This window comes from Platalea leucorodia (assembly GCF_965183815.1).
Source record: "Platalea leucorodia genome assembly, chromosome: 12".
NCBI classification, from domain to species: Eukaryota; Metazoa; Chordata; class Aves; order Pelecaniformes; family Threskiornithidae; genus Platalea; species Platalea leucorodia.
Window position 1 is genome coordinate 3,854,819 of NC_138834.1, and position 253,158 is coordinate 4,107,976.

Genomic DNA, 253,158 nt, shown 5'->3' on the forward strand with positions numbered 1-253,158 from the left:
TGAGTGAGTTTATTAAAGCTAGGCTAAACAACTAAATCCTGACAGAGCTGCTTTTTGTGAGGAAAACTTGTCTATCAAGTTGAAATAAGTAGTAAAATAGCAGAGAAATATTTTTTCAAAACCAAGTTTCAACAATATCGTATTTCCTTTGTTCAGAAGGACATATTTAGATTGTTGCAAAATAAAGTGTGTTTCAAATTGAACATGCATTTGAATTTTTCAAAAGAAAATTCCAGTAACTCGATAACAAGTATTGAGAGGAATTTTACTGGTCTTGAGTTAAACATTTTCGTAATCTCTATGTTCTCCGCAAAAAGCACTTTATCATAGTTCTCCCCTTTTTTTTTGGAGGGGAGGGCGGTTTCTGATCTCACTATGAATCATCAATCTTCAGTAACTTTTTTCAATCAGGTTTCTGTACAACTAAAGAAAGGTCAGCATAACACGTATAATTTAGTGGTGTGACTGAACACAGTGGTGGCAGCTCTAGCAGAGCTCTACAAGTTGATGTTATTTTCAGAAAGAAGTGGAGTGACCACGTCGTTTAGGAACATTGCTTACAATAGTGAAGCTGTTGCAGGACTCTGTCACTGCACTAGGTGAAATGAAAACCAGTTCTGAACAAAAGTTCATGTATACAAAGTTTGTTTTCTTTTCATTTGTTTGGTGGAGGTTGTATTTGGACTGCCAATAGACCTATATAAATCTAAGTCACTCATAATTATATTTTGGGCTCAGGCAATATGGGCATACAAATCCTGACAGGGTGCTACTCAAATCCTTAGCGTATTGCTGTCTTTATGTGACTGATGGTGACCATGTATGCATTGATTCTTAATATACTCTGTTTATAAATTCCAGTTTCTAAATATACTGTGCTGTAGCGAAAAGCTCAAAGCTTCTCGTTACGGCTCAATATATATTAGGTCAGCATATATGGTCTTCAAAATTACACTAGAAGTGAGAAATGATTTGTCCTTCATTCTTTAAATTAGCCTACTTAGACTACTGAATGTCCTCTGCCTTGATAAACTTTCCTTAGATGAACAATCTTTGTATTTCCTTGGGGACTTTTGGAACGAAGCAGTTAATGTTGTCCCCTTGGCGACATAGAGTGTCGTTGGTTATAAATTGTGGGTGACACTTTACAAAGGAATTGCTTTGTGCTCCCATTTTCAAGAGCAGATCAGCAGGAGTGTGTGTGTTCATCTATTTGTCTATATATTGATATTTATAGAGACATACCTTTTTTAAAAGGTACTTACTTTAACAACAGTAAAAAGCAAATGACTTAGAACTGAATTTTGATGTGCTACCAAGCATAATGTGTGAAACCCGGATTGTGTAAAGTCTTTGGAGAAAAGCATGAATATATGCAAAGATTTTCTGGCTTCATTTCAAACCTGAAATCGTTCTGATGTTTTGTCAAGTTTGCATCGTTTTTCTGAGTAAAGCAGAACCTAATTATAAATGACCCTGAGCTTAATTGCAGTTGATTATTTCAGTGTTAGAAATCATGTGCCCAGCATGTTGCACCAAATTTATAACAACTCCATAAAGAAGAAACCTGTATGTACTGGCACTTCTGCATAAAGGTTTGGATAAAATAGCGCCTGAAAACAAGAATGGAAAAAGAACTGCTGCTTCTAAAACAATAAGGACTTTAAAGATTATCGTTATCTTGTATATTAAAAGTCCATAATTTATCAAAACTTCTGTTTCTTGAAACTCGAAAAGGAGAGTTTGAACAAGGAGATATTTCTTCAGTTAACTCAAAGGAAACTTCATTTTAATTAAAAGTCAAATGACTTTCTCTTTGATTAATTTAAATATTGGCTGGGGAAGATTGTAAGGGGGGGGGGAATTGTCATTTCTGTTTTCTTCAGAGTGTACAAATAATCTTGATTCGGACATCTTTTGTCTTGCCCAAAACCAAGTATTCAGTAAAAGATCCAAGAAATAGGAGAAATTGTGGACTTCTTATTTTTCATGCTTGAAGTAAACTCTTCATCTGCAATGTCCACTTCAGTAAAAGCTGGAAGAGCTAAAAGAGAATAGAAGTGTGAGTGATTTGCACGTTGGGGCAGTTCCAAAGCAGCCAAATCTAGCCAAAATGTCCTAAGAAGTTATGCTTTCCTTTGAGTTTCAGCACTGCAATACTTATTCAGTGGGACAGGAGCTGTCTACAGGTGACATCCCTCCGGAGCAGGTGGGCTGTTTGCCAGGTGCTCTGCCTCTGCCCTGGAGGCTCGGAGCTTTCTGACTCCCGTTGCCTCACAGGTGAGTTGAGTTCTCTCAGGATTGCTTGCAAGGGGAGCACTAAATGGAGAAGCTAAGCTACAGCAAGGATGCATCTGGCTCTCTATTTCAGGTTTCTTAGAAGGAAACAGAAATAAGACTAATAGGAATATGTGTAGCTTCTTTAAGAAGAAGAAAAGGAGGCAGGGCTACCCCTAGGATTAAGCTCAGGATTGAGGAGGAAACAATCCCGCGATTCTGGGTTCATGTGAGTACCTGCTTGAGAGCTGTGCTTAGCTGGAGCCTGGACTCTTAGTCTGCTAACTTGCTGTGAGGCCTTGGGCGGACAACTGTACCTCCTTGTTCAACTTTTCTGTAAAATGGAGGTGGCTTTTCATAGTGCTTAATCTGTTAGGCATAGCCAACGTTATTTAATGCTTACCTTCTTATCTGAATGAAATTGGGATACAAATCATTCTTTTCCTTCTTTACTCTAGGAATAAAAGGTTCTGAATAAATGCTACGTACCCCTATGTACGGTTGTTACCTGGGTTTAAAAAAACCCACACAATGTGAAACTGATTTGTGGCACTTTGTTGAATTGGAGTTTTTGAGGTGGTGTTTTGTTGGGGTTTTTTGTATGCCTCCTGCTCTCAGCTCTGCTGTCATCAGCTAAACTGTTACTTTTCTTCAGCTTTTAAAATATTAACTTTTCCATTTGTTATACCCTATCCTCACCAGAATGTAGGTAACCCTTACAAATTAAGAGGTACAAACTCTCTCAATCCTATTTTCTAAATAGCTTGCCATTTCTTGACATTTCTCAAGAGTAGCTCTATCTGTTGCTTTAGAGCCTTACTGGAGTGCCATACCCAGTCCAAGCAGTAGGAAATGCCTTGTTTGTTTTGCCGGTTTTCTTTTACTTAGCTTTTCAGCATCCAAGAATGGATATGGGTTCTTGCAGCCTAAAGACGCGCATGTGGTTTCCTGGTACCAGAGTCTCCTGGTACACTCATTCCTAATAGGATAAATGGTTGCCTCTTCCCTGGAACAGCACTGTATCTTTCAGGTGTTAAGTTGTGAAGATACAGAGTGATTAGAGCCTTCTAATGAAGGATCCAGAGATGATTTGGTTCTTGAAAGCAGGATGAGTCCATTTTCACGAGAGTTTGAGCGCTGCCTTCTCCCCCAGCTAAGGTGGGATTTATGGTAGAATTAACATTTGGTCCTGCAGATGACTTTCTCCAGGTACTGGCAACTTTCATCTTCCCGCGTGAACATGAATGCAATCGTATCATTATCCTTAGCCATGTTGCTGTCTTGTGGGAACTGATTGACATCCCTCAATATTGGTTGTTACCTGAATAGCAAGGAGGCTGCTTTTCTTCCAGCAGAACATGACAGCTGAGTGTTTTTATCTAATAGGGCCCTATATGCCGCAGGGTCTCGGGAGGGAAGAGATGCCAAATGCTCTAGCTGCTTGTGTATTCAGTTCTAAAAGAGGGAAGGTCACCTAGCCCTAACTCATAGATAGAAAATTCAGTTTGCCTGTTATTTGACAATTTCTTCCCATTAACCATAAGTCTGCAAAATCACACGGGTGTAACAGATGCATTCTACCTTGACAGCCAAGTCCTAATGCAGCAATACTGAATGAAGTCCAAACACTATCCGCGCATTGAGCATGCCGAGCGCAGGCATGAGCAACACCCTATTCCATTCCCTGAATGTCAGCTGGGAGCCCTGACTGATGCTATTGCATTGAAACTCCCTTGAGGGTTTTCTCTTGGGGAAGCTGTTATGCAAACATCAAGTAAAAGTAGTTGCAGCAGTCAGCCGAATGCCCGAGAGTCCTTTTGGGAAATCTGGGTTTCCAAATACTGTGGGCATTCAGATCCTGCGGATGTTAACGTAGTGATCCCAACAGAAACATAAATGGATGATGACAAGGAGAGAAAAGGCAGGGGTAAACGTATATTTGTTGTGGACGGAGAGGAAGATCGACATGATTTGAAATAGATCCGTTAGAACGTGAATGCGTAGCAAGAGAAAGAATCTCTGCTAGATTTACCAGCAACATAAAATGCTCTGTGACTTTTGTGTGTATGCCAGTCGTCTTTTCAGTCTCAAAATGACATTCCCGGCTTTGTTTAGTACCTCAGCATTTAGCAGAAAAAAAAAGAAAAAAAAAAAAATCAGAATGTTCATATGTTGAGTGAGAAGAAATGACCCTTAAAAGTTACTATAACCATAACTTCAGCGCAAGTGTGAAGACTGTAAATAATACTGTGAAGTGTTTTCCCTCTTCATCATCTAAAGGACTTACATGATTTCAGCACTGTTCTGCATTTCCCTTCATCTCGGACTTCTCAGTTTTGGAGTGATCTTGATTCCTAGAGGGGATTAAAATGCACAGTGAGATAAGCCACATTCATACTTGTATCATAGCAAGCCATAGTGGCCGCTTCTTGGTAACTCTTGCATTGATTTCCGAGTGCACAATGTATGGTGATTAATACAGTAATTTTCAATCAATTAATTATTTATTGATAAATTGATCTTAACCTGTAGGTGAAAAAAATGCCAAATAGTGTAGGCTCACTTCCTATGTCCAGTTTCTCCTGTGCTCTCGGCAGAATGCTGATGGGATGGTTAGGAAAAGAGACGAACAAACTGTGAGTGCAATATGAGTCAGAAGGATTACATTTTGATAACTGGTTTGAGTCCTTGAGCACAGAGAAGGTGAGAGTAGCCCTGTCATTAAGAGCTTGTTATCTATGGAGATAAAAACTAGGAGAAAGACAAAGGGAGGCAAAAAACCGTGAAGCGCCTTGGTGTCCTGATGCCCAGTGCCCAGAAAGCAGACCCCAGCTTTGCAGTCACAATGGTTTTTCTGTCTGCAGACAGAGCTGTCAAATTATGTGAAGGGTTGTTCAAGAGAAACTGTAAGTGAGAGCATAATGACATGAAGGTAAAAAACATTTTCCATTTTAAAAAAAAGGCACTAGTAGCATAGAATTGGAATTATAAATATTTTCCTTTTGACTTGTGCATTCTCTTTTGGCAGTCTAAATAAAATTTAGTAGAAAAGTAATATTTCATTTAATTCATTTAAGTCTCATGGCTTCAAAACTTACTTTCAAAGGTTCTGTAGCAATAACATGACTACTTTTTGTATACTCCATGTGAGAGTTATCTGTGCATTAGATAATAATTCTAAACATGTCCAACATTTTAACCTTTCCATTTTTATATACAAACTGAAGAGAGAGAAATTTCTGTGCTGTAGAAAAAGATGATACATACATCAAAGGAGCATGCTTAAGTGAAGAATTTTTCAGTGTCTTTATTGTCTGACATGATACCTGATATGCAAGCCTGAGCTGTGTGTTATACATTAGGGAATGACAACTTTTGAAACGATGCCATGAAAACAATTTCTGAAAAATATTCTGGGCGCTTCCACTTACAATTCTTAACCTGTTTAATGTCTGATGTTCTTCCAATTCTACTAGAAAACAATATTTCACATTGAATCTGAAGTGTATGGTTGTTGCTGTGATTTTTATATTCTGTGATTTTGTTTTTACTGGGCATTTTGTTATTACATATTGCAGTAAAATATACGCTATATTTGATAATATCGTTGCTTTTTGTCAGGGGTGTGAAGATATGAGATCTCTAACGTCAGAACAACACACTGGGCTGGTTGCTTAGGTAAACCAACAAATGTAATCAGAATAATTGAATTTATACTGTGTCATAAAAAGCACACACTATATGGAAATTTAAGGCCAGTTTGTTTGTTTATGACTTGCCAGATTTATTTAGTTAGTTAACTGCAGTAGAGAAGCTATTAGCAACCCTTTCAGTAAAGGATAATCCCAGTTCTCAACCTAAGAGAAGAAATAATTTTTTTTTCCTCCGTATAGACAAAGAACCACCAGTATAGATTGGTGTTCTTGGACTCCCAAGAAGCCTGTAGTAGAACTGGGGAAAGCATTTAACTACAGGTTGATGCTTGAACCATAGGACAACCACTTCAAGAACAGGAGTACACAGTACATGTCACTCGTCGACCGGTCTGATCTAATCTAGCCATCTCTGGAACACCTCCTTGGTCTAGTCCTGCCTCCACGGAGGTCTGGAAGATAAATACTTCTGTATGAAGTTTAGATCGGTAGCCAGAACCATCTGTGGAAGAAAACTGGGTATATTAAAATATGCCAGAGTACGGTACAGTCAGATGGGTAAATGATGTATCTGAACCATAGTAAGCTCCGAGTGCTTGTTCATTTAACCAGTAAAATTGCATCCACACTAGAAAGATTTCACAGCTTTAATTATGTTTTTGGATTAATTAAAGCAGTAAAACTTTCTAATGTAGATGAGCCCTTGTTCATCTCATTTCTTTGCTTCCAGCATGCAGTCTATCGGATTTACAGTGGAATTCAGGAGCGCTTATTTTGTCATTTTGCATACAGCTTAGTAGGGCTCCTAACGACTTCACCCAGTCTTGTGTTAACTTTTGCCTTGCCATTTTCACTTCATGACTGCACACTCATTATAAATCAGCTCACACTACAGCTCTTCTTGGAAGCACATTTTCTTAGGCTCCGTGGCTTTCAGGCATGGAGGGGTTTTATTAGCAAATTTGGTCCAGTACAATCAGCATTACACTTGAAATGGTCTTATTTATCCTCCGATTATGACCCCTAGATATCTCGTATGCAAACAGGTGCTCAGATACCTCTTCTGCTGTAACCAAATTTGCATTCTGTCCACACCAGCAGTTTTACTGAGGCAATGAATATGATGGATGGTCCTGACATGTAGGGCCAGTGGTGTCAGCATATTTATAATGGCTTTTTTCAGTCTTTTTTTTTTCCTCTTTTGGCCCAAATATGGAGGTTTTGAGAAAGATAACAAGGATCAGATGGGTAGATAAGAGTGCAAGATAGGAAAGGATGGTAATGCATACTATACATATGAGCAGGTACCAGAAGAGATACATGAAGTGGTAACGTATCGTGCATTTGCTCATCTTCAGTGGGCTGCTGTTTTCCACGCTTGCCATCTTACTTAAAGGCCCTGTCCAGTTAGGAGCATGCAAAATAACATTTTTGCTGCACCCTGTTTTATCAGTTGGGTAGCATAAAGTCATTTTTCGGGTCATGGCTTGGTACTGAAGCAGTCTCTGTGCCTCTCTGGAAAGGCTTCCAGTTTCCATAAAAGACACACGCTGGAGTAGGAATGGCGACCTCAAGAAGTCTAAGTTTATGATTTGGGTCTACAAATCATAAAACTGGATTAAAACCAGAAAATTTTAAAATTAATAATTGTCTTTTACTTGGACCTTTGGCACACATATTTTGATAATTTTAAATATTTTCTCTGCCATAATGAAAACTTTCATCTTTCCTTTCACTTCTTTAATACGTAAAGTTAATATTTTCACAAAATACTCTGTTTGGAGACTTAAATTACAAGAGGCTTCCTCCTAAGTCACAAAACTGTGCAAAAATATCGAAGCGTTGAAACAGTCTTAAAAATTTGTAACAGTAGAACTGGTACTATGAAGTAATACCACCAAAATAAGTATTTCTGTAATTCAGTGGTACAAAATGAGCTAGTTTGAAACCTGAAATTATTGGCCTAAGTATGCCCTTGCTTTTGTGCTGTGTGACAATGGAAGAGTCGAGCAGAACTCTGCCCTCTGGTATTGTGCTGCTGCTGAAAACCTGTGGACTTCTCCGTAACGGGTTATAAAGCTTACGCGTGTGCTGGTTTCTGGTGTAGTTCCTGAGGCTATGCTGGGTCACTGAAGTGTTTAATGTATGCATATGTTTGTCTGATTTAATAACAATCCGCTGAGAAATAAATGAGAAGGTGAGACCCTGGCTGGTTACAGACCTTCACAGGGAAATACTGCTGGATTAACAATTCACCGGTTTTAGTTTAGTTGCAGTTGCTGACTGTGTGATTGTCACTCAGTGAAAATGCAAGGGAGAACATCATGTGTTGATTATTCAAACAAAACCTACACCACCACCGAACCCCGCTCCCTTGTAAATATATTTGGATTTAAAAGACAGTGCATTAATTAGTCGTCAGTCTGTGCCTCAGCAGACCCAGGAGAATCGTAACTGATTTGCAGGATAGAGCAGCTCGGGCCTTTTGCCTCCTTGGGGAGCACCACAGATTTCTCCCCGGGAAAGATGCAATCACGGAAAGCACTCGGAGGCAAAGTTAATCCCGTGTGCAGGCGAATGAACCCATACCATATTCAGGTTTTTGTTACAAATGGTTTCTCTCAGTTAGAAACATATGTGGCTGGTGTTGCTGGCAGGAGTTAAAGGTATTACAATATCGCAATTCCAGCCAGCAAAATGAAGAGTGGCTCCAGCCAAGTCACTTCCACAAGATTTGCAAAAATGTGCAATAGCTAGTTCTTATTTTTTAATAGCAGAGTCCCCAATATTGATGATACACCAGATTAAAATATGGGAAATCTTTCTGATTACAAGAAGGTGGACAGTCTTGTATCAGCATTAAATGGATTTTAGAGGCAATGAGTACTATTTTTAGGCTTGAGTCCATAAATAGAATGGGACAAAAGGTCAGTCTGGCACATATGGCTCATTTACTGTTAAGCCGTACAAAGAACCTTGTAATAACTGGGGTTTATAATAACTGAAAAACCAATGGATGAGTGGGTCCAGAGAATTAACTTCATAATCTGAATGTTGCATTTGAATGTTATTGAAAACAATTATAATTATTTGAATGGCTAAACTATATTTACATGTTTTGAGTTTTCCCTTTGGGATAGTTCCCTGGTTTTCTATCACACATCACTGGCTGGTAGATATTAGGCTGCAGTTAATGGTTTTGCATTACATGGCAATGTTATTTTGAGTACCTGAATGTAGCAGCAGCAAAACACATCATGGCTTGTAGCTGTGGTCAAATCAATACATTCATACAAAATGAGGAGAAAATTAAAGTTGTGCTGGGAATAGCTCTAGTTAGAAAAGCGTCTCTTGTAAGAAGGAGCAGACTTAATAGTCTGCAGCAAAAACAGAAGAGCATTGTGACACTGTAAGGAACATCAGGGAGCTTTGGTATGTTATCAAAATCCCCTGTATCTCTCTAAGGAGAAACAGGATTTACTCCATCATATGCTCCTCTTAAGAAAACAGAATAACACCTATAAATAGATAAACATCTAGGGGAGAACCAGCCAAGCAACAAAATCTGGGCTGGAGTCAGCCTTTTTGTAATCATCTCTCTGCCTCCTGGATGGGAACTAAGCCTGACGGGGAAAAGCAAGAAGGGAGGCAAGCTGCCCGCAGTCAAAGTCTGGCTGCAGGGAGCTTGCCAAAGGCTGGCAAAGCTCTGAGGTTCTGTGGAAAGGACTACTCGTGGCCAATTCCTTTAAGCACAAGCGATATTTGTGAATTTTTGGGCTCGTTGCTCCAGGTAGAGGGGATGTAGCAAGCTACAAGACAGACAGAGGGACCAGTGAGGACAGGAGAGGCTATTTGTGCAGCCGACTGAGAGGTGACCTGGGTGAACGGCCTGGGAAATGGCTGCTGGTAGAGGGGAGACCCTTCAGCTCTCGTGCGAAGTGAACTCTTCTTCACTTGCAGGTAGAGGCTCTGGGAATGCGAGACTGCAAAACAAAAAGCCATATGGGAAGGCTAATGGGGCATCACCTCTTCCCGTAACAGATTCAATCCAAGAAATGGAAATGCTACCCGAAATACTCGGGGCTAACAGTAACACTTAAATAGCAAAACCAGTGTGAACTGAAAGATGAAATGCTGTGCAGCAGGGCTTGCTGTGAGGGGACAAACTGCTACAAGTATCTTCATTTGTGCCTTGCCTTTCTTTTGCCGACATGTGTGACCATAATGTCTTTTGACATATACTTTTTTGTTTGATAGCTTTATTTTAAGTTTCATGCAGTTTTTTTGTCACCGGGAACAGAATTTCTCTCGCTGTAAACAGAAAGAAGGCTGTGTTGAGCTCAGGTGTGATAACAGGCTGCTGTTTCTGACAGGGTAAAATCTTGAGCATTTTTTTTGTAACTGCTTTAGCAAGGACTTAGCAGGGCAGACCTTGCAGCTGTAGTAGGAAACATCATTTGTTTCCTCAGTACTGTGATGGATGGCTACCAACAGTGGACCCCTGTAAACTAAGAAAACAATTCTTCCTCATACCACAATCATCAGAGCACTCCAAGGTAGGACTCTGCTGCCTTAATTTAGACATCCGCAGTACAGACTTCTCTAGCTGAGCTGGGCATACAGAGTACTTTTATAGTCCATGGAGAGAAATAGGGAATGATTTGTCTTATTCTACAGTAAATGTCTAAAGTGCCATATAAGTCATGCTTTAGAAATGCCTATGTCTCTCCAAGGGCTATTAAGATGTTGTAGATAACGAGTTGCAGACTTCTGAATTTACCCGTCTATAGGCAGGTGAGATGAGACCCTTTCCCTGGCCCTCAAGCGAAACGGCGAGGCAGCTGCTGGCAGCTGTGCCCGGTGCTGCCCTCTCCACGCTGCCCCTTCCTGCACGGTCCTTTCCTGCATTTTCTGCTTCGGCTTCCCTGCAGGTCACTGCCTCTGGGCCTGGTGCCCCTCACGTAGCATGTCGCACCTGCTCTCCCAGGGAGACCGAAAGCTGTATGTAGGGAAATCTCTTGCTATCCCTTTGGGGCCCCTGTTTACCTGCTTTAACCCAAATTTTTGTACCCCATATCCACAGACCAGGCATAAGGGAGCATCCGTAGGATGTGATCCAATTTTCAGGATTTGGTTGTGCTCGGTATACTTTTACCAACCACGCTTTTGATAAATTCAGATGACTGCACAGTATTTAGCTCAAACCTAAACCTAGCAGGAAGGGACATCTTCCTTCTCATGGCCTAGCCTTAGGCTACTCTGTTTCTATCTCAGTCCCAAGGTGTTTCTCTTAAGTTTATTTATAGAGGAGACAAGTGCTGAGCTTGGTTTTCTGTTTCCTTGCACCACACAGTCATTTACACTAATGAGAACAGGATTCCAACTGCTCCACCGTCAAAATGAGGACTCAAGACAGAAATTATGGGCCAGATTAAGTTCTAATTTGCATTTAATTCTGGATGAAGTGCCCCTCCTTCTCTTTTCACTCATACCAGCTCTGTTTCAGTGTTGCTTTAGGGTTTCCTCTGTCCTGCTTTTACGCTGTGGATTTGTTCCTTGATTGCAATGTGATTTCAATAATATCCGTAATTGCTCAAGTTTCAGTAGCTAACCATGTTAATTGAGGAGCTGGACAGATGGCTCAAGCATCTGATATTAAACTTACTGTGCTGAAATGATGTAGCCATCAGGGTTTGAAGTGTTACCATGGGAATGCACTTCCAAAGGCTGCTGAGTGCTAGAAGCATTACACAGTGACACTCCTGCCAGGGCTGTAGGGACACTAGCTTTTAAGAGATCAAGAGAGGCAAGAAAGGGTCAGCTTAAAAAAAATCCCTGGAGAAATACTGTGATATGTTGGTATCCTCCGATTAGCTGCTGTATAGTCAACCAGAGTTCTTTGCACATGCACTCCACTAAGAGCATCAAAGGTATGATGAGCCTTTGTTTCTGGAATAAAGTAGAACTATCATTTTATAGCTTTCATTGTAGACTTCAGATTGAAATAGAATCTTTCTGGTTTTCTGAATCTTCTGTTCATATCTCTGGAAAGACTTTGCAGTGGCCTTCAGAAAAGGAGGATGGTTTGGTAGCTAAGAATTGAGATGTCATTTCAGTAAGATCCACAATTGTTCAGGTTTCTGTAAGTACCTGTGAACTGAGAAGCTGGACAGGCAGCTCAAGCATCTTCAGTGAAGCTTACAGTGTTGAAATGATGCAGACATTAGCCTCAGAGCAGCATATAGCTCCTCCTACTTTGTGTGATTTGGGGCAAATCCTTTTATTTCTTGATAGCAGGATAATTGGAATTTAAGCCAATATATTTTACCTGACAGTCTGAGTAGGCTGAGGACATGGTAGGTACCACGCTGACAGAAGGAATTCCTTACACGGTTACGTTCAACAGCGTATCCGGACAAGGGAGCAGAGAGCAAATGCGGGCCCCAGGCCCCTTCCACCCAACCCGTACCCCGCCTAGCCCTGCCCCGTCACGCTGCACTGCCACAGCACCTTCCGCAGGGAAAACACGGGAGTTCTGCATTTTGTTGAGCGGCGTGTTTCAGAAGAGGAGATCACTGAAGTTTGTGCCCTGCGTGCTCTGCCAGCCTTTTCCCTCTGCTTCTCATTTGAAGGACAGTTTCTGGTCAGGATACACTGAGCTGGGTCCCCCTTAATCCCATGCTGTATAGGCATAGCATAGGTGGCAGCTGCTACTTTAGGAAAGGTACTTCAAGGCTCTGAGGATCTCCATTATCAAGATCTGCAATTAGCTATCATACTGATACATCAAAGGAGTTTCATCCACTCTCTTAATTCTCTGCCTTTGTTAGGTTTTTTTCCCCATGTAGGTTTTCTGTGTTTTCATGGGGCTGTGTTGAAAGTTATCCAAGATTAATAGGTGTTTTTCGTTTGGTTACAGTGAGCTTTTGAGCCAGTCTGTAACTAATGTCTAAACCGCCTCCTTGTCTTTCCCTTAGGTAATGTTATTGTGTGCACACGTTGCCATTTAATCTTTCATATGATCTGTTCTGCAGAGGAAAAAATAATAAACATGGACCTAACACTGCAGATCAACTGGAAAACCTGCCAATGGCTTCAGTAGAAGGTTTTCTTGAGTAGAGAAATTATCTAATCTGATTCGTGCCCATCACCATGGTAACTGAGCACTGTGTAGAAAATTACCTGTATCTGTAAAAGTGTTTGCACACACACCGGATTCTTTCCTCTCCTCCCTTACTTATATGATCTAAGAAATTCAGCAGGTTTTTTCTCTATCTTTGTGAGAGTTACATGAAATGGAGACTAGGGCCTGTGTTTGCTTTGTTATGTAGAGTAATTCCCTAGGGTAAATATATTTACCATTTGTCATCTGTTCATATACATAATACGTATGTGTAGCTGAGTTGGCTAGCAGATAAAAAGTTTTTACTTTTTTTCATTTTAACCTTTCAGCTGAAAAGATGCATAAATATAAATCCCGTCCGCAGATATAACATCCTGAGTGCTGCGTATTTCCAAACCCCTCCAGCAGCTGGGCTTTATATTCCAGGTCACATTAAATTATTTTCTTCTACTGAATTACTGTGATGGATCACAGGAGTTCCTGGGTGTGATGCCTTGTGTGAAACAGGCATGGCTGGAAATTGCAGCTGGCTCATGAGAGGTGGACATGACAACATCAGTTCCAAATATTAGTGGTTTGTTTTTTTTTTTTTACCAGAAACTTTGAAGTTGCTCTTTTTCTGAAACCAAATGCACTCTGTTGAAAGGCTAGATTGCATGGTACAAGGTGCACTCTTGATCCCTCCATTTCTGAGTGTTTTTCAACAAAAGAAGGGCTGTCCATGAAGGTCACTTGCAACTAGACCTGCGTCTATTTGACTGCCACACTTCATCAGTGAAAATGCAATTAACAGGAAGGGAAAAAGAGGAAAAGAAGAATAGTTTGACTACTCCATTTTCTCCTAAAATGTGTTTTTACTGTAGTGCTTTATCTTGTATTTGGTATTTTTCCATCACTGGGCACTTCTTTAGAATCTGCACATTTATTTTGGAATTTAGAGGGGAGCTGAGATCTCTAGAAAATCTCTCTCTAGAGTATAATCTTCACAGTAATTGTCTGGTCATACAAAAAGCCATGGAGAGGAAAAGGTCTGTCTGTCTGCCTGGGGCCTCGACACATCTCTCACTTAGCCAATGCAATCCGTGTTGCTGGGATTTCAAAGAAATGTTGTGACTGAGCGGCTTTAGGCAAGATGGCCAGCCGTGCTTGCCATTTCTTATTCTTTCTAAGTAGCAGTCCCTTTGTGGGACTTGTAGCTGGAAGGAAATTTTAAAATTGTAAAATGAATCATACTTGAGTAGAAAAGGAATATACGCCGGCACTGCTCGAGACAGGAGCTGGAACATATGAGCTTCGTTTTTACAGTGAAAAAAGTCCTTTGGTGGCTAAATGCATTTGTGAATCAGGGTTGTAGACAAATCCTAGCCCTGCTTAAATAAGATGGTAGTGATTTCTGACTTGTGAAATACAAACCGACGGCGTGATGTTGTGTTGTTTTCATTGCCGTTTTGTACTGCTTATGAAGTACTGCCCCTCATTCTGAACCATGAAAATTAGCGACAAAAATACTCCTGCTGAAATGAACCCAAAGCTCATCACCGGCTGTTTTGTTCTTTAGGCCATTTAGAGCACCGTATTCTTTTATTTGTTTTCTTTGAGAGCATTGTGTGTTGCTGATACAAATTTTTGATTTTTTTCAAAAGCCTCCTTCCTTGCCACCCATACATACCAAAGGTCTAGAAGTGCCCACGCTTCAGATCTTATGCCTTGTCTGAAGAGGAGTTTCAGTCAAAAGGTAATTATGCATAAATGACAAGCATTTATTCAACAGAACAGCTCGTTGGTAAACTTTGAAGCGTATCCGCTCATTTTGCCTAACAGGCAAACAGGCAAAATGTGCTTTTTTCCTCTGCTGTTATCGAAAAAGAACCAACACAGGGCATGTGTATTCCCCTCTACCCTGTCCATCATCGTCAGAACTACCAGTGATGTTTTGACTATAGAATATTCTCAGGCAAAAAATAGATAGCTTGGGTTTGCATGCTCCAGGCCACTCTTGCAAGAGGGCTGTCTTTTTTCATAATGTTGTGCGTTAAATATTGGTTTCACCGAGTATCTCTTCCAGCCTCCAAAATGTGCTAGGCTTTATGAAAATTCCCAAATTCCATGATAAAATCACACAGTGGTCTTTGCTAAAGTACAGAAAGACTGTTAAACTGTCTCTGCAAGATGACTAGTGAAAATGCTGTTCCAGGATGCAGAAAGCAAAGCTCTTTGGTTTTCTTGACATTACAGTGATGGAAATGATAATGCAGCTGGATCATTAACTTCAACAATGTCAGCATGTTCTCACCATTGCATTTACATTAATTAGTCTACATATTATTATCTAACAGCACACTACTCTTGGATGCATTCACTAATGTACTTTTTGGCTCCCACTATGCAGAGTACCTCTGCTTCAAAAGTAAGCTAATAAATGCTAGAAAAGGTAGGAAGATTTGTGGAAAGACACACCAATGTGTTCACATTTGAATAGGAGCACATAAAGACATCGAATGATAACTTTCCTGCAGAAATCTCTTGCTGCTTACTGTGCAAAAGTCTTTGTTTCCACCTCACGTGCAGGCAGGAAAGAAAACAAAAGGCAGAATATCAGATCCAGAGGAGGAGTGGATGTTGATGCACTTGAGAAGTGAGGTGAATGAATGGTTGCAGCCAGACTGTTTGAGCATAAATTAAGACACTGTTCACAGTCCAGAAAAGGAACAGGAGAATATGCTGAGTACAGACCCTTACAGCTCCTCCTACATACTAAGCACTCAGGTTATGAAAAACAGTTAGTCTTCATTGCTTGCTTCTACTGCATCTCCTCACAGCCAAACTTAGTCGTTGAACTTGAACTATATCACGTTTGGATTAAAATGCAGTATCTGTGGGGTCTTTATTTTAAATCTGTTTTCCTAACCATCAGAGTTGAGAAAAGCCTCTTGGTCAGGAGTTCAAACGTGGAATACAATACTTTAGTTTTTGCCTTCTCTCTATGCTGTCTTTAGCTGCAGAACTCAGCCTGGTCCTGTGGGCTGGAATAGGGGCGTCTGAGCTCCATCATCTTCTCAGTGGCTGTGAACTTGGTGTTGCAAATAACTTATAATGCAGCTAGAATGGAAAAACTGAAATGTGTAATCAGTCAGATAACTGAAGAATTTGGGGACTTTCCAAGGAGTATATTGGCTTTGAGTTGTGGGGTTCCCTTTTCTTCCCCCCCCTCCAACTTTCTTTTGAAAAGAAGCAAAGAACTCCTATATTGTACATTGTGTGATGTAAATCTAACTGTAAAAAGGGGGAAGTGCACTATAAATGTGGAAGGAGAGTCCAAGGCAAAGAAATCGGAGAGCCTCCATATCAGACTTATGGGTCAAGAAAAAGACAAACTTCTTAATGAAGTAATTGTTTGTTGATTGATGGATCTTTGTTTGTCAAATCTTTGTAGGTAAGCAGCATTAGCATGGGCAGAACTAGCCTGTTCTGAAGGCTGGTGCACAGTTTGACCAAACATAGGATTGAAATATAAAGGTTACATCTTTACATCAGCAGGGTCGTCTTTTAAATATGAATCTAAAGCCTTACTCTTTTAATTCCCTTTTAAAATAACTTGCAGACGAGAGGCAACTGCCTATAATGGATGAGATAGTGAAAGCCAAGCTTACATATGAAAGCCCAGGTTTAATGTATGTTACTGGCAATGAGATTAGGCAAATTTGACTAGAATTCCATTTAGAGCTGAACATGAAACCTCCTGATGTTGTTTGCATATGTCATTCAACGGGTTGGAATCATACTTTAGATAAAAGAACTGCTAAGACCTCTTTTCTGGGTGTGTTTAGAAATCAGAGTTGCACATAAAATAAATGATGCTTTTGAATACAAAAGGCATGTACAAATTAATCTTATTCTTTGCCAAAGGGCCAAAAGTTCATTCATGAATGAATATCCATCAAATATGGTGATTTTGGGTAATAAGAGTGAATGAAGCAAGAACTTAAGGCTTCCCCTACCTATGAAATTGAATGTTTATTCAATAAGAATCAAATTAAAACTATTATATTGATTCAGTTAGTCTTGTAGAATGTAACCTTTTGGTATTGATGTTTTTAAACTGTAGTTATATTAGAAAATGCAGGCTGAGGACTGGGTGAATTGCATGGGTGCCAATACAATGAAAATATTCACTGCATACCTGTGGTGCCAACCATGAACAATTCATGAACATGACTTTGTCAATTCATTAAGTACCTCAGATATTACATGTCCTAAGTCTTGATGATACTTTGGGGGGAAAAAAGTTTCTATGTTGTAACACTGGTGAGAAAAATACTGTCTAAATATTTCATTGTCTTTGATTTCATGCAAGGCTTGAGAGATGCAGTGGTGATGGTATCTTTTTCTAACTCACATAAGCCTGTTCTTGGTCTCGGGTTGTTATATGCTTCCCTAGGACAAAAAGTGCAGAATGTTACACACTAGTCATGATACCAGGTGCAAAATCAATTGACTCACTAGCCTTAATCAGCTTGTTTTAACTGCGAAGGTCTCATGCTCTGAAGATGATAGTACCTTTAGCTTACAGACATAAATAAGCATTTATCACCCACTGCTGCAGGCCAAACTTTCCTTTAGTAACACTGAAAATGTATTTAGAGGAAGCTTTTATGGTTTATTTGAAGAACAAGATACATGCAAACTTCTAGACACACAGGTGGTGTTAAAGAGGTAACTCCCCTGTTCCCCAATGTCTGCACGCTGTAAACTGGAGTTTGCTTTAGTTATCCCGGAGAACATTGGTTTGCTATTATTGCCCAAGTGTGACGCTTCTTACTACTGTTATCTCACTAGAGTATATATAGGGAACTGTTTATTATTATTATTATTGTTGTTGTTGTTATTATTATTATTATTATTATGTTATCAACACATTTGAGAAATATTTTGAATCATTCATGGCAATCTCAGTACTGCAATATTGAGTATTCTTACATTATAAATATTCTTCAAGAGTTCAGCTTTCAGCTTCCATTAGTAACGTGTTCTGCAATGTATACCTTTTTTTTTTTGGTTGGCATGTCTGTAGTTTTGTTCTCCTTGGCAAGGAAAAACGAAACACTGACATCAGAATATAGTATATGAATATAGTATATGAAGTGACAATACATGAGATTTTCATGCAACCTTCGCTTATGGTTTTTTGGTAAGTGATAGTGAAAGAGCTGATCCAAAAATATGTTTGCTCATCAGTTAAAAGTCTGACTTAAGCTTATGTAGATGCATCTCAGCCGGCTTTGCCCCACCTAGACTGGGGACTGATAAAAACTGTGCAAGCTAACCCCTCCAAAACTTGCCCACTTTCTCAGACTTACAGCCTGCAATGAGATCTTGTGCTTGGTGTTGTGTGTGCTTACAGTAATCTGTTTTGTTAGCTCTGGTTCATCTATGCAAGCAACAGTTGCAGACTGGTTGCTGTATAACATGGGGCTATTTATGCAATTGTGATTGTATGAGGTCTAATAAAAAGTGGCAGTTGGTTGCCCGTTTTGTTTTCTGTTGTGATGCCCAGAAATGCTGCGGTAAGGATTTGTATGCGTTGCTTGATCGCTACCATTCATCTCGGAGCTCTTAATACTATTCTTAAGCAAAACGGGGACTGCGGGGATTAACAGGCCCCATAGCAACTCCCACAACGTAGGAATGAGGTAGACCTGGCACCTGCTATCCAGTGCTCCAGCACCTTCGCAGGGCTTGGTGGCCGTAGCACAGGGACAGGAGGAAACTAGGAGAAGGAAAGACTGAGTCGCAGAGCATCTCCTAGGTACCTGGAAGAGGCAGCTGTAGGACAGAGCCTCTCGAGCTGAACCAATATCTGAGAGGCACAATAAACACACACAGGTTTTTTCTTTTTTTTTTTTTTTCCTTAGGCTGTGTCCTTTATGCAACTTGAGATGCACAGCACGTAATCTGGTGTGTGGGAGGCAGAGACTCCATGATTGAGCTGCCGATTTAAGTTAAGTTATATATTGCCCATAAATTGTTATTTTCTGGGGCTTATCGTCTTCATTAAAAATCACTTTGCGCTGAACATTTCTATTATTTTATCAGCTCGAAGCTGGCTATTTATGCCTCTAAAAAAAAAATCCACTTTATACTTTCTGAGTTTTTAAGCTTTTATCAAACCCTTTCAAAAGGAACCCCCTTTCAAATCTTAGAAAAGAAGAAACCACAAATAGCATTTTTAAGAGTTGCTCTTTTTTGAAGTGTTCTGGATCAAATAATGAGTGGTACTGTGGAAATCAACAACTTTTAAAAATTAGTCAAATCCAGAGTTAGCTGAGATTGCTATAAAACCACTCATTATGTAATGATGGCCATAAACCAGCAATTATACTATGTTGTTCTGAGTTTTAATTATGTAATTGCAATGACTATGTTGATTGAATTCTTAGAATGTTTAATGGTGTTAAAGAAAATATTATGACATTTTAGCCCATATTCTTCCAAAGTACTTTTAAATGACACCAGAAGTCATATGCTTCCCCTTCCCTTCCTTGTATGTTTTATTTTTCATTAATGGGGGAGTTTCTCTTGAGAGAAGCAGAGTTAAAGTGAAAACACAGTGCACATTGGGTCCAATTTCCACATCTGGATCCTCCTGTGAGTACTAATTTCCACCTTCCTGCTTTAAAAGGAGCTTGGTACTTTGCAGCATCGTGCAGATCACGCAGAATAAGTACATTAAAACTTAATATGTAACAGAGACAAGTTCCTGATAAAGAGGGGAGGTTTTAAGGCACTGAACCAAGTGTTGATGTGGCCTCTTTTGGCATATCTTTGCAATTCTATTCATTTGTGATCAAGAAAGATGAGCTGAAATCAGAAAAGGAGCAAAAGAAGATTACTAATGTAATTAGGAGAATGGAAAGTTGATCATACAGGAGGAGACATGGGGCTGTCTCATTCATTCTCATAGAACGAAGTCTGAATAGGGGCATCATTGCTATATATATATAAAAATGGAGGGAGAGATAAGGATAATGGTGATACAAGAATAAAAGGATATAGACATGACATTAATACTTCCAGACTGGCGGTTTAGAGGCAGGTTCCCATCCACCAGAGCACTGAGCTGCAGCAGCAGCCATTCTGTCAGAATAAGGGAGAAGAGCCCAACTTTTCTTAAGATTGACCCCAGTACCCCAATAAAGAGGACTCATGGCCATGGTGCTTGTGACAGAAGAGAATTTGACCTTTTGATGCAGAATTACCCCTTCTGCCTTGTGTTTTACTTCTTCCCCAGCATAGCAAAGCATTTAAGCAAGTTCTAAAGTCCTGCTGAAGTGAGGACTATCCTGTGCCGAGCTGAGGTTGCTGCCACAATTTCCTGTCTACTCCAATCTATTTAGTCCCATATTCTCATTAACAACCTCGGGAGCCAGTGGTTCCCAGGACTTTCAAAGAGGTGGGTAGGAGATGCTGCGGCTCAAGAGTCTTTGTGTAGGTCCCTGAAAAGCCTGAGACCTGAGGCTGGCATCACGGCTCATTCCACAAAGGGACGACATACTTTCCCCAGCCCTGCAGACTTGGAAAGGATACAGTGCATGCATCTTCTGTAGGGGATTTCACAGGTTTGGGTACTTTTTTCTGGGACGGGGGACAGGACACACAGGCATGACACATCTGTCCTGATTAACCCCCAGTGGGGACACATCTGTCCCCATTGACAGTGGTGAGACTTTTGTTGGCCCCAGCGGAAGAGGAGACAAACACTAAGCCCTTTTTAAAACCCCACTGATAAGATTCAACATTGCCTAAAGCATTTGCCACTTAATTTTTTTATTGTTCTCTTTGTGACACCGAGTGACAGGGTAATGGGGCATTTCTATCATCACACACATTGCTCAGTTACTCCCTTTTTTAGCCATTTTAATTCTTTAGTTAAGATTCAACGTCATCTAATTCAGTCCAACTGCTTTCAGTTAGATTGCAATGAAGTTTGCACTGGACTATGCAAGACCACTTTAAGGACCCCATGGATACTGGCTTTTTCTGAGTGGTCCTACTAGGAAATAAGGTTTTCAGGCCCAATGAGTTTGTCTAAATAAACTACTCCATTTGCTTTTTGTCTGAAAATAAGATAGGTCATCTGAAATTACTTTTAGTGGTACACCATGAATATCCATAGTTTGCAAATGCATTCAATAGAGAATGTGTAACTAAACACTAGCACAGAATTCCATTCCTTGGAGATCAATGCGTAGGTCTTGGCTTCATTAAGGGCAAATTTCACACTTAATGTAATTACTGCATCTTCTAAATCGGGTAATATTAATATGCTGATCTCTTTGGGATAGGAGCTGTCGCTTGCTGTATTACTGGGCAATGCCTATCATGCTGAGGTTGTAACTTGATTGAAATTTCTAGGTGTTACTATGAGATCTGAATGTAAAATTATAATCAGAAAAGCTTGGTGGCTTTTCTCTCCTCATAATTTATTAAATTGCTCAGTACATTTTTCTCTAGCATTTCAGCCTTTTCCATTTGGCAAATATTGATGTTTTTTCCAGAGCTTTAATGGAGGTAAAACTGTCACAAAAAAAAAAATAATAATTGCATGCATTTCTGTAACAGTTACAAGCCAGAAAGCTTTTACTTTGTTCCAGAATAAGAACTCAAATTAATATACAGTCTAAGCTCCTTCTCAGCTTTTTAAAGTCTTCTGCTCTGAGTCAATCATAGTTTCTCTGAATTGCAGTAACATGCAGTACCTCTGTAAAAGTACTTGACTATTGCCTGTCCTGTGCAAGAAGACTTAACTTGCGACTGTTTATTAGTGTCAGCAAACATTTCACCCAGGTATCACTAAGAAAACTTACAGGACCAATGTAGCAGTCTTTAGCTATGTTAAAAATTATAATACCTAACCCCAAAGTAGCCTTGATGCTGTAATTGTTACTCAGGCAAAACTTTAAATAATAAGCAGATGATTTTTTTTTTTCTTTTTTGTCCTGATAATCTATGATCGAGTCCAAAATTTGTCATGGTAACCTTGTACAAATCCAGTATAAGTAGTATCAGCGCTAGATAAAAATATGTCAAATTCATTTTGATACAGCACCCATTTTTTCTTTGGAATGGGGAGGCAAAGAGTAAACTGGAAGGAGGGGAATTAAAAAAACAAAACAAAAACAAAACATAAAAAACAAAAAAACCCACACAAAAACAAAACACCAAGCCCAAGGTAGACAAGCTCATACTGAGTGGCTAAGCAATATCCCCATCTACCTGTCTCCGAGTTAATTACATACATATACAGGTAGCTGTCAACTGAAGAGTCAACTAAAGCAATTTTTAAAGCAGCAGCTGAAAATGGATAAAGGCAGCAGTCCGTAGCAGTACATCTGGCAGCTTTAAGAGCACTTGACCTTATGTCAAGCCAAGCTGGGGGTTCCCAAGCACAAGCTATCAAGTCTCTGGTTCACTTCAGGTGTGTGCAGTTTCCCTTAGAGCAACAGTTCTCTGAGGCAAAGCAAGGAGCGAGAGAAGGACGTTCATCGAGGTGGACTGATAACGCTGTCGCACGCCTTGTAACGCTGGGGAAGATGCAGACGACTCGTTAGTTCGTTTAGAGGTGCGCTGTTTCTCTCGTCGTGCTGCTTACACTGTTGTGCATCATGATGAATTTTGGAGGCTTTTGTTTCGCCCTTTTGACAGCACGTATGCAGCCACATTACATTATTCATTCTCTGTGTATGATGCCTCTTGTGGTTTTAAGTGTAAAAAATATTTGTAACTAGGTAACTCGCAGGCATCCTAAGCTGGAAGATGCAGCTTTTATATGGGGATTTTCAGCAGTTTATTGTACTGTAGCCACACACCATCTTTATAGAAGAATAGAGTACTTTTATGCATGAGAAGATTACAAGTCCTTAAAATTTCAGCCTTATTCCCGAAGATAATGCTATTATTAGTCAGTAAGGCTGGCCTGAGCAGAACACTAGACAGGGAATCATGAAAACTGGATTCAATCCCCAGCCCTACCCTTGGTCTTCTAGGTCATGGTAGGCAAATCAATCAGAAGTCTTAATCCCTGTTTTAAAATGGACCCTAAATTTTTGTCTTTTCTTTAAATCATTCTGAGATTTGCAAATGTAAAGGACTGTATTAAAAGTAGATGGCATCTTGTTGGACTTGGAATTCCCATTAAAACTTGTCAGTTTTAATAAGGAGTTGCAATATGATCTTAGTGAAATTGCTAAAGGACAGGCACTTTAAAATAATTTGAAACAGGAAAGGATGGTTAATTGATGACCCCTTTTGGAAACATGACGACTAGTCTTTCTATGCTGTATTTTTTCATTCTTTTTTAAAAGGTTAAAATTCCTTCCCTTCTGCTTTTGTGTTCAGATTCCAAGGTATTCATCAGAGTGACTGTCTTTACCCTGTGTTGCTAAAGCACTTAGCATAAAGAGACCCCCTACCTGGAAAACCAGTTTTGTAGAATTCTCATTCTTAGCTCAAATAAAATGAGTCATTTAATTTGCGGGGCAGGTGGGAAAGGGCTGAGGTGTGTGCTGCTCTTAAATAACGCAAAAGACCATTTCCTTTCCCAAAGAACCTGCTGCCCGAGTAGGTATTTTAAAAATCCGCAGTGTGAATTTGACCACGTTATCTAACATAAGAGCAACTACAGGTAGATACCCACTCGCCTTTCTAGTCTACTGATTTCAGTCTAATAGTCCCACTTACACTATCCCCTGTGCCTTTGAAAACATCATATAACACTTTCCAAAATGGTGCAAAGAGTACCTAAGAGCTCAAAGCCACGTTCCTGGGGGTTTAATTCTGCCAGTCGAACATTCCTCTCACGGAGGGCAGTAGTGTTTAAAACCCCGGAAAGCTCTGCCCTTGCCCAAAACAACCTGTGATGTGAACCAGAGCTTGCCCCAGGACAAGGTGATGGCGTAGCTATCCCTCCCTGCGGCTGTGTAATTTGACAAGGGGCTACTGAAATTCCTTCAATATTAGCATCACTTAAGGAGACCTCTAACCCTAGATATACATATTCACAAAACTGGAATTTTCCTAAAAGATGTGCAATGGAAGAAGCCACTCAGAAAGCCAGTCGAACTGGTTACTGTAATCTTGACCATCAAGGCCTTTCTGGTTTCACTGGAAGCATGCTCACACCAGAGTCGCTGATCATCCTAAGTTTCTACAACTATAAGGTAATCAGTGGCGTCTACCAATGGAGCGGGGGAACCCAAGAAATTAATGTAATAAATCAGTTATAAAGTAAACCGCGACATCCTGTTCTTCCAGTTCCGCGTACTAACAAGGAATCTGCCTCTTCATATTGCAGATTTTGTCCTACCTCTTGTTTGTATGTCTGCTTTTGTTTTCTGCTGATGGATTTATATTTTTTGGCCATGTTGGAATAACGAGACAGTGACATCTGGTGACCAGTTATGTGTATTCATTTTATTTTTTGATACTTTGCCATAAAGCAGTTACCCCAAATTCTGGTAATGGAAAAATGTATTAATAAACAGATCTATTATTTTCAAGAAGAAAGACCTCAGCAGGTCCCATAAAGTGAATAGGAAGGTCACAATTTTAGCCTAGTTTGCTGGAGAACTCAATATTAAATGATTGCTGATCCACATAGCCATCCATCTGCCCATTGCCACCAAGCTGTCTATGGCCAGCTCCTGCGCTGTCCCCGCGGGCAGGGAGCTGGGCCATTTACATCTGCTGGGTGTCTGGCCTGAGCTGTTGACTGACCACAGATATATAGGCTTGTGTGTTATTTTTAGACTTGGAGGAAGCGATCATTGAAATAGGTTGCTGACTTCTCTATATACTTCTTAAAAAAAAAAAAAAACAACTCCTCAACCTAATCTGCTGTCACAGCTTTGCGTTTTTTTTTTCCTAAGTGGGCTGCCAGCAGGGCTGCTGCTAATAGCCTGATGTCTCAGCATGCTACGCTTTTCGGACCTATTAATTTCATAAACAGAAACATCAGTGCTTCTCCTTCCTTCAGGTTTTAAAGGGCAGCTGTATCGCTGCTAAAGCTGTATCGCTGCTACGTCACATGACTGCTTTCGCTCTCAAATGTTCCTGGGGTTATTCTGGGGATATTGGAAAGTAGGTTGAATTTAGCCAGAGATTCATGAATGAGAAAGAAATCAAGAGCAATAAAGTACAGAGCTGCCTCTTTAATCAAATGGGTTTCCTGCATTGTCCTGTAAGGAGCCGAGGATAAACGGGACTGCGTTACGCCGTTATCCTCCTCGGCCCTGCTGCTGGCCCTCTCGGTGGGGATAAACAAGGCTGCTGTTCTGGGAAGCGATATGACCCAATGCCTTATCTTCCCCCCTTAGAGGAGCCAGGCTCCTCTGCCTGGCTGCAGCCTGCCTGGGGAGGGAGAGCGGAGGCACCGAATGCATCCCGTCCGCCTGTCCCAGGGCAGGCAGAGCAGGAGGCCGTGGCCTCCTCTTCCTCGGGAAAAGCAACCGAAGGCCTTGTGGTCTTCCCCCAGAGCATCACCCGTGCTGCGTCTCAGGGCAAACTTGGGTTTCGCTGCAGCTTCTCTCCTGACCAAGTGAGAATTCGCTTTCACAGGAAAATGTTTAAAATCTTAATCTTGCTTGTAGGTGGTCTTTTATACTTTAGTAAAGTGTTCAAAAATGAGATCTTTCTTTTGAGATCCAATGCTTTTCTAATTTTGAGTAGAGGGGAAATACTGTCTTGAGAGAGAGATTTTCAGAGTCAGATGACAATTTAGGAGTATAAGTACAAGAAAAGGGGAATTAATTTCATAATCAGATTATAAACAAAGACTACATGATTCCTCTGTGCTATTAGAGTTTGCAGAAAGAAGCAGACTACCTGGGTGTGCTCTGGGAAACAGAAAAATGAGTTATCTTTATCTGTGTTTAAAACAAAACGAAAGACCCCAACATTATCATTTGGGTGTGTACACTAACAAAATCAAGTTAAAACAAATGTCATGCCCCAAAGAACTGGTTGATACCAGAATCCAGGGATGCCAAAGCAACACTGCACAAAGTAGGTAACTCAGATATTTAAGGCAACAGACTTTGCATCGTTCTCCCTTAGCTCGCTCAATAATAGAGCCATTTTCTTTGCTTCTTTTGTAAAAACAGTTCTTAGAAAAAGCTGTTGGAACAGGGAGGAAAGGGTGGCTAGATATCTCAGTGAGACCGGTGGCATCGCGCTGCATGGTGTGTGCACATTGGGGTTAAACCGTACAAGTCCTGCCCTGAAGAGGAGCTGAGGCAGAGCCCTCACGCAGCTGCGGCCCTCGGGCTCCTGCTTGAGCGGCGCGGTGGCCCTGGGGACGCGCCGGGACGCTGGCAGGAGGGATCCCGGACCCCTCCAGTCCAGGGCCGCCTGCTCAGCGCACGCACCAATGAACCAGCTGCTGCTCTCTCTGCCCTCCGAGCCCAGCCAGGCAGGTAGCACAGGTCACAGCCTCTTCCTTCATGCTGTGCCTGCTCTCCTCTGCCATTTCATCATGTTGTCCAGAAATAAATTTAAATCATCATAAATTACTAATCTGTGCTATTAGTATCTCCACTGCAGTGAATAAAGGGCTACAAAATTTATTAAGTCTAATTTCTTTGCATATTGGTTCTTTCTATATTCCTAGCTCCTGCAGGGTTTAGTAGATATGCAAATTATGTTTGATCCATTTTTGGAAGTAAGTTTTAATTATTAATATTGTAATAAAACAATTAGAATAATTTTGGGGGTTGTTAAAGATATTTTAAGTTGATGTCATTTTCATAAGTGTACTGCTGGGTATAAATAAAAATGGTTATTGCAATCTCCTGACCTAAAGGGAATAACCTGGCAGGTATTATCATTCCAAAGATTTTTTTCAATCTTTCTTTTTTTTTTTGCCGTCATCTGAGCAAAGATGGATTTTTCCATAATATCATTATAAAACATTCATAAACAATAATGTTTTCCCTATTGTAAGTGGTATGTTTTAAATTACGTTTAAAGCATCTGAAAGTAATTTATCCCAGAGCTACACAGTGTCACTTGAGAAAAGAAAATAAAAATTGCTTTTGAATTTGCTATGACTTCAGTACTACTTGTAATGGCAGCTGAAGTTGCTGTTTAGAAAAATTGAGTCCCTAAGCATCTTGAGTTACAATACTTGTGTGGAGGGGGGGGTATGTATATGTAATTTCCTCAACCTCCTGAGTACTTTAAAGCTTCACTTTCTCATTCAGGTGTCTCTGATTCCCTTGACCTTGTGAGCTTTTTAATGTTGTACTTTCCAAAAATGACTATTGCAGCTGCAGTTGAACATTTTAATTTGTTTTGAGTGCTATTTTGCAGTGGCCTGCACTATAAAGCCAAATTAGACAAATTACAATGCATGTTCTTAGAAATTAATTATTCCTAATGATTTCCTGCCCACATATATATTCCTTTCTATGAATGAAATGGAAAGCTGGTTCTTTACTGTAGGAAAATGTCCATATGCTTACACAGATCTTAACTTAAAATCTTATGATACATCTGAATGATACAAAAATGTATTTCTATTACAACTTTGTGGGTTCTGCTTTTTTTTTTCCTCCTTGACCCCATGCTCTCCCTGCAGCCTGTGGGTGTGGAAGCGCTTGCTGACCACCTCCCCAGCAGATCTGGAATGAGCTGTTTGACATTTCAGCTGCTTTACTGTTCTGATCAAGGTTGCTTTGATACTGTAGGTAATTATCTGGTTTTCCTTGTGGCCACGAGGAATCTGTTGGTTGTCTTCAACAGAATAAAGAGTTTCTATCCTTAAGTCTCCACGATGCGTAACGTTTGTATCTGCAGCTCCGGGTAGATGGTACATTTCAGCTCCTGCAGTGCGGCAAATGCTGGGCAGCTAGGGAGCTCAAGTACAAAAAACTTCTCCATCAGGAGACAATGAAGTATGATGAGTATGGATCTGTTAAAATAAAGATCCTGTCATTCATATAGTGCTGATCTTTTTCTGGCAATATAAGGCATTTGCTCCATGTTCTGATAATCACTGAAATCACCATCTAAGCCTGCACCACTTCATCAGTGTTCATGTGTTTAAAGATGTGGGGGCTTTTGTGGTTTGTTTGGGTTTTTTTTGTTTTGGTTTGGGTTTTTTTAGTAGTTTTTGGTTTTTTTTAATGTAGTGAATATTCTTTATATTGCATTTACTCTATTTTTTTATTTATTTAAGAGTACAGTTCAGTAACTAATGGGCTATTGAGCCAACCTCATCCAAACATCTCTAATGTCATCTCACATCCAAGGAATGAGAAGGAGCACAGCTTAGAGAGATGAGGTGCCATGCTAGCAAAGTCACGGGTCCTTCCTAGACAAGGTTAGCATTTTAGGTATTACCAGTAGAGAAGCAGACACTGCCAGCTTTGAACTGTCTTTGCCAGTCAGAACCACTCATTCTCCCATTTCAGCTCTTCTCAAAGTATCAGAAGGCACAGCTGAACATGCTTTAGAGAAAAGCAGAAGGATGGCTCAGGGTCTTTTCAGTATTTTTACACTTTATCTATTTCTTTGCATTTTGTACCTACAGGACAAGGACTGTTTTTAGTAGACAGCTAGTCATTTATTTGTCCAGGTCAGGTTTAAGTGAATTAATATTCTTTCCGTGTCTTATGGAAGATAATGCTGTTAAAATCAGGCATTTATCCATGGGTCATGGCCTCCATAAGTAGCCTTTAAGGAGCTCAGGTTTCACTCATGGTCTTATTTTATTATTAAAATATGTCTATTTTTGTATATTAAGATGAGAAGCCAATCTGGCCTCGATCTTAGGGCAAGTCGCTTTGCTCCTCTGCACTGTAGGTGTTCCTTTATGAGGAGAGACTATTAGCATCCCTTCTCAAGTGCTCTGAGATCCCTGGTTGAAAAACGCTACACAATAGCTTGGAGTCCGGATTTCTTCCAGTAAGAGGTCTTGATTTTAGGATTTTTTTTTATGATGTACCAATTGAATTCGTTTTGCTGATTTTCCTCTCCATTATAACTAGTTCTGTAAACTCCACAGATAAATATCTCATATTTCGCAGATATTTATTAATCACTGGTTGTTGGTTTTATATTATTTGCTGTTATGTTATACATATATGTTATATTGTCAGAGATAAAGATCAAGTTTAATCACAAGTTCTTTCTCAATACGGCATTGTAAGAGATACAGATAGAAATTGCAGGTCGTTTTTACTGCTGTTTAAGGAGACATAAACTTTTACTGGATGGTTTGGAGGCTACAAAATATTTTGAATCTCATAAAATAATTAGGCTGGGTTTTGTGAATCAAGATACTCAAAGAGGAACTAAAATCTCTCATAGTACAGTTTCATCTAAAAGAACAGGAACTTTTATATATTGGTGGCTTTGCTGTCAAACAAGTGACAGAAGATCTCAAATGAAGAATAGTGAGGGATGGAAGGCATCATCTAGAGAAAGGTGCTTGAGAATAGTTAGGATGAAAAAAATGATTGTACAAAGATGAAAGATGTTAATAAAACCTGCCCAGCAATCGATAACTAAAGCTGTCAGTAAGTCAGGAAGTTTAGTATCTAAGATATTATTTAATACCAGTTCGATGAAGTAGGGTTACACAGTGAGAGCCCTGCTACCTCCTCTGCAGAGAGTGTTCTTCTACAAAACAGTAGTTAAAAAGTCCTGTCTTCTTGGTTGGATAGTCTTTTATTAGATCTTGTGCTATATAAATGTGAGACCAAATCACTGAGCATAGAAAATCTTAGAAAATAAAGGCTTGAAAAGGCAGAGGAGTAATAGCAATAAGCTTTTTGTCTTTCTCGCAGTAGTGCAGAGACTTTGGCAGCAGAGCCTGTGCTTCCCCACAAAGAGGGAGCACAACCCACTTGGATGGCCTTTCCCTGCGGTGCTCAACCCCACGAGCAACCCTGGGGAAATGCCGAGGGAGGGACTCAGCAAAACCAAAGGGTTCATTAATGTGAATTCCCCGCAAGAGGAAATATATGTCCTTGAAAAATAAGAGGCGGAGGATGTGCTGCAGTGGTAACTGATGCAGAGAAACAACAGGATCAGCTCTGATTTCACGCTGGCAAAGATGCTGATTTCATGCACTTTAAGAAGGGCTGGCAAGTTCTGAAAAACTTGCTGGGATCGCAGAATGAAGCCTCTGCAAAGTGTTTGATTGTCGCAGATAGCATCGTCCCTAATGACAGAGCAATCTTGTTTAACCCAGTTTAACCCTTCCGTCATCTAACAACCTCATTCGGTTCTTGTTAGCTAACACTGAGAGTCGGTGATGTGTTGCCAAGGGGTATGGTTTGTTTGTCAGAAGTTAGCAGAAATCTGGTGGCAGAAAAAATTAAGCCTTTAAGTGTTTTATTTCTCTTAGTTCTTAACTGTAGCAAGGGATATGGTAAGTCCTGAAATCAGTAGGCACTGTAAGAAAGCAAATGTCCAAGCAAAGGTGACAACATTTAGAGTAACTATGAACGGACAGATGGTGCAGCCCAGTAGAAACATCTACATATTTGTAAACAAAGGCAGTACACTTTAATGATGTTATGGGAATGATCACCAATCCTTTTGAGAAGATTTAAGTATGATTAGCAAAGAAAAAGGACAACATTTTGTTGAGGGCTCAGTTCGGCAAAGCAGCTGCAGGATATCTATGCAGGGTTAATGTAGGTTTGTACTCAAATCTTAATGCCCAGATCTTTTCCATTTATAGACAAATTCTCATATCTGTCTTGAATGGTACTTTAAACCTGGACTAAAGGGGGTAGAGGCTACCACAAGTCTTAATTTCACTGGGAATAGCAGCCTGCCCAGTCTCTCATGAGGAGGCAAAATTAAACATTCAGGTGTAGGTAGTGACTTGGGTCTTCCCCTTAAGAGGAGATAACTGCTTTTCCTACAACAGACTGGGAACCAAATATTGCCTGAAGCACATTGCTCTTCTCCATGAAGCATAGCAGTATCTACAAAAATGAATGAAGCAAGCGGAGAGGAAATGTTGGCCTGCATGTCATTACCAACACACGACTGGCCAGGGCAAGACCTTCGTGCTGACCGTGTTAACACTTCAGTGAACATAATCTTGTGTTTGCATAAGGACTCTGTTGAAAATCAGGATCTCAAATCCAAATCAGGATTCAGGCTGACTCAGGATGGATTATCACCATTAGTCCCGGTTCCAAACTGTGCAGAAATATCACTGAGGTATACCTCTGTCCCTGTAACTCGACATATTATGAGACTTTGCACTATGAAGATGTGAAAACATTCAAAGACTTCATGTCTTTTCTTCCCATTCTTGTTGTGATAGGAAAAAAGTTACTCGGGTTACTCCCAAAGGAGTAGGATTTGTCATAAGGTAGTAGTGCAGTTGCAAGCTTCTGAGCAAACAAGTAGACGCTAAGTATTTTATGTTCTTTGAAGTCACCCATCTGACCTCCTGCCTCACAGAAATGGGATGGGTATTTGAGAAAGAACATGTTGACAGTGCCAGCCTAAGGCATAAATTTTCTAAGAGATTTCTTGGGACCCCTGACTTCTGGCAGAAGCAGTCCTAGCCTGAACTACAAGCTATGTCTTTTTAATAAGCTTGTATAATTTCAGAGTGAAGTTTTCCATTTTTTGAACTACATAAGCCAGACTGAACTCTGAACATTTAGAAGCATATGGGTGACTCTCCTTCCTCCTCAGCTGTGTCCGACCAGGCCTATTGTTAATTAACGTCATCTTTTTTTTTTTTTTTTTTTTTTTTGTGCATTTGGTGTTCACCCAAAGGGTTGAAAACAAGTATTGCAATTGGAAAGAGCCGGTGTGACTGGTACTGACTGGAAGGGGTGTCTGAGGAGACAGAGCCTGACTGCAGCCGCATAGAACCTGCTGCCGGGGCACTGCAAATGCTGCAGCGTTTCCTTCTCTGTCCCGCGCCGCTCCCTGGGGAGAGGCTGTTTTCCTTGCTGTTTTTTAAAACGCTAGCCAAATGGATGATCTGGAAATGTCAAATAGGAACTAATTTAAAAACAGAAAAAGGGTAGACTGCAAAAAGTTCTGGGCTAAAAAAAAAAAGTGGCATCAGCTAAATTTAGAAGGCAGAGGGAAACCAATTAATAGAAGTGTATTTGAAGGAACATACAAAATGAGGCATAAAAACTTATATAACAGGTTTTGTTTTGGCAAGAAAAATAGAACAGAATACGGAAAAAATGATGGAAGTGGATAATAATGGTTTGAATGTTTTAAACAGGTTAGGGTTTGTAATATTTTCCACTTGAAGTGAATGCAGACTTTGTGTGTTGTTATTCAAAGACTTGGAAGTCTTTTTCCTTTAACCAGGAAAGACAGTAATAGATGTAGGTCAACCTGCTGGATAGTTGGTTAAATGACAAAAATGAACCCAGCAGGACAGTAAAATATCTCCCCCCCCCGCAGTGCTACATTGCTGTTTGGAGATGTTATGGTTAGGGTATTTCCCTCCCAATTTTACTTCCACCCAGAAAGCACCATTCCTCTAGTTCCATTAATAATGATTGCAACCCTGTTCTAGTACAATAAGATATACTGATTTATAGAATTATAACAAAGATAATTTTTCATGCTTAAACTAGCGGTTATCAGCAATTTTGGTGATGATGCATTGGAATCTACCTGGCTATAAAAGGCTCTTTTCAGTTAAATAAGTGTTGAAGCTAAGTTGAGGCATTTGCTATTTCAAAAATCACTTTATTAGACTGTTTCATAGCTATTTTATTCCAGTATAAATCCACTTGACTTTGCTAGAGAAAACTGTTGTCCTCAACAATTTTAAGTCATTGCTGGCATATATGGCCATAACTTGCCCCCTAATGTAAATCCCGAAAGATAATACTTCGTCATCACAGTTAATTTTTTTTTTTCTAGAGGGATGCTTATGAGCATGGGAGTGCAGTGCAGCCTGCTCACGTGGACTGCGTGTCTCCATGTCCTCCTTCTGTCAAAACTACCATAATGATGTAAAATGTTGGCCAAGAGAGCTATAACAGGTGATTATATTTTGGCATCCAGGTGCTCTGTCCAACTATCTGTGTGATTCAGTACAGGGCATAGTTTTTACCACTATTCGGCATGGTTTTAACCTGACTCGCTCTTGGTGAAAGGCCAGATCCAGTGCAATCGGTCTGGCAACCCTGGAAAAATTGAAAGCTAATAAAAAGCCTAAAACAAGTAAAGAATCAATCTAGAATGAAACAAACTCAGCTCCTTTTGTTTTATAAGTTACATGGAATTAATTCGTATTGTCAAAATTAAATGGCCTTCTCCTAGGTTTGGCATGAGTCAAAGTATGTCCTGTGCAGAGTAGGAGACACCTCTGCATGCATGGCAGGGAGCAGGTCAGCTCGGGGAGGCAGTACCCCCCAGGGCTCTCCGTGGGACAGGCAATACCTTGCTTTTTCTGGTGACTCTGGGAGCCTCGTGCTGACAGTCTCCAGCTCTGTACCACTGCACCTAGTCACAAAAGCACTTTGAAAAGCCATGCAGTAGCACATTATTTTTTTGTCTGTACATGCACCCGAAAAAAATTTCTGGATTAATAATCAATAATGTATGTGCTGCCTCCAAGAATATGTTAATACTAATGTCAACATGAGAAAAAGCACCCAATAAAACAGAATATATGCTTGTGCCATTCCTGTCCTTGCATTTTTGGGCATTGCACTGTAATGTTTATGAGCATAAGCTCTGTTCTATATCCTTACAGCAACATATGCCACCACAATTCATCATTTACTACCCACACAAATAGTCTCTGGTAGAAATCAGCCTTTTTTTTCATACATAGTTAGAGATACAAAGCAAGGAAGAGATGGAGTAGTAGTCAAGCAAAGTAGTCGTTTTTGGGGGTTTCGAGTTTTCAGGTCTTCAGGTTTTGGGGGTTTTCAGGTGTTAAGGGTTTTTTTTCCTTTTTTTTTTTTTTTTTTTTTTTCCCTTGCCAGCAGCTCTTGCCGCATAGGTACAATACCCTTCGCTGTATTATTCCTCATTTAAGAAAACATTCTAGATACTAATCCCTGCAGCAGATAGTGCAATCCTGACACTGGTTCGTAATAACCAGTGATTACTCTTAATTTCAGGAGACTTTCCAAGATACTGTCATTGTGTTGTGAGAAGATCAGGCCCAGGATCTCCTCCTTGTTCTTCTACCTCATTTCTTGCTATGATTTACTGCCTTTCATTCTCAGTCCCACGTTTGAAAGAAGGTACTGCTGAACTGGGACTGCCCGCAACAACCAGCATCATTATATTCTCATCTTTCTGATCCTGCTGGATGGGCTATTATCTATCTTGCAGATTGTCCTCAAAAATTGTTTTTTGCATCCGCTGAAATCCTGTCTATCCAACCTGCTTTGCTGCCTGTTTCTCTGTCTGAGAGATTGTCACAAATCTGATTTTTAGAGGTAGCTGTCCTCACACTCAGTGTCCCCAACACCACTTAGCTTGAGGCCATCTGGCAGTATGAGGCTCCTTCCTCATCCCACTGCTGTGAAAAAGCAACAGAAAAGGAACAGGTAAAGATGCTTCAGGAGGCTGAAGCAGATGATGTCCAGTGACGAGTTAGACAGCTTAGAAAATAGCACATAGGTACGATCACGTGGTTTGGACTGGGTGAGAGCATATTGGTCTGGATTAGCCCATTCTGCACGGACTGCCAGCAGAACACAGCCTGGGCATACAGCGTCCTCCAACTGAACCGCACAGAGGATTCCCTTTGTGGACAAAAATGGATTTTGAAACCCCTCAGACTAGATCAGAGACTTTGAAAGCAAGGCCTATTTGTGAGGCAAACAGTGAGAAAAGTAGCGCTGCACGGGTACCACAGCCATCTGTGCTCACGTAGCTGCAGGTGGAAGAGCAGTAAGTTCTCTACTGCCAGCTCCTCTCCCCAGAAGTCCATCGCGCCTGCAGTTCAGGAGGTTTCCCATCTTTGGTCACTTGTCTCCCATTCTTTCCTCCCATTTGTATATGAAGTTTTCCTTTCTTTTCCTCCCCTTTTTTATTCTCTAACTTCCCTTGTGTGAGTCACGTGATTAAGCATTTGATGAATGCTCTCATTGACTTGGTAGGGGAAAGGAAAAGATTCAGATCCTGTGTGTAATACCTAGAGCTAAAGAAAATTCGCCATAGGATATGAGAATCCAGGTGAAAATAAGTAATCTTTTTTTTTCCTAACTGTCTGTGGTATTTCACATAATTGCTATTCTGCTGTTGCTATGGTAATGCCAGCATTTCTCTGTCTCTATATTGTCCTCTCTGCTGTCACTTAGATGCACTTACTACGTGGGCCCACTTCTACCTAACAGATGAATTGCCCGTCTAGGGGAGTGGGTGCCTCCCCCCCACCCTTCCTTTTTTTCTTCCATCCTGCTTTCCAGCCTCATGCAAGAGACTTACTTTAGATCTACACAGAACTTAAAAATAGATACATGCTTAACGGCTTTGCTGGACTGGTACCAGTGCAGTAGAGCTCACATGATCAAGGTGCTACAAAAGCAATGGGAGCTCTCTCATTCGACCATAGTATTTAAAAGACCTCTTAAAGGCCAACATTGTCTCTTGAACTGCTTTAGAAAACTGGCATGAGAGAGACTGAAATTAAGTCTACACTATTTTAGCATCTCCAGGCCTTCCTCATCTTGTGCGATCTTACATTTAGAACATTTAGAAAGGCTGCGAGAGAATGGCGTGGGGGCTGGCTGCTGGGCGTTAGTCGTGTTCATAGTGCAGACCGGGGCGGAGTGTATGATTAGGACACAGGCGTTTTTCTTAGTTTGGAAGGCTGTTCGCAATAGAGTTTCACAATCCAAATGAAAGAGTTCACTAATGGTGGGCAGGCAATTATAATAATAACATAACATCCCATAGTAGAAGCGTCATAATTTCTCAGCCATAATAGACACTTCGTTTTCGTCTTTTAGAAAATCAGAGCTATTGACTTTTCTGGAGAAGAAAGAGCATAACGAAGGGCAAACTTTTAAGATAAGCAAAAATTGTAACTGATTAGCCAGATTAACCCTAGTCTGAATGGGTTTGTCCATCATGGTACCATGCAGTAGTGTAAGAAGAGTAATCTGGGGGTGTCACTTATAGCCAAAAAAATGGTTCATATGATCCATGAGGGAGAAAATGAATCCAATATTTCCTGGACAACAGAATCCATACTGGGTGAGTTTGTCTCCATTTAAATTGTGGCATTTGAAGCTAGGTTGGTTTGGCTGCCATCTCGGTACAGAGTGCATGACATCCTAGTTAAGCTATCTTTGTGGTTCCTGCTCTGAATACGTTCCCCAGGATCCTTCTGTCACTTAGCAGAGCATCTGCTATTTTTTCCATAGACAAAGATAACTGAATTAGAACTTGGGCCCTTTCAGGATCAAAGTGTCTGCACTCCAAAACTGGCCTCTGCTTCTGCAGGATGTGTAGGAAAAAGCCCACAATGGAGAGATGTTAAGATACTCTTCTTTCCAGTATTATCTTGTCTCAGCCTCTCATTGCCTTAACATCTGTAGCAGATTTTATATTTTCTTAGACAAAACCAAATGCATGAAAACATGAGAAAATGCAAATATTATGATAGGATAGACTGAGCTAACAAAATAAATGATGCTATTTTCTTCCTAATTTTCAGATAAACATTAATCTTCTCTTATCCCATTCATTTGAAAAATATAGTTATTGCTATTGCCAGTCGTTCAGTGACAAGCTCCAACTTGTCTGGAGTCCAGCTTCTATCACGCTGGCAACTATAGATAGTGACTGTAATTTCTCTCCTGACAGTTTTGGTGAGGTTTTTTCAACTGTTTTCCCATGACACCCACTCAGGTTTTTTTAAGCTTGAGCTAGATACAGCACCATACCCCTGCAGAAGTCACTGGCCGTGGCAATGGCACCTGGGGCCTCAACATTGAAAGGCATGTGCCGGCCAAGTTGGTACCCATGGGAGGAGCATCGTCTCCTGTGTGTGGCCCAGTCTTCTCAAGGAGAGCAAAACATTGTATGGTTTGAGTTTACAGGACATATAAAATGTCTTTTTAAGGTAGCAAGCAATGGTAAGTCATCCACAAATTCATGTGGAGGTAGAAACAAGGCACACCACATACTTTATAGTTTTATAAATGCAAAAGGAATCACAGTAGGCTCAGTTAGCTGCTAAAACTGCATATAAAGCTACAGAGAAATGCTAACGCAATTTTGGTTCTTTTCTACTTTTGTATTATACATTGTAATGGCATTTACATATATACTACCATTTGGACTTCACTCAGTATGTGAAGGATTGGACCTCAAATCAAAGCAGATTCAAATTTCACACTGGCAAAGACCAGAAACTGGTTGAAGAATCAAGTTTTTAAGAAAGTCATTGAGGGTATTCAGGAGTTGAGAAGGTGGTCTTTGGGAGGATGAAAAGATGAAAGTTTTTAATGATGTAACTGGGATGTCACTCTCTGAGCTGACTGTATTTTTATTGCTGATTTTTTAAATTCATATTACAAGAATGATTATCATATACTTCTTTTAAGCTCTGATTCAAAGTCCACAATATAAATCTGGCTGTTTGTGTATCTACCTTTGAGTCAAACTCGTAATGACATTTTAAACATAGATCTCAAACTATATTTTAGATGAAGCTAGACTTTCATCCTCATTTATAGACAAAAATTAGCAATGAAAACTGTCGTGAACAAATTAGTGTGGTTCATCCATACACTTCTATAAAAATCCAGCTCTGCAGATCGTAGCAGGATTATTTAATTCAGCCTGCTGTGGTCCATGCTACAGCAGCAACAGGAAAACATCAGTTACCCTAAACAAGTAACAGACTGTCTTAAGATCCTGCTGAGGCCTTTTTTCTCTGAAGAGTCAGAGATGCCTGTCATACCAGCTGATAATGTTTTATTTTACTTCAGATCTTTCACACAGTAAAGGTGTGAATTGATTATAATTTGTATTTTTCATTGTAATGAAAAGTAAGTAACAGTACTCAACAACTGGCTAGGCAGAAAAGATAGACATTTCAATAAGTATAATGTATTAGGGACATAAAGAGGTTTGTTTGGTTGTTTTTTTTTAATATGCCATATTTTCAGTCATTTGTAAGTTCTGCTAAAGTGTCCTTATTTTCCCTGAATATTAGTGTGTCTAATTCAGCTGTTTTGTACTCAGTGTTGTTGGTATTTTTATTTTTACAACAAAGGATGAGCTAACATTGAACAATCTATTTTCATATCCCAGCCATGAAACTCAATTTATAAAGAACTTTATGCTTAAGAACTGATAAAGTCAATGTCAAAGTTTGAGCCAGAGCCACAGGCTCTTGCGATGTGTAAGGATTAAATAACATGGATTTGGTAAATTCAGAGAGCACAAAGAAGTAGAAGTGTCATTTAAAACAAGAACAACACTAAAAAGCCCCCTTTTTCTGAAGAGGTATGTTTTGGCCAGATGCTATTTTTGTTTGAGATTAAATGATTAACTAGAGTAAAGTGTAGATCCCAGCTCCAGAGAGGCTCCTGCCTGTGCTGAGTCGCGTGGGATTGCTAACGTGATTAAACGCAGGCCTGCCTGTGTGCTTGGAGGGCCCGGGGACGCTGCCTGACCACACCGAAGCCTGGCTCCGTGGGAGACCACCGAACTCTGTCTTCTGGTGAAAGGATATGGCAAATTTGCAAAGAAATTAATTTGGAGATTTCACTTGAGACTGTGAGTTACCTATCGGGAAGAGACCCGAAGACACTTTACACTAGATGATATTTTCAGTAATACAATTTTTCTGAACAGGAGGAGATGGATTCTGACTCACCATAATATAGAGCAACGTGCCCAGCTGATCAAAATTCCCCTTTTCCCCTGGATGTCAAGTAATGTGCATTCATTAAATACTGACTCCAGAAGTGACATACTCCAAAATTACCAATATATTTTTTTTTTCCTTCGACTCTCATCTCATTCCTTCAGCCTTCACCTTTGAGAGAGATTTTCTTTGCTATGTTTTCAGAGGAGGCTACTACTGATACTTTTTTTAATGAAACTTTATACAGTGTTAATGTTACTTTATTTTAATGCAAATAAAACTTCAGTTTGTGGTGTTCCTAGTAAAATATTAACATGTATCCATGTAAGGCAGTATTACCACAGCCTCCTATTCCCATCTGCTGATGGCAGAAGAAAGCATTTTGTCTGTGGAAGAATCCCCCATTACTGATCCTCAGGCTTTCAGCTGATCCAAATAAAGCCACACAAACCAGAGACTTTACGGGAATTCAGCTGTATTGGGCACTGATTAAAATATCAATTTTTAACAATCACCATTAATACAGACCTAGTGTTTCCATGTTCGGGGATCAGCTTTTAATGTTTAGGCTTAATGGCTCAGTGAATGTGATAGAGATTTCTAGGGACCAAGCTCATACGTGTTTTCATTTGTCCTGCGGCAAAAAGGCTTACCAGCTACAAGAGCTAGAACACTATTTTCTCCTTGTTGTTTCCAAAGGGAATTTCGTTGTTGCAGAACCTGTATCTAAACTTATTTCTGGTAAGGTATTGGTCTCTCCAAGTGTCTCCAGGTTTGTTGCATGATGTTATTACTTATTACGTTGTGATGGCAAAGTTTTTTTCGAAGACTGGGGCCAGCTCTGCTAGGAACTGTATATGCGTATCAGCAGCCCAAAGCATTTACAGTTCTTGTGTAAGAAGCAACAACCAGCTGGGAAAAGGAAGGGTTGTGGCCTCCTGTACCCCAGCGAAGTGAGATACAGAACAGTTCGATTCCTTGCACAGATCAGGATGGGGAGAGCGGGGAAGTGATCTCGGATCCCCTGTAGTGCTAAGATATAGGCCTATCCTCCTTGTTCAATTTAATTCAGAATAAGTATCCATTTTTAACTGTGCTTCTGTATAAATCGTTTAGTAATACTCCATCCTCTTGAAACCAAAGTTATAACAATCAGCCGGATATGAATAATTGGTACTAAAAGATAGGTAAAAGTGTCTCTTTCCCTATAAAAATGACTTCCTTTCTGAATCAATTCAGCATTTTCCCTCTCCTAGAGAGAGAAGGATATTCAGGCTGCAAAAAGATGGAAGAAGAGTTTTGTTTTCATTAAAAATTTTTCCAAAGACCAATAAAAAAAGCCTCATATCTTCATTACATTGTGCATAAGAAGAAATGAGTTCCTCCAGCAATTCAGAAAACATCTGTAGCATGTTGTCAGATAGCCTGGGGCAATTACAGTGCCAGGCAGGTTTGGATTCATTAGTATTACTAGCTTGAATACTTCTAATAATTAGCCAGGTCCCTCCGGTGACGAGTAGATAGTCTTCATAACTCTAAAGCCGTGGCTCAATTACATAAAAGAAAGCGCGTTGCTATTCACATAAGGTACCATAGGTGGTTAGGCAATCTGTTTTCTCTAGGTGATTAAGAAACCTGATGTATCAGAGAGCTTGATAGTTACTTTTATCTCATCTTTTTGCACAAAAAGTTTATTTTAGTTAATTTAGTGACCCATTGAATCAAATTTATAACTGGAGGACATGGGAATGTTACTGATTTAGCTTTTTTTAATGGAGGGGGAGTTGTTTTTTTCTTTTTTTTTTTTCCTTGTTCTTTTTCTTTCTTTTTAATTTTTTCTTTTTCTTTCTTTTTATTTTTTCTTTTTTAATTTTTCCTTTTTTCCTTTTTCTTTTTTCTTTTTTCTTTTTGCCTTTTTTTGTGTCCTCTGTCCTCCTCCCCCCCCCCCCCCCCCCCCCTTGCCATCCAGGAAAAAATGCATTTATTTCCTCTCCTGTACCATTTTAAGGAGGAATACTTTTGTAAACCATTAAGAACACTTTGTGGAGAAATTAAATTCAATGAGATTTGGAGATCAGGAGGCCTGTTTTCAAGTTCTGTAAGCACATTTTAAAACTAATCACCAATAAAGTGAGGATTCTTAGAGGAATGGTCATAATACTGTATGCTGGGAAAACGGGTCTCTGTGGGTGTGCGCTGGAGCTTTCTCTTCTCGTGCAGCTTCAAGTCTCATTCCATATGGCAAAAAAAGCAAGAGGCCACAAAGGACATACATTCATGATGAGTTTAATCCTGTTGAAATCAAGGAGAGTTTTGCTAGCAACTTCAGTGGGGCTGAGATTTCACCTTTGGTATTTGGAAGAGATGTTGGCTGCTTCCCAGTTTAATGTGATTTATTCTTTGCTCCCTTTTAAGTTCATCCTCTGATTAGCTTTAAATTCAGGTTAGGGCTCCTGTCCTTCATCTTACAGAGAGCAGGAGTGACAGCTGTGGGCTATGGCAGGCGGAGGGGAAAACAGCTGCTTTCAAAGAGGGGCAAGGGTGAGGCTCTGGTTTCCAGACTGCCACTGGTTCCTGGGCCAGCCACCACCACCAGCAGGCCTGGGCAATCAACGGCATGCAGTCGCGGCATTTCATTTAAAGTCGTTCAAATCAAAGTGCCATTAGGAGGGGGCAGGAACCTTTGAAACCATTTGTTGTTTAAAGATGGTTTCTAAGATTTTTCTTTCAACTCCGAATGTTCCTTAAGCCACTGAGGCCAGTGAAGCATTTAAGACGTGAGCCTTTCATTGGCCACGGTGTGGACTAGTGTGTGATTAAAGCCATGTGTGTGCTCCAGGCACCTCACTGACGTGGGGCCTGGGGAAGCAGAGGGCCGGGGGGGGTCGCAGAGGCCCTTTTATTTGATTGAGCTCTTTAGAGAATTCCTACAAGGACAAACAATAACTTCCATTAAGTTAAGGGAGGCAGAAGCTGAGGAAAGCTATGTGATATTAAACTGAATGGTTTCTGGTGAGTGAGTGTTGTGTGGTGTCTTGCTTAAAGAGGGAGCAAAGTGTGGCTTAGAGAAGCTGGAAAAGCCAGGCACGCAAGGGTGTTTATTCATGTTCTCTATTATTAAGTTTATTCTTTCATGTGGCATTCCTACAAAAGGTAAAGATGTGCAAATATCTGACAAGGAGAATGATCAGAAGGATTACTAGGTCTGAGATGGATTATTTTGCTGTTAAAAAAAAGTATGAGAGGAATTTAGTATTTCAAAGAAATATTAAAATGGTACGCCATGGAAGTGGAGCTGAAAAGCCTAGATAAAATTAACAATATCTGTGCTGTTCGTTACTCCAGCCATGCAGGCTGATACAGAGTTTGGCAACTAAAGAGCAGAAGATTTTTGCTGGAACTGAGTAGCTGGTATAAAATGCAGATCCAAGGCCCATACATTCATTTTTGAGCGGACGTGTAAGGGCATTGACTTCAAGTGTCTTGCACAATTTCTTCTATTAATGCACTGCGCTCTGAGATGCAGGCTCATTATTTGCCTGTGTATTTGTCATTGGCTCTTTGCCCTTGTGTACATTCAGTATCAAAACTTGAAATAAAGAAATGCTCTGTCTAAATGAATTTCTACAAGAAAATCATCCATGCGTGTAATAGCATTGCTAATTGTCTGTCATCCTGACAGATACAATAATTTCCTGTTGATACATTTGATAGTAAGGGGCCTGAATCCTGGCTTCTCCTTATTAGCTACTGACAGTTAGCTAGTCGCAGAAACCTTCGCTGTTGTCATTTCTACCTGTATTTATACAATATAAGCAGGAAAAAAGCAGTGCAATTGGTAGCAATTTGTATGTTTTGTTTTGTATTTGTATTTAAATGTGTGATTGACACCTGGTTGCGTTGTAAATCATAGCACTGACTAACTGCTTACATGATCTATGTATCTACATTTGTCTGCTGCACTAAAAATTACAAAGGAGCAACCAGTCTTTGGTTTCACAGATGCTTCAAGCCTAAAACAAAATCAGAAGGACTTGTTTCTTTTCTCTCTCAAGTAAGTACTGGCACTGCCACAGCCAGCCACCCCCCAATGAGTTCTCTTGACATTTACTTCTGGCTGCAGAACAATCATATCACAATTTTTTTCTCTAAATATAGTAGCTGAGAAAAATGGCTATTCGGCATTGCTGTAGGCATCATTGTTTTTACAAGTACACCATAAAGTCTTTTGAAAAAAGTTTCACCCTGCTCTTTTCTCAGATGGCCACGGGTTACTTATAAATATTTTTTTCCTTCTCCCTATTACTTCGCAGCCTTTAGCAGTTGGTTGATACATCAGTTGATATATATCCTATGTCATGGTGCAATCACAAGAGTTGGAAGTTCAAATTTCCATCACATAATTTTTACGTATGTTTTATACAAACCTCGTACGAGCTTCAAATGCAATTTGAAGTTTGTTCTCGTGGAATTTCTTGTCCCGCTGTCAACAAGCTGTGTACTATTATTTGGAAACCCACTTCAGATGGCCATTAATTATGCCTAGTTAATGTCAAAATAGTTAATTTCTTTTCTTCATTTTTTTTAGGCTTAATAGCAGGCTATCATCTGGCAGCTTAATCTTTGCTTTAATGAACAGTGGCAACACATTAAAATGATGTGAAAATTACTACATTAACTTTACAGAAAAAATATCATTAGTACAAGAAGCACATTAAATTCCTCAAGGGTACCTCAAGTGCATGGATTTTGAAGTTGATTAGAAGTACTTCTGCAGAAATTGTTATTTTAGGATGTTTGCTACCCTTTTTCCTGATGTGCTATAAATTACCACTGTATGTCATAGGTAGATTTATATATTCTGTACCAGTACAATAGAATCTTAATGCATATAAGGATATCGCTGAGATTATAGTTTATTAGTTAAAATACAAATAATCGCAGTTTTCAATGATTTTGGCTGGAGGTCTAGCTGGGAACAATCACAACATACCTGTATTTGAACAGATTTATGTGGAATATTAACAGAGCAATACAGAACTTTTGAGAGGTGCCATTTGTGACACTACAGTTTTAGATTACAGAAGTTAAGCTGAACATTTGGACTTCATAATGGAGTTGGTACAATAATAATTTCTGTCTGATGTATGTGCATGTGTATGGCAATATATGTAATATAATGCTTATATAATGTTGTTATTTAAGTGTGTGTGTGTATATATATATATATATGGACGGATGCTCTTTTTTGTTGCACCGATGTCACTGTTAGCTGTTTTTCCACCAAGACTTCACTTGTCTGTTGCAAAAGCATATGTGCTGTTCTTAGATGTTGAATTGCTTTGGTCTATATTACTGAAAACCTTTCAGGGGCATCATACTACTCCGTTTACCACCGTGAGTTTTATAAAATGAACCAGATTGAGCTGCATTGCTGGACTATTTCAGGCTACTACTGCTACACAGAGCAGTTGTACATTTGGCATAGCACAAAATAATGTAAAGCATCCAGACCTGTGGGTGAAATTCAGTGTACTACAAGGTTGTAGGATATAGCATTTTTGGCTTTCCTCTCCTGCTGGCTCATCACTGGCTTTAGTAGCGTATTAAGCCCCTGAAGGCTCAGGGAAGCACTCGCTGACATTTGCCAAGTGCCAAAGCGTGTTAGCAGATGTCTAACTCCTCACTGACATTCTGTCTACCTGACCTGCTTAGGAGCCTCTGTAAACCCAGCTAGACACGTATGTTCACCTTTAGGTATCCAGATGTCTGCAAATTTGGCCCTAATCCCATGAAGTGATCTATTTGATTACAGCAAAAGTGTTTATTCAAAAATTGTCGTGCAAAAATTGGAAGCTCATTAAAAAAAATCAGAACTATTTCTGTTCCAGTGTTTCTCATTTGTAAATCAGCCATTCCTGACTCTGCCTGGGACAAATGAACTGAGCTGTCTTTTAGAGACCTTTCTGACCCATCTAACGTAGTTACACAAAAAGCCCATGGCAGGTTCATCTTTCTCTGTTGTCTCTCCTCATGATTTCCAACCTCTCGTCCTGTTTTACCTCTTCCCTGCATAAGATCATTAAGTAATATGTTTACAACATCAGTTCTCGTGGCTAAAACCCCTTCATATGGGTCTTTCTCAGCCATGACCACATTTGTGCTGAACTTATTATTCCCTCACAGAGTTTTAGGCCTGAAGGGAGCCTGACATCATGTGGCCTGAGCCACCATTAAATCAGGCTATAGGAATTGACTCTATTACTCTTTCAGTGAGCCTAGTATCTTGAGTTCGATTAAGTCAGATCTTTCTTAAAGTTATCACTGAACCAGAAGGCTTCAAGACATGGAGGCCCACTGCCTTTCTTGGTCACTCATCCCTTAGTTCTTGTCGTTCTCCTAACGTGACAGCTGGATGAAGCCACCAGTCCTCCTTGTGGGATCCTGCAAAGACTTCTTGCAGTGTCCCATAGCTGTCCGCACTGCAGCACCTTGGCTTGTGGCAAGAGGACTTTGCCCACACTGAGCAAATGCTTCAGTCACCCCGCTCCCCAGCAGAGCGCCGGCGAGGACCGCTCACCGCATGAGCCCGCACGGGCTGCGTGCTGTCGCGTTGCAGCATCACGTCAACTATGGATCTGTCGTAGATAGATGTTAGCAAATCTGTCATATCATGTACCATGCTGCTTTCTGATCTAATTATAATCATACCGTTAGAAAAGCCATTGTCTGACACATTGTTCATCCTCTTTTTTTCTACAGACGGAGCGATTTCCCTTGATATTTCACCATCTGGGAATCCTTCTCTTCTCTGAACTTAAACATTCTGCAGCCTCAGAAGGGCAGCTCTGGTCTCTTAGTTATTGCTTATTCTCATTATCTTGATTCATTTTCTTATAATCAGGTATCTTTTCTTATTTTCTTCAACGTAAGAAGTGTCCTGGTCCCAGAGCCATGACATGGAAGCCTGTGATATTGGAGGTCTGGATCTGGATTTGGTTTTGGAATTTACTGACATCCGCTAATTCCCCGGTGGGTTAAGCCAGGATCTTCTGGCTACACCTCCTGCGATTTGCCGAACACACATGTCACACTTGTGTCTACACCTAGTTTCAATTAGCCATTAGCATTGCTTTCCCTCCCCCAGCACTGTCATGTAGGCTGTAGCATGTACACGTTAATGTTCCCCAACAGTCTCTTCTTTTTACCTATACATTTTATGCCTAGTTAATGTAATTTCTTTAGCCTGTATTTCTCAGGTGTCCTTTCTAATTTTTGAACATGACTTTCTCTCTTGTCTCTGGAGGAATCTGACCTACAATGTAATTCAGTATATTGGCTCAAAGCACCCAGAATGCTATCACCCTGCATCCCATGACTTAATCTTAATTTCTAAAACTGTGTGAAATGAAGCCTGCGTATAGATATATTTTTCATGGAGACGTGAATTTTTTTTTGTATTTTCACCTCTCTGCCAGTCCATGTTTTCACGCACTGAGTTATTATTGTTTATTTTCAGACCCTCTTTATCTGAAAATAAAAGAGGTCTGTTTTGTATCCCCTGTCTGTCATTTAGCATGAATTTTTATACTGATAACACCAGCGGATTGCCAGATGTACTTTTAACTTCTCTGCTTTGGAGACAGCATTGATATTAATCCCATCTTTTTCAGTAATCTACTGAAGTATTTACCTGCCTGGAATCATCTTCTTTATTTATTTTTTGATTCAAAATTCTATTTTTTTTTCAATATCCCTTCTATATGCTTTTCATTTCAAGTTGCTTAGATGACTCATTACTAGTCTCGGGTAGGGAATGCATTTTCTGTGCCAGCCACTGAATAACAACTTTAGATGGTTTCTTTTCCATAGATGATTTTTATGATTATTATTTTTAATCTTAGCTGTGTCTTTTTGCATGATGTGCTGCTGGGTACTAGCAATAGATCTGACTGTAGTTTGCACTGAAACTCTTTTCTGGCCATTTAAAGGAGCATTAAACTGGGAGTAGATTATTTGTTGCTTTTTTCTGATCCTCTTAAACTGCCAACATAGTGAGAAAGGGATTTTGTCTAAAAGACAGCTATATTCTAAATGCCTCTAAAGTAATAAAGAGTTTAGTTCCAAATGGATAAAGGTAAGAAGTTTGCCTGTACTTTTTTAAATAAAGTATTATATGCTAGAAGACCTCATTTGGAAAGGAATTATTTGAGTAATTCTCCCATTCTCCCCAAGATTAGCTTAGGGAATTCTCCCATTCTCCCCAAGATTAGCTTAGGGAATTCTCCCATTCTCCCCAAGATTAGCTTAGGGAAGGCCAGTTCCAACCCATTACAGAAAGGTGATCCTTGTCCCAGGCATTTGCTCTGTCTTGCCGTCATGTAAACCATAATACACATTAACATTTTCTGTATTTTCGTCAGAGTTTTGTGGTACTGCGGGTGCAAGGATGAACCTCAAAACTCCCAGTGTGTCGTGGGAGTATAAATATAAATCATACAAAACTTGCAGCAGATTTTGAACGAGGGCAATCCCTTCCCTAATTATTCCCAGACCTCAGGGCTTGTCTGCCTTCAGCATTTTTCATCGAGAGACAACTGTTCCTGAATAATTTTGTCCACAGGCTCCCTGGTAGGCTTCATGCCACCTAGTTAGAAATGCGTGAGGATGTAGGTGTTTGCATCTGAACTAGTCAGGTCGGTGGTGAGAGAGGCGTTCCCGGGGCACGAGTCCCTGGTAGAGGTCCTGGTGAGGCTCAGGTAGCAAATGCTGCTTTCTGTCCCTTGACTGTAAGGGGAATCTCAGCCCCAAATTCCGATTCGGATTTCTGCGTGGCAGGTATCTAAGTTCAGGTAGGTGCTTCCGTGCCCTGATTCCGAAGTGGACTCAGCTCAAGCAGAATAAAGTGGTCATCGACCCAAACAGGAGTATTGTCATGGGCTTGTTCAGGGATCCCTTTTGCAGTTTAAATTCGTACTCCAGCATTATTCAAATATGTTCTTAGAGAAATTAAAAAAAAAATATATGAAAATGCAATACTCTGTGGCTAAACACTCTATGTTTTCTCAGCTAAGTACACACTCTGCTTGCCAAATACTGAGCTATAGGAAGAAACATGTCTTGAATGTACAACAACAGAATACATTTATCAATTTATCTTACTTGCATTTGCAATTAGCTAGGCTTTTTCCCTCCTGTTTCCTATGAAGATGTTGCATATGATGGCATTGTGCCAGTCATAGACCAGTAACTGCAACAACAAAATTTCAGCTGTCTTCCCTGTATGAAATTTTTATGATAATGTAGCAAGATGTGTCCACAAGAGCTTAAAGCTTCAAAGTAGCCAGGCTCATAATGGATAAAACTGGACTTTGGCACTTTAAAAAAAACTTTAAGATATGTTCAAAACTCTGGAAAGAATGGAAAGTACTAATTAAACTGATGAAACAACAGTCAAAATTAAATGCCTGTAAAGCTGAATCAAAACCTGAAAATACGAGAAATGAAACTTAAGAAAACTTCCCATCCATTTCTTTCTAGTGGAGCATACAAAATGCCGTTTCCTGGCTATTTCTAGTTGTAACTACATTTTAGCAAGAAAACCGAGAGCCCACCAGATTAATGTGGGCTGCAAATAATTTTGAAACCAAAATGAAGCCTTCCTCGAAATCAGGGAAAATTGCATGTAAGTCTTAGAATTTTCTTCCCCCAAGGCAAGAGCTAGAGGATAGCTGAAATTATATTTTAAATGGGTTTTTTTCTTTATAATGCATACCAATTACCCCTACAGTAAGTAGATCTGGTTTCCTCTGCCTGTTTTGAGAAGACATTACTTACATTATAGATAAGGGCACAATTCTATGTCCAGCAGCGCATTAGCAAAGAAACAATTCCTTGCACCGGAGGGCTCTGCCTGCCATCTGTATAGTTCAGTGTGCCAGATTTGGACATCTGTCTTGGAGACGTCCATTAGCAAAAACTCCTGTTCAAAAACATCTTCAGGCTTCCTCAGGGTTCCCCCCTTAGTTTTCATGAGCAATACTTCTCACCCATGCACTCAGAAATTGTTTACCACCTGCTATGTTCAGAGACTGGGACTTCCAAAATTACCATCCTACAGCTTAAAAGCTCGGGTTTCTTCTGCTGGTGAAGTCAGGAGAATTGCAATAGATCCGAATGGAAACAACTGGGGAAAGAAGAGGAAAATGAGTTATGGAGGTAGTTCAGAGAATGAATCTCCACAAGAATCAGTAGACAAAGCTGTTGTTAAAATGCAAATGAGAGGCAGGCTTTATCCCTCATTCTGAACCACTCTCAGATCAGCTGCTGGACTTTGAAGCACTTGTTGATGAAGTGAGTTAGGATTTATGACTGCTAAACCATCAACTTACTTTTGTCTTTAAGTTAGTACATGACAAGAACAAAAACCAGTATGGAAATAAGTAACAGTTTGCTTTCTGTTTTTAATTAAGTTTGGCAAAATAAGGTCAGAAGTATTTGAAGTTGCCTTGGGGATTTTTCAGACTTTTTCAGTCAAACTGCTGCTAAAAATATAAAGAAAAATCTGAGATACAGTTGGAGCATCATTGTCGTGACTGTAATTGCTTTAGAATCAGACTGGTACTCTCTAAAAGAAACGTGAAAAATTTCTGTTGACAGGTTTGGAAAATGGATTGACCCAATGTTTACTCAGTAAAATAATTTGATGTAATCCTGATCTGCAGCTGGTTTCTAGCATTTGCTGAAGCCAAGACTTGAAGAGGGGAAAAAAAAAAAAGGCAAGTAAATGTTGAATGCTGGCACTGATGTGTTAAGGACATTAAATACTTATGTCAAATAATATTTTTAGCATTTTTCTATCCAAATTAGCTTAGACACTGTGTATTGGTGTCGTGGTTTAACCCCAGCCAGCAACTAAGCACCACACAGCCGCTCGCTCACTCCCCCCCGGTGGGATGGGGGAGAGAATCGGAAGAGTAAAAGTGAGAAAACTCATGGGTTGAGATAAAGACAGTTTAATAGGTAAAGCAAAAGCCGCGCGCACAAGCAAAGCAAAGCAAGGAATTCATTCGCTACTTCCCAGCGGCAGGCAGGTGTTCAGCCATCCCCAGGAAAGCAGGGCTCCATCACGCGTAACGGTTCCTTGGGAAGACAAACGCCATCACTCCGAACGTCCCCCCCTTCCTTCTTCTTCCCCCAGCTTATATACTGAGCATGATGTCATATGGTATGGAATAGCCCTTTGGCCAGTCTGGGTCAGCTGTCCTAGCTATGCTCCCTCCCAGCTTCCCATGCACCCGGCAGAGCACAAGAAGCTAAAAAGTCCCCGACTAGTGCAAACTCTACTCAGCAAGAACCAAAACATCAGTGTCTTATCAACATTATTCTCATCCTAAATCCAAACACAGCACTCTACCAGCTACTAAGAAGAAAATTAACTCTATCCCAGCTGAAACCAGGACAATTGGTTACGTGTTTTATTTGTTTTTCTAAACTGTACAAGTCTAGGCGCTTTCTAAACTGTTTGATACAGACATGTTAGAGGCCATGCATTAAGCTATTAATCTTGCCAGGTTCCTGCAAAGAATAGGCTCAGAGAAGTGGAAATTTGTGTAGAAAATTCATAAGGAAAAAGTCCAGGGAAACCCCAGCTGAGAAATACTTGCCGGGCATTAGCCAGTTCTGTGCATCATCCAGTCTCCATTCTTTTCCCACATCCTCCTTATTATGTTCAGCATCTTAGCAGTGGTCAAATGATCTGGAGCGCTGAAGGTTGTCAGTCTAATCCAGCAAGGCATCAGCCTCAGTGAAAACTAACCACGTCCTAAATGGCTGTGCCGATTTCAGGTGAGCTGAAATGTGCTAAAAGCTAAGCATTAGTTGAAGTGCTTTGTAAAATCAGAATTACAATCAGTGGTCATAAAACACTTTGGAGGCCAAGAAGATGAAAAGCACTTTTGAAAGATACATGAAAATAATTTATGAGCATTATGTTTGTGTTAAGGCAATGACATATGCAACTCTTTAGTTTGCGGTCCTTATGTATTTCACTAAGATTAATGTTGCCAAGTTTATTTCCAGCAGGACATGACTTTTCCACCCTTAGAAACTTAGTGCACGTAAGAGGGCTAACAGCTGCATCTGATCTGCACCAGGCAGTGAAGCTGCAACACCGAAAGTGATGCACAGAGAATTTAGTCACTAAGCTCAAATGCTCTGACACAGAGCAAGCAGAGATGGGTACACAAAGAGCAAAGGCTTTCTTCCCCGTGTACCTCCTTACACTTTGTTTTGGGGATGGAAAACAGCTCAAGCAATGAGTTTGCTTTGAGGTTCACTAAGTCTTATAACATGGGATTTCATGGCACTATGCTGTTTGCATGCCATTTACACTGCAAAAGAGCTGTGTTACAGGCATACAGTCCTAATCACTTTGTGCACAATGGGTTATAATATTTTGCCATTTTTTAATTACGTTGATTTGATGAACTACATTTTGATCACCCTCTCTGTTTTAAAGAAACGCCATTGATACAGACTGGCATTACAGATGAATTAGGTACCACTTCTGGTTAGTCTGGCTTATTGCCAAGCATCATGCTGGGAGAGAGTTTAAAATTTCTCGTTTTAAACCTTAGCAAAGAACAGTTTTTCTTCTTCTCTGTTTTAAATCTGCACTACTATAATTATGAAAAGCAACTCATTTTTACCATCACCTACGGGCAGAAGCTATAAGCTGCCATTCCTTTTCCTGTACAGCTGTCTGGTTCAGTAAACACGTCTTCGGGGACTCATTTGCATTAGTTACCAAGAGATGATGTGCAGCAGTGACTGGTGGTTTGTGCTTTATAATGGGCTTCCTCAGCCCTCGCTTTCTAACATGATTACGAGCTCTTCTGTCGTTAAGGGAGGAGCGCAGATTCAACCCTGTGCAGGAGACCTGAAGGTTAAGACTGAGCAGGCGGGAGGGACATCATCTGGCGTTCCCCATAGTATCTTGTAGCAGCCCGATGCCAGACTTTCAGCCAAGGTCCAGCAAGGTTTCCCTTTTTGAGGCCTGACAACTGTTTTTCGGAGTTTCATTAGAGTTTGGTATTATACTCTAGGAGCTTATGAGAGAGAGTAAAGTGCACCATATTAATATTTGGAATTATCAGAGAAGTGCAACAAGAAAGCCAAAAGGGTCTGCATTTAGCTTATTTCAAAATATTTAATGTGTGGCTGCATTATTTGAAAAATAAGATCAATAAAAACCCAGGAGATGAGGCATTTTGATTTTAGTGGAAAAAGAAAGAAGAGATGCTAACCCCTTCATTGAGCAGAGGAGGTGCTGGCAGACACAGCCCTGTGCGTAGGTGACGGCGGGGAAGGGGGAGGAGAGGCATGGTGTTTCGCAGCCAGTCTAACCGCTTGTCTCAAAATTAAGGAGTTCAGAGGAGCATTTTGGAATACGCTGGAAGAGCTGGAGAGAACACGTCCCACTGCTTTTCAAAAGCACGTTGTGCTCTTTTCTTTAGATACTCTGCACAGTTGTGATTTTGGGTTTCCTAGGTTTTCAGTAATACACACTAGGGCATTTTATTATAAGCCTAAATCATGAAGTGTTTCTCCTGGCTGGTCTACAAAAAACATGATGGCATGAATTTACAGTAACAAGTAAACTCATTAGCTTCCAGTCGGGGCTCTACCACTGTGCACTTTGCATATTTTTGTGTTCAGACTGGAAGGACTGTGGAGTAACTGCCTGGCTTATTGTGTGCTGATTTCCCAAGTAAAAAGAAAAATTACATTTTCACTGAATAACATATTTTTCAGATTGATACATGTTTTGTTGTGATGTAAGTTATTCGGGGGTTCCTCTGGTGCAAATCAGATTGACTGTGAAGTAAGGGCTTTGTCTTGCAAATTTATAACTTAGTGGAAATAATATTAGAGTGGGATAAAATTATATGGAATTTATCAGTGAATATAAATGATGTATCTCATTGGATAACCGTGTTCCAGATATCTTTTATTGTATTTTGGAGTGAAGGAAAGGGAAGAAAAGGGAAAAGATACTGAATTGTAAATATCATTTAAAAATACGATTTGAAGTGGCCCTAATAAACACAAATACCTGTGGTCCAATTTAAGGGACAGGTTTTAAAAAAAACATCTGAGGAATATGCTTTTTTTTTTTTTTTAATCTTCAGTGCTGTTCTCTCCAAAATTGTTCAAAACCATATTGATAAAAGAAAAGCCACCCAGTCCTTTGGGATCAGCTATCTATAGTTGTTTTAGCCCATCATTAGAGCAGTCTTTCAGCTTTATCAGTTAGTGTTCAATCTCTTCTTATCACTTCTCGTTACTCACCTTTGTTTCATATATAATGATTATATTCATCAAAGCTCATTTTAATTAATAGGTTCAGCACTTTATTCTTAAGTTAAACCTTTTTTTTTTCCCCCAGATCATTTATGAGATATATCTGTCAAAAATACTTCTTGCCTACAGCAAATATTATTTTGAAGTCATACTCCAAATGTGAAAAGGACAATCTATTTGCTGCCAGCTAGGACGGTTTTGTGGTTTAGCAAAAATGAGGGGGTTGTTGTGAAATAATAGTAGTGGGATAGAGGATTGATGTCACTAATTGGAGCCTGTGCTTTTAGGCTAGGTAGACATATCAAAGACTAAATGGACATGAAAGCTGAATTCACCTCTCACCCTTACAAATGAGCTATCTCAGCTGGGCTTCGAGCATGTTGTTTAATCAGTGAGGAGCAGCCGCTGCTGATACTCCCGATGTTGTTCCTATTTGTCATTAAACGGAGGTCATCAGTCTCTCTGACTCTCCCTTCGACCTTAGTATTAAATTTGCTGTAAAGAAAACAAAAGGACTGATTAGTGAGGCCTGGAGGTGTTTGTCAGGGCTACAGGTGCCTTTCTTGACTGGAGACTCAGCATAAAAATAAATCTTTGTAAAATCAAAAGTTTCCATTTATCTTGAAGGGTGGGGGGAAGATTATGGGTAATTGAAGGTGGGGGAACAAAATTGCCAGATCGAAACGTAAGCACATTGTCTTTTTTGTCCATCAGAACATTGGTTTTCATTGCTTTTTTTCCCCAGCTGATTTGTCTTGGACAAAGCTCATATTTCAGAGATAACAAACTTCTTTTTTCCATGTCAGACAACTTGTAGAAATACAGTTCTGCTACTTAAATTATAATGCAATGCTGAGGGTTTAGCATCATGCTTTTCATCACTGTATTAGCTTGCAGAGAGTCAGGTTTGCTGCCAAATACACATGCACCGTTCTAGTAAGCCCCTTCCTTTGTGCAACATCCAGCTATGCATCTTCCCTGTCTGTGCGTGCCTCTGTATCCTTCGCCTCTCCTCCATCAAAATGCACTTGCTAACATCCAATCAGGAAATGTCATTTAGGTGAATCTTTTATCACTTCTTCATGGGGAAGCCAAGTATGAACCAAATGATGGTGTCCTGTGAGGTATCGTGAGGTTTTCTTTCTTTTTTTCTTTTTTCTTTTTTTTTCCAAGAATCTGTAAGGAAGAAATGCTGTTGATTGCATCAAGTGCCTGAAATGTGATCAGAAACAACTCTGCTCTTTAGATTTACATATGAAAGTTGTAAGCCAAGGTTAAATGGCTTCTTTGTACGTGTCGGTGTGATACCCTATGCCAAGTGTTCTCCTGGAACAGGGGGAGCCAACTGCCTCCGTCAGGAGGGCAGGCTGGGGCTCAAGTCGCTTGAATTCTCTGTGCTGTGACGGTATTATGCACTGACTTTCACACAGTTTAGAGATAACCTGCAGTGATGGTTACGTATTGTGCGAGCTTTTTATCCTACCGACTTTTTCAGGGCTCTTGTGGGTAAGTCCTGCTCTTATCTGTTCACAAACTTCCCTGACATGCCTGGGAATGTGATGACTTCCCGATTATTTAGGCTAAAATGTGCATTTGGTTGCATAGGTACCTACACATGCAAATAGGTTAGTTATGTTTTTAAATTAAGAAATGCATAGATTTAGCTTATCATAAAATCAGAGACGCAAAATGAAAGGATTTGATGCTTTGCATTTGGGAATAATATGGCTGGGAATAACATTCCTTCCTGTCTTGCAGTATATAGAAAAGTGTTTCTTGATATTGATCAAATAAAATACATTTTATTACACTATAGTTGCAGATGGAGAGACAGAGGGGAGCACTTATAACGGTGGGAATTAGATTTGGAAGAAAAAGAGCTTTAGGACTGATAACTAAAAGAATATGGCTTAGACAACACGATACGTTCTTTGTAGAAAGCTCTGGACGGATCGGACTGGAACTTAGTGAATAGCTCGGTATGAGATTATAGCCCTTGGCGAATTGTCTGAAAGTATTCTTTGAATTGTGTCTAGATTTATTTGCTAATCATAGTAGTTTAAGCCATTTACGTGATCTAGCACATTGCAAGCCTTCATCTACCATCAGATTTTATTTCTTGCTCAGATCGTTCTGCCTTATGTGACTCGAATAAGAATTTTCATAAAACCTCCAGATTTCTCTTAAAGAATGCATGCTCACCTGTGGGTAAGTCCACAAGCAGGAGAGATGAGTTCATTGAAGAATTAGCATGGCTAGGACTTCTGTGTATGTTCATGACTGTCCTCTAAAAGCTGGTGAGAAAGTTGCACCGGAGCAGCTTCAAGGGTTTGTTAGCCTCTTAGTTCCTGGGAAGAGGCAATCTCTGGGTTTGCTTACACTGAATAGGAATAGGTTTAATATTCAAAATAATCCAGTTACACCAATACTAGCCTATCCATACAGCTTTTAGCACCACTTTAGGTACATTAGTTTGAACTTTACAGATAATCTACAAAACACTGCTTTCTTTGCGAACAAGTTCAGTTCGCTGGCTCACTGGGGTGGGAAGAAGCAAAAAATAAAAGAAAGTATTTAAATAAATTACCCTGTAATAAACACATTGGCTTGGAAGGACAGCTACTGGGAACAGTCATGGCACCAGATCCCTTCTAGGTGAATAAGCTATAATTCAAGCTGAGGAATGCCAGTGTTACATGAGGGACATGGGGCTTGAAAGATGATGCTGAGCTGCTTCAACCCTCAAGGATCACAACAGTCACCACATCAGACCCTCACCTTGAATGACTGAAAATTCCCATTAGAAAATCTATACAAAAGCACGACATGAGCCCACCAACACCATTCTATAAAATGGATGCCTTAGCAGCTGATCTGCAGCAGTTCTCACTTTTGATTACATTGCAGAGGTTACCAGCAGCCAGCCAATAATCCCATCAGTGCCCTGCCAGTTTCCCCGTATCTGCCTGTCCTCATTATGTACCTGTCCTCTGTTGTGTGTGATTACAGAGCAACTGAGCAGCCAGAATTGTTATGCTTATTCCAGAATCGACTTTTTTAAAGTTTATGATGTGAGAGTATATACCTTAGATGTGAAAACTGATCCATTCTATAAGATAGGAAATATTTGGGCAGCAGCGTAGAATCCCATGCAATGTATATCTACTCTGACCCCGGAGTGTAGCAGACCGTCTGTGCCACAGCTAAATCCAATTCAAAACTTCACCAAGTTTAAGTGGGATTTAACTTGGCCATAAGTATTGTCCTGGCCTTCTGCAAAGATCTGAAATTTTGCCAGAATTTATACCAGGAATGGGCTTGTTATAATAATTAAAATTAAGACAAGATAACATTTTGTACTTGCAGATGGCACAGAGGAACAATAGGGGCTGATCTTGTAGCAAAGAAATTAAAATAAAATGTCAGTTAAATTAGTTAACTACATAGCCTGAGCCAACGTGAGATGCTTCAGTGCAGCTTAAGACCTTGAGTTATAAGGGAAAAGCAGACCCAGTGATCACAGCAGCCAGTTTGTCTGCAGCCCTTTGCTCTCGGCAGCAGGTAGGATATGCCATCGTTCTTTGCATTTGATCATTCTGTCTTCTGCTGTGCATATTCACCAGCATTTATAATTATTTGGATTAGATTTACAGCCAGAGATGCTCATTAAAATAACATGTAATTGTGTACGTTTTCCTCTTCCCTCTTGCTCTGCTTCCTGAATTTAGCTATGACTCTGAATTTAGCTACAATTCTGAAGCTGAGTGTGTGTGAAATACGGACGGGGTGCTATACATGTCCACAAAGTCATTTCTCCTCCTTCCTGGTAGCTGAAAGGCAAATGGTCTCTTCAGGGCCAGCTAACGCCAGAGAGGCAGTGTGTCCCTCCTGGCCATGCAGCCCTCCGATTATAGCTCCGCCTCAGAATTGCAGGTAGACATCGATGTTATGTATTTACTTTGGAAGGATCCTTGTTTCTTTGAGCTAATGAAACCACAAAGTGAACGCACATGTAAGCATGGAAAAAAAATGGAAGTAGGAGATTTCCAGAAGTCCATGGCATTTGTTGGTGATCTCACAAGAGTCTGGGAACCACGCTCGTGGTTCAGGGAGGTAACCTGTCTTGGAAGCACGGACAAACAATAACAGATCCAGGGGTTCCGTTCCTGCCCAACTCCCAGATAGTACCAGCTGTATTTCTGTGAGAAGGCTCAATCTTCAGTTGTATTTGGGAACCTTTCTGTGTGACACCACACTATTTTTCACATTATTCTCCATTCAGGAGCTTTTATTTTATGTGAGAATGGACCTTGTTGCCTTGAACATAATCAAGATTTTTTTTTTTCTTTCCTTTTTAACCTCTTTTGAGTTTCCAGTTTGTAATGAATCTTAAAGCCAAGTCAGTTTGACTGGGCTGTAGTCTGGTTCCCGAGGCTCGTACGCTATCTCAAGGGCAACAGTTTTACATGTATCATTTAACTTTTCTTTAATTTCTCTGGTCTGAGCTCTCACCAGTTCCTGGGGGAATTGGTTTTATCCTGTTTCCAACCCTTCACTTTCACACATCTAAAGCATCATTTTTCTGTTCTGAAAACCCAGCATCTGGTTATGCTCATACTGAGCAAAATGAAATAATAGAGGCAATGGCATACCAATTAGATCACTGAAGAAATCACAGTCGGTTGCCATTTCCAGGAACATGTAGTACTTCTGCAAGACAATACTATTATCACCTTGCTTTTGGAAGTACTGCAAACTCTTTCAACAACTTTCATGGATGTTTGCCTCAGATCTGAATGCCTCCGGTTTAATTTAAATGTAAATGAAAAGTACATAGTGTTTAAATGTTTAACAGACACACAGAGGATTGTGCACAGAGCAGAATTATTCATTTACTATGTTCTGTAGTGGTTATTATTCATTTATTGCCACAGCTAAATTCCTTAATCAGATCCAGATGATATTCTGCAGATTCCTTCCCTCTCCCCTCCATGTAGATGGCCTTCAGGAAGACTTCCCAAGAGCTATGCCAGCTTGGCTTCTGCGAGATGCTGCTGGTTTCCGAAACCCTGGCTGGAAAATAGCTTTCATGATTGCAGAGCATAACTAATGCCTTCTAATACTTGCTTTGCAATGAGTAGCAAAAGCGAAGCAAATGGCAGGCCTTAGTTCCTGCAGCAATTCTGAATTCTGGCAGACTCTCCTCAGGAGTTCCTGGCCTCTTTTTACTGAGTAAACTGCATGTTTGAAAAGAAAGATGACAAGGAGTTACTTTAACTTAAAGCTCGCAGAGGTTTTAGAGGGATGGTTCTCAGCTCTTGAAATCAATGCTACCGTCTTAGAGCTAAGAGTAAGGTGGCTTGTCCATATCTTCAATGCCTCTAGTATGCTATACTTCGTACAGCGATTTATTCATAGGTAAAGTCTTTATTACTGATAATTAACCTATTATTCTGGACATTCCATTTAGCGTCATTGTGGTTTTTGATGTACTTCATGTCTATATAGTCTCCAGGCTGTTCTTTTGTGATTAGAAAATGTTATTTTTTAACAAAAGAGCAAGATAGGATCAGGTCATCGTTAGGTCTGTTACACATACCTATAGCCCAACCATGCCCTTCTCCATGATGTATCTCCTGGATCTGGGGACGTCCGGGTGGGTGAGCAATAACAGTACAGCTATCTCGACCTCCTTCAGCGATGGCAGTGATTTGAACACGTTCACGTTTCTGATATGATTTTCTTTCCTATGAAATTGCTTCAAAATCAGGATTGCAGAAAACCAGTCACCTTGGCTATCTGAATTGTTGCAGATTCTTGTTACAGTCTCTTTATTTAATTCATCTGCCCAAAAAATCCATTCCATTTTTTATCACCTTCAGCCTTTGCCAATCTGGAGTTTTCCTTATTTTTTATATGTGCTAAAATTAATAAGTGTAGAAATTGTTTTTAGTGCCATAACATTAAATATATATATATTAAATCCTGCTGAATTTCCCATTATTTTTGATACTCTGACTTGCACGGAGATCCCTAACCTGAGAACTTGTGAATAGCACAGACGATTCATTCTTCATACAGTTCAAGCACTATGAATTTAATCCTGTATATGGTAAGCTTGTTAGATTAACAAATCCTTCCATTTTGTTCTGGCTGCTGCTGTAGCAAGTAAGAGATAGAAGATCCACCCATCTCAATAGGAACTGGCTCCAACCTCGAACAAGATGTTGCAACCACAAGAGTAGGTGATGGTGACTGCTCCAGTGAAAGCTGTAGACCAGATTTTGTTGCATACAAAGTTTCGTGGGGGGACGCTGCGTGATGCTGGACCGTGGCTCTCCCATGAATGCAAAGTGGCCGGGAGCGCGCGGGCTGGCTGCAACAGACTTTAGCCAAATGATGCCGGAGCCAGCATGGTAGTAGTAATTTGGAAAGTTTGCCAAGATTTTCTGACTGGCAAATGAATCCCAGTCACTTTCTGACCTCTCAAATTAAAGCTTAATTTTCTTTCTAATTTAAAGTGAAACCTGCCCCTACTGGTTTGCAATACCAACAGCTTTATATATGTATCTGTTCTGCCTAGTTCATGCAAAGAGGAGATGAATTCATATTAACGGGGGCTGGCTGGTAACTGACACTTGCACTCAAAATACTGTGCTGAACATAGAATACAATATACCATAGTGCACTATATGGCAACAGACGCTCTCCAAGTAAATGTACCCTCAAACACTATATTTTAGCAAAAAATAATTCTTGAATTTACTCTGCAGAGCAACTGTGTGATAAATAATTTCGATCCTTTACTTACTCACTGTGAAGAAGCTACATAAATAATTACTGATTTACTGACAGCAATTAAGTTGGCCTAAGAACCCAGGATTAATAACACACTTACTCTGCTCGTTCTCTGGAATAATAACTTAGATGCCATTTCTAAACATCATATATCTTTATCTTGGCTTCTGATAACTGCCAGCTCATCCTGACCAAAGGAGCTATGAAAATGTAGCTAAAATGGAGATTTCTTTCATCTCAGTAAATCTCTTTCCCTTAGTGTCTGGTTTTGCAATAGTCAGGATTCTAGTGAGGCAATCTTAATTTATTAGTTTAATCTGGGAAATTAGTTGCTGTAGGTTTTGGTTATGCAGATCAATGGACAATAAAAACCATTTTGACTTGAATGAGATTTCTTTTCCTTTTACAAGGATGCAAAGAGAATACTGAAAACAATTTGACTATTATTGTTTCAGAGACTAAAATTCAAATACAAAAGCATACAAAATAAATATTGCACCAAAATCTCTGATAAAGGGAAGTTTGTTGCTACGTAGCTATGGCTGTATGAAACCATGTAAAGGCATAATACATTAAAAATTTACATAAGTAACAGCTGTTATGCTAGAACACATCCCCACCCCACCCCCATATTATTATAAATTGCATTTTACAGAAAGGAAAAAGGAAACATTTTTGAAAGCTTCTAGCTGATTTAGGAATCTAAGTCGCATCATTAAGTGACATGGGGCCAAAACCAAATAGCTGTATCTTCAAAAACATCTTTTGAAAGTAGAAGTTGGACTATAGTGGCTTTTTGAACGTTTTGCTAAGTACCCATTTGCATTTGAGGAGTTAAGTATGTTTTAATGTCTGTGCCTATGTGATTTAGACTTTTAGGCCTGTTCAATGCCTTTTACTACTTGGGCTTCCAGCTGCCTAGTCACCTATGAAAGCAGGATTTAGCTGTTCAAATCCTTTAGACTTTGTGATGCTTAGTGCAATGGCATGAAAAAATTGAACCCGGCTGCCTGAAGATACAGCTAAGTACTCAGCAGCGTATTATAAAATGCCTACACAGGTTAGGCTTGAATTCCGTTTAAGGAAAAAATCACAAAAGTGCCCATGCTGTTTATTGAATAGGGTCTCGTTAGTATATGGAGATAGTGATCAAATGCCTTTTATCCTGCTGTAAATGAGGAATGCGTCTCTGCTTGTATATTGTGCTGAAATGTCTATATAATTGCGGGAAAGTACCTGCAGACAAAATGCTCAGGCCAACAAGATAATGCTCTGCCTTGTGCTGCGCGACAGCGTCTGTGCTCCCGAGACTGTCCAGTGCCACCACTTGAGAACGCCACCCATTCACGTCTCATATAAAAGCATGAAGAGACTAGCTCTTAACGCTCATTTTAAGTACGACATTGAGCAGCTTCCAGTGCTTGAGAGCAGATCACACTGTAGCCAGGCTTTGTGCTCCAACCCTAACTGCCCTGCTTTTAGCAGCTGAAAGAGTCAAAGCCAGCAAGTACTGCAACTCATGTTGTTGATAATAGTCCTGATTGCTCCTGCCTGCCTGGGAGAAGAGTCTCAAGCCAAAATGTCAGGAAGTGGGGGAGCTGCTTGCTCTTCCCCCCAGTAATAAATAGATTTTAGATTGTTTTGTTAGCATTTGGCTGTGTGCAGGGTTCTGCTTTTATTCTAAAGGTTTTTGTAGGACTGAGAGGGACCTTCACTTGACTTCTTAACTCTGCGTTGCATCTCAGCGTACTCGTGTTTTGGAGTGTAACATACAGTCTTTAGTGCTTTTCCCCCTTCTTTTGTATAGAATAGGAATGAAAAGCAGGGACCTGTTGAATGAGTTGGAGAAACTCCACTGCTACTCCGATACTCTGCTTCCCGTGGACTGCTCAGGCCTTTTGCAGGGGCTTGGAAGAAAGAATAACCACGATGTATTAATGTATTCCGCTGTAACTTTGAGCTACCTGGTTAGTTGGAGATATAAGTAATAGCCACCTATTAAACTTTGAGAATCACACTCTTAATTTGAAGCTGAAGAGGGTTTGATCAGTTTTTGATGCTAGAGGATTGATCAGTGATCAGTGTTCAGTGATTGCATTGAGTTTATTCTAGTCTTTCTCCACGTTTGACGCTTTGGATAAGGGTTAGGTCTCTCTCTTTCTGCCTGAGTCAGATTTTTAAATGTTAACAATAATCCTGAAGTTTTATGTAAATTGAAATCTAACCTGAGTGGGTAAATGGATGCCTGCCTTTACAGCGTCTGTCAACTAATGCATGCTGTCAACAATTCTGTTTCCTTTTAATAAAACATCCGAAATTTAGCTTCTCTGGCACTATCAAAAACTTAACTGAAACCCATCCATTGATTGAAGCCTATTGCGAGATTCAGGAACTGCGTTAATCTAAAAGTGTTAACGCAGCTACTTTATCCTTTCTAGATCTTTTGATAATGTCACACGTGGGTGCCATAGCCTTCAGAAATGCCAGTGTTGTCAGAGGGAAGATCCTTAAGAGTGGTCAGGAAGGGATAGGCAAACCATTAGCTGTCATTTGTGGCTGTAGAGGAATCTTTTGCAAATAGCTATTAATTACCTTTGTTTTTTCGTAAAAGAAAAAAAAAAAAAAAACCACAACACACTCTGCCGCTTTCAAGGTTCTTCCACTCCTAAATTCCCTGTGTTTGGAAATGTTCACATCCACTTCAACGGCCAAAGCCTGCGTAGGTGCCTTGGCAGCACGTTCCTGGCTGTGGCGAGGTTGGCCGTGCAGACGAGCAGGCGCCCAGCACTTGCAGAGCTGGGCTTGTCCCGCAGAGCCAGGGTGGGAGCGGTGACGGGCTCCTTCGTGGAAAACAGGAGACCTGCCTTTCTTGAGACCTGGGCTCAAATCTCAGCTCCACTCTTCTAAATGTGTGACCCTGAGTAAGGTGGATTTTCCAAGTTCCTCAGCTGACTGCATTTTACAAGGCTTCTGTGAAGGTGAAACTCATAAATTTGACTCAAATATGTAAGCTAGTGTAAAGTTTTTGCTCTTTCTTCTGTGTCCTACCTCACCTGCAGCAGTGATTTTAGGGGAAATTAAGGGATCTATTGAACTGCGGATGAACTACCAATAACAATATTCTCTCTAGAGATACATTCTTAATGTCCTTTTATAATTATTCTGATATTATTAAAACTGTCTTTACTATTGTATTACAATAGCATGGCAAAGCACTAGGCAGAAATCAGGATTCGGAGTACTATGTGCACATAGTAGAGATACGGAGTAAACATCTGATGCTCTAGCAAAAAATGCACACTTGCGTTTTAAAACCAGGTGCCAGAGAGGGATCAAATGAATAAATGTAAGAGAAGGAGACCAATTTTAATGGAAGAATAGTAAGTAGCAAACATTATTAAATGTGGCAGTTTGGTTCAATTCCTACTTTTTTAAAAATTATTTTTGCACGCTTGTATTTTATGAGAGATGAAATGTGATCTGTGGATGATTTGCCCTCACTGGGATCACAAGACTTGCAGCTGTGAGAGGGCGGAAGGGAAATGATTTTCCATGAGGCATTTCAGTTTAGATTTTGTAACAACGTTAGGTACCCACTTTTCCAAAGTTTTTACAGCTCTTGGCTGTAAGGTCTTCTCTTTTTGCTTCAAAATGTCCTGGACTGGGCAAGTCTCCAGTATATTTCTTTTGTAACATCTTGCTTGGATAATGTGACCAAGGTGGGGTTTTTTTCCAGTTTGCCCTGGAAATAAAAAAGAGTTCTACTGTTTCACAAGTTCTGGTTAGAGAAACACCGATATTTGAAGGAAATTCTTGCACTACGACAGTATGAGGTAGGGAGGGCTATATTCCTATGTTGTTAGCAAAAGACACTGAGGCATGAACTAACACTTCACTACCCTGTTTTGCAAGACAGAGAAGAGAATGTTATGAGAATGATCTTGTGGAGATAAAATCCAGAGTCAATGATGTTCCTAGTGCGGTCAGTGATAAAGTCATTGTTTTATCATGCTTTGAAATGATCTTGTGAGAGAGAGAAAAGTATTCTTGTTCTTGTTGTGGAAGTTTCCTTTATTCATTACCCAGGACAGCTCAGAGGTAGAGAAAAATGAAAGGATTGTGCTTTAAAAAATCATAAGGGTAGACAAGTCCTGCCACAAAACGGATTTTAGATAGATAGATGTGGCAGAAGACGCTATCAGTAGCATCGTCTTCAATAGCCTTTCAACTGTTTTCATCCATTCAGGATGAAACCAGCCCAAATTCCCCTCCTGCTCTCTGAGGGTCGCTGCCACCGAGCATTTGGTCACTGTGATGTCTCCGTGTACTTTCTTGGACCATGCACATCTGAGATAAGTCAAGGCACTCTAACTTCGATAGAAAACATCTTTTGAATTTGAAAACAACAGACAAAATGAAGGATTTTACATCTGAATTTAAGCAAATAGGGAATGGTACGGTTCATTGGCAGAAAAGCATCTTTATGCCAGACTGATGCTACTTGTTCAGTTCACTTTGTTCCACTCCGAGTCTAGTGAGAACAGAGGGGCAGGAGTGACTTCTTAATGCTACTTTCAATACTACTACTTAATACAGTGGCCTGTAAGCCGTACTCTTCATATTTCTATTGGAAGCATTTCATTTAAATAGTTCTCAGGACAGATTCATCAGAGGAGGGTAAATGATTTAAGGCTGAGGGACTGCTGTGTAACTCGTGGGTTTTTTTAAAAAAAGTTAAGGCCTTGTTCCTGAAGCATAATTTTCTTCATGATAAAATGCAGTGTGAGGAAGAGGTTGCTCTTCAGAGAATATATACCTTGCTACAAAACATCATTAGTTTTTCCACCTCAATATTTCCAGATTGCCTGGTAACGTCCCTAATGTATTCATTAGAGAGTGGATGGATCAGCATGGCACAGAACCAGAATAAGCTTCACACCAGGAGACCTGAAAACACAATATTGAGATAAAGGAATTCTTTTCATGTATGGAATGGAAATACTCTGAGGATACAGTAGCTGCGTTTGCTTTCCACAAATATTTTTCTTCCTCTTACATTTCCATTCGGAAATTGCATTTCTGTATAAAGGCCTTGTATTTTTTCCTTTTTTGACGTGAAATGGCACGTACTCTAAACTGATGTCTTTTAAACACTAATGACTTGCTCTGGACTCCTTGCTGGTGACTAGTGAACCACAAATATATACTGAGGTGAACAATGGGAACAAAAGGTTATCACATTATTTACTTGAATTCAGCATCAAACTGTGACAGAAGGGAGTCTGTCTGTCTGCTTCCCAAGAGCACTCGACTGTTTGACCTAAACACAAAAAGTAGTCATGAAAGCGTGGGGGTGGTTTATGCCAATGTTGGAATTTTTACCAGAAGCAAAGTTTGATACACATCTTTCTAGTTCATTGCATGTTTTATCAAATGAGGAAACAGACCCAATAGGTGACCAAGTGTGCCATAGCTGGCACAATGTATATTCTATAGTAATATTCCATTGTTGTGAGTATTCAATATTTTTGCAATTAGTCGCTTCCAACTGACTCATACAACTAAAAATGATCTGTGAATGGCAAACTGTGAACATTTGTAACAAGATTTTAGCAAACAGTCTGAAGAATGGTAGTTACTGTGAAGTAGTTAATAAATGTCAATGTCTCATCCAGTACCAGAATAAGACATGACATAAATCCTACTGAAGTGGCTGGAAGTCTTTCAACAAATGACTCCATTAGGCTTCAGATTGGAGGGCTCATTAACTGAAATGGGATGGTATTCAGTTATTTGTATTATTTGTAGCATATTGTTAATAATTTTTGTATCTTTTAATAATGTCACAGATTATATTTATTCAAAATGTCTGTAGCCTTTGTATGAGCAAAATCTTTCAATCCCCAAATTTCTCATCCTGGAAACTGTCAGTCAAATTATGATAGTCTTATGGCAACCTGGTTTTTTCTGCTTCACCTTCCTCTGTTTAATTGGAAGATAAGAGACATAAGGAAATGAAAAATAATGCAAATGCAAGATAAGAATTCTGGGCAAGTTTTAGGAGGATTTTTTTTTTTTTTTTTTTTTTGAGATTTGTGTCATTCCCCAAATAAGATACAATAAACTCGGCACGCTCATGAGAATATTATCATCAGCATTTCCATGCTATAGACCATCCAGAAAGATGAGTACTTCAGAGGAAGAAACACAGTAGATTTCAGGTACCCTAGATGTAGCCATTACTTATCACTCTCATGCATCTGATTCCAATTTTGTATAAATGCTCATATAAAAATAATTATTTTTAAATCTGTGCTGCTATACAAGAGTAGCATTGGACCCTTCTTGCATTTCTCTGACTGTTACAACTGACCTATGATGGAAGGGTTTCTGTCATTCCATTGTAGTTTTCTAATTGCCTACATAATTTTTTGGTATTAGCCCTAAAAAGCCTGTCTTGTCCACAAAAAATTCTCTTCACTTTCTGTAATGATCTTAAATGATTACACCAAGCATATGCTGCTAATGCAGAAACGAGGTGGAAGCAAATAAGGCCTACATCTTTGTACATTCCAGTTCCTGAAAACAAATGGAGTGGGAGGGTATGTTAAATGACATTTCTCAGCAGCCAAATTATTCCTCACTCACATATCAAATGCTCCTTCCTGAATACTTAATTGACCAGTAAACTTCCTAATTAGAAAAAAAAGCTAGATAGAGAGAGCTTCTGGCTAAGCAGGATGAGATGGGTGCTATAAGAGTACTGCGTACGTTTATGTCCATATAGCACTGAGATACATTAGCGCTGTAAGAGTAAACAGAGTAAATCTTCAGATAAAATACTGGCTTTTCACCTCTGGGCTAAATGCCCAGTTTCTGTCCATATTCCTACTAAATGTGAAATTAGCTTTATAATAGCTCTGCCAGGCTCCTCCGAATAACATTTGGCATCTCAGAAGCTTTGTTGTCCCTCAGCACAGTTTGGGCCGCCTGCCCTTTCTACTCAAGGACTGAGCTATCTGGAAGGTGTAGTATCAACTACTCACAGAGGGAGGGACCTTCCTAGGAGTGCGTTGGCATGTCTCCCTATCTAAGTCACTTTAACTGATGCCTTTGATGCCTACACCGCATGCCCAAGCCATAAACTTCCTAGGCTGGGTTCTTTTCACTGCTTTAAAGCAGATGTTACGTGGGCAGTGTCTATGTGCTCAATGCACCAGGACGGCCCTTGCATCTCCAGAGGCAAAAGAGCAGCTCTGCTGGTATCTCATGCAAGGATATAATCAGGTCTAGCAACCTGAATTATCTCCCTGAAACAGGTATTCCCTCTCAGGTGTTGGGTTCATTCATAGAAAAGGGTAGTTCTGGCATCGCTCGAACCAGTGCTCGTTCCGGTACAAATACTGCCCAGCCTGCGCTGCTGTGGTGTGCTGGCTAATGTTGTTTCTCTTTGGTGGTTGATCCTCCTAAAACTCATTTCTTTGAAAAAGTCACAAATGTCTAAGTACTGGCTGCTTTCATAGGCATCCTGACATTTCAAAGCCAGGACTGATCTTCTGGACTTGCAGTTTGCAGCAAGGCTGCAGATAAAAAATTCTGATATTAGGGCAAAAATAGCTCAGATTTTCAAATCTACAGGTTTAAAGGTATGTATACGCATTGATACATACCTATGTGCACAGAGAGTTCTCTGAGAGTAAGACTTGCATCTGACTTAAAATTTGACTTATAGTCGGGAAACAGGAGTTCAGCTGAAAGAGACAACTGAGGTTATATTAACTTAATAAAAAATGTAGGGCCTAACTCAAAAAATCCAGCATCCTTTAACAGAAGTCAAGTGATTTTCTCATTTGTCTGGCCAGCTTCTATCAAGTTCATTACTCTTTCTTGATTAAATCTTTTCTAATGATTTCTGCCTGAATGAGAAGCGGAGAAAGGGTAGTCACAAATCACTCCTGAGACAGACTCTGACAGCAATGTATATGACTCATTTATGTTCAGCTGGATATAAGTCTTTAATTCTTCTTCTTAACTGTAAGGAAAAGGGTATCATCAGCAACAAATATCCTAAGGGTGTAAATTCTAAGAAGGGAAATTTCTACCATGTTATAGCTGGCAGTAATTAGAAAATTAGAAAAAATGTTGCAAGTTTATCAGGAATAAATATAATAGTGAAAAAAGGGAATCAGTGTAATAATACTAAACATTTAAGTTATTACAGTCCATTTATCACCTAGAATTTATTTGTCTGGAGGAGAACAAAAAGGCAACTTTTGCCTCTTTGGTGTATTTCTATAATTGGGGTCTCTAAACAGTTTGGTCTGTGAGCTGGACCGCTTGAAAAGGAGTAATGGGCACCTTTTGGCCTGAGTAGAGTGACTTACACAGAAAGAGTATCCTATTAAAGAGCAATAGCTACACAAGCTTTTTGATGCAATCAGATCTTTCAGTGAAAGATATAGGTAAGTTTTCATTTTATCCGAAGGATACTATTTTCACGTTCTAGCCTCACTACTGGCGTAGTGTTGAGGCACGTACCTAACATGAAGCGCTTTGCATAGCTTTACATTTCCAGGTGCTGCCAGATAGGGGTGTGAGAAACTTCTTGCAGTGGGAACCAGAACCATTTCTTATTCTGGAATAGGCAGGTCTTCATTTTGCATTGTGTTAGCATCTTAACTTCATTTAGATTTAAACGTGTTAGAAAATAGAGGTGGATGCTGCTCTCGTCTGGATGGGGGAGTTGGGTTGCACGTATCTGTTTCAGCATCACGGTATTCAAGGGATGGGCACCTTGCCAGGCAGCGAGAGCTGGGAGAGAGAGAAGGGCTACGGCCTCCTTAGCTCCTCTAGTAAACCTGTGCTTACGGAAAATTGAACACGTGCTAGGTGCAGAATAGCAGCTTCCCTCAGTTTGGCCTTCCAGATAGAAGAGGGGGAAAAAAATCTTCTTTTCCCCCTCAACCACCTTTCATTTGTTATTTTTCTCTTTTATGTACTTTTCGTCATAAGGCTGATGGTAAATGTTGCCTTTTCTGACAGAGACCTGGGCTGCTCTGAGCAAGATAACAAACACGTGCTTTTTCTACCACTTTCCTTATATAAAATAACATTTCTTATTCTATTTGCTTTGTTGCCAGCTCTTATCTGTAATTTGGATCAAAAACCAGGACTGTCTTCTTCCAGGAGCACTGAACAATATAATGGCTGGTAAATTGTGAGGATATTTTTCTTTTTTTTTTTTTTTTTCCTTTTGTTATGAATTTTTTGATGTTTCAAAATAGATTTGAGAACTATTCATACTCTATAGAAAAAGCAGAAACAAAAGCCTTTTATCCTCTTCATTTCTGGCTATGTCTGGTTGTTTTAATGTGTTGTCTTTCCCTTCTTTACTAAAATTTAGAGAGGGCTGTTTTCAGTGATATTAGTGTGAGTCAAGGCCTGATCCAGAGCTTGCTGCTGTTAGTACCAAAAATTTTTGTCATCTTACACTGGTGCTGAATACAGCTGGGAATCTTACCAAACAGTGAGGGATTCGGGTCCTTGGATAGGATTCCTGGCTTAGGGCTCTGCTTAAGAACGGCTTCCAAAAGAAGATGCTCCAATGTTCCTTCGAGGCTGACATCAGCAGGTTCTGAAAGGCAGCGCGCAGAGAGCTGCTCTGCGCAAAGGGTGCTGAGAAAAGAGGCAGAAAAAAGAGAGCCCCAAATGTTAAGCAGGAAAACCAGACTTTAAGACGGGTGTCTGTATATTAAATATCTGTCCTCTACTTTTTGGAGAACTGAACCTCCACTTTCCTGTCCAAAGTAACAGTTTCTTCTGTGCTTTCCACTTTCCCTGTTTTCTCTTCCACAACCGCCTGCAGGAGTATCGGCTTAGAAACCAGACTCGGGGATGGAACTAAATCCAGGGCCAGATGATTTAATTCAGTCATGGACATTCATGGGTTATCAGTTCCCTGGTAATTCCTGAATTAAAAGTTTAATAGCATATTTTCAGTCCTGTTAGGAGAGAAATAAGACTAAGATATTTTAATTGTTTTCATAGTTGCCTTATAACTGCACAAACTGAAACATTACATGGAGCCAGTCTTCTTGGTCATGTTTTGAAAAGGCGTTACTAGGTAGTAGGTTTATTTCATTCCTTTACTGTGTTTTAGCAAATGATTATTTCTCCTCCTCCTTAAAAATCTCTTTCTTTCAAAGAATATCATTAATGTGCTGGATGAAGAAAAGTTTTTCTGCTGTTGCTCTGGATTCCTGTCACCTTTTCCATCTCTTGTGGCAGTGTTAACATCCCTTTAGACTATATACTCTTTTGGAAAATGACCCCAAAAATTTACGAGTACATAGAGCCACCAATACCATGGGTGTCTGGCTTTAATTCTGGCCTTTAGACACTTCCATTGTATAAATATTTGTGATTAATAAAAATAGGTTATAGACCCACTTCCAGAAACTCCCCTTACTAACCACAGTGCCAGCACAAGGCCCAGCAAGTAAACTCGGGGGAGCTGTATCGCAACAGAAAGCTTTTGCTGTTTGCGTGCGGCCCTTCCACATCCATCCCACTTCCCAGTGAGGAGACCCGCTATTGCTTTGTGTTTCTGCAGCCTTGTTTCTTGCTAGCCCCTAAATACCACTGTCATCAACAGTATTATTTGTATTTATAGTAATAATAAAGAATAGCAAGTAAGCGCTGTAAATACTGCACACAAAACTGCTCAAGAGAATACTTTTCCCAGATTAGGGCACAGCTTACTGGTCTGTCATTAAATCTGATATCTCCTCAATTGCTAAAGAGAAGTGAATGAATTTTGATTGAGATGCGATGGGGTTTACTGCATTCATCAAGGCATTTCTGTCATGCTTATTATTATGGTACCTTGGCTCCTAGAACAGTGAAACTTAATTCCCTATTGACTGGGGCGCACGGAGGACTGATGTGAGACCAGGAAAGCTGGGGTCTCTGGTAGCAGTTGGAGGCAAATGAGTCAAACCAGTGGCAGGAGCAGCATTGCTGGCCGGGGCAAGCGGCTAATTAGAAGATGCTTTTCTGGTAGCTTATGTCAGAGGAGCCCTGATGTAACCTTCAGTAAGGGGCCTCTATTTCTCTTGAATGCCAATTAATTTATTAATAAGAAGATCAATTTTAAGTGCTGCTCCCAGTTGGGATTGGTATGGAGTCAGAGCAAGGCAGACTTGGGGAGCAACCCCTGTGTTCTTGCTGGTGTCTGAGCATTTCTGTGACTTGGATGAAAATGCAGCAAATTGCAGCTGTGCATGTCTGAGGCAGGGTAAATCCAGATGTCACAAGTCTCAGAATCAATGCTTCAGATCAATCCTTTCTTTGCTGCACCCTTGCAGACTATGAAATAGCAGAGAGAGAAATTAAGTTGGAGAGCAGTGGCAAGAAGCATCCAAGCAGCGCCTGCCTCGAGTCAAGGATGTAAAACAGGGCCTGGAGGAGGCCACCTTCCCGCAGTACTCTGCTGGCTTTTGAATGGTAAAGGGGGAAATAACCTTCATTATGGGAGTCTGTTCATCTTCCCTGGCCTGTGCCCACTGCGTGGCACTAAGGATAGCAGAGACCTGGACTGGCCTTTCTGTGCTCCTGCTCACAAAGGGCTCCAGGAACTTCTGGGGCAAAGCATAATTATTGTTAGAGAACCAGTTTTAATAAATTCAAACCAGCTACTTATAAGCTTGTGCCCTTGGTCTATCTGTATGGGAAAAATACCTTCCATAGAAAACGGTATCTTCCGAGCCCCAACATCCATCCTATGCCAAATTCAAAACACAAAAGCAAGTAAGGCACCGAGAGGTGGTGTTGAGCCAGCAGCTGCCTATCCAAACGCTAGGCCAGCCCAGAAGGGAGCAGAACCATCCTGAGCCAGGGAGCAGAGAGGGGAGGTAAGGACGGAGCGAACGCCCTCGGCAGGGCTGCAGGCAGTAGCTGCTGGAGGAGGCAGGCCCTCGGGGGGCACGACTTGCCGTAAGGTAATTGATGCCAATTCACAGCACTTCAGGGCCTACTTCACAGCGCCGGCTGGGCTCATGGAGAGGATGTTTTCAGAAAGCTCTCAGCCAAGTATGGATTTCTGTAAATGAGCGTTTACAAATAAGCACTTACCACCTGGGCTTTATAGATAGCCACAGGTTTCTCTTTATCACATAACCTCAGTCTCCCCAGGCAGGCAGAGCAATGTCAGATGCAAATGTTAAAGGGAAAAAGTAAAACATAGGCATTGCAAAAATGAACATTTACAGTGTCTGATGTACGTGCTGGCAAGACCAAGTAAGAAATGCCCGAGGAGTTAAATAAACTGAAGAGATATTTGAAAGAATGAAGAAGGGAACAAGACCTGTGAACGTATTTAATTACCGTAAACAGAGGCCAGCTGCGTCACACATCCTAGACAAATAGAGTTTGACTTGTAATTAATTTCATTGTATAAAACCCACCATTGGTAGGAAGAAAAAGCAGAAAGTAGAAGTAGCATAACATCTTCCCTATGCTAGTCCCAAAATTAATACTGCAAAAGCAGCAGTACCTGTAGACCACGTAGGAGACAAATGCCTATAGTTTACATCTGCTCTGGCTTCACTTGAACAGATAACGCCAGATAAGTGGAACAGAAGAGTTTGGGGAGTGACTACACAAGTGTCTTTAAAAAAAAATTGTTCTTAAAGCATTGTGGGAGGCGCCTAGTGGTAGTGATGCACTTCAAAAGGAATGTTAATTGCCAAATAGATGAGATAACTGGAATTTGGGAGTTTTAAATATGTTTATTTTAAAATGCCATGAACTAAAAGTATAATTCAAACTGAAAATGCAATAAGGATTAAAAAAATGTTTGTAACTAATGGTCAGATTAGAAATTTAAGTTTCAAATGTCTCCAAAGCAGGATGCTGTCCATTTGTGCAATTAAAACAAGGGGCTATAGCTCTGGTCCAGCCCTCGTGCTCTGCAGAGAAGTCATGCAGCCCTAAGCACAGTGATTAATGTAGCTATGAGGAACACTGAAGTAACATGAAACACACCAAACCGTTCAGCTTTTCTTTCTACAAAGTTTCCTAGTTCTCAAACAGCCATCAAGTTAGTAGGTCTTCAACAGCACTCACTCTTGAAGGCTGTGTGAACTAGGGTGGTTTAACATGGGTTGCAACTTTATTGGCACAAAGAGATGGAGTTTACGTATTTTTTATAGTTTTCAACTCACTCAAAGTCAGCAGTGGGCAGGAGCTCTCTTATTTGACTGAAGCTGTATCAACGGTAGAAATAAAATAGCTTTAGAAACAGTTATAGCATGGATGATAAGAGTGCTGGCATCTCATTCAGACAGAAGGAGAGGTCCTGGTTATATAGATGATGTGTTATTATGCTTTAGTATGAGAACTTACTGTTTTCTGGCAGGAATAAGTTGAAGGAGTAACAGTGGTTTTGGCCATGACAGCAGGTGACCAACTCTACTGTGGTTTATGGGAATTTCGTATTTAGCAGACAAGTAAGCATTGCTCCTTTTGGCGCTCCCCGTCACCCCTGCCCCTCCCAGGCAGGTAGCTGCGTTCCCTGGAGATGGGGGTTAATGTGCGCTCTGACCCATCAGCGGATCCTGTGTGTCCCACCATTTCTGCAGGGATGTTTCTTGACTGAAATCAGATATTTTTGGCCAGGCTCCTACCGTGCTGGCAAGCAGGGAGAGTTTGCTGATGTATATATGCAGTGTGTACTTTGTACATCACTTCCATAGAAGAAAGTGAGTTGCTGTCTATGGCCCTTGGCCCAAACAAAGAATAAGGCTGCAGCCTGCCTTTGTATTACTCATTTTGCATAGCAGTTTTCTGGTGGTTGTTTTTGGCTGTTTTTTTGTTGTTTTTTTTTTTTTAATTTTTCTCCTTAAACTACATCTCTAAGTTCTTACTTTCTCATCTTGGAAAGTACAATGTTTCACAAATTACAGTACACAGAAGGAAACTAGACTTCAGCTGTTTTGAGCTTCCCAGTGAGCATTTCTTGTAGTGCCATTACTGAGGCTGTTATCTGAAAAATAGCTCTATTAAATGAAGAGCTTTGATATGTAGGAAGAAAATTATCTGATATTTCTTTCCATGTTAAATTATTGTACTGATGCACATTGAGGAGGGACTGTGTTTTTCTTGCAGCAAGAACAGTTAGGTGTTCATAGGACCAAACATTTTCTTAACAGGAAGATGTTATTAAAAGTTGCTCTACAAAATATTTTGTTCTTTGTCATTACGCGCTACAGCTAATGTAACAGTTACAGGGGAAAGGCAGACTGTTATCTCACAAAGTTTGCTCTGCAGCAGGCTTTAGGTGGCTGAAGGAGGAGGACAGCAGAGCGTGATGTAGGTGCGGGTGAGCGAGGGATGTGCCACCGCTGGCACCGCTGCGGGAGAGCAGCACCCGGTGCCGTGTCAGGGCTGGGGAGCCCCTTCGAGGCGGGGAGCCTTGCTTCAGCCCGAGCGCAAGACTGCCGTGCTTGCAGGGAACAGGACCAAGGGGGTTTTCCTTGCCTGACATTTTCTTCCAGTTGCCTTAGGCGAGTCCCTCTCGGTGTGCCGGCTTTTGTGGGGACTCCTGTCAGGCACCTGCGCGTTGCTGACGGCTGAGCTGAGCCCCAGAGCAGCACTGCAATTGCACGAGGCAGCGAGTGCTGGACTTGAGACTCTTCAGGGCCTGGGTTTGTAGGGCCTGCTCCTTTCATGTGTCTAGTCTGTTGATAGACAAGAAAATAAGTTTGATTTCAGAAGTTCCTTTGATTTCAGCTGCTGTGGATTCAAAGAGAAATAGACTCATAGACCTCATATAAATAATAGACTCATAGAGGTGACTTTCTTGAAGTCATGGAGCAAATGCTACCCTTTACTGTCCATGGAAATCCTCCTAAGTGGCTACTCTGATCCGAATAAGTTCTGCTCTTAAGATGGCAGAGCACAGCATGAGTTATTTTATTTTGCAGCACAAATGTATCCTGTATTGAGTGTCTGAGGCAGGCAATTCAGTAAGTGTAAATAATAACTGATTTTGACAGAAGCGCCTTGTACACTGGAGACCCTTCAGACAAGCAGAGAGTAGCTTTCACACATTTTTTTCCAGCTACATTGTAGACCAGGATGCAGAAAGCCAGATTTGTGACACTCCGGGAGATTCCTGCTCCCCTACTGGAAAAAAAGAAAAGACCGCACTGCTTCACTGGTGTGGCTTTTTGTCTGTGACAAATGCATTGACATGACTTTTTCTGTGATTATTAATTGTCCTTAATGGATTTGAAAGGGAGGAGGTTCCTTAACAGTATTATGGAAAGAAGCAGGAACTACACTGTGGCCGAGAGGAGGTATAAGGATAGATATAAGGATCTGTATGAGGTAATATATCCTGGCTCTGCAGCTGTGCTGTAGAATGAAATGCTGTACTCTCCCCTGCAAAATATGAGTGAGTGAGTGATGCAAATTCCATCTACTGTGGGGCAATCTCTGTTTTTAAGTGGGGAGGGTCGCTCCTGAGGATGACATAAGCAGTGAAAGAAAAAAGGACAAGACAGGAGATATAATACATACCATGCACATACAGGGAATAAAACCAGCTCTGCACGTTTAATCATTACTGACACAAATGTGGGGGGTCACCATCCGACCTCCCCTCTGGCCCTGGGGCTCTGGGTCCGCACGCCTGGCAATGCAGCGCACTGCGGAAACCCGCTTCGGGTGCTGCTGAACCCCGTCCAGGCCTGCTGCAGGAAGGGGCGGTGGGGTTTGGGGCTGACCTTGTAGCGGCTGGAAGGCTCAGGGGCGCTCGGTGAGAAAGGCTCTGTGGCGCGGTGCTGTGCCACACGCTTGCTGGCTCAGGGCACGCGGGAGGTGGGTGGGAATGGCTGCGCTTAGATGGGATCTGCTGCCGATGCGTGGGCAGTCGGTGCGTCGGGGGGGGCCGATGAAAGTGGATACGGGAAGGTATTGCTGGGAACTGCACCCACCGTCAGAGCCTCCCCAGCTGGTCGGGGCAAGTTAAAGCCGCAAAATGCTTTCTGCAGTGCTTTGTACAGCAGACTTTGCTGCAAAGACCCACTGAAGCTAACGGGTGTATCATCTGTTCAAAACTTTCTTCTGTTCAGTGGATATTCATGCGTGTCTCTATAAGCACCATATTCAAAAGGTGAATAAGCCAAGGAGATTTGTCTGTCAGCATTACCAGAGCACCGATCAACTCATTCTGGATGTGAGATCTTCAGATATGGCTCTTTCACACCAGCGTGATGATTTAGTCTGTTAGTTGCTGGTGTTACCAACATTTTACTCAAACTGTTTTCTTCTCCACACAATGTACATCTGCATGGTGAGACCTCTGCGTACTGTTTGCCCTACACAGAAGTTTTGACATCTTTAATGAACTTTTCTTTTTCAGACTGTGATTGAACACTGTTCCTAACAACCGATTAGCAGTAAAGGCTTAGGCAAGCTGCTTAGAGAGTTCCCGACATTAAACTAATTTTTTGCCAGGTGATAATCAGTCACTAGTTTTGATATCCCCTTAGTTTGAAGGTATAAGAAATTATTTATAACATCACCAAATAATGGGTAGTCTGGCTTTTAAGAACTAATTCTGGGGGACCTTTTGCATGCTGTCTGTTGACTTGCTGGTATTAGCAGGCAATATTGAGCAGCCTTTTAGGCATATAGAAACAGAAGGCTGAAAAATATCCCCTGTCATGGGGTTGATACGTAAACTTGCCGTGTATTCTATTGACCACACATCTGATATTTTAATGCATAATATGCGATCTAAATGCACGATGTTCAGCTTACCAATTGTGAAACGTAGTCCACAGACTTTTTTTATTGTATGATTATGTCCTTTGCTGCTGCTACAGAAAGCCGCCTGTGCGAATATTCACAGATGCTAAGCCTCAGAGCCTGAAGCCTCCCACGCAGTCATCAACAGAGAGTATGAACGTCCCATGGGTCAGTATGAGGACCGAGCGTTGCCCTTTTTCCTCTATGAACACATGTCCATATATCCCCCCCTCCCTTTTTTTTTTTTCTTTTGGAGATGGTAAAATATGACAAATTAGTGATACGTGACTGGCTAAGTGAGAAGACGTGCTCACGTTTAGTTGACCTGTTCAGACTCTGAAACAAAAATGCCAGAAAGAAACATGCTATAGGCATCATAATATGAATTTTAAGTTGTCAAAATCCTAGTATATAAGGCCTAGATTTTCCAAGGAGCATTCGATCTTTGCTGCTTAGTTTGAGACACTTTGGGAGGGTAAAAATTTTGTTTTGTTTTTTTGTGTGTTGTCCTCCAGAATATTATCAGCACAAACGAAAACTTAAGGCTTTTGCAGTGACAGAGTTGCTCATTGTGCTTTGATTTTTTTGTTGTTGTTGTTTTTTTGTTTTTTGCGCCTTGAACTGTTTTATGCAGTAGTCCATGTTTGTAACTGGAGATAAGCAAATGCTTAGCTTGGAGCATGCTTAAAGGAACACGTGCAATGCCCAATCAAGCCTGCTTTTGTACAGTAACCGCAGAAAATAACATGGGGAGAGAAAATTTCAGTTGTCTTTGGTACAGGTAAATCAGACAGCCTGAAACTGCTCTGTTGGGAGTTACCCGTAGCAAATTAGCAACTGGCCACGGAAGCTGTTCGGTCAAGATGCACTGAACAATGCCTAAAGGCCGCCCGTAGGACTCAATATTTCTGTCGTGTGTCAGCACCTGGTGAATATGCTGTCAGTGGTACATTTAGTCTTGTAATCACCCTTGACAAGATGAAATATGGCCTCTGAATTCCAAGAACATATGGGATTATTGAGAAAGAAAATTGTGTGAACAAGGGCAATTATAGCAGTAACTATCCATGACATACTACACTGAGTCATCCAAGCATAACATAGATATAATGAAAATATTTTTGAAGGCAAACATGATGTAAACCAGTGCCAAAATTATCTGATTTATTATTCTGTCGTGAATGATAAATGTTAAAAATACCCTCTACATTTCACTTAATAGCAAGAAAGCATTCTTTTATGTATGCCTTGCTACATGATTTGGAGGGATACAAAGGGAGGAAGGTTTCTTTGTGATGGGTATTAAAAGATGATGAAACACCTATCTCATCTAAATTCCAAACTTTAATTTTTCAGGATATAATTGCTCTTGTTATTCTTCATCACATAATTCCCCTCCTGTTTAACTTCCCATCATTACCCCACCACATCTACACAGCTATGCAACATAGAGGAGGCAGTTGGCAGCCTATTAATCATAATAGAACTAGCGTTAACCTTGAAAACATGTCATCTACAGGATTGCACCCCTATGATGATAAGCTTTTGGAGCTATTTGTTCTTTGAGATGTAACATTTCTGGAGTTACATTAGCATTTTTCAGATAAAAGTGTAGTAGTAATAAAGTTTGAATACAATATGCATTAGTTAAAAAACAATTACGATTTTTATAACGCACTTCCTAATGACCCAGTGCCCTGCTATGGAGTGAAACTAGGCCTAAAGCCAAAGTTTCAGTCTCTGAGCCACTGAAGGGAGGCCCGAACCTTGTGCTGGTTTCGGCACCGGCTGTATTAAACCCCAGAAGATCGCTTTCTGCTAGAAAGGCCACGAGCTGGCTGTCCCGAAGGGACGGAGGCATCCCACCCATTTGATGCTGCTCTGGGGCATCATCAAAGTAATTCCCCGCTGTCGCTCTGCTGCAGCGTAGGCGGCAGGCGGCCCTGCCAGCCCTGCTTCGCACGCAGGGATGCTCCCGTGGGTACAATAGGAATGCAGCCACAATAAGGGCATCTCTGCAGCTGTTAGAAAAAGGTAAAGTGGGGACATCTCTGTCCTAATACTGTAGCAATTAACAGATGCTTTCCATGGTAATGGACACCGCGGGGCATAAATACGTAACGCAGCGGCTGGGGGGACAGGGCCAAGGTTGGGGCCACGCGTACAATGCTCCAGTCCTCAGCACTGGAGCCAGCAACAGGTGAAAGAACCAAAATTGTGGTGTAGCATTAGTGTTTGATAACAAATGCTCTGTTTGTCAACTGTGAGTTTCAAAGCACTTACCGAAGAGGATGGTATCTTTATCTTCTTTTCACTGATGGGATAAACACGCAGTCAGGAAAAGTTACTTGCTGAAGGTCACGCAGCAGAGTAACAGCAGAGCGATGACAAAACCCCTGGCATTTCTGAAACACCATCCTTTCGGACCATGCCTCTGCTCCCAGGCATCCGAAACTTGGCCGGTTGGTGGCGGTTGGTAGTCGCTACAGTTACTTGGCTGCAGGAGAGTGCGAAATGCCGTGGAAAGTTACTTGTTGCATGTGCACCCCTCTTCTGTCCAGCAAATTCTGTCCCCAACCACAGAAAATAGTGGAGAAGAAGATGCAGGTGTGGTCATGGGAAGAGACTTACTTCTGAAAGATGTATATATATATATTTTTAACATATATATGTATTTATACGTGTAAAAAGTGTGTGTGTACCTAAATGTAAGCACGTGTGTGTATGTCACACACAATGCTATATTCAGAGATCTGGTAGAATGACTTTCCCCTCTAAGTCTGAGACGGAATCGGTTTGTCATAGCCATTAGTGTAATTTTCTCACCTAGGAACTGACCTTGACCAGGTTGCTGGTAGTAGTTGGGTTAGAAGAAATAATCTGGGGGAGCTGCTTCATAAAATAAGCTCCTTTCTTAAAGGGGAGGAAATGACTTTCCTCAGTATGTTCTGTGGGTATAAGCTTGAATACAAAAACATTGTCTGCGCATTACCTAGGCACACCTGACGTGCGTAGTAGGACTTCTCGTATGAGTAAAGCTCTGCTTGTTTAATCACAGTAGTACTCGTAGGGAGCCATAATTGTTATGCTGTTGTTTATAACCCATGTCAAAAGAATAATTTGAACAAATACAAAGTTCTTTTAGGAAATTAAGATTTCTTATTTATTTGGGGGAAAAAAAACAACAAAACTAAATTATTTTAGTACTTACTGGCAAAGTCATTCTTGCTACATTACTTATTTTAAAACTCACATCTCATTCAATTAAGATTTCATACCATTGACAAAATGATGCTGTCCTGAAAAAAAATATTGCAATAGCTGCTATATACAAGCCCATAAATAAACTGCAAGATTTTCAGGCTTCAAAAGACTGAGGACAGGAAGAGATTGTTTAAAGATTGATTTGAGCATTTCTTATTCAGTACATTTGCTGCATTCAGTAACAAAAAAAATACATTGAATCAAACAAAAAGAATGGACTTAGATGGCGACGGAACACATTTGTACTTTGTGGTTTTTTACTAGTTTTTCAAAACCAGAAGAAACCCCATCGCCAAGCTAGTATTATAAATACAGCGTTCTAGCTTCCAGCCTCACGTGACATAAACAACAAGAGAAACTGCTTCATCGCAAGTAACATTCAAAAGCTAAATCATGGGATGCAGGTTATCCACAGTGGATCTCAGTAGATAGCGGGTAATAAATGCTCCCTCAGTATATAATACATCTATGTCACATTCTAAAGTATAAAACCACAAACATTCTCATGCTCTTCTCATTTTTGGTGAACAATTTTAAAATATGGTATACCTGGATGAAAAACAGATTTCGCCCTTCATACTACCATCATTCGGTACTGTCATTTGTACGTCGCTTGTTTTTTTGAACTGGACCTTGCGTAGTGACACAGGTGACCCACATACATCAGCACAGGAGGAAATACAGGCAGAGAAACTTGTGTAGAAGGGAATATTCTTAAAAATTAAGAATTTTTTTTTTAAAATGCTTTTATATGTCCTCTGGTTCATTCACACAACTGTGCTATAATACAGTGATCAGAAGAGAAACAATCAAGGAGGGTTTCCATCTATATCCATGGTCACAGTGTAAAAAAAAAACAAAAACAAAAACAAAAAAACCCAAAAAAAACCCACAACAAAACCCCACATGCTCCAGTATAAAAAATATGCTTAAATATGTTGTCTGCACACAATACAAACACTGAACTCTGTTATCACAGTACTGTTCTGTTACAATCTATCTCCTCCATACATTCCAAGGGCTCCTTCTACTGTGTCTTCTGGGGAAAAACCCAATCATTCTCAGGCCAAGAAAAACCCATATATTTGTACAGCTGAAGACAGTCCAATGCAGAAGAGGCTAGGAAAAGGCCATACAGAAAAGCCAAAATGAAGGCATAGCCATACAGATATTTAGCTTTTACTGACCTGCCTTGTAGAGTCAGCTCTCAGCAACTTGGGTTATTTAGCAATAGGAAGCACAGGATTAGAAGCCTATGTATTTCGTGCATGTATATGTGTGATATGCAGTATGTCACATTCTGCTCTGTTCTGGTGAAACTAAGATAATTGCTGTAGAATGTTTTAATTCGTAGCCACAGACAAACTCGGGTGGACTGTGGGGATTGCAGTTTGGTGACCGTACCAACAAGTCTTGGCCGGGACGGGGAGAAGGCACAGGAGGTGGAAAAGATTGGGCCAAACTGAAGCAGGTCATTTTTTCTTAGTGCAGGAAGGAGACATGGAGAAAACTTGTTTTGGATTAATCAAAAATGAAATGCATCGATGTTTTCTAAACTTTCAACTCCATTTCTTTTGGATGAAACACTTCACTATATTCAGTCCTAATTGACAAATGTTTCCTGTTCCCTAAAGATCAATTTACTTTTATTTTCTTTTTCACAAATTTACTATCCAATAAACAATTTCCACCTGTACATCAGAGTGCAAATACCTTTTCTCTTGGAAATCAATAGCAGGTATCTTGCTAGATTCACTGGTACCAGAAACGGTCTGAGCTGCTGAAGATACAAACCTTTAATTAAGGGGGAAAAAAAAAAAAAAAACAAACACAAAACCTCTTAGCAAAAAATGAGATTGCAGATTTGCATATATCTCTGCTTTTGTAGTATTTTGATAGCCCAGTGTATTAGGAAAGCTAATTTCCGTGGTAATTCCTGCAGACCAGTACACCTGGTGTGTTAGGGAGACAGCGACCGCAAACAGGGAGGAGTTGGGGATACAGAGGCATGGCTGCAACGCCGTTCTGCGGAGGGGGCCTCATCTTTGGAGATGGCTCGGGAGCCCCTGGCTGCTGGGTAAACCCTAGAGCAAGACACAGATTTAGGGGCTCTGAGCACCTCCGGGGCTTACAGTTGGCTTTACCCCCAGCTGGAAAGGTGCATCGTTGGCGCAGCCGAGATCGCACTCCCTTGTGCTCCAAACATCGCTTCTGAGAACCTACAAAACACTGGTCAAAAGAAAAATTACAGTGTTTTTACCTCCTTAAAGATACTTCATAGCAGTACTAAAGCGGAAGCTATTAAGTGCTGAGCAGAGTTTAAAACCACAAAAGACTCCGCAGAAGACCTATTTAAAAGATGTCTGTAGGTAACAATACATAGACTTATTTGTAGTCTGGCTGTCTTCACAGTATATCATTGTGTTACATTTTTGTGGTTGCAATTCAGTGTCTCGATTTGACCGGTAAAAGGAGAAAGATAAGTCACAGTGCCAGGTTTTGATTTCCAAAGCTACAGCGCATTTGCGAAATGCACTTGATGGACAGTTGCTGATTGCATCCAAAAGCTTCAGGCAAAGCAACGCAAATACTGCGTATTGCAGTATGTCCGCAGACACAAATCAGCGATAGGAATGCTGTGGACTGCTGTAGGACAACCTTAGCCATTTCTGCCTTTTAGAGATACGATGTAAACAGGACTATGTAAAATACTAATAGGCCACGTATAGAAGTATTACATGTTACGTACGCTGTTTATCAGCATGGAGACATAGGCGTACATTGGCTTTGCTAATTCCGTGGCCATGCTGGGAGCTGAGTAGCTGGAATCTGCTTCTCCCTCAAGTCCTGCCTTCCCTGTAGCATTTAAATTAATCACCACACTGTATTTTGAATAAGCTTCACTTCAATAATTGGATTCTGTAAGGTAATAAATGTAAACAGAGAGGGCACAGCAAGACCAGAATAGCCCCGTTACAACATCACAATGGGAAGCATTTCATTTTAGAGCATAAAAATCCGTCTTTCCAGAGGTATGTTGCCTTTCCTCAGTTCTGGGAGCTGGAATGATTCAGATAGCAATAAGCCCTTTTTGCGTACCTAGTGTTTTCATCATTGCTGACAAAACCATCCAGTGTATATTTGTGCTAGTTATTTTTACAGATATTGCTAACAGCCAAGTGGTAGAATGTGTTACAGTTTCGAAGGCAAGCATATGAGGGCTAGTTACTTAACAAAACCATATGGCAATTTCCAATTTATTAGGCAGCAATTAAAAAAGCAGTTTTCTGCTGGTATTAACAGTGAGAAAAAACTGGTGGACACTGTGTCAGAGGTCCTGAATGTATGGCTTGGTTTTCACTGAGAAGCTGGCATTACTGTCAGACTGCTGATAAATCAATGCGGTTGGCTGAATTGGTGCTTTTATCCCAGGTGTTCAGCTTTGTGGGGGTTGTGCCTGGCCTGTTCCCAGTCATCTGGAAAACACAATAATATTGAAACTAGATTTATTTATTTTGCTAAACCACTCTTGTCTGGATGAAATAAAAGCTTGAAAGCATCTATTTACATTACAGTGTTGTCACAGCATCTTGAGAGCATATGCTATAAAGGATTTTTAAACAGTTATTGCCAGGATCTAAGGTGATTGGCAGCGATCACTTAATAATACCTATCACTTCAGAAGTCTGGTTCTTTATAAAAACAAATGTCTTTTGCCTCAAGACAATTTAAAGAGAGCTAGAAAAGCATATTGACGTGTCGATTTATTTAAGATTTTATTCCTCAGGCTTAAATGTAAAAATGACGTATCAAAAAGCCATCATCATCAGACAAATACATTGCCAAAATGCTGCTTGAATGCGTGATATGAAGTCCATTACAACTGGTGGGGACAGTCTCGGTGAACCATACTCCAGAGTTCATAAACCTTTGTTTACTTTTATTTGATAGTTTACCAGAAAGTAGAATTTTGTCCTTTGCTTTCAAAACAGATATTGCAGCTGCAACTTAATACTTGCTGATTCCACCTGTCTACACCATGCATTAGGTTAGGTACTAAAAATACCCTCGTGCCGCCTTGTGTCCTGTTCTTTCTAACAGAATTTAATGTGGACCGCTTTCAAGTACAATAGGGGAAAAAAAAAAAGGAAGGAGGAATACTCACAATGTCTGAATTGAAGGGTTTCACATTGATGTTGCGAGTTGAACTACTGGTAAGGGACCAGACCTTGGTTTTGTGCTTAAAGGCAGCTCGAACCTTTGGGAAAAAAAACGAAACCAGATAAAAGATTTCTTTTGAAAAAGTTGTGTTTATTTTTGCAGGTGCAGCCTACAATCATTTCCCCATTAGCCTGCCTCCGTATTAACGTCACTGTACTAAAAACCAACAAACAATCCGCCCCTACATTTTTCTTTATATTTATGGTCTTATTTTAAAATTTAACTTTACTCATCAAGTACCCATACTTTAAATACAAAGCACTGTATAACCTCCCTTATGTCTCATTTCATTGGTGACATTTTCATGTTACCTGGGTTGTCCCATCCTCCTAGATGTCCAAGGTATGACTGTATTACCATTCATCTTGTTAAAAATAAAAAATAATAAAAGCAAAAAAACCAAAGCTGCAGGGCATATAAGCCTACATCCCCAGTATTTGCAGTTCTGGTTTGAAAGATTTCCTAGGGTGCCATTGTATTGATTCTCAGCAGCTCGCTGGGACACTTTCACATTTTCTGACTAAATGTGCAGCCCCAGGCTGGACCACAAGCTCCCCTGTTCGGGCAGGCTCTCCCTGGCCCTCCCGCAGCCCTGGTGGTACTCGGATGCCACGAGGACATAAGCTAGCTTTTGAAAACTGGAATTTTTTAAAGATATTGGATAAAATTCCCTATAGATGTAGGAAGATTCTGCACCAAGGTGAAAATAATCGGCTGCATAAGGAAAAGACGGTAACAGTCATTCTTCAGGCAAGTAGGTGAGATTTATCAAGGCTTAGTGGCTGGAAGTGATTGACCAGTGTTACGCTGTTGTGGTAAAGAACATGTCAGGAGGAGCATAGTCTGCAGAACACACCAAGTACTCCTTCCTCCTTATTCCACACTGGTATGGCCTCAGCTACGCTGCCGTGTCCAGCATCCCAGGAAAAACAGGGACCAGCTGGAGACAGCCCTGAAGAGAGCAGTGAGGATGATCACAGGTCAAGCAAACACACGTTACGAGAAGCTCGGGTTGTTTAATCAAAAGAGGAGACTGGAGGAAGACAAGGATAAGTCTTACAGTCTTCCCTTTCCTGCGGAGAGGAAAGGAATTACCTACTCTTTATACGCATAGTAGCTAGACCAGGAAATAAGCAGCTCAAACTGCAGTACGAAAGGTGACAACGGCAATTTAGGAGTGGCAGTAGTGAGGCACAGAGCCAGATTGCTGGGGGAGGTCGAGGGGCTTCAATGGCTGAGCTGTCGGGGTGACGCTGGGGCCTTGGACGTGTGCTGCGGGAGAGGCTGCTCAGGTCCATCACACCCCTTCTCCTGTGCTCCCTTCTAACGCGTGCGCATTTCTTGTCCAGGCCCGCTGGGAATAAAGCTCTTTTTTACCCAACCACTTGGAAATATCTGCAGATTTCGCTTTACAATATCCAAGTTTTACTTCTGTGGTAAGAATGAAATTCTCAAGAAGAATTCTTGCAGTTTAGCTGAAGAAGTATTTTAGATGTGCACAGAATACGACGGAGCCAATAAGCCCTGCTCTCCAAAAATGACAGTTCACATTAGCTATATATGAACTGGTTTTTAAGGATAAAAATTCTGAGAAGTTTCTGAATTTAATTCTTCATGAGGTTCCTGGAAAAATGGCAGCAATTCAAATATTTGTATTTGATGGAAGGCATTTGAAGCTTGACAGCAGGAAGAAAGCTTTCTGAGCCTGGGGGAGAATAGAATAAGGAAATATTTTTCCTCCTTACCTTTAACCTGCCTAACTTCAGTTGATTTCAATAAAGATCGAGAATTTCACAGTCAGTCCTGACGCTCCAAACTGATTGTAGCAAAGATCATATCAATGCTCTAAGACTGAATAGGTTGGGCAAATATTAATAAATAATAACGTCTCCACAGAAGAGCTGGAGTGCTGCTGTTGCACGGGACGAAGCGGCAGGCTGTGGGGCAGGGCTACTGAGCAGCGCCCAGAAGAGCGAGCTATGGGAGAATCGGCGCTGTGGGGGTATACGTTGAGTAGTACCACTCGGCAGCACGCTGGAAATGGTTTTCATAAGAAACTTTCGTTATCAGGAATAGATGCTGCTGAACACTTTCTGCTCTCTGCCATGGAAGGAGAGGATGCTGCAAGCTCTAGGCCCAGCAGAGATGGGCTCCACCAGCCCCATTTACATCAGCCTTGCCTTGGCTGCTCTAAGACAGCAAGAATGCAAAAAGATGCCTCTTGGTCCACTATGAAAACCTGAACTTTCCGCCAAGAAAAATACCTGGAATGTGTTCTACGCTGTTTGGTTTCCCATTAAGGATTGCATGAGCAACTTTCAAAAGTATGTTTTGCTGAGAATAATATTTATTTCCCTTTCTGGAACTGCAGATGTAACAAAGCCAGAGGCCCCCCAGCGGGGGCTGCCGGGGGGTCCTGCTCCCGCCGTTCCAGCATCCTCCCGTAGCAGCACAGCCCGTGCCCTGCTCAGCCCCTCCAGCCCTCGGGACTGCTTCTGCCCTTAGTCTTGAGCTGCCTTCTCTTACCTTTTTTTTTTTTTTTTAAAACTTTTCTTATGTTAAATAAAATAAATGTCAAGCATGAGTCAAAATGCCACAAATTCACTAACAGTCAGGTATTAATTGAAAGAAAATCAGTGGCATAGCAGGCAACGATAACAGAGAAAGTATTTTCTTGTTTTATACTCATGTTACTTGAATTCGGTAACACCAAATTTGTTAACACCATTTGGTTACGTACCTCTGAATTCAGAAGACAGTGAAACAGGAACATGAAAAATCCCTGAAAAGAGATAAAAGGGAGAAGGGTGAAGACTGACCGTGAAGAAAGAAATACAATAATGTATTTCTCACAGTACCGTATAAAGCAGGTATTGAGTAGCTTGAGATCTATATATAGTGAAGAGCAGGACAAATTGTGCCCCAAGTTAAACTGGAGGAACCTGCAGCATTAGGTTCCTGTGAGGCTTGCCTGGGCCTTTTCCTGTCAAACGGCACCTCCTAAACTTCGGGGTGCTGAAGGAGACACCTGGCTGAAAAGAAGCAGGAATCCTGTTTCTTTCTGGATTGGTGTCTTATGACGACGAGGGTCTGATTGCCTGCATGCAAGAGTCGCGTGCTGCTTTCTGCAGCTTGCAGAACAGCTCCGCTCTTCGCCTTATGCCGCACCACTGCCACAAACTTCTGTTGGCTTTCATTTAGTCTCAGTAATGAAGCCTCAAACTGACACTGAAAAATTGTTGTGGTATTTCGACTAAAGAATCTTGCCTGTGGTACCTGGTGCTGGAAGAACGGATTTCATTTCTCAAGCTCACGGTCTCATTTATTTAATTATTGCTACTGGAAACACTAAGGAGTGGGATGAAAGTTCTGTTCATACAGAGACTAAACAATTGCCAGCGCTGTATGGTCAGCACAGACTTAAAAGACAGAGGAAGGAACATAGAAAAAAAATCAAATGAACACAAGCATGTGAAAACATTACTAATGATCCATTTATTGGATCTCAGCAGCAGTTTAGTAGCCATAAACTTTCCCACCAGGCACTTACTTGTAGTGAATTGAAAACAGCAAATATATACTGAAATACTAATGCGTGGGCATTGACAGACAAAATCCCAAAGATCCACGAGCTTCCCAAGATTGGTAAGAGAACAGCGACGGCTTTAGCTGTTAGTCTGAAAGAGAAAACAAAAATAGGAAATGTGATGAGACAGTTAAACTCCCTGCTGCGGGGGCTGGAATTTGTTTATCAGTTATGTCCTGGCAGCAAGGCAGCGTGTGTATGACTCTCTTGGCCATAAAATTCTTTTAATGGGCAAGTCTCTTAATTAGTCATTCCTCAACTATGAAAATGGGGATAACAGACACCTTCGGTGTCACGTGGGATAAATACAGATTGAGAGTCAGTAACTGAGGGTGCAGGGGAGGAGATGGCGAGATGGTCCTCTAACTACGGCAGCCGTATCTTCAGTTTGCAGTGAAGTACCATCATTTTGTCAGCGAGGAATCAAGTGTAAGAGTCAAAAACACAGGGCAGAAACTGAGAACAAAGGCAGCATCATATGGAAAAACTAAAACTCCTGTACAGTATATCCAAAATACATTTGCTCAGCACTGTAGTTGAGTCAAGACAACACAATATTTCTCTTACAGAAAGTGATTTGGGATTTTTAATCACCACAAATGGGAAGAAACACGATGTACCTCTGCAAAATGCAAATCCTTTAACACCGCAGTATTATTCTGCTACCACCCTGCTTGTTCAGAGTTGATTCAGAGAAATGTATGCCAAATATTGAAATAGCTTGTGTTTCTTGGAGGTCCCTTCTGATACATATTCGTTCTGCTTAGCTTGGAGGACTTGGCAGAATTTCAGTAAAAGGTGATACACAGCTGAAAAGCTAACAGCTCTGAGAAAATAAGAGGGATTTTTGGGTTTGCCTTAATGAGCTATGCTAATATGTTTGTTACAGTGGTAGAGAAAAGAAATTGTGGTATACCAGAGAATTAAATGGAAACGGAAAGTTTTCTGCAGCAGCTGAATTCTGTGGACCAAATTTTATATAAAGAGGAACTTTTATACAAAGCGAACCACAGAGAAAACAAAGGCATGGCATTTAGAATTGTTAAGATCGCAGTTACGTCTCTTCAGCGTATTCATAGCCGCCTACATTAAAGACCAGAGAACCGCGCACTTCCTCCAGGGAGCTCATGGCCGTCAGCTGCAGCAGGAGTTCAGGGCAGCCAGAGCGCAGGGAGCTCAGGAGCGGGCAGAGGTACTGGCAATTCTTGCATCTGTTTTCAGCTTTGATGTAAACATCGCCGATATCTCTCTCTGCAACTGCATACCACTCGGCCACTTCCAAGAAAGACAGGCACAACTGACGGAATTTAACACACAAAGATTATTGCTTATCCCACACAATTGTCTTCTCCTTACGAAGCCCTCAGAGCATCATCTCTGATTCACGCTAATGAATTGCTCTAAAGAATTGCACTTCTGTGTCTGCGTATACTCTGTAATACAGACTTCGAGAGTGTCGTCGTAATAGCCCTACAGAGTGTTTCTAGTGTAATCACGTTAAAAAAGGAAGACAACTGGATTACTCTATGGAAGTCCTTGCTACAGGATGCTATGGACATCTAAAAAGGATCCTGTAGACTCACGGAAGATGGCTCTGTTGTGGATTGCTAACTGTGACAGTTCAGATGCAGCCGCTTGTGCAGGATGTCCCTGATCTCGTGTGCGCTGGAAGGTGGGAGTATGTGCTTGGCCTTTATAGCAGGGATAGAGGGTTGGAGGGACCCCCAGTCCATCTGGCTTTATCCGATGGACGAGTCTTTCTGTTCTTAGCCTAATCCATCTGGCTTTTTGATTAAAACAATAAACACCTCCACAGTTCGTTTTCACATTAGTTTGACCTGGTAAAGGCTGGTGTAAAATAGAGCAGGGCCAGGTGACCAAAAATAGAGCTCAGAAGTCATCACTCACTCTTTCCCAGTCAGTGCTATACATCTAGTTCACAGCACCGGGCAACCCAAAAGCATTCGTGATGTCTGTCCGCTCTGTAATCACCCAAACCCCCCTGAATCCCACAGGGCAAAACATTCTTGCTGTCAAGGCACTACTAACTAGACAGCCCAGTGCAATTTTCCCTGTCAGGGATGAATAGATGTCAAACCTTTGCACACCCAGGCACCACGTTTTCAGTGGCAGCTATCAAAGGACGAACTCTTCCTCCTGGGCAGCCGACTGCAATTTTGCTGGTACAAGACAGAAAGCACAACGAAGAGAGCCGTCCCCATGTGGAACGTCCTGAACCAGCAAGGCAGGCAGATCTCATCCCTACTCACCACAGCATTTATAAACACTTAACTCCTGGCGTAGCCCGCGGGATTTAAGCACATGCTTACAATTAAATATATGTTTAAAATATTTCAGTGAATTGTGTCTATGGTACAATTACAGATAAAGAAGCCAAGAGGGCAGCAAGGGGAACAGCGGTTGTGAGAAACTAAAAGTCAGTCAATGCTTGCTAAAGCTACATTTTTCAGAAATTAGCAGATTTCTATTTAGCTGGAAACGTATGCAAGAGAGAAAGTTGTTTTAGGGAGATTAATGTCCTACTTGTGCCTTTTACCCTCGTACAGATTAAAGTACAAGTTCAGGAGAGAAGTGCGTAGAGCTGCATGACAAGAGACCACTTGTAATTACAACAAACATAAAACAAATGAGAATTTTGTACAACACAATTCAATGAAGAAATCGCTTAATTAAACTTAGAGACAAGACATGTTGTTCATTTCCGTCACCTGAGCACGCGCTGCCTTACATCCTTGATTAAAGTGTACGTTGAAGTACTGCACAGGCTTCAGGTTTATCGGGAAATCTGGGGTGGGGAAGAATCTGGAATCTTTTTTTTTTCCCCCTGTATTGATTCATATCTTTATGTCCTTGGCCATGAATATTGCTGCACAATTCAATTTAATTCTGCAAAGAGTTTATTCAGCCAGAAAATGAAGGAATACCTTAAACCTTGAGCTCACTATTTGATTAAAACATGCATTTTAAAAGATACAGCTTTAAAACAACTGATACAAGTTTATTTTCATGAATCAAGGATGTTTGGCGCTTTTTTCTCTGTTAAGATTAAAGTTCATCACCTCAGCTCTAACGTAAGGCGTGCTCCATCGGGGAGCAGCCAGCAGAGCACCTCTTGCAGCGCACTTTGTGCAGAGAGCCCCGCATCATCTCCGAGAGCCCTTGTGCCTGCAGGGAGGCCTCTGTGCAGGACTCGGGGCCGGCGGGGGGACAGGCGAACGCCTGGAGGATGGAGTAGGTACATTCAGATTCTGTGATGGTTTAGATGTCCTCTCTAACCTGATACGGCAGGTGATTAGTATGCCCAGCACAGCTACACTTGTAAAACTGTCTTCATTACAAACCACCCTTTTTTTTCTCTTTTGTTCTCACACTCTCAATTTTTATAAAGTTTGCAGTTTGGAATATAATTTTCCCCAGCTGGTTTGTTGCCAAAAATAAGTTTTCATTATTTCTTTTTGAGTCAGAGCATAAAAAGCTTCATGTGTAATTTGTAGTTGAGGGCAGAGCAGAGTTAGGTACTTGATTTCAACGTTTTCAAAATCATTCTTACAGTTTGGATTTTCAGGAGCCTTTGACATTAAAAAATACATAAGGCATTTGTAAAGTAAGGTATTAATAAAGACTGCTAACTATTAAGCACAACATGTGCAGCAGAAATACATAACCAAAAATGAAAACAAAATACAGACATGTAGGATTTCTCATGCAAATGTATTCATGCACATCCATTTACAAGAGCAGCCATATGAAGGTAAAATTCATTTGAGACTATCTAAGGGTCAGCTCTGCATATGTATCACTTAAATCTCATTAAGTCTTTTTTTTTGCTTAATTATTGCATAGCTTTCTATGCTTGCATGCTCTGAATTTCACCCTATGTATGAAATTATTAGTTCAAGGTGTTTATGAGCTTTACTCACCAAGCAAAGGACTCAGCTCTAATGTTCCTGGTCCTCTTACTTTCTTTCACTTACCCCTCCCCTTCCCATCCTTCTTTCCTTTTGTCTTTGAACTTTAAAAAAGAAAAATACTAAATGTAAAATGCTGCGTCAGAACACCATTAAGGTGGCAAGGTTAAAAAAATATTAGAAATACAAAAGTTAATGTTCACTAGGCACATGAATTCTGACTCGCTGCACATACTCTATTTTTTTTATTCCCATTTTTCTTTGCTACATGAATATTTTAGTAGATTAGTTCTAGTACGCTAAGATATAGAGTGCAATCAAATACATGTTATGTTTGGAGAAGGAATACTGCATGACTTAAACTGTGCAACCTTAAAAAAAAAAAGCCACTACCATCGCTTGAGCTTTCTATCATCTATGAAATCAGTGACATGAAGGAGCGATACTTTGGGGCAGCGGCAGGTCTTACTTTGCAGATATTGAGGTCCAGCCCCACTAGGACTTTATAAACCTCGCCAAAATCTTTCTTTGTCCTTGTGCCCTAATGTGTCAGAAAACAGAACGGCCATTGCCTTACAAAGGACCCTCTAAATTTCTCCTGTGTGCCCTTCCCATGCTCTGGCCTTTGAAATTAGAAGCAACCTGACAGCCTGTTTCTCACGTACACTTTTAAAAGCTCAGATATTGTTACTCTTCTGCAGTCTAATAGCATTAAGTTTGGTGAGCTTTTTATCTCTCTGCATCTATATACACGGAATGATCAGTCCTGGAATTAATTAATTAATTAGGAGCAAAGCAAAACCAGCACAAAAGATTTTTTTTTCCCCCCTCCTTTCTATTGTTTCCTTTTGCCAATATATTTTTTTAAAGTACGTACCTGTTATTATTTCATAATATAGACAACTTCTGGAAAATACAAAAATATCTTGAGCGTGACTGCAGTTTTCTACCCAATGTATATGGAATAGCCTTTGGGATAGCACTAGCTGTACGTAGCCTGTCTGTCAGTTCGGTCTATGGTTAGGGTTGTTGCTCACTCTGCCCCAACGCTAACGGTCTCTTCGGCTGGGCTGCAGAGGCTTCTGAAGCACCACTCCCCAAGAACCACCTGGGCACGACTTGATTTCGTTCAGATTTGCACGCCTGTTCACTGCAGAAAGCAAGCAGCAATGAATCAGCGCTGCGCGGCGCCCCGTCCTCTGCCGCCGCTGCTGGTCCTTGCGAGCTCATACACAGCCCCGCTCAGCTCAGCCCTCCTGCACGAATCCCGGTGGCGGGGGGCAGGGGGGAGTCCTCTGGAAGTCCTTAGCAAATTTTCCTGATACACTTCTTGCAAGAACAGCCTTGACTTTATTCACTAATTGTTAATCAGGCTGTCCATTTAACACGCACTCACCCTTTAAATCTCCTGTTGAAAAAGTATCTTTCTTCCCCTTTCCTGTTCTTACAGTTCCAAGTCTAATTCCTGAGAAGTAAACCTTGCTCACCAGAGATCTTCCACTCCAGATTTCTTCAGTTGGCTTTGTTTGGTTGCTTGTGCTTTAGCATTCACTTCAGTGCAGGACTTTGATATTTTCTGTACCTCTGCTCAGCCGGAGACGGACTGCTAGCCAGCGTTGTACGCCAGCTGAGATCCTGACGTGTGCACTGGTCAGGCAACACGGGAAGGGAGGTCTTCTGAGTTGGATAATTATCATAGCTGTATTGAAGTCCTGGTGTGCAAGAAGTACAGGTTGCAGCACTTCTGAGATGTATTTTCATTACCAACATCATATAAAGTCATTGCACTGTTACTGAAGTTACTAGGAACATTTTTCCAAGAGCAGTGTTGGGCCTTATAGTTTTATTGTATTTGCAATTGGTTTGGAACAGCTCTACTCAATTGAGATTGCTCCCTTCCCCTTACTTAATCTCTGCCCTTTTCTGCTATTGCCCTGAGCACTGTCGATATCTTACACTGATGCAGAACGACTACACTGACAGCTACAAGAAAGAAATTTCACTGCTTGCAGAAAAAAAACCTTTATTACTTCTCTGAAGGGGACCCCTAATTCACAAATCTATTTGATCGGTTATACATGGAGCACTAATCCTTTTAAGACTTCCGACATCCACTTTTCAGTCATGATGCCTGCTGAAGTAAGAACTTAATTCAGACCCATAAGCCAAGATTATATAATAATTGGAGGAAACACTGCCTAAAAAAAGTAAAAACCCTTCACAACAATTCACCGAAATTGTTACCCTGACAAACAGGCCTTTTAACGAAAATGCCTCTCTTCTTTCTTAAACTCTTCACTAGCCACTGTCAGCAATATCCTTTGTGCTTTATATAAAAATAAATAAATCCCCAAACCGGCAACTAACATTTCAGACTAATGCTGGGAAAAGTTGAATTTAGCTTCAGTTTCCCATTTGTTACAAGCAGTGTTCGCTAACCTCGAGGCTGCAAAGCTGCTGGGAAACCACTTGCTGCAATTGTGACTGCGAATGAAAATGGTTTTCGTTCAGGCTGAGGAGCGCTTCCAGCGCACACCTTCCCTGCTCCGCTGACCAGCGCTCGGGCTCTCGTTCCTGCTGATGCCTGAGGAACAGCAGTTCTGCCCGCGGCGCTCGGCAGCGCTGTGTGCTGCCGCTGCTCAGTTTGCAACCTGATTCTCCAAGGAGCAAAACCAATACTAAGCGATTCAGGTGGTGAGTTGCCACCAACATCAAACAAGACAAATGGAAGAATACTGATAACAGCTCCTCTTTTTTAGTGAACTAGGCAATGAACACCAATGAAATCATACCCAACAGTCTTCGGGGCTGATCCAGAGCCCCTGGTGTCATTTGGAGTCTACAGGATCCAGCTCCATTTCACTCCTCCATAAAAAACAACCAGGTCTCAGTAGTGCCCTGGTGGTGTAAGCAGCTCAGCAGAGTAGCCAAAGCACAGGCTTGAGAGTCAGATCCCTCAGGACCCCTTCTAACTTAGCAACCAATTCACTCCGTAAGTGACACTGAGAGTAGATGTTGGGGTTTTTTTCAAAATGAAATTAATCTCTGACCTCTGCTAGACATCCCGATCTAACGAGTAGAGCTCTCGTCTCAGAAAGCACAGACACGGATTTTAATTCTGCTCCTGCTACCGAGCAGTAGCTCATGAACTCCTGCAAATACACATGCACTTTTTTCTCCTCCTACACTTCGTCTTAGCTACATAGATGATAAGGCTGATGGCACAAGGAATGTCTTTTAATTAGCACATACACAGTTCCTAGCCTAATCTCAGGTGATTTCTAGGCACAACTATAATAAATTTAAAAAAAAAAAAAAAAAAAAGAGACAAAACCACTGGTAACTGCAGTTGCCATTTCCCATGTTCCCAAACGTTATTTTCCCTTTTAAAGTGATGTTGTGAAACTGAATAAGAAATATTTACGGACATTTCAGATCATTGCTTTCTGGTGGGTGCCATTTATAATCCAGGGAAGAGGCTGCTAGTCAAAAGTATTGTAGCTATGAAAAAAAAAAAAAATCTAGGCTGCAACAACAACGAAATTCAGATTGATTTGTATCACGAGAGTGGGAAGGGGGTGGCATTGCTCCTTTTCTGTTATGCTTAGCGTACAACACCCAGCCCTCTCCCCACTGACCCCCACAAGAAGGCAGGGGCTGCCAAAGCAGTGCTCCTCCTCCTACGTTTTCCAAAAAGCTAAAGCTGCCTTTAGTAGATAGAGCATTTGCCCAGAATATAGGAGGCCTGGGCTCAAACCACTCTTCTGCCTAAGGGACTGCAGTTCTCTTTTTTTCCAGAGGAGCATCTTGACTCCCTGCTTGATGCTCATTCTTGCCTAGTGACCCTGTTCCGCTTAGATTAAGTAATTAAATATTCACTGGGTCAGAGAGAGAGGTGTACTCCACAGATGAGTCGTGAGGCACTCCTCTGAGAGAGAAGAGTCCTACCTAATCCTTGCTTTATTAATATTTCTTATTAAATATTCAGTGGAGCAGGGACTGAAATCCAAGCCTCCCTTCAAACCCCCATCAAGCCTGACAAAATAAGGGCCGTGACCAGAAATGGAGGTACCTTAAGTATTTTAATGCTGAGGAGGCAATTCCAGGGGCTGGCAGCATTGACTTCTGACTTCAGCCCCTAACCAGGGATTTAGGAATCCGCACCTTGCTAAGGCCTCCCACAGATCAAGTCCCATGTCACCTCCATCACTTCCTGATCCTAAAACTACAAAAGAAAAAAAAACGCTTCCCAAAGAAAGTAATTAAGTACTTCACTAAAACATGTCCTTCTCCTTGTCTTTAATGCAAGCTATTAAAAGACTATAGAGAATTAAAACGTAATGTCCTTGCAAGCTGAATTTTCAGTGGTTACAATTTTCCTAGGGGAACTGAATTTGCAGTGGGATTTTTCCATTCTCTTTCTAAAATTCTGTTCCCCAACATTTTTTGACACTAATTCTCTCATTCCACTGCTGCTGTGACAGCATTCTCTGCTTCTCGATCCCCAAGCCCAAGGTTAGAGCTAATTTTCCACTGAACTTTGCCATTGAGTCATCAAAGAAAATAATAAGAGCTTATTCTCACAGTAGAAGAATGTTCCACCTCCAACCAAGCAGTATTAATAATTGGAGATACGGTACCTGCACCGAGAGGCCTTGGACCACAGGATACCCAGTTGTACGTGTATTTGTTCCCAGGAGACACCCAAAAGCTTCTCTGTTCGTAGTAGAAGTTGTCGTTTTTAAAAGGTGACTGGGAGCTTTTGCTAGTGAATAGTTTTGTTGCATATTTGTACTTTAATCTCCGAAGATTGTGTCTCTCTGTGCTTCCTTTCACGCTCTGCTTCTACCGAAGCATCACTTGAACCTCAGCAACAGCCCAGTGTAACAGAATCTGTTTTCTCTTCTCCCGTAACAACCTCTAAAAGAAGCCGCAGTATAACTACTTCCAGTTAGACGATCGCTTAAGCTCTGCCGAGTACCATCATGGGCGAGCAATGATACAATCCTTTTGTGTGCAATCGTTTCTAAGAAATTCACAATCGATGGTGCATTTCTTTAAGATCCAGGTAGACTAAGGGGTTGATTGGTTGTTGCAGTCACAAGTTAAATTTTTTGGAAGTCCAAAAAATGTGGCTGCTGAAAGTTTTTTGGGAGATTCCGGTAATGGGCGACGGAACAAATTTCCCAGCAGTTGGTATTGACAACCACGGCCAGAAGCCAAAATAATCACATCCTCAGAAAACCATGTGGAAAATGAAAGCAACTTAAAAGAAAAAGGAACAGAACAAGCCCTGATCCTTACAATAGTGAAGATTTATGGATTTCTTGAACACAACTGTTCACTTACTTCCCTATTTCTTGCGGTGTTTGGTTCTTCCTTAAAAGCTGATTCTGGAGTTACTTTAAAAGAAGTAAGGGGGGGGGGGGGGAAAGACAAGAAAATATTACCCACTTCCACTTCATGGGTTCTTTAATAGTGTGACAAAAGCAGATCGACTGGGACGTCTGGAGGGATTAATTTGTTGTTTTAAAAAGAAGATAAATTGCAATGTTCTAATGGGTCGGGTCTTTTTTATATAGGGTGCTATTATTAAGCATCGGTTTGTTTCCAGAGGTGGAGCAGTCCTCTCGTTTTTTCAGTTTGCACCTTACAGAGCAAGCACCCAAGGAAAGAGCGGCACTCTTTTCTCACAAGCAGACAACAAAAACTACGCAGGAGGGTTTGGGTTTCTCCATGTCCAGTTGGCCGTGATCTAGTCCTGGGTTGAAAAAGGTTATGGTATTATTTCTGTTTCTAAACCAGACAAAGATACCAAATAATGAATTGCCCAATATGACCGTAAAGTTAGTTATAGGAGCAACATATTAATAGGATAATCAAACCTTGGCTGCTCTGGATGCTCTGCATATGTGAAAACAGATGTTCCTTCAGACTCCCCCCTTCTCCTAGGAGGGACCTGGTGCCTAGCTCTGCGTTGGACTCGGCCCAGGAGAAGGAATTTGTTACGACAGCTTATTCCCAGAAAACTCATTACCTGTCTCTTCCAAGGACAAGGCAATGGAAATGCTCCAAAGGGCTAGATCCTGCCTGTGGGTGCCAGATGGACCAGGCTAGATGTCATCTACTTCTTTTCTCCAACATTTGCACCTAATTATTTCTTCCACTACAGTCTCCATTGCTTTGCCCATTTTCAAAGCTCCCAGCGCAGGACTTCTTCCTTCTCACGACAGCTTTCTGTATAGACTATCCCTAGGTATATTGTCAGTGTGAGGCATGGATCTACATCAGCCCAACTCTTACTATTTTTAATTGGCTAAATCTCTGCAAGTCATCTTGAAACAATATAGTGAAAATTAGTCTTATTGTGCTATTTACAGCCATCTCAATCTTTTTTATAGTTATTATATCATGCAGTGGAACTCTTTGTTTTCCCGGCAGTAAACCAAGATGACAGACCCAGTGCTAATAAAGAGGGACTGTCAAATTACAGAAGTTATGAAAAGGACCTCATAGCGTTCGCTTTCCTTTGCATAACAGGAGATTTGAGGGAAGAATTCACATGACGGGAATACTGATATGAAAGGGCACAGCTTGTTCAGAAAGGACATGCAGGGAAAAAGAAAGGGTATATCAAAAACACAGACCTGCTCAGAGAGCCAGAAACTATAGGCAGACAGACCTTTCAGAAATTTCTGTGTAAAAATAAAGGCAAAGGGAACGGGAACAGTATGGCAGCATACGTCTGTTTTAGCTTGCTAGACCAGGATGCTAATGTGGATGAGGCCTTTTTTTTCCCTAAACATCTCAGAAGTTGTCCAAAAGCACAGGATTAGGTGTTAACATGGAACTAGCTTCATTTAATTAATGATAATGAAATACAGTTTATAAAACTGTTTTTTTAAGACTTATAAAACTGCAGCCAGTGATGTAACGCCATTACAATTTTTTTTTCTCCTTACTCTGGGATGTCAAACCCGAAACATCCCACGTTAAAAATCTCAAGTAGCCCCTACTTTGTGCTCCATCATGTTGGGGTTTGGGCATCAGATTCCAAGAAAAATGTGGTCCTCTGGGAAGACTCTGGAGGCAAGCAACGAAAATGGTTGGTAATCTAGAAAACGTGGCCTGTCAGAAGTGGGACAAGTTTTGAGTATAGAAGTTTGCAGGGAAAGAAACTAACTGTTGTCCACTGGGGAAGGGCAGGCTCTTGTTTGTCCTTCCTTAAACTGTCCTTGCGCAAACATCAAGCTTTTAAGAGAAGCCATTAGGAAGAAAACTTCCTGGGGAGACTCAAATTTCCGTCACCAGAGGCTTTTACCAGTATAAGTGACTGTGGTTTAGACACAATTCAAAATGGTCAGGAGCAATTACACAGCCAGTTACCACTGTTCAGCTGACAAGCGGCAACCGACTTCGTAGCTTGGTAGTCCTGTAGCTTGGTAGTCCTGTATGGCTGGGAACACCCAGAAAAAGCAGCCTCACAGAGATGGGGGTTATTGGAAATCTATAGATTTGGCAAATGTTTCTGGCGCTTAGCTTGAAGTCAGCAGGGCTCATGGTTTAATTCAGGATGACAAAGTAACAGTCGCATCAGCACATACACAAAATTTCTGTGGAATAACATTCCCCCCCCCCCCAGGAGCTGAACTCTGAAAATGATCCCTTGACCTAAACAGTCTCAGTGACCCTTAATTATGCAATGATATCAACAGAAAGATCGCTCCCATTTCCATGGCAACGGTACCAGCGAACAGCCAAGCTATCAAGGTCAGGCATAGCAACTGAGAAAGAAAAGTAATTTTCTGTGTAATGGTTCATATGAGCTTTAACTGCAGTAGTGGCAAATAAATAGTCATATACTTGCTTGATCGCCTGTCTCAAATGTACATAAGGGGAAAAAAAGAATTGCTGAAGTACAACTGCAATCACGCTGCCTTGCTGTCTGGTTTCTAAAAACTGCTAGTGACTGCTGCTTCGGAGGGTAACACAGGCTGCAGAAAAGCATTCAGCTACGCAATGCTGTCAAGTGAGGAACTGGATTGCTTATTAAGCTGGCATTAAAGAAGCCAGGCAACATACGGCTTTTCTCACGTTTATCAAAGTTAATGTCATAGCTGACGCTGCATTACTTGCAGAAAAACCTAGTCAGAAAAGTTCCAAAAAAATATTTTCTAATTTGTCAAAATCAAAATGTTTTACTAACTGGTTTGATTCCCGCCTTCTCCCGGGGCCTGCTTGCAAATGGAAAACATGGAAAACCTGCGTACTTCCCTCCTAACCTCCTTACCTCCAGTCCCCTCCTCTTTTCTCCCCCAGCCCTTTGCGATCCGCGGGAGGCCTCCAGGAGCGAGGTCTGCAGGCTGCCAGCGGCTCGTGGGGCGCGGGCTGGCCGCGGGGCAGGCGGCTGCTGGGGAGCTGCCGCCAACGCCGGCGCCTGCGCCGCTTCGGGCTTTCCAGAACCCTCCAAAGCCCTTTGCTTCAGTAACATGCTGCAGTATTGGGTATGGTTGCAGTTCCATGGACATTATAAAAATTAAAAATAGACTCCGTGGTCATTTATTTTTTTAATTTCTGAGCTGAGGATTTGCTGATTCTCTCGTTCTGTACAGTGGGCTCAGACAGGAGCTCATGACGAGCTCCTTTATGCGTCTCCGTACATATTTATGTCTGTCTTATTGCTGCTTGCTTTTTTGAACAAGTAATCTGAATCACTGCTATCTCTACTGACATGAGAACATCCAAGGCTTCTTTGTTCGGTTACTGTATTTGGATGTTCCCTAGTTTTTTAATGTCTGTATTAAAATAAGGCAAGTAACTGTGGAGGGTGGCTGGAGAAGCTACGTGAGACTCGCTGGGGAGAGCACACACAGGAGAGTTAAAGAACGTGGCTCTTCGTGGGGCGATCACCACACCTCACATCCAAAATCTGACTCTTCCTGATGTTCTCGTGCTTTCAGTTATCATCTGACTTAACTGCCTTTTTGATTATTTCTAATATTGTTCCAAAAGAAAACTGCTTTTTATTCAGTTTCTTTTACTGAGATATATGTTTCTGCTTCACATCTTTTTCAATTGAAAAGAACTGGGCATAATTTCCAATTTCTATTTCCAAAACACCTGTAACACATCTATAGTTAATGGCATTTTATTACTTACCTGAAGATAGTATCTAAAAGTTTAAAAGGACTTTTGATTCTAAAATAGGACATTTTCTTTATTGTAATTACCTGTATTTTTCATTTCTTTAATTTTATTTTGAGAGAGCATTGTTGGGAAAATACGTAAATCACACTTAGCTAAGAGCTGTGTCAGCCTGGGTGGTGATTTACACGGCTGCCTAGAGCTCTGCACAAGGTGGGTGTTTAAATAAGCATTTACTTTATGCGATGGCATAACTATAATATTTGTCTTATTATTCTGCGTAAAGCTGACATAGAGTTCTAAGATTATAAATTGGACCAAGGATGTAAATGCAGCAGTTCAAGCAAACTCTTGAAGTTCTTGCTGTTCCCAGTGAATTGTACCGCTCCATGATGAACGACCTGCATTTAATTGTTACTCTGGTACCAGGCATAAAGCTGTGACTCACAACACCGTCCGCCTCCTACTGATGGCCGTGGCTTCAAATCAGATATTAAAAGACTGAAACCTGAAAACAATTAGGGAATTTTTAACACAAAGGAATGTGAACCTCAAAGCTCTTTTTCACTGTAGATTTTCAAAAGCTGAACCTTTCTGTTGTTACAATTCTAAAGTGAAGATGACACGCTATTCTTCAGACACCTTTGGGGGGGCAACACCACACCTGCATTGTTCCCATATGTCACAATATCATATCGCTAACAACATCTTCGACCCAACTCCTGCATATGCTGGCACCTTGTATACGGCAAGAGACTCATTAGGAATGATCCAACCTTAGGCATGTGGCCAGCAGAGAGTTTTGTTCTCATTAACTGCTGTATAAATCCTGATTTGACTTAAGGAGACGCCGTCTCAGCGCAGTACGCCCTCAAGCTGCTGCAGGGAACAGCGTTCACCTGCAGTGACTGCTCTGAGCGTCTGTCAGGGACCGATAGGGTGGAATCAAGAAATTGATTCAATCATAGATCGATAAGCACAACATAGCTTTCTGGACACTGAAGATGAGCAATAGCTGAAGGGTGGCTTGCTGTGGCCCCTTCTCTCATACCCTTCCCTTCCATTACTGATTCTGTTGTGCTCAGAGCAAGGTTTCATCGTAGGGATTTAATAACCAAGTTTTAATAAACCTCATTCTATCCTGACATTCAGATACGAAAACAAACACGCCTAAGCATCCATCCTTATACTCAGAAACTCCAGCACCTCTTAAATATCAAGTTTTCCTAGTATATTTTGTACCTGTATCATAGAATCATAGAATAGTTTGGGTTGGAAGGGACCTTTAAAGGTCATCTAGTCCAACCCCTGCTGCAATGAGCAGGGACATCTTCCACCAGAAGTCTTACTGCCCTTCCAAATACAAGAATATGTTGTGTCTTACTGCCCTCCTGAACACAAGCAAGAAACAGGCACACGAGTATCGGAGCTGCTTGCTCCTTTGGAGCCCACAACCCACAGGCCCTGATCACCCTGGAGCAGTAAATCCTGTTTAAGGAGAAATAACAGGTGGCAAACAATTCCCACAAAGGACAATTTTGGCTGAGAAGGACGCAACCAAGAAAAAAATAACCTGTGCGAGGACTCACAATGTCACGCTGTCCAGCTCAGCCACGAGACACGATCGGTTGTTGCTCCTGGCACCAGAATTAGCCCTGCCAGACATTTGTGCAGCCCCTCCTGAAAGCCGTTCAAAGACAGAACCTCGACAGCTCTCCAGGTGATCAACTCCATTTCTTCGCAACTCCCCTCCCACTATTGGAAGCTTAAAGATATTTGATTTTTTTCACCAATTTAAACCTATTACTATTTGTCCCTTTTTCTGTGGTTTTGCAGAGTAGCCTCCTCTCTGCAGCTATGTTTTACATACTTTTAAGCTTTTATTACTCCTCCCACAATGTGCCTGAAGTGCGCCTGAACAATCACAACGTGGCCGGGAGCCTTTCTCCACTGCTCTGACTCTGAGCATCCGCGGCAACGAAAGCACTACCATTACCGTCATTATGGTTCCTAAAAGATTAGCACTTCCTCATTAATACTCTCGTTGGCAACATTCAAGCCCATGTATTTTCAGTCTAAAACCGAGTCTGAATAAGGACATACCTAAACTGCATTTGTATTTTTCATATCCAATGAGCCAAAAATTTAATTAGGTTGAAGACATTATCATGGCAGTAGCACTTCAGCTCACTAATTGTCATTGCTTAATACTTTCCTTTTAATTATTTCCTTTATTGCCAGTCAACTCTCCTCCTTCCAAGAGTTTCCATGAGATACAGCACTCATGCTGTTTGAAGCCACGTTCAATGAACATGATTCCTTACACACAATTAGAAATGGTCAAGAAAAGTAACTGGTGACAGCAGCTTTGGCCTGCCACACTGCTCTTTCTAACTGATGGCTCTCCTTCACCAAATGGGAAAAGCTCTTTCCTTTTTCGACAGCGCGCAGAAAAGCCGGGGCTCCGGTTCTCCGAGGGCTGCGCTGCAGCGTCTGCCGCCCAGAAAGGCACAGAAAGGATTTTCTAGATTTTGAATCCCCATAGACTTTCAGAAGACTTTGCAGATTGTAACTTGCTCCTCACCCCTCTTTTGAAGGGGGGCGGGGGGAAAAAAAGAAATTCTCTAATGGTATCACAAAGGGGTGGAATTTAGTTACGGAGAGAGATTACGGTATCTCCTTTGGCAGGAGAGCTCTCACGAGGGCTTCAAGCAAGTGCTGTGATTGACAAGTACATTCTGTGAGAATGAGCAGCTGCAAATAATCCTTCGAAAGAGAAGTCTTTGGACATCAAATGACATGAAACAGGAATGGAATCAGAAGAACAAAATGCAACAAAGCCACAGAATCTTGCAGAATAATGCCTGATGTTAAAAGCAGCGAAGCCATCGGCGCTAACTCGGAGGACTGGTATCCGAGACAAAAGGTGACTGGGCTGAAAGGCAGGCGGTGTGTTTATAAACAAAGTAAAACACTGATGCGGAGTCGTGGCGTGGGGTGGATCACTGATGAAAGGGCTGAGCAGCGTGCCACAGCGCATTCGGTGTGCCGCAGGGATGCGATAGATGGCTTTGCAAAGTGCTTTGGAACGGTCAATTACACGGCTAAACCATACAGATGTCTGCAGCATCATGAGCTGCTGGAGGACAACTCTCTTGTATTTGTATCTGTCAGAGGGAAAATCTTTCTGTACAGCTTATATTTTTCAAATAACCAAAGTAAGGAATGGATTTGCATTAAACCTACACACTGTTTTCAGTTTCATCCAAAGTGGTTTGTGCTATATTAAAGAATGTGGAACTAACACAACAGCTTCCATGACTTGCTTGCCCTGCTGAGCTTTCCTTGAAGCCCTGTTTTGCTCCCATGCACTGCAGCTACTGCCATTTATTCCAATTTTTAGTCATTAATTTAACTAAACAGAAAAAATGTTTCTCCTTCACTCAATAGAGAAATAAGAGGCTGTTTTATTATTTTACTGAGTGAGGATCGAGCTCTGAGGGACGAAGGAAACGAGTAAAATGAAAGAAATAATGGGGTAAAAAGCTAAGAAGTATTTCTAATTTTGTCATAATTGCTTTCTCCATGGATGATTATGATAGCTATCGCTTCTGGTTCACCAGCTTCTGAAGTGTACACTTTATAAAAAAGACAGATTTTTCCAACTCATTGGACCATTTCAGGGCAAGCAGTGAGAAAGTATTCAATAAGAGTTGGACTTGGCAATTTATTCAAGAAAAGTTAATGGAACTGTCTCTTCTGGACAATACGATGCGAAAGCGAACGAGCTGGGGAAGCGCAGTGGTACGGCTACGCACAGTATCTTTGTTTCTAGACTAAAACTAATATTCCTGCAACAGAGACGTGTTTTGCATTTCTTCCTCTATTATAATTAATATTAGTCTTAGTGCCAAACTAAGGTCTTTGAAAACTGTATTATACTTTAACCCTTGCAATCCAGGAGCCAGGTAACTCATGTCATCAAACCACTACCTGTGATAGACTTAATCAGGGAAGATTTCTCCCCACGGGTAATGACACACGCACATTTCTACAACACCGTCACATTAGACGTCTTTTCTCACTGTAACGGAGAAGGAGCTTCCCAAGGAAACACAGCAATGAGGCTTTGAAGGGGTAGAGCAGCAAGAGAAAAAGCTCTTTAGGTCCTAATAAGAGTTAATGAATGCACTGAGCGGAATTAAGACTTTACATGCAGCAGAAATAAGTAAGAAAAAGAGTTCAAATGGTCCATAACTCAGAAATGCAATCATGTGCCTTTTCAAGCACGTGAGCAATTCCATTACACTAATCTGCTTTAACTGCATTAAGCTCAGAGAGACTGCTCATATGCTCAAACTCAAACATATGATTAATTATTTCCTTAAAAGAGGGCCCAGTCAAGAGGAATGGATAATGCAAACAAGTGTTGTACGTATGGATTTAAACGTTTCAAGGTATTTGATTCAGCATTCTATAAAAAAAAAAACATTCACATTAGCTTTTTGGTTGAAAATCTGTTCCCTGGGTGCAAAACATTCTCAGAAAGCAGCATCTGAATTATTACACAAAATTATTTTGCTGAGAGTCAGTAACTAATCGTCTGATAAGAGCTTCAAATATAATCAATCACAACTAGGTGAAACAGCTCATATTCTACGCATGTGTTCAATATGCTTCAGAAAACAATACAAAAAGCATGTTCTTAAGTAAATTCAAGTAGTAAATAGGAGCTGATAAGAATTCTTTGCTCAGCTCTTACCAGTAAACTGCTCTTGCAGAATTAAAGTTTCAGACACTAAAAAAGTGACCATTTTCACACACACAAATTCCTACAGCAACCAAATACTTCCTCTTCAGACTGTTACAGGAGTCTATTATGCATTAATTAGTATCTCAGATCATATACTGATTAATTATATTCATTTTGCCTTCAATTATTAGGTATTTTGCACTTTATGTATCATATAAACTTACCCTTTTATGCTGCTTTTTCAGTTTATTATTTACTTTAAGCAAACAAACAGACACGTCCACGCCAGCATCTCTGAGACTAAAATGTTCAGCAAGATGCTGTCTGGTATCTCCATTGTGGCAAGCAACATCTGACCCTGAAGAGGCCAACCAGCCCATAACGTGCTGCGCTCTGTTCTGAGCAAAGTGTGAATGGGGGAGGTGAATAATAAATTAATTTTATGATAACAAAGGAATTTGGTTCACACCTTCCTTTTCTATTTTGGCTTTTAAACATGAAGTTCGACGGACTGGCTCACCCTGATGCATTTTCTGTACTCGCATTTGAGTCAGCGTTTGAGAGGACCTGTTGCCATATGGGAAATCGGGAACAATTACTCTAAATAATTACATCAGTTTATTGCTGTCTGTTGCCAAGAGAAACAAGCCCTGTTGGTAATATCCACTTGCGTTGCCAAGTAACTTAATCTTTAGGGAAACTAAATAGGCTCCAGTACTAGCATTTCTCTAACAATAAATATCCTTTCTAACCGATACCATCATGGCTCATAACTGCGTCTTTGTTCTGACAATTTCCTAAGGTAATCTCTGCTCCGTTACGGGTTGATGGCCTCAGAGGTGTGAGTTATCGCACCTGGCTCGAGACGTGCACAGAGATGGTATCTGAGCGCGAGGTGGGCAGTCCAGGCTGCCCGCACACTCACTGGGCAGACATCAGAGCTTTCAAGGCAAGCGAGGTGAACGCTTCACAGACAAGACCAACTGCATGGTAGAAGCACCCGTTTCTCCACTGATCAGGAGTCCAGGTGGAGGTGTCAGCTCTACTGAGCTCTAAAGTTAGGGGAGATGGAGCCAGGCTGCCAGCAGAAATGGGAGCCGGTCCTTGTCAGCATCACGAAACTTCTCCTTTGGCAGCAAAGCCTGCCAAGAGGTGAGCCTGATGACGAGCCTGTTCTGCGAAACCTGCAGGCTGGGATTCTCAGCCTACAACGGCTGTTCCTATCTGAACTCAACAGCAGCTGCGAGTGTGAGGCCTCTCAGCCAGGTGCTTAAAGGCAGGTATAAATATCGGCCCGAGTTATCCAGGAACGGCAAGCTGGCGCTGGCACCTCCCTCCCGCTTCTGCCACAGGCACTGCTGTCGTTCTCCAGCCAGTTTGGCTACGCCTTTCAGTTCATTATCACTTGTAAACTTCGAAACCCTGCTGTTTAAGTGCTATCATCCAAATTGTTGCAGACAGCAACTTACTGTTTCTCATTGTGCTTTCCACTTAAATTTCATTCCAGCTTGAAATGACAGCACTGAAATCCTGCTTTTTTTCCCCTCTCAAGTTTATTGGACTGAGCAGGCTTCCCCTCCACGGCTCCGTGCACTGCAGTTCTCGTTTTCTCTTCTCTTTAGCTTTCTGAAACCATGAACACAGGCCTAAAAACCCCACTTCTGCCTTACCTACAACTTCGCTGCAGCAAACAACTGCAACATGGTGACAAAGTGCTGTCTTGTCTCACCAAAACCACTCTGAGCCATTTTAATTCAGCTGTGTTTGTAAGTGCTTGATCAATTCTTTCTAACATATTGTGGTTTCCCCCATAGCTAATATCAAACGAACTGCACCATTCAGATGGATGCCTGACGGGCCCTTTATTTAAGGTTCATATTACGCAAAGCATTCTGCAGTCTTCAGTGATTCCTCCCCAAGCCAACTGAACTTGTTAATTCAAAAACTCCCTTGTAGTCCTTGCTGACAGCGACCTGACAGCAACTACAGAGCTTACTGTGTTTTTCTGATTTCTCTGTGCTCTCTGTCACTGATCCGTTTTGCTGTCCTTATCCACTCTCACATGTTAACAACCTCTAATCATCATCTAGGATCCTGTAGTGGCTGGAGGCATGGGTTTTTTTGCTACGAAAAACATTTCCCGTGCAGCTGTCAGAACAGAACCCTCTTCTGTTTTGTTCTCTTCTTTTTTGGAAAATGGTACCACAGACAGAATGATTTCACACTAGACTTACAAACTTCACACCTGTATAAGGAATACTGATGACAAGAAAATGAAATCTAGTTTTACAAAGGCCTTATATTTCTCTTTCTTCCAACAGACCAGTTACTTTCTCCATGAAACTCTAATTCATCATGCCTCACGGCTATGTTGAATCAGGGTATAAATACTCCCTAAGATCTGATTTGGACAGCTATTTATGCCCTTCTCATTTCAAATTTCTTCTGAGGACCCATTTCTGTAATGATATCTACAGAAAAAGAGCTATTCCGTACGTTCTGTTTACCTTCAATTATATTTTATTGAATTAATTTAGTTCTATGAAGAAAGCAATATCAGAGCATATTGCTGCTTAACCAATAATTTAATGATTGAATGCTTCCAGATATATCTTCCCATTGATTATAATTTTTCTCTACCACCATCACTTTTGTTAGGTCAAATCCTAAAAATTTGACCTTAAAAATGTATTTTTAAAAATTACTTGGCACAAGGAGCATCTGTTAGCCAGGGAGTCCGGACAAGTCACATTTTCAGTACAGAGCTCCACCATTCCAAATCTACAGCTGATAATATTTGAACTAAGAACATATATTCCTGATTAAATGGATTTCATCTTATTCCTAGACCAACAATTCATAAATTGTTTTACTTACGTACACACACATATTTTTCTTTTAAAAATTAATAGCTATTAGTGTGCAGGGTACAGTATGTATTGCATCCATTCTTTGTAATACAAGTAAGGAGGTATCTAAGTGCACAGAGCAATCTGTAGCTGCTCTTCTATTTATGGAGGTTGCTCCTTTGTCTTCATAATTCTAATAGTTTATACAAATTGGCATTGACAATATACAGTTATCTGCTTCCTAAGGTTCTGTATTTCCTTTGTGTTTCTGAAGGTCACCAGGACCCAGCCAAACCTGAAACAGTCGTTGTAATTCCCAGTCTTTTCATTTCACTACAATGTAATTATCTTATAGATTTTTGTGTAGACTTATTTACTGTTTTTCTTTTCCTGTTGGATAAGTATACAATTACTAAACTAACTTCAATTATGTAACTGTCACCAATATTTAAAACTTAATAGCATTTTTAAAATTACGTAAGTAATCCAAGCATAAAAATTATTCTTTATGACACCCTTTCAGAGCAGTGGCACCAAATCCTTATCATACAACAGCCTGTGACTCAAACATGAAACATAAACCATCATCACATTTTTCTTCTACTTAAGTTACGTGTTCCTTGAGTTACATACAGCGTCCTTTTTATAGTTGGAATAAAGCATCTTCAGGAGATAAAAAATACAAAATGGAATATTCAGCATCTTACTTTAAACTCAGTATATTACATTATCTTCTTAATTACCCATATGTAATCCTGTAGATTTTAGAAATCAGAATTTGTCCTTGTGTATTCAGATGTAGCAATGTGCCTACCTTACATTTCCCCTCTAGCCTTGCTAGCGCAGTATTTTAAAGACAAAACGGTCTCAGAGAGACCACCATCCCAAGAGGCTCAAGGCACCTTGATATAAAGACAGGCTTGAATTTAAGCACACATTTAAATCCAGCATAAGTCTGTGTGCTTTGCAGTATGAAGAGAGTCTTAAAGATAAGCATATGCCTAAATATTATGCTGAACTGGGGCTAGAAATGGGGTTTATCCTCTGAAGGAGCAGAATAGTTGCAATACCCCAGTACAGATTAATGATGCTCTGTCAGATTTATCTTTAATTATAGCAGGAAGAGGAAAGTCTCATTAATAAAAGGGAAAATCATGACTCAGCAAAGGCTGGAGACAGTAATAAGCAGGAAAACACTTCAGCTCATGCTGAACCACAGGTTTCATCCTGTGCAGCATTCGGCTTTCATAAAATATAGGTTAACTGGCTGCATTCAGGAGAATGACATGCTATCTTTAACATTACTTGCTTTTTACTAAAGAGGAATGACATCAGTGTTCTGGGAGAAGTCCACGATACACGTCTCTACGATATAACATTGCGACTGAGAGATTATTAACTTGTTATAGTATAATTTGAATGAGAAAAACTTACTTGAAGGCATTGGCATCTCCATGGACCTTATAGTTGTCTGCACTGATTCTTGAGATAACTCTTGTGACAGCAATGAGAATACCAATATTGACCTGAAGAAGAAGAAGGAACAAGACTCGGTCAGGAAGGTACGTACTGACTGTGTCATCGCTGAAACTGCCCCAGGAGTGTCTTGGACAAACACGACAGAAAACAGGAACTTTGCGTGTTGTATTTATTTGGCAAAAGAGGTTTCCTATTTTGGACTGGTATAGTTTGACCCTTGCCAATGGATTTCCCTCTCCCCACAGTGGGTAGTTCTTGCTTGTGCTTTCTTTCCTTCAGGAGCAGTCCTTGTCTGTTTAGGATAAGGCTGGATTGACACGTTGCTTCACAGCTAAAGAAGTGCTCAGGATCCCTACAAATAAATCCCCTAATAATCTACTAACAGCTGACAAATTAGAGAAGAACTTCAGGGAACAGTGGCATGTGTCTGCATGCTCTTTGCTTCTGCGCTTGCATGTGCACAGACTTCAGAAAGCACCTTTCTCGCTAGACTCCACAGTGTACAATTCCTGTTTCTTACCAAAGGCTGCTTGCAATTTAAGCACAAGATTATTTTAAAACAGCAATGAGGAAAATACGTTAAGCCTGAACTCTGCTCTTCAAAAGCCCTGCTCTTTTTGATGTCAGGCCAGCAGAAACATCAATAAAATGAAAAGAAATCCCACCAGAGAAGTGGGAAATCTTGCAAAGACTAACACTGAAAATGTCTAACAAAAGAGTTTGCTCTGGAGTCACAGGTGAGGAAAGAAGGAAATCTTTTATCACTTAAAGGAAATGTGGCAAAGACTGTCTTGCTGTGCAAAGACCTTGGGTTTAAAGGAAAAAAAAAAAAGAGAGGAGAGAATGTGAAGGTGAAAGACGTATTTGCCCCTTCCTCTCCAAACTTACACATCAGCTACAAAGCTGGTATTAGCATCAAGTGAAGAACATGGGTAGAACAAAACTATCCTGAACTACAGAACAAAAAGAAAGAGAAGACTTCAAAATAGGGCTGTTGCTCAGTTAAAACTCAATAATCATACTCTGTTTTGACATAAAACATTCTGAGGATGAGAGGGTGATTTAAAAAATGTTTAAGTTTGATGATAATGATTTCCTTGGTATTTTTCAAATCTTCTGACCGCTCTCTTAATTTTAGATTTCTAAGGGCAGATCATCACCTGGTGTAAAGTAGGAGCACAGCTGTGATAGTTCATTTCTGCCACGGCTTTTTAGCCCGTCCAAAGAACACCCTGTGGAACCCCGCAGCTTCTCAGTTACAAGTGTACTTGTTGCTCAGTCAGCTTTACAGAGATGAATAAGAGGTGAAATTCCATGGTCTGGGGATCATTTTCCCTATTCCCACTAAATCATGTTTTGTAAATAACTTTTATAAATTCTTTAAGGTGGTAACGAGCATTTTTGAGAAACCCACTTATCTGTTAAATACACACGTTGACTGAAGCAGCAAACAACGAACATGAACAAGTTACACTTCCTCTTCTTTCTCCTCCAAACGCTCCAACTTTCTGCTGTATGTCCCCCAAATGATCATCATCATCACTCCGGCTTTTCAGGGGAATTGCACAGAAAATGCCTCGCTGTACCCTTAACTCCTTTCCTGACACATTATCTTTCAGCAGCATTTTTTAGTCTTTTATCCAAATAATTGACACTTCCTTGTGGATGTCTCCCTGACGGGTCAAGTTCATCCTGGCACAGTTGCTCCACGATCCCTTTTTCTGATGACTGCAGACACCAGCACACTCCTGCCAGCCTCACAAGTGCCTAACCCTAACGCTTCTTCCATCCTAATTCTTTTTAGACACTCCTAGATTTTGCTTTCTGCACAGCATTTTTAAAAAGATGCAGATTATGCCTAACAACGTATATTCAAATACTCCCCCCCAAAATCTAATGAAGTAAAAAAAAAAAAAAAAAAAACACCTCATTCTTCAAATTCTGAATATCCTACCTCTTACAAAACTCAATGGAAGTTATGAATGATAAGCACCAACAAATGAATACTCAGAATCTTGCAAACTCTCAAACTGGACACAAACCCTCAGATCTGGTCATGAAAACAGCACAAGCAAGACAGTCTCAAAGGACACAAATTAGATGGTTTTCTAAAGCACAAATTGTTCAACATTTCTAGCTGAATTTTAATTTCTTTATATAAAAGAAATTAAATTGGAAGTTAATTTCCTAGGTATTTTGGATGGTGTAAAGTGGAAATTTAAGAAGGCCTTGAGCTTCCCCGCTGGTGCAGTCAGTGTGACGCTACCCTTCCCAGGGTTCATTAGTAATGTGTTTAAAAGATGAGAAGGAAACACTCTGATCTCACTGCTGATAAAAACCAAGGTACTTGTAAAATTAGCAAGAAACCATTACACTCAAGTCCCAAAGTTCTATATTTAAATTTCCTGAACAACTTGAAAATCTTTGTTTAGGTATTTTGAGAAATTAGAGTAATCTCATCCAGGCTAAATAAACAGATTAGCTACAAATGTCTTCCTTCATTAATATTTCAGTAAGTAAAGCATGGAGGTATTTCCACTGCCCTTATAATGGGAAACCAAAATACAGCCACTGAATCGCTCCTCCAGTGATTTTTTTGGCATCTGACATAAACGCTTCGCCAATGATTTGAATAGGAGAATGTTTAGTTGCTGAAACACTCATTACGCTTTACCCTACATCAGAATGCTCAAACTAGGAGAATAAACATTTAGATAAGGGAACGGTATATAGTTCCTAGTTTTTACTTTTCTGAAAGGCCAAATTACCTGACAGTTGCAGTTAGTTTGCCTTAAAATTAGAAAGGAACTTGGAATATTTTTGCTTGCAGGTACTGGCCACACTCTACTTCTCCGAAAACGTTGCTAATAACATTAGCGCTTGCTTCCTGGCCCTGGGGACGCCTTCACGGCAGCTTGTCCGGCCCCAGGCGCTCGCAAGGCCCTGCGAAATCAGCAGGAGCTGCCAGTTCCCATTACGGCAGACTTGAGCCAAAGCCCACCAGAGCCCATGGAAAGATCCCAGTCCCATCAGGGAGCTCTGGCTCACTCTAGTGACAACTTCATCTGCCTAAAAATTGTCAGATCAGGAGGAGAGCGAAATGAGTAAAAAGGACATCTTTCAGTATCTTTTCTCATCAAAAATTTGTCCGAGCAGATACAGCGAGATGAATTCTTTCCCTCACTTAGTTTTTTTTGCAGGGTTTTCACCTAGATTTCCTCCAAGTCTCATGAGATTTTTGTTTCTTCTTTAGTGCAGTGCAGAAATCCCATGTGTAAAACCCTCTGATGTGGTGTGTTGCATCCCAGCCAAGAAAAGGCTTGGCAGCACAGAGGAACTAGAAAAAAACCCAAACGGATAAAACATATTGCCTTAATTAAATCCATTGACCAGCTTTCCTCTAAAACCACAAACTATTTTAGGCTCCACTTCAGTTATGGGCAATGGTACAGGGAGTTACAACTGACTCTTCCAGGCTGGGGTTTAACGTACTCTCGCATGGTGTGAGCGAATGCGATCCCTAGCGTGACATCATCAGTAGCACAGCAACGCCGCAAGTTGCTGCAGTTGCGGCCCATTGCTAGGTCACATCAAAAATCATTCCTGGGTACTACGCATTTCCAAACACAGCTAGTCGATTAAGTGAGATCGATGTTGAAATCTGGGAGAATGATACTGGAAAGCCTGTTTCCACTCTTAGCTGTCCCAGAGTAACTGCAGATGGAATAGACTAAATCGAGTTAATTTAGACTTCTGTGTGCATGACTTCATATTAATGCACACAGTATCACACCAGTCAGAGCTGAATATCAGAGCAAAACTTTGAGGCTGGAAAGGAAATACGCAAGAAAATAAATAATAAATAAAAGGTATAACAGATCCCCGACTTCTACTCTTTCCTAATATTAATCCTTAATTTTTAATTTCTTGCAGCCTGTCCCCTCGTTCGAAAAAATGTTGCATGCTTCCCTGTTGGTTAAGTAAGAAGAAATTTAATTTTAAAATAATGAAGGAATTTAATTTTAAAATAGTAAAAGTGCTCATAACTGAGTGCTAATAAGAAAAAATGAGCAGCTTAGCAGCTGTGGTCTGTTCATTTGGGCTCTAATCCACCACAGCACTTAAGTATGTACTTGATTTCAATGACTCTGAGGAATCCTACTGTTTCAGGGCCTTTAAACACTATGGGTCCAATTCTGTCACCTTTTCCCGTGATGAACGATGTCTAATAAGGGACACAAATTGTCACTTTTCAATCAGTGGGCCTACCTGCAGAGTACAATGCTATTCAACATACAAAAACGATTCTGCACTGGTACATAAAGGCATGAATAAATACCATGAGGCAACAAAAGTAAATCCTGTATGATCAGCAGGTATAAGGGAGAGAATATATTTTATATATATATAGAACATTCATAAGCAAGTACCAGCTGAAGTCAGTGATGGCAATCTCAGCCTGGGACCCAGGTTCCACGGAGCCCCATCTGAAGACACTTGTTACAAAGCTGATGTCCCCACAGCACAGACCCGTTAGCAATGTGCTAATGAAAATCACTCAGCTCCATAAAAATGCTGTTTATCAGAAAGACTTGTAAAAAACCACCAGGAAAATAACTACTTAGAGGGAAAGCGATAGAAAGGACTTGCCACTACAGCCCGCTGTCTCCCCCCCAGTGGATCGTTCGCTGTCTGCAGCACGCCCACTGCTCTGTGTACACAGATGCTTTCCACAGAATTTCCTTATTTCTGCCATATCTATGGAAACACACCAAGGCAGCAGATGGCTGATAACAAACAAAGGCTTCTGCCAGAAGTTTTAATGTCTTCTTCCAAAAATTCAGGTGCTTTGTCAAGTTTTGTTTTTTTTTTTTCCTTTGAAAACATGTCCCAGGCCCACTTTGGCTGAAATCAGTTTGGTTTTCAAATTAATTGCAAAAATTTATTTGCGAAGCTGCCTTAAGAGGATGCTATAGAGGCTTCAGTGTTGTGGTTTGAGGGGTTGGGAGAGTGATCTTTAAACCTTAAGATGCAGGTAGAAGCCAAAAGACCTACAGCGTAGAAGGAACTATTTCTTCCATCGCATCCCTTGACTCACACCCCCAGAAAAGAGCACTTTGGGTATGGGAATCCATATAGGGCTGGGAGGTTCTGTGAATTACTCCCTAGAAAAGTATGTGTGAGTATTTTTTCCCAGTCACACTCGTATCACATCATTCTGTTTTAAGGCTCCGTGATGTCTATATTGCCTGCGAGGCTGTGGCAGGACAAAAGTAGACTGTGTCTGCCTAGTCTCTAGAGAGTGGGAGTTGAAAAGAGCAGTCTCCCTGTTTTCTTCACAGCATAATTCTTTTTCTTGGCAGAGAGACACTGTGGATGGAAGTAGTCAAAAACTGCTTTTTGAGATGTATTTTCAGAGCTAAACACTAGTTCACACAACTAGTGGCTAATTCATTATTTAAAGAGCACAGGCACACACGCACACACAAAATAGTGTTTAGCCTTGTTATTTCCCTATAGGCACCAACGCATTTTCAGCTAGCATATTCAATGCCCAGAGAGAATAATTTGTCAGCTAGCTTGCTGCTATTTAGGGCAGAGCTGGGTTTAGACTATTTAACAAATTGCTCTACGTGGATCAACCTCGTGAGCTCATTTTTTCTCTTTCTCAAAATATTTGTATCCCTACAAGAGTATAACTTGAGCTGCACAAATATTATATATCATAAGCGAGAGCCAGACATGCGAACCCTTGCTTTCATTGGCAAGCAGCTACGCATGCGAATTGCTGAAGGGTGTGCTCACTCAGGTGAGCGAGCGCTTCGCTGGCTGGCATGCTTTGATTAACATCATCGTTGGACAGCAGCTGGGAAGGATTTGATTTTACTGATGGCACCTCATTTCCTCCTTTGCTGCTGAACAATGGCCAGAAAGTAAGTGCTAATATGAAAAGGAGACATTTAAACATTAGATTGTTTTAATTGCTCTCTAATCATTAATATCTACATATCTTTGACTATAAACTCACATACAGAAGGTCCGAGGTACAGGCCAACAAGAAATTAATCCTTTTGGAACAACGTCCGAGCGGTTTAGCCAGCTCTAAACCAGTGATCGACATTTCTTATTTACACATATATGCTTTCACTTAGGTAAAAGAAATGCTGCCCTTCCTGCACAGGGACTTCCCAGTGTTGTCATTAATAATTGGATTAAAATGCTAACATGAGGTAATTTCTGCCACATTAATATAGCAACTATTTTTCTTGTTTTCTTAATGTATGTGTATATAGCCTAGGTTTTCAGGGGCTGTGTCTTGGGTGGAAGATGCTGGACTAGGCTGGGCTGGGCCGCCTCTAAGAGGTGCTGATTTCACTCTTTCCCAGGCAAATGTTAGGGTGTCCGCTCAGCTGCGGTGTAAGATTGCCTGTGATGGAAAAGGTCAGCCAAGGAGCCACCTTCTGCTTGCCAAATACTTAGAGAGATATGCAATGGTAAACGCCAGTTCTGTACGTATAGCTCTCCCTCCTTCCTTTGGCTGTGAGCAGGTTTTGTGGGTTTTTCCTGTGTGATGACCTTTGGGGAAGTTCCTTTGTGCTTTCCATGGAAATGCTAGCTTTCTTAGGGAAGTGCACGGCACAGTCAGCGGCTCCTTTTGATGCTCCTCCATGCAGGTAGTCCAGATCTTATTTTGCCTGACCCTCCTTAAACACCACAGCAGACAGACTCTGGTACAGATTTGGGCTCATGCCTTTAGAATCTAAGCAAAGCTTTAAAGACAATCTGATTTCACTAATGAGTGAGTCTATTCCATGTTCATACTGTCTCTCTGACATTATAAACTGCAGCAAAAATCGTAGATAACCTGATCAATTAAAGTATTGGAAACAGTACTGAAGAGGAATAATCTCCCACTTAATCCCCGCAAACAGCCCTGACTCCGTAAGTAATCACAGTGATTAAGCTACAACGCACTGTAATTTAATGTGTGGGCATAATTAAACTGCCGCAGAGCATTCATGTATCAGCGTCGGAGCCATGAACCTGCACTCTGCCCTGGCAAGATGAGGTTCATTAGAGCTGGCAGAGGTGTCTGCAGCAGCCGCCGGAACCCCGGCAAACTCGCCTTAACAGCCCTGCCTTGATCAGCCGGACAAACTGCCATACCTGACATCAAATTCCAACAGCAGAGAACAGCACGGATTCCTTATCCCTGTCAGAAGGCAGGTGCAGCTTGTTGCCTTCCCCAGAACTCACCCGAAGGGTGGCAGCTCTTGCTGGCGTTTTAACCCATTCCTGCTAGCTGCTGACTGCCCGCAGACCCTGCCGATGATCACCTTCACTGAGGACACTCAGCTTTACTGGGACAAGTGAGCTCTCTACAAGCAAAAGCCACAAATACCACTGGGGTGGAATCAGCCTTTCAACTTTTACTGGGGGATCTTTCTGAGAATTATTAAAACTCCCAGGATTACTCGATGCTACGCAGTCGTTAATGGCCCCAACAGGGCTGTTTCAGGAGAGGGCTCTCCCAGTATTTTAGGTTGTATTTTTGTCTTGGAAAAGTGAAATGAATGGTGTGAGAATTAATATGCATAAACTACTACACAACTGTGTAAATCACAAAAATGGGAGTAGGAACCATTCACCAGTTCTGGACCATTCACCTCTGTCGTTCATTCAGTTCCAGGGGCCTGGCGCAAGGACTGACACGAGAGCTTCAGCTGGTTCTGCCGTGTGGCTGACACAGACGGGTAACAAAACAGCAGCAGCCGTGGGTTTACCTACCAGAATTACAAACAACGCCGGTGCCACAAAAGCCCAGATCGCTCCATTCTCTAGTGAAAGCCAGCAGCTGCAGAGAAAAAATAGAATGATTTTAGATGAAACACGCGGTCATTTAATGAGTAATGTTCTTAATTAAAAAAGAGACTAAAAGAGAGTGCAAAGTGATGAATTTTAAAAGGAAGAGACACGATAGAGCATCGATAAGAAGCTCCTTTTCCCCTCGCACTTGGGGAATCTGAGGCAGGATCTCATTTTGATTTGTACCTTGCAGAGAGTCAGTGACAGCTATCTGCCCTAGCACGCCTTCAAATAGCATTAGGGGAGGAAAGATGGGAAGAAAGGAAAGGTTTTATTTGCTGTTTGTTGTTCCTGGACCCTGTATCACCGGCACTCATTTCAGTGCTGTGAGCCCTGTCATCGTAGCAAGAGACAAATGGAAGCTCTCCCTGCCTTGCCCGGCTGGTGTGAGGCAGAGGCTGGGAAACCTGCTGTCAGCTTCACGTCTTTCTTACAGCAGTGACGATATAAGCTAGTTTACCACACACAAAAAACAACCCCTGCTCCAAATCTTTTGGATTTGGATTGAATCCTATGGTGTTTTTTCAGATAAATTTGCTTTTCTTTTTCCAAATTAGAAAGGAACTTAATTTTCAAAATTTTTAACAACATCCATTCTAGATCTTCAGATGTTTAACTGCAGTTTTCTTCAAAAGATTAAATATCTTTAAGCAGAGATTATTCTCATCCTGTTAGGAATGTTTCAGCCCGTGCTCTACCCCGTGCGTGCAGTAAGCAAGAAGCTCACTGTAGGAGGCCTTGTGCCTCTGCAGCAAAAGGGAGAAGTAGGGAAAACATCTCAGGAGCTTTTTGTGCATCGTCTCAGCAACGAAAAGCAAACCTGAGGCTTCTAGGTCTAAAATATGCCTATGCAACAGTTGTGCTTTTGCAGGCTACCTCCCTACTCCTCAGCAGGACCTTGCAGAACTACGTCCTGTTGACAGGTGTACGAGTTTCCCTCCCCATCAGACTCTTCACCCTCATCGCGCCTGGAGTGACGACATTTTCATACTCACTTGCCACTTTCTCCATAGCTGTCTAGGGACGATGTTGTAGAAATTACACAAATCACCAGTGGGCAGCCTGCAAAAAGGCAAAGTCGGTGGCAATATCAGTAACAAAACTACATCTTCCCATAAACCCTGCAAGTTCAGCTAAATTTCATACGGACAACAGAACGGCTCGGAGTAATTTTAGAATGAAGTCTAACTTGACATCCTCCTGCAGCTGTGTAAGACAACATGTTTTAATCAATTAATGTCAGACAAACAAAATGACTTTTCAATAAAGTACTAGTTTAACAGTTAAACTGAATTAGTGCTAATTTCATTGAGAATCATAGTCCTTTTTCAGCCCGGTTTTGTTTATGCAATGTCTGTCTCTTGCTGTTCAAGCAGTGATATCCTGCGGACAGCATCAGGCTTATTTTAACCGCTTTCCCCCCGGTAAGTGCACCTTGTTCAAGAATTCAGAACAGTCTGGAAAAGAAAGCAGAGTTTCTCACAGGGGTGCATGGCTAGCAGGCCAGAGGACAGAAACGGTGACATTTAGTTATCTAGAGCATCATGCACGGCAGCGAGAGACAGTTGTGAAGAGACAGAAGCAAATTAAGATCCCACTCAGATGCCCAACCAAGACTTATTTTAACCTAAATATGTAATAGCTGCACAAGATTTCCGTGTTTAAAGTAGGCTGTGTTTCCAGATGGGTTTCGACAGTTCCCGTGTGCTGCATCCTGGGAGGCGGAGGAGAGCTTTACGGATTACACGGGAATTACACAAAGGCAGACGATGACGGTCCTGCTGTCGGCACTGCCATTCCTGTTGCGCCACTCGAGCACAGCTTTCCAGGCCAGGAGCTGGAGAGGAGCGAGGTTTGTCTTGCCAACGGTTCTGAATATAGTAAAACCTCATCCCTTTCAATATTAAATGATTGCCTGTTAATTCCTGCATGATTTAATAAAATGTGAAGGTTTGGGCTTTTATCATCTTAGGGAATTTAATAACCGGGTCCCAGGCAGAGTATTATACATGATAGCTTAAAGTTTCAATTTTCTTTTGAATTCTTCAAGTTTTCTGCATGAGGCTTTTACAAAATTGCCCAACAAGCAATTTCTGCTTAATCTTAGCAATATCATCCTCACAAAATTCTGCAAAGTTTTCCTGTACTGGCAGAACTATAATTTTTTGGAAGAAGTATTTTCATTCCTTAATGACTGTGGCTAGAAACACCTTGTATTTATAAATAAGACAGATCCTCGGTAGTAAAGCAGCAGCATCTACAGGCATTGTTTAGGTCTTAGACTTCGAAATCCACTCTGCAGGATGGAGTTTAATATCCCATGAACTTCATGCTTGTCCAAATCAGGAATAACCCCTCAGGAGTAATATTTGGGCAAGACCTACGCAAAGGCAATATTTTAGTTTACTATCGCGTTTGTCTATTTAAGAAAGGAAACCCCTACACACATTTGAACAAAATCAAGAATACTGTATTCAGCAGAGCAATTAAGCACAGACATAAGCCTGTCTGCTGAAACTCGGTCTGCCGTGGGTATGTGAGCTACCTGGACTAAAGGTCCCACAGGTGTCTGCAAATTCCCAATCCCGTCTTCAGTTGCTGAGCAGATGTTGGTGATTGGCGCTGTCTTCTTCTGGTGCAAGCTGTCGTCCCACGGCAGGGACTTTGTCACAGAAGCAAAATTACCTGTGCCCAAATAACTCTCTTCTATACTTCCAGTCTGCTTTTTTTTCTCAAGTCAAATGCTGGATATTCAAAGGATTTAGCATGACTCTTTATCAGTTTTAAATGGCAGTGAAGAAGAAAATTAAATACAGAGTTCCTTTGGAAGATAATAAAACTTAGGCAGATGAAACATAGAGCAGTCATCTGCATAAAAAGAGCTGTTAAGTCAGTGAGAATAAAATGGTCTGCAGCCTATCGTGCAGTGTTTGCCTTTTCTTTGCATTAACAAGATATTAAATGGATAATGGCAATGGAGGCAGAATCAAGGTTTTGTTACAGTGAAATTGGAGTATTTTTCCTTTAAGAAAAAAACATTCAATAAATTCCATAAAGGTTAAAAAAAAAAATACATTTAGCCTAAGAGGATCATAAGATTTGATCTGGACTGAAGAATTCATATGGATTATATATTATACACAAACGTAAGTGCGTTTGCTTAATCTTTTGTCAGTAGCAATTACATAAGAGCTGTGGAGTTTAGTCTACACCCATAATAGGTAATGTTAATGTTGTGCTGGCACCGGTTATCATCCATGAAAGAATTATGGTTATGGTTTTTTACTGTATCTGAATGTTTTCTCAGTTAGCAGATGCTACAAATATGCTCACCAACCCTACTCCAAATTGCCAAATTTATGATGCAATAGAGCGTGCTTTGCAGAGCACAGTATCAGATGAAAGTGTTCTAGCACACCTTTCTGGCAGCTGATCTATGGCCCTGGTGTCATCTCTGTCTCTGTAGTCCTAGAGCAGTACAGCATCACAGGCAAAGGGGGTAAATCAACCCACATGGAGCCCTGTGCTGCTGCAGCTCGCGGTCTCCGGGCCCCCAAGCCAGCTAATTTAAGGCTACCTCCCAAACTCGGCATCAAAATACAGCCTGCAGAGCAGGCATAAACTCTTAATTCCTGGCACAGAAAGCCACATAACACAATCCTTGCTCAGACAAAATTCTCCCTGAATTCAGCCCAAATGCAGTCACTAGGGTGAAGTCTAAAATGAATGTCAGCTAGGTCCTCTTCCTCAGCATTCAACCTCACCTCTAATCCATTTGCTGTATGTTTCTGATGCACTAATGATAAACAAAATGGAAAATGCCTGTAAATCTGTATGCTGTATTTTGAAAGCTTCTCTGTCTTCTACACATAGCAAAAAACCAGACAGGCTTTAGAAACTCGGTGGCAGACAATTCGAAGCAATTTTAGGACATTAATTCTAGAAGGCTAAATATGTCATTTATTGAGAAAGATGAAGCATTAGACACAAATCAAAGCGTATTTCCTTCCAATACTGAAAAGATCTGCTTTACTTGATGGGGAAAAGTATATTCTCCCATTTGTTTTGTAGAAGTTAATTTTCTATGAGTTTCTTTTTCTTCTGCTGCGTTACACTGTATCTATGCAGAAGCCTGGGACTATATCAATCAACAGTAAATAAAGAAATTTAGGTCTTTTGACAGCTCAGAACAAAATCTTCATTCAAAGGCGGTCTCTAAAGGAAGGGAGATTGTCTGAAATAGGAAAACATGTTAAGGCCAAAGTGCCACAGCAAAATCTCCAGTATCACAAACTGTATCATCATCAGTGTCCTACAAATGGGTGGGTGGGAAAAGCTTTGCTACAATAATTTGTGTGTGTTATGCTGAATCACCAAGGCAACAAAGTATTTTCCCCCCCCCCAATCAATCTCAAGGTAGTTTTACAGGTAGGATATTATCACCTTCCTCAAATTGCTCTTTCTTTTGAATTCCTGACAACTGCAGTCTTTGAGGTAATTTTAGCACCCTTGGGACTAAAGAGAATACACAGGAACTTCAATCGACTCTGCACATTTGGCATCCTGTCTCTCTGATTACTGTTGAATTCATTTTACAGGAGTAATATCTCTCAGAAATCTCAATAGATGTTAGCAGATCAGCGATACTCAGGGTAGGGTTCCTTGTGCCTCTCTCCTCTCATTGCCTCGAGTTTCAACTTGTCGTTAATATAGACTTTGCAAACTTTTACACATGTACCTAGACCAGTTTTTCTGCTTAAATAAGAATGATGGATCTGGGTTTTTAAATTCAGGACTGGGGTTTGTCATTATTCCAGCAACTATGAGTTTGCAAAAGTCAAATGCATTCACACTTCAATTAAAAGCAAAGAGCGAAGAAACAAACTATCCGTTTGGACTAACATGAGCTGAGACATCCTTGTCTTCAACTTCTTTCAACCATCTCTGGTCAGTATAATAATTAGCTAAGCCAAAGTGTAAAAAAACGGCCATTTTTATTAGATACTGGAAAATGTATATCTATTGTGGTCTCAGGATGGCACAAGAATGCTCAACTTCCTTTTGACAGCTGCATTCAATGCAAACTTAGCCTCATTTTAAGAGCCAAACAAAATAATTTTAGGACAAAACCTTTTTAGCCTCTTTCCCCAGCCTTGCGAGACTTCTATTTAGATGTGGGAATTTTATGGAATATATATAACTTCTCTGTGTTGTACTTTCATCAGGTTCATGAAGGAACAACCCAAACTCTACCCCGTGGAAGGCGAGCACATGCTGCTGCTGAAGGCAGCACTGACGCTCGATCTCTAATGAAACATTTCTCTTCACATTCAGCGCCGGTATGCTAACAAAAGACAAAGCTGGGAACTGACAAACCTGGGTGTCCTTTTCAGCATTTAAGTAGTGAACACTGCAATGGGGATTTTCTCTCTAAAATCATCATTATTCAGCAACATCTCTTACCAGCCGAATGAGCGTTAGAGGTACACACCAGGCGGTGAGCTGCGACGCTGTTGCCTGAATGAAGGTTGCCCTGATACATATCAAGAGAGAAACAATTCGGAATGCAGTTGCCTAGTTAAATTACTTCAGGGATCTTTAGACACACTTGCAGCCATGACGTGATGTCAGATATGATTAAGGAAATTCAACATTTAATTCAAATGTAAATACTTTGAGCTATACAGAAGAAATAAAGCAATAAGAACCACTTTCTCAGCAACACAGTAGATTTACTGGATTTCTGAAAACACATTTTTTTCCAAGTCATTGTAGGAATAAGAATTGGAACATGCTTTCCAAAATTAAAGTATTTCTCAAAAAAGGGCTTTTGAAAGGTTTACACAAAGGAATGTATTACTGATACGGATGATGTCTTCCACTATCTGCCTCCAGCAGTACCTTTGCTACATTTAAGAAACGGAGCTTGCCACCGGGTTTATTACACAACCTTTGCCAGGAGGAGCATTGCTAGAACTGATACAGAAACTTCGACTGCTGCTGCCTCCCGTATTTTGCTACGTACATCTCTTTTGATGACAAATACCTACTGTTGGGCCTGAGAGATTATCGTCCAAAGCATTACTCAAAATACCACTGAAGAGACTTGTTAGTAACCACATTTAACGTCCCATTGGGTTATGTACAAATAGGCTATGTACTCATAGTGCTAATTACTACTAATTGAGTGGTAGCGCTCATATTGCAATAAAATGAGGCAAAAGGCAACATTCAGTACTAGTCATATTGCAGGCAGATGCCATGTTTATCCTTGTGTCTTCTAAATCACTTTGTAGATCACTGCCATTTTACAATAAATAAACCTTACACAAAATGCCAGAAAAAAAGGGTAAAGGTGCATTGCGGCACATATAAATGATTAATTTATTTTCATAAGGTAATTAATGATTGATAAATTGAGTAAATCAAAGCATCTGCTATAAGCAAATACCCCAGTGAATTAAATGCCAGTTCTTATTATTTTATTAACTGTTGTGGCTTTTTACATATTTCTGAAGGAGAAAGAGTTCTCAAGGGCTTATGAGAACCTTTTCTTTGGTTTGATCCTCTTGGATTTGTATTCCATGAGCTCTGGATTAAATAAATCCACAAGAAACCTCTCCAACATCAGCAGGTTTCTCTACATTTAGCACTGATTCTAGAAGAACCTACAAATCTCCAATGTCTTCAACCTATCTAGGTTCTCTTACTTTTGGGTCTATGTGCATGAAAAAGATTAATTACTCCACTTAGCCTGTTTTGAGTAGTGGTTTTGAGGAAAAAAAAAAAAAAGAAAAGAGAAATATTTCACTCAGCTCTACTAAAAACTCAGCAAAACAGATTTCAAATGTTTTTAGCAACCGAAGCTTTAAGGGGCATACTGTTGGCATACAAATTGGCCATTCCTTAAGAGAAAAAAAACTACCTTAAAGCGACCAGAATAAGGTATGTGATACTCTTGAACCTGTCACAGAGAAACCATGCGGGCAAAGAAAAAAACTTTTAACTAACCCAACTGCAGTTTGTCCCCTCAATCTAGCAGATATCGTGTTCACCAGAGGACTACATCAAATGGCCCTTAGACAGAACTGCTAAGAAGGAGATTTTAAAATGAAAGAGGAATGATGTACAGAATAAAAAGGCCATATTAAAAAAGAACAAGTAGGCAGCTGTTGAAATATATATGTATATGTGAACAGCATTAGTATCACCCAGGTCTGCATGGTGCCAGTAGGTATTAAATATTCCAACTATGACTGCAGTAATTGGCTTTCATTCAGCTTCCAAATGAATTTCTGAGGGGGAAGATAATGCATGTTTTAACATATTTTGAAATTATCTGTAATTATATAGATATTCCTTTGCTATCTTTTTACATCTCTCCTTTTGACTCAATGCATGAGGTTTTCTTCTTCTTCTAAATGTGGAGGCTTATCATCATTGCTCTGCTTCCAGGGCAGTGAAAGCAAGCTAGCTTTCATCTGCTGTGAACAGTCTGGAACACAATATTCAGTTTTGATTCCTCAATATGCACACAGATTATGCTTTCGTTACCCCATATAAAAAGCTGTGAATTGGTATCTGTGAGATTCCTGTGTCATAGGACTACTTTTTTATTCTTAGTAACACTGAGGTTCCACACAGCCTTTTTCATGTAAGGATTTTGAGGCACAAAACATCAACTAATGAAAGTCTTGTGATACTCCTGTACTACTGCACCAATTTTTTATGTATGGATTGCAGAATACAGATAAAATAAGCCAGTGTTGCGAGTTAGAACCAAAAAAAGAACATAGGACTGCAGTGAGACCTCCCTCCCACACTCCTGCTATCGATTTGGTAATTAAGGATCTGATCTGGCCTAGTGAGGTCATGGAGTTCACTGCAGTGGAATTAGGTTTAGGGACTGTACATTTTAAATTCTGATTACAGTCAGAAAAATTATGCATTTTCTTATCCAACAGACCTACTCTCAGTAATGCAAACTATGATCATAAGATGACAATTTTACTATGCTTCTGAATATAATCTTGTCCTACAGTGAGGAATCTTAGAATCACAGAATTATTTACATTGAAAAAGACCTTTAAGATGTTCAAGTCCAACCATTAACCCAGCACTGCCAAGTCCACTGCTAAACCATGTCCCTAAGCACCACATCTCCCCGGCTTTTAGATACCTCCAGGGATGGGGACTCAGCCCCTGCCCTGGGCAGCCTGGGCCAGGGCCTGACAGCCCTTTGGGGGAAGAAACTTTTCCTGATATCCCACCCAACCCTGCCCTGGCGCAGCTTGAGGCCGTTCCCTCTCGTCCCATCGCTTGTTCCTGGGGAGCAGAGACCGACCCCCCCGGCTCCAGCCTCCTTTCAGGCCGTTGCAGAGAGCGATGAGGGCTCCCCTCAGCCTCCTCTTCTCCAGGCTGAGCCCCCCCAGCTCCCCCAGCCGCTCCTCCCCAGCCTTGTGCTCCAGCCCCTGCCCCAGCCTCGCTGCCCTGCTCTGGCCACGCTCCAGCCCCTCCATGGCCGCCTTGGGGTGCGGGGCCCAGCGCTGAGCACAGCACTCGAGGGGCGGCCTCACCAGTGCCCAGCAGAGGGGGACGATCCCTGCCCTGCTCCTACTGGCCACACTGTTCCTGATACAAGCCAGGATGCTATTGGCCGCCTTGGCCACCTGGGCACACTGCCGGCTCATATTCAGCTGGCTGTCAACCAACACCCCCAGGTGCTCAGCTCTCCAGCCACTCCTCCCCCAGCCCGCAGCGTTGCATGGGGTTGATGTGACCCAAGTGCAGGACCTGGCCCTGAGCCTTGCTGACCCTCACCCCGTGGCCTGGGCCCATGGATCCGGCCTGGCCAGGTCCCTCTGCAGAGCCTCCCTGCTCTCCAGCAGATCCATGCTCCTGCCCAACTTGGCGTCCTCTGCGAACTGACTGAGGGTGCGCTCGATCCCCTCATCCAGATCATCAGCAAAGATGTTAAACAGAACTGGCCCCAATACTGAGCCCTTAAAGAGACTTAAAAACAAGCAGCTACTAAATGCTTACCCCATCCAATTCCGTAATAATATAAGTGCTTGCTCTCTTCTGACCCAAATACTTTGATCACCATGCTGTAAAGATGAAATCCTTCCACCAGCATCCATGCAAAAGCACTCAGGAAGAAAAAATGAAGAAGAATGGCCAAGATCTTGCAAGGCACCTAAATTAAGAACAAAAATTAATACATTACTTCTTTTTGATGCCGTCACATTGGTTTTCCAATTTTTTTTTTTTATTTCTGTATACATTTACATGTTAAATGCTAAATCACCAGAGTAAAACAGTCTTAAAAACAAAGCACTAGAGAATTTAATTTTTCTACAGCATTTTCAGATAGCTTCAGGGTAACAAATCCTCTTACCTTTTAACAAAAAACATTGCCAAACATGATACGGAAATCCAAACTGATTATTTATTTATAACAGTAGGAGCAATACTCCTATTAAAGCCTACAAAATATTTAAGAATTCAAAACTGAAGAGTCGATATCCTGTTGCTGAGCCTGTAGTAAATATAGGAGAGTCAAAGAAGTGGGGGTACAGGCATTGCCTTGTACCCGGCTCCCTGTTCTGTGATGGTAAGAAAACCGGCAGAGTTCATGCCTCATTTTCTACGAAGAACTGGTAGAAAGTCAGTAGATCAGTTAAGCTTTGGTGAAACATGGAAATTTTAAAATAAGGTGCCATGTTGAACCTGCTTTTTAGTTACAGTTTGCCATGTGGCTTTCCTACTTCACTGTTCTTCATAATAAAAACAGGGTAACACACAAATGAAATCACACTGTATTCCAGTGTCTGTCTGTCCTGGTTAGAAATTCTGTAAAAGTCTCACATGCTCCTCCATCAGCAATACTAATGCAGACATTTCAAAAAATTATAACAAGCTATCATTGGTTCTTGAGTCCTAATTGCTCTACGATGGGCATCTAATTTACCTGCCTGTTTGAATTCTCAATTTCCCATAGTCTGAAGTACGTATCAGGTGTACGTGAAGTCATATTTGACAAGAACACATCTAGTGATTAAAGCAAAGAACTGAAAGTCATCTCTGTAGGGTGTTTACAGACAATTTGAATACTCCTTGATAGTCCTTTATTCACTATGTGCAGAAGTTTAAGCAACAGCAAAATACCATCTAGAAAGTAAGCCCACCCGGTGTAAACTGTTTCAACTTAAACTATAACATGTTTTGAAGTGAAACAAATGCTGCCTGCAAAAAGAGGAACGCCGTGCTTACAGCACTGCAGCAAGAAGTAAAAGCATCCTCTCGAGTCCTGTTTACACCCGCCTCAGTGCTTATGGCCCACCCTGGGCTAGAGGAAATGCAGGCTGGGCTTAAGACCTGGCTTTTCCTTAAGTTGCTCCTCAAAGAGATCTTTACATTTTTCTCTAAGTCTCCTATCAGCCTACCTTATGAAAACAGGAAAACCTAATCCTTTCTTCTTCCCCTCTCCGCACGTATTCACACAGCACATTCTGCTTTCCCCACTAATTGCTTTTCGAGGATGTCTCACCACAAGTGGTTTCGCTCATCATGCAGTAATTGAACAGATGTGACTGCCAATGATCTTACCACAAGATAACCTTCTTTGGTTTGCTTTCAGTTAAGGCACATTTTAAACACGCTCTTGGAACGAGTCCCAGCTATATCTCAGTTTTGCATCTTGTAGCATACTGATGATGGTCATTCTGCTCTGTAGTTGTAACGTCCCTTCTGTGACACCGACAGAATTTCAGGGGGGTTGCTTGCATGCAGTCCATATAAATGGGAAGACTTTTTTTTTTACCCCCTTCAAGGTTTCCCTTCCTCCCCTGGACAAGTCACAGTAAGGCATCCAGGCAGGTGGAGTCTGTGTGCTGAGAAGGCATTCCCAGTAGGAACCAGTTTGCTGCTACAGTGGTCTTCAGATATTAATCATTAGCTCCCTTTCTGCATTAGCTTAGCTGCCCTGTGCTGGCATTTTATTCTTTTTGTTGATGGTTCGGAATTTTGTACACTAATGAAAATGAAAATGTTGGGACTTGATAGTATAATGAAAATTGGAGCCTTCCCGTACCTTCTGACTTGTACTCAGCTGGTTCTGTGCTAGCGCAAGGACATTCTAATGCAAATCCACTGTGACTATTCGTATTAAAAAGCAATAACTTTGGTTTTCATTCATGTAAGTGAGATCTGTAAGTGTTTTAGTATTTCGCAATGTTTGGTGACATATAACTAAACCAGATTTGCTTATTGACAAAAACTGTAAAAACCTTTCCAGTTAATTTTATCATAAGGCTATGAAATCCATTTTAATGCCTTTTGATTTCTACCAGAAGATTAGCTCACAAAAATAAAAACGCAACATAAAGCTGAGTTACAAGCTAGTTCTGTCAAATGGATACTTTCCAATTTTTGAGTAGCCAAACAATATGAACCACAAAACAGCAGAAAAATAAAACATAGTGAAGTAGCAGGAGGCTGGTCTGTATATAATTTTGTATAATACGGAGTTGCAGATTTTTACATAAAATCCATACCAAAGTTGTTACTCAGTCTGTATTTGTGCCTTAATTATTACTTTGAAGATACTCTTAAATGACAGAATTGTCTTCTGGAAAAAGGCATTGAAAAGCTGAGACTTTACATATTAAGAACAAACACGTGTCCCTTGCCGTATCGTATGATGCGCACTACTTTTGGTAGAACACCTGTAAAAAGACAGATCTCATTACTGTTACTCTTACAGTTGACTACTTGTGAGTCCGTGGAAATAGAAAAATCAGCCCAGCCAGTAACAAGGCTTATCATGTTATAGTTGCTGAGAAAGTAAAGCAGATTCTCAGAAAGGCCTCTCAGAAAATAACAGCCATTTGGTTACTGAGAACAGTCTTAAAACAGATAGGCAAATTTGCATACATTTTCTAAATTCAACGTACAATAGTGTTTTCCATTTAAGGGGCAATCTTACTGCATTACACAGAACCCTCTGAAAATGTCCTTCCCTGCAATCTATATACTGCTTTGATACACAGCCTTGGATTTCTGCAGCTATATATACTGTAAACAAAAGCAGCTCATTTCATCTCTCTATTTGGAAGTGTTTTAAGCAATGCCATGCAGGAGCACTGAGTGAGAAACAGCTCAGTACACTGATGCAGAACTGCAAATAGTAGACACATTAAATTTTCCAGTTGTGCTGGAAAAACACAGTGCTGCCTAACACACTATACTTCAATTTTCATTTTCCTACGTCTAATACTTCGCTTTCTCCCACAAACATGCTCAGGTCTTTGGAAGGCTTTAGTAGCCTAAAGATGGTTAATTATTTTTAAATGCACACTGCTGTTTGGGATTCTGTTAAAAGAATGGTGCTCTCTAGTCTGTAGCAGAGAGTAAGTACATAAGACAGCAAACCTCTCTGAAGAAACAAATCCATCTATTGCTGAACGTCTACGGGAAGTCCTTAGGCTGGCGTGCTGATAGCAGAGAGATCTTAGGGCCGTGGCAGTACAGGAAGAAAATGCTGTGTGCAAAGATATTGGCTTTCTCTAGAAGAAAGATATCCTGGTTTCAGGAATCATTACCTTCCTGGAATATGCCATGATCATTTAGGACTACTGTTTTAGCACTACTGATGTTAGGTACCAAGGACCAGCTCTTAAAAAAAAAAAAAAAAAAACCAAAAACATTCTTGGATGTATTAGAAAGATCAAAGTCCTGTTAGTAGGAATAGAGTTCTGTGGTTAAAAATTACTCCTACTCTACAAAAGGAAAATTGTTGTAGTATAAATTGTAAATTATTAAATAATATATTTGAAATTACCAGGGGAATACTGTATGCGACACCTGGAATCAAAAACTAAATATCCTTAGAGGGGGAGATGGGAAAAGGATGGAGAGTCTAGAGGCAGTCATGGAAGAAAGTGGTGCCAGCTCACGGCCTGTTCCTGTGATGCCATCCCCTACTGCACTGTACTTCCTCGAGCAAACTGGTACCACTGGTCCTTTCAAGAAACGGCACTTATCAGCTGTTTAGCACTAGATACAACCATCTTTGGCAGAAGCAGAAGATTAAGAACTTTACACCTTCTGGTGTAAATACTGCCTCCCTCTTTTTGTAAACTACCATTTAGCAGTCCAATTAAAGCAGCAATTAAAGGTATTAAAACTAATGTCAAAGCTAGTGAGAACAGAGCATGCAGAAGGTAAGGACACGAGACTAATAAAAGGATGAATCACAACACCCCTGATCCCGAGAGGTTAAAACAATGAAAATAAAAGCATAGCAGACAGTATGTACATCATGCTTTTCAGCTTTAAGATCTTTACAGTATTGTGCCCTACAATTACTGCTGTTACAGAGGAGATAGGGCTGAAAGATCCATGGATTCTGTGAAGTGTTCCACTTTGGAAAGCCTGCGGCATAAACCAGGTCTTGCTTTCTGTGTGCTACTGTTTCAATTTAACTAAAGTACGTTTTGAGTAGGTTTAAGAGAAATGAAAATATGCACCTATTAAACTGCAACTAAAGTCTATGTGAGCGTTTCACAAGCTTAGCTACATCTTGCTTAACTGAACGAGCAAGATGTCTGTGTGTGGACAAGGCACATTATAAATGCAGGTGGACAGGTCTCTGGGGAACACGGGCTCTACCTACACCCAACTAAAACCAAGAAACGCAACTAGTATTTCAGAGTATTTTAAAAGACTGGAGCTGATGCTGGCCTTGATAAGGTGTAAAGAGGCTTTTACACGTTAGCTGAAGTGACTCAGTTGGATTGTCTGAAAATCTGGAATGGATGAAAAAGGAAAAACTGTGAGAATAAGACAACATTACGCTGAGTGAACGTTTTATTGCTCTCAAGCCTATGTCCCTTCAGCAGAGTTTTAGCTCTGTGTTTACTCAGAGAGGATTATTTCAATGTCTGGTTTCCATTGTCTTCAGTTTCAATTATACCTTTTGCTGCTCTCCACTGTCTCCATTTCATTTTCCTTCTAAACCATTCCCTACCATTTTCTCCCTTGCACATTACCTTACTGTCCTGGTTTCGGCTGGGACAGAGTTAATTTTCTTCCTAGTAGCCGGCAGAGTGCTGTGTTTTGGATTTAGGATGACAATAATGTTGATAACGCACTCATGTTTGAGTTGTTGCTGAGCAGTGCTTACACTGGTCAAGGCCTTTCCAGCTTCCCCTGCTCTGCCCGGTGCACAAGGAGCTGGGAGGGGGCACAGCCAGGACGGCTGGCCCAGACTGGCCCCAGGGCTGTTCCATACCGTATGGCGTCATGCCCAGTATAGAAACTGGGGGGAGCTGGCTGAGGGGCAGCGATCGCTGCTCGGGGACGGGCTGGGCATTGGTCAGCGGGTGCTGAGCGGTTGCACCACTTGTTTTTCCTGGGTTTTGTTCCTCTCTTTTTTGTTGTTTTCCTTTTCACTATTACTATTATTATCATTATCATTATTTTATTTCAATTATTAAACTGTTCTTATCTCAACCCACGAGTTTTCTTACTTTTGCCCTTCCAATTTTCTCCCCCATCCCACCAGGGAGGGGAGGGTGAGCAAGCGACCGTCTGGTGCTTAGTTGCCAGCTGGGGTTAAGCCATGACACTTACTCATTCAGGACCTACCTGAATGTTAAACAGCAAAAGAATATGAACTTAGTTTTACAAAGTGCTTTTAGACCCTCAGGTAATAATAGCCTATGTAAAACCAGACATTACTGTTATTTATAAACTTAACAGATGTTCAGGGGATCCCATTTGAGCTGAATATAAATTTAAGTAGCTGTTGTATTGGCAAAATGAAAAGTGTACAAAGCTCATATTTACTTGTACTGACAATAAAAAGAATAAAAGATTAATAGAAACTGTTCACTGCTTGTCAAAAGTAATATGGAGCAACAGCTGGTCCCCAAAGTAGCCAAGTTTTGACCATTACAAAAACACAACACACTGGAAGATTATCTTAAAATCAGGGTTTTTTTCCGCTTTTTGCATGTGTGACTTTCCATCAATGGACTTTATGTTACTTTAAATAGCATTTTTCAAACACAACAGTGGAAGCAAATTGACTTTACTGGTATGTAATACTGTTAACTTGGCATATTCATCTTAATCTAACCCAGCTGATTTGGATGCCAGTTTTAATGGTTTAGATCCTGGTACTCTGCATAAGGAATTCCTACCTGTAGTAGCAGATCCATAAAATCAATCTGTGATTTCAAGTTCTAATCTATGTCATCAGGCAGAAAAAGCCTATACATGTATAGAGCTTAAGTACCATGTAAGCAATATGAAGGTGTTTGTCATTTGCTTAAGTGGTTGCCTTAGATGCCCAGAGAAGTATACACACGTTTTACGATACTAAGGAGCTCAGATTAAACTCTTACACAGCGATGCTTAGAGGTAATGCTTTCTGCCACCTCTGGCTAATTAAGCAGCAGTTGCTATACCTTTCTCATTGATTATAACTCAGGTCAAATAAACATGAATGATACTTAAAAATCATCTACATTTCCAGAGTAGAGATAATGATCAATAAATCTGCTGTTCAGAAAAACAGCGTATTCTACCACACAAATAAAACTTTATGAGCAAAAAACAAAGACCTTCTGTTTTGCTCTCCAAGAAAGCACAAGAAATTGCCACAGCTCTGTCAGGAAGCTCATTACCTTCCAACAAGAATAAGATGACTTTTTAATGTGGAAAAAAAAGGCAAACTGTACCATAGCAGAGAATTCATTATTAAAAAAAAAAACCAAACAGCCTCCCCCGCAAAAAAAAACAACCCAAAACTCTAACAGAAATACAAATACCTTACCTAAACACAAAATTCATATAATTTTCTCCAATACAGAATTCCTACAGTTTTCAATACGGAGAATGGATGAGAGCAAGCATAAGCCACGTCAGGCTGAAGCCAGCCAAGCCATTTGAACACACAACTGAAATGTACGCCATTACTATAGTGATTTTTCCATTTGATGGGTGCATCTCTCTCTCAGTTTTGCAAACATCCAGATGTGGCTGGATACTATGATAACACTATTTGGATACACAGAAGGCTTTATCCAGTGTTGTAGGATGTCATTTTTGGCTAAGGCAGGTTAAAAATAGGAGACCTCGCATGCAAGACCCTTTCTTGCATGTGGCACGTGGCGTTCATCCCATGGAGCTGCCTCACAAAACACACACTTGCTCTTTCTAGCGCTTACCGTTCCAGGGCTGAACTGAAAGCTGGTGAGAAGCAGGATCTGAGCCACCAAGACAGCAAAGGACAGGTTAGCATGGATATGATAGCGCTGGTTGCGGATGGTGCTGACGGACCTGGCAGAAGATAGAAAGACACAGGAATAAACCAGTATTTCAAGAGGCATGAACATATTTCCGATTTATCAGCAAGCATTTTGATTGGCTTTTGGTCACTCGTTTTGGAGGGGTTATCATGCTGTCTTTTGAGCACTCCTTCCTCCAGGATGGAGTTTTACCTAACTGGTTTCTTGCATATTCTGCTGCCGTCCTGAAGGCAGCAGAAAGACTGATTTGCACATTAACTAGCTCTCCTAATGACTTGTGATAGAATATTATCGAAAGGCTTGATCCTGAATGGTGCTGAGCTGTCAAGGAAGTCAGATCTGCACCTCACAGAAAGCATGCTGCACCTTGCACCATCTAGCCCACACCTTGCCACAGACCTTCTGGTTTTATTTTGTTGGTATTTGCCTGTATTAGAAATAAGTGAACGTTAAAAGATTCTGTTTACAATTTTGACTTTACTATTACCAGCTTTTGAGCACAGGAACTATAGCTACTTATACGGATGGGCAGTGCCTATCTTGACAGAGACCTAACCTTGATTACAACATCATTTGAAACACTCTCTCTTGGCTTTGCAAAAACCAGCTGGAAATCTGACAAGAACACGCTTTCCTGGGAGTCTTTGGACCTCGTGTTTCTGTTCTCATCCAGAAAGAGGAAGTAGAAAACAAATAAAAACATTTCTCTGAACATTGCAGGCCTTTTGCATAATTTTATTCTTCTCTTTAAAAAAAGAACAGTACTAGTGATAAGAGGTTTTCTGTTTCAATCCATACTGCCTGCCAGCCCCTAGGAGGCCTGGACCGTTTGACTACGCAAATGGCAATGCTTCCTCCACACAACAGTAAGCACTCCCATCTTTTTGTTGTGTCACACTGGATGGCGATGACTTTTGCAACCGCTGGGGACACATCGTGCGTGCTCCCTGCAGCAGGGTGACGCAGACAGGACCACGCGGACGATGGCTTGCTGTCAGCCCTGCTCCTCCAGCACTGCTGTAGCCAGTGCTCCATTAGAAGGGAGCGAAGAGGGAGACAACAAGAAGTATCGATGTCCTAAAAGTAATTCAAAGAGACAGGTTGCACTGCCTGGTGCCAAGGGCTTTCTAATAAGGAACCTCACACAGTCACACACTGCAACATCGTTACCCAGGAGGCAATCAGGACTGCCCTCCTGGGAAGCAGCCGTCGTTGCCAGTACGCGGAGTAGCAAAGAACTTGCCAGATTCCTCTCCACTTACCTCATGGTCATCTAACACTGCATTGCAAAATTTTGCTTCAGCTGTTTAATGAGGCCCTGCTCTCCAGTGAAAACCTAATCAAATTATTTTTAATTGGCAGTTTGAATGATCTTGTATGTAGGTGGGGTGCTTAACCCTGTGACAGTCAGCTGGGTCCAAGCTCTCTTTCCAAGTCTTCTGTTTGCCTCCAGTTTCTTGACGAGTTTTCAGCCCCGCTGCAGTAATCCTTTTGCTCCTTTTTCCTTTCTAAACACTGTAACATCCAGTTTCGCACTCAGACAAAAATGGAGCAGATCATTCCCCTTAGCCTAAACATGCCAACAGCGCAATGCCAGATAGGCAGACGTTGGAGTTATTTAGAGTGGATTTTGCCATGCGTTACGCACTTAATCCAAGTATGACCAACACAGATCTTGAGACTTGGAAATAATACGGGGTTTGGAACAAACAAACATTGCAATCAGTTTACTGGGTTTCAGCAAGTCCTTTTTCCTAGAAACTGGCCTCTTAACAGGATGTCCAAAAGACATGCTTAGGCACAGAAATCAGAAATTGAACTCTTGAGTAGGAAGAACATGGTTTAGTGTGCGAAAGGAGACAAGAATCCCATTCCTCGCTGTGCTCCCAATCTGCTGCGCAACCTTGGACAAGTTACTTCACCCTTTGTCAGGTTTTCTATTTTTTATTTAGACAGAAACTTCTATGAAAGCTTTTTCAGAAATGTTTGTATCAAGCCTAGCTGGACCTCAAACTCAGTTGTCACTACTGGAATATAAACAAGCACAGAGACCCTAAGTGCCCCGTGGCAGAAACCTTCCCAGTGCAGAGAGCCCTCAAAGGGGCTGCCGTGTTACAGGCAGGAGGCTGCAGGGATCCAGAGGATTTAAACATAAGCCATGGAGTGAATTTCAGACTGCTTATAGTGTCCTTCATCCTACTAAAGCAACACATCAGAAAACTAGCCTAACAGAGAACAGCAAGATACTTGAAAAGAAACATGGGTTATACGATGTAATTGTGTACAAGCTGTATGAAACAGAAGTGAGGCAGCTAATGTTGACCAAGCCTTCCTTTCTGGGCATACCTTTATAAACACGCTGCCTTACAGACAGGACAGTTGAAAAGCAGAAAGAAGTACTGATTGTACACTCCAAGCAGTCCAGAGATATATGGGGGGGGGGGGGGGGGAGAGGGGATGATCCTGCAGTCCTTGCTCATACTGTACTTGCTTTGAGCTCCAGACCAAGCCCTCCTACAGCCTCCTTGCAATATTCCTGAACTATAGCAAAACATGGAGAGCTTAAAAAAAAAAAAACCAAAAATCCCTCATAGGCTGGAAATAGCTTGCTATACAAAGACCACCCCATTTCAGGAAATGAAAGTAATTTAGAAATAACCAACCAACTGTTACAAATACATGTGCAGAACCTAATAAAGGAAGGTTGTAGAATTAATAGCCTTTGTATTATCCTGAGCACCTGAAGGGATCCTAACCAGTGGCCTGAAATGCACTGCTTGGCTTTCTGCACGATAGTTGCTCAGCAGGTATTAAGTTAAAATTACTCACGACAATATAGCAAATGTGACCAGCGTGATCGTCAAGCAGAAGATGGACAGAGCACAGCCAATGTAAGTGATGGAGGAGAGGGCCACCTGGTGTTCTCTTGTTAGCTGTACACAAAGAAACAAAAGAAATAAAAACTATTAATTGAGTTATTACGCTACAGAAGCACAGGTCAGCCCCCCGCACATAGCGTTTCCTCCTCCATCCGCCCATATATAAGCTGATATTCACAATCATTCGCTGCTGTTTCTAACAGGGGTAATGAAGAGCCAACTCCAAATTCGGTTGCACAGCCAGGGCATCCCCATGCCCATGGCATTTGGTTCCTCTTTTCTTTCATAAACCAGTATTTCCTCAGAAAGTTAATTTCTCTGCTGCTGCGATATCGCCAAGCCTGAGATTAGGGCAGTTTATTGGGCTGCACAAACAATGTCAGCAATGGGATCTTTCACAGCTCGCAGGGCACTTTGCTAATGCTCTCACGCTGCAATAATTTACATCATTGTGCAAATACCAGAAGTGCTTCACAGCAGTGAGAACTGACAAACCAAGATAACCCATAAATCACCGGCCATTTATAGCCAACTTGTTTTGTTTAATGTATCATGTTTTCAGTGCCTGTTGAAGGAGCTGGACTGACACCTACAGAATGAAAAACCACAGGAAAGACCCAGCATGAGCAGTCAGAGTGTCAGTCTCTCGTCCCAGCCTCTGTTTTTATCTACAGGCACCTTTTGTAGAAATAATTCAATTTTCATGAACATTTAATCTGTAACTCCATAGTGCCTGCCACTAGGATCTATGTTAAAACCTGGATAGATTCAATGGGGGAGGGACAGTGTGTTTTGACCATTCATCTAAATTAATCAGAAAGCGTGCTTTAATTTTCCATGCAAGTTCTCGTAGAAGAATGACAAAAAAGCCACACCCAACAAAGGGAGCCAGGCAGTATTAATATATAATAAGTAGAACAGAGCTAAGCAGGAAAAAGTTTTCTCATCTCAGAAGAATTTTCAAACATTTTTCCTGACTTGAATGTGGATAGAGTTGACATTTTCATAAACTGAACATTTGGGAAAAAAAATTGTGGTCAATCAAAAAGTTTTAGTTTTGATGCTTGAAATACTATGTTTTTATTTCAACATCTATTTACTATAAATGAAATTCCTAGCTGAATACTCATTCAAAATATTTATTTATTCTGAAAAATACTGAGAGGACCAATATATTTTCCAATTTTTTTTAAAGAACTCTATCTAATAAAAAATAATGCTTTCTCAGAGTTTGGGATTTTCTATCATTTTCCACACACACAATAAAAATTCCCCGCAAAGTATTTCATCAGAGATTATCACACCCAACCAGTTCTACCAATAAACTTCCCATTAAAATTCCTTTTAAAGCAGAGAAATAACATGCCATGTGGTTATGAGAAAAAAAAAATTTAAATACAGACAAAAATTATGTGTTGTGTAGGTACATTTTCCTTGTAATTATCTGTCAACAGTATCGGCTCACGTGCCGTAAGTTTTACGGTGGAATAGCTTGTGGCTCGCTCAGCAATCTCAGAACTATTAAGCGATGCAGCAGCAGCACTGAAAGACAACTGTTGCTATGGTGTTACAGTTCCTAGGAAATATGATGCAGCTCTTTAGTATTTTTTCTCTTTCAGCCAAAGACACATTTCTTTTCCTTGACTCGGATAGCATCAATTACAGAAACAAAAGGGTTCTGTGTGTTGGACCAGCTTAAAAGGTCCATATAATTTCTACAAAAGAGCTCCTATCGTCCCTCATCACCCAGAGAAGCCGTGTATAGCCATTCTTCACAGAATATTCCTGAAATAGGAATAACTTGTGTGGTAAATTGGGCAGTTGAGAAGTGATTTCCTCATCAGGGATATTCATGTCCAAAATGCATGGACCTTATTTCCTGATTGCTCCAATACACATCCCTTTCTCTTGCTACAGGTGGCTTGCAGTTCTACAGAGGGAGGAGGGGAGCAGAGGAAGTTTTCCAGCTTCGAGTCACTCTGAAATCAGTATTTCTCAGCAGTTCAAGGCTTTCTTTCACTCCTTTCACTCCCAACACCTGCAGCCAGAAAACGTTCCCTACAGAGGTCAAAGCCGCTCAGTGCTTATGTAGATTTACAGTGGTCTATCACAGTGTTTGCATTGGCAAAGGCGGGTAAGATCTGCAAGGAAAGGTAATGTCTTACTATCACATACAAGTACAGAAGATACAGGGGATCCATCTAGTGGAAATGGGCAAAAATCAAAGCCTCTGTTTTTTTCCAAGATACATTCAAAAGAAGATAATGATCACACAAACATCTTTTTCTAACCAATTTTTATCAAAACTAACATGCCTCTAAGAAAGTCTTTCCCTGGGTTTTAGCTCAGTCTTCCTCCAGAAACCTCTGCAGGGCAAGACAAGACATGAATCAGGCTCTCCCAAGTGGAGCCTGTATTACTTAGAAACAAAAAAGGAAAAAAAAAAAATCTCTTATCAACAAAATGTAGAAGACTCATTCAAACCTAAAATAACCTACAGAGGTCTCCACATCTATGAACTGGAAATTGCTCTTGCTCTTGAATCAATACTTGCAACAACTATTTCAAAAACAACACGGCTGTAGTTCACATTCTCATCTTGCCTGGTGCAAGGGACAGAAAGCCTGTAGGTAGTTTTGAACCATTTTTTGTTTATTAAGGAAAAGGCGGAGCCTGCAATAGCTGTTCTCAAACTGACCTGTCAGGTTGGAGGGGTGCAAGAGAGCGGTCCCTGTTCACAGCAGCTCCAGCCGGTGAAACCTAGGTCCTTTCTGGGGGTGATACAAATTGCAGAGGGAGGATACAGCATGAAAACAAGGCCTGGAACGATTTCCAGGTGTGGAGTCTCAGTTCTAAATACAGGTATATGGTACAGGAGAGGAAAGAACCTGTATTTAAGATATCAGGTCTCTACTAACTTCTCCCAACCCAGCTGGTAGAGCACAGCTGAATGTTGCATGTCTATGTTCACATTGTAAGGGATAGCAAGCATGCAGTTTTTTAGAAATACCTGGATTGTCAAAGCATTGCATATCATCAAGTAAGAAACAATTTCCTATAAATTCCAATGCTCTGATACGAGCTGACTTCATCTTACCTAAGCTTGTCTTTTTGAAAATTTTCAGACTTCGTGCATGACGTGGAATATAAGACAATAATTTGGGATGATCTTGTAGTCAGCACAAAAATGCTAATCAGGCTATGATGCTTTTACTAAAGAAAAGAGCATTAAAAAGTACCAAATAAAACATTGAGCAATCTGTGAAGTAGTCCCATGAGCCTTATTCTCACACTTGTCCCAATCTACATTAAATCATTCTTTTCTTCTAAAAGGTTTTGCTTCTTTGAGTTTATAAGGTCATTCTCTTACTCTGCAGCAAGCTGAAAAGCTAGGAAACAAGCTCATGCAGTCATGAGTGTTAGTAATCATGAACACTAAAAGACAGATGTTTCTTCGTTTCAGCTTTGACAAACAGTCTAATCAAAAATTCATACTCCATATAAAACTCCCACTCTTTTAGTTTAGGCTGTAACACCCTCTACCTTGCAAGCGTTGCTAATAGCATGGACAAAGATCTGATGGTTTCGGGAGTTACACCCATCTGCAATATTACAGTCTATTGTTTTACCCTCATTCGCACCCATAGAACAAGCTAGTACATTGCTCAACATTTTTATTTTGGAAACTCACAGGCAACCGGATGGCCTGAGAAGTGATCCTAGCAAGATCCCAGTTCAGATTCCAAATGTATATTTTTCCTTTATGATGTTGTTAACAACAAGAAAATGAGTGACATCTAACTCCTCTGTTTAAAAATAACTGCACACAAAGATGAAAATATATTATTAAAATGGGATGGTACTTTTCATCTCTGGAGTATCTGGAAAAGGTCACTTGAGGCTGAAAGACTTCTTCAGTAGGCTATATATGAAAAATTGTTTGATCTGTATCTAGAACAGAAAACCCACTTATTTATATAACATTAATGAGCAACTATATACACAACAGAGCGCAACAACCCATCAAAAAGCTAAATGGGCTCCAGAAACACAAAACAGCAACTGGTCAGATCCGAGAATCTGTCTGGGCAACCCAGGGCTGACTGCTCAGTGTCCCCCTCCCTGTGTCCCCTTCTGTGTGAAATTTGCACTCCTGTCCCTTTTGCTCATTATTCATCTCTCAGGCAGTCGACTGCATGTTTTCTGCTTTGCAGAGGGGGTGCTTTGGGCTTTCTCCAGAGGAAGGGACATTTTGGGGAAGCACTAATCTAAAATTTTCTTCTTTACATACTGCAAAATATCCCTCTGTGTCTGCCTTTAGAGACAACACGTCAGACAAAGGGCTGAGTTCAAATACTTAAAACAAGTTTTGTCATAGCTGATCCTGAAAGGGTTTGTCCGTATACCAAAATTACAACTTCACAATTTAGCCACCAAAAGCAGTAATTTCATTGTCTAAGCTACTTCTGAAATTTCCTTTCTGAAAAGCAATTCATCTTCTTCCAAAAAAAAGACAAGTTCTTGAACCAAAAAAAAGTTTTACAGCCTTAAAAAATGAGCCCTGCAATCTAAGGACTATATCATACCTATCATTTGTATTTTAGAGTTACTTATTGGTAGAACACAGAATATTACATTTTTGCGTGTGCTTATATAGTATATACATTTTATGAAACCAAAGTTATTTGTTTACTGGTGGAAATGTAAGACATGACAATGATATTTTGCCCTAAGTCCAAACATAAGAGCAAGTTATATTTTAGTGATCCTTTTGGTCAGCTTTCCATCTCAAAGAAGCATTCCTACCATGAGGTTACTTACGATGACGCATGGTTTTTACCCTGTTTATCAAACTGATGGAGATCTGCCACGAGACGATCAGCGGCTGGCCTGGGCTGAAACCCACTCTCAAACCCTTCTGCAAAGGCTTGAAACAATATCTTATGAGACATTTCTTGGGGGGAAGGAAGGAAGGAGAGGTAAGGGTGAAAAATTAAGGCTCAGCCAACCCTATTGAAGCTGCACCTTTAAAATGCAATCTGAATCCAATTAAGAAAAGGATGAATAATTAACTTTGGCAGCCTGAGTGTTTCAGAGACATTAAAACGCTGGCCTTGGCTGATGAAGCTAATGGTTTTAATTGCCTCCAGAAAGGCTGCTGAAATTCAATTTCAGTCCAGTGAGGCCTTTATTTATATATCAAATAATAATAACAATACAAATCTCTGTTTTCCTTCAGCTTGCCAAGCACTTTGTTAGGTACATAACATTATGTTTTTTTCAAATTAACATCTGTGTTTAGTTCATCTGTGTTTAGTTCAGGAAGCTCAGTCTATTCACTGAGACCACAAGAACGGTTTTGGTGGGGCCATACCAATTGCCACTGCACAATCACTACTCACAGAAAGAAAAGTTTAACTTGAATCGGAGACTTCTTCTATCGAGCCACGGTGTATCAGATACCGCAAGTTTAGAGAAAAAAAGCTTCTGAGAGTCACACTTTGCAGCGCAATCATCTTTATCAGCCATTTCCAGCTGAACTGCTTTTGAATTCCCATTCTCTATTAACTGCACAACTCCTAGTGATCGGCAATAAAGTGCTATGAAGGGGGCTTTTCAGGATTAAAGGAACGTTTTCCTACAGCCAGCCCAGCCTGGTGGCTGCTTATTTAAAACTTTTCACTGTGACATGAAAAATTTTGAATTTTCCAAATATCTCTGCCAAGGTATTAATTAGTATTTTTAAAAGCCCACATTGTCTCTTAAAGTAGTTCTGGGCAAGATGTCATCAAACAGTAGGTAACCTGCTCATTACAAATCGCACACAGCAAGTTTTTAGTTCAAATGAAGCCTGAAGGAGGCATGGCAGGGAGGGAGGACTCCAGTTGTGAAGTGGTACCAAATTATAATGAAGTTTGGGGATCAGAAAAGCGGATATTTGCAGGTTCTTTCTCATATCTCTGCTGTGTGACACAAAGCGGTGTGTTTTCTTCAGCCTTCATTTCAGGCCTAAGACTTGCGGTGTTTCCAAAGAAATGTTAAATGCTGTATTTACAGCAGATTATCCTCTCTGAAACTGAAGGAGCTACTTTTGCCCATACGCCTAAGACTTGTACATCTGTTCTCTACTTTTTGTTCCAGCAAAAGCAGACTCGTCCTGGTCTCCAATTAACAGCCAAACCGAAGTCCATCAGAGATGGCTATGAGGAGAACAAAACCCAGCGTGGGTCCAGCAGGCTCCTGCAGGCAGAGAAACGATGGTCTCTTGCCAAAATGAGTCTGAGATTTTTCAGAGCAGTTGAGGATAACTAAATACCCAGCTCCCAGTAAAATTCAGTGAAGATTAGTATGTCTGCCTCCCTTATCCAGGCTTGGGCTTTGATTCAGAAATGTCCATTTCGATTCAGGACTGCGGCTAGCTGTGGCTTGCACCACAGCCAAGAGACTCCAGGTACCCAGCCCTGAATTTCTCCTACACCAGGCTTTGGGGAGAAAGGGCATGAAAAGGCCACTACAGGAGACAGACTGAACTCAAGAGTACAGAATGACTAAATTTAAAGATATTCAACAAAGAACAGTTATGTATAAAGGTGCAGTATCATAACATTTTTATACTGCATGGGGAAATCCTTTAGTCAGCAAGAAGACCTAGCTGCCAAATGGCTCAGTGCTTTCACTTGCACCATAGAAAGGAAGTCTATGTTATTCTGTTAAGTATTCTGATTAAAATAGAGTCCTGTTTCATGCTCTTTTGACCATTATAGCACACTTAAATATTTGTGCTTTTCCAAAATAAAAAGTCATTTTTTGCTCTCCTCTGCTGAGTGAAATTCCCTAAGGAATTTGAGGGGTTTATTATCCTGCAGCATTAGTTCAATTTTTTCCATGTAATTCTATGGGATTAAGGACAGAACCAGAATCTCCTATTTCCTCCCATCAAAATCAACAGAGCTGCACTGGCATAGGAATGGAATAGCAAAAGACTGAACAATGGCTCCGAGTTAAAAATCAAGATCAATTTTCAGGAAAGATGAGCATGAGTGAAGTTAAGGACAAAAGAAATACGGTGCACAATCATACTGTGAACATATCATAGAGATGTGTTCCTCCATGGGGGCAACATTCACTGCAATAAAACGGAGGGGGAAGCGGAGAGAGTGAGAAAGAGCAAGGAAAGTTTACAAAGCGATGCTAGAATAAACACATAGGCTGATTTATCTTCGTTCATCTGATGGGTAAGGGCTGTCTAAACTGTCTGCAGAGATCTCTTCAGTTAAACAAACTGTCAATGGTAATAAACAAGGACAAAAAAAATGGCAATGCCTATCCAATTTTTAAATATGCAACACAAAAGAAAAATTACTGGACTAAGGCATTCTTCTTTTTATGTTCCCAGCAATGAAAAGCATGCTGAGAACAGTAATTATATTAAAATTACAGAACAGCAGAAATCGGAGAATGCCACATTATTTCCATTTCATTGTCCTATTAGAGTACATAATCTGAACCTCATCTGGCTGAAAAATGTAAGAAAAAAATTTATCATTTCAGACTGCTATTTTAAAGCCCCCTGAGTGCAATGTTTGATTAATAACTGCAATATTAGATTTAGGAAAACAATGCTCCAAACTTATAAATTACACACCTCTGCCCCATATTTTTAAAGTATTTGACAATATTAGGACATTTTCAAAACAGCCTTTATAAACACGAATAGATGCACTTTGTTCTCAGTCAGCCATATGTTGTCAAAACTTGCTGTCGAACTCAGCTATAACAGTGAAAAATAAAATAAAAACAGCCATATTGCATCAAAGAAGAAATTTGGGATGTCTTTCCTTCTGTAAATAGAATGCCACAGCCAAATCCTCAAGTCTTTTCAAAATTGTGGGCTCCCTAAAGATGCTATGAGTTGTCTCTATAGCTCCTGCTGCAAGATCAGAAGTTTTAAAATATTTTCCCCTTTATAAATGCTTCTCTGCTTTCAAGCCCATCGGTGGGCAGCTTGACCTGTATTGATCGATCCTCCCTTCTGAATTATGGAACAAGAGCTACAAATGGAATTAAAAACAAAGTAATTTCTAGCTTTAGCAATGCAGAAAATGTGTTTAAAAACCTGAACAATTTCTACCACAGATTGTACAACACTATTACTTTGCTGGAAATGTCCATCCACATGTGAACTTTATAGCAGTCATTTTTACATCCTCACAGTTGGAAAAGACAGAGAGAGGAAAAAATAGGGAAAAAAAAAACCAATTTAAGAGAATGGTCTAGGAGCCATAAATATTGCAGTTGTGTCCTGCATTGGTCACCTGGGGGAGGGGGACCCAAACCTCAAACTCTATTTTGCTGTGGGAGACAATGATTTCCCCTTTAAAAGGATTTTTGAACTCTGGGTCCCCAGGTGTCCACCATCCTTTTGCTGAAATGACATTTATGTGGCAGATGGTACAAATAGCCTGGCATGCTTTGTAGTTGTTGGATCACTATAAAAATAAAAACTGCCAGATGGCTGGCATGTTTCCTGGCAGGAGCATAGGGCCCCACTGACTGATGAGAGGAAGTAAAGCTGCCCAAAATAAAATAATAGCGTCTGAATTTTCTTTGGAGTGCTTTTGAATTGTGGCTTACTCCGTGTTGGGTTTGATTCCTGCTGTCCAGGAAGCACCTTGTGACATCCCTCCGTCTGACCAAACCAGAGGAGCATTGCTCACGTCTCTCCTCCCGATTTCATCTGTCCCTCCCACCCCAGGAACGGGACCTCTCCGCCAGCCATTTCCCCCCGTGGGAGGTACCGCTGGGTGCAGGAGGTGGCGTTGCAGGTTGAGATCTCCCCAGGCTCTCTGCCAGCGGAGGATGCCTTCTTGAGGGAACATCTCATCTCCCATCCTCTGCTGTTCCTACCCAGGTTCACGCCTGCGGCACAGCGGAGGACTGTCGTACTACAGTGCTACAAGAAATCCACCGCAGGGAGCACATCACCCTGGGTGCCCTCTGCTTGGACTTTCTCCAGAAGAAGCAAACATAAACCAGTGTAAACACGTCAAACTAAATGGATTATTTATTTTTCCTACCGCAGCTATATTAATGCACCATTGTCTCCCTAACTATAACATTGCAGGGCAGCTGGCAGCACGGGTTTGTCCTGACTGCAGCGAGCACTGGGTGAGGCAAACCTGGAGCACAGTTCTGTGGGTCAAGGAAGGAGACAGACAGACATGAACCCCCGAGAGTGCAGCTTTAGCGATGATTTGCTACGAGGGACTTTTGTACTCTACCTCAGTTTGATCAGAGCAATGAGTTTCCCATAGGAGGGGTACAAGAATTAGTTAGTATCTGCACAACTGCTCTGAACGTCCCACTGACACATTTTATTGGGGAGATGCAATTGTAAAATTCTCAATCTTACTAACTTGATCAGCACTGTGAAAAGACATCTCAACCGAGTTTCCAAATTCTGATTGCGTGCTGACCCTAATTACACCCATGCAACCTCGCAGAGGCAATCAAGGGCTGAACATGTCCCTTCAGGAACATTCTGCTCATCTTTGGTCACATTTTACCTTCAATTAATTTATTTATTCATTTAAACCAGTTGATCGTCACTAATCTCCAAAACTCCAAATAAATGCTATCATTTCTCAAGTTAAAACCAACATGATAAATGAATCTCAGCAAGCAAGCATGCATTTGGGCCAGCCACGATACAGACATAACAGCAGAGTGATAAAAACACAAATAATTCCGGCATTCCACGTGGGCCAATTCATCAGCAGGCTAACGGGTCAGTGCCAGGCTGACATCTGAGCACCACATGGTTGTAAGTTTTTCCAAGATGGTTATTTCATTCCTGAAATAAACTTGTTACAACTACTAATCCCCTGCATCACCAAAAGCAGCTAAACTGCACACATGGATCTCAAGCTAATCAGCAACATTGTTCGTACCGCTCTTTCACAATCACTGCAACTTTAGTGCGTTCAAGCTCTGGCTGAGACTAATATAAAATCTGGAGTAGTGTTCAACTACACTTGCATCTGAGTTCAGTTTCAGCTAATCCACAGCATTCAAAATTCTTTTTCTTCACACACTGCTGTATAGCACACAGATACCAGAGTGGAGGTTCATTTTGTCACATTTAATTAAAATTCCAGAATTTAAAATTTTTCTTTGTGACCTCTCTGTTTCAATTTCTTTCTCTGAAATATCAGAATAAAAATGCTTTTTCATCTCAGCAGATTTCAGTCTCTGGAGATTACTTCCAGCTGGCATACAGTAGAATAGTGACTGAATTAATCTAACCTGTTTTGAGTAAAGATCAAGAAGAAAAATCAAGAACTCGCAGCTTGTTCCTAAGAACGTTTCTATGCTCCCTGGAAATTAGACCCACCTGACAATCTGCTCCATAAATGTCTAACAATTTGTCAGCATTCCTCATCTTGCAATACTTCAAGTATGCAAGAGAAAGAACCATCAGATGAAAGATATCCTACAGTTTTGTTCCTATGAATGTCTCACTGAAACAAAATGAAATCCATGTGAGACATTGTAATTCCTCCCCAAGTTAGGTGCATAAATTATTAACAATAGTTCTGTACCTTATCATAAAATTGCAGTGATAAAGAATCTTGAGAATACATAAAGGCATTTAGGCTCACAAGAAACGCACAAACTGTGTAAATATAGAGAGAGATCTGCTGGATATTGGTGAAAGTGTGAAAATGAGCTGGACCGGTATTAGCAGGACGGGAGGCACTGGGGCAGGTTCACAGTGCATCAAAGCTGACAAGGGCTGGATCGTGCTATTAGAATCATAGAATCATGGAATCGTTAAGGTTGGAAAAGACCCTTAAGATCATCGAGTCCAACCGTTAACCCAGCACTGCCAAGCCCACCACTAAACCATGTCCCTCAGCACCACATCTGCACAGCTTTTAAATACCTCCAGGGATGGGGACTCAACCCCTTCCCTGGGCAGCCTGTGCCAGGGCCTGACTGCCCTTTCGGTGAAGAAGTTGTTTGTTCTGTACGTGGAAAAAGCTAGACTTAACCATGTGAAGGAACAAAGAGAGAGAGTTAAGCGAGGAGATTCTTGCTCGAATTTAGCTCAGAAGAAAGTCACCATCTTTGACAAGTAGTTATACAAGCTCAGCTTTCCGGTCATTAGAAATGCTCACCACAAGTATTTATGCGGCAAGTTACTTCTGAGGAAGGTCACTTCTTTTCAGTATTTGTTGCTTAGAGACACTTGGCTTTTTCTGAACTCGGAGAGTATGCCGTACGCTCCGGTTGTGAACAGCGAACTCTTTAAAAAACTGCAGTGTCTCATTAATGCAAAGCTTATGGTTTGGGTTTTTTCTAAGCAAAAAGAAAATCAATCTCGTGAAGAGGAGCTGAGAGAGTCAGAACACTTATCGCACCGAGTTCATGGATTTCCACATCAACAGTGTTCTCCCTAGGGATGTTCTCCCAGGTCTGAAGCTGCTGCATACACGGGGGTCTGTATTACATCTCTTTAGAATTGTCGATATCCGCCCCCCTTTTTTTTAATTGTTTTCTGTGCATCTGTCTGCTTTTCTGCAAAGGGTGGTAGAACTATCCATACCTGGTTTTACTGTTCTGCTGACGGGTACATTAGGTTAAAGGCTGTTACGGCGCCCTTGGAGAGGATGTCTGCCTGTTTGTGCTACCCTGAGAGCTGCATTTATCCGTACAATGGAGAGAAAGGGAAATGATACTTTCCATAGGAGAATGGAATTATAAAGCACCCCAAGTAGAATTTCATTCCCATGAAGAATGAAGTCACTTTTTTGTACCAACATACAGCTTTTGATGAAAACCTCTCCAGTTTTCAGGCAATCCATTTCCAATAATTTATTTACATTTTTCATAAAAAGCAGACCCCTTTTTGTAAGAAACAGAATCTAGACAAAAAATAAATGTTCTGTCAAAAATAGTGTTCCTGTGGAAAAATGTCATCTAGTTCTATTTATACGGCCGCAGATATATAATAGCTATATAAATAGAACTGTTCAAATGTGGGCAGTTGCATACTCCCACCGTCTCTTTTTCTTGTCTCATATTATCTGTGAACTCCATTTATGAAAAGAAAAATAAAATATACAAAAGTTCAAGATCGAATACAACATCATTGCAACAATTTCTTAGAGCATTGACGATCTAATATTCCAGCTGGTGATTTATATGGGCCCTTTGAACCTTGGCTCATGAATTTCAGAACATGGTGAATAAACATGTATATGCATTTAAAATCCACAGCATCTTAACATTTACTTAACAGGGTTCCAAGGACGCCTGGGAGAAGTTTCCAACTGTCTAGTTGATTCAGTAGGCTCTACTGCTTAGACATGTGAAGCAAATACTTAGCAAATGTGTTAGGAATTTGTAAATGAGCATAGTCTGCTTGTATAGCTCAAAAGGAAGGCAGTTTGTCTTTGCTCGAATCTTAACTTCATGCCAATTACACAATGAAGATACCAATTTTTTTCACCGGTTAAAAAAAATGACTACCACAAGATAATCCTAAACAGTCAATTTAAAGGGTATATCTTGGTCAAAGATTTGGGATGAGATCTTCTGATGAACTCTGAAAGAGGGACTACATAACAGCCAAATGAGGGGAACTGGAATTAAAGCACATTGAAGGGATGACATCCTTTATTGGCTTGTTAGAGGCAACATTACCCGAGACCCCACATGGGCCCACTCTCATTGCCACCTCGCTGCAACACCAAGCCTGTGCAGGTGACGGGAGCGCAGGGCAACGCAGCCGTGGCGAGGCGCAGTTCAGGTTCATTGCTCTGCAGACCAGCGAACCCCAGTTTCTCCATGCTACAATGCATTTATAAATTCTGCTAATTGAGGTGCACGCAAAACTTCTTTTTAGGTGAACTTTAAGAGGTTAGAAATGAATGCATATTTTCTACCTAGTCTGCACAATCTTCCATTGAAAGCTGCAGCAAGCATTTCGAATGCTCACGGATTTGCACTAGGAACATATGGACACCATACTGGAAATACTCCTATCACCTTTCAGCATTTCACTTTTCCTGCCACAAATTTATAAATTCCCTTCTTTTTTCTGTTCAGAAATGGGATTTTAGGTGAAGGGGTCAAAATACAACAGAAAATTATGGGAATTAGGTTTCATTTAAAAAAAAAACTATACAGACTTTTACAGTACTATGTCACATAGGGAATGTTTTTATGCCTCAGAGTGACTAGGTCTGTCTCTCTCACATATCCACGTAACATCTCAGCAGCACTTTCATTTTGTTTTCTAAATTATCATAAAGAAAAAAAAAGCAATGCAAAAACATTCCACTCAAACTTTGGCAGATGCAAATGCATTAGACCAAAAAGTTAAGAAGGGAGAAAATATTGAAAATAGAACCATTAATCGACTGTGAGGACTTGGACAGTCCATTCATGTCCAGCCTTTCCTAGTTATGCATTTCAGATCTCTTTAGGAAAGTTTGATTCCAAAGATTTTCATATATAATATCTTTGATCTCCAGTTACTAACATTGCATAATATTAGAAGTTATTGCAGCATCTCATTAATCATGACAATCTCAAATCTGTTTATTTGAAAGTTAGACCTTTCAGAACTATTCCCTGGTGGAAAATCGACTAATATTTCACAGGCATTTAATTGGCGAACAACCTGTTTAATCCTGGCTAAATCCCCGTATACTGCTCTGTAAAACAGGGTTAATAATAGCACATTTCCCCCATTCTACTTTTGTCTCAGAAGATGGAAAGCTCTTCAGGCAAACCTGCATTTTATTATGAGTATGAAGAGTTCCTAGAAAAACACTACTGGGAAACCAGCTGGGGTCATTAGGTGCTTTACGAGTAATAAAGATAATAACGGTTAGATAAAAACTGGATGACCTGAACAAGATACCCCCATCTTCAAATGGTTAGACTCATACAAAGGGCTGTGGGTATTAATTACGCTCTTTGGATAGCAAACCATCTTTTTCTAAACCGTGACCCTGGCTTCGATGGCATTACACCATCTAACCAGGATTACCGTGTGAGTAGCTGTGCTAACGGTGTTACTGAATCAGTAACTCCTAATAGCAGCCTGGGATGATTCATTCCTTGAAAAGACTCGATGGTATAACCCTGATTAGAGTTCCCTTATGCAGCAAGCTCACTTTGTATCTATCTGCAGGAACCTCTGTGCCGCCCTCACGCGCACATGAAGTCCATCCTGCAGCAGCAGCTGTCTTGGCAAAGCTACTGTCTAAAAGAAGAGCAAACCCATCATTCAAACCAATTAACAGGAGCCCTAGATGTGGCCATATAGTCAATGCATCCACGCCAACAGAGCTGACAAAACCCCTCTAGCTCTACACCACGCTTGTTAGCGGCACACGGTGATAAATGTGACAGTAGGACTCCTACTGTCCTACTGAAGCTCTTCTTCAGTCTGTTAATTTATATTATTAGGACAGTGTCTGTAGAAAGCTGAGAATGTGCCAGAGAGTATAAACTTGACAGACAATTAGTATACATTTCTTTAAATGTACGGTTTGTAAATTATTTCTGTTATACATTCATTACTTATTAGCCAAGGGTTGTCCAAGCAGGGCTTCATCACTATCTCCACTGGATCCTCCCTGACAGTAGCACACCCAAATAAAGCAGTAAAAATGTATTTCTCATGCTCATGGCAGTGCTGCCTGTTTGTCTGCCAAGATCCAGGATGGGGCTGACCTGGCCTGGTGCTGAGTTTTGTAGAGGGAGTCCTTCAGCAGGCACAAACCAGCACTTCATCTGCAAGGAGCAGACACTGCTCCATCTCTGAGGAAACCTCAAGGCATTGTATGGTATCATGAAGAGAAGAACATGTCTAGTGAGGAAAGTAACACGTTTGCCATCAAAGCTTCATCTGAAACCCCTGATGAGTATGCAGAGCAAGCATAAGATCCTGGGTAAACAGGGGAAGTGTCATATTCCAGCTGAAAAGAGGCTTACTTGATAACTCTTTGTACAAAGGAACTGAGCATAGAGAAAACTATACATAAGGGGTTCGCTCTTAACTCTAAAGCATCATTTTCTTTCTCATGCTCCTTCTACACAAGCCCCTGCTTGGCAACGAGGTGAAGAAACAGCAGCAGGGAGGCACTTGGAAAGCTGGCAGAAACAATGGCAGGGGCCAGCTGGCAGCAGAGCTTGCTTCACATGGAGTTCTAGCTCGGCTGTTCATATTCCACAAGTCTAGTTACCAAAACCCTTAAACAGCCACATCTCAGCTGTCTCTGTCTTGAAAATGAATCATAAAAGCCAGGGTCATCTGTACAATGTCTTCTAGTGCTTTTCCTGCCTAGTACTTTAAGAAATCATGCCAAAAGGGTGAGAATAAAGTAGAGCAAAGAGAATTCCCACCTACCACAGATGTGTTTCATTTCATGCTCCATTTCAGTTCCCAAAAGTTTTAAAAAATAAATATAGTCAAGAAGTATTAAAACATCATCCCAGAAAGCAAGATGTGGAATAAATGTGAGTTGGGCAAAAATGAGCCCAGTTCCAATCACTTACTGATGTTGTGTGAGGATCCAACTGATGTATTTATGCTTCATTTTTAACAGACATTTACTCCTTTGCTTAATCTCACCTTCAGAGGCACCACTTGCATCAGAATGGCGAAGTTAGTGAGGTGGTTACAAAGACACACTGAGTAGTTGAGGTCCCCACTCTCACGCACACAACCTTCATTAGACCAAACACCAGTTCCATTGCTGCAAAGCACAGAAAAATGGAACATAATCTCTATCAAAATGCATCTTATCAGGTTAATTGGACATGCATTGTACTATACAGGAAATAAAAAGGTTTGAAAGCCATCTCAGGCTGGAGCATCCACAAACACTGCCAGTGTCTTCTCAATTCCATCATGAAAATAGTTAGGGAAAATATTGACCGGAACAGGGCCCAGATCAGACCCCTACATGAATGTCTCTAGAGATTTGTTCCTAGTTTTATAACCAATGAATGATAACTACGTTTTTTCTTTACATTGTGCAACCCATTTATGGCATTTCACCTAGACCCAAATTTCCATATTCTGAGAACTATAATATCAGACGAGTCAATAATCTTGCAAAAGTCAAAAAAGTCAGCGTATCACATCTGCTGCCTCTCCCTTATCCACTGTCCCACTCATCCTGCCACAGTAAGTCATTCAGACTGACCGAGCATGATTTCTAGTGACCCATCCAGGTCAACTGGTTTTTGTCACTGCATCCTCAGGGGTGGCAAGAGCAGCTCCTGCCTCCCTGAGGAGACGGCTGGGCTGGCTGTGTGGCCTGGTCCCAGGGCTGCTCAGGAAAGTGATCCTCGTGAGTCTGCTTCTTCCTGGAGCCAGGAAAACCCAGAAACCCCTGCGCTATCACAGCCCCGCAGTGGAGTGGGGACATAGAAGCCACAGCCACACGGCTGGGGGGGCTCCATGGGCTCAGACACCATAGGTCACCCACCAAAAACTGCCTGCTTCTTAACCATTTATTACTTTTGATATTATTCTGGGTCCTGAAGCTAGACTGAATGATCTGTATTTTTCTTGGTGCTTATTTTAAAGACAGGTATTAGCTCACCCTTCCTCTGTCCTTTGGGACCTCCTTGAGTTCTCAGAGAGAGTCTGCCACAGGTCAGAAACCAATTGCTTATTCTTTAACTACCATGCACTAGGGAATAAGACCATCTTGACACAAATAAAACTCCTTTGGAAGGACAGATTTCATATTTCAGTTTCTATCCTGAGGCAAATCCTCAAGGGCCCAAGCCCCAGTGGAAAACAGTATAGGAACAATGCTCCAACCACATTAATTCGCTTGAGTAAAATCTGTTTCTAATTTATCATAATTTGTGAGTAACCATAACAACGAGTAACTGCCAACAGCTGGGACAGTTCAACATACTTGAAACAAAACTTCAATAAAACAATTACAGTGACCTTCCCATGTGCATGCTGGATAGGAGGGACACAGCATTGCGGGCCATTGCTACATCAATTAGGCTTATACCGTTACGGCTCAAAAACTGTTAATCTCCATGAAATTCAAAATTCACTATTTGTATTCTTTCTCAATTGATTCAGTAAGAGCAGCACGTTTGGAAATCAAAAACAGATTAAATATATTCAGAGAAAAAAAAAAAAAGCTACTGCTTTTCCATAGTTCCTATTTTCTGAGTGAAATTTAAGGTGATATTTATGCCCCTTTTATTCTAATTTTCATTCAGGGGCATAATATTTCTCCATTCCATGCATTGGCCAAAACTCACAGCTCTGAAATACTGATCTCACACAGTGGTGTGACACAGGCACAAATCCAGTGAAAACAATGGCTCTGCTGGAGGTTTGCCATCTCAAAACATCCAAGCATCTGCCCAAGTGGACACGCTCATAAACCAAGATAAGCACGATTGTTATCAGTCTGCAGTTTTGATTCCAAAATTTTTCAGTCTCTCAATTACCTGCCTAACACAGGGTCTGTGAATAACAAGTCTCCTATTTATGGTAAGAAGCCACTATGAGATTGTGTTTTTTTGTAAACCAGTGGCTCCATTTCTTTAACTATTTCTATGAATGAAAGAGAACAAGAAGAATATAAGTAATATATAGGATCACAAACTAAGCGTAATTTAATTAAACCAAGTTAAAGAATTTAAAATTACATAACATACCTATAGTCCAGAAATGCACAGTAAAGATGAACTCTGTTACTCTTATTTAGTGCTTGGCTGTACTGTCTGGGAGTCTGCAAGAGAGAAAATATAAACCCTGAAGGAATGCATAAAAAGGACTGAATTCCGCTATTCAACTACTTTAAATTCTAATTTTATAATAACTTCAATAGACTTATTCTAGATTAACACACCACAACTGAAAGCAAATTTTGTCAGTCTTCGTGGCTTTAACACTAACTCCAAATGTGCAAAGGCTGGTATTCAGTCTTAATTTTACACACTGGGATTAAATTCATGTCACTTTGAGTGAGAAATCTGTGTCCCATTTAAGTAAATAGCAAACCAGGATCATTTATTGTATATAAGCACAAATCTATGTGTTCATTTTTGCAGGATTGGGGCATTATTCTTCAGCATATATTTGGCTTCTTTGGGTTTTGTTCTCAGTGGGTAATAAGAATCTCACATTTTAGGATTAATAACACTGAAATATGTGCATTACAATGACCAACTCACAAACATTTTCTTTCCACAACAGTGATTATTTTAAAACATACAATCAAACTGAAAGAGCAATGCCATAATTCAAGATTTTATTTTAACACACCTTAGCATTATGATGACATAATTTCTATCTTCCATAAACAGCTTTAGCCACTAACTCAATCTCCTCCATTCAGGAAGCTTTGAGACCCCGTTCTCCACTCTGTTACATCAGTTTAATTACAAAATAAATCAAATTATATTGGAGTGAATTAACAGTTTGCTATAGACAAAATACGCAAACTAGAGGATTTCTAGGATCTGTTCAACCCTTTCTAATACATAAATCCCCAAAGCCCACATTGTGTTAGACCCTACCTTAAGGCAATTTTTTTAATAACAAGAGTCTTCAACATAAACAAATTACTGGTGAATTAACAGCCCTCGGATTATTGCAACACAATTCTGTTGTCAAGCCAAAAGATAACCAAGTATTGCTTTCCTTATTTTAGAGAAAGAAGGGAAAAAAACCCCACTGCCTCATCCAACTCAACCAAGTACAAGAAGTCCCTGATGCAATTTGCCTTCTCCTCTCCCACAAGTCCAACAACGAGTGTCAGGCACAAGGTAGCACAGTTCCCTCCTTACTAGCGATAATAAAGCATTTCTGCCTAACCCAGGACATTCACGCAGTCATACTGGATTTCCACACACTTCAAGTAGCTATGCTGTAGATAAGGCCATTTACTACTTCTTAACTCACATCTCTGGATAACATAAATGGAATTTTCTTATCTGCTTGAGCAACATCCCTGGACAAAAATTTCTAGTTCCTTGACACCCTGTTTTCCCCTAAGCCTTCATCATAGAAACAGCTGAGATTGCAGGTCAGGTACTCAGAGAAGCAGAGCTTTGTGAAGAGGAAAGATTGCCACTTATCTGCCAAGGGTCTCCATTTTCCCCTTTGACACTGGTGACATCCTGTAGCCTTTTTCCACGAGGGGAGCAAAGCACACGGTAAAACCTCACACTCTCACAAGTGTGCCACACTGGGAAGCGACAATGGGGCAAGAGTGACGTCCCCCATCACCAGGAAATATCTCACTGGTATAACCCCCAATCTGCTCATGCCACTTACTTTCCAGGTGTCGTGAGAGAGATGTAGTAAAAACAAGTATATGTCGTTAATTAATATAGAGGAGTCCTTCCTCATCTGTGAAAGCCCTTCCCATCGCTGACTGCCCTGTGAAGGCCCCATGCAAGGCTTCAGGATCAAACTGCCATGTTCCCTGCTAGATCCATCGGTTCTGAACTTCTTGTTCCTTTCAGAAAGTGCCCCACCACGAGCCTCACCTTTAACAACGGCAGGGGTCCTGCACACCTTCCAAATCACAAACCACCTATGAAATATGGAGTGTCTTTCAGAAACTGCTTCCTTCCCTTAATCCCACCTCTTGCTCCTCAGAGTATTCTTAAAGAGCACTAGTTCAGAAACTGCAGAAGACTAACGATCCATAACCCATGGCTGGAAAACTCCCTTCTGCAACTTCAGTTAAAGTTTCGTTAGCAGAGCTCATTCTGTTTTACCAGCAGCAAGGGTATGCAGCATAATGTTTGCACATTACGCTGTATAATGTTATGTCCATCATGTCTACAGCTTTCCTGAAGTAAGCAATTGAAAGAATCCACAGTCAGTTTGTATTACAAATTACTTCACTTTTATGACAGACAAACAGTGGCTAAAAAAAAAAAAAAAAAGACAGAGAAAGATCTGCTGTAACAACTAAGATCGTACAATAACTGTCATTTATGATCTGTAAGATACCTCTAGATAAATCTTGATTCTTAATACACTAAATGGAAAGGGCACCGCAGGGTCAGGTTGAAAGAAGACACAGTACTTCAGTTGTGTATCTTTTTACACAAATAAATCCCAGATGTATGTTTTACCTGCAATCAAGTATCTCTGGTAGGAGACAAATTATTTTTTTTCTCTGTCTGTAACTCTAAACACAGATGTCACTCATTAGACAAAGAACTACACCAAGTGAAGCTATACAGTCTCTGAGCTGTCGAGAATTGTATGCATATCCACATGGAAAAAGAATAGATAAATAATGTGTATAAAAGAAGGGTCCATATCAATTTGCCTATTTACTTCTCTTAAAGAATGTCTCATGTTCTAACATACATGACATAGGCCTCACAAGGCTTTTCAGTGCCACTTACGATAACTGCATAAAACACTCATCTTCTCAGACTTCAATGAAGTTCTGCAACACAACCGTCATTAGAATAGGAAGTCCCCCAACGTATAAGAAACCGGCTACAATGAAGAACAAACCCGCTCTGATCTTCAACAGCTCTACTTCAAAGTACTCTCTAAACTATGAAAAACGAACTGACTGTACCTCAATACTGCATTTCTTAAGTTAAACTGTGTGTGACAGCTTATATGTGACTTGGATTCTGTAGCGCTGAGGATATTGATTTAATGACATTGATAACAGAAAGCTTAATATACAAGTAGGCTTTTACGCTGAAAGATTAAAGCACTTGAGTGTTTATAAAAGCCTGTGAAAGGACAGTTTATGCAGCTTTCAGTAGTGTGGAGAAGGAAAGTGCCAGCATGCTAAGTAATCCGGGATCTGTGCATCGGTTCTCCCTAATCTAGGTTCTTTATATCAGCCCTTCTGCATGGAGAGGGGTACGTGCAGCTTCTTCAAAAAAGAATTACAATAAAAGAGGAAAGCAACCTCTTGTCACTGAGAAACAGTGCAAACTCTATGCCTGTCTGATGGAGCAGGGATCCTGAGGAAGAACTGTCTCTGTTTACACCACGGCCGTTCAGCATCCCTTACACTAACCACTGATGCTCGGTAAGTTAGTCAGACTTACAAGCAAACCACAGAAACTCATTGTATGTGTTGAGAGCATATAGAGGATGTGCACGGATGTGTGATGGGGATACAGTACTTACACTGCTGGGAACTAGGCACAAGGCCATGGTTAGCGGGTGAAGAGGCCAAAAAAGGGGGGCAGGGGGCTGAAAGGACTGCTGGAAACCTTCAGGAAAACCTAGTTGCAGGAAATGTCATGAACACAACTGCAGAAGAAAAACACTCAGCCAGCTGCTGCTGGGAAGGCTTGCCAGGGAAGAGAAGCCAAGCAGAGGGTGGGGTGAACCTTTATGAGATTAGCTTGTTTCTCCCCTCCTGAATTTAAAAAGCAAATATTTAGCTACATAGTGGTGGCCACCAAGGCAGGAGGGTGTGCACCTTCTAATTAAATATGTATTTTTCTCCAGAGTGAAGAAGGACGAATCTGTGGGTCAGATCTGCCACTGATCTAAACTCAGTAGCTCCAAGCCCAATGTGTTGGGTGTCAGACTTCCTCTCATCCAAAGCAGATGAGAACTTACCCTATTAAGTTCAATTTGGAGTTCACTTGTCTCTGTTTACAAAATACAGCATTTTGTCAGAGATTAATTCAGGGATTTTAAACCTTGTCTTCTCAACCTCCAAGAATACCATGGATTATTTTGAAGGTGGCAAGAAAAGGCACTAAGACAAACAAGCCTCTTGTCAGTATGCTCGTGCCTTTTGTGCAGTTCACAGCCCCACTGAAATATTCTTACAGGGGTCTGAATCAAAAGCACTTTTGATTCTGGTTTATGGATTAAATTAGAGACTAAAATGATGCTTCTAATATAAGGATTTCCTGTCCTCACAGCAACATCCTCATGGTTAGCGTGACCTATCCAGGACCACATGGTTTATTAACTTTCCTTTCCACCTTATACAATCTACTTCTCCCAATTACCTAAAAAATTAAAACTTTAAGGTACATTCATCTACTCAGTTCCCTGGAAAAAGACAGACAGAAAGAAAGAAGAATCGCCTATTTCTATAGTGCCTATATTGGCTGTTATCTTCCAAGCCGTGAGAAAACTGCATTGCCACAGACCTTGGGCTTAGATCACCCAACTATTCTAATTTAGAGTCTGTTTCTCTGATTCACCCTAAGATGTAACTAGCATATGTACTGAAAAAAATGTTACAAATTGTACAAAAATGAATTTGGCTTATCAATAGGGAATTATAAAGTGTTATGCATAAAAGGCAGACCTTTAGTTGTTCCACTGTTGTCCACAGAGCTATGCCAACACACACTTACTGAAGCAACGGGCAAATACTGTAGGCTCCCAGGGTCAACGTGAAAGCTCGCTGAATGTATTTCTTAATGGTATAATCATACAGTTAAAAAAAAAATCGCGATATCACGAAGTGTGGAAGATTGTGGTGGACAGCAATATAAAAGAAAAAAAACAGTGAAATATCAGAGGCTATAAAGGCATCTGAAATTAGAAAATGTTGCCATATGTAATGGAATACGGATTGGGTCTAATCCTTCTTTTGCCTGAGGTTAAAAATAAAAAAAAAAATAAAAATGTATCAATTTTCTGCAAAAATTTGTTAATCAAATGCTACACCAATAGCCTTCCCCAGTTCTCAGAGCTCTCCATTTAACAGCTGCTGTATTGGGTAAGCTGTATGAGAACAAAAAAAGTAACGAAAAAAACCATGAGCAACAGACTGAAAAATATCTTGGCTGCTCTACTAAATAGCATTTTTACAAAGAGAGAAAGAAAAGGAGGACAGAATGGATGAGGAAATTATCCTGGTACTTTTTTTTTTAATTATTGTGCATAGCAAAAAAAAAAAACCTGAGTACTTCTGAATGTGTACAGCATCAGAAGATCTTGCAATTTTTCTTAGATTAGCAAGTCCACATCCCTTTAAATAAAAATGCCATCCTTTTAACAGGATCCCATCTTTCTTATGGCACCAAACAAGGGGCTTCATCCAGCAGCTGCCAAGACAACATCTGACCACTTGCAGATCTCAATGTGGGCTGTCAGGCACTGTGCATCTGTAAAACAGTCGCTTGTGATCCACAGAACCTGAAACTATTACTTGGTGCTCATCTTGCTTCAGTTTGTCTCTCTGATCCACTTCAAGTTACCTGCTTATAGCACAGGTAGGCTTCAAGGCACCCAGAAAAGCTGGGGCAGTGACTGCTGAATGTACTCTAGGTGTAATGTCGCGACAGCGTTAAAAAAGTAATAGCTTGCTCTCTGGTTTGGGGTGCTAAATAGCATAAAAGTCATTTTTTTTCCAAACTGCTTGAGAAAAGCTGCAATTTTGGTGACGGAAACTGACTGAAATCTTTAAGTTAAAATTCTAATCTCCCTAAACGCAATGCATAGCTCCCAAATGGCTTTTCTTTAATTTTACAGCTAAACAATTCCCCCCTTAACATAGAAGTTACGTTCACGTAGATCCCTCGGGCAGTTAACACAGGGCAGCATCAGTGGGTCAGCGCTGAGGCCTGGACTCAGGAACTTAGCCCCAAGTACCTTGCTCAGCCTCACTAAGCCACGTATCCTCTATGGACTATGCTTTCATACATTCCTCAATTTCAAAGATCTCAAATACATAACAATATATTTCTTCCTCTTTGGCCTGGGTGCATATGGCATGATGAGTGTTTTGTATGTATTTGTTAACACTGGGCAGTGACAAGTAGTTGCAAGCCAAATCCTTTCAGCTTGCAAGCCAAAACTATTTAAGATGCAGTACTGCAGTGTAAAACCATGCCAAACCCCCATTGACTGCAATCTGGATTAATAATACTCACAATGTTGTTGTAAATCATGGTAATAAATGGAAAGCACAAAAAGGCTGAAAAATAGCCACAGAGAGAAGAAGGTTCATTTTCATCAGAGATGCATGGACCTGACTTCAATGGAAGGCATGCACAAATAGAAACTGCAGGATAAGGACCTTTGAAATTCAATTTGGGCAAATACCAAGTTACATCAGTAAATATTTGATGTTTAAAAATTTTAAATGCCAGTCAGTGAGAAATGGGGCTCAGCGTGACAGCCTTTCCTTATGTGAGCATCAATAAACACAGGACTTAACTGATGATCTGTATGAAAAGCTGTCTTAATGCTCAAGTGAAAAAATGATTTCTCATGTCCCTTAAAGCACAGTTCTGTTCCAAAGAATGACAAAGTGAAAATATTAATATTGTCTCTCTAGAAATACTCTCATTTAAGCAATTAGCAATATAGCAGTCAGATGGCTTTGATATGTCCTTACAGTTATACCCATATGTAAGAAAAAAATTTATACACGGACAGCCCTCCAAACTTGTACATGATTTAGACATCTAAGGATGGACTAAAGAGTGCGAAATTAAGCCACTGATACTGAAACACCTGGGACATGTTTTCTCACTTCTTTGAGTTTTAGCAAGTCAATTCAAATGGCAGAGCAAGCGAGAGCTAGTTTCTTTCCTGTGTGTTATTGATAGAATTGTTTACGCAGAGCCGGTGTCATCAAACTTGCCGGGACACTCCACATCGCCTCCAACTGACTCAGGGCATAACCTCTAACTAGATATTACCTCTCCAAAATTAATGAATGCAGTCTGGCTCCAGAGAGATCTAATTTAAATCAGGTAATTTAAAATGCAAGTTATTTCACTCAAGGTGCCCGTGTTGAAGCAGTTACTCATTGCTTAAAAGACCTTCTTTTGTTTTAATGTAATGCAAAGCCCTGCAGAGCAGTTTTTCTGCTCTTCCCATCTCCCCTCCCATCCAGCACACACTCAGAGCTACCAGAACTTCACAGCGGACAGAAGAAACCCAGCTTGATTGTCAGGCCTCAAGAAGAGTTTGTCAGACTAGCAAATAAATAACTAAAAGGAAACCTATCATAGTTTTCATTGGTAGACCTACCCGAAGCAGAGATTGCTGAAAAGCCGTCAACACCAAACCTCATGGGGCCATTCTCCCCTAACCAAGGTCTCGTTTATGTCTTTTATGCTCTGATCTGTTTTAACACATCTGAGTTAGATGGGCCAGGATGAAAGTAATCTTTGAGCACGGATGAAGCAAAGCTAAAAATACAAAACTACCCCAGACCTGGGCATTTGGCCTGGTCCTTCCAGGAAGTAATTTTGTGAGATGCTACTTGCCAAGGCTGGCTATTAACGCAACTGGTTGTCGTGTTCATTCCTCTGGTCCAAGACTGTGTTGCTTTATGCTGCTTCTGCACTCCTAGGCTCCTTGAAAACACTATTTTTAATGCAAATCAAATCAAAAACTTATAAAGCTGTCTGCCCAAACCATCCCCCAGCCTTGCAAAATTCTAGTCACATGTGGTGCTAGAAGCTTACAGGCCTTTTTGGACAGATGAATGAAATATCGTTTCAGCTTTTCCCCACCCTCCTTATAATCAGCATAATAAAGTAGATTTTGTGGTCATGCTGATACAAGTTCATGATAATTTCCCACGACTGCTTAGTGAAATAGATAACAGTGTCTTTTGTGAAGGTTTTTTGTTTCCTTTTGCTGTGCCTTTTTCTGCTACTCTGCATTATATTAAAAATGTATTGCTTTTCTAAAGCGAGAAGCAGATGTTCCTCCTATACACCCTTTCTTAATCTCCTCTATTTTTCTTAACTCCTGTGAAAGCACTGCTAAAGGAAAACAAGCGGTCTGATTGATATTGAGAAGGCTATTTAAAAATGGACACGTTTTTTAATCCAGCACAACCATAATGAAAGACGTAAACAAATCTCTTTTTTCCCCTCCATTCACCTGTAGTATTTTGACACAGGCAGAAATATTTCCCTTTGCCATACAACTGTCCAGGCCCAGTGCAGAGCTCTGCAACAGGAAACAATATCTAGGCAATGACAAGAGCTTTGACAGGGACCAGAAGGCAGGCATAAAGCATAATCCCTTAAAGGGATGCACAGAGTAGAATCAGTTTTAAGAATACTTTTCCTATTAGGCAATATTTCCACAATTCTTAGTTTCCAAAACAGTGCTTGGACTTTTCCTCCTGATGGCTCTTTTTCTTTTTTTTTTTTTTTTTTTTTTAAGAGGAGAAACATTTGCATCAGACGTGAACCATTCAAGATGCTCAGATTTAACATTTAAACTGCAGTTGTAATTCGCAATCCCCATGTTACTGGGGCAGACAGAATTTAAATCAGAAACAAGAAATTGGGACAATTGCGAGCGCTCGCTCCGATTTCCACAGTACAGTCACCCATATTCCAAACAAGACATGCCTGGACTTTTGATAACCAGATTTCACCAAGCTCAGCTGAAACTGAAAACCCTTAAAACAGAGGTTTGGTCTCAACAACTAACAAGCACCGGCAACAGCAAGAAGTTGCACTGAATTCAAAAACAACACGAAGCTACTAAACCCAACAGCAATGGCAAGTCTCACTGGCAATTTTGCTTTCAGTTTTACAGGCTGCTTTACCAATACACAAGTGAAGTCTGAATTAGCAAACATCCCTTTTTCCTACAAGACTGAAAGTCATAATTATAAGAAGAATCAATCAATATTCACTCATATTTATTATGGAAGAGGCTTTAGAGACTACTTAGGCGATTTTTCCACAAGGAGCACATAATAGTTAGCCCAAGATAGATTTCCAAGTGAAGTATCAATATGTATTACCTTTTCTAAGTAGACAAAAAGAAAAAGCACAAAGATGCCCTAATTTTCCTGCACAAAGACCAGACAAAGTCTGCGTCCTTATTTTTGAAGAGCACAAGGCCTTTGACAACCTGGCACAGTTAAACATTAAAATTTCATGTACTCTGCACAACAATAACAGGAATAATGGATTGTTTATGGAAAAATTAGGAATAACGCGTTTATTTTCTTTGTAAAGACTTCAGTGCCCTGCACTTCACCTCCAAGGACAAAATTAGCTTCTGGGAATGGGTAACTTCAGGAGTCTGGGAATGCAAGAGGTCTGATATGGCCGAAAGCCGGCCATGAAGCAGGCTAAAGAAAGAGGGCTGCCGGTCCTGGAGAAGGTTCCCTGAGCTCCTTTGGGAGCCCAGTTAAGCCAGTGAGGCTTTGCCCAGGGCTCCAGCTGAAGCACAATTCTTCTCCCATGTACGCACCTGCATAAGCAAGGGCTTAGCAACCCTTGGTGAGGAGGAACAGAGGTGACAGCAAAGCAGCAAGAGCTAAGTGAGCACCCAAGTCGTGAGGTCTTCAAGGCATAGGCACAACAATCCTGTTGTTTTTTGTGCGCACAGCACGTAACTTCATGCGACTCTGGTTTATGACACAGATATGCTAATAAGAATAAAACTGCACTCCTGAAGGAAAATACCAGCTTCTTCAGATGTCGGAAGCCCCTTCATCAGCTTCAGTGAGAGTTTGATCAGGTCTGCATTGCACGCTTTGAAGAAACCAAGATTTTATAGGATATTCAGTTGGTTTGTCGTTATACATTTGTAGAGTCATCTTTGCTAACGTTTCTTTCCAAACAAAGGACCATGTTTTAAAGGGTGTTTTGAAGACATGATTTAATGAAAGCTTTAGGAGGAGTTTTAATAGTTCACGTCAGAAACAGAGTACCAGGCTTAATGGTAAAAATATTTACCACTCGGTACGTTTGTTGCTAATATTTTTTTCTAGGACTGGATTTATATGTTAGCATTTTCCATTCTCATTAAAATCCTGGCTATGCGAATGTTGCCTCTGAAAAGCAATGCCTCACATTCTTTGTGAATTATATGTGGCAGTCATTGTTTTATATTGACCCTTTCAGCTCTTACATCCCTTGACTAGCTACTAATCATCATTTATCCTTTCCCCGGACTCTGCTAATCTCCAGGGAGCGGGTGGGACAGGCACTCAATGGAAGCGATGGAGTATAAATAATGACAGAGTACAATAAACATTCCGGTTGCAATGCCACATCTCATGACAAAGACTTTCAGAAAGATAGAGCACACAGTCCTTCTGTGATAAGACTGTTGTAACCAGACTGGAAAATATTACAAAAAAACCTTATGTTTGCTTAAGGCCAAGATATTCAGGCCCACTACGTGAGATAAGGGAGTGTTTATTCTGTGTAATCAAAAAATCACTTGGACACTTGGTTTTATTCCCAAATTCACTTTCCCTGTGTGACTTTTCACAGGTTCTTTCCTGTCTCTGTGTTTCACTTCACACTCATTATCCTACCTATTTAGTCTGTAATGTCTCAGTCTAAAATATGACTCCTGTATCTTGTTATGCTTTGCACAGTGGGAATCCAGCTAAAGCCTGCAGAGACCAGTGTAGAAACCTATGTTCACATACAGCCTAATGCTGTGCCATTTTCTGATGAGCCTTGGGTCATCCAAGTACCTCCTTAAGTACCCGGTGAACCCGGGGGCTTTCTCCCCCTGACTTGTCTCTCCCCAGACTCCAGGTAAGGAGATACATGCCCACTGCTTCACTTATTCCAGTTCTAGCAAACATACAGCCACAGAGTGAAAATGATCTGAAAAAAAGAAAATTAACCCCAACAAAAAAATGCAAGCTTTCTATCACATTAATAAGCTACAGCTGCTGTCTTAAGCAGTACAATCAATAAATGAGACAAGGAACCCACGGCAAGAGAGACAAGGACAGGAGCAGGATTGCTCTGTTCAGATACAACCCAGATCTGCACCAGATTTGGTCTAACATTAATCCTCATCTTGAGAAAAATACTCTTCTGTTACGCTTCTTGAGCAGCAGAGTGATGTAACTCCCCCCTTGCAAGACTCTGAATTTCTTAGACCTTAACATCCCATTAAGACATTATACTCTCCTGACTAGATCTTTCTAGGATTAAGCTCATGGTTTCCATTGCCTTTTTTTTTTTTTTTTTTAATCCTTTTCATTGTGGAAAAAAACCTCTCTCAAGAACATTTACATTTTTCTTCTTCTGATTTGAATCTTTTCTCCCATCCCTGTACGTTTGCCAAATATGAGTTGTCTTTCAGTCTGTTGCATGAATGGGGATGAAATTCACACAACTATTTAGTTTAGTGTCATTTTTCATTCACAGGAAGCGTCAGGGTGCCAGAACTATTTGATTTGTGCATCAGCCACATCCAACAAATTGAGAACCACTCTGGAATTAGGCCTGGTCCATTAACTCCAGCTACAAAGTTGAGTAATATGAGACTAAGCCATTGAGTTCGTTTTTCAGATGAGAAAATGGAAGTTAGCGGAGCTTTGTGTATGTCTCTAGACATAACGCAGATAGAGATAGTGTTGCTGATACAGCAGCGACAGAAAAATAGCTAACTGTAATTCAAGCCAGGGCCCCTGGCTCTGCTATGACTATTGTGCTGCACAAGGACAGCGGCGAGGGGCCGCAGCGCTGGCACAGCCAGCCGCCCTCCTCCAGCCCGGGCACTGGGCAGACTGGGCTGGCAGAAGGGCTGGAGAGGCCGGGGCGCCCGGCTTCGCCAGCCGGCCGGGGAGCGCTTGGGACTGCAGAAGCCATACAAAGGCAACTTCAAGGCTGTGCTTTCACAAGTGTGATAAGTAGCTAGAGCTCTGAATTTTCACAATACGTTTTATTTTCAGGATAACCAGGATGAAAGTTTTAAAGTAGGGGTACATTCAACCTTTCAGCCTTTCACCACTTTGCAAATACCACCAGCTTTTCCTCTTTTTCCTCAGCTAAAAGTTTACACAAACATTCCACCAAAATAGTTGTGTGCAACTGTGCAAAAGAGGGGGCAAAGCAAACCCAAAGTGCACTGCAGCAAGCTCAGGAAGAGAAACAAGCAGCCCAATAAGGTATTACTGCCTGCCGGCTGATTCATCTGGGCATATCATAAAGTGCCACATAACGGCATCTTCTGCCATAAATTTGAATGCCTCCATAATTACCCAGCTCCCAGTTTGCGCTGTTTGTCTGGAGCTCAGTTTTTCCATGTGATTCCTGAAATCAGCAATGGGTCCCTCTGGAAACTGATCTAATGGTTTGAGGAATGCAGCTATGGTCTTTAGAGCTTTGCAAAATCTCCAAACTCGCTGTCAATTAGTTAGTACAACAATTTAAAATGGGCAAGGAATGAGTAATCTTATGTCCTCCCTTCAATGGAAATGCTGCTACACCCCTTTCCTTTCTCTCTCTTGCACTTCAGTGAAATGTCACTGTGCTGACCTGGATTTTTAAGCATCTTGACAAGATGCAGTGGCCAGTGGTTAAGCAACATAGCAGAATGTCACATTCCAGTCAGCTCCTGTGACTCAGGGACCCTGTAGTTGGCATCTTTTCTCTTCTTGTTTGTTTTCTTTTTTTCTTTAAGTAGAATATACTACATAAATAGGGGAAATGCTTTTAGGTCTAATAAAACTATAATCATATGCAAACAGAAATGGCTGTCTGCACAGTTTAATTTACTAGGATAATTCTATAGAACTTCAGAAAAATTACAAACCAAAAAGCAAAAACCTTCAGCAAACTGCTGCATGACAGGAGCTTTATAGGGCACAGAGGCACCCATCCTGTTCCCACCAAACTTTGTAGGGAAACTCCCAGTGACTTCAGGAGGTACAAGGCGCAATATTCCCGTTCCGCTGTGATTAAGAGTTATTAAAAAGAAAGACGGTCCAGTTTTAGGAACACAGTGTCTCAGAACATTACAGCAACTATTTCAGTGTCATCTGAGTGCTAGCTCGGGATGCTTTATGCCACGGAACATGGAGATTTCTTTCTTTTGCTAAACACTTTATTTTTGGAAACGTTCTTGTTAGCGTTCATGGGAATATTTCCAATGGGGCAACACTTCCAATTAAGACCTCCTCTTTATAGTTTATAAATACTTCAATAAGTGGCTGACAGCCTTAAAAATAAATTTTTTTTTTAATAAACAGATGATGGTTAACCTGTCACGGAGTGATACACAGTCCAAATAAGTCAAGAGATTCCTTCCAACTATTACTTGTAACTTAAGAACTTTTAGTATCCTCATAACAAAAAATGACGCATGCTATGCATATCTATCCCATGTCCATATCATCTACCGCTTATTTAGGAATACTTAAAAAGTGGTTCATTAAAAAAAAAAAAGTCATTTCTTACATAGATGAGAGGCTCTTTCACAGACCCTCGTGGTAAGTAAATCAAACTCGAGTATTTCTAAAAATGGAGAATAGGAGAAAGAGGAAAAACAACCTCCTCTGCAGATGTATTTAGATTCTTTTCAGCACAGTCAGTTATCAGGGGCATCGATGCTATCACTGAAATCCTTGGACTGCCCTGCACACAAAAGGCTTTGCTGCGGTTAATGGGAACATCACACAAGCGCTCTCATAAAACTGTACCATAAGGCTGTAATTTACCTAGTGGCGACCATGATCACTGTAGGGGATAGCCCAGGTTGTGCCCGCTAATAAATCGGAAGTTTAAAGCAGCAGAGTGAAACAGCCTTGAGCCTCAATGCAAAGAAAAAGAATATAGTTTAAATGCAACCTTCTAGTTTATGGCCAGCCTTTCATTAGAGTCTTCTCATGCTACACAGAATCAAAAAGCAGAAGAGCCTGGGGAAGGGGATGGAAAGATGGGAAGAGGGAAGGGAAAACACCCATCTTTCTTCCTCTTGGACTCAGCCATGTGTACAACGAGTCTGTAAGCTAAGAGTACTTCACATTAAAGGACTGAAAGAAAATACAACTTTCAAAAGGAGCAAAAACCCATCTGAAACACTATTTACCAACAGGATTATCACTGATACCTCTTCAAACTGTGTTGCACAACAGTCAGCTACCTCTGGTGCTACTCAGTACATGCTAGGCACATTTTAAGTAAGATGCACGCAGTGCACACAGTGGAGGGCAAAGAGCAGCTCAGGGAAACTTCTAAGCACTTGCAGCAGGACTTCAGTAACACAGCCAGGCCTCTTATTTCTTTTTTACACAGTAGTGATTCATTCTGCTTACTTCCCACCAGCAAAATATTGATCCAACCAGACTTTTTTTGCAGTTTTGTTCCTATTTCTCTTCTCATTGTTCGCCTTGGCAAACTCTCCTAGTTCTTTCCACATTCAACCTCAGCAGAGCAGGAAAAGCAACAAAATCAAAAGGCCACATCCGATGTCGCAGGTGAATCAGTATGTTTCAGGAATATCTAACCTTTAATGTCTGCTAGCCATAAAAGCAGCTTTTAACAATCTGGTCATTAAGGATGTTCAGTATGACTTTTTAATGCAAGGAGTTTTAATGCAATTTTATAAATGATCCTGTCATCATCATGCTTAGTCTCTTTATGCTGCACTGGACCTGTAAGGACCTTCAGGGTGAGCGCACCTGTAACGGAGACCGAGCTGTAACATAAATCAACAAGTATCTGTATGTCCAACCCCATCTGCCTACGAAGTCAGCATTGTTACAATTCATGGCTTGGTCCCAGACCCATTTAAGCCAGTTACAGTCTGTATTTGGATTTAAAGGAGTTTTGGATCATTGTCTTCATTATAGGGCCAGCAAAATTCCTCATTAACACCCTCAGAGCCTTCAGATTCTGCCAGATTTCATTACTTGAAAGTGTTGCCAGTCCAACAAGAGCTTTGCAGCACCAGCGCCCTTTACAGCACAAAGGTGGGGCCCGCTTCGAGGGTACATTTTAGGGGTTTTTTTGCAGGTTGCACTATCTTCTAGTGTTTTGGTTTTAATTGACTCAGATACAGGTTGCCCTAATGCTTACAAATGTGAGCTGCTATATTCAAAATAGCAATTTGTGTAAGGGAATGTTCAGGACAGAAAAGCAATTGCAATGGCCCTTCCCACTCCTTAATCTCTTCCGTGGTTTCCCGCTGTTTCCTCTTCCCAAAGGTACAATCTACTTTTCTGTGAAGAATTTGCAGTCTCGCTGGAGAAGGTTTCAACCATCTGCACTGAGCTTAGGCATTGCACATCACAGAAGAGAAACCTGGGGACAGATCCTGCATCACACAAAGACATGAGTATCATTCCCACTTGAGTCTCCCAAAGAAAGGAAGAGGCTACTCAGGCATCAAAATTATGCACGTCTTTTGGTCTGCACCACTGTAAGGATCTGCTTGTCTGCTGTTAGTAGAGATATTTAGGGGATGCAACGTAACTATCACAAGAACTTGCATGAGAAGACAAAAAGATAAAATACACGTGAAGAGACCTAAAGGCAAAATGTAAACATTCAGGTGTACTAAGTAGCTATTTGACGCAATATTGAGGGCTATTAGATGTTATCTGTATTGCAGACCCATGTCTTATGCTTGAAGAATCAAGGCTATTAAAATACTGTTTCTCCCTAAATCCACATGCCACTTGTACTGCTTTTAGCTCCTCTTTCTTCCCTGCCCTCAAGGACTGAAATCATAACAACAATCGCATTATTTTTTAATTTAATAGAAGGAACAGTGAAACTAATTCCAGCCTTGGGCAGTCCAGACAACAGTAATCTACTCTCATCCTTGACGTATTGTATATAAATGAGATTGCAGCTAGATTGCATCTTTTTATCAACCACATGCTGAAGAACTGGAACGTGGGGCTCCTCTCTGTTCTTTTCACTGGGTGTCTAACAACCCCTCTGCCTCAGTGGGAACATGGTAAAATATTGAAAAATCTAAACACAAATTAAAGCATACATAGTAAACATACCCCATGTAATAGAACTACTGTAGATGGCTATAGCCGTTGTGCAAATTGCAGCATACAGCTATGCGGTAAATGGATATTATAGGTTACAGCACTCACTAGACTTGGATTCGTCGACTTCAGCTGACAAAAAATGACATTCGAAATACCTACTTTCGCCTACTTCTTCCTACTAATTAACACAAGCAGCCTTTAATGTATGTTACACCAGGGGACTGCTACCCAACCGTTAATAATGCACACAGGCCAACAAACGTAGCAATCATGAGACTCTGACATGGCAGTCTCCAGTTCCCCAACATCAATTACTAACACTGCTCCTCTGACACAAGCTATATAAAGCAGTTTGCTGGCATGCCGAGGGCCAAGGCAAGGTTTAAAATATCCTCAGAAAACTAATGTGTGCAGATTTCCCACAATTAAAAGCAATGTTTTGTTCTATTCATTTGATTGCAACATTTTCAATTTTCGTTCCTTTAAAAAAAAAGCTTGTTTTATCTTGTTGGTTGGTTGTGGCTTTTAAATATATTTTTCTTAGCAGGCCATTTGATGAAAACAAAAGAAAATTACTGTTTCCCCACACTCCTCGAGGTCACAAAAATTTCTTTCAGAGAATACTTCCACGTTAGGCTGAAACAGGGTGGATATTATTCAAACAGAACTATTGGCATCTAATTCTAACTTCATATATCTATAGTGTTTCTTTTTAGTCTGTTCTCAAGCTGAAACACATAATGCATTTGGGCACAGCACAAAACGACAAACTAAAATACATTCTCTGGACAATGCCAGCAGTATTTTGACTGTGGTTGGAAATTACGCAAACGTGGATGAACACGAGAGAGAGAGAGTCTCAGAAAATACATTCTGTTCACGGAACAAACTCTCTCCGATTAGATTAAATTAGACTCTAGTTTATCTGATAGCAAAAAGGATCACATCCAAAAAAGAGCCACAGCTACAAATGTTGAGTGCACAAACAGCCTGTGCTCAGCCTAGTCAGAAGCCTGATGAAATATAAAATTACCTATTGGGAAGATTTAGACAGCTTCTCATACACAGACTGCAAAGCAGAAGAAAATCACACGTACGCCTGTCCATGAAATTGTTTTGTGGTGTGAAATTACCCATTTCCAAGCTCATCCATGGGACAGAAAACTCAAAGATTCATGAAGAACTGTTTCTTATTTTTCCTGAAATTTTACATGAAACAAATATTCCACTCTACATTTTGTTTGGATGTGGGGGGAGTTGTTTTAATTTTGTTCGGCTTTTCCATTTTTGGTGCAATGTGGGACTGGAAAAACAAGTGTCATGAAATTCTAAAAATTAAAATATTGAAAAGTCCTGATTTTCCATACCATTTCCCCCAAGAAATCACTAAGTGATAAAAAAATACTATGACATTTTCAAAACATTTTGATATTTCTCTTCTGGGTCACATTCTCTTGTTTTTCAGCCTATATGTAATACAGCAAGTTATTAAATTCAATCATACTAAATCTTTGCCCAGTACACATATCTTGATATCTCAGAGGTATACATTATCACGGTCCAAAGTCTGACAACATAACTGCTCAAAATGTCTCCCCATAGCAGATAAGCGAAAAAGCCTGCAGGCATTTTTATCACCTACATTGCTACGGATGCATGTGTCATTTTTCTTTTTGCACATTTCCCCTGTTATCCTACTGCTTTACCCAAGCTTTTTTTCTTTTCCAGTATAGGATGTTCGTTCACTGATTTTGGTGGCAAGAGGATCGGACCCACCAAATTCATGTAAACGACAAGAACAATCCCACTGGGGTGATGACTTCCAGAGCTTTTCATTAAAGTAAAAGAGAAACAATGCTTTTGGGGTTTGTTTGCTGGTTGGTTGGGGGGGATTTTTTTGTTTCCAGTTTTATCCACGACAAAGCCTGAAGCCAACAGTGTCATTTAGTTATCTGAGTCTTTGTGATGTAAAGGTTTCTAAAGAGCTTGTTTTCATTTTATGAGAAGAGGGGAGAAGAGAGGAACAACTTTGCTTTGAGCTTGTTTCTAGTATTTCAACTTTTAACTCTGAGGACAACTCCAAGACCAAACTGTAGACACCTAAAATACAGGGTTTCTAAAGAAAATGCTGACAGCCTATGAACTATAAAAGTTATGGAGAGCCCTGTAATAGTAATAATAATATCTTTCATTTATACATAGTGCTTTTTCTCCCAAAACATCTCTTAAACTATAAGTCAAACAATTTAATCTGTGGCAGTAAAAAGGACTAAAATGACAAGTATTGTAAACTTCTGGATTGGATAAAGTTCCATGCCTGGTTTAGTTGCTGGCTAGGGCTTTATCTCCAGTAAAATTGAGTTAAACTAAACAAATTCATTTGGGCAGCTCACCTGGTCACTAATGCCTTCCCTGTGAACTGTTCTGTTCTCATCAAGAATGAGAGCAGGCACGCAGTAAGAGCAGATGTCCAGAGATTCACGTGCTGAAGAAAACAGATTTCCCAAAGGGCTTCGCGATCCGAGCAGCCCGAGAGTCACAGACCACAGCGCATCGCTGATAATTCTGAAACTCCAGCACTGGAGATTTCCCTCCAGAGAGCTCAGGAAGGAACAAGTCACCCGTATAAAAATATACAGTCTCTTTATCGGGGTAAATAATAGTTGGGAAAGAGAAAAAGAAGATAAATTTTTCCAGCAGAAACTAGTAAGAGTGCAATGGGTTTTCCAGTTTCAGTTAAATCTTACTGTTGAGATGGTGACTTGAACAGAAGAATAAGTTTTCTCCCGAAGTTTCTCTAAGAGACCAAAGCTACAATAAATAATAAAGTAAAACATATGTGAATCCTATATGAATCACAGAAACTAAGCACATAGCCACTTGAGGAAAATTGAGGCTGCTTCTTTGCTGAATGCTATTTCCTATCGCATTACATGGTATACAAGAGGTCTAGCTAAAAACATGAAATCATTAAGAAAATAATTTTAGACAGAACTTAGTGATTTTTTTTTTTTTTGCATAACAGTTTCTTCTCCAAAGTTCGTACTAGCAAGCTGAATAATAAATGTCTGATTCAAATTTATGATGAGAAATGGACACAAACCAAATAGTAAAATACTTGTGGCATATGGGAACTAACAACTGTGTGAGCTGCCCAAGTTGTTTTCAGTTAGCTTCACTGGTTTTTCTTGAAAAAATATCTATACATAAAGAGCCAACTCCTGGTCTCTTTGAAGTCAGTGGGAACTTCACCATTGACTTTAGCAGGACCAGACCATGGCTTCCTTGGATGTTGTTTGGAAGGTGGAGGTGGGAAGTTGTTTGTCTTCTGTTAAATATGTGTATTGGGACAGGAAGACTTCTCAAAAACAATATCATACGTTATCTTCTAACTAATTTCTACCAGTGATGTAGCAGCAATATATCCTAAAATCTCTGTTCCAAGTCTTTATTTGTGTTAAGGGCCAATATGCCAAGCATTGTGCACACACAGTTTCAGCTGTGAAGAGCCAAATATCTAGACAGAAAAGAATGGTTAAGAACCAAAAAAGTTGAAAGATCATTGTGTCCATTTCACAGATGGGAAAACTGAGGCACCGGATTATTATGGAGTATTTCCCTTCTTGAGATAATTCATTATACTTCCTCTTATTTCATCTGAGTGAACCAACTACATTTGAAGAGTTTGCTCAAAGTTACAGAAGGAGATTATGCCAGACCTAGAAATTGATTTCAGTTACCAAATGCTTGGTCAGTGTAAAACTACCTTTTCACTCTTCTTTTTGTAATTACAGTCATTCACTTTATACAACTGCAGTTCACTAGCATAATGATCAAGGGTATCACAGCAGCCCTAATCGAGGAACCATGTATAAGGATTTTAAAGGCAGTAAAAGGATGGACTAAATATATGAAAATAAGCATCTTATGCAAATAGATTCATCTTAATATTTATCCTTACAGAAAGCAGATTTACATATTCAGGACTGCAATTATAAACTAAAGCAATTTATACATTAATTCAGCAACACTCTAGAAAACTGTGGGTAAAATGAATAAAAGAAAGTGAATACTGAATAAGCTTGATAGAAGATCATCCATGCTTTTGTTTCTAAGGGTTAGAACAAACCAAAGAGACTGTGAAAAAGTTATATGCTTAGTTGGAAAGATAGCAAGCATCTGAATTCCACCCCCACCCCCCGCCCAAACCAGAACTTCCAGGTGTCTGGTTTTATATCACAGGCAGACCCCTAACGCCTGCTTAGGATGAAGACAGATTTTTCTGATGGCTCAGCTTGATCCAACTATATAACAAGGCCTATTTAAAATTAGAGTAGGTATATAATAGGAAAGAGATAATAATGAACAGCAGTGCCTTGGCAGAAAGTTGAACTCTACCAAAACCAGATCATTTCCAGTCTTTTTTCTTATTTTAACTTTAGAAAGCTCAGAAATCTGGGACACTGCTCCAAAACTGCATGGTTTACTTATAGCATATCTGAAACTTGGCCCACAAACTGCATCTTTTTCAGTTTCATGGGAATGACAGTTGCATGAGATTCCCCGTAGTGCCTGGTTAGCCACGAACCAGAAATGCCACATGAAAAGCTATTTTCATAGCATTTGCATCCAGTTCAAACACAAAATCAAGAAGTGCATAGTCTTACACTGTATTTTTAAGTTAATATCATCTTTTCGAATCTCATTGAAACTTAGGTACTGTTTGGTTCAGAGTTTGCGTAAAGGTCTAGATAGTTTTCATTTTTATTAATTTTATTCAAGTTTCCTATGTTCTTATAGTCAGTCCTTCAGGACTGAAGAAGTTGCCTTATTCCACAAAACCTTCAAGGTCTTCTGGAATAGCTGGGTTTAAACTTTACCCTTATAATTTAACTTGCTGGCCAAATCTTTTGTTTGCTTTAGGTTTTTCTCTACATATCTTTTTTTGTACCTTTCCTAGCTTTTACAAGACAGCCATTTGTATGTCAGCTTTTTTCTTGCTCTCAATCTTCTGGATCACTACAATATGATGACTTTCTCAAATGAAATACTTTGATTTAAAGAGATATCTATTGAAGAGAGGTCCTGTATAGCATTAAGATTTAATAAAGATCAGAATTAAACAGAAATTTAAAGGGCAGATTACAAAAAACATTAGGATATTTACAGGACTAAAAATGAACCAAATCTTGCAAAGGCACAAATACCCAGAGCCTTGCCTAGTCATTTTTATATGTGCAAGGCCAGCCTCAAATGCTACCAAACAGGAATAGAATTGCATCAGTGCCCACTGTACATAGCTACACAAAGTGCAAGGCAATGGAAAATAAGGTTCATGTTCTCAACTCAGCGTAAGAAAGCCAAGTTCTTCTGAATTCAGCATATTTTATAGCAGTTTACACTCATTGAGAACCTTGACTCCATGGCAATTAATCTTGTAAAATACTGCGGACCCTTCTTGCTTGGGGATTTTCCCCAGATGCTTCTATCAATTACCAGTCATCAGAGTAGAAATAAGGGGATTTGGATAAGGGAATTTATTGCTACCAGAAAATGAAGAAGGCAGCCTGGTGTGGACACTTTGAGCAATTTACCTTGTGGCTAGGTTTCTCGATACAATAATTCAATATAGTTTGAAATAGTCAAAGACAAGACAAATCTCCTTGTAAATAAGGCCACAGAGACCACGATAAACTCACACATATGCACTTCTAACACCCACTACTATAAGCTTAAAGCTATGTGCCGAATCCTTTTATTTTTGTCAGAAGCTATTTCAGATTAGCTGAATGACATTTAATGATTAATTATTTTTAAAAATATGGAATGTGCAATGAGCATCTATTTTCTAAAATAAAAGGAGCTTCATTTTTTAAAATCAATCTAGATCATTCAATCTACTTGAAAGGCCAAATCACAGCTTGATTGTGGGCCAATTCTGGTGGAGATCACTTGAATGACTATAAATGTATTCCTTCACGGGCAGTATCCATTATTTGAACACTGATGTTATTTAGTTAAAGGATAAAAAAAAAATCCCAGGTACTTCAGGTCAAAAATTCATTGAAATGAGTGTAGTACTACATATACGCTGTTGTACTTTTCTGAATTGGGTCTTTCAGCCTTTGAGGTCTGAGTTCCGGGCCTCAAAAATAGTTTTGCTGAGTTCATGGAGCTACACACAGGGAAAAGTGCAGCACTAAGCCCATGGCTGATTTTCTTTCACTGATGTCAGGATGCCAGTGCAGCAGCTTGTAACAGCAAGCCTACAGCTACCCAGAAAGGTGATAGCCTTTGGGAAGAGCATCCACAGGGTCTGCAGGTTAAAGCAATTCAGCAGAGCGTAAGTCATTCCTTGACGCACTCATCTGCATGGGTTGTATTTCACTCATGCTAAATGGCCCTCAGAAAGTTTGTGACTCAGTCTTTTCTGAGGTAGCCCCCACTGCTTGGTGCATCAATCACTCTGCCATTATAGCCTAGATTGCAATTAAAAAAAACAACAAAAAAAAACAAACCACATGAGCATAGAATTTATATTCTGAACAATAAATTCTCTCCAGAAATGTTATACCTAAGGAACAGTAATGCAGAACTCATTACCAAGAGCTGACTACGAAGACTGTGAACCATGCTCTGATTAGTATAATAATCTATTTTATCCAGCTCCATGACAGTTCAGTACAGATTATCTTGAATACTTCAGCTGGTTGTGCTAACCCACTGAGAAGTTCTTCCAGTTGCACTGGCTAACATTAACTGAAAATGAAAATGTTTACTGTGTTAAAAATAACCCTTTCAGCATTTAGAAAAAAAAAAAATCCCTTTATTCGTATTTATCTTCTCATTCTTCACATTTTGAGTCATGTCTCAAGATCAACTAGAGAAGGCCTTATTGTGGTTTCAATGATATAAATCCTTGGAGTTTATGCCAATACTTTTATTTGTCATATTTATTGGAACTGACATTTTTCTGGACTCTGTTCACACTATGACTTATGAGATTAATTGGGTTTCATTTGTTTTGCTGCTTAAAATAAATTAAGACCAGGATGTGGGTGATTTAGTCTCCCTCATAATCTTTACTTTCTAATATTGTGCAATGTGAATTCAACATTCTAGTTGCTATTGAATTATGCCATCTTATTAGGAAAGACCTTACCTAGCTATTTAAAATACCCTCTTCATTTCAGAACTACTATTTCATTTAATGCCTATAACATAAACCAGGGATCTCATCTAGTTATACTCATGCTAGGGATGACGAGCTGAAGCAGGAAGACTAAGACTAAATTAGCAGCTGTGCCTGAGATGGGACGGATGTGCAAGGGACTGGAGTTCAGTCTCCCAAATGCAGTCTTAGGATGGGTCATACTTGTTTTAAAATAAGCAGCAACAGGGGAACAACTGGGCAGGCTAAGGCCTAGGGGGTCTTGGAAGGTCTCAAAGAAAAGAAAAAACACAGTAACAATATATGATAAATTATGCACTCAAACAGATTTAAGTCACAAGATATCACAATTCAGGTAAAGATTTATTTTCCTCTGATACTGCTGGTGCTGTAAACAGCTGCCATATATCTAGACAGCAGAATTCCTGCCCTTTCCTGATGGTCCTCTGGAGGCACGAGCTGCCCAAGAGAGGCCAAGGAAGGAAGAAGGCTACGGAGATGGATACTGCACCTGCTTTCCAAAGAGCAGGTACTGAGAAGCTGTACGCTAATCAGGACCCCTCTGCCTGATTATAATCCACTCCATTGCTTCTTTGGAATCAAGATTCATCCATTTCTGCTGCACTCCAAACACCTCTGAAGCAAAATCCAATCTACATCATAAGGTATTATATTAAATAAAAAGAGAGTAAGGTGGCACAAAATCTTTACACTGTTACAGTTAATTCCTGCACTACTTCCTCATATCAATAAATTGCATAGTTTTGCCTGACTGAAGCCCAGAAACCCAGACTTATCCTACATAAGATTTTATGCAAAACTCACTGACGTCCAATTGAGTTCTTGCATCAGGAAGAATACTGTCTCCAAGGAGTGAGCCACTGCACCAGCAATGAAGGCACACTTAGAGTATGTGTATTTGAGATAGAGAGAAAAGACAGACTTGCCTAATCTGAAATGCAGAGGAGCCTTTTATTCTTGATTCCCAAGGCTCTTCACGGATTCTTGGAGCACTGTTTGGGGTCTTCTTTGAGGTCAAAACATTTCAGAATCACGTTGCGTAGGTTTTTCAAAACACCCTAACAAAGGCCCCTGCGTAGTTCTCATCAAACTTGCTCAGTGGAGTCAGCGTAACAGCAAAGCACAACGCTCAATTCTCTTGCAATAAAGCACAGATCCAAGAATCTCTTGCAGAGTATGCAACACTTTCCCCCAAGAAAACCACAGCCTAACAGCAAAAAAATTTGCAAAAGGCCCTCAAAACCTGAATATTGCAAGCATAGGTTAAATGCTGTTGTTGTGTTTAGGTCTGAAAACTGTTCACTGATAAACCAGATGTTTGGGATTTTAGGAGACTGGGCTCACTGAAAGATCTCTGATGACCCTTGGGGAACTCAGGGGTTATAAAGCAGAAAGGCAGAAAACCTGCTTGAGAACCACGGGTACATTACAATTATACAACTGCCCATGCACAATTTGTGCTAAAGTCTTGGACAAGGTGGAAAGGAGTGAAAGAGAATGATAATTAAGAAGGTTAGTTCGGTTATCTCCTTTATGTGGATAAATAAGGCTGATGATCATCCAGACAGAGAGAACACCACCTCAATTAAATGAACAGCTATTAACAACAAAAATTGTTAGGGGATAGTAGTGATAGCTGGCGCTCTGTTAACAACGCCCAGGTCAGACACTTACTCCCCCTAGATATGAATTAAAGTCTCAAAGAGGGAACTGAATCAAAGTTAAAAACTCTTGATGATTGCCTGCAAAATAACAGTTGACATGACTAATTTCTGATGAAACAAGCACTGATGACAATAAGGAAACGTTGTTTAAAAATAATACTATGCTACGCCATTGAAGCAAGGTTGGCTATTAATTGAAGTATTCATAAGACGAGATGCAAAGCAATTCTGCTGGAGGAATAGCAGGGCACCTCTGGGACAGATGATGCAGACAGAAAAGGAAAAGGTTGATGGGACCCAGAACATTCTCAATAACTATTCTTTGCTCTTCTTTTAAATCATGTTTCAAAGCAGTTTATGAATCCATCTCCAATAAGCTACAGAGGACCAGACAAAACCAACCCCAGGATAATACTTTAAAAGAAACTGGATTTATCCCTAGGAAGAAACAGGCCCACTTTATCTTTTACACGAGATTTCTCACCAGCTCTTCATTTCTAAAATAGCCTTCTAAGGGTATGCTCCACACACCTTTACCTGATCTAGTGGGTCACCTTCTACAATAGCCTGCTGTTCTGTACACCTTATATAGTGACTAGTTTCTTCTCAGCTTTCAGACCTGCCGGGTTTATCCCACCTGCTAGCTCTGACAGCCAGTTCTTTTCATAGTCCTAAATTTTTTTACTCGTCAAATAACCACTTCATCCTCACCCTTTTCTTTATGCATTTGGTAAACAGCAAATTTTTAAGCTTTCATTTTGGTGCCTTAAAACACCTTAGACCTGCTTGTCGGTTCTGGGATGACATATTAAATATCCTATTTGCCTCTACAGGAAGGCATACATACAGGTTTCAGCCTGTTTAAGAGGGTACAGAAAGGTGAATACATTTGATGTTGCTGACACCTGCAAATTCCAGACAGAAATATGAGCACTGCTCAGTGGAAATATATTCAACTGCTGGCCTCCACATACACTTCTCTTTATTATGTGTCTTTTCACAAAGTTTTGGCCTTGTACAGTTGCTGCACCTTACTGGGTTTTATTTTCCATTCTATTATTCCTTCAGTCCTATCCATCTTATAATTTTATACAGATAGCATTGAATAGGTTGATCCATCTCATAGTTAATCAGCCTAGTCCTTTCTTGACAGCAGGGATTGATTACAATACTCCCCATTTCTCCTGAATTATCTTGATTACTTAAATATTCGCGAAGACTTCTCCCACAACAGAATTGCCCCTTTATCCCTCCGACTGTGTAACGCTCTGCCATGTCCAACGAGGACTATAGGACAATAACTGCTCAGTTCATTTAGTTTGCATTCCAAGTGCGGAATCTCTTCTTGTTAGTATGAAATCAGGTGTCAAATGTACATGTCGGACAAAAGAGGGTTAGTATTGTTCGGGGCAAACATCCGTAAGATAAACAACTCAAACTGCAGATTTGGTGTATATCCTACACCGAGTAATGAACAGACTTTCAGTATTTATCTTCTCACTATTTGCCTATATAGATACTGTTTCTATGTTCTGCCTTCTCATTCAAGAATCAAGTTATGCTATACATTTGACATTGTTGATACAGCCTAGATCCTGGTACGCAGTATAGAAATTGAAGTTTGATTTTCAGACACTTAAGAAAATCAGAAATCACTGATTTTATCTATAGAGCAGCAAGAAAGAGAATACAAATACACTAATTTTGTCTTTTCAAACATATATACCAAACTTCATGAACATGCTGTCTCAGGGTTGACAAGAAGAATTGGAGGTGAATGAAAATGCTATGGAAACACTTTACCAAACTGTTTCAGTATAGCTTTCAGTTAAATCCACTGTAATTCCCAGAAAATGGAAGAAAAACCAGATCCAAAATGTCAAAGAGCCACAAAGAATAGTCAAAGGTAATCCAAAAAGATGCCTGCTAAATTTTATCTTTATATAGTTGGTTATCACAATACAAAACACACTCTGAAATCTTTGCCCTTCAGGGAGGTTTGTCCGCATTTGCTTTCTACAGGCAGCAAGCACTATCTGGTTGCTGCTGACGGAACAAGAAACAGAAAAGTAGCAGAAACTCCTGAAGACCAGTAGAAGGTAGCTCAGGCAATGAGCAGAGTGTAGTGAAGAGCTGAGGAGTCTGGTTATAGTGACCAAACAGGCAAACAGAGCGGGGAGATGTAGCGAGATATTCTGGATTGTCAAAAAAAAAATCCATTTTCTTCTTTGATACAATCACCCCCTGCATGCACATAACAAAACATTTAATCTTGTTTCATTTTTGAAACAGAAAACATTCTGCAAACATTCAGATTCAGTATGTCACGTTAAAACATAAATATCTATTTCATGTTTCAATACTGAAATAAAATGTTTCCATTTTTAAAAGAATACACGGGTTTATAAATACTTAGCCAGAGCTATTCAATACTTTCAGCACAAATGACACATAATTCAGCCCACCTGAAGGCAGAGTTTTAGTGAATGGGACAGTTGTTAAGGAAAACATTTCCTCAGCACGCAGCACAGCTAATTCTGCGTCCCCCTCTGCCTGTCTCAGGAACCCTGGGCATTTTGTCCTAAGCGTACGGACACCGGTGAGCTCTGTGCCGCTTCACCAGCCCCGGCTGGGGCAGAGCGCGCTCCCTGTGCCGCTTCACCAGCCCCGGCTGGGGCAGAGCGCGCTCCCCTCCCCTCCTGCGCAAGGTAGCAGAGGACGATGCGGCACCAGCTGGGTCCAGGACTCGCCCTCTCAGCTCATGGATGCCATTACTGTTATTAAAGAGAGGGTAAAGTAACAAAGATCTTCGGAGCCTGTTAAAACAGCACAGCTGCAAGTCTACTACTCTTCGTTTCGAAAGCAGAAAACAAAAAAGAAAAAAAAAGCAGCTCCTTTCAGTATAATCTTTCTTTTAAGCTGAGCAACCTAAATAAGGGATCTTAGTTCACCCTCAGCAGAAACAGAGAAACATCATTCTGGGAGATTTCGTAAATTGTTTTGTGAAGTACTTCACCCCCTGGGCTTCAGGGCATGGAGAGCAGTGCAGTAAACACACATTTTGGGAGGACAACTTCATTCACACTGAAAAGGTTTTGCCAACACACTGACACCAGAAAAACTTCCTAGTAGATAGGGATGTCATTTATACCAGCAAAAAACATTCGTCAGTCAAGCAAACCCAGGTCCCTGAATGACACAGACTGTTTTTGCATTGACACAGGCAGGCTTGCCTGCACAAACATTACTGTTTCGGGCACAGATCAAAGCGTGGTAGCGTGGTGCCGGCCCAAACATTTCTGAGAACCAAGTATATCTTTTCCCGTGCTGCAGAATTTATTGGAAATGGTCACTGGAAACTGTCTGTGACTCAGCTAATTTCACACTTTAGTCAGAGCTGGACTTTGACTAGGATCGCTAACATTTTTGGATAATCGTTATGGAAGCATTAAAGCACAATTCAATTTCTTAGAAAAGAATCAGTCCATGTGGATTAATGCCACACATTCTTTTTGCCGACTTCTATACAGTTTGTACTACAAACTGTGGACTCGGAGGCAAGTAAGTATAAAGGGAATGCTCTCCCCTGTAATAATCCTGCATGCTAACTCTACATTAACTTTTCCGAGGGTCAGGCAGCACAGAGACAGAAGAACTGGTTACCTGGACCATCCCATTCCCCAGTGGCCACTCTCAGATATTTCTCCAGCTTACTTTTTCCAAAGGGAGGAATGGAAGAAGAAACCTCACACCGTCTGGGACAGAGACATGGTCCAAACTCTCTACCTTGCACCAGAAAGAGAGATTTTCTATATTTGTCAGCACAGGCCAAATACTGAGAAAAGTCAGACCAATATAGAACATTTCTGAAAATCTTACTTTACATGCCATTGTTTATACCTGAAAAAGTGTTAACAGAGCATTTCTGCAAATCAGGGTACTGTGTTATCCCTTCTTCGCAAATATAAATGACTCGTATTACGGATTTTTTTGTTCTTGTTTATCACTATGTCCACATATGACAACACAGAAAATAGAAGTAACAAATAGCTAAGTTGTTAGTACACTGAGGTAAAACTCATGAAAGACAAAATATATCAATCTCCTTCAAAATTGTGATGCAAAGGTTTTTATAGAAACGTTTACTCTCAATAGCATATATGTATTCCAGGCGTAGCAAATTACTTCAGCATGAGCAAACAACCCATTTGTCTAAAGAAACGTTCCTAAGAAATACCCTGAAATTATTTATAATGTGTAATGACAGAAACCACACCACCACCACCCAAAAATGTTTTAGTGCGTGGAGAGATGTAAAGAAGCAAATATACTTTGTACATGACAGGCTATTGCGCTTCTGAGTAATTTCTTGTCTTTTTGTTTGAAGTGTATTTGCTGTTGTGCTCTGAACAGCGGGTGCAGATGTAATGGCAAGTGGTTGGTTGTGTCAAACGAGAAAGACTTCATGAGAAACCTTCAAGAGCTAACCTGTACCCTACTTGGGAGAGCCGAATTCACCGATCCGCAAGAGGAAAGTCGCAGGCTGACTGCAAAGCAAGAGCGCCCATTTGGCCTTCCTCCACCACTCCTGATGAAATCATGCTATCCGGGGGCCAGTACAGCTCCGCAGATGTGCTCTGCCTTATAAACAAATGAGTGAGGTGCCTTGGGAGCAGGCACTTTAATGTATGAAACAGATTGCGTTCTGTTCTGCCACAAGCAAATAGATGACTGAGTGAACAACTGACATCTTTATTTGCAAATATTTCCAATTCTTTCCTTGCGCCGGGCCCCTAACACCTTCATCACAAAACTGGTTTCTCCAGTTCCTGGAGCTTGGTCCCACAACCTCCATGACAGCACATTTCGGGAGACGCAGACAGGCCCTCCTCGCTTGACTATCTCTTCTTACCTAAGTGGAAACCGGGACTGGTATTTTGTGAATTTCTGGCACAGCTAGTTAGATTTAAGGGTTTTGGCCTGAAGTAAGAGCAAAGATGATGGATGTCCTCCCATCTGCAGGTGAACCAGACTGGTGTGGATATATCTGTATATTACACAAAACTGCTAGTTCTTTGGCATCTGGATAAAAAAAAAAAACCCAAGCAATAAAAGAAGAGCTTGGAGCAGGGCCAGGGACAATTTTACAAAAAGGTGAAGTGCATGCCTGGGTGTTAGACATTAAAGTTACTGCCAGCCAGTGTGCCTTTTTGTGACATCCCGGAGTCATACTTCTGAGGGTTTGCTTCTCAAAGTTGAGAAGTCTCTCTCATTGCAAAGGCTAGAAAAGGCAGAACTTGGCCAGACTGAAAACAGGCTGAGAAAAGTTGCCCTCACTGTTTTTATTTCCGACCTGAAGGATGAACAACACAGATGATAAACAAGGAAGCAACAGATGTTTTAGTGCCCATTTGGAAAGTCAAGAGATTCATATACCCTAAGAGACTAAATAAGAACTGCAGTAGTTATGACTAATGCTTCCACGCCATAATCCAGGCTGCATGTTCCCTCTTATTTTCCCAGCTTTATACTTCAGTACTTGCCTCCCCTGTCCTTCCTAAACCAATAAAAAAAAGCTTACCATTTTTGTTGCCATCCCACATTCAACCAAGAGCCTCCTGAGACAGAGCATCCTGGAAACATCCTGCAATGTCTGAACCACTGGAAATCTTAAAATCCTTTGTACCTTTGAGATGATCTCTCATTACAGTTCAAACGAGTGGAAAAACAAAGAACAATATGGAATGGGTAATTATTTAAAATTCAATAATTTCCCAGAGGCCTTTTCTTTTTTCCAGATGTTTTAGCCCCATCTGACTGCAGTTCCAATACACCATCTAAGAATCTAACTCTCTAGCCACAGTGGGTGGTCCAAGAAACCTGCAAAAAAAGGCAGGATTATACCACAGTGAAAAGTGCTTTGTTTTATAGATTCAGCCCAAGCAACCTAGGTCTCTTTGCAGAACTAATTGGAAAGACCCATTCTCACACAACCCCCTCCACTGCCAAAGTCCATGTCAGGTCATGCCAACAGGAGACAAAAAAAAAAAAAAAAAAAAGCTTTCACCAACCTGCTTTAGGTCACAATAAATTTGGGGAAATACATATTCACATTAGAATTGTAATATGTCCATGTAAGGTGAGGCACAACCGTTAATGGGTATCCCTTCAGAAAATAACGTCTGAACTGATGTTTCCCTTACCTAGGTAAATACTCCCATTTTTAGAGCAGCTAAAAGAAGAAAAGAGTTGGAGTTGACCTCGGTCTCCTACTACACGGTAGCAAAAGTGGCAAATGCCAAACAATAGCTGAGGTACTTCCTAAGTGGCACCAGAGCATGGCTGCCTGCCCCCACCTCTAGCTGGAGGGAGCACAGATTCAGACCGTCAGATTCAGGGCCGACTCACCAGTCCGTGTTTACACCTCCTGCTCCAAGAACGTATTTTGACAGCATACAGCACATGCTACCACCCGCCGCAAAGACAGAACATTCCTGGAAGGGAGTTTCTCCCTTTCTTTTGCAACTGATATAACTTTAAAGGTATTTTTCTGGTTTAGCATCTGCATTTCATTTTTTTTCTAAGACAGACTTTACAAAGCTCTTGTTTCTTCACAAGCAACAGCTGTCAGTTTTGATGAGAAGAGGCTCTGCCTTTTACAGAACATGGCTACAGAACAAAGACCTTAGGCCAGTGTTTTGGCCACACACAACCAGAGAAAATCTTCTTCCACCTTACGCAAGAATGAATATGTTTAATATCCATTGGGTCTCTCATGCAGTTCTGCTGTTAATGTGGAACACAGATCACAGTGAAATGGTCTCTTTATGCGGTTGTTCTAAAGTTGGGCTGCAAATACTGCCCCATCCAAATTTTCAGTCCAGTTTCCACCTCTGCTGTATTTTCCAACCCCAAGTGTTAAATACAGTACCCCCCACTTCAGAAAATTTTTGACAAGTTTAAGTATATTCCTATGTTATTCCTTTTGGGATATTCATTGCTTTTTAAAAAGCATCCTGTTTCTGTTCACGCTGTGTTTTAGGCAAGGCACTTCTTTCAGAAGATCTGGTTTCAATTTACATTTGAGTGACTGCCACTGCACAATGGCCATCCATGATGAACATGTCCAATAAACTTAACAGCCTTACGATGCGCTGTTTCCTGAGATTAGTTCCATTCTATAGCATCTGTAGAAAAATACATTTTATTTTTTTTTTTAATTTGCCTTTGTTGTCTAAAAGAAATTTAATGCCAGTAGTACTGGAATATGAAGACTTATTCACAAATCAAGTTTTTGTCTGCTTTATCAAGTTTATCAGTGCTTAGAGATTCCAATGTAATGGCTTGCTAGGTATATTATATATATGAATGAAAACAAAGCCAGTCCAAAGCTGTACTCCTCTATTTCTGTTCTTAACTTGAATTAAGCAAGCATGCTAACTGGTGCCTGATAGTAGTTTTGTTATGTAGACATTTTTTCGGGGGGGAGGGGGGGAAATCTAATAAACTACCAGCTTAGATCTTGATCCCATAAGGAATTATGTACACGTATCTTTAAACAGATGATGCTAAAATTATGCTATTTCCATTTCAAATTAAACTAATTCATGATTTTTAGAAGATAAAGGTTACTCAAAGTTTAATTAAAACCAAAGCACAGTATATTACAAGACTTTTCACAAGGACACTCTGCTTTTTTCAAATGCCATTAACAGAGAGGAGCCATTACACTACTAAGGAGATCTGTGTAATCTGTAATTACATTAACTGTGAGGAAGTGATATCTTTAGTAACAAAACATGAATACTAGCTGCATTATTTGAGCATTGGTCTACTGAAATGACACCGCAAAAGCCCTTTCTTAATTCCATAACCTTTATATATTTTCTGTATAGAAGACAATTCTCTTTCATGGTTCTTATTTCCATTAGTTTCAGAAACTCCGTATCAATAACAGCTTAAATCAAATCCTCTGAAGTCACTCTCAGCCCACCCACCATCTTTGATCAAACCCAGTAGAAGGAACGAAGTTATTGTTTGGATCTTGGAATCAAGGCTATAACCCTTCAAGGTACTAGTTATACAGGAGAAATTAAATATAGGTAGTTGTACGCTTTCAGTCTGATTGCTTATTTTGCAATTTTTAATTGCAGGAATAAGCACATCTGTTATTGCAATAATATCGTAACTGTTTTTCAGGTGGAAGAGACAGGAAATCACTTCACAGAAAGTGAGAAAAAACCTTACAAACACCTTAGAAATATCATAAAAATGAGAGCATAAGAGCAAATTTCAAAGCAGTGACTGACCGCGGAATCTTAAGAGCGGGCAGACTCCTGTGCCTCTGTAACCCATGCAGGAAACCCAGAGTTCTCACAAATAGGTTTTACTCTGTTACACTAGGAAAGAAGAAGGATTTCAAAACAGACTTTCTGTTCACAAAGAAAACAGAAGAAAACCCCGGGTACTAAAGGGCTAGCTGTGCCAGTATCTTTTCCTGAAGGCAATTATTACTAGCTGATCCACCCAGAATTGGAACAGTTAAGCAGATAGGATATTTGAGCTGTGTTTGGTTTATTCAACACACATCTCCAGTGATAACATTTTCAGGAGAAAAATCATCTCCATTGCCCAGTGCTCTCCATCAAGCGCATTCCTTCCCCAACCTGGCCTGGCACCACCAGGCGCAGCGGTGCTGGAAGGCGCTGCCTCATTGCTAACATTTTCTTAAAGTCTGGACTTTTGCAGCTGGCATGAGCAGGACAGAATGAACCCTGGAAAATACTTACACAGATTATACCAAAGGAATGTAGGGCAAGGATTAAATTATAAACCAAAGTGACTTTAAATGAAATAACACAGCAGGTTGTGATGACCATTTGATATGGTCATTTAGTACCTGACTTCCAACATACAACAGAGGAGTAGGCAGTAGATGTGAGAAAGAGGAGGGGACTCCTGGCTTGGCTGAAGGTGTGTATGCTATCCCAGGTGGGGTCGACATTCCTCCTCCTTCCATCTCTCCAAATTACCTCTGCTTGACTTGGTGCCTAGAAAATCTGGTCACCTTAATATATAGTTGGCAACATATCAATGTAAAAGTCCACACTGACATCTGAAAGTGATCATTTTACTGCCCACACTGGAGGAATGTTTCCCCACAGGAATAAGGAATTTTATGAGTGTTATAAAAAGTTACTGGCACTACAACATATTATCACTGTGGTATAAATTACTGATCTGCATGTCAGCTACGGGCCAGCTAGGATGGCAGCCAGAACCATCTCTGCTCTGAAAGAGCTGCATGGGCAACTGCCTCCCTTTGCAGCCTTCGTCCTCAGTGTCACCTGGTGTATTCCTCCTCAAGAGGGATGGATCCAAACCAGAAGGCAGAGAGGGGCAGAGCAGAAAGCTCTTGCATCACGTATTGATCATAATACAACCGCAGCAGCGGACATCATTTTGATCACATTTGTCTTGCTGCCAATAAGAACAAAAATGTAACGCCATTTTTCATCAATAGATACCAAAGCTGCAGTTAGTTTTGCCTTACTCTCAAGCTTGGAGTAAATTAAATAGAGTATACTTGAATATGCTTAAGTATACTTAGTTCTTAAAAATATAAGATACTTAGATTCTCATCAGGCCGTATATTTCAGCCGCATAATTTCTTTTTTTTTCAAGCACTCTGAAATTTACCTTTATTTTTAGCGAATGGTTTCCTGAAGTTGGCAGACGTCCTGTGACAGAAGGAGATATTGTGTGCAAAACGCAAAATATTAATATCTGCACTGTCCCTCGTATTCCTAAACAGAACATGCTTGAGCCAGCTCCCAAGCAAGCTGCTACGCAGCAGCGCAGCGCAGTTCCTTCCCCCTCTGCAGGGAGCCGAGGGGTGCGGGCAGGCACGTACAGCGCACGGTTAAGCCAATGCAAACGCAATCTGCGCCAGTCCGCGCTAGCCCAGTGCAAAAGGGGAATCCAGCTGAGAGCGTAGGCACAGTCTGGTTCCTACCTGGTCCTTTACTTTGGGGAAAAAAACCAGCATCCCAGCCCTGATCCATTCATCAGGAGTTATGTAACGGAAGTAACACCGAATTTTGGATCCCGTAACTTAGCACAAACTACAGCTAGATGATGCGTCTTTATCTCCTGTTCAGAAACCCAGTGCTATGAGGCAATGTCGTATAAAGAATACTGTCAGACAAATGAGAAAGACTGCAGCTAAGACTGAAACAATTAATCTGTATGCAGGGGTTGTCATCATTTCCCATTAGTTTGGAAGCTCCAGCCTTGTCAGTGATCCATCAGCGGTTCCAAGATACATTTTTATTTTCAGGGCTCTATAGCTCTGGGCTGAAATGTCACTTTTGTGGTGTCATCAAAACATATAAAATCTGGTTCAGTCATGCAAGAAAGAATATGAGGAAAAATAAAGGACTTTTATGGTCTCAGTACCTTTCCCTTTTAAATTTTTTTCTCCATCTTTCCAAATGCATTCATTAGACTTAAATATTGCGCACTACAGAAAATACAAAATGGGGCAAGTTTTTTTCTCAGCAAGTAATCCAAACTTCAATCATGACAAATATAAATCTCCGTATCTCATCTGTACGGTCTTTACTAAGCACAAATGGTACCTCTAATTCCTTAATGTGTCTCTGTTGCCCCCCTCACCATATTGCTCACAGCCAAGAACTTCCCTGTGAGTGCTGATCTGCTTAACTTTGCAAGTGAAGTAAGACACATAGGGTGGGTTTGAGCTGAGCAAACCTAGATGTTTATCACTCCAGATGCCCTTCGTATCAGTGGAGACAAATAGGAGTAATTCAGCCAATACATTTTAAACAAATACTTTGGCATGAGATGGATCATGTCCTGGAAGAACTAACATCTCTTCTTGACTGCACAGATATTCTGTGCTGGTGAGCAAACATGGAGATGTCAATTATATAGGATATTAAAATACAGAAGTCTTACTCAAACACACCCTGACACAGGTCTTCAAATGCAAACAGGGTGCAAGCTTCATTCAAATAGAGGGTAACTGGATATCCAAATACTTTTATGGATCTAGCCCTATGCATTTTCTCAATTGCTGCAGGGACCTGCCAGAATAGCAGTCAGTGAACAGTCATTGGATTGTTCTTCCTATCTCTTGACACTTGGAAGGCCCAATACAAGTTTTGTCTGCTCTTCCTCTAGTGTGAAGGGCAGCAAATACACCTCTAACATATTGGCTTAATATTCTACAATTCAGAGGCTAACTGACTCTTTGCTAGCATTAAGATGCACGCTGCAAAAGTCAGTCCCAAAAAGCTGTGGCCTGAAAGTAAAATTCCCTGATGATCTGAAAGAAAATATTATGAGATACATAGAAGCTTAGATATCAAGTAATAAAATTATATTCTACAAGACTTGCACACCAGCAGAGATAGGGATGAAATGTATGCAGCAAGAAAACCTAAGCAAAAAGCAGCTCTCTCAGAAGTAGCACTGGTACAGAGTCATTGTATTGATTAATTGCCTTTATACAACTGATAGCTATATTTAATCCAGTAAATCTCTGGGGGTTTTGACATGTCATTAGTGAAGACAGAGTCAGGCAAATATGCATAAAACATCAAGAAATAGTAGATACCTAGGAAAAAACGTCACAGCTTGCAAAAAATGCAAAATTCAGCATTTCTGCTTACTCTGTAAGTTGAAGATGTTAAATCTAGTTTAGATAAACGTAGCTACCAGAAAAGTTGCCTTTCAGTAGTACATTGTACCTCTGCTTTAAAAAATACTTATGCATTGGTTAAGATCATTATATTATAACCAATCATATTGGTTAAGATCATTATAAGTAATATCTTTCTAACACCAAAGGAGAAGATCTTGTTAGCTCTTCTCAGATAGGATAAGGAGTCTCCATGGGCTCTGTTCCCACTAAGACAGGAGGTTGCAGGCTGGCAGCGTAAGGTCCAAACAGCGCAAGAGAACTGTGGCTTGGTCAGCCACCACCTTTGATCTTAAGGCACAATAAGAGAACCAATTTGGGATGTTTCGTAGACTTTCAAAGAAACAACGAGCAAGTTGCCTAGTAACTCTTTTTTACATTCAGGATTTGGCTGAGTTTTCTGGGTTTTTTTTACTGTATGGGTTTTCAGAACATACATCTGTTCTGAGCTTTTCAACAACATGTAAAATTCAAGATACCAGTACCTTTGATGATCCCCAAAGCCATGGATTATTCTTTCTTTCTTCACTGAAGCAGCACAATTTTAAGTGAAGAGCCACAGTCAAAAATTTGGCTTTTTAGAGTCTGCCTTCCAGGAACAGTCTTCAGTAACCACTTAAAATTTGCTACTCTGCTAAATATTCTTGCCAGTACATTTATTTTCTGCTGGCTAGTTGATAGTTGCAGGAAGTTTAAATTATTTTTTTTTCTTAAGTGGAAGAATATTTATGGATTTTTTTATTTTTTTTTTAATAGCATTTACTGAGCTCTAACTTTCCTCAAGAGAAAGCCAAAGAATTAGTTAAAATATGTAAATCCAGTTCTGGGATATACAAAATATTCAAGTTGAGGGAAGTAAAAAGCTAATCAACAGTCTGCAGACTATGCCAGAAGAATAGAAATATACAATAAAGAAATATGCCATATACTGAAGTTGTGCTTTTTTTCCCTTGGGTACAGATTTTACCACAATAAAGCACTAAGTCTCTGCAATTCTTTTTATAGATTTTACTGGAAAGATTTCTATCATTCCATCAGGTTTGATGTTCACAGGATATACTTGGGTTTGATGTCTGTGTGGTTAGCTGAAAAATACATGATTTAAAGTGACATCACGTACTCCAAGGTGGTTAGATAAGGGTGAGGTTACACATTTCTTAAAATAAATAATCAGGCTTAATAATGTATTTATAAGGAACATGTTCCCTCCATGCTGCCTTCAAGGGATCGTGTGGGACTTTTATACTGAATGATTTGCACACAGCATCCCATTTCACCCCTCCCAACTGGTCATTCCCACGCTGCTTTTTCATTCCTGTACATTTTAATGCTAAAGACAAATCTACAAAAGAAAATAAGGCAGAAAACTCCCTGTTTGACAAATTACATACCTCTAGTTAGGATTTAAGGGTGGGAATTTCATTGTCAGAGACAGACCTGTGCTTGGTGCTGCAGCTGTGCACACTTGCTCCGATGACTCCAAGCAGAAACACGCACGGGCCAAGTGGGTAGCTGCATTGAGAAGCATCCTCTCACAGCTGGGTACGAATGCAGCCTGCATGGGTCCGCACCTTCATTGCTCCTGCCACTTTGGCTACGAATTCAGTAATGAATGGGCCTTGAGCATCTAGCTGAACCTCACTTAGTAAAAGCTTTGACCCGAAAGATTAAAAGTTAACCTAACCTTATCACATGCCGAGCTCTGAAGTGAATGAGCTGACAGCACTCAGCCGTTTTGCAAGAGAACTCAGTCCTGCAGAGGATGCTGAGTTTATGCCTATTTGTCTCACGCTGGCAACTGTTCCCAAGAGCAAAGTAATGCTTTTCTGAAACAGAAATGGTGTTTGTGCTATATTTTCTTCTGCTATATTAAATTACTCCCTGGATGATTTTCTTCCTTTGCCCACACCTCCTTTACCCCCACTAACACTTTGTCTAACTCTTGGCAGATTTCCAATGTAAATATTTCTGCTCCTTGAAGGAATTTACATAAAGCCCACCTGCTTTGCAAAGGAGAAATGCGTGAAGCTGTCACAGCTCCTTGGTGACAGTTTAGGAGGACTCAACACTGCATTCGCAGGACCAAGAAAGGGAACGGTTTGACCTCCTCTCTAAGTGTGCTCTGCCATTCACCAAACAACTTCAGTTTAAGAGTTAATTTTAGGTTTCAAAGGTTTTATACGCTCATCTGAAATAACGGTCTGAAACTCGTTTTTACTGCTAGTGTTCAACAGGTTTGCAGCAGTCACGTTTTTGCAAATTTCAGCAGTTTTTGGAAGTACGATGGCTGTACAATAATGCTCTGGGGGCCACTGTGGCCGAGTCTGAGAATGTCTTTCCTGGAGGAGATGCCCACAGTTAGTACAAACTGGCATCGTTTTATTAACTTCTGTGAACTCCTGCTGATTGACTCCATATGAGAACCTGGGCCCACTAAATGTTTAGCCAGTTTCTATAATCATGTTTTCTCCCCAGTTTGAGCAAGAACAAACAAGACCATTGGACTAGAAAATAGATCATCACAACAGTTTCATGTATTGAAATCAATGGAAATCAGGACTTCAACACTGACATAAATCTAGGGGAAAAGTTTTGTATGAATCACAACACAACCATTACATAGAAAGTGAAACTGAGAAATCAGAGATTAGAATAAAAATTCAATACTGTACTAGCTTTTTAATTAGTTGGAGTGCATAATTAATGGCATTACGCTGCAAGGCTGACTTTCTTGACAAAGAAAAATTGATCCAGTTCTGAGGGCCTTTAAGTAATACTCCTAAAAGAAGAATTATAGTTTGTCTGCCATATGCAAAAATCAAGAAAATTTATTTTTAGGTTGAGGGGGGAAAAACCCATTAAAAAAAAAAGCTTTCTCCCAAATCTGAAATTCCACAACTTGTTGAGGGTAGAATTGTCATCCCTAATAACAAGTGGGAACCAGTAAGATTTCATCAGTGTAGCTGAATAATTACAAACATCGCTCAGGAAAACCAAATTCCCTGGTGTGTCTGGTGCTTTCTCCAAATTTACTCTTTTGATGGCTATTCAAGCTGTATTTGATATCAATTATCACAGCAGACAGAAACAAGGAATGAAAAATACAGACAGCAGTGCTCCTGAAATTACTGCTATTGAAGTTTTAAACAACATCTTTAGGCTAATAAAAAGTCTATTGTAAAAACTGTTGCCAAAAAGCAGCATATTTCACCCCCAGTCTAATATGGACCAGTCCATTTCTTAAGCGCCATAGGATATTTTTTCCCTTGTAACTTTATTAATTAGAAATCTCCTTGAGCATTCAGTTCACACACTCTCTACCTTATAGCCACGGAGAGACTACGAAAGGGAAGCATCCACTGTGAACGGGCGCATGGCAAAAACGTTAGATCTCACAGAGGCTTTTTGTACCAACCTATAATGCATGTCATCATCATCTCTCCAATGCACGGAGAAAAGGCGCTCTGATGCTTTACACAACCTCTCCTCTTCCTCCTATTTATACAGAGTGGGAGTCCTGAGGTAGCTCACAGTAGAATCTCCAAACTTTTGGTAATATCACTAGTTATTACATTATTACACTGAACAAAGAGACTTAGTCATACTATACAGGATTAATTTATTGCACAGCTCTTTGGTTAGCATGAATGCAAAATAATGAAGTTAATGACTTACATTGGACTAAAAGCCAGTGACTAAACATTTTTCACTAGATGATAAACTGTGCATCTAGGGATTACTTCCACCCTAAATCCTTACATGATCTGTCAAAGAACATTTCATCAGCCTAACCCCATACGTCCTTCCTACAGTGCACCATATATAATATAAATACAAGGAGTGGTTTAATTCTTGGATGGAAGCATTATATCTTCCTTCTACCAAAGTACTCAGGCTTAAAGCCCCACATTATCTGGCACAGCGCTCCAGCTCTTGCCTATTTTTTAGCAATATGGAGTTTAATATTAACATTAAGCATACGTATAAATAGCAGGCTATAAGATGACAAATTAGCATAGATATAGATATATAGGTACAGATATGGCAAGCAAAAAAAAAAAATTTACCAGTTGACCAGATTAGACTTGCTCTAACTAAACCTGAGAATTTATTTTAACCAATATTGGAAATACTTATTTATTTCTTTCTCTGAAATCAACCAATAACTTTTTAACTAAAAAATCTGTGCCTCCGAGACATTACTTTCTACACTTATCTTCACAGGGATTTCCAAACTGATCCTTATATAAAGCCTATTCTATAGCCCCCTGTACTAGTTATATGCATGAAACATCTGTGGGTTCAACCCTAGAAGGACAAATAAAAGCAAAACATCAAAATCCAATAATCTGATTAAAATAATTCTCAAAGAGAAAAGCACTTAGAAAAGTTAAAAAAACTGGGAAAAAGAAAAAAATCAAAAAGGAGAATGTAAGGAATTTCTTTTTTTAAAAGAACAGGTTAAGATTCTGAATTAGAACTTTAAACATCCAACTTTCATTTACTGTAAATTAATTTTCTTTCTATTTCATTTTATTTGCTCATGGGATTTGTCTGCGATTTTCACATCTTCTATCTCTCCTTGTATAGCACTATCTAATACCCAACCTCAGCAAAGCACTTAGCAACGGGCTTGATTCAAATCACATGAGTAATCTCTGTAAAACATGTTGCTACATTCTTTGCTCTCTCTCCTAAACTGTGATGCTCTGGTTCTTATACTGAAAGTGTTATCATATAAGCCCTGCCTTCGTCTAGAGTGCACTTTCCCCTCCAAAGCATATGTTAGTCATTAAATGATAGCTTGAACAGATCAAGATTACTGAAATTTATTGCAAGTCGCTGCAGAGGAGGAAGGTATGCAGAGCTAGCTTCAGGGTGAGTCACTGAAATGCAGTTCCTCTTGGCTGGCCCTGTCCCGATAGGAATCTTGTTGCTGACCCAGCTTGTGTTAGCCTCTTAAATTGGGAAGGACTCTACTTTTTTTTAAACAAAAAAAAAAAGGGAAAATCCCTCCTTAGCAGCTGCACATTTCCTGCTAGAAAAACAACTCCAAGTTTCTATTACTAGCTGTTAATATCATTATCTACCAGCTCTGCTGCAAAGCAGAGGGAGTGAGTTGAAATGTCTCGTGTAACAAGCGGTGGGGAGGGAAACAAGCAAAACCAGAAATTTACTGTCCACAGATTTCTCTAAAGTATGACTCCTCTGCCATTTCTGAGCTAAAATTAACACTGTTTTCTAAGCCAAACTTTTTATTTATATTGTGTGAACTAAATACAAGGATTGTTTTAGATTGGTGATGTTACTGTAACAGAGCCTATACTTAGCCATACTGCTGCCTTGTAATAAGTACCGTCGCAGCCACAATACAGTATCAGGTGACTTTGGTTTTGCTTTAGAAGCGATGCCACTGTGGAAAGGCAAAGGCAGATCACACTCACCACTGCTGAGCAGGTGCCTTATTTTTCCATTGCTGGTTAAATGCAACAACTCAGGAGCGTAACAAAAAGGGTGGACTTCCTTCCAAAATCTGTGCAATTACTTCTGTACTAATGCCACTAATCACCAGCAGCAGAGCAATAATCTTCGCCTCTACTAGATCGTATAACTGGTATCTCTCCCTCAGCCTTCCCCACTTTTCTATTATGGTTGTGAGGACACCACTCTGGACGTGGATCATATTCTAATTTTCCCAATTCAGTGGCCCAAGGCAATATTCACAACATTTTCCTGAAGAAATTGTGAATATTTAAAGAGGAACAAAAAAAAAAAAAAAAAAATCAATTTGCATGAAGTGGACTTGCAGAGTTTTGCAATTCCTCTTCTTACTAACTATAAATTAATTCCATTTGGAAACTGCCCAGTACTACTTTATCACCAGAACGGGAAAGTTGAAGACAACTTTTCAACCCTCATTATCACAAACTCGGCTTTTTCAGCTCCACAAACCCATACAGAACTCCCTTGCATCGCTCATGTCTGATGTGTGGAACGTGCCAATGTGCAACTTACAACAATTCCCAGTCAGATGCCCCTTAACTGCAAGCCGACACAGAGGAGCTTCATGTTCAGAAGCCTTAAATATTCTATGATTTAGGAGCACATCCATATGAATAAATTTCCTGTTACCACCCAAATTCTTCTAGATCTTGTGCTGTTTTGAACACACACCCCCGCAAAAAAAAAAAAAAAAAAAAAAAAAAGTGATTCAAGAGATCAAGAAAAAAAAACCTATGGCCTTTCCACAATGATGTTCTAAACCAGAGTATGTGCAGAACACCTTATTCTTTTCAAAACATGTTCCATCTTCACAACAGTTAGCCTTTCATTACCTTGTCATTTTCAGTACATTTTTGCATATGTTTCCAAGGCAGCAGAGTATAACTCAGGGAGACAAAACCAGATTTAGTATATTTACCATTTTCTGGACCATCATTTGTTTACATGCATTTAAACATCAGTCACTCATGCCATATAAATCATTCCTGCAAGCTTAAGAGGTTTCACAGAGACACGGGCAGACATGCCAGAAGTCTAGGAACTTCAATACAAGCATGTGATAATGTCTTGGATTGGCAAGCGAGAAACGTAAACTCACAATCTAACAGGCAAAAGAGCACAAGCAAAGAATTCAAACTACACATAATTAATAAAAGTAGCCTAACTCCCTCAATACTTAGTGCTAATGTTTTGAAGTCACCATCAGTGCCAAAAAACTAGCAACTGTTACTGCAAAGTACCTCAAGGAGAATTTACAACAGGTTGTTCATACTACTGAAAGCAATAAAAACCAAATTAGATTAAATAAATAGAGTTGCAGATGGCACTTCAGCTGAAATAACTAGCAAGAAATTTTCTAGTGAACTTTCTACTTGTTATTTATTTATGTGCTGACAGAACTTTGCATTTTCAGAAATTATTTGTACAGAGGACCTTTGCTGTATTCCTCATAAATAGAGGCCCATTTAACCATTAGGACTCGTCCTGTGCAACAAGTGGTATCATGGCAATTCTGCCTCTCACAGGTACCCATAAGATGATAGTGACAGAAAACTGGCTTAAAGAGCAATTCTCAGCACTTAGGTGCATGGTCTACTCCGATTTAATTCGTGCCATATGTGAGAATATAGTAAAAAATAATATAAGTAGCTTAGGAAAATCTAGATCTTAAATCTTGCCAATGTGCATAAGACATCCAGTATGAACCCAGACAACGTACAACGTGACGCAGCTGAAATGTGAAGGATCAAACTGTAACAAATCAAAGAAAACAGACAAGAACATCTTTCTTAAACTTCCCTCCACCACAGTAACTTATCTGGAACCTAATCACACTAATCCAGAAAGTCCTTTCTCTTTTTGCTTTTACATGGATTATTCAAGATGTAATTAATGGAGAGATAGCAATGCATTAGCATTAGATTTCTACTCACTAAAAAACACTGGTTGCCAGTACAGTCAACAGACAAACTATCTGAAACAAATCTTCATTTTTAGTCTTTGAACTTGATTCTGTTTTCTCTTCAAATTGTTAAGCATAACGAAGAATGGAGTTGTACCAGTCTGAAAGCCACATTAGATCACCATTAGAGTGAGGACTGAAAGCTTGGCCATACGGGAGTCAGCAGTTCTGCCATGGATTGTAATTAAATCAGAATTTTACCCTTTATGCTTAATCTATCTCTTTACAAAACAGTTTTGAAAACACACTCTCCCTAAGTATCTGACTCCAGTGAATCTGAAATTCTCAATCAGCAAAACTATTTCTGACCTTTAAAAAAAAAAAGGGGGGGGGGGGGGCATTTTTAATCTAAATCCAGCTTTTTGTGGTTTCAAATGCTACAGTTTACTTCTGCCACTTCAAAACAGCTTGACCCCATCAAGGGAGACTTTACAGGATCCATGCTCACAGTAGGGATTAGGGACTGGTGGTACGTTATTCTTACTTTTCTGTTTATAATTTTAAACATCAAATTTACTAACATCTGAATGTTGGCTACTTCATCTCTGCAGTAACTTTTCTTTATACTATTTATATATGTATATATCTGCATTAACATTGTGCAAATAAATACAATGTTTTATAGCAGAAACCCTGACAATTCATTACATGTAGCACAACTAGCTGGAACTCCCGCAATAAACCATCACCACATGCAAGGATATTTTCAGGATGTAGTCACTGATGAGGAACTTAAACAAGAGGAACTAAATTGAATTTTAAAATTGTATTCGTGGCTGGGACAGAACTCTACATCACTTTGATCATGTCAAATATAAACCCTATAATTTTCTCTTCTCCTCCAGTGACAAATGTTCAATCAAAGGCAGAGTGTGAAGTAGCACAAGATGCCACAGTTTTGTAAAATCAGATAACTGCAGAATTCAGTTCTGGGTTTATAAGTCAGCAAGATTTTTCAAAGTTTATTGCTTGGTATTAACTGCCCTCCAACTGCTGAGGCACTGTCGCTTACAAGCAGAAATTTGAAAGAGAAAAAGCAGATGCTTTTTGCTGCAGATTGACAACACTTGGTTCCAGTCACCACTGATTATTTTCTTTAGGCAAGAGGTAATTTTATAGATACTAAGTGGAAACTGGCATATAAAATTACCCACATACCCAAAGAAAAAAAGTCAGCAACTAAACTTAAAATTGAAAGCTAACTTTACTTCTACACTTCCAAAAATATTCAGCCACTTCACAATGGCTTCAGTCCTGTTCCAATATCCACCTCAAAGGCAAAGGACTCATTTACAAAGAAATATTGAGGACTTGTTTCATGACAGATGAGTGATAACACATGGAAAGTATTGTGCCTTCAAAGGCTTAAGTCTGTTCTGATGTGGAAATGAAAACTTCCATGACTTACAGCTTATTACAATGCAATCCCGATTCTTCCAACAGGCAATCTTCAATGTGCTTAATGAAAATCTATATTTTTTGTTACTGCACCTTTCTAGGCTTTTAGAATGGATTCCTATGAGAAAATAAGTCCTGGGATGTTTCTGTTAATAACATTAACAAAACAGAACCATTGCTGTATTTTTAAGAGATGCTGTATATCATCATAATGACTACTGGTATTTTAAGGTTGCCCAGGAGCAAGAAAATTAGCTGCAACAATGTTCATTTCTCATTTGAACTCAATGGATTTTCTGTATTATTTATAGCAAGGATTTAACTTGCGTAACAAAGTGCCAAACTTCGCATTGATTTTTAAATTACAAGCTTTATTATTATTTTTTTCTTTTTGCTTAATTGTGGTACACTCTGTAAGAGTCACAGTTTCAACTGTACTTTATTCAAGTTTTTCTGGCAAAGTCCATCCAATGAAAAACTATACCTTTGTTCTGCAGATGTGGGCAAAACTCATTGTTTTTCCTTGATCAATGTATAAATTAGTCAACGCTTAACTTGCCATAAAAATAAATTGGCTCCACATTGATTTGTCTCTCTCAGGGTAGCACTAATATTTGTGTACAAATGGGAGTTGGTTCTTCTCTCATTTTATTTTCCTATCAGTAATGATGTTAAACAAACCTTGGGACATGGCACACTGCTGGCCAGGCAAAAGACAACAGAGAGAAGGATGATGTTCAGGTACCTTTTAGAGGCAAAAGTCCCATTGCCTCATAAAAAGCTCAATGAAAATAGTCCTTAACCTTACTTCTATCTCCCCGAACTGCAAGACAACTACCAGCACTTTTTTATAATGGGAGCACAGTTAAGAGAAGAGGTGGTCTAGCTTTTCCCTGCACTTGACCATCTCCAAAGAAGTACCCCAAGAGAGCACTTCCCAGATGGGCAGGCTGCACTTACAATAATGAATGGTGACGCTCTCATATGACTCCTGGTTCTGGAGATTTAAGAAAGTCACATAACAGAATATGAGATGGGATTAACAGGAAAAGCTGACAAAGCTTCACTGATGAAGCGCTCTGGCGAGGAGCTTAGAGGAAGCAGGTCACTGCAGGGTTCTGATGGGAAGCATTCATTGCAGAAAGTAAAAGAGCAGAAGCAGAGAAATGATCGAGAGGGGAGCTGGTCAAAAAATGAGGAGAGAAGCAGCTGTTTGAATGATTCAGTGTAATAAAATGGTAGGAAAGATTAACACTTCATGGTGAGGCAGACAATTCTCCAAGCACTACGTTTGTTAAAATGAACCATATGGAGCAAAGGAATGAGATGGAACAATGCTAAATTAGTCCTAACTTGGTAGTATCTTAGTAAAGCACATTTTTTCCCCCAGATTCAAACAAATCTTTAAAGTGGCATTTGCATTAAATATATTGGGGGGAACCCAGCTACATTAAGAATTCCCAATTTGCATCTAACCTTCGTGCGAGGCCCTCTCACAGAGGGTGCAACAGTCAGGAGTTTATAATTCTCTAAAACTGCAGCTGCACATGTTCCCCTTCTGCAAAAAGGAACGGGAAAATAAAGCCCTGGAGAAACCTACAGAAGCCTCTAAGTGTTTGAAACTAGTGTACAAAAAGTTTTCTTCTAGCCATAAGGCAGTTTTCTCTATGGTGCCAGTAAGGGATCAACAGAGCAGTGAGCACAGTGTGCTCTAGTGCATCATCCAGGGCAGGAATGCTCCCCTTTCGTCCCATCACCTTAGTCAGACCTTCACCCTCTCTGCACCAAATATCTCTGGATTTACACCAAGCTGGTATTTCTATGTGCTGAAAGATGGTCAGCTCCCTTGTCAGGAAAGATAAAAATTTACAGCTACTTTGTCCCCAAGACAGTGTCAAAAAGTGACTTCAGTGTGGTCAAAGATCAAGGTCTATGCTACATAGCTATATGGATTTGACAAAATATTGGTACAGTTTTACACCATTTCTCCTCTGTTGCCTCTTCTGACACTTGCCAGAGCATGTTGTGTATGCATTTCAGCCTTGACCTTCATCTCTCCTAAATGTCTACCCTGTGCTGTAATTTCTTGGATCATATAAGTGAAATGTTAGTTCTTCTCTAGTTGCTCCTGCTATGCAAAACATCTTGCCAGAAACAGAAATTTTTTAGGATAATCATTTTACAAAATGTACTGTTGCTTCATTACAAAACATCTGGACAGGTCAAGATTGAGACTTCTTCAGCTGAAAACTACCATCAGTATTCACATCATCCCATACACACTGGAGGTGTTAGTTGATTTCTGTTATCTTTTTTGCTGGAGACAGTAGTTCATCCAAGTTGCTGAAGACCAGAGCATCATCATTTTTAAAATCAGTCAAAAAATGTCTGTCTTTCACTGAAATGTTCCTGAATAACAACTGACTATTTTAACTTAGTGTATCAACTTTTGTCTCTTAGAGGGCTTAGTTTAGACCAAATTTTGCTGGTAAAGAGAAATGTTTATATTAGAATAAATAATGCAACCTGCTGTAAAGAAATAATTAAAAAATGCATCTTTAATCTAACTTGACCTCTTTACAGTTATGAGGAACAATGCCTGTCTGAAGACATTGTGTGTTCAACATCTGAAGTTTTGTCAATCTTCTTTGACCAAGATGTTGGGAATGTAAAAAAGCTTTTCCAAAGATATCCTAGACATTTTGCAAAGTTTAACACCTTAATACCAGCCAATATTCAAATTCTTTATGTCCATTCAATACCAAAGCCGAAATTATATGCCTCAGGGTAGCTCTGCTAAGGAGCATGGATCTAGCATAACTGTATCTTTACTGTTTTGGTCTTTGGACTTTCTATTAAAATTACCAATACATGTGCCAAGCTGTAAGAATGAGTTTGATGTGAGTAGCTATCCAGTAGGAACATAGCCTATTCTTTTGGTTCAAGTTCATCAAGAGTTCCCATTCAAGGGTACCCATGCAGGGTACCATGCAGTCAACATTTTCAGCCATAATACACATTGGCTAGAGATGAGCAACGGTTACCACTGTTAATCCTCTTACTATTTCCCTTATTCTCACTCCAGTCCTCCTTGATGGGCTGGAAGTGTTCCAGTTTCCAGAACAACAGAGACTACCACATACTACGACCTGACCCCATCAGCACGTATATCAAGGGAGCGGGTAAGTTTAGAGGAAAACGTGCGTTCGCACCGAGTATGATATGAATACTAGCTGTCAATAAACGTAATTTTCTTGCATTAAAGCCTTTGTCTGATAGTTCTTCAGGTGAGCTATGGAAAGAAAACAATATGTATATGTAGAGCAAGCTCTTCTCATTCTTCGCGCAGGTATATGTTGACTGGCAAGACTGTATTATGACAGACATTGAATCAACACTATAAAGTATTTAATGAGATTTAAAATCCCACTATTAGTAAAACAGCTACAGTGTCACAAAGTACTACTGCTTCTCTCCCATCTTCACCTTGTACCCCAAGCAGTGGGAAGGAAAGGACAGTCATTAAAAAGATCCATGAATGTAATTCTTCAATACGTAAAAAGCCTCAAGCAAAATGGCCCTCAATGATCCCCAAATACCACAGGAAAAGCTATCTTATATCTACGGAGAAGGAAAATGAGAACTGCTTTTTACCCCAGCTATGTCATTGTGTTATAAAAGTGGACACCGTGGATAGAAAGAGTGGATAAGCATTCCTCAGAATGGCAGAAAGAATAAAACACTTAATCACTTTATGTTCTTATGCAAAGAAGTTGATTTTAAATCCTTGATGAAGTCTTCTTGCAAAACAATCTTTCTAAAGCTGTTAATATTTTCATAAGATAAAAGAAAGAGTAACAGGAAAAACAGTTTTAGGGATCGTGCAACAAAATAAACTGTTGTTAGAATAGTGACAATTAAAACAAAAATAACACTGTAAGAAGTAAAACATACCTGTCTATCCTATCCACAGGGAGTCTTTACTTCTTAAGAAGAATTAAACAAGTAATATTTTTATCCTGTGAAAAAATTGGGATGACTTATTCATCCTGATTCATGAGAATTTCTATTTTAGGTCAGAAAACCATTTTCCACTAATGGAAGCTTGACCAGAAAATTTTCTGCCTGCTCTGTTGGTAGAAAGAATGTCAACCAGCAATATTGGTCCCATGAGAATCCAGCTGCAAGCCTGAACGTCAAGGCCTAATGGCTGTAATTACTGATGTCCTCTTCTTATGTACTCTCTGATGGAGGTGAGTCTGTTGTCTAGTCTCCCTAGTCCGTGTACCCATGCCCTTAACAGCGTGTGTACTAACTGCGAGGTGACTGCTCGGCCCCCGTGCTCCACAGCACCAGTTCAGCCTCCAGCCTGTCCCCCAGGCTGGGCACCCATCTCTCCTGTGCACTCCGTGCCCTCTGCCCCATGGTGCGCTCTAGAAAAGGAAGCACCACTATGTCATTTATAAGTATTCCCTGCATTCTCACTTAATTGATTAGATATTAGCATCAGTTTGTATCGCCTCATCTTTCAAAAAGAAAGAGAAATCTAATAATCTCACAAGCTCCTAAAAGCTACATAAAAAATGCAGACAATTTCAGAGAAACCCAGAGAATCCTTGCCTAAGAAAAGATGTAACTAACAGTGAGTTAGGCTGCGGAATGATAAATGCTCTGTGAAGTTTTGATTCAAGTGGTGATATTCAGTTCACAGACATTCTCTTGGTAACTATTTCCTAAAACAGACGTGTTTTATTTTATTCCCTTTTGTTTTCTGTTGCTCAATGATTGGCATTTTCCTATACACACTAGAAGAGAAAGAATTAAAGTTTTATTAAGCTGTGCCAAGCATCACTACAATCAGTACAAGAAACCATATTGTCCTTTCACTCCTCTCATTTTTCTACTTGTGCAATCCAGTAGACTCCATTGGAGTAGCTATAACTAAATTAGATCAACTGAAAAAAGCCAGACCCAAATTTTAATAGAGAAAAACTATTTGTTTGGACTTGTTATTTTTTACTTTGGTTTTTTTTTAATTACACTTTCCTCTCTGTTAAACTGAGAACATTAAGTGGAACAAACAGGCAACTGTAAGAATGAGATTGGTATCCACTTCAAATGCTTCTCCCATTATTATAAGCAAGCAAGCAGTATTTTAATGGATGAAATAGATTTCTAAGCCAGATTTTATGCTCTTGGTTTAATCATTATATTCAGTCATAAACTTACATAAATAACTTGACTGTTACTCTTTATTTTAAAGTGCATACTTTAACACAGTGATCTTGCAGCCAGAATTTCTTTAACATTTTAAATTCTACTTTTATTTAATGAGCAATCATACTCAACCAAATGGCGGAGTGAAATAATACGTAGTATGATAGAAAGGACCTTTGCTGCTATCATATGAAAGGTTTCAGAGACATGCAGTCATTTTCCAATCTGCTTAAGTAAATTCACTTAAATTTACTTGCGTAAATTTGCTGAAGTAATTTACTTAAGGAAATTCACAAGTAAATTGTCTAAATTTATATTGTTTAAAATTATTCCATGGAATTCATTGCAGCTTTTTAAAATCTACAGCAGTGTTAAAGAGAACCAATTTGGCCCACTGTTGCCTTACTTATGCATAACTGGAAGGTATATTCTATCCATCCTTTCCTTAATATTAAACATGCTCGCTAATTAAAAGCCAGAAGAGAAATTATATTCCCAAAGCCATAGGTGTCAGAGGCAAGCAGTCTTCCTATCAAATTCAATGTATATACCACTTCGGCAGAGCTGCACACATTCTACTCACAACTCCTTACCATGCATCTTCCCCACAGACAAATATTCAGTGTATTTCTATCTACACTATATCTTTGTTTCTAAAGATCACTCACAGAATTTGGAATCCATGGATAAGATACCCAGAGGCATCTGGGTTGGTTCTGTTGCTCACTGATTAATAGCTTTTTTAGCAAATTCACATTAATAGCGAAAATATACAAGAAAGGCAGAGCAGATAACTAGACGTATTTCCATTGCCCAGATCTCAAACTATTGCTTTATTAATTCTCTTTACAAACTTTTACACCTAGTTCTCCTTTTAAACACCTATTCTGACTCTAGATTATTACTTTTCCACTGGCAAAACAATATAAATGAAATACTGCACACAAAAAATTAAATAAAATATTTTGTGATGTCAAAACAGAATTTCTGTTTCAACACATTTGATGATTTTTAGAATGTTTTGGCATTTGAAAGTTTTTAGCATTTAAAAGTTTTTAGCATTTGGATTTTTTACATGTCATTTGGAATTTTAAAAGGCATTTTAGAAACCAAGCTAGGAGATAAAGTAGATAAACCAAGCTCCCTGGCAGTGCTAGGTTAATGGTTGGACTTGATAAATTTAAAAGGTCTTTTCCAACCTAAATGATTCTATGATTCTATGAAATACAAAGTGTTTCACCATCAGATATTACTGAAATTAGGTTCTGGAACAAGCATAGGAAGTATCTCACACAGTTGCATTTAGTTTTGATTTGAAAAACACTGGAGAAATGGATATTTAGTCCAGCATGGGACCAGTTTCTAATTCAAGTCCACAAATTATTCAGAGGTAAAACACACAATGAGATTATGAATTTTGTAACCGTACTTGTGGAGCAAACTTCCTTGCATCTCAACCTTCTTGTCAGAGTAACAGGGTGGTACCAGTTAATAAGAAGTAAAAGCCAGCCGCAGATTATTACTGGAGGGATTAAATAAGCGGGTAAAAAGTTCCCTGTCTTTCAGAGGGGTGTGCTTTCTGTGCTTTATCCATCTCCTTTCAGGGTTGTATGCCTGAGAGCAAAATCTAGCACATTTATTATCCCAGTACAGTTTATTGAACAGAGTTTAAGATCATGCTCACTACATATTTAGACATATTTCCCCCCTTATAATTAAAATTCTCAGAACTTTATATACAAATGTATCGACATGTATTTATGGACTGATTTCAGACAGCACTGAGCTACATTTTCAATGGTGTTAACACAATGGGATAAGTTTCCCTATTTCCCATAAGGATTTTTTAAAAATAAAATTAAAAAGACAAAGCAAACAGACATGCAAAAACCCCAGCAAACACCAAAACCAAGTCACACCTGAACAGGTGTTAGCAGGATTCGTAAAACCTGAACGTTCCCCAAAATGAGAGTAACTGTAGAAATATCCTGGTAGATAATAGATGATAATTAGCAATCAGAGCTCTGGAAAAGAAAACAGCCACTCCCCTAATGCACAATATAAAGCACACACTGCTCTGGGTAGAGTCTGAAACTCCCAATCAACCTGTATCTGTTACACACAGGCTATGTTAGGCAGACATGTTCATACCATATTCTCATGGATTCTGCTGACTGAAACAGAGAAAGAGACAGATGATAAATGTAAAATTTCTATCTGTATACCAAGATCCCAGTGATCTTCACAGTGAAAGTCAACAGGCATAAAGAAAAGAACCACAGGTTTGTTTAACAGCCTGCTAGTAAATCATCATACTAAAGCACGAGGAGGTACTCGAATAAATAAAGCAAAGTACATTTTGTAAATGATCTACCCAAAATACAGAGTCTTCACTTCGCAAGTGTCCGCCTCTAAGAGGCCACTAGGGACATTCAGGAGAGTCCTTAGTTTGAAAAACTGTCAGCAAAACAACACTTTTCATTTCTATGCCTTAGGGTTTTTTCATGTGTTTGTTTTCTGTAGCCTACTCCATCTTTATCAGAATCCCAACAGGAAGAAGATAAACTGGCTTCAAAACAGCCATTGAAAGAAAAATATGATAAAATATTCAGAAGAACATCTAAGAGATGTTTTCTAGGAAACATTTAAGAATTGAAATCTTTCTTTTCCATTTCCGTTCAATGCTGTAAGTAGTTCATAGGTGCTGCATGCCTCATGCCAGCACCTCAGAGTCTGAACTTAGCTATTCTCCATTCCACTGACAAGACAAAGAGAGATGTCTTTTTCTCCAAGAGCAAACAAAACCAGGTATTCTTCCAGTTTCTTGCTGGCATATGCTGATTTGGTGAAACTGAACTGTCTTACCAAAATGGATCAGCTTGAATGAAACTGGTCTCCAAGTTTTCTCAGATTCTCATATTTCCTGTCTCTTGTTTCTCAGATTCAGAATGCTCTGCTCTCTAGAAAGGGCTGTTCACACTAGAACAGGGATTTGAACCTGCCTCACTCCTATCCCAAGAGCTGTTCTGCCCTTCATACTTGTCTTTGCCCTTGGAGGAGTTCCTTTTCTAGGTTTATTCATGAGAACATCCAAAACACCTCAGTTATCTTAGTGTGGATTAAGACCAAAAGCAAAAACCATAAGTGAATTCTTGTTTTTAACAGCTCTAATGAGAAAGCAGCAATTCATACCATCCTATTGTACAGTGCACAAACACATCCATAGAACGATACATACAGAAAGGCCTAAAGCTATACTTGTCACTTCACCTTCTTTTTAAACACGTGCACTAATCAGCCTTTTGCAATGATGGAAAGAGGAGTCATTGAAGCGTAATGGTTGGAAAAACATAATATTGTAGTCACAAATACCATCTGAATCACTACTAAAAACGCCCACAAAAATTACAAGCAAAACACAAAAAAGTCATCACAGACACCGAAGTTTTGAACAGCCCTGATGATAGCCTAAACTGGTAATTTCCATTTCACTTACCAATTTGTGGGTGAGCTGGATGGTAATAAGAGGGGATCCTGACAGATTGTGGGACAACTTGGGTAGAGGTTCCACTTTGATAGAGATAAGATAACTGGTTGCTGAGATCATATAGCCTTTGTAGGCAGCAGCTTCAGCAATCCTTGGAAAGAAACAAATATATTAAGGAATTAGACCAACAAAAGTTTTTTAGTTCATCCACAAGACCCACAACAACAGGAACACAGGACCTCCTTTTTCCATTCAAGTCAATGAATTTCTATAGGGGAGCAAGATCCGGCCCCAAAAGATCCTACAGGACTAGAAGCAACAGCTACAAAGTATAGGGAAGAGCTTTAGACGTTAGGAGACTTGATACCATAAGTATTCCTTCATTCTGCTCCTCTTTTGCAAAGCTTTACAAGCCTTGCTGAAAGTGCTTTAGAAAATTAGAATCCTACAAAGTAAGGGATCTAAAAATAACCTAACTAAGCAAAGCAATCCAAGTGAGGAGAAAACTTGCGGGGATTTTAGGCTGTTTAAGTAAATATAATTATTAGTGTGTAAGACACATACTTATATATAATGCATATAAACATATACATAGGAATATACTTAGAAATAATTTCTAGCTTTGCTTTGAAAAATTGATTATGTCCAGTTAGGTTTGTTAGAGAGTAACTCAGGTCACAAAACAAATATCTGAACCTGACTAAACATCTGATTAGTCCAGGTAATACTTTTTTTCCTAGGCTGAAGTAATTTTGCAGTACTTAAGAACAGTTTCATTTCTGCTTTCAGCTAAAACTTATGACTTTGGCATTTTTGCACATTTAGGAGTAACTAAGATCCATTCGGCTGTAGGGTAAAATTTTTTACAGTATCAGTAACAAACTGTGCAGGAGTAAAATGGTCTCTGTAATCCACCTCTTCAGTATGTGAATGAATGGTATTTAATATGAGAAATATGAGCCATGGCAAATTAACCATCAGTGTGGGTTTCCAAACTTAGCACACCACTGGAAAGAGCCAGCTTACAAAGCACATTAAAAAACATCTTATTTACATCTGCCACCTGTTTGCAATGGTTTCTTGTTTTTCTTTCAGGAAAAAAAAAAGTTGTCAGACATTAAAATAACTTCATTCCATTCCTCAGCAAGGTCAAATAAAACAGAACTCATTTAGCACAACCCCAAGCACCAGTCCTCAGTTCTGACCACAAAAAACCATCAGTATCAGACATTACTTCTGCTCCCAGTAACGAGCACACGAATTGAATTTGTTAATCTTGGGGCAGAATTTGCTACCCTGATATGAAAAGTTTAGAGAAGGACTCGTAACGTTAAGACCACCATCTGACATTTTGAGATTTCTCCTACACAGATTAACAGGATGGACGTTTTTTCGACACCCATTATCTGCTGTTTTAACTTTAGAGAGCTAGATGAATTTTGAAGCATGAAAAAAAACTTCAGCACAAGCAAGAAACAGTCTTTCTGTTGCATACGCAAACCTGTCTTCACTGTGGCCCTGGATGTTAGATGGCAGTGAGTCTGTCGCTCAGCTTCAGTGGGATTACTACAGATTTACACAAACTCTATGAGTGGGAAAAGAACTGGGCTCAAAACCTTTTTCTGAATCTTTTTTTTTGTAAAGAATCAAAACTGACTCCCCTTAGAAACTGCTATTTATGTAGTCTGAAAATAGAAGTCATCTGTCTGTATAGCACAAAAGCTCCAAGAGTTTTGGTTTCAGCTTTCCACCACAAAAAAAAAAAAAATTGCCCTTAGGAAGAAAATGGACAGGCTTCAAAATTACAGGTGTTCAAGTAGCCCAGTGCTAGAAGGAACATAAAAACAAAGTCTTTAAAACAAACTACTCTGGGAAAACGTTGTTATTCTAGTGAAATGTAAGCAAAAAAGTTGTAATAGTACAGCACAAAAAAAGAAAACCAAGCAGGGGAGAACTACATGCTTATTTTTAAAACATTTTTTGAATACCTAGGGTTTGATTCCACAGAGGGAAAAAAATTGTAAGTTATTACTAGTTTTTTAGATGTTGTTTCGGACAGATCTGCATCTAGAATTTTATAGATGTGATTCTGTAGTGCATTGCATTCTGCAAACAGTTCAAGTAGCTTGGATTAGTTATAGAAATCTAGCAGGCGTTTCTTCTCCAGTGTCTTTGTGTTTCTTTTTAAGATTGCAGCAGCACCAGCTCCTTCCTTCTCAAAAATGAGTGATAAAAATACATACAACTCAGTGGAACAGGTATCGGTCTCCAGGTTGTCCTATTCCACAAAATTCAGAAAATGTATGCAAAGATGACATAACTCTCTTATTTCGCTACATCAGAGCCCCAGGAGCTGTAGACTCTATGACAATGCATTAGAGCACAGTGACATACAGCATCTTTAATCACATCACGTTTCCTAAACTTTGACCTAAGTCAAGACCATATTAATTCTCTTTCTCTCTTTGAGAATTGAGATTATAGTTTATCATCTTAATAAATTGCACCGATCCTCTTGTTTGAAAAACACAAGTTGTTGTAAATTACTGCCTCTATTTCTTCATGCCAATAAGAAATACTGCACATTAATGGCACAGTTCCTTTACAGCCACCTGCCAAGTGCCCTTTTTTTGAAAGAGCAGGGTAAACAACAGTACAACTCGCTACTTGAGTTAAAAATGCTACTTAATAATAGCTGTGTAATTATCTCAGTGTGATCAATCCGGTCATAAGCCTGGATTTTTTACCCTGAAGTTCACAAATGAGTTCCCACAATCATGACCTTCCATAGAGCTGTATGTAAAGACAGGGAGGCAATCCCTGACATTCATGACAGCCGAGATGCTGCATCTTTCCCTCTGCTGTCATAAACACACCAAAAAGTCACAGATTGGAAAAGACTGAGAGAAAGTGTAAGCTAATCTACATACCCCAGTGCAGATCAAGTAAAAACATAAAGTCATACTAGCTTAAAAGCAAAGTGTAATGATTTACATGAATGGCCTTGCAAAATTCTCTGGGGAACTGCATTGCCAAGAGATATACAGCTCTGCATTTACTTTATCTTATCTGCTAATGATTTCACTGATGCAGCATATAAAACAAAAGGTCTTTTAAGCATTGCCTGATCTCCTGTTGTAAAATTACTTTACAGGTTTCTAGGATTAGGATTCAGATTTTATCTAAAGAGGGATGTTACGTTTTCTTACTTGTTTCATTTTAGTGTAAGCTTTATCTTTATGTGTGTCAGGAGAAAAGATGTAATTTCCTTTTATGAGACAAAATTATGAAATTCTAATACCAGATATGATGAATGGAAGGAGAAGACAAAGAAAGACAAACATGTCGCTACGGGAACCTATTTTACTGCAACATAAAGTAAAACATCTAATGTAAGCTTTAATCTCTCTCTAGTTAATGACTACATGTCCGCCATATTGCAGAATCAGGATTATGGCTCATAATTTATTTACAGTTGATAATGACATGACTGTTAGAAAGGTGTATCACTAAGGTAACAAACAAGCTGTTACACCATGAGATACTTACTTGGTATCCATAGGGTTGATATTATGGAAGAAATAGTGCATGTTATGGTACAGCAGGCCGACAATGGTAATCCAAGCTGTGAAAAGGGAACAGGGGTTATTCCTCAGAGCAACAGTTGTAAGCAAGAGACACTTCTCTCCTAGACCTGAAACTCCATGTTAATTAAGAGCCTTGACTTCTGCAAACTTTCATATCTTTGCTCCAGCAGATTTCTGATTATTTATTTCTGATTATTCTTTCAAGTGAAAAAGTATGCAGGACGGCACAGGAGAGAGACATCAAAAGTAAAATAGAAGGATACTTGCCCTGCACAACTGTACTTCCAAAATAAGTTGTTAAAGTAATCAGTTGTCAATCATAAATCCCCCACATAGCACTAGAAAGGGTCGCATGACATACCAGAGTCAATGTCGCAATGGTAGCTACAGTAATCTCAAGGCTACTTCACCACCACCTACATTAACTGGCAGTTTATGAAACTCAAACACGGGCAAGCAGTTTCCACTTTGGTTGTCTGTTTGCTGCCTGCATTCCCAGTATTTATGGGTACTCCAGCATCTGAGTGAAGACATAGATGTGTGCTTTCTAAGTGTCAGCCACACACATTTCTTTCACTATCCCTTTTGCTGGGTTCCAAGTATTTATAGTGTTTACTGTTTAAGGCGGAATAATAAATTTTTAGGTTAGCTCATTTGGACAGTGTAGAAGTGTGGCCTGAAGGCTGAAACTGCTCAGAAGTGAGCTTTAGCTGGAAAAAGAGTTAAACATTTAATGGGCTGGATCATCTCAGGATACCAAGCATGATAATGTTCTGAAGGAAAAAAAAAAAAAAAAAAAATCTGCATGGTGAGAGACTTTATAAGTGGGAAAGGAAAAAACGTCCTCTCACATGCTATTTTTGGTGTTACAAGTTGGTTTGTAATTATAGTTATTCAAGCCTCAGAGCACTTGCAGTCAAGTTTCCAGCCAGAGCCCCCTGCCAGTGCAAAGAAACAAAGCTGTCATCACAAATCAGGTAGACAGTTCAGTAATTATTAGAGTATTTCTCACTGCAGGTTATCTGCAGCTAACTTTGCACTTTATGAATAGAGATCAGCCTTCCTTCAACGGAGGTGACTGCGGAAAGGTCTCTGGGTGTATAAATTCCATGGGTTGCAATTTAGGGCACACAGGTCAGATTTTCAAAGATTTGAGGATGCAGTCAGATGTTTTTGTAAATAGGTTCCTTCAATCCCTGATTAAAACATAGATAATTAACTTCAAACATTGTTATTTTAGAGTCTTGACTAAAGCTTCAGATTTTTGACATACCTTCCTTTTGAGATTATTAAAATTTTAGCCTAGGTATGGATCTCTGAGTTTTGCCTTTTTGCCTTGACTGTAGTTTACATCTTCCTGCTGTTTCTGTAGCTGCTGTTGCTTAAACCTGTCATTTACTAGTTTAATTTCATACAACATTTTAAGAGCAATTTTGCATGATGGGATAAGTAATACCTGATCTGACATTCTGAATTCCTTAAAAATAATCAGTTCAGATGATTAAAAATAATTTATGAAATTATGGCTTCTCTGATGTAAAAAGATGTCAAAATTAAATGGCTTCAGTCTCTGTGGCCCAGCTGTATTATTCAAGATTAATTCAAGTAATACGAAAATTCTACCACATTAATCGTTCATAGTATGACAGGAAAACTGCTACTTCTTTAGAACCGGTATGATCAACAGTGTTCAAATCAGTTGAAAAATAAAAGCAAATCAAAACCTGTTTTCAAGAAAAATCCTTTTATGGATACCCTGTTTACATGACTCTTCTCCTCCCTTTAGATTTTTCCTTACCTTTTCCATGAAAAGCTTCACTGGGAATGGAAATATAACTCTGTCCTCGAGATGGAAATCGATAGTGGGACAAATTCAGAGTCTGAGGATGCATTTTGACCAAGCTGTAATCTGTGTGATAACCCAGACAAAAATATGATAAAATCAATAGTCTCTACAACCTACTTGACTATTCAACTAGACTTCCCTAATAGCTATTGCAAGTCTTGAATTTAAAACCCCGGATGTTTGCAGAAAAGATAGTAAATTCCCCAAGTATAAAATTGCCTTTTATATCTCACTCCGTTAATACAGAGAAGGTGGTACGCACACTGTTAATATACCATGGATCACTTCACCCGTGCTCAAATACTGAGCTTACCAGGGCAAGCAAACCAGATTGATAACACATTCTTCCACTGACATTTGAAGGCGTTATTTCAGACCTCCACTGCTCCATTTGAGAATGCCAGCGTCCAAGAGATTACGTGCAGTGATTAATGGTACTGGTGACCGCTCAGGTTATTTGCCCCCTCACACGGGTCTCAAAAAGGCAGAGCAGAATGCCAGAACAGATAAATTACCTTTGCTACCTGTAGCATCCAAAGACACAGATGAAATTAGGGTGCTAGGATGCTAAACGGCAGTAAAATAAAATTATCCTAAAAGGTCAAAACTATTCCTACTATTTGCAATCTCTTGCAAAAACCTTGCAAAATTAAGGTTTTCTAGCATCCAGACATCTGCAAATTCTAAGTGCTGCATAAGAGCTCTAGGCCATTTAACTGCCGATTAGTATAGTATAGTATTACTAGATTCATTTCATAGAATTCAAATTCCACACCCCTCCCCAAATAACCTCAAGGAAGTTCAAGTACAGTCAGGCTGATTACCTCTGGACTAACTGCACAGTCATCTTTCTAAAACTGAAACACTGTTTTGTATTCAAAAGAGAAAGTTATCTGGTTTGATTTCCTCCTTCATGTTGGCAAAGGAGCAGGTGCAAGCATAGAAGCGTTTAGGACACCCAGACAGTCCAGAGAGAACATTTCTGCTAAAGCCTACCTGCCACAGATGATGAGCCCTCAACAGTTAAAGGTAGCGAGTTTTCGTCCAGATTGCACGTCATATGAGCCATCACACTGTCAATAGTTTGAATTAAACTTCCAAATATGTGAGTGGTCTGGGGGAAGAAGAAAGGGAAGGCTCTACATCAAAAGAAATTGCAGTTCATAGCACAAAATACCAAGGTGCCATGTTAAATTCCTGTGTGACTCATCAGTCAACCATCCAAAGTCAAATGTGACTTTCTGCACAACCTTTTTCACATATAGTGGATAAAATGTTACACAAATTGATGCCACCCAGAGCCTGACCTTATAAAATACTATGTTTTATAGAATGTCTCCCAATGACTCTCTGCTCTCACCAGCATTTGACAGTCAATTGACTGACTATATAATTATACTCAGGAATCAGCAGAATGAGGCCAAGAACTGAGCACATTATTTTGACAATATATAAAGACCAGTATCAGATCTTTATCGGAATATAAGCTGAGACACTACAGTTTGGCCTTTCTTTCATCTTTATTAAAATGGTTCCCAGTATAAAGCTACTTTAGAAGTGTTTATATGACCCCTGGAAAACAACTCTCGAGGTTGAAACTTGATCCATAAAAATCTTGGAGTGAACGCATGTTTCAATGAAAAAGAAATCTATTTTATCTGAAATCTATTTACGTCAGAGATGATAAAGCAATTTAGTCTAAGAACTTAAATCAATTAGACGTCTTTTTCTCTTAAAAGCATTTTAGGCTTTAGTGAGACCTTAATTCACTTTAGCCTCTCCTTTTCTCAGTTTAAAAGCTCTCTCTTCTGAAATCTGTGCTCCCTTAAGATTCAAACAAAAATCTCAGGAAATTCCTGGGTTCCTCCTGCAAGTATTTCTCTGCACTCTTAAAGGTAGACTAGAAGAGAAAGAACATCGATACAAGTTACTTTTCCCTATATTAGGCTTAATCTCTCTCAAAGCTTCAGTTCACTGAACAGGTAAGCACTACTGCGTATTTCACTTGTACTGAAAAACATCACTCTGCAAAACAAATGTCAACTTTTAAATATCAAAGTTCAGTGCTAAAAAAGGAGTGATTAAACACTTACTTTAGTGACAATATCTCATTTTATAAGTACAATTTCATTTCATTCATCCTGAAATATGTGGAAAACGCAGCAGAAAAAAGTTCCCTTATTTTAACCCTCAAAAACACATAAAAGGAAACGACATTATTGTTTTGTCTGTAGATCTTTACTGCAAATATGAAAGTGACATATGAGAAAATAAGTAAGTCTCACTGACAGAAAGTCCTAACAAGAAGGATAATAGAGGCAAGCAGTTACATTACTATCCATGTGAAGTTATGCAACCAAAGTAACCTAAGCCCATTTGACTTACCTCTGGTACATCAGGCTGGCTGGGCAATAACAGAAAGTCTTCAACAGCTTTTAAAAATGCCTAAAAGATAAATAAAACTATATTACTTGATTATTTATTAATCAGCAACATCTCCTGGTAAGGAACCAAGGCACACCTCTGCTAGGATTGTCTTAGGTTTATTTTAAGATGACAAGCCCATTTTCATTCAAGTCACAGATTCACCTCTACCTGCCAGCACTCTCATCATGTTCTGTATGGTGACATTTTAAAGTAATAGTTTATTTATTAAAAGTAACACCACTGTGAAACTCCCAAAGTGCAATCATTATACTACAGTTGAGGTGACATCACTGGAACTAAGACTAAAGTGAACTTATTTTCCCATTTTATCTAAACTCATATGACATTAATACCTCTTTTAGTCTTCGATGACTAGATATTTCAATAGCACTAATTAAATATCTGGGTCCCATCACTTGTACCATTTATTATCTGCTTAACTTTTGCACTTAAATGTTGTTTTTGAGGTCAAGGTCTTTCATGGTGGGCACTGTTCAAGTGCTCAGCATGATACAGTCCCTATCCTAAGGAGTCTTGCTGATGAAGACAAATAAAAGGAAGAGAAAAGAGAGTGCAGAAAATGAAAAGAAAAAACTGCACATCTCCTGCTTAAGCTTCTCTGTTAAAATGTCTTAAAAGCACCAACTGAATATAGAAAAGTTCCACTGAGAAATGTAAAAGAAAGCCGCAAGACTTTTCTAAGCATAATTTTACAAGCCCTAATACACAGGGCAGTACCAAAGCTTTGCTATATGAGCGTACTTTTGGGCAGCGCAAACCTTGCAGCCCCTCTCAAACATTCAGTGTGGAATTCCACCGGTCGTGCACAGAAGTTATCCTAAACCCAGGACCCAGCCCGAATTGCCCAGAGCATTCAGTGAGTATCTCTTTTCAGGTCACAGCACCACTCCAGAATTACTCCAAAAAGGATGTGTTAGACCACGGGAAAGGGAGGGAAAGCAGGAGTGCTGGAGCTACTGAGCAGAGCAGCATTATAACAGAAAACACGTCAGATTTGTCAGAAGCAATGCATTATAAATGCGTGTCAGTAATCAGAACATTTATTGCATATCACTTAAATCAAATTTTCTTGTGCTGTGATGCATATGACAATCAGGACAGAGATAACTTTACATAAAATAGCATGCGTGCTCAGTGCCTGTCTTTCAAGGAATTAGCTGCAGACAATACAAAGCCTAACCATCACTCAGACAAATGACAGAGCCTCTATGTATGATCAGGACTCTCTTGTGTTTACTTCCCAAAATAGCTTTGCTAAAGATAAGCATGTCCCACATTTCTGTCTGCAAATCACTTTCATGGCACACAAAGCAGCATCAGATAGCATGAATGAGCAACCAAATGGCAACTGAAACGATGTGGGAAACAGGTACGATATCTGACAGGATGATGTTCCATTTTCAATTTAGAGCCCACACAAAATTTTCAGCAAAACAAAGGAAACAATGTATTAGAGATTTTTAGAAGGGTTTTTGCTACATATTAAACTGTGATCCATGAAACCCAAGCTTTACAGTTTGCAAATGCTAAGCTTTTAACACAAACTATCAATTGCTGTCCATGTAGTTTTCAGAAGCATTTATTTATATTGTTTGTCTGAGTAAATAATCCTTGTCACCCTGGTATTACCCACAGGCTTAAAGGAACAATCACTAGTGAGGCCAGAGCTGATTACTGTAATAATAGCTTTCTAGCCTGCTGAAATCAGGGAATTAGATGCCCGTCGTTTTACAGAAGGCTAACTTTATGTTAGCAGAACATGACCCTTTGTCCTCAGCTCAGAGTGCAGAAAACGCCTTTTTTTTTCTCCTTTGTGGATTAGCTTAAACAAAAATAAATTACTCAGTCAAGCTTTGGACCTGATCTTTCCATGAACCAGTTTCAGTAGAGATTTGTGATACGTCTACGCAGGGGTCCTGGCTGTGATTGGAACTCGGTGCAAGATAACGCTATTAACTCACAAAAGCTAAGGACGCCACCATCACAAACAGGCCCTCTCCCACAGCTTTCCACCTCCAACACAGAACTGGTAGAGCAGGGTGTGTGCCTCTGCCATTGCAGAGTCCAGCAAGAATAACGCATGACTTTGCAAAAGAGAAGCCAAAGGAGAGGCACAACTTGCCCTCTGCTTACTACAGGAGCAATAAACACTAACAAAAGGTTGGGCAGACAGCAGTAATTTAACTTTTTAACCCTCTAGTGCAAGTGTGAATCTCAAAGATCATAAGTTTATACTTGGGCAGTTAGCCGGGGCCAGGCTTATACAGCCACAACTAGAATGCTCCCTGCATCCAAGTTAGTTTGCTATTAGCTCGTGCACGCCTCCGTTTTGCTGCTGTCACTACCCCGATTATAGTGTCTCTATGTCCTGCACGTGACAGACGACTGTCAAACTCTGCTGCACTTTGGATCAGCTGGGCCATGCAAAGAAATGCTGAAATTTTTTTCCAGAATTCTATATTCTTCATTGGATACACTTGCAGCTGAAAAAAATTAACAAATTATTTTCTCCTCCTCTGTTTCCTGCTCAACCAAATAATTACTTTTGATGTGTGGTCATGGTTCCAGGTCTTTACAATTTACGCATTAAATAATATCCCCAAGAATTAATGAGGTCTTTAAACTATTTTCTCTGGTTGAAGCTCACCTTCTGCTACTTCCTAAAATAGCTACTGCTTTTTTCATACGTATTTTCTGCAATCAGCAAAAACTTTCAAAGCTGCATTCAATATTCCAGCTTCTGGAGAAATTTCAGGCTCATCTGGCTCCACACACAGATGTGAAAGACACTTACCTCTGTCAGGCTTAGAGCAGTATTTTCCGACAAGGATTTGTTGGGCAAGCTGAAGGACACGTTCTCCAGGTAGCCCAGCATGGTGTCGGGGGAGCGGAAGTTCCCTCTCTCCTCGGTCAGATTAGTTATAATGGGACGATAGGCATTGGTAGAGAGCTACAGGAGAGAGGTACAACCCATCAGAATTTTTTCCACATGGCAGTCATTATTTATTGTTTTAGCCCAAAAGGGAGTTTGAGGCATAGCAGACTCCTGTGGTTACACACAGGAGGCCACATAAGCCAAGGGAAAAGGAAAGCACACAGATAGATAGGATAAACAGAATACACAGACACAGCTGCATTTTTTCATTAGCAATTCAGGTCCTATCTGCCATGGTTTCCTGAAAGCCTCTGTGAACAAGAAGAAAACGAATAGAACTTTCACACTGTGATAGCAAGAAAGTGAAAATACACTGCAACAGCGAATTGCATGTAGGCTGATTACAGCTAATCGTATGTATTCTGCATATGAAAAATTAATTTTATTTAAATATTTTTCATTAAGCATTTACTAAACAGATGAAAACTAGTTTGTTATTGTGGTGGGAATTTTTTTCTAATTTTAATGGAAATAAGAGGGAAAATTAGCAAAATCTTTTTGAATGTCCTATATCTTCAAAGTTCACTGAAATATTTCAGAAGTTTCTACATTTTGCCCTTTTTTTTTTTAAGATAGAAAATATTTTTATTTAACAATGAATTTCCTTTATCTGTCCTACATTAAAAATTCTGTAGTACTCCCATCTTCCCATAGTGGCTAAAAATTCTCCCTATGCATTCCTGAAAATGTTTATAATTGGGGTACTAAGTGCCACTAATAAAACTGTAAAGTGAAGAGGGTCTGTAACTCCGTAATATATATACATTCTGACATTATAGAAAAGAGTTATGAGGACTGTCCTACCACAGGTTTTGTAGTGGTTGTCATCACAGACCACGGGAGCGTTGAAGAAAGCAAAACTTGCACACCTGGGGAAATAAATACACGAGTGTTAACAAATCTGATATTCCCACTGCAGGTTGAATCAGTTCTAACTGAAAGTAACATAATTTGCTGTTCTGTACATTTTACTTATTTGCAGTACTGTAGCTAGTCAGGCTTGCTTAAAGAATTCCATTTACCGATTTTCTCTCATCAATTTTATTTCATCATCTTTATATAAATGAGCCTTGCAATTTCGTCTAAGTCTTAAACACTTAAAATTAAACCTTTGTTTGCAAACAGGAAGTTTTGAGTGTTATATCTCAATAAATAAAGGACAACTGTGCAATTAAAACATCGGTATCCGTCCTCCATCTCTAACTCTTCCCTCAACATTTATGGGAAGTATTTAGGGAAAATTAAAAAAAAGAAAAATCCTATGTCTTATCAGAAATAAATAATAATCCGTAGGCACTTCTGACAATTTCATATACAACCTTGCTGTGTGATAAACTGGGACTGGGAACGGAACATACAGACACTGGAAAAAACAAGACTCAAGTCTCAGCTATGACCTCCAAATGATAATGTTTACTTATATAGAGAGTCTAAATTGCTTGAGTGCCAAACAAAATCACACCCAGGAAGGCAAGTTCAGAAAGACTTTTCCACATTAAAAAAAAAAAATCTTTAAGAAAGCCAATAGAAATATTTTTGTTGCTTGCAGCAAAACTAAGGCACCCTCAAATAAAAGAACATTGGTAGAAATGGTGGTATACTCAAGCTTTTGGGGCATGCTAGTTTTGCATAAAACAAATAACAGGGGTGAAGGAGTCAAAACACAACCTTCATTAGTAGTTTGAGCATATTATATATAATGTCTCTATTAGGTGTTTGTAAGTTGATTTCAAGTAACAGTGAGGTTGCTATTAATCAGACTTTACTAATAAATGTCACCCACTAGCACTATATCCATTGAAAATTACCATATGAGCATGTCATAAGTGATTTGTCGAGACAGAAAGAATAAACTCAATTTTGGATAGTTTCCAGTTGCTCCATTTTAAAAATATTGATTCTTTTCTGTGCAAAGGGATTTATTGGTCATTTGTGATAGAGAAATAAAATTTTCTTCTAATCTACGTCTTACCAAGAATTTATATTTGCTGGGGGTGTGGTATTTCAGCAGAATCAAACAGTAGTTGCATATATTGAACACATTTTTCTCACGGATCCAAAAAGAACGTGATTCTATTAAAAAACAAGCTGTCCTATTAAGTTTCTTATGTCAAACCACATTAGCCCAGCTTGAACCCTGCTTTAAGTTCTCCAAAGTCAAAAAATAGATACCAAGAATAACTTGTTTACTATGTTGATTAATATTGTAATATCCATTGCTTCCTCTGAGAATGTTCTAACTTCATCCATCAAATTGGTAATTTTATAAAATCCGATCAGTCCACTACTTTGAAGGAAAAAGCAAAAAATTGAATATTCCACATTTCTCGAGTGCTCCAAATCACCTGAGCACTATAAAATAATATTGGCTTGAAATTCTTCACACTTACAAAAAAATATATATACCTGGCATCCCTTTACATTTTAATTCCTAAGCCCCTAGAAAATACACATCAAGCTTCACTTTCAATTAAGAGGCTAGAAATTTATTTTTCACAGAAAATTGATAGTTCCAGATGACCCTGAAAACCTGTGAACACCTAATGTCACACAAATCGCAGTAAACTCACAAAAGCACACAGCATAAACATCTCAATGTATAAACCAGTGAATTTGCTATACAGCCTTCTAAAAATCAGCAGGGACTGAAAGGCAGGATAGAGGCAAAATTCTGTACAACTCTAAAAATTTAGACTTTAGCAGAATCCGCGGGCCCAACTCTTTCTGCAGTGTTTCAAAGCTAGCTACAAGCATTAATGTCCAGCAACCAGATATTCTGAGCCTCAGTAAGACTCTTTCCAAACCAAAGCATAGAGGAAAGAAGTAGAAAGTTAAGTCCTGAACAGGATTTTCATTTGTGGAAAGAGCTTTCCGTGATGCCTTGATTATTTGTTAGAGTGAAGATGGGAGGGTGGAGGGCTTCAGAGTATGGTTGCTGTGAGTCCACAAGAATTCAAGGGGTTAAAAAAAAAGAGTTCTCTTTGTATTTATATAAGTCATACTTCTCTGACAGTGAAACAGGGCACACTTATAGATGGATCAGGTCAATTTGAAAATCTACTGCTCTTGAGTTTAACAACACAACATTCTTCTTGAGTTACACTAAATCAAAGAATGTGATTTATGGTAGCTTTGAGTTGGATAGTGTTGTAGTAACCCTAGATTGTTGTGAAAGATACAACAGCCAAATACAAAAGCATTTTTTCCAACATGACCAGAACATTATAAAGGTAATAAAACTTGCTCTTTTTTTTTTTTTTAAGATTTTAAAACTATTTCCTGTATCAAATGAATACTCTCCCAATCAGAATTTTTTTTAAGACTTTCATACGAATCACTTTTTAAAATAAAAACGTCTTAAAATAAAAAACTTGAGCGCAATTGCTATTACTTGTGTGGCAAAGCAAATAGATTGCTTCATTATATACCAGATGGACGATTTTCTTTTTCAGTGACTTCAATTCTATATAAACTAGTTTATATTTTCTTTTTTGGTAAAATATATTTTGTATATATTTGATTGCTATAATCAAACCTGGAAGTCCCAAAGACATACATTCTCATTTCCAGGCACGTATCAGAAGTTCTGTGCTATTCAAAGAGTTTCTGTTGTGAAAATGGTTCCCATGGGTTTAAAAGCACAAGAGTTACGGGTGTAACTGCTTTAGCTCTCAGTAACCTAGTAAGAATAAATGAAAGCAGGGAAACTGCCAGTGAAGCCAAATATTCCAGATGCCCCATAGCTTTATTCCCAAGATGGATGTTTTCTAATTGCCACTTACATAAGCACTTAATAGCAACAGCCTTTCTTGTAGTGAAAAGTTTATTCTAAAGGTACACAGAACAACTGACAGGGTTTACTGGCCAGTCTTCTAAGTCTTTGTTCTAATCCTGATTCTTTGCCTTTTATATTACATTTCAGCTGGTATCTTTCTTTTTAGTTCACAAGCACACATGAGTTAATAAGTCTTTGTTGTTCCAGGAACTGTAGAGATAACCATTATTAGCCACATCTGCTGGAATACACTGAGGGACTTGGCTCTAAGTTACACACCAACCAGAGGGCAAGTTAGAAATCCAGAGTCAGTCTTTCCTAATGCTGTTCTGCCTCAAGCCTAATTATTGCTCCTCTTGTCTTGATCCTAGGGGATCTAACAACGGCTGGATACTTCAGGTCTTGGTAATCTTTGTATGACATTTTTAAGGAGCTAGAACCCAGGATAAAAAGTCTGCGCATCCAAAGACAGCTGAGCGTTTCAGTGACATTCATACCTGACTTTTTCTGCCTCTAAAAATTACATTCAATAGCTGAAAGATGTAAAATGAACACACATCCTGCACACTAAACATTTTTAAGTCAGCATCTTTACAGAAGACGAATTATGACAACAGTGCAAATACTCACCAATAGCAGCTGTAAAGTACTGCTCAATTTCATTGGGGGTGAGTGCCCTTTCCCATATAATGAATTCATCAAATGCCCCGTTCACATAGCGCTTAGTTTGATCCCCCTCTGTCCCAGTCAGTAGATTTGCACTGGGGTCTCCGTAATCATAGAACACTTTCCCATCTGGATCAGTTGTGTTTAGAGTTCCATTGACGTAGACTTTCAGTCCTTCTCTTGATTTCCAAGTAAAGAGAATGTGAGTCCAATAAGGACCTGCAAAACATTCAAAGTCACAGCAAAATCCATGAATCAATTCCATTTAGAGTCTTTCCTGTTCAGTAAGTTTTTGCTGACTTGTGCAATGCTATAGAGCTGTATAGGAAGCACTAAGAGTGAGTTATGGAATGCTGATGTCATGTATATTAATCTTTATACCCATGGGGAAGCCCATACTTTGGCAGAATGCCTGTTAGCTTTTTTCTCAACTCTTACTTGGGCTCACTGCAGTTTCATAAATTACACTTGCTAAGTGTTATTGGCCAAGATTTGAAGTCTCTTCAATACTGTCTCAAAACTTAACTCAGCAAGAACTGCATAAAGACCGAAAGAACTGGAGAACAAGCAAGTAGACTAATTAAAGAGTTGCCACAGTTTCTTTGTTATACTTGAGAGGCTGAAAGCATAATATTAATTTTCACTTGGATTAGATAATCCACAAATGTGTGGATTATTCTTACCATTTAGCAGCTTTTCTCTTAAAATAAGACTTCTAAACTGATTTATTAAGCTTTATAAAACTCTGCTACTAAGAGGTGAGAAAGTCCTATTTTACCAGTGTACAGGTAGTCAAATTAATGCAACAAAAGATTTAGTGACTGACATTGGCACTACTAGAAGATCAGAATTTCTTCCAGTCACTAGGTAATAGTGCTCCCCAACAATACACAGTTTAGACAGAAGCGGTAAGATATGTAATATACCAAAATGTTTATTAATACTGTGCCACGGCATACAAAACTTGACACTCAACAGATAACAAAATGACCAAAGCACTAAACACCCAGTTAGATAGTTACCAAATAAAGTCTTAATTTAGGGGGCAGTAGAGGACAGCACACATATCCAGTTTTAGAATATACTGAGAACTGTCAGGGATTAACCTGCATTCTTCACTCATGTTTCCATCTAAGCACTCATTAATCTACTGGTGTCAATAAGAGTTCCACTTCAGAAACAACTGGAAGTCAAGTCCGAGGACTGTTACTGAATGGCAAATATTCTATAACACAGTATCACTTGTTTTTCTGTTCGTACATTTTCTCTCCCTCCCTCCCTCCCTCAAGAGAATTCTTGAGTACAGAGCTCTGTAGCTATTTTTACATATCCACTTCTCTTTCCTGAAGGTGTGCTCTTACCACTACATCTCTCCGCAAAAGTAAAGTATAATATAACAAAGAAATAAATAAAAAAAACATTATCAACTTTACCTGGCGGACTAAAACTTGCTTTCCACTTCATCATTGCATTCCCACGGGTGTAAAATTCCACTGAGCCTTCACCTTCATTTGAACAGATTTTGAAACCACTGGAAATTACTTGTCCACCAGAGGCAGGGAGAAACTTAGCCTGCTGGTCTTGAGTCTTCCAGAAAAAGGAAAATGTTACTCCTGATGAAAGCAAGTGAGAGGAGATTTTAATGGGGGGAGTGGGGGGAGTGCAATTAAAACTTTCCAATACCATAGAATACAGAGAGTGGGAATGCTTTTGAGGACAGATCATCTGCTAGCATAAACAAGGACAGCATTTTTAAAATCAACAATGCTCTAACAGTTTAAACCAAATAAACACCTCTTCCTTGGTTTTGCATCACATGCGCATACCCAGGACATAGTAGCAATCATTGCTTCCTGAGTAGCTTCTATCAGTTAAAACTAAAGTTCTTTGAGCATCAAGAGTAATTAAGTTTTTTTTTTCTTACAGATTCATGCTTCCATTCCCTTTGCTTTATCTCCTGTCTCCTTACCCTTCGCACCTTCCTGTGATGAACCCCTTTTCCTGCTGTGATCTTCACTTATTTCAAAACACAAGTTGCTCTCATCTCTCCATATCCTCCAACAGCATCTACATGTTTTTTTGATGTTCACCAAACGCCAGCAGAGCTAGAAATAGTACATTGACTGCTTCCAAGCTACTGATGCGCTAACTGGCTGCCAGCATGCCCACGCTTATTGAGTAGCGCCCATTGCTAATTACACTTTAATTCTTCTAAGCATGTTATTACCTGTGTTTTCACACTTCAGTGCTCCAATAATTGCTGAAAGCAAAAAACCAATGTAAAAGAAAGGGACAGTGACATATGCAGAGCCACAGTGAAAATTCTGAGGTCCCCACCTACACAGAAATCAAAGAATTCTTCCCAAAATGCAAGTGCAATCCTGCAAGTGCACATGTGATTATCTTTGTCCACAAATAATCCTGTTCAATTCACATTAAATTTTACTATTATACTGTAAAACTGAAGAGCTCTTCAGATTGCACATTAGTGAAGAAATACGATTTCTGTAAGATGGCTTGTTTCTTTAATAAAGGTTACCTCAAAAGGCTTGACTGAAACACAAGTAGCAAATCAAACCTCCCTCGCGCTTCAGAAGTTCATAGTGGCTCTGCTGTAGAGGTTCTGCGGTCAAATGCAATTACAAAGAAAATGGCTCGACTAAACAGCTCCTAAAAATGTTCATCTCAGAATTTATAGTACAAAGTGCTAACAATAAAATCTGAGTTCAGAGCAGGTTGAGAAAAAGTTTATGAAGTACAGAAGTAGAAGAGGTCTTGCCACAAAGAATCATAATGAATTAAGTTGGCAACGACCCTGAAGATCACCTAGTCTAAACTGCCTGCTCAAAGCAGGGCCAATTTCAGAGCTAGATCTGGTTGCTCAGAGCTCAGCTGAGATTTTAATGTCACCACAGATGCAGATTGCACAGCCTCTCTGTGCCAACCATCCTGATGCTTGGCCACCCACATTGCAAAGAAATGGTTTTTTTATTCCAATCTAATCAGCGTTTCCTGTGCTACAATGCGCTTGCGTTGCCTGTCATGTTTTCATTGTGCGTCTCCAAGATTGTTTAGCTCCATCTGCTTCTATAACCACCCATCAGGTAGTTGAAGATGGCCCTTAGCATTGCCTTTCATTCATGGTGTATGGAGCAGCCTCAGCCTCCCCTCCCATGTCATACTGTCTACCCCCCTGTCATCTGCTGGACGCCCTCTGGCTTGTCAGCATCTCTTTTGTATCAGGGGACAAAAACGGGACATAGTACTTCAGATATGCTCTCATAAGCGCTGAACAGAGGGGAATAATCACTTCCCTTAACCTGCTGACTGTGCTCTTTGGACATGTAGTCAAAATATCTGTCTGGATGATTTTATAGTATAGCAGTTCTGCATGCCGCTCAGACAGTATGAACTTTGCCGATTTGCTACCAGATGGCCCAGCACAAGTTAATGAAGCCCTCAAACTATTATGTACATTTCTTGTTAAAACCACAGATTTTTTTTTTATATGTTTCATAATTTTATGATTAAAGATGGAAAAGCCTCAGACAGCTCACTACAGTCATCAGAAACATTCCCCCTCACTACTCTCTGAAACATATATTTTTATATTTCACATATTTTTTGTCACATTAACTTAGCAGAAAAGTTAAACATTACATTATTGCAGAATAAATAATTTAACTATGTAGTATCTTCCTGTCTAACTGATCTTTCTGTTTATCCTCATGACAGCACCCATCAATTTACATGATCTACACGCCGTTCCCTAAATGCTTTTTACATGATAAAATAACCACCATGGAAATGCTAATCAATTTTCATTGGCCTCCTAGAAATCAATCAGTATATGAACATCATCCATCTCAGTTTGCTAGATCTTGATGGATAGGGGTTTAAATCTATAAATGCTGTGAACTTCCAACTGAAGAATTTGAGGTCTGTTGTAAGCAAGTTACAATACCTTCATCATCAGATAAGCCTGAGTTCATGTTTCAGCTTCTTTACCACACCATAGAATCATAGAATCATTTAGGTTGGAAAAGACCTTTAAGATGATCAAGTCCAACCGTTAACCCAGCACTGCCAAGCCCACCACTAAATCATGTCCTAAGCACTACGTCTACACGGCTTTTAAATCCCTCCAGGGATGGGGACTCAACCCCTTCCCTGGGCAGCCTGTGCCAGGGCCTGACAGCCCTTTCGGTGAAGAAATTTTTCCTAATATCCAACCTAAACCTCCCCTGGCGCAGCTTGAGGCCGTTTCCTCTCATCCTATCCCTTGTTACTAGGGAGAAGAGACCGCTCCCCACCTCGCTACAGCCTCCTTTCAGGCAGTTGTAGAGAGCGGTAAGGTCTCCCCTTTTCCTTTTCACCCTTTTTCCCCTCTCCTTTTCTCCAGGCTAAACACCCCCAGCTCCCGCAGCTGTTCCTCGTAAGACTTGTGCTCCAGACCCTTCCCCAGCTTTGTTACCCTTCTTTGGACACGTCAGTAACAGGTTGAAACACCGATCCAACCCTCCTTCCAGAAAGCCATGCATTTCCCTTATATCTGCACACCATCTTTCACCACCCTGGTGAAAGGCCCACCAAGGCTGACCGTATTAATCTATTACTGCTATTAATGTGATTCCTCTGTCAAAGTGTCTCACAATCTTTTTCCAGCGCTTCACCACACTTCTGAAAGCTATGGAAGTGCTGTTATTCCTTCTTTACAGGCTGAGAGCTGAAGTTTAAATGATGTAGACAAAGTTATACAGCATGTCTGCAGCGGAGCCGGTTTCCCCCATCTGTGACTGTCTGTCCTTTTGGACTATCCTGTAGCTACTGATCATCCTGTAGCCACAAGAAAACTGTGGATCTAAATCCTCCTTATGTGCACTTTGGTTCATGAAATACCAAAACTAAAAATAGAAATTAAAGTAAGGCACACAATAAACACACAGCTTTATGAAATGCTATGTTGTGCATAGGGCTGCTTTTTAGGGTTTGTTTTTTTTTTTATTTCAACTTTACATATGTTGACTAAATCTAACTTCTCCTACTGTGTTCAAACTAATGATTAAGAAAACATTCTTTTGCATCTTTCACAAATGTTTCTTTTGACTGAAAATGCCACTTTAATGAGCCCAAAACTGCATACAGAAAACCATTATTTAAAAACTACTTGAGAAAGAAGAAAGGCAGGGGAAGAATGTTTCAACATTTTAAAAACAATAATATTTTTTTTTCTCAACTCAAAATAACAGTTCTGAAATATTATTAAATTTAGGCTAAGAAAAAATATTGGAATTTTTGTTTCATAGGTTGTAATCTTTCATCTGGAAAGGTCTCAAGATCATTTCAGAAAGCATTCCCTGCTTAAGTGTACTTAACATCAGTTTCACACAAACGCAACAAGCAAACATCAAGGGATGCTCAAGCAATAGCAGGCTTGAATAAAATTACATCTCAGCACTGCCACAGGTTTTATGTGATTCAGAGAAAAACAAAGACACTCTCTTTAGATAAAGGGGTGTTGGCTTTTTCCTTTTTTTTTTTTAGCATGCTACAGTGATTTAGTATTTATTGTTTATGTGATTTCTTCTCTTCACATTTTATCTGCTGAACATTTCAGTGTTTTATGTTTTTAATGTTCTTGTTTGTGAGATCCTGGGAGTGCTCTGGTACTATAAAAATAATTTATTCTGATTATTATGTTATACTATAGATGTAGAAATAATATGACTTACTGATGATTTTTATTTCCCAGTAGTATGAAAAAAAAGACAAAAAGATACAGCACGTATCAGAAAATATGCCTACAGTAGGATACCGTATTACTTTTTTCAATACTCTCAGGTAATAGCCATGTACCATCTGCTCTCCAAGTTTCTCCTACTTTCTTAAAAAGTTAATACACAGCTCTTGCTTAAGAAAAAAAAAATATCTTATTTCAAGTAATGTTACCAGTTTGAAGAATGGCCTAAATCAATAAAAGCAAGAAAACTCAATGTTAACAATACTGCTTAATCTTAGGGACTGCTGGAGTTTACGTATAGAAAGCCACCATCTTCCACTGATCCTTCCATTTCTACCAAATTTTAAGATCTCTAGTGAATGTTTTATGCTAGTGACTAGTTGTATGTTTGGTTTGACAGTCACATACAGTTTTAATCACCTTCTATCATCAACACATTATCAAATCTGTGCCCTCCTATTACACCTATCACTTTGGGACCCTAGCCCAAGAAGAAGAAGAAAGGGAAAGGAAACAATGAAGAGATTTAAGCACCTACGAGGACAAATGGATTCCAAGACACCAGAAACTTACAAATTTTGTTTGTTCTCTCCAAAGATGAATCTAACAAAAACCATTCCTGCTAAAAGACCACACTGAAAAACAGCCTCCTAAATTTCAAACATGTAGGACAACTTCTTTGTTTGTCATACTGCAGTATTATGCAGTAATCTTGGTGCCACAGGAAAGACTTTGGGCACTGTAAGCTTATCTCTGGCTTTGTTTGAATTAATTATGCTGTAGATCACTGATCTGAATAGTTGGTGATTAGTTCTAATTTAAATTGCAGTTAGAAAAGACTAAATTTTCAGCAATCAACATTCAATTTTTTCAAAAGTCAATAAAGAATACTGTCAAGCTAGAATTAGAGAGTTCATTCCAAAGAGGAAAGAAACAATGATACTGAATTACGTAAGTTGATAGCAAAAGAAAAGCAAACAGTAATTAATGAATTTACTAACCTTCAGGTCCACAAACTTCTGGATTACTAATGCAAGAATTTTGATAGCTTCCAAAGAAGAGAAAGGTAACTCCTTTCTTTTCAGTGACGTAAATTCCTTTGTTCACCATTCCTTCTACAATATCTAAAGGAAAAGCAAAACACAGTTCAACATTTATATAAATCAAAACTTCCCGGACACATGATTTTAACAGATTCGTATACCTCATATGTTTATCTCGTCCCAGCTATAGGTTTGCTTTTGTTGGGTTATTTGTTGTTGGTTTCCTTTCTGGTTTTTGTTTGAGTTTGGTGGGGGTTTGTTAGTGTTTTGTTTTGGGTTTTGTTGGTTGTTTTTTTCATTGTTTGTTTTTTGGTTTTTCGTTGTTTGTTTTTTTAAGAACCATACAGATAACTCTTTCATTTCAAGTTCGTAAAAATAATACTCTCATCCATCACTCCGATTCTTAATTAACTAAGACTGCTTGACAGAACCCATACACCCAAAAATTATTATTTCAAAGTAATCTGAATAAACCTTATGCTTTCCAGAGTTTTGAATACCGGACGCATCATAGAGGTATTTCTGTCTTACTGTTAGGCTGCGTTAGTGAAGAAATTCTTTAATTGATCAAAAATGTAACAGAATAGGGTTTTTCATTTTTTGAAAAACAAATTTTGTGACCAAAAGCCACTTTTCATTTAAAAAAAAAAAAAAAAAAATCAATGAAATATACTTGACAAGCTATATATACAAAAGACATATGTATCCTTTTCTGACATCCTTTGGTATGGCATCATTATCATTTGGAAAGGCTATTTCTTTGTCTAACATGGATAATGACTAATTGTCTTGTGATTTGATTGTGATTTTCTTGTGTTCCCTCCTAAATAAAAGCACTGTTGATTCATCTCCTACTAGAGAAGAGTTGCTCCAAGGGAAGCACCAGCAATGAGAACACAGTCTTTTCCTGCTCTGAGGTGCAGAAATTGCCAGCTAGGTGCTACTTGGTATTTGAAAATCTAACGAAATCATACAGGAAATGAGGAAGGCACAGAAATGGTCTAAAAACATATGAAGGGTGGGATGTAAGGGACTCTTCTCTGTATTTATCACTGTATAGCTACCTGACTTAACAGAAGCCTTTTGCACAGGAGAGCACAGCGCAAATCATGCCAAGGATGCAGTCAGTGCTAGGGACAGACCATCCATCTAGAGTGATAATCACAACAACTGTTGTCACTGCTCCAAAATCGTGCATCCCTTTATGCGATGGGGACATGGGCAAAAGGGCACCTCATTTTCAAACTGCAGACAACCATCAGGCATGAGGACAGCAGTCACAGTGCTGGCCCATCTGTAGGATAACACCACTCAGGGAAACAGCAACAGCATGCTGTAGCCCTCAGTGAATGTATGTCCAAATATTTTCTTCGTTCATGCCAAATCTCAACAAAAATATCACCATTTTCAGGTATCTTCCCCTCCCTTTGAGGAAGGGGTCATCAAGTTCTGTCAGACAGACAAAATTTAGTGTCTTTTAAAACTTTGAGTGTGTATTAGAGAGTGAAGCAAACATTTCTAAGTTCTTCTCAAGTCACTCAAGTTCTAAATTAATCTAGCCAGAATAAATCCCATAAGGTAATACATTTCTGTTTCCATAGCATTTCCTTTGCCATTGATGTCACTCTCTTTAATGTTCGTATTGAATATACCTTATTATGTGAGAACTATGCAAATGGTCTATAAAGCAGATAAGAGAGGACTGAAAGGAATTAGGGTCATTTGAAGTTCATTATTAATAGAGTTCACATTTGCCAGCATACTTTTACTGTTGGAGTAGAAAAATAGTGGGTTTAGTATTCTAATATAAAGCTCCTAGTGCCGGAGCCACCCAAATGACAGTTCTACCATTTCCATCCTCCTCTCTGGGTCAGATTTTCCAACAGCTAGATGCGAGTTAATACCTAATTGTAAAGTGGACAAGAGGTCATATTTCAATGGCACCTTCACAGGTATAAATCCTAGTGACTTCAATTAAATGACTTTAAGCTTATTCTGGTGTAGATGTAACTAGTTTCCAATCTGTCAGGTTTCTGCCTGGAGAGTTGTCATTTTCTGTTCTTCCTTTTATTTCCTGGTGTGTTGATGTAAAAAAAAAAAAAAATCATTAAAAGTACATATCTCTGCAGATTTTTGCTTGCCCTTTTTTTTTTTTAAACATGTTAATCGAAGATGTCATGGTTGACAAAATCTTACTTCCAAATTTGCTTTCCAAATTTGCTTGCATTTCTCTTTCTTAATGTGTCCTTTAAAAATTACTATGAAATGGTGAAAAACAGATGCCTTCTTTTTCCTCTTAACCTTGAAAGAAAAGAAAAAACTCAACCTATTTGTTCTTGTATGTTCCTCTGAAATGTCATCTCTGTTTCTTTTAAGCTTAATGAAAATATTTTAGGTTTTGGAGGACTGCTGGGGCCCATCCTCCCATGGGCTGCTTAGCATGGGGATGCTTCTCCCAGTAGTTCAGATTAATTCAGGTAACATTGCAGGAGTGCTCTTTCAATAATGTATGCCAATGTAAGTGTAAATAGACCTTTACCATGTGGCCACTTGAACCAAAACTCAGTGTTAACTTTGAATCCAATGTTACAAGAACCATCCAAGCTTGACAAATGCAGAACAAAAAATACGTAAATCCTCACCTACAGTTGCAGAGAAGTTAGAGTAGGCAGAGTCATTGGTATATACAAAGGTAGAGTTATGGGAAGGAAGCACAGTGAAGTTGTGGATTCTTAGAGCTGGGTGGAACAACAAAAGAAAATAAGCAAATAAGCAAAACAATGAATAAACAATCAGTAATGATTTGACCAGTTCATATCTCTCAACATAGTACAAATCACATATGTTAGTCAGTGGCCTTTAAAATTATCATACAACCATTTCTCCCAAGGACTTGTATCCACGTGAATGTTGCATTCTTTAACTGTACAAGTTAAGTAAATACAGTATCACTAAAACAACCTTTTTTTTTTATTATTTCTTTTCCTTACAGTGACTGAGGAGAAAAAAAACTATTAAAAATACAACTGCAGATGAAGGGCTCTGAAATATAATCATGCTGGTAAGAAACTCTGCCATTATAACAAAAATCATTGTACTGGAGCAAAAGCTATGGGCAATTCAAGTCCCATGTCCAGCTCTGGGCTTGCCAGTACAAGAGACATGGACATACTGGAACAAGTCCAGAGAAGGGCTACAAAGATGATTAAGGGACTGGAATATCTGACACACGAGGAGAGGCTGAGAATGCTGGGACTGCTCAGCCTGGAGAAGAGAAGGCTCAGGGATCTTATCAATGTGTATGAACATCCGACAGGAGGTGTAAAGATAGGGCCAGGCTCTCCTCGGCTATATCCAGTGAGCAGATAAGAGGCAATGGGCACAAATTAAAATGCAAGAAATCCCATCTAAACATAAAAAAAATCCCCCAACTTTTTTTATACCTGACAATAAAATTTTATTATCTAGTATTTTTTTTTCTTATTTTGATAATTTAAAGGTAACTTGTGCACTGTAATTATTTACCCTGGGCAGGCAAATAGAGCTTGATGGAAAGCCCGTGAAAGTAAGTAGAGACACATTGATTTGGGATTTAGACCAACTGAGCTCACAGAAGGGAAAGGTAAATGCTCTTAAAATTTAAAGCAAAAACAATAACCCAAAAAACACATCACACACAAAAACCTCAAGAGAAAAAAAAATGCATGGAAAACAAGGGGTCAGATGAAAAACCTCAACATGGCCACATCTTTTTTTTATTTGCTATATTTTAAGTTGATTGTTTCCCTTCAATCGCTTCTACTGCTGAGATAACCAAAAATTAATTTGCTGGCATTCTCTCTCACAACACAAACGCATTGAGAGATATAAATCTGGTTTCACACACAATGACTTCAACAAATAAAATGGATTAACATGACGGACAGATTATGATGCTTCAAGGATTTAAGAGCAGAAACGTGGAATGAAAATAATTGCATGATATGATGAGTGGAAAAACAAGAAAGACTCTAGCAATAAACAGAAGAGTTGTGTAATCAGAATGGTATCAAAAACAACCGACTTGCCACCTCCATTAGATTACAACACTAAAGAAAACTTTCCTTGTATATCAAAGTCAAATACCAGATAGATACATAAAACTTCTGCTGGAGGCAGTTGAAATAATATCTGTGTATTATAGCACACCATATAAGCAACTGAGAAGAATTTGAACTATCCACTACAACATTAAGGAAAGAATTCAACATTGTGAGAATTGTGCTGCAGAGAAAAAGACCTTTGGCTACTGACATCCTCGGCAAATGATAGCGAGACAAAGTCCTCCAAACTTTTGTCAGCAAAGTCATGCAGCTGGCTCATTTATAAAGTTATTTAACACAATGTCATAATAGGAGTCAAAGGAGATTGCTCATGTGAGCCAGTCCCATTCCTGCAAGTGAAGGTTTGTAGGATCAAAAACTTTATATATTCTGCTTTAGCTCTTCCAAGATACTACTGAAAAAAATTTCTGAATTTTGCTGAAATAATGTAATTTAACATAATTTGGAAAACAATCTAACAGCAATTGTCATTTTTTCCAAGAGCTATATTTTATGTATCGCTTTCAAGCACTTTCAAAACAACATCTTTGTAACATGAGTGCCAAAACAGTGCTAGATATGGAGCGCTTTACTCTTCTTGAAATTGTGTGAAGTCCAGTGTCAGAAAATCACTTTAACACAGTGTTAGAGAACTCATGGTAACTTTTCGTAAGCCGAATTATGATTCTATGGAAGTCAATGGGAATGCTGCCATCAGCCTCTAATGGGAGCAGAATATTGCCCAGATTTATTTCTGGTCAGTCAATTTCATTCCTTTAAGAAACTTTGTGGAAAGATGGGTCAAAGTTTAAGCTCAAAATACTTGAACACCTCTGGAATAAAAGGTTTTAGATATTTATGGATCTTTTGCCCACTTAGGAACAGAGATTAATGTTGCCATTTTTGTGTAATAGATAGCAATAACTTTGCACTTTTGTAATATTTTTCATGTAAGGTTGTAAAGGTCCCTTAACTCCTGATTTAATCTTCTGCAGTGATCTTTCTGGGTAAAGATACTACAAGTCACCAGTAGTAACACAGTAGCTACCCCTTGCACTAGTACAAAACAGTTTAGCTCAATTGCCAAGGTGGTCAGCCATAGTGTGAGAAATACTGGGGAATATACATCGGCCCAGCTTGGAATTGGCTGAAATGTCAGAAGAGAAAAAACAGTTCTTGTGAAAATTACCGAGGGATCTTTGAGTCTCAGAAGGAGGCAGAGCATGGCTGAAAATTTAATCTGAAAGGAATGGCCCTGCAAGCTCATGATGCTGCGATGGGATACAGTGGTTCAGTCAAAACTCCATTAATTACAGCACCTGCAGATCCCCAGGAAGCCTCCATCACCCTATTTGTTCCTGATGCCAAACATCAGAACTGCTGAATCCAACCAGACTGCCTTTTAATATCATTCCCTCTGGGATCCTGCAGTCCTGACAACTGACTCTTTCAAATCAGTGAGAGTTTTGCCTTACTAAACCTCTCTTGGTTTTGCCCAGTTGGAAAAAGTGTTTGAACTAATGCTGCAATACTACTTTTAAGGAGATATCCAAAAGCAGATAAAAATGAGTAAGAAGTAATCAGATAAGAGCTTACACTTCTCTTTCTATGGATACTACATGCAATTTTGAAAAGCGCCTGAAGAATGTGGGCCTTTAACTCCTTCCAAAAAGCAAAAAGAAGCAGGCATCTTGACTGCTGGCCTAGCCAAATATCTCAGTCACTGAATGTATTAGTTCTTGTTATGCGTGTACCAAACCAGCTAATAACAATGTGATTTCAATGACTCTTTGGATCATAAACCTTTTCTCTTTATAACCTTAACAATGCGTAGACAGCCCATAAAACGTCTGAGAATACTTTATAAAAATCAGTTCACAAATACAATATCATTTGGACATCGGAGCACTGCAAAAACAGTAACCGAAAAAAAAATCTCAATTGCTGTGGTACAAAAGCTATCCCCTTTCATTTCTCCTGCTCCCTTTCTACTTACAGACTGCCACAAATACTTATGTTATTGCCATTGTCAATGAATCCTTTGTCTACCTCCATTCGTATCCCGAAACTCATGAATTCCATCCACATCTTCCAATGGCCAGTAATGGGAAGCTGATGCGAGAACTTTGAACCCTTTCAAGAAACACAGATGAAAAGATTATTAAAGTAAGGCCCAACAAAGAGTGTAACAAGTCTCCACAGAAGAGAACAATAAAAGAGGTCAATAGGTTAGGTAAAACAAGATATTTTATGTAAATCAAGTACAGCACATAAGCAAGATCATAAATCAAAATGGCAGACTAGATTAAAGCCATATATCTGATTGACCGCTGCAGAAAACCTGTTTTTAAAACTCAACTGATTTTTATTTTAATTGCACTTAAAATGTGTAACAATCTCCGACTAAATCTCTGCTAGTCTATCAGGCAGCATTCATTGAAGTAACAGCTGAGGAGTCATTCAAGAGTAACAACAGACAACAGGTACAGGGAGAGTAAGTATTTATATGACACCATATCTGTAGCTCGCTGCCATACAATCGTTTTTCATTCCCAAACAATCTTCCAAGAATTTGAGGTGCAAAGCTGATAGAGATAAGTTTCTTAAAAAAACACTTCAGCTGTCATACACCATACAAAAGTTCTGCACATCTAGTGTGCAAATTAAAACAAATCACAGGCAGCATCCTTTGACATTTACAGTCTATCCCACACCTTCCTTCGCTCTCGAGATCAAAACAGCTTGCCTATTTGATAATTATTCTATCATTTTAACGTCCTGGTTACAAACAGGATTTCTTTACCATGGATATCAAGGTGCAAAATTTTATTTGCATCCTTAAACTGCCTAGCCCACACAGTAGGGATCAGTTTGATGCCCTCCATCCTCATTGTATAGTTTCAGACCTGTGACAGAGAGAATCCTAAGATTTTTTTTTGTAAGAGTGAAAAACTGACAAAATTGCTAAACACCACAACAAGCAACGGTAGACCTGAGAGCACAGAACTAAAAGAACCTCTGCATCTTGTGAGGATACACAAACTACTCAGACTTGCTTCCAAACTCAACTATACCAAAGATATCTAACAAATTAAAAGATACCTAACAAGTGATTCATAACTGATCAGGATCTATTATTAGCCTACCTAACTAGAAATGTTTCCAGTTGTCATAGAGGTTTTCTCACAGAGAGGGAGCATGAGTATAAATAGATAAGATGGGGATGTCTTTAGAGAAATGGATGAGATTCTATGGTTATATGTTTCCTTTGAATATTTAGAAGACACAGAGAAAGGCACAATTGCTAACAAAAGGAGAAAGTTACTGCCAACATAAGAAAATAACGACACAGAATAAGCACGTACAAAAGCCAGTCTGAAAATTCCAGGTGACACAAACTTAACTAAGCTGAGCGTGGCAAAGCACACTGAGGAAACGGGATACAGGAACAAGGTTTTTGCATTTGCATAAACTAAATCTCGGTATGTGCTTAGTTCTATCTTCAAACAACATATTATGGCTGCTGCAAAAGAAATGAAAGCTATGAATTTCTATGGTATTAAGAGCATCCACATACACAACCTGTGCTAATGTACCTCCATCCAACTTTCATCAAACTACCAGTTCCATTTTTCAGAGCACAGAACCTGCCTGCTGTTTCACAGTGTGCTTATATACAAATATCTCTTGCTGCCATTAACATCTCCCTCTTGTATCAGGGAAAAAAAAGGATTAAAGTTAAGAGAGGTGGTAGACCAAAAAAAAAAAAAAGAGAAAAATAGAAAAGAAAAATCCCAGGAGAAAAATTATTTGATCCCAAAAAACTGCCACAACGTGGCACAGGTATTTTGGTAGCAGCAGTAGTAGTAGCAGCATCACAACAAAGGCATTGCCATGGTTGGCATCAAACAAACTCATAAGGAGAAGCTATATTCTAAGGAGCTTACATTTAAAAGCTGGGAAAAAATGAGGAAAAAATGGAAAGGGAGATACATATACAGCAGAGCGACTTGCAGAGCCATGCTGCATGTCAGTGGCTTTCCCAGCTCTCAGTTCTGAACTATATAAAACCATGCTGTTACCCCACTTCCAGCCAATCAGCCCTGAGAAGACCTCTGAAAACAAATACCTGTTGCCTTGAATTCAACTTATACCTGCCATATCCTTCCAATAGGTAACTACTCTGTGTTTAAAAGAAAATCACAGGACTTGTTTACAGCCCAGTTCCAATCCAGAAAGCACTGCTCAGTTATGCTTCCCCACACACACTGTACTACAAAATAAACGTTGTGTAACGTGCCCCCTTATTGCGGGAGGCTTTTTTCCCCTGTTGTTCCATCAGCTAGAAGCCAGTGATACTCATCTCTAGGAAATGAGACTATTTCTTTGGTTTTGAGTGAAGGTAAAACAAAAGAAACTAATTGGGCTGAAGCTACTGCAATAGCAGACAACATGGCTTTTCCACGTCGCTCTGTATTTTATTTTTAAAGTAATTACATATGGTTAAAACTTAAAAGCACAAAGCAATACATGAATTGGTAAAGCAGTAAAATTGTACTTGTACACCACCATGAGGCTTGAGGTTAAACTATTTATATAAAACAGAAGAATTCTGAAGTTATACACACAGACCCTAAATAAGCTTCGAGTAAGTTTTTTCTACATTGAAAACAGATGAGAGATCCTTAATAGGCTCTATAACTATTTTAAATTTAAGCACGAATGCTGGGAGGAGGGTAGATGAGTTGAAGCCATGCCAAAGTACTGCAAAGTATACAAGCTGGCGTATCTAACTGTAAATCAATGAATTGAAAACACTGAACACTAAGACAGTGAGGGAAAAAAAAAGAAAATAGTCTGTGTAGAGGTCCGATTCAGAAACTCATGCTCAAAAAAAGCAATAATAAACCAACACTGTGTATAGGATTTCTCTATGTATCAAATACAATCCATTTTTCTCAAAATACATTTCTATGCAGAATATTTAGTAGGTAGGTTACTGAATTTAAAGTGACTGAGACAGTCTGATACTTTAGACTTTCTTACATTTTTAATACAGAGCTGACATTCAAACGTAGGATCACAGTTTCTTTGGAGCTGCTAAGAAAATGAAAAATACAAACCAAAAAGCAAATAAATATTTAAGCACATTATAATAAAATGTAAATAGAACATTGCTTACCTGGGTGTTTGGGTAGCTGGGAATAGTTTCCATACACCTGCACAGAAAACATTACGTAATGAGACATAGTGAGGCAAAACTTGCTAAGAGGAATCCAAATATATCTCAATACCAACCATATTCAGAACATTACCTGATATTTGTACTGAAATAAAATCAGCAAAAAATAATAACAGAGCAGAGATAATAAATTCTCCATGGTCTATTTAAGGTTAAAAGTACAACTGAAACCAAATTCCTGTAAGATTTCAATCATAAGTTTTCCTTTGCTACTTTTTGTATTAAAAGGGACATTTTCCATGCAAGTTCAAAAAGTCCGTTCCTTCAGTGATGGCAAAATATCCTTCCAGACCCTTTGAGTAGTATTTTCTTGCTTCACACTTTGATCTCTTCATTTAACTATAAAGAAATTACCGTGACTGGAGGAAAATTAAAAGAAACGTGCATCAGATCCGAAAGTTGTACTGTTCCATGGAAAGAAGTCAAATATTTCTGTTACAATCTGTGCCAAAAAGAAAAGATCTTGTTTTCAACTTTCTTCCTATGGTTGTCTTTTCCTTTCAATTACTTTCACGTTGTCAGAGATCTGAAGCCAGTTTTAGTTTTGCTAGCAAGAAAATGTACTTCCTTACAGCACACAGGGTGTATAACTCCCACTATTTCCTCAGAAACCAAGCTGAAAAGACTTGCTAACTCCTCGCTTGTCCAGCTCACGTTTGCACCTCCATCCCAGATCTTTTTGGGTGGAGAGCAAGTCTGAGTGATGTCATGCTTTCTTCTCAAACTTTGTCCCATTCTGGTACTCTATTTATATCACGTTGCTGCTGTCTCTTTTCTGGGTCCTAACACCAGCCAGCTGGGAACAAGTGGAAACAAGTCAATGTACTTCAGCAAACGGATAAAAGAGATTACTGCTCTTAGCAATCTGCACACTTAAAGAATCAAAGCTAGAACAAGTGTTCATAATTCAAATGCTTAAGAAAAATAAAACAGGTTTTGGACAGAAATTTTTGAAGGAAAGCTAAGATCTATTTACTAAAACAACAGATTGTATTTCTGTCTAAAGAAGCATGACCTTTAAAAAAATACTGACGGAAATCACATAGCACTCTGATGGATTAATTTTACTATGTCTCTATCAAGAAGGGGAAACTGAGGCATTAGTCCTTTCACCGATTTGCTCAAAGCTGCACAACAAAACTAGTAAAAGACTAGGAAAAATACTTCTATAGTTGACACTTTAATTTCTTTTTAATAAAAAATAATTACATTTAAGTTTTTTTGTAAGAGCCTCCCAATTACACTCTGAACCATGCCACAAACATTAACCATCATTTTATAAGCAAAAGAAAAAGAGCAGCTAGAAGTAGTTGATATTCTTCATTTTCTCTGCTCCTCTATGGTAAAGTCTTGTTTTCAGTTCCCTCCAAGTTCTTTTTTATTTTCAGTGAAATAAACTGAAAGAGCAATATTTTAAACAAAATTTGATAAGCTTTGTTTATCAGCAGGCTTTTTGAGCCTGTTCATCTCTCCCCTACATTTCCATATCAACCCCTTCTTTATCCTCACACGAGCCATTTAAAGGTGACGTAGGCAAGATCAGAAACTAAAAATCTGAATCAGATCACATTGACATCTCATCAAAATTTGAATTCTTTTATTTACCTTTACTTTTGCCAAAAATTATGTCAATAGATTAGATCTTATTTTCAGCCCCAGATGCTTACTCATGCAGCAAAACATTCTCTGCCTAAAATCAATGGATACACAAGATACCGATCTATAGAAAGTGATCACGCGCTCCTGTTTCCGTGCATGTCACTGCCCATCTATGACTTATCTTCTGACCTTCAGTTATCCTTCCCTCCCCACCCATCCACTTTGTGACTCTGGGCTCCATCCTTTCAGGTGCCTATATCAGCCTATATTTGCCCAATTCCTTTTCTTAGCTCTATTCCTTCCAGTATACTTCTCTACTCCTTAATCACAACTTCTGCACCAAACTCTTGGCTAGAGTCAATTATAACTTTTAGGATAAAACAGTTTTCCACTGACACTTTATATAGAGATTATATAGCAGGAAGCCCAGCACATTTGGTAGTAGCTGTGGCCCTGATTTACCCAGCTGTCTCCCCAGATGTACGCTGAACTTCCGAAGCTTCTGGTGGTAACTAGCTCCTTGCAGATAACTGGTGAGTGGATAGGACTCCAGGGTCCAAGGACTGAAAAGATCAAAATTAATTCTGGAACCTTAAGACATTCAGGCTGCATGAATGCTTCAATGTTACCAAAGTTTAATATCACAAAATTTCAGTATTGAAATAAAATGCACATTTTTTTTTGCAACCCTGATTTAGGACCTACAACAAAATAATTTTGAAAATTTTGAATTTCAGTTCCTACAAAAATTTAGTTTCTCACTTAGTTATAACCAGTCTGACTTTTCCTTATTTTCTTCTAGGCTTTTTTTAAGACTCCTTCCCTCATTACCATTAGCCACAAACTCCTCTATATCCTGAAGGAAGAGGAGGAATTCTGTGCAAATCCTAGGAATTCTGCATCACATACTAACAAGTAGAGCCACCCTTAGAAACAATAGAGAGCTGCAGCTAAAAATCCTGAGAAAAGCTAAAATGTAAAAAGAGAAAGACAGGAATTTGAAATATTTGCCAAGAGAGGCCTGTCAAGGGAAAGAATATGCTTACCAAAACAATTGTGAGAATCCAAGCAAACATGTTCACTGCCAAAAATTTTTGTGGAAACAGCAAATTGCAAGCAGACATCAGAGATTATTTGCAGAAACAAATTCTGAATTTATTCCTGTGATCCTCTGGAAACCTGATCTGAAAAGCCACACTGCTCCCACCACAGACAAGAGGCAGCACCAGGCATCTTGCATGCGAACCAGAGTAACTGATCCAACGCTCAGAAGACAATCACAGTGGATTGCTCTTGAAGAACCTGCAGATGAAATAATGTTCATTTAAAGTACTTGCATGTCAATAAAAGCACAAAGGTCTGCATATGCTGGGTAATTGGGCAGCCCGTGCTAAGCCTGCTAGAGAGGCTTCTCCCCAGCACAGCTCTCCCACCCTGCCGCCCTGGGGCCCTGCTAAGGGAGTAAGGAAGAACACTGTGACCCCCGTGATACAGTACTGGGGGGGGTCCATGAAAGGCCTCCAGATTTTCTGCCCCACTTAAGTGGAGGGCAGGGAAAAAGGCCAGGGAAGAGCTGCTCTGCAGCTCGGACATTTGCTGACAGGTAGAATGAGTTCCCCAAACAGAACAGAAATCCTGATGTTCTGTAGCAACAACCAGAAGCTTGCAAACAGCACTGGGAAATTATATGCCCTAGGTTTCCCCCCCTCCCTCTTTTTTTTTTTTTTTTCCTCCCCCCCTTTTTTTGGGGGGAAAGGGGTGGGAGGTAGACTTTCAAAGACAAAGGTTTAAAAAAAAAGAACGATCAATCATTATGATATATGTTGGTGATGTCGGCTACAACACTGTCACAGTAATGTGAGTGTGACCTATCATGCGATAATTAAACTTAACTTTCAGTTTCAGCTTTCCTTGTTCACCTCGTGTTCATTCGGGATGATTATATTATTGAAACAGGAAATTAGCAAATGCTGTAGCCGACATTTACCAGGAAATGAAAAATAACCTGACATTAAAATTCTTTATTGCTATCTATGTAAATATAAGCAGAAAAAATAATCCTTTAAAGAATGTTTTATACTGCAGAAGACAAACAATCTGTAATACAGTTTTCTTCCTTTGTTTTCACTGGAATCATTAGCTTCCCACAAGAGAGCTGGTGCATAATTGGGATTGAAGTGTTTTAACAAACATCTTAGGAGTATTTTAAGAATAAATCTAACAGCTAGATTTTGTAAAACTTCTCTAATACCACAGTCTCTACTAATACACCAGTAAGTATTCTGGATTAAAATGACTCCCTGATCAAACTATTTCTTTACCAGTAATAGAAATTCTTTACAACGTGGTTACAACTGATATATCGCCACCCATCTGCTTAAATTTGTAGTTTTAGTGAAAACTTTTCTGGCTTGTCACGGACATCCAAGGTAAGTAGTTGTAGAATTGATTTTATTTAACTTACACAAAAAAAACACCCCACAGTTTTGTAAACTAATTCAGCTGTCCTTTGCTGCAGGGAACACCCAGGGCAACTCTACAAGCACTCTTAGAACTATTCAGATGTTCACAGGTGCAATTTGATCAGATTTGCACATCTGCAAAGAACCAGAACAAAACCTACCACCTTCTCAATACACACCTCTGTACCAGCACAGTTATTTTTGTAATCAGTATAAACTATTTACTCACAGAACTCTAAAGCAGAAGCAGTTTCACAGATAAAGAAGCCACCTCTAGCAGAGTTTATTACCTTTGCTTTATACAATCTTGTTCCAATGTAGATTTGTGAGCCCATACCAAATAAGAGTTTGGGGTTTTTTATTTAATCATCACTTTTGTGATGAAAAAGTCATTCCTAAACCTATGAAGTTGGCCTTGCACAGGACTGTAGCAATGGGAAGGTCTTGCATCGGCTCTCTAGACTAAGTTCGATATAGTAGTCACTACCAAAGCAGCACATTGTTACTGTATTTAGAACACTGAACCTATGACTTTGTCTTTGATTTTTAAAAGACGCTATCGCCATATCATGACAGACAGGTCCATCTTGCACTTGGCAGCACTTAAAAAAAAAAAACCCCAACCTTTAAGCTACAGCGCTTTTGTTTTTTCCTTTTCCAACCTCTCATTTCTTCTTAGAGCAAGGGAACTGAAAAAGATCATTAAAGTAAGCTGGCTGAAAATACTTTTCTCAAAGTATTTTGTACGTAGGTAATGCCTTATAGCACTTCGTTAACTAGCTCTCATTTTTACAGTGTAGGTAATTTATCTCTATATTGTAAATGGAAGTTTAAAATAGAGGCAAAAATTATGTTACTTGAAGAGAACTGTTCATCCAGGTGAACTGGTTACGTAGAATAAAATACTGTGTTTTGGTTCGTATTTTCATTAGTGGTTCCAGCACATCTGTTGTATTCTGACAAGTTTTGCTTATTTAAAACAACCACTGCTATTGAAGCAGCTTCTTTCAGTCCTCCTCTTCCTCAAAGACAATTTTCTCCAGGTAGGACTTTACACCACCTGAAACACAGCCATTGTTCCAGGCCACCCAAACCAAATTCTTAATAACATCTTCATACAGGAAAAAAAAAATACAAACACACACACACATTTGCCAGCTGCACCACCTTCAGAGATACTGAAGAATGTTTCCTTTGCTGTGTCCTTCCTTGGTACATTACAATAAAATCATCATGATAGGCAATACTAATTAGCAAAGTAACTATGGAAAGTTCACTTTAAAATATAACACTGCAGCCCGCTGGTTCTAGAGAAAAGCAGGAAAATACGGATCTCACTCAAAGACAGAAGATTGTTGCTTAAATTGCCAACTGTTGCTTAAAAAAAGCAACAATTGATTATTTTACATAGTATCATCATTGTATCAATCTGTATTGATGTATTGGATGGGGACGAGGCAGAAAAGGCTGACTCCTGCTTCCTTAAGGTTTCCAGCACACAAATTCTCTTTTCCTCATGGGATGGAGTGCACATACGGCTGTGGTAACATACGGCACTTTTCCTGTGTGCTGGAAGAATTACACGGTGTCTGTTCTCAGGCATTTAACAGCCGCACGCCCCTTCTCAGTGTTATCCCTTACATAATGCACATCGGGGCTATACTTAACCACCAGTGAAAAATCTAGTCTATGATAAGTTTTATTTAAACTGAGAACGTGCACAGCCCCCTGTGCTTTCGTAACTCAAGACTCTGCAATTCTAAGCAAAATGAAAATATACAGCTGAGGGTTTTTTCACTCTTATTTTGAAAACTGTTAGTGTTCATTCTTGTGGATGTGTCATCATCTCATGTTACTGTACTAAGCTGTCCATAGACAGCATTTGCTACAATCCCTGTAACATTCTTTTAAGTGGTGAACATCCACTGAACTGTGGACGCCTATGAGTGAACAACAGTTTGAAGTACTGTACCCATTTTCTCAGAACATTTAAATATTTGGTTCCTTTTCTTTTAGCACTCTCCCAGCCAAACAGCTACCAGATTTAACAGAAGGGGGTTTTTCCGTTTGTAAGTTTTCTCTAGGACTGCAAAAATTGGCCAGAAGCATCAGTTGCTTCTTTTTACGTTGAAACTTTGAAATGAATAAGCCATGTGTGAAAGTGCATTTTTATTAGAAAAAGAAAATAGGGTTGTATAATTGACATTAAGGATATGTTTTCATAACAACAACAGTGTGGCTGTAGCCCTTATAGAAGCAGAAACAAAAATATTGTGGGCAGCACAGGCCAGCAAAAGTGATCTACTGTGTCCAAGGATCCAATCAGTTTTGGTTGCTACACTATGCCAAAGCTTGCTACAGCTTCACTTCTATTGCTCTTTGTGCAATACTCAATATATTATTATGAGCTACGAAACTCAAATACTTGGTTTTGCATTTAGAACTAATGCAAAATTAAATTTCATTTTATATCTACCTTTAAGTCATCTATTAGAAAGATGCTGGGCTGGGGTTTTTTTAAATCGGAGATTGAGCTACAAAACTCAAATACTTAATTTTGCATTTAGAACTAATATAAAATGCAACTTGATTTCGTATCTTCAAGTCATCTGTTAGAAAGATGTTGGGTTAGGGTTTTTTGTTGTTGTTTTGTGGTTTGAGTCTTTTTTTTTAAATCAGAAATTAACTCATAGGCCTGAAGTTCCCTAGAAAGAGCCATCATTTCTAAGGTTCATACACTGCTTATACCAATAACAGTCTCTTCTGGGTCTCAAACTTAGGTAGAACAACTTTCAAAATAATAAACATGAATGGATGTGTGTTTTGTATTTACACACAAATAGCTCATTTCATAAATGCAGGTTAGGAAACAGATGGCTAAGCAGGCTGTTCTTGAGGAGAAAAAAGAAAAATTCTATGTGCTTAGGGGGAGTCACCAGCAGAACAGGAGTCAAGAGTGACAAGCCAGGAAGTACAGAGGGATTTGGTCATGTGAAAAGAACATGTGAAAAAAATCAAATCTGTTTTTCACATTCATTGCAGAGGAGTAAGAGGTAGCAAGGCTTGGTATTAGTGGAGAGCCTGGCAGGAGTGAAGGACAGAAACAGCTGTGCCATCTCCATTATTGGATGTCTTGAAGGTCAGGCTGGACAAACACTTGTCAGAGATACTATGAAAACAGTCAGTCTTACCTTGCAGCATGAAGATGAGCTAAATTAGTTCTTTTGGTTCATTCCAACTGTATTTTGCCATGATTCTGTGACTTCCGAGATCATTGATGTATTTGTATATTCTCCTTTTTCATTTTTTTCCTCATATTCAAACAATACTAAATCTGGCTAGTACCAACACTAAGATTTTCAGTGCAAATCCTGAAATACAATAAATTTTAATTTCCAATACATAGCAAATAAAATACCCAAACAAAAACCCTCGAGGCACTATAAAGAACAATTTTATTTAAAAAAGAATAAAAGCAAGACTTCCTAGACCTTATGGGAAAGGATTATGCATAAAGATTTTGTACAGGCTATACAAGCTAGTACTGCCATTGGAAGAATGCATGGTATGGGAGGGACATAGAAGTTTTCTTAGCATCAAAACCAGTTATAAACACATACAGATTTTATTAGCATCTGTATTACTGTGATTAACAGTAGGATGATTCTTGATAAAGTGCAGCTTCTCAGAGTTCTGACCTTCAATAGCACAAACCTAATGCTGAATGAGCAGTGATCAGATGTGATTAACAAGCTACTTCATGAGATCCTAACTGGGCCCCGGACTCCGGTAGGAATCCACCTGCACAAAGATAACTGCTGATGAGCGACTCAAATGCTTCTCAGATCAGCAAAGAACCACAAAAGCTATGAAAAAAGCTTCATAGGTACAAGAATTTCAGGCATTACAGTTCTTATTTGCACGATGCTATCTAACAAAAGACAATCGAAGGGTGGCAGTGGCCATTGCATGACTCTGGTCCCTAGGACACATCAAATAGTAAAAGATATTTTGGTAAAATTAGTCAGAAGGTAGACCACACTCATGAAAATATTGCACGAGATCTTCTTTGAGTTGATTATACTGAAAAGGACAAACTGAACAGTTGAGATTGAAGAAAAAGCAAACAAACACTATCATGGAAAAATATTTTTCCAATTAAGAAAATGAGAAGTTGCTGGTTGATGCCAGAAAACAAAATACAGCTTTTTGGCAACAAAATTTAGGGCTAATCAGATGAAAATACTTTTATCATGCTATATATGTAATGTTAAGCTGATTTAATTTATTTATTCTTTCTGAAAACATTAAGAGCCTGATGATTCAAAGACCAAGTAAGCAGGTGAATAACATCATACAATAAAATACAGATTTAACTTTTCTTTGGATGAGGTCCCACTTACTAATTAATAGTTATTGGATTACGCTTTTTATTGTCTATTTACTGTATCATCCTGTTCGTTAGACTTTTTTTGTATTGTGGTAGTGCCTTGAACATCTTACTCCATACACTGAAGAAAACCTTTGATTTTTGCAAAATAGTTTAGGCTTTTGTGCAAATCCCAAAGATTTAATTTAATCATATCTTTGATTATCTGAGCCTTAATGTCAAGCTTACATAAAATTGGATAATTGTATAAAGAAAACATTATACACGTTTTTAATGTGATTAAGCCAAATCTTATTTGCCAAAAAGCCACTGCCTGTAACTGCATATTTTTTGGTATCATTCAGGTAGTCAGATTTTCTTGATTACAGAAGTATTTCACCATGATAAATTTTTGCCTTTGGAATTTGTGCCTATTTTTCCTCTTTCAGTCTTACTTAATTGTCTCTTTCTCTTCTGGGTAAAAGCAACTCCATGAAAGTTTCATTCAACTGCTTTGTGAAACAAGTTTACTAGCACAAATGGAGAATACCCCCAGAAGCCAATCTGCAAATTACTTCTCAGTAAGAACATCTGAGCCTATTATAGATGCACATACCAAAGACTTTTCTTTCTATGGGGAATAACACAGTTCCTGCCTTTTGTAGCTTCTTACTTTAGATCTAAAGTGGCAAAAGCAATGAGGGTGGGGACAGAAATCAGAGATCTGGCTAAAATGTTGGCAGTAGCTTCCAAATCTGTGCTTTTATTAAGATCTGAATTGTCATTAAATCTGAAATGCAACCCATTAATTAATTTAAAAGCACAAAAACTGAATTCTGGAATTGAGATCCAGACTAAGCCCCACAATTTCAGGTACTGAGGCTTGGAGTTTTAGCTCTCCGTTGATAGAAGAGGGTAAATACATTAGCTAAACCCTAGCATATAAATTCTCTGCCATGTACTGTCCTGACCACTGTGACTCTTATTGGTTTGTTCCTCACTCTGCTGTAATGTTTAATAATCTGACTAGAGAAATCACTTACATCTGTTGGCTGCAACAGCCATACCAAAGATCCTAAAAATCACAAGACACACCCTGGAATCATGGAACTGGCTAAAAAAATCCCATATTTTCAAAACAATAAGCAAAAGAAAAAATCCCATTTGTATCTGCCACTGTTCTTAACGCATACTGCAGAAAAGCAAACTAAAATAAAATCAACCATCCAAAATGTGATTTTGAGTATGAAAATGGATGATACGGAGATCAAAAAATACCCCTTTTTCTTTTTCTATAGGATTTGTCAATCTCACAGTGATTTTCATAGGCTCCTTAAATAACTGTCATTTTCAGACGTCACTTGCAGCTCAAGACAACTGATGTGACCTTCTTCAGCCCCTTTTTAATTAGTTAGAAATACTGATTTTTCAAGAGATTAAGTCTCTCCCTTTTTCTCTCAGGCTCTAAGCCTTTTTTAGCATATGTAAAGTCAGCTGGAGTAAAGAGCAGGAGACAATCATCAAGGAATATCTACCATATTGGCATTACAAAACATAACGTGTCAGATTTTAAATAGCCAGTGATATATGCCATGCATTTAGAAGGATTTATCCATTACTCAGAGGGAATAAAAGCATGAGTCCTCTGCTGGTGTTAAACCACTAGTAGCAAGTATCCATTCAACAGAGGTCAACAGCAACTGAAATACAAATAAATTTTGAAAGCATAATGAACCCAAGCAGATAGCATTATTTTCTTCTATCAGTTTTACAAAGGCAGAAGAGAAGGTTTTATACCTGTATGTTTTCATTTGCATTTATTCTGCAAGGCTGATGTGCAATACTTACATGAAAAATAAGTGTGGTTTCACATGTGTTGTACTGAAGCTTCCAGGTCAGGACAGCGTCTTAGTTGTACAAGGCACTGTATACACACGTGTCAAAAAGACAGCACCTACCTATTTAAAAGCCTATAACCAAAGCACTTGAACAGCACTTGCAAAAGTAGTCAACTGAAATAACTGAAAGGAGTAGTAAAACAGGTAATAGAAAAATGCTTGCCCCAGGCTATGTGTCTTTCAAACTGCAACACAGAATATGTTGCATGCCTAAATCATATTTATGCTTTACATGTTACTAAAGGTCCCTGCTGTTCACTCAAGTAACACCTGACCTGGAAAAATCCAAGTTATTCACCCACAAGAAAATGGCAAAACACTCTACCTGACAAGTAATCTTCAAGTTGCAGGGTGTTAAGGCAGATTTTTCTCAGGCAGCTTCCATTTAAATTACAGAAGTTCTAGCGAACTCAACTGACCTGTGCACAAAGATTAGTGATGGAACAAACTCAATTATTTTCTGTTAGGTCCATTTCTTCTCTTTTTAGCTTTTTGCTATGATATCCTGTCAGCACTGCCCAAAGTGCTTTCCAGCAAAGCACGGGTGCATGACCAGCCTCTCTCAGGTATAGGTACAGGGAGTTCTTGCAATTTGTTGGGTACCAACCTGGTCTTATTTTGACTTCTCTGTGGTGGAGAACCGTCTAGCGAAGTTCTCAGTTGCCAGGAGAGTTTCAGCATTCCCCCTCCCTCTCCAATCTGCATCTTTCTTTGCCCCTACTGCTTTCTTCTATTTAGTTTGATATCTAACAACCGACTTCTATTAAGTATAACTGCCACTAGTTACACTTTGGAATGTCACATTAATCATTATCACATTACTAGCATATGAGCATTTTGTTCTGTAGTCATAATTTATGTCTGTCTTCATCTATTCTCCATACCTTTTCTGGTGGCCCAACTCGTGTGCATCCTTTCTTTTTCGTGCTTTTGAGTTCCCCCATATTCCTTCTCACGGGTTCAGCCCTTTACAACAGAGGTGTCATCTCACTGCCTAACGCAACATTTTGTTTGTTGCTTTATCTTATCAACAGTCTAGGTTATGCTTCCGAAGATGCCACGTTGGTTTTGTGCCACGCTGCCCAGGCTTCTCCTGTGCAATACCTGCCATTAGTTCCATGAGCACTATGTCATCTAGGAATCTGCCTGTGTAGAGTCAGTCAACTGCTTATTCCACACTCTGAACCAGGGACCGCAGCTGGACAGCACGGATGCTGTTTATCACCTACAAAATAGGCAGAGTGCATTTGAGGAACTATTTAAAGATTGCCTTCTCCAGCATAACTAGAGAAAACGGTCATAGAACAGTTCTTCCAGCCATCCTCATTTCAAATCTGAAGGTCTGAGTGGAGGAACATTTTTCTCCCTTACTTACAAACCCTTTACAGCAAAACAGGAACTATAATACCCAGGACACCGATCCTCCAAGCTTTCTGTTCATTTTGCTACTCATACTGTAACTTGACTACCAACTCAAACCATTAATTACATGACACAGTACTGTGCTAAATTTGACTACTGCACATTCCTCACCAGATTTTTGTTTTGCATCAAGGTTATGTGATCAGCACTTAATGCACAGATTTTCTTTTTTTCCAGGTAAAGTTATACTTTAATTAAATGTCAATTATGAAGATGTTGACTGGTTCCATATAGCAAACTCCAATTTTTAAAATTTTTAACCTAAATTTGCTGAAAAGTAGGAAAAAATGAGAAAGCACCTGATGGCAGTGCCTAAGCTTTGCTATGCTAACAGCATTAGGATGACAAAAACCCTGCTGTAATCCACCGTCTTGGTCTATTTCACACCCTTAGTGGACTTAACTTAAAAAAAATAGTCCTATTAACAGTCCAATTATATTTATCTTATTTTGCAACAAATAGAAATACTGTACCAAAAAATAACTCTTTACCTACTCCGTTTTAAATTTTTTATCAACTAGCATCTGCCACTGCACACGCAGTGTAGCCATTTGCTACTGTTAATAAACCTAAAAGCATCCCCATTGCTTCCTTCTTGAATTCTCGACACTTGTGCAACCCCAACAGGGGTGTTTCAATTTAACACCATCTGGCTGAGCAAAGCAGCTACACAGGCAGCGCGCCCCACCGTGTGGCCGAGACTGGTAACTGGTAAAAGAAATCCTCATTCTTTTATCTCCCATCGGGGAAGAGTTTCATTCAAGCCTGGTATTACCCTATCTTCTCAGATGCTACGCAGTCTACTTGCTAGCGAGAGAAAAGAATTATGCAGTAACCACTCTATCTCCATAACAAAGATTTTTTTTTTTTTAAGCTATATCAGACTCGTTCAGCTAGTGAGCTAGGAGCTACGCTCTTTCATCTGGTTTAAGCCTCACATACCTAGCAACGACTTCAGCACTTCTGACTGATGTCTCAAACAGCTCTTTTATAAATCATCTTT

At 39.9% G+C, this 253,158-nt stretch overlaps 1 protein-coding gene across 1 annotated transcript; it reads right to left on the reverse strand.

Moving 5' to 3' along the window:
* Positions 1-83,481: 83,481 nt before the first annotated feature.
* ADGRD1 (adhesion G protein-coupled receptor D1) lies at positions 83,482-243,128 on the reverse strand (the record flags this gene model as incomplete). Its single annotated transcript, XM_082325460.1, has 26 exons — positions 83,482-83,622; positions 84,312-84,404; positions 87,108-87,149; positions 87,918-88,044; positions 110,063-110,154; positions 117,896-117,962; positions 118,969-119,035; positions 127,016-127,169; positions 134,209-134,320; positions 137,119-137,222; positions 152,821-152,944; positions 154,890-154,963; positions 209,051-209,192; positions 212,591-212,666; positions 214,427-214,537; positions 215,471-215,588; positions 216,860-216,919; positions 219,717-219,872; positions 220,662-220,726; positions 224,263-224,517; positions 225,732-225,911; positions 231,040-231,162; positions 233,724-233,819; positions 237,213-237,296; positions 240,346-240,382; positions 243,051-243,128. The coding sequence occupies 26 exons, from the start codon at positions 243,126-243,128 to the stop codon at positions 83,527-83,529; spliced, it is 2,733 nt and encodes a 910-aa protein (XP_082181586.1). The 3' UTR covers positions 83,482-83,526.
* Between the last annotated feature and the right edge of the window lie 10,030 nt (positions 243,129-253,158).